At 33.7% G+C, this 219,385-nt stretch overlaps 2 protein-coding genes and 1 non-coding gene across 5 annotated transcripts; 1 reads left to right on the forward strand and 2 right to left on the reverse strand.

Annotated features, from left to right (window-relative positions):
• Positions 1-3,632: 3,632 nt before the first annotated feature.
• Positions 3,633-10,267, forward strand: LOC118194577 (uncharacterized). The gene is made up of 3 exons (XM_035365742.2): positions 3,633-3,888; positions 5,359-5,419; positions 9,539-10,267. The coding sequence occupies exons 1-3, from the start codon at positions 3,665-3,667 to the stop codon at positions 9,659-9,661; spliced, it is 408 nt and encodes a 135-aa protein (XP_035221633.1). The 5' UTR covers positions 3,633-3,664; the 3' UTR covers positions 9,662-10,267.
• Positions 10,268-14,168: 3,901 nt separating this feature from the next.
• LOC118194579 (uncharacterized) lies at positions 14,169-149,065 on the reverse strand. 3 transcript variants are annotated; one of them, XM_035365747.2, is made up of 7 exons: positions 148,823-148,960; positions 67,051-69,525; positions 33,004-33,179; positions 29,806-29,931; positions 24,703-24,838; positions 22,314-22,680; positions 14,169-14,511 (listed from the first exon to the last, which is right to left on the reverse strand). In XM_035365747.2, exons 2-6 carry the CDS (start codon positions 68,882-68,884, stop codon positions 22,334-22,336), a joined length of 2,619 nt encoding a protein of 872 aa, XP_035221638.1. In that variant the 5' UTR covers positions 68,885-69,525; positions 148,823-148,960; the 3' UTR covers positions 14,169-14,511; positions 22,314-22,333. The 3 variants fall into 3 exon arrangements, with proteins under 3 accessions (XP_035221638.1, XP_035221637.1, XP_035221636.1); XM_035365746.2 differs by lacking the exon at positions 14,169-14,511 and having other exon boundaries at positions 22,192-22,680; positions 148,944-149,065; XM_035365745.2 differs by lacking the exon at positions 14,169-14,511 and having other exon boundaries at positions 22,192-22,680.
• Positions 26,744-26,814, reverse strand: TRNAM-CAU (transfer RNA methionine (anticodon CAU)). The gene has a single exon. It is a non-coding gene; the product is annotated as a tRNA-Met (tRNA).
• Positions 149,066-219,385: the final 70,320 nt, after the last annotated feature.

A 219,385-nucleotide genomic window follows, 5' to 3' on the forward strand; every position in this document is an offset into this window, starting at 1 on the left:
ATTATCATGTAGTATTCAATATCTCACAGTAGTTATCTTTTAACTACTCAAATGTCCAATAGAACGTAATTCAAAACAGCTAAAGAACGCTAATCCGCGAATTCGCTACAATCAACAAGAGAAGTTTTCTAAACAACAACAAACTAAGCAACTACTACAAACTGAGATGTTTTCCTCCTTTTATGAGATTTTAAAATCACGCGCTAGAATTTTCTAATACTTTCTGGAAATCAAAAAGAGATATTTATTTATTTAATGCATGCGCTCTTGTATTTTCAATTTTCCGGCTTAGCTTTCTTTTAATATTCGTCACGCGCTGCACTGCGCGAGAAATAAACCCATTTAATTTATAATTGAACTAACATTAGCTTTTTTTTAAATACCAAATTCGTAACAATATGAATGAGAGATGAGATATGTGACCTAGGGGGAGAAACATTTATTAAGGAACTTACCCTGAGCTAGTGCTGCCAGACGCTAAATAATGATATCAAATATACACATGGGAATCAAGCATTTATTTTACTTTCTCGAGATATTATACTTCATTAAATAATTAAAAACAACATATAAAACGTGCCAGATCTACTGAAATATGATCATCTCACATGACATGAGGAAATACTTATACACGACTGTGGAACACATCGGATCTATACTGTCTGATTCAATCTGCACAGATAAAAGGTCTTGAGAAAGCAAAACAGTGAACATAGTCTGATGAGTACTAGATGAAAGGAACAGTGGGTTCATTTTTATAAAATGGCAGAAGAAGCTCGTAATCGCAAGCACATGGTTACACAACCCCGAAGTAGACGGATTCAAAAATAATGGTGAAGTTACACCTCATTCTTTCTTCACTCGCATTGTGTGAATTCCAGAATCAGCTTTCGAAATATCTTACAGTTCACCAGCTTGTCGACGTATAAGTTCATATGTTGTTCACGAAATTCCTTATGGTGTTCAGCTCGGTAGCAGTCGAAGAAGAAGCGCCCATCGGCGTGGGAAGGAACAAGGCGAAAAGCCCGTCCTTCACGCTCGAACTGCAGACGCAGAAGAGGAAGAGAAATCGACTGTGGAGTCCCTACAAGAATTGGCTTGATTCGATTACGATTAAAATACGAGGTGTAAATACAAAGCGAAGGCTTGCCTGCACAATTATACATATATATTTACATATATATAAAGACATCACTGCGTGCTTATGGTGCGACATAGCGTTCTTAGTTTTCTCAAAGAAATCCATTCCGCGTCTGAATTGAAACGCACAAATTAGCGTACTGGGCGTCTTTTTTGTTATTCTTCTTTAATTGAGGAAGGTTTCAGCTGCTATTATCAACATCTTTTCGTCGAGAAGAACGTGCTGGAGTTCTCTAGCCCAATGAATAAAGATGCTAAGCGGCTCTTCTAGCAGCTGGGGATTAGGACTTCTAGCAATGTCAATTAGGGATCGCCAAATCCTGGTGGTGACGAATTATCTTTCCAACATTAAAAAAAATTTTTTTTGGGGGTCATTTATAGAATCACTAAACTATATCGACGCAGGAACGTGAAAAATATGCGATGTTCTCACAGGAATTCGAACACCGGAACTCCAGAATACGCGTCGGACGGGCTTCCAGTTACACCACGAAGGCATGCGCAAAGGAGAGAGAAAATACTTTATAAATTTATAGGTAATCTTAGCCATTAATTTTCTGTCTTCATCAACCATTGTTTTTTAAACTACCTATTACTACTTTTATTCTTCAGTTCTCAGATAATTTCACCTATAATGATTAAGTCTGCTGACTTCTCTTTCTTCGGAGAGTATATCTACACTGCTAGTTCATAATTTTCTTGAACCTTATAGTATAAATGAGAAAGAAAATATTTTACCTTCATATGATAAATTTCCCCAAGCCATCGGAAGTCTTTTGTTTATATCGTCTATCACAAGAGAAGATATCACAGTTTCAACTCACTTACTTATAGCAGATGTAATAATCTACTATAGAAAGACTGAAATGCTGTAAAAAGAATCATTAGATATTTGAGTAATAACAAAGCATATATCTTTATACATTTCCGTCGAGTGAAGAACCTAGTCTTACAGTTTATTCAAATGCTGATTGGGGACAAGATATTGAAGCCAGAAAATCTACGTCAGGAAGTGTAATTTTATTACGCAGAAATTGTATTTCGGGGGTTTTCAAGAAAAAAAACACGCGCTCTTTATTCTCAGCAGAAGCTGAATATGTTGCTCTCTCACAAGCAAAGTAAGAATCATTGTGGCTGTCAAATCTAACAGAAGATTTAAATCTACCCCAGACATTATCGATAAATGTTTTTGAAGATACTCAGTCAACAATAAAACTTGTAGAATCTGAAAAGTGCAGTTAGAGAACAAAACACATTGATACAAAATTTCATCATATACGCGATTTGCATAATAAAAGAATTATAAAACTGTCTTATATTTCAACACAGGAAATGGTTGCTGATATTATGACTAAATCTAAAGCTAAATTTCAGTTTTGCAGGAATCAATTACAATTGGTATGAGTTTCATTAGCAAAAGATGGGCAATGTTAGAATAAATTAATGTCACTTTTGCGTAAGGAAAATCGGCAACGTCAAAAGCAAACGAACGCCAAACGATATATGTTGGCGAAAGAGGATTCTACTTTAGTTCAGATGCAGAAGTCTTAAAAAAAGATTTTGTACTAGCATAATACTTGTGCATTATTCTTTTTAGCATGTTACCTTCTTTTGTGGAATATACCACTTGATAATATTGCTTAATAGGTAAGCCTGAAGCTATTTAAAACTTATAAATGAATAAGTTCTTTATTTCAACACTTCGATTTTAATATCTGTGAAGACTGCTAACTTTGATTTGTATTCTAATAACACAGAGAGTGTTAATAACATCTAGAATTTACTATATTTGTCACTATGACTAATTTCATACCAAAATCAAAGTAGCGCTGAATATCGGTTATTTTATGCCACAGTTCCTTTTCTCTATAGAGAAATGTTAGAAGAACCTAAAGATGAGCCAGACAGACAGTTTTTCAATTTTAATCCAGTGCACTAGATTGGAGTGCTTTGTTAAAGTCAGTGTACTATAGTCATGTGTTTATGACTTTCTGATTAGAACATGGGATTTTTTTTTAAATCAGTAACTTGTTTTTTCTTCATATAAAAGTTTAAAATCTCAGTTTCTTAGCATGAATAGTTTTCCGCACAAGTATTGTTGCCATACTAACGAAAATTATTTTTAAAGACACAAGATATTATGTTACATTATATAACCTAATCTCTTTTAGCAGATATCAACAATGTTGCTGAAAAATAAATGTCTCAAATTTTATATTAAAGCTTATTATAATAACTACCTGATTACTTAAATTTTTATTTTACAGAGGAAATAAATACATTCTTTTTTATTTAGAAACTGCAGTTATGATTTCTTTATATGATATAGTTAATTATAGTGCCTGCTTATAAAATTCAAAATGATGACGACAAGGATGGTGTTTTACAATAACTATCTTGATTTTAATTTTTCTCTGGTAATGAATACTCAGTTCAGGAATGCAAGAAACAACTAAACGAAAGACTAAGTCATTAAATTTAAATTTAAATAATTTAAAGTAATTTTGCAAATTTCACTGAAAGTATGTCTCTGCGTCAGCAGTTTGATAATATAATGCAAAATCTCGAAGAACTGGAAAATATGGATTCTTCTGAAGATTTTTTACGGTATGTTAGCTTAGCTAGAAGAAATGCTCAAATTTTTAAACGGTATCAAATAAAGGACGGAGAATGTGTTCGTCTCACACAGAGACTTCTAAAGATGCAAAGAGAATGCGACAACCTGAAGAAAAAACAGCGTATTCTGAGGTAAAATTCTAATTCTTACAAAATACGATAAAATATTTTAAAGTTTTTTGCTAGCACTGATATGTCAGGGTACTGCTATAGAATTTTCGTTTGATTTTTTAATCAGTTGTAGTAAAGTATAATTCTACTTGCATAACGGTTCGAAGTAATAGTTCGTTGAAAGACGAACCTTGACGAACGCTGGCTAGCCCAAATAAAAGTAAAGTCTAGCTATGGGTTATGGCGAAGATCTTCTACACAATGCAGCAATTAAATAAGGAGTATATACTAGGAGAAAAAAATGAATGAAAGTTATAGCTTAAAACGACTAATGCTACTCAAAATACTATTCTTGTGCATTTATGCAAGCAATCGCACTTTCAATTAAGAAAAGGGAAATAAATTAAGCTCTATTTTTGGTATGGCTTTGAGAGACAGTTTATCTTATTTCTTCAATTAAAAAAAAGTCTTTGGTAGGAAGTTTTAGTTCGAAAAAAAGGAAGAAGTAAAAAAAAAAAAAAAAGTGTAAGTTAGGGGACGAGATTGAATATACATCATTTGGGTACTTTTTCCGTTTCCCCGGCGCGAATCTCTCCAAGCAGACTTTATTGGCGACAACATACAGTATACACATAAAAAATTTTAACAAATGTTAGTTCTAAGAAATTCTTATTTTGAAGGCATAAACATTTTAATATGGTTTAAAATTTTGTAAAAAGCCAATAAATGGGATTTTAACAGAATTCGTAAATCACTACGTTCAACAATTGGCACTCATTTCTTCGATTGAAGTTGATATAGAAAATTAAAATCTCATTCTTCTGAATATGATATTGAGAATAATACTATCTACGGCGGAAATATAAAATATGATGCAGGGTAAATTGCATTTATTCTGAAGCTATTGCAAGAGTATCTGCTTCCTTAACCCTTCTATCTTCCATTATCATGCTTAATGTATAAGATATTTCTCCCATCTTTTTAGCTTGCCTTCGCAGTATAGTGGTTCTGCACGCTGGGCCGGTGTTCTAGAGGTCTGTGGTTCGATTCCAGGCGAAGTTGGTTGTTATTTTTAATTTTTCCTGCTTCCAAAAGTATACCTAATCTCTCTACAAATGATCTCCCTTCCACCGGGCGTGGCATTGCCCAATTTCTAGAACCCTAATTCAGAAGTCAAACAACAAAAATCAGCGTTATATTTTCAAATTTGCACAAAATATCTGTGCAATCTGTGCAAATTTGAAAATATAACGCTGATTTTTGTTGTTTGACTTCTGGATTAGTATTTGTTCGGTGTATTATTGTGTCTTAATTGTAGAACCCTGTTTTAAAGTTCGTTGAGTCTTTTTCGAAACACAATTTACACAAAAGCAATTATTTTTATTAGTACTGCATAAACGTATTTAAACTGATAAAACTCTTAGATAATTTTTCCCAATATTTTGGTCTACCTCATATTATGATAGTTGATCTACTTTCATTATATTTCAGGGAGAGGTTAGACAAAGAAAAGAAGAAAACATCCATTACGGTTGAAGAGCGAAATAACCTGGTAAGTGATATTCAAAACTGTGAATTAAATATATGACGTTACTGCGAATACTCCAACTAATTGCGGTTACAGACCATTCAGAAGTTTGAAATTTTCAGTTTGTTATTTTCCTTGAAAGCTCACAAAATTGACAGTCTTTAGTTATTTAATTTGGATTTTATATTAAAATAAAATGAGCCTTATGAAATTTTTGAATTCATTACTACTCAAGAATTTAAGTACCCGATTAACGTAAATCACATTAAGTATCGCAGGTGAAGTTTAGAGTGCTCCAAGGAATGAATTCAGAATTAATTTCTACGACATCTGCAACGGCGAGAGGGAACTATTATGCAAGGTCATCAAATTAAATGTTTTATGAAAGGATAATTTGACATATCTATCAATAGGCTTTAAGAGTAACAAACAAACAATTCTGAATAATTGATTAAAAGATTGTATAAGGTATTTCTCCCACCTTCTTAGCATGCCTTTCGTGGTGTAATGGTCAACACGGTCGGCGCGTATTTGAGAGGTTCGAGTCCCGGCGAGGGCACTGCTCATTTCTTCAGTTTCTTGACATCGAAAATATTCTAATGACTCTACAACTGTTACCCAGAATCTGTACTTCCGTGGTTCCTTATCATGGTTAGAGGTTTACAAATGTGTAGTTTATTTCTAAATTTACGATGCTAAATGCAGTATGAATTTTCCTGTGCTTCATGATGAAAGTAAATTGTATTAAAATTTAAATGGCCATGTGAATCGAACTCTCGATTTTTACGTTATTGGTTTGACGTCTCAACCAACTGAGACACACTGGGCAGTAGAAGGTGGTAACCTTCATTTGTTTTCCAAATTGTTGAATAATAAGTATATACAGACATACCCGAGATACTGCGGGCTCAGTACTAGTCGGTCAGAATAAATTGAGTAACAGAATAATGGGAGTGGCACAGTTAAACGAATACCGTGAATTTTATTTTGGGACAAGGGTTATTTATGTCGACCGTGTGCTGTTTGAGCATTATGTGAGCATGCGTCTATGACACTTGCTGATATCCCGGCGAATGGACTAGCTGCATGAGATTTCTTGTAGTTTTTTCCATTAAGGTGAGTGCGAGTCATTTTTCCTTAAAAAGTCCTGCACAGAGTTATGCCTTCTCCCAGGGAGACAACCTTCCTTTGTGCTTTGCCATAATCCAAATAACTGTGAGACTATAATCTAATAACGCTATTTCTTGTTTTTTTTTTCTGTTGTATCATTTTTATTTGCTTTTAAAGGTTTTTTCTTGGCATAACTAGGGAAACTATTTGGAGTTTGGATTTCAGGCTATGTCGACGTTAGAAATTTTTTCAAAAATAAACCACTTCTAATCTTTTCTTTTTTATTTAAAATGATACATATGTCATTCGTTTTTTTACACGGCTAAAACGATCTAAAGGTTGTGCTGTTTATTTGCTATACTTTCAAAATAATATTTTGAGAAAATTGTTTCAAAATTAAATATATGAAGTTGGTATAAATAATTTAAACTGGTATGGAGAAAAAGAGAACAGGAAAATCACCAGACTTGAAATTTTTACAATAAACAAAATTAAGTCTCATTAAAGTAACTAGCTTATATTTGAAAACTTTTAAACAGTCTTTTTAAAAGCCACCTTTTTAAAACTTTTATAACAATTAAAATATTTAAAGGCCTTTGTAGGACTGCTATTTGGCCTGAGCGGGACATAATAACGATAAAAGTTTGAAATACTGAGGAAATGCTAAAACGGATCCTAGAAACACAAATGAAAAATGTGTGTCTTTCGCAAAATAGTGTCAACTGATTTTAGCATTACAAAGTTGCTTTCAATTTGCCTGATTTAAAAAAAGGCATACATTATTTGCCTTTGATTGTTTCTCAGCTATGTACAACTCATGCGAACTCTTTAAAAAAAATTTAAGCTCTTCTATGCAATTGTCTCAGAATGTATACATTGGGTTAAATAACAGACTGTCTTTCATTTTCAAAAAAGTTAAAGAACATTTTTTTTTTATGCTTTCCCTTTTTGAAAAATACACGGTAAATGACCACAATAAGCAATAAGCTTTACAGAAATAAATGATAAAATTAGTAAAAATAGATGATAAAATTAGTAAAAAGCAGTGGAATGACGCCACTATTCTTTTAAGAACGTTGGTTCTTAAATCTAAACTCAGAATTGTATAATGATATTACACGTATGCGAACAGACTGATCTTTAAAAAACATTTACGTTATATTTTACTTTTATTGAAAATTTCTGTGTGAAATATTGTTAATAGCGTTCCAAGGAAACAGAAACCTGATCTCTAAGATGGCGAGCAACTGGTTAAATGAAAATGGCCCTGTGACCGCTTGTATAGGCTAAATAACAGTTGCAGATTTGTTATCACCCTATGGAATCAGTTTTTCAGCGAATACACAAAATTCAAACAAGAGTTCCATGTCGTTCACAAGTTACAATTTATTCTATGATTGCTTCCTAACTGTTTGGGCTAGAAGGCAATAAAGCACAAGATGTCTCAGATTGCATCTGATCATTTTGACCGCAAGAAGAAAAATATTTGGTTCTACTGTTAGGAGAAAGTAAATGCACGAACTGTTTGCTAGAAGACCCTTTGTTTTGTATTCCATACGTTTCTTCATGCAGAATGACTAAGACTTATAAAGACATCAGTATATCGCAGGATGAGGGGAGCCAAGAGCAGTAGCGTACAATAAAGTTCACAGATCATTTCAGATGCTCTACACTGTGTTCGTTTGTTTTTCATTACGGCAAAGCACAGGAGGGCTATCTGTCTAAACGGGAATGTGTATTAGTGTAGAGGACTTAGGGAACTAAGCCGAATTTACTTTATGTTTTGTACAGTGTGACTCTGTTATATTCTGATCTTTAGAAAGGAAGTAATACTGTACAGCCCATAGAACAATGTTGAAGGAAATCGAGGCGGCAGTATCCTCGTTTGGGAAGAAATCAGTTTTGAATTGCCTCCATGTGTTGCTGCAGGATTTATAACAACTCAGATGTACAAGGCCGTCATCTATGATCCTTATAATTTATCCAAGTAGCACATGACATAGCAAAGACGTTGCAAACTGGTCCGAGAGTTTGCAAAGTGGTCGTGGTAACGTCTTTGCTACGTCATGTGCTACTTGGGTAAATGACAGCATGGAGAACAAGATGTCCTCTTTTTAAAAGTTTTATTCTCATTTAATTTAGCAAAAACGCGTTTTCCCATTTAACTCATTAATTTAAAACTATTTAGATAATCATAAATCGATAATTTTCAGATAATCATATTTGGTATCTTTGAAAGGAATGTAAGATATACATACCATAAGTAAGCGCATTGTCTATAATTTGTACCAGTTTTTATATTTATATCTCGTTTGCTCAAATCTTCTTAGAAACTATGCGTTCCTTAACTTTTGCTCAACAGTGTTTATGTTGCCACTGGTAGTCCCAATTATTTATTTACTTTTTATATTTCAATCTGTTTATATTGTTTCGGTTTTTGTATTTATTTAGCTATTTTAGTAGAATTTTTAATTAAAATTATTTTATATCCCCGTGCAATGCAACATGAGACTTATCTAAAGGGAAAGCTACGCCGAAAAATTAAAAATACAGGAGCACGCACATTTAATAAATAGATATCTCGTAATTGAACACTTTTGCTTTCCGGGAAAAACGAGAAAATACCAGAATATTCTCGTGCATTTCAAAAGCTTATAAAAGCTGGAGGAAACATCTCAATTCAGTTTGTGTTTGGATAACTTGTTGTTTACTTTAGCGATTTCGCGGTGAAATCAGATTAACTTTCTTTGTTTTGAAAATGACGATCAATTCCGTACGGCACGAACTAGGACGGATGCCATCTTCGAGGTGTATAGTAGTTTAAAAGATAACTACTGTGAGATTTGCGATATTGTAGGAATATCTCTAAGGAAATTTAAGCATTTTGTTTTTATTTGTTGTGATAAGAATAAATTTTATTCACTTTTCATCAGATTTGTGCATTCAATTTATTACGAACCCGCACGTTCGCAACAATGTCATGAAAAGCATCCGTGTATATTTACAGTTTATTATTCTTTTTTTTTTTTTTAGGAGATGGTTCTCGAAGGGATTCAGGATGCTGTTTTAAATGGTGAAAAAACAAGTGGCGACCTTTTGTCTTTAATTGATGCAAATAGTATCTCCTCTGGATCGAATAGAGATAGTATTAATTGAACAGTATTCAAAATTTTTCGAGAGCGCACTCCCGACTGTATCCAAATTTTTTGCGATAATAATATTTATGATACAGTTGGACCTATGTCTTTACAGAAAATATGATTTGATTTAAGATTCGTTGTTGAAGAGACATTTAGAGAATTAATATACAAATAGTTATATATACAAATATATACAAATTTAGAGAATTAATATACAAATTTTGACATTTCTAAAAAAAAAAAAAAATAAAATCCTATATGTTCACTTAAACGAAGCAATACTATTTGTAACGCATTCAAAACAAGTGCTTAAATAAAAGTTTGAAAGCGAATAAAGAGCACGAAACTAACTATTTGAATATCTAACAGCACCTGAAGGAAAAATCGTTTGTTACTTTTCAGATCATTTACTTCAAAATAAAAATCTGAGTTTTAGACCCAAAATATCCGGTTTTCCTACTTATAGGATATTTTTTTGTAGAGATAATTCAAATCAGAAGGACGAAGGCTAAACTATTTATAACTTGAAATGTGTCGACACTTTTCACTTTAAACTAACGCCAATAATTAAACATTTATAATTGTTAAATAAGTGTGCTTTCCTTGCACACTATTATTCTTTATTCTATTATTCTTTATCGAAAAAAATGTATATATAAGCTATATAAAATAGTTTGTTAGAGTTTGTTGCTGTAGTTAAATTTTAAACAAAGCAAACTTCATGAAAAGAAGTACTGGCTATTAAATATTCATGTTGTTATTATCAGCGTTGTAAGATCCTCTAATTGTGTGCTTTTAGTTACAGTTGAAAGTGAAAAATCTTAAGAACTAGTAAGCGAATAATCGCTTGAGTTCGTGAGACAGTAAGTAAAACTTGAAAATGGTTAAAAGACCTTATATTATTCCAGAAATTCGTCTTGGAGTTTTACAATAAAGCCGACACCAGGGCTTGAACTTAGGAAACTAAGAATTAAAACTTAACTAATCTCAACTAAAAAGATATAGCCGAAGCTATCAAGATTCTAACGGAGTTGGCCCCTTAACGTTAATTAACTGCGAAGCTATTAAGGGCCTAAAGTACGGCCGAGCGTAATAATAGCTTAAGAAAGAATAGCCTAAAAAGGCGGACGCGTGCTAGCTAGAATCTCTGGTTCTCTCTCACTAAGACAGTAGAACTTCGCGGTTAAATACTGCTTTTCCTCCATTTGCATCCAACGTGATTCTAAAACTGCGTCCTGGCCTGAAGTGGTAAGTGGAAATTAAGAAGCCATAGGAAAGGAAGTTTAACGCAAAATTTAACTGCTAATAAAATTAACATTATCCTTATAGCGTATTTTTTATAAGTTCTTAACATTATTTCGGAAAAAATTGAGTTTTAATTTAAATTAATATTTATCAGAAATCAATAATATAGTTATTGCTAATATAAATTGTAACTTACATGTGTACACTGAAAAGACAAATTATTATATACTCGTAGATTTGGTATGCGACCATGTAAATGAGCACAATGGGGACCGACTACTTGAGAGTCGCTAGCTGTCGTTGGTACCTCAGAAAATATTTATCAAAGTTTCGAGGCCAAAGACCGTTTGTTATGGCTGAAGGCCTGTGCGAGTTTGGTCACGGACAAATTGTCTCCGTTCACAAGGCTGTATGTTATATATCAACAACCACCGAACTGGTGGGCAGGCTTCTGATGGTGCTTCTGGTATTTCTAATTTTTGCATTTGGTTTCTTTCCATTAGAACATGGAATAAATTTTAAACGTATAATTTATTTAAATTTATTTTGCTATATTACCACCACTTGTTGCTTCTTTCATTGGATTAGGTTTTGAACTGCTTTTTGTTTTGCATTTATTCATTATAGATATAGGTATAGTTATATTTGTATGTGCATTTATATATGAAATAAGTTAAAATTTTTCTTATTGCCCTAAAACGTAACCATAACAATATATTAAACCTAACCAACTGTTTGCACTAATGTATTTATGTTAATGAATATTCTGCTACTTTTTTGTTCCATATATCGCTGTTAAGAATTCTTTGGCTTATGTAATTTTATGCGCAAATCCCGAATAAAAACAATTAAGAGTTAATATGGCATTGCAAACTTATACACAAAGTAGGGAAAGTATCTGGAATTTGAAAAACGGAACAGAAATAGATGTTTAATCAGCCCTTGAAATAACTTTTATTGCAACCCGTTGAAGAGAGTGCTATTCTCCTTTGATATTTGAGAGAGGGAAAATTGAACGCATGTGGAGCGACACCGTCTGCAAGTCATATAATGGCTGGAAGAACCGATTTTTTTCTCCTTCTGATTGAGACTACAATATATTTTTTAAATAAATGTAGAAAAATCACCCAATTTATGTTTCTCAAAATTCTTATTCTAAAAGAGGGCGGGATGTTTGTTTTATTTTCTCTAAAAATTTTTAAAATTTTATATCCGATACGTATTAAGTTGCTGAAATTTTAAAATAATAGACGTCAAATACTTGAAGAAAAAAAAAAAAAAAAAAAAAAAAAAAAAAAAAGTGATTTTCGAAAATTTGCCAGAATCGTAGAAATTAAGTTACAATTTTCATAAAAGTTTCTTTCAAAGGATTTTTTTCCCCCGATTCATCCGATATTGCCCATAGTAAATTTATGACAATTTTAGTTTGTTCGTTAAACGAAGATATATGCGAAAAATCGTTTAAATATTAAATTGAAAATTACGGCCCATTGTCATCGACAAACCGTATGTACACAAAATTTGAACTCGATAACTAACCAGAAAGCACTTTGAAAATTGGGGGCAAAATTCTGATCATAGAAACAAATACTATGAATGAACTAAATAAAAACTTATAAAATAGAAATAGAAAATTGTCTTTAAAGAAAGCCAAATGTTTACTTCATTGTTCTGGTTCTTCGTTTACGTTTAAGCAAGGAGACTGAAAACGGAGACTGGGATGTAAAAGATGGTCGATGAATATTTCCATTTCAGGCTGTACTGGGATTAAAGTCATCATGGCTGTTTCGGGATAAAGCTCAACGAAGGTATTACTTTTTTTTACTCTCTTCCGACGTTTGGCGACTTGAGTTCTGGGTCAACATGAGTCGACAATGTTTCAGGATTAAATAGTATATTTAACAGTCTCAATGAAACTGCGACCAGTAATTAATTGAAATAATTATTAGAACATCTCAATTTGGTTAATTTAAAGTACATTTCTTTCTTCACGGAAGGAAGTTTTAATTGACTTTCCTCATTTGTTTTATTAAATTGATACTTACTGTTATGGATTCAATGACTTAAGCACAAAAAGTGAATAAATTTTCTACTTACTGTCTTCAAGAAACTTATTAGAAACAAAAGCCTAAATTCTTTGTTACTCTCCCCATTTTGTCAATATATCAGAAATTCGAGAAATTTTAACGATACGATATGTGTTTCAAGAGTTGAGTTTTAGTAAGCAATCAGAAACTCTACGAATATCCCAGGAGATACGTGACTTCAAAATCATTTCTTCAGATCTTGACTTTTAATAAATTCAGTCCTAGAATTTTTAAGACGTGCTATATATGTGAATAAATTATATATATCCTGATTTAGAATTCAAAGAAAAATTTAAAAGGTGAGATTACAATAAGTAATGAAGAATAACAACAAGAAAATAGGAAAATGACACACCGGAGGAATTGGAATGGGTTTTTAAGGGCTTAATATTATCCTTAGCTCTGAAAAGAACACGATGTTAACAACTTATTTATTTATTTGTATATATTTTATCTCTATCCATTTATCTATCCGTACACATATATATATTCGTTTTTTCTCTTCATGTATATATATCCTCTCTCTGTCTAAAGATATATAAATACATATATCGTACCCACATAAGTCTTTACCCGGTCTTTATTTCCGCAGCCTTTAGCCGTAGTCGTATCCAGTTACAAAATTGTTTTAAATGACATAAATATTCATGTTTTGCGATCATTAAATTAAAAAAGCCAGTTATTTAAAAATTACGAAATCGAACATTTTAAATGGTCCGCCAGACCCTATTTTTAGGAAAATTTCATAGTCATTATGTAAATTTAAAAACAAAAGGTTTAACTAGCGTCCGACAAAAATTGACCGAGATGTTTAGTTCCAGAATTTGGGATATTTGACGTCATTTTCTATTTGTCTTATTAGAAGGCTTTCACGAAAACAGCCTTCCCTTTAGCTAGACAGTCCTCATATGCTTTTCTGTAATCCAACAAACCCACAATCCAGCTTGCCCTAGGGATTGTTTAAATACAAAATAAATTACACTCATTTGGGGATGACTTTTTCCCCCTTAAATGCCATTTAATTATATTCTTCTGTGATTATTAGAGAGTAACATTTCTTCAGTTTATCATTTTATTAGAACTACAAGACTAAAGAATTTCTCGTACAAATAATTTATAAGTTTTTAAACGCTAAAGAATGCGTTATTAATATTCTCATCTCATTTTTATTACTTTTAAACACACACACAAAAACATAAAATTTCTTTTTTCATAGGAAAAAAGAACACATTATATATACTAATGCAATAATCATACAAAAAATTCATCAAATTAGAATATTTTTAATTTATGCAAATAATTTTACGAATTGCTTATGTACCGGTAATGCTTTCTAAAATTTGAATTTTGTAAGATTGTGTGAATAAAATCTCCTTTTTTGATATAAATTATATTTGTTAATACTTTCTACAATAATTTGAATAAAAATCTTGTTCATCCACTAACATCAGAAACCTTCTTTCCAAACTCGACTTTCGGTTAGGTACAGATGTAAATATTTCACTTTTTTTCATCTTGTGCACTCGTCTGAAAACTAAAAAATATCTCCGTCAGTTTTTGTCACACGGGAATCAAATGTTAACTGTTTAAATTTTATTAACTATATAAACATTTTCAAAACCGAGAGGATATATAAAAAGCTAGATTTTGTATTTCTAACAAACTAATATTTAAAAATTAAAAAATATCAAAATTTCATTTGTGTCATTTAAAACGTTTTTGTAACTTTGCTTGTTTTCATATCATTATTTTACCAATTTTAAGCCGATGTAATAGCAGGTGGATCTACTTCATTGATTTTTTTAATATTCTAACCAGTGTTGTGATCCAAAAACGTAAGGGATGGATTGCGCGTGTTTTCAAGGAAAATTTAATTATTAAATTGACCTAATTGATTTTTTTGGCTACTTTAACAACTTTCTTGCTACTTTACTACAGATTAGCGGAATGTTTTTGGATTTTAATAATGTTACTAAGATGAACTGCTGCTGATTTCGGCCATTCTGTCGAAGACCTCTGGTCTCAGAACAATTAATTTTCGTTACATTATTTTATGAACTTAATAGCTATGTTTAAACTTAGCCCCAGGCTCAAAACATTTTTTACATCTGCTCACTTCGCTAGATCCAATTTCTACTGTCTTATATGAATTATTTACTTGTAATGTATTCCTGGAAAGTAGATTAGAAGTAGTAGAGAAAAATAGAAAAAAGAATGAAAAGTATTCCAAAAAGTAAAATGAACAATAACAACATATCTCTTAATATCTTTTCAGGCAGTTGGTGCTGTGAGATAATGCAACTCCTTGAAAGAGTTATTAAGGGGTATGGTTTTACTTCTCGTTTCATTATTTATTGATTTATGTAATCTCTTGATTTATTAACTTCAAAGTGTTAAATTCAAATTTTCCAGAAAAGAACATACAAAGTTTATTCATAAAATTGTTTCTACTAAATCTACTAAAGTGTTTAGAGAGTTTTTTCATTCAATAAATGGTTTAAGTTTATTTCATTTTTTTTAGCATTTGTAAGTTATACACACACATACATTTATCAGTGAGAAAGAAGATAGAGGGGTCGATGGATATTTATATAGAGATAAATTAGGAAGGCCTTTTTTACCTGCTTGTAAGAAACTGATATATTAAAGGCAAAGATTATTTAAGGCGTATATTATCGAAATTATTTATTACATTATACGAGTGTATATAGTAAGTGAGATTGAAATTTAAAGATCTCCAGGGAAATGAAAATGCCGAATTCATGTATGCTTTCAAATTTACCTATGACTTTAATTTATTTACGAATGCCTTTCTTCATTAATGTCAAAAATAAACATATTTCTCTATTTCTTTTTCCTTTCACGTTTTAACGTAGCATTTTAGCGTTACAATTGGTGAATATTATTTATCGAATAATAATTGTAAGCTAAAGCCTTATAATTCCTGAAATGCAAATTTTTAGAGATTTCAATTTCGCATTTTATTTATTTTGATCTTGTTTAACAATAGAAATACAACATAATTTCCTGTTTGATTAAGACGAGAGATTCAAATGAAAATGCTTACAAAATACAGGTAATTTAATTTCTCGTTTCATTTTCTTTTTAGTTTTTCTTATTTTTCCCATATAGTTCTTGGAGAAATAAGTTATTTCATTCTTGAATCCAAACATTACTGAAGCTGTGTTTTAAAAAGCTAATAAAATGTTTAAGCATTCTGCCTTTAGTTTCCTTTATTTTGTTCATATAAAAGTATTGTTGTTTTACTGATTATATCAAAAATATAATCAGTAATTACTGATTACAAAGTATAATTACTGATTATATATCTTCTGGCATAAACATTATATACATTTTGCATTAAGTTAAAATAAATAAAAATTTATCAATATTCATTTTTATTGCTTGAAATATTTAATGAATAAATTCAATTTGTTTTTAAAATTTTAATCAATATTTAAATGTGTATTCCTGAATTTGAACTACTTAGTGTTTGAAAATGTTTTTGGAGAAATTCTGCGTAATTTTAAAAATAATTTTTAACGGTAGATCTCTACAGTGAGACACTATTTATTTAAAACGGGAGTTTACTCAAATCTAGTAAATATAGTAAGAAGTGACCCATTTAATATTTCATTTATCTAATATATACAGAATCAGTTTTTTAAAGAAAATTTACATTTTCCGTTACCATAAAAATTATTAAAAAGTCATTCATTAATATTTAATCTTTCAAATCACAAAAACAATTAAAATCATTAAGAATATACCAAGATTTTCAATAAACTGTGAGCCAAATACGCACATATGATTCCGATTGAAAATGTGTTGTAATCTGAAATACCATTCAAATGTAGTTGCTACCATTCAAATGCAGTTTTATCTCCCAGATACTTTTCAACAGTATTGAAAACAAATTAAACATTTATTGAATATTCTTTTATCGAAAAAGTTTAAGCTTATGCATCAGATTTAAAGCAAACTGCTGAGTGTCAAGTTCCATAATATAATAAAATGTTTCCTTCTAGTGTACGTCGTTTGATTAGAATATAACTCAGATTAAAATATAAAACACTTATTCTATTAGACTAACAAAAAAACCACACTTCCTTTTAAAAAACATAACATTAATATCATTACATCGAAGCCAGTCCCTTCATGGCACTGGGATACAACTGTATGGAGATGATTACATAAGTAGTCATCATCCCTATGCACGTCATAAGAAACCTTCTATTCAGTCTTGTTATCTGCCAGAACGTCAATTGCGTTGGCATAAAAGCGTACCTTGTGAATGCCATGTGTATTTCGTGATATGCTGCTGTGGTCATTGTATGAGTATTATGTGACAGCGTAGACAGGTAAAATAAAGTTTTCGTAGCTTGCTGGTTCACAGAATCGGCTATGAAACTCAATCCAACTAAGGTCGTTGCAGAACGCGAGAAGGACAGAATTATAATTGTTAAGAGATTTTCGGTGACAGGAATTCTTGGATTCAAAACTGCAACTATCCGCACGCAAAGTGTAACTAAAATCATGAGTAACCATATCGCTACAGGATGCGCAAACACTTTATCAAGAAGCTGTACGTTGAGAGATAGTTTATCAAAAGCATGGCAAAATTCTTCAATTTCAGTCAACTTGGAATCTGTATCAACAGAGTTTCTTTTTCTCATATAAGAAAGTTTGAGGTTCTTAAACCACTTCCTTGCGCTTAGTCCCAATAATAAATAAAGGGCTATTGTTAGGGTTAAGAATCCTTGGATAAAAAAGATCTCAAAAGCTGTCTCTAGTTTGAATAGGATGATCTTGTCATTTTCTGAAAGAGAATCAAACAGATATCGTAAAATATTGACTGTGTAACGATCGCCGAATCCTTTTTCTGGAGTAAGTATTAATTTTTGTCCAATGAATATTAGCATGTATAACCAGGATATACTGAAAACAAAAATTACTTGCTTTTCTTGCCTTTCGAGCAATTTTCGGTCTAGTTTTTCTGTTTCCACTTTCATGATGGCCATCAATTTACGGATATCTTTCCCTTTCCAAAGCAGAATATCATAAGAGATAACGGATGACCACACAGTGATGCTTTCTGCAATAGCATTTTCTTGTGCTTTATGACCAAAATAAAATCCGATGTCGCAGAAGAACCAGTAATGATAAAAAAGCAAAATCACAGCTGTCCAAGATCTGAAGAATACTTTATATAGAATTGAACTATCTTCACCTTCCAGATCTACACCGAAGATCTGGAATGATTTCAGGAGCAATGAAAAAGGCTTCTTTTTATGAGTTCTCATCTCAAGAGAAGGGTTATAAACCCTAATGAACGTCGGTCTTTTCATTAATTTGTAGAAAATAACAGATCCGAAGTTGCAAAAAATAACGCTAGAGAGTCCAAGGACAGCTTAGAAATGCTGTTCCGATAGTTCAAAGAAATATCTAATGTCTATTAGTCTATCTATATCTAAACACTGACGAGATCTAATTTAAAGAAGTACATTAGCAATGAGAATTCGATACTTTCAAATTACATACTTTATGCACGTAAGAAAAAAATGGGGAATGTTCTAGTTGAAGAGTAAGAAATGCATCAGTTAACTCCCCTTCATATGTTTTTTGTAGGTAAATTAAAAAAAAATGTATACTCTGATGACGAGGTTCGAGTTACCAATTCCTTACAACAAGTTTAAACCGGTATTAATACCTCAAGAAATATGTATGGACCCAGTAGTTAAAATTACTTAAAAACATATTTGCTGCTAATGTAGGAGCCGGTTCTGTCCGCTTTCGAAATCGTATGAATGCTCATCTTTAATTTATAATGAGTATTAAAAAAACCCGAAGAGTACGCCTGCAATTACATTGATTAGTGACACGAAGAGGATCTCTTAGAGATAAGCTTTTGTACACGTGGAGAAAATCGATGATATGCACTTAATAGCACTTTTTACACAATAGAGTGACTGACCGATATTAATTTGCAACTCATCTTCCACTCATCCATCTTCATTAAGCGTAGTCAGGCCATTGACAGTTTGCTTGATTGTTATTGATCACTGGCTTTATTTTTCAACGAGGTATTCCGCTGCAACATGAAACAGGTGGGCAGATTTTTTAAGAAATATATGTATCTTACGCGCTTGCCCATTTAAAAAAGGAAATGTATTTGTCTATAAACTAATCTGCGAAATCACGCAATAATGATTTGCTGCGGATTTTTTTTTTTTCTATGAATTTACTTCTTTTATTTACCCAGCCAATGAATTCGAAAAGTCTGCTTTGTAATGAATGGGCAGTTTTCCAGTTATATTCATGAATGAAAGGAGGTTCCCGGACACATTTCGTAGGTGTGAGTCTTGATGGATTTTGGACATGCAATGCGTTTTGAGATATCTGGTGAAAGGTGTATTGGTCTTGAAGGATGAGTAATGAACCCACTTTAAGCTTCATAAATCACTGAAAATTGTATTCCTACAATTTCTGCTTTATACAGAAATTTTAAGAATATTGATAAACTTATAGAAGATATCTGGCTTTTAAACAGAGCAGATGCGCAGTAATATCTCATTATAATTATGACGGTATCTTAATGCTAGCCAGTCACTGTTCGGCGAGACAGAAACTTTTATATTTGTGCTCAACACATAGATGGCGACATTTTTATGAAGATTGTTTTTTTAAGTTAAAAATTTTTAAGGCTTTTTGATGGAGTAGGCCGAATAATAGCTAATTTGCATAAAGGTGTCGGCAGATCTGTAATGGGAAATATTATGAAAGCGTTCCTTAAATCATAAGAAATTTTTAAGATTCTAGAAATATGTCATAAAGGAAAACTGCATTGCACATTGTTTAAAAAGTCAGGAATGATGAAAAGATTTTGTACTTTTGTAATTTGTCTTTTTTTTATGAAATTTGTATTTATCTTTTTAACGAAAGACTGCAATCTTCAAAGAAAGTGTTGCGTGTTTCATAAATGAATATGTGTCAGAACTTTGTATTTTTTGTCTGGCACTAAATGGGTTCAGATGAGAAAAGGAGCTTATGTCAAAAATGACTCTGAAGTGCTTTGCAGCGATTCAGATTTCAATTAGAAGAAAAAGCACTACAACCGAGCTAAAATTAAGCATTGGTTATTAATAGAAATTATTTTTAAACAGTTCATATGCTAGTGAATAATTTAAATCGTTGAGTTTCCGTTCTTGTAACAAATCTTGAAAAAATTAATCTATAATGTGCTTTTGGATCCGATCATGAAAACTGCTAATTGTGTAAGAATATTTAAACAAAATTAGATTGAATTTAGACAAAAAAAAAAAAAAATCGTCGCTCCCTGATATTCAGGATATTAGTTGAACATATATGCATTATAATACAAATGAATTTAACTTCAAGACTTAATATATCTCTAATGTGATTGAGGACATTTTTGATTGTATTTGAATTGATAACCATGGATCGAAAAGCATGTTATTTAAACGTTAAACATTATATCATACCTTGTTTTAAGAAGTAGCATATAGCTGGTACTTTTCTTTCAAAAGATATTAAAATGAAAAACGTGCAACCTTGTTTTATTTCAGGTTAAAATAGAAATCTTTAACAAATCGTTCGACAATTTGATTACAGCGATTTTCTTGTTAAAAGAAGTAATATATAAAAGTATTCGTATTAGTTAGAGAACAAGATCATTAAAATCATTAATTTTAATTATTAAAAATTAAATGCTAAGTTCAAATTAAGTCATTAAAATCATTAACTTTAATCATTAAAATTAGATGCTATAATTCAGATATGGTCTCTATTCCATGCTAATTTTTCTACAAATGACATGAGCTGAAAATCTTCCCAAAGTTCTTATAAGACAAGTATGAATAAGATATTACATGAAACATTTGGCCATAAAAAAGATTTGTTAGCGTTAGTTCCCGCCTAATCTGACCAACGCTCAAAAAGAGGCCCATGTTGATTGCTACAAGAAAATGTTGAAAACACATGTTCAAATTGCATCAAAGGCTGTGTATAATATTTATACAGATGACGAAACAGGGAGCTATGCATATGAACCCGAAACAAAACAGCAGTCGGCTGCATGGGTCTTCCGAGACGAGCCAAATCCAACAAAAGTTGTTCACGGAAGGAGACCGAAGTAAATGGTTGCCTGTTTTACTGCATTACCGGCCACGTGGCGACAGTGGCCCTGATCTGGCACACAATTACTTATTTTTATTCCCTCTCCCATCAAAAATAAATAAAGTGGTCAGAGATTTCCGACACCAGAAGAAGCGGTTGATGCATTCTACGCAAGTTTTGGAGTTACCTGAATCGGAGTGGAAAAGTGCTTCGAAAATTGGATCAAACGAATGCAAAAGTGTATTGATCTCCATCGAGAATATTTTGAAGAAACTATAGAACTAATTTCAAAATCATAAACATTTGTTTTTTCATTATTAGGCCAGGAATATAAATAGTAACCCTCGTATAATAGATTCTTTTAGCAATTCAAGAAATATTTTATTTTACTCTGTATTTTCACCTGACATACCCGAAAACGTTTCGAGTCTTCCTCCAGATAAACAATTTTCCTCTTAAAAATTGAAAGCTATTCTATTTTATTCTCGTAATAAGGAATTTCTTAAAATTTTCCTGCTGCAGAAAAAATATTATAAATTAGTAAAGGTAGTTTATTAATTACTAATATTTCTTCAAAAACTATGTAAATTTTTTGGTCTTTCAAAGTTTATTACTTTATCATTGAAATATTAGCTATAGTCATCAGAATATGTTAACAAATTCATATGGTAATCAGTATGTAGTCCGATTCATTTCATTTAGCGTGTCATTTAATGACAGAGTTTTCAATCTTACATAATACACAGATGCACGTGAATGGTAAAAAATTATTTACTAATTATTTTTCTGTCTAAAATAATGTAATTGCCGCTACATATCTTAATTTCCAAATTGAAAATTGATCATACTATTTCAACTTTGTGCTACTTTATTTCTTCACGATATTGCACGATCGTTTCGCTAACTACATTTTCCAGTTTCATGCAAACTGACACAATTAAACAAAATATGTACGATCAGTGTTATGCATCAAACATTGAAATTATCATCTTTCACATTCTGTGCGGAAATGCTCAAAAATACAACTTAAAAAAGGCCTAGTAATAAAATCCAGAAATATTTCAAAAATTTCCACACGTTAAATTTTGTATGGCAAGATTTAATAAAAAAATATATGAATACAATTCTTTTTTTTTTTTCAAAATAATGTACAAGCAGTTTAAAAGAGATTTTTGAAAAAAAAAAAATTAATGCACGCACACAAACGGGAATAATCATTGTCAAGGAAGCATATTCTCGTGCTCAAAATCACTAGTCGAGTCCAAAGCTTGAGAGTGTAACGACACTCTGTGAGGGGAAACAGGATACCCTGGATTTGAATCTGGTCTTGGCGAAGAATGTCCTGGCTCTGGGCTGTCCCCCGTCTGGGTGTGGGACAACAAGAAAGGCAGGCTATTCTGAAGTAAGGGCTGGCTGACGGACTGGTGGAGAGTTGACGTCTTGGGCAAATCCTTCGCACTGGTGAACATAGGCAAGCTGCGAGGAGTCGACAATGCACTGCTTTGATAAATGTAATAATTATGGCTCAGCGAGTTGGAATCATTAGGCTTGGAGTAAGCTGCATCATCTAGTAGAAAAAAAAAAGTAACTTACTAAATATTTTGTTCTTTTGCATTTTTCAGCAACTATGTGAATGTTTAATGAGACTGGTTTAATGTCCATTTATTTTACCAACTCTACAGTTATTTCTTCGGAACGGGTTCATTTATCTGCCCTTTACAGTAGGAAAGTGGAGAGAAAAATGTAAGTGAAACGGGACGCAATGTGTTGAAATTTAGTATCGAAACATGCCCTATACTATAGTTATCGCAATGTATGAGTAACCACCTTAAAGAGCGTTCACTTGGCTTCTTAGAGAATCACTGCAGTATTCTGCGACGTTGTGGATGACAAAAGTCAAAAAACGTCTTTTTTTAGTAATGAATTTTTGTGTGGCGAAAGTCGACTAAAAGTTTGAATCCAAAAAACTTATTTTCTGTTGTCAAGCATGTGGTTTGAACCATAATGGTTTGGAGATATTTTGCTGCGCTTAGGATGGGAAATATAGGTTTCACAGAAAATAATATGGACGATTATAAATATATAGCTAAATATAATGAAAACCTGAAAGCATCTTTGTAATTTTATTCTTTGTGTTAAACAAATTAATCCACCAATTCGTATGAGTTTTTTATAGCTAAGAAAATTATATATGGTCGAATAGGTGCTAAATTATTTTTAAATGATATGATTTCAAACATGTAGTTTCAAACATTCAATAAATGTGTAATTCTACTCTATGTTGCTATGATTTTACATCAAAATAAGTTATCTTGTTTGCACATTAAACGTTACACGAAAGATATATCTCTAACACAAATGTTGCCAAATTTCTTGACTTACATTCAAAATTAAGTGTTTTTTTTTTTTCCCCCTAAAATCAATTGTTTAACTATCCGTTCTCTTTCACACATAATAATAATAGCCCGTTATGTTACTATTTTTAAAATTTTAATGTTTTTAAATCTTTCCTTTTTTGTATTTAATTGTAATTGTTTAAGTGCGGTTGAGTCTAATATTTAAATAACATGGCGGACATGTTTGTTTACATTTGAAACAGCAGAATAGTAAATTTGTTGCCAATCTAGAGAGACTAAGCTTCGCAACAACAAAGATAACGCCTTCATTTAATATTGCGAATTAAATCATGCTTAATCCTTTCTGGAATTTTTTCGAGGAAATAAGTGTTTAGGATTTACTTCGTAATTTTTAATATAGATATTTTGAGCTTTTATGTATTTTTGCCTTGTCACGAAATGAGAACTGAATTAATTGAATGAGAAATACATAATCGTCTGTGAAAAATTATTTCTTTCTTGTTTTGTTTTCTTAATTTCTTTTATATATCGTTTTAGATTTATTATAATATTTGAATAGAACATGTGGCAACGATTAGATAATTTTTCAGATGGTATAGATTTTGTGAATTCTGATTTATAATATGAACGAAAAATAACGCTGTTAAGTGAACCTAGCGCCAGAGTATCGCTATGGTAAACAAATATAGTGAATTTTAAAGAGTGCATTTATTCTGTTGTGGTTTATGCGCTATCGGCCAAGGCAAGTAGATTTAATTCAATCCAATAAATTTAAATGAAATGACAGAAAAAAGGCGTATAATTTAATATTCCGTACAAGGAAGTCATGTGGTGTACACATCAAATTTTGTGATAATAAAATAAGTGCAATAAATACCTCTTCGAGGTATTTCAAAAATAGTTAGTGTTTTAGAGCAAATATTAAGAAATTTTCATGCAAAATGTCATTCGAAAATTTCTCATAGCTTTTTACTTTTCGAATGTTGCCAAGAAAAATAATTGTTACAACAGAGGAAAATTTCTGATTCACAGTATACCGGAAAAAATTAAAATCAATAAAATCCTTTGAATCATTATACAGTATTTTCTTGCAACAGATGCAACTTAAAATTAGAGGAAGCTTTGCAATAATGCTTGATGAAAGAAAAAAATTCGGAAGTATAAAATCATACGAAGCTTTAAAACGCACGTCGTTAGTTTATATATTGTCTTTTAAACAAACAACTTATTACCCGAAACTTCTTGCTTGATGATGGGCCAAGGTTGCTTGTTACTTTGCTGTTCCTGCTCATTTCGTACTTCCGAGGCTTTCGGCTTCCTCTTCCGCCTTTGGATGTTGTCCTTCTTCATAGCCAAAGGTCGATTCACCTAAAATAGAAGCTTAGTTCAAATCAAATTAGATGCCAGGCTTGTTTGGTCAGTCCTAATGAAATTATAACTCACTCGTATCCCAGAAAATACCAAAAAGGGTATAGAAACTTACTTCCTTAAATGTTATCCCATTAAAGAGCTCTTTAGTAGTAATTAGGTACTGGCGAGAAGAAACAGCACTTTTTACACAAAAAACAATTCAGTCGGAAAATTTTAAGGGCTATAAAATGTACACATGGTACAGGCACGAAAATATACAGCTTTCCTCTTCACCGTGAAAGTTTTTGTGTAGGTTCTGTGAAAAATAATTTTAAGCTACAATTTTTTATCCCTTTTTTAAATTTCATATTTTTCATAAAATTCCCTCCTTCTGTATAGTTCCTATTTTATGGTGTTGTGACCAACTTAAAAACATTTGATAAGTTACGAAAATAATACAGTAGTCACATAAATTTTCGCAGACATGGTAAAAAAATGGCTGACATTTGAACGTCCCTCAACACAGCAATTCATATTCATTCTTTTATATTTAAAAATGAATCGATATCATTAAAAATATACATTTGAGCTTTTCCAATTTATCTTATAATATCTCTATACAGACACATAGATTACGTGTCTGTATCATTTATATTGTCTGCCTAAACAAATAAAAAATATGAAATAATTTAAAATGTCAGTGTCTTGTAATTATGTTATTATGACGTCTTATTAGAAGTTATGATGGCTTGTTATGATGTCAATCATAACAAGTCTACGAATTGCATTGTGACGAGAAGCGCAGGATTGTATCTGCCGCTGGCAAGAGCTCTGGACATCTTTATAAGTAACAGCATGACTTTGCTCAACTCCATCCCATTTCGAATTGGAATACTACGGTAGACAAATCCAAGTGTTTACTACGCTCTTTGGCTACCAACAAATTGACAAGAGGACATTCTGTTCGTTGTATATTTTAGGTGTCCTTATGCCACAAAGACTTTAGGCATTTACAAACATTCTACAGGATTCGAAACTATGTATAACGCTATGGCAGTCTATATCTTCGCTAATCATTATATCGATATTATTCCGACCAGGGAGGTAAAACGTCAAACATAGTTTGAGTAAACCTCGAGGCCGACAAGACCTAGTGATTTGAAACGCTGTTAGTCAGTAAACACATGATTCATACTTTTGCATGAATATACTGAAGATTAAAATTTCGTCATATAACTCTAGAATCGATGTTTGAAATAAGAAATATCGAAAAATTTAGAAATTTAACATTTGCAAGTGATTTGAGATCTTCGGCATGCTTTGTATAAAACAATCATATTAGTGGACATTTTGAATTGAATTACGGAACTGTTCGCAATTTATCATTGAAATTAAAAATAAATCCTGATAAGATTATATGTAGCAAAACATTATTGCTGGAGTTTTGAATTTTTTAGCTTGTAATACGCTATCATATACTTATGCACAAATACTAGACATCATGGTTACATTTTTGGAGCTATCCTCGAAAGATTAATGAAATAGTGATAAGAATTCAAACACAGGTTTGCATAAAACTTCGTAAACGGTAAATTGTACATTACTTTATAGAATATTCTAGAAATTTCTTGATATCTAATGAAACTTGCAGAGTCATTAGGTTATTTGAAGCAGTAGACATGAAAAATGAGCAATTCCCTCTCGAATACGCGCCGAATGTGCTATCATGACACAACGAAGGCATGCAGAAAGAAGAAAGAAAATACCTCATATACTCCTCCTTTTAATGGGCGACTGGGGATTAGGGGACCCGATCGCCAAATCCTGGTGATGAAGAATCATCATCATCCACCACCTTTCAGTTCGGGTGCCACTGTAGAGTCATTAGGTTATTTTAAAGCACGAGACGTGAAAAATGAACAATGCCTTCACCAGGACTCGAACCTGGGCTTCTCGAATATGCGCCGAGTGTGCTACCGTTACACCACGAAGGCATCCAGAAAGGAGGAAGGAAATACCTCATAAACTTACAGATCAAATTTTTTAGTATTTTTCAGAATTTCTCGTCTTTAGATAACATTTTTAAATAATGAATTTCTTTTAATATCTTTTAATATGATCATCTTTTTTGAGGAATAGTTTATTGGCAAAACAGAATAAAGTGTGAAATATCGATTCGAATATATTTATTAATGTGGTGTCGATTATTTATTAAGGTCGATCAATTTGATTATTTGTCACATAAAGTTTAATGTTTGTATTTTGCAACTGTTTCCAGGTAACTCATCAAAATTTGTCATCCTGTGCTTTCAAATTGTTGCAATCAATCATTTAAGCTTTTAGAATAAATCTTTATATCTTTAATATATAACTATTAATCTAAAGTTTTATTATTCTTAGAGAAACTATTATTCCAACCGAAGAAAATAATAAGACCAAAATGTAAGCTTCAATACTCTTAACAAATTAATACTACCCCAAGCCTTGGTAGTAGTCCTTTGTAAAACGAATTTAAAATACTTTTTTTATAAATAAATATTGTAAAAATATTTTTTTTTACAAATTTTTCATTTGAATTATCATATTTTTTATGGTATTATTTTAAAATAATTTTTTCACAAATACAAATGTGATTTCATAAAAATATTTTGTTACGTGTTTTTCATATGGTTAGTTAGGTTATTTGAATATAGTACACACGGGGTATATGCCTACTTTTTCATTTGAATATTAGGATTTTGATTGTTGCTTAGCCTAATATAGGATTTTGATTGTTGCTTAGCCTAATATAGGATTTTGATTGTTGCTTAGCCTAATATAAGCGATAAGCGGCTTCATAATAGCCAGATTAAAATAAATATTTCACCACATTTCCGAAAATTAGCATTTAATACATTTCTTAATATGTACAACTAAAGATAGGTAGTTTAAGAATTGTTATGAAATATATTTTTCAACAGTTACATTTTAATTACTCTGTTGTTTATCAATTTTACTTAAATTCTACTCTAAATTTTATTGTTTTCTGCAAACAACATTTTGCAGTTTATACCTAATAAATTCTAATTAGTTTCAGATGTTGGGAAATACCTATTAACCGATGGTAATAGTAAAATATTGTAATATATTATTTAACTTTAGAATATTGGTCTTGTGAAGCAGTGATACAAAATTACAGAAATATTTCAAATTATTTTAAGAAATTTTGGAATATTTCTGTAATTTTGTATCACAACTGATATGGAAGCAAAGGAGTTAGATTGTAGCAGTTAGAGACGCTTTAATGCGTTATTTTTGAAATAAAGCTATATAGTATCACACCTAGCTTTCTATTTATTTCTTGTATAGTATTGTAATGTATTTTCTCCCTCCTTCCAGCACGCTTTCATGGTGTAACGGTAGCACACTCGGTACGTTTCGAAAAGTCCAGGTTTGAGTTCCGGCGACGGCATTGTTCATTTTTCATGTATCCTGTTTCAAAATAACCTAATGACTTTATAAGTGGCTCCGAACTAAAAAGTGGTGGACAATTATTCGTCGCCACCAGGGTTTGGCAACTGGGTCCTCTAATCTCCAATCGCCCTTTAAAAGAGGGAGTATATAAGGAATTTTCGCCCCTTTTTCCCACATGCCTTCGCGGTGTAACGTTAGCACACTCAGAGCGTATTCGAATCCGGGGAATAATTGCTCATTTCTCACGCTTCCTGCTTCAAAATAACCTAATGACTACAGTATACCTAGAATATTTTTGATATTCTAGACATATATGTGTATCTAGAATATTTTTCAGACTATTAATCACATATGAAAATAAAGAATATTTTCTTGAAAAAAATAGCTAGTGAATGTATGTATACCAGGGATATTATCAGCTGAAGATTTTAATATCAGGGCTTTAGTCAACATAAAAACTTAAAAAAACCTTAATAAAATTCACAGAAAAGAGACAGTATTGTAAAATGTTTTTATTAACGTTATAAATATTTTGTTTAAGTATATTTACTAAATTGCAGCCACATTAAAAAATAATCAAATATTAAAGAATTTTAAAAGCTTATTATTATAATAAGGATTATTTTATTTATCCAATAATGTTTATCGTATAAATTGCTTTTATTTTGGTAACCCTCCGATTACTATCCAGATTGTACATTTTGTTTATTATTATATATTAGTTTATTGTACATTTTAAAATTTGTGTTTTTTTAATTTTTAAATATGAGCATAAACGTTTTAAAACAGCCATAGCTTGTTTAAACAAATCTTAAAATAGGAATTAACTGCTTTGGCAAAATGTAGTACAATCGAAGGAAAGGATAAAACATGTAGATAGGCCCAGAGTCTCACTTTCTTTGGAAGCATAAACTAATTTGAGACTCTGCAAGACGTAAGCGATTTATCACTATGCCTTAGAAATTATGATAGCTATGTGCTAAAGGTGTAAGAAATCCTTTTATTAAATTCAGTAATTTAACAGAAGGTACTGCTTGTGCTTAGAGAACCCGCTAACATTTATGAAGTAATTAAAAAATAATGAATTTAAATTAAACTACGTTAAGTCATAGTTTAGCCAAAGGCTTACACAGAGAGAATAAGCGCAAGTTGGCTCAAACCTAATATTGGCGTGACAAGCCTAATGGCGAGAATAACGCAACGCCGCAGACGCACTGTTATCAAGAGATTCAAATAGTAATGTGGCCTTCAGCAGGCGGAACGCAACAGTCTAAAACCTTCCTTTAAATATTACCTCTTTCTACCTCATTTGAAAAAGCGCAAACTAAAATTTGCATTCTGGCAGGAAAACGGAAAGAGAGAGTGATAGAAAAGCTACTGAACATAAATACTAAAAATAAATTAATCCCTACAAAATGAATAATAAATACGAAATTTAATGTTATGCTTTGCCTTTTGCATACATTTTCTTGAATACTGACGCAAATTAAGGATAAAGTTTAGTACTGATGTTTTAAAATCTATGCACTTACTCTGTGTAATTTGTAATATAAACCACAAGCGTTGCATACAGGTTCTCCTTGATTGTTTCGCCTCCAAAGTGAAGTGTTAGTCGTTTGGCAATTGGAGCAGTACAACCCTAATCTTCGAGAAGCTGACTGAAATAGGAAAAAGAATAGATAAGTTTTAATTAAAATATAACAAAGATTATTGAACAGTGTACATGTGATGTTTGGGAATTTTTTCTCTTAAACCATTATATAGAGAGTGCGAGAGTAGAATTGACGCGAGTTTAAACAAGGAAATTAAAGTTAATTTAAGGTATTTCTTGATCCAAATTTTTATTCCAGATTCATAATTAGCAAGATTTTAAAGAAGACAGATTGGACAATTGTGAGTAGTCTGAGAAGAGAGAAGGAAGGAGAAAGTCCACTTTATCTGCACCGGGATGACCAGTAACGATATCGTATGCAAGAAGAATTAGAATTAGACGACAATGAGTACATTTAGCATTTTAATGGGGAAAATGTGGCTGCCAGAAAGACATCAGATCAAGTCGAACAAAAGAAAAGGAATAATAATTTCGTTTCAAATGTGCAGCAGCTCTCACACACTTTTTAAGAGAGCCTGATAGCAAACCAAAACTGCATCAAAACATTCTGAATACCATAATCATACTCTGAATTAAAGACAGCCAATGAAGACATATGTGCTCCACTGCTTTTTGCTCCAGCATTACATTGCCAGTGTCCTCATCATTTACTTTCTTCCCTTGTTCCGGACCTTATAATATTCCTCACTTTATATTGTCAAGTCCCGGAGGATATTTCTCAAGTTTGTTTTTTAATTCCATCGACGGTATCCAACAGACTGATGAGCACCTAACCCAGTGGACCAGCTATTCGGGCAGTTAGAAAAAATAAAAGGAAACTTCACAGTGGCTCGAAGAAAATATGTTTGTCTAATGTTACCACTGACATGAGGCCTCCGAGTTCATCTGACTGCAAAGTTCTTGACTATTATGTGTAGATATAGTGAAAAGAACCACTAATAAAACTGGCTGCAATTGTAAAGATAAGACGAGGAAGAGAATCGGTCAGGAATTGAATATTTGATTCCCGAGATTATAAAATATGCCTATCCTTGCTTTCGAAATCGACTGAAAACTGTAGCCGATGTTGAAGGTGGCTTTATTAAAGAAATGCCATTCATAAAATATTACTTTGCTCTTGTGTCTGGGATTTTCAATAGATGTTTAAAACTGGGACTTTAAAGGTGTTTTTCTTTAACGCATTATCTACACCAAATCGTTGTACGTCAAGAATAGCCAACTTGCTTGCTGGTGGATCAATTTTTTTTACGCATAAAAAAGGTAGTCGTAAACCACATATTAGCTTTGCAAAATTTAGTGCATTTATGCGTTCTGTTTGATAGCTGAAGGGAGATTTGATATAAAACGGTATAGAATCATATTAAAAGTCTAATTAAGTTGTTGAGATATGTATATCGACAAAAAACAGAAGTCTTGTAAATATGGAAAGAGAGACAATTAAGTAATAAAAATATAAGAATATTTATTATTTATTTTAAAGTATCTAAAAACGGCAGTCTTATTAGCTTAACAGTAAAACAAGTTAATGGTAAGCCGTACGCATGTTAAAAATACATGCAGATTTTGAAGAAACTTATTGAAAAAAGATAAATGATAGTTGAAAAATTATAAAAGTATATGTAGTATGTTTATTCTACTAAAAAGTTAATTAACCAAAAAAATATGTATACATTTGAGACATAATTTGAAAAATGTATACATTACATACATATTAAAAAAAACTATTAACTAGAAGAACTATCATAGATGGCGTTGTTTTCATTTTCTCTTTGTTCTACCTATTGTATTTTTGTCTAAATACTTGTATATTTCATTATTAGCTCCGCAAACTAATTTTTCTATACATATGGCTCTTCGCTACACTCGTTCAAAAATTTAAGACGGACTTAATGTAAGAAACGCTTTTGAAATCCATAGAGTTTTATTGAATATATACGCTAAGCTGAAGCTGCTTTTATGTTTACTTTACTAAAGACTAGGAATTCATTTATAAGCGTTTAAATGTATTTATTTCCCCAAAAGTTTTAAAAACGAAAAAAAAAAAAAAAGAAAAAAAAAAAAAAAAAAGAAAAGAGATAGCATGCCAGAAAACGTATATACAATTCAAGTAGATATATAAACACTTGGAGAAAGATGCATATGCAGATTTTAAAAAGAAAAAAAAAAGCTAATTTGGAGCTCTATGTTGCTAAACACATGCAAACAAGTGAACAGAGGAAAAATGCTGAACATTTTTGACACAATGGGAGACAGTTTTATACAAAATATTATTCGATAGCGGATTTTATTTCTGGATTGATCTGCCTAAAACGAAGAGGTACTATTTTCACTTTGCGCGAAAAAGTTAAGTCCGAGCGAAATAGAAAGCTGTTATTAATCCATGAGACAAAATCTTTCATTTACCTTTCACATTATAACAATACATTACTTACAAGTGTAACGAAGTCAACCATATAAAAACAATCCGCACTTCTGTATAACGTGGGTAATTTGTAACGAGATGAATTTATGGATATTTATTATAGATTAAAACCAATTGAATAGACATTGTTGAAAAATCTAAACTTTCCTGGGAGTGGTCAAATACTTGTCTATAGCATCGTGCGCTAGAAGTTATTTCACATTTGTTGAAAAAGCTCTGGAGGTTTTAAGTAACTCCATATGTTATCATACCGTTAATATTTCTGATCCCATTGATAATGTTCTTAAAGCCTTTGAGTATCTTAACTTTTTAGCAGCAGTTTCTCTTAAGATAGCTGAGAATAATATTGAGGATAATTTGAAGCGACCAATAGCCACAAACTCCTGGAAATTACGAATTCCATAAAAAGCAATTGTATTCTACTCATTAAAATCTCGAGATGTAGAACGTATCACTTTATCTTCTTAGAAGCATGTATGTTTCAATTATATAACATATAATTCTTATGGAATGTTTATATCAGTATTATAAAAACTCAAAAGCAAGCTGGGGCATGCCCAACATGCACATAGTGGAAGACGGAAATTACTTTTACTACATAATGTGACGCACATATATTCGGCATGTGACAAGATATCTCAAGTGTGTAATAATTAACTCTCTCATTAGCTTCACTATATCTTAAAAATTTCTCACCAGCCTCTTCTGATTTTTCACCACAGGTCTGTTCATACCATTCATGCGATGGTAGAGGCCACAAGCGTTGCACAGGTAATGGCCAGTTCCGTCTCTCCTCCACAAAGGAGTGGATATGGCTCCGCAGTTGACGCATTCTCGGCTCTCCAGTCCAGCGAAGAGGTCGCCATCATTTACTATAAGACAAAAAGCAATAATTCTTGTGATTCATTTAAAATATGCATGCATTCATTCTATTGATGCCTTCAGAACGCAGAATTAAGTTTGGATGTAATAAAACAAAAATTCCAATGTGACTTGAGCTAGTTTCTAATTGGTAATTCGTACGAATTCCAAATTTAGTGTTTTGATATCAGATTTATAAATTAAAAGGGGAAGATTGAATTATTTTTTATTGAAATTTTGCAAAGTGATGACGCGTGAATGTCTCAGAAGTTACAACTTGATTTGGGTGCCCTAAACTTCTAACAACTTCTGACAATAAAAAAATAAATAATCCAGTCTTTAAATCATTAGAAAGTCAAACGAAAAATGTTGGTAATTTCACAGTCAACAGATTGTGCGTCGTAAATTTCAAGTATAACTGCGGAGAATCAATACGTTGATGCATATTTTATTTACGATTATTGATTTGCTTTTGAAAAGTAAACATTTAGCTATTTTAGAGATTTCTGGGTCAGAATAACGTACTCACAAAAGACTGAAAAAAAAAAGAGATTAGATTAGATTAGATTATTTAATTACAGCAAAGCCTCGATTATCAAGTATATTGACTACTTGTTATTTTTTAGATCAGCATTAGCAAGTGAATAATTAGAATCAGAGTCTTTTCTATTGTAATTTCTGAACCTCAATTAAAATATGGATACAAGTATATCTCGATTTAGAATGAGGTTACATTCAATTGAATTTATCGTAAGCTAAATATATCTTTATTAAAAATGTACCTAATACATATTATATATCAAATATCATAGCTTCACGTTAATATTAAATCAAAGCAAGATTAATCTGCATTTGGACAAAGTCATTTTACACAAATTTTAAAATATATTTTAATTTATTTATTGAACATTATACTGAAAGTGAAAACCATTACGGATTTAAGTGGGTACTAACTTTCAGTAGTAGAGAGACACTAGAATTGAATCTTATGACTTATGAACTTTATCACTGACTTAAAAACCAAACTGATAACACACACAAAAAAGGCTATTAAGTAGAACATTAAAACAAATACTGTTTACATTTTAAAAATTAATTAAACGGTCTCAAAATCGTTCTAAAAATGTGTAAAAACTTTCTGTAAAACACCTAATACTAAATTTTCATATATTTTTGCTTTAAAACTGCTACCTTCTACAAAAGTTCAAATATGATGCACGCAAAAAGCAAATAATCATACAGACGCTCAGCAAACAAAATACTGCACACAGTTTGTTGCTCTGTTTATTTCCTGCGGCCGTGGAGGAAATATTATTTGAAAGTAAAAATAAACTATCAATTCTTATTGATTGGCATGAATGATACTATACAATGAATCCATAAAAATTCTAACGCAGTTTTTATCATTGAAACGGCTACGAGAATATAGTTACGAGAGACCCAATTGTCCCTCGTAACTATGATCTTTCAATAACAAAAATTATTTAAATGGCAAAAATACTTAAGTTTTGGCATTTTCAAATCAAAAAGCTCAGTTTTTATTACCTGCAATATTTAAGTTTTTATATGGTCTTTCGATTTAAATGACTTATATTTAGGAAAATTTTATACACAATTTGAAAAGTAAAACAGAAAATTTTATTCTCGTGTGACAAAAAAAAAAAAAAAAAAAAAAAAAAAAAGGACTGAGTTTTTTAATTTTAAAATATATGTTTTTTGAAAATTCAGGTGTCGTACACAAATTTAGGAGCGAAGTATTTAAATTTTCATGTAATTAAAATGAAATACTAATTTAGGAAAAGGTTTCTGGTGTTAACCGTTTGAGTTGCAAGCACTGATATTTAGATACATTGCAGTGTGTCATCCAAGTTCGAAACAGACGGAAAAGAAAACAGCGAGACACCGGCCATGTATATTTTACACGAGCCTTTTCGAGCTATTTTAGACCTTCCCATTACTCAAAAGCTATTAGACCTACAAACTTGCAATTTTTGAATGTCCAACAGAGTTCCCTTGAACACCTAAAATACCAAATTTCATTAATCTACCTTTTATGGTGATGAAATTATTTGGATCTGGAAAGTGTCATTTTTATCACTTACTGACTATTCAAAAACCTAGACCACTTCTAAATTACTTAGATACTTGAAATTTGGCATCAAGGTAGAAGATCATTAGGCATATACAAAGGAAAAAATCTAAAACTTCAAAAAACTACATTATTATCGAAGTTAAACCAAACAATACTCATAACAAGCATTTGACGTCACCAATAGATGGTCTTGCACCGATCGCTGATTTCCGCGCCAATCAGATGCTAACAAGTGAAGAATAAAAACCTACTTGTAATAGATGGAATGAGAGTGCAGAGGTAGACTGTAGAAGCAGCTCTTTTTTTCATTTTCGTAGTGGGTTCGGGCCTAATTACAGCGATAAACTAACTACAGCGATATCGCGAAAAGAATGTAAACAGCTTTCAAACGACAGAAGCGTTGCTATTCAGTAACTCAAACTTAGTGACGAAACAGATGTCAGATGCAAATAAAGCAATAGAAAATAAAAAGAGGAACCGTGAATCTATACTTTAAAATAAGGTTTGAACATTTATACTGCTTAATAATTAAAAATAGCTGTACTGCTTAATAATTAAACATACATCCTGAAAAATATTATTTCTCTTCTTAATATTTTATCCATGGAGAAATGTAACCGAGCTCAAATCCCGTTGTAATACTTATACAGAAGCTTTCAATCTTTTAAAAGATAAAATTAAAGATGGACTTAATTAAGGAGAAATACGAACAGAATTCTTAAATAATATTAGAGAGAGCTTTCAAAATGATTGAAGAAAAAGCAGCAGAGATTGGACAAGACCAACAATACGACGTTAATGAAGATAACAGCATAGACAATCCACTGAAATTCGTACATTTTGAAACACAGAAGATTTACGGAATGCAAAAGAGTGGGTGTCAGACGATGAGCTTAAATGATAAAAGACCTGAGTGTCGACCAAAAACGTATATTCGGTAAACTAAGTAAAACTTTAACAGAAAATACATCAGTATTAAGATCATTCGTAAGTTAAACACGAGGCACTGGTAAAAATTATTTAATAAACACTATACAAATATGGGTTAGGTAACATACTAATAAGTTCGCTAAAGTGGCTGCTCTCATAAGTATTGCTGCTTTCAATATAAACTGTTTGACAATACACATACTATTACATTTACCAACAGATTATGGAAACTGTTCCACGTGTACTTCCTTATCTGAATAAGTCCAAAGTTTTGAGAAGTGATTTAAATAACGTAATTCTTTTAATTATTGATGAGGTATCAATGATCTCAAATGTAACGCTTATGTACATACATCTTCGATCAACGGAAATTTATGACACCCAATATGTAGATGATGGCTAGTTTGGTAAAATTAATATCGTGTAGTTTGGCGATCTACTGCAGCAGCCTCCCGTGAGTGAAATTTCGCCGTTCGAGAGCATGAAATCGTCAGACGTATTAAAATGCTCGGGACCGCTTAGCGCACCTAACTTATGGAAGGACCTATTTTCATACAAGAGCAACCCCCCTTTATTTTTATCACATATGTTTCTGCCTCCATCAATTGTAATAGATCTCAAGTTTCCCATCCAGGGTTATTTTGTTAATGTCATTTTCAACTCCTTTAAAAACATCTTCCCCAGTAGTCGTGCCGTGAATACTATCAATATCAAGAAGTTCTTCATTCACTTCATAGCTTTTCTCTACTTCTTGAATAAAACTCACCACCTGAGCAGTATCTGACACATCCGTTGATTCATTCAAGGCCAGATAAAACCACTCAAGATGTCCATTTTTGTCAGTTGAGATGATATATTTTCTGCGATGTCGACTACCCATCGAGGAATCATTAGGTCTGTTTTTAGGCCAGGTGGATCGGGTCGTTTTCCTCTCATTTGCACCCTCCGAACCACGATGTTTGCAGAAAAACTGACGAAGTAACAATTAAATGAGGCAGGAAACTGATCGGCAGTTCGGCGAAATGTTCAATCGTATAAAAGTAGGTGTCGCAACAAGTTAAGATATAAGCGCTTTATCTGATAGATTCCTAAAATTAAAATCCCTAACCCAAAATGGACAGTTAATTGAAATTATTAATAATTTTTCAGCGATACCTAACATGCGATGTGTTTGTTTGCCACCAAAAATATGTGTAACCAGTTCAATAATGCAGTGTTATTAAGCATGGAACAGTTAGAAATCAGATTAGACGCCATAGATGAAATAGATTGCCCGCGGTACTTAATTAAACGAGCAAGCTAAACTTTGAAGAAAAATGAGGATGCTTCTTCGTTAACTGCAGGTTTAGAAAATGTCATCGTAATCAAAATAGGAGCTCGTGTAATGCTGCGTAGAAACATTGACGAATGGATCGGAGAAATAGAAAAAATACTTTGGGTCGCCGAGAACCAAAGCAAAGCAAGAAAAAATAAAATAAAATTAATTCATAACATAACATACGTGTTAGAACGAGTGAATTATCTCATTAATTTAGATAGTTCCACAGCAGTTCTTTTAATCATAGCTGTAGGAATGTACAACGTCCTTCAAATCATTTAAAAAACAATTTATTATTTTCTTTGATATCGGATTTCTAACTTATATTGGCAAGTTAATTTCTAACTTGAGGCTTCAATTTCATATAATGAATAATGCATATGTTCGCCGAAAACAATTCCCTATTTGCTTGGTATGTGCAATAAGAATCCAAAAATCGCAAGGTCTTAGTCTTGACAGTGCCCTCCCCGATATAGGTTCTTGAATATTCAGCATAGGGTAGGCATATGTTGCACTTTTTCGAACGAAAACCATTAACAGAATTTATCTCATTAATTTAGATAGAAGCCAAATTAAAGCTTAAGAAATATAGTAGAATGCAACCGTCTGCGAACGTTATATCGCTCCGACTTGGCAACTTTATCGATAAGTAGAAAACGTGTCAAAAAATATCAAACACTGAATGCGTCACGAGCTTTAACATTTTCGCCATTATGGAAAATATAGAAATTGCTAATAAAAAGAAATCAGTGCAGCATAAACGCAACATTTCCACCCTTATGGAAAATGCAGATACTGCTAATAAAAAGTGCAGATTCAAAGCAAGAAAAATTGAAGATCACGTATTTGTTTAGAAGCTTTTTCATTTCATAAAAGGTTTATAAAATTTTTATTTCATTTTCATAAAAAGAAAACAGTGTAGCGAAAGGGAAAAAAAATTGAAGGCTACGTATTTGTTTAGACGCTTTTTCATTTAAGTATCTAAATAAGAACCTAACCTTTGACTTAGCTTTTAAAAAATTAATGATATCATAACAACAACGTAAATGTGAAAAACGGGCCAAGTTTCGGAAGAAACGACGTTAGGTGTAGTCGGTATCACCGACAAAAGAGTTGAGATCTTGCGGATGGGCAAGTTCCACAGCAGTTCTTTTAATCATAGCTGTAGGAATGTACAACGTCCTTCAAATCATTTAAAAAACAATTTATTATTTTCTTTGATATCGGATTTCTAACTTATATTGGCAAGTTAATTTCTAACTTGAGGCTTCAATTTTTTTAACGTAATTTATTGACAATTAAAACTTGTCTGTTAATTTTCAAGTTAATTTCTAACTGGAGTAGTAAAATATTTTTAACGTAATTTATTGACAATTAAAACTTGCCAAGTTAGAAATCCGATATCAAAGAAAGTAATAAATTTTTTTAAAATGATTTGAAGGACGCTGTGCATTCCTACATCTATGGCTAAAGGAACTGCTATGGAACTTGCCATCCGTTAGATCTCAACACCTCTTGTCTGTGACACCGACTGTACTTAACGCCGTTTCTCTCAAACTTGGCCCCATTTTTTACATTTATGTTATTCTTATGATGGAGATTATCGTGTAACAACTTGATCAACACAATTTTTTTTTTTTTTTCAAAAAGGAGGTCTAATTCACAGAATCTTACGGGATTCACGAAAAAATAGACGGCTTCAATTATTGGCAGATAGCCAGTATGTAATAAAATTTGCATAAATTATCACTGAAATAACTTTTATGCAATGATTTTTTAATGTCTAATTTTCTAATTAATTCTAATGCCTAACTTTTATGACTAATTAAAATTCTAAAGTTATAAAATCTCATCTGAATACTGCTAGTACATTTTTAGCATTTGGAAACTCATAAATTACTCGTGAGAAAATGCTTAAGGCATATCACATGCAACAAAATTATAATTAAAGAATGTTATATATTAGTAAGCATAAATGAATGACATTAAATAGAAACTGATTAACCTCGAGTTATTCTGATTTTTTAATCCACCCGAGGAAAAAAAAAAAAAAAAAAAAAAAAAAAAAAAAACGATATGTTTGCTTGGTTTTACTTAAAAATCATACTCAATTTTGATAATAAATGTCTTACTTACAGGAGGCATGTTTTATTTTTTAGAATGAGTATAAACTATTACTAAACTGCTAAAATACTAGAAGAATATTTCGTGCATGCTATGCAAATAAAATGAATATTTGCATTCTTACAAGAGTTTTTTATAACTAGTAGCGAAAAGAAAGATAAAAATTTTAACAGTAATTTTCGCAATTTATTATATATAAATAAATTACGAATTGCTTTTGCTGTTTAGACAATGACAAGCATTTCAAAGTTTTTTACCATAGTTTACTTTCAAATATATTTTAAACGATTCTTAGCCGAAATCTTTAAATCTTAGTTTTATGGGACTGCAGTTTTCGAAAAATTAGCCTTTTCCACAAGTAAACAGGGAGAAAAATAAAGTGACTGAATCTCAAGTTCGTTTTTATTTATCTAAGCGAAACGCAAAGAAAAAATGTTCGCGAAACTCTCTTAAAATATTAATTTCGTACGTCGCGAAGAAATAAGAATTTACTAATTTGAAATAATACAGTTTTACCACAGTTGCCAAAATAATACGTGAGTGATGAGTCATGAGTTACCACTCAACCAAGTGCTAGGGGGCAAACGTAGGATAAATAAAACTGGAAAATTTAAATAGTAACAGAATGACTGAAACGCTGTGTATCTTTCGCCTCGGTAATGAGTTCTGTTGGGTTTGAGTGCAAGATATAGCTTGTAGTCTTCTTTATCTATTCCGATACATGTGTCCGGGCATATATTTTAACTGCAGTTCACATGCATTTCCGCTAACTACGTAAAAGGTTCTTTCTTTTTCAAGCTCAGCAGTTAAGATTTGCTTACTTTTTCCCATTATGAATGATATCAAGGTAAATCCATCAAATGTTTACAGATTATCAGAAGTTATCAGATTTGAAATTTCTTCGATACGTGGAATGAGAGGTTACTGCGACTTCAAAACACAAGTTCTAATGCGAACTGAAATTTTATTTTACTACATGGGTCATACTGAAATTAGCATTTGAATGCGATTTATATAGGAAATAAAGTTAAAACTGCTATTTGCATACAAGATATTTTTAAAAAAAGGAACAGCTGGGTTTTAGAGGATTTGAACGGTAGGCTCGATAAAACTGATTGTAAAACTTGCTGTGCATGAAAATGCACTTAACTAATTTGGTAGTTAACATTTAAAAAAGAAAAAAAGAAACTTTGACGGGTACGTAATTAAAATAAATTATGCATACAACCTTGTTAAAAAAAACTTTAAACTGAAAACTTTTGTACGTTTCAAGGTCATGGATCTGTTCTCTTTAACAAACAACATTCTGCATATTTTATCCAGCATTAAAGTTCAAACTCGTGTGCATTTCTTACATCTATTAATTTGATGCTTTTTCCCGTCAGGGATAAAATTTTGATTTTTGCTTGAAGTATCATATTTTCAAAGTGTATATAAGTTTTCTAATAAAATAAAAGTCTGAGCTGAAAATCTGAAGTCTATATCGATGCTGATAAGATCTGATTAACTTGGTGTCCGCCGAAAACATCGCGGCAAAAACACCGCGGACAAAAACGTCGCAAAGAAAACAACAAGGTGAAAGCATCTTGGGAAGAAAAGAAAGCAAAGAGAAAATATTGCAGTTCTAAAACACCGTGGTACAAAATACTTTCTAAAACACCGTGGAACAAAATATCGTCATCCAAACTATAGTGGTAAAAAATAAAGCTCCTACAAATCATCGCATGACGATAGAGCATCGCAGACATGCGTTTTTCAGGCTTTAAAAGTTGTAAATGCATATTCGCATGATGATTTGTGAGCGCAAGAAGAAAAGAGGACTATATTTATTTTTATAATTCATAATTTTGAATTAAATAACATATTTTTGCTGAAAACGTGTGAAGGAAACCTAAGCATTTAAAAACTGAAAATGAGTAAAAAATTAATGCAACTTATAGCACTTAAGTTTCAAATTTACATAGGTAATTAATAAAGGTCTATAAGTTACATTAATTTTCTACTCATTTCTGTAAGTTGCATTAGTTTTCTACTCATTTTCGGTTTTTAAATGTTTAGGTTTCCTTCTCACTTTTCAGCAAAAATATATTATTTAATTCAAAATTATGGGTTATAAAAATAAATAATTTCTTGCGCTTGCAAATCATTATGCGAATATGTATTTACATAAAGATTGAAAAACGCATGGCTGCAATGTTATTGTCATGCGACCATTTGTAGGAGCTTTATGTTTTAACTATGACATTTTCAACGATGATATTTTTAAACTGCGACGTTATTGAACCGCTTTATTTTCGACGACGATATTTTGTACCGCAATGTTTCCTCTTTGCTTTCTTTTATCTCACGATGTTTTGTACCACGATGCTTTCGCTTTGCGCTATTTTGTCCGCGACGTTTACATCAGCGATGTTTTCGGCTGTAACCCTTTAGGTTGGCTACCACGAGCTCTGCAAAGCAAACAACTCTCAGCACCCCCAAAACAACAAGAAATTACTAAAATATTTTTTTAATCTATCTAAATTGTTAACAACATTTACAATATTTTATGCTAATTAAAATTTGGGTTACTTCTTTTTCCTGTGTTATTTACCTTCATTGTTCGAGAGTTAGATTTATTAATAGATTACTGACTAGATGCCTTAACGACAATATAAGCTGTCAATTAATGCACATTTTTGGATGGAGGTCCACCAGTAGCCAAATGGATAAGATCTCTGAATTTGACACGGGTTCGAATCGCGACGAGAATGCAGCTTCATTTTAATAATTTTTTTCCTATTTTACATGAATATGAGCCATTTTCCATCAGAAATTCCTTCATGAAAGTACCTCTTCCTTCAGACAGATACAGCTTTTGAATTTTTATACAATTCATTAACATATAAACATACACTCGTGTACAAAATTAAGAGAAATTGCAAATTATGTCTATTTTTGAGAAAAGTATTGAACCAAAGGAATTGTTGCTTTCTTACGGGTTCGTAATAAATTAAATGCCCAAGTCCGATTTAAAGTGAATGAAATTTATTCTTACCACAACAAATAAAACAAAATGCTGAAATTTCTTGAGATATTTGTATAATATCGCAATATCTCACAGTAGTCATATTCTAAACTACTAAAACGTTGAATACAACTCAATTCAAAGCAAAGGAACATAGAGAAAGCTAATCCGATCTTGCCGCGAATTCGCTTAAGTAAATAATAAGAGTTTTCTAAACAATTGAATTGAGATGCTTTCTTGCAGCTTTTATAAGCTTTTTAAATGCATGGGAACTTTATCGTATTTTCTCGATTTTTCTGAAACTTTTCTGAAATTTTTCTTGATTTTTCGAAAAAAACCTTTAACGGGTACGTAATTAAAAAAAAAAAAAAAACTGTTATGTATGAAATTTTGTTAAAAAAAACTTCAAACTTCAAACTTTTGTACGTTTCAAGGTCATGGATCTGTCCTCTTTAACAAGCAACATTATCTATTTATTAAAATGTTAAATGCTCGTGCTCCTGTATTTTAATTTTTTTTTGCGTAGTTTTCTCTTCAAATAAGTCTCGCGCTGCATTGCACGGGAATATAAAATAAATTTAATTACAAATTCTACTAAAAATAGCTAAATAAATACAAAAACAGTAACAGTAATAATTATACCGCCGATAAATTATGCAAATAATCAGAGTCGAATACGTATGCGTACATGTCTGCGGAACTGCGATTACGGAGGGGATATACGCTCAAGAGACGTTTTCGGCGATTTGTGTACTTGTACTGTAGCGTCATTAAGTTATTTTAAAGCAGGAGACGTGAAAAATCAGCAATGCCCTCTCTGGGACTTGAGCATGGACCTCACGAATACGCGCGGAGTGGGCTACTATTACACTACAAAGGCATGCAGAAAGTAGAGAGAAAATATATACTCTTCCTTTTAAAGAGCGACCGAGGTCGCCAAATACTGGTAGTGAAAAATAATCATCCATCACCTTTTATTTCGGGCGCCACTGTAGAGTCATTAGGTTATTTTGAAGCAGGAGACGTGAAAAATGAGCAATGCCCTCACCGGGACTCGCAGCTGGATCTCTCGAATACGAGCCAAATGTGCTACCGTTACATCACCAAGACATGCAGAGAGGAGGGAGAAAATACCTTACAGTACTTCTTCATGAAATCAACCATGTCTCTCCCAAGAGTTAGGTAGATTTTACAAGGTATTAAGTAAAATGAATAATCACAAAGACGGAATGAGATGGCGGAATGAGAAGACGGAATGTGATGGCGAATTATCGGCAGGCTGGTGGCAAGCCGGCTGCATGCGCAAGTGGCTACAGAGCTCAATGTAACTCTCAGTGACAACTGCAGGTTGTGGAATTAGTTTCAGGATGCTGGATCCAAAAAGACTTCGAAAAAGGCGACCAAGATCCACAACAATGAATGAGGATAGTTATTTGCTATTTTCAACGCGGCGACACAGGACTGTTGCGACTGCGACACAGGACTGCAATACAGCTCTCACGTAAGCTTTATGCTATTACTGGAACCCGAGTTTCTGCGTTTACAGTTGACCGAAGGCTTCATGAGATAGTACTGAATGCCAGAAGACCGGCTGTTTGCGTCAGTGCAGCGCACAAGAGAACGCCTTTAGCGTGACGCGTCGAGATTCAGCCTGGACACTGATTCTCGGTACAGCTGTATCTGGAGAGTGCCTGAAACACGATACCATTCCTCTATCATCAGGGAAAAGGATCATTACGGTGCAGGAGATGTAACGGTTTGGAGAGATACTATACTGGACGGCGGCACAGCCTTGTATGTGTTTCACAAAGGCTTCCTGACTGTTATGAGGATATCTTAGAGCCTTATGCTCTTCAGGGGTGCAGTTGGTCCTGGTATCCTATTAATGGACGACAACGCTCAGCTGGTCGATGATTACCTGGAAATCTAGGATATTCGTCGCATGGATTGGACAGCCAGATCTCCTGATCCTACTAACCCTATAGTACCTATCTGGAATGCTCTTGGGAGGGCAATTTCATGTCGCCATTCCCGTCGAGAACCAACCCGGCGTTTAAAACTGCCTTGCTGCAGGAGTGGGATCTACTGCCACAGGCTCTCCTCAGTGGCTTTATATCCAGTATACCGTCACGCTGTCTGGTTGTAAGAGGGGACTATATCCCACACTAGATTCATTATCAGTTCGATATCACAATATGGATTCTGGACATCTCTACACTATGAGTTTTACTGCTAATCTCTTTATCTGTTATAAATGTAAATTCATACCAAATTTCATTAAAATCAATCCATTAATTTTTTAAAAATTCGTTATAATGTGCAATTTTTTAATTTTTGCACGCGAGTATATGAATGTTTATTATATGCTGAGTTCTTATAATATAAGAAATTAAGGAAAAGAGAAATTCACAAGAAGAGAATGGCGTTAGTTGGCATGCTGTTTGGTGTGTTACTGTTTGCTCGTGTCACCGTCTGTTAACACAGCTAGGAAGTGCGGTACTACGCGACGCCAGTGTCCTTGAAGGTGGTAAATGACCCTGAAGGTCGAACGAATATCTTTATCATAACAGTCAATGGTATTGATCAGCAGTCAAAAGTGCAGTCAATAGATCCGTTTCATGACAGTCAGTATAAGGGCAAACTTGTCCATAATTTGGATGATCCTTGCTACCAGATGAACAATGATCTCCCAGATTACAAGATGGCAAAACTCAAAGCCTTTATATGCCTCTTTATATAATTTTTTAAAATAGGAACACTGCCTAGAGTAAGAATTTAATATTTACTCAGTCTACTTACTATTACTAAACCGCTGTTCTATGGATGCCCAGCAATGTGCATTTGTAAAATGTTGTCTTTGTGAAGTGTATTTGTAATGTATATTATTGTAAGTGTATGCTGTGCTGTAAATTAATCTCATAATTATGCAATATAAATGTAATAATGCCATAATTACGTAAATTATCTAATTATGTCTTGAACAACAACGGCAACAATATCTTACAATGTTATTTCATGTATCTCCTTACGCTAGATATGCGGAAAAGCGAGATGATACCACCTAACTTCTTGGTAGAATGATAGTGTCCCCATTCGCCGTCAACTGTTAAGTACATCGCAAATGTATACGTATGCGATCTCCTCGGATATATGAACTATTTCGCTACATGAGCGTCTGACCGGGGCTCGGAACTGCTATAAGGAACTATTAAATAAGTAGCGTTCTAGTTTATGATTTCTGTTTTACAATATGAATCTTCTTTTCTGTGAATGCTTGAATAAATATCCTCTTATATGATTCATAAAACTATAGATGCAACATGTATTATCATCAGGGCCTGATTTAGGTAATGCAAACGGAGCATTTTCCCCAAGTTCCCATCTAAATAATTCCAGATCTTTCTGGAAGATTTAAATATATTATATGCTAAATAATGTGTCACAATTATAATTTAAAAATTATAAGAGGAACAAAATTTTAGATTTCTCATTTTGGTTTTTTATGTCTTTGTTCCTAAACGAGTCAAAGGACATACATACATTTTCGCTGATATCATTTAGCGGAGTCCAGTTTTGTAAACTAACTCTAAATTGCGTAGCAAATCACTGCTATTGTGTGACCATCTCATTTAAAGCTCAAATGTCACGTGAATGTGAGGGTCTTTTAATTATCGTAAGCGTGGTTGAGTATTTGATTATCAGAGTGATTAACAAGTTCATTGCATTTTTTATCTTATCTCTGTATTTTAATTAATTAAGGTTTGTTATAAAAGTAGCAAATATTCTTTATCCCAGTTTTCCTTTTTGCATTGTATTTTCAGTACAAATAATTTTGTAGGAGTAGTGCATTATACGTTATCTTACAACGTACTAGCTTAAAAGCTCTAATTCTAAAGAACCTTCGTCCTTAGATTAATTGGTCCTGGGATCATGACTAATCTAACTAAAAAGTATGGTCATTTTGAAAACTGCTAGCATATCTTATAATATGATACATTTATACGGATATTTTTATATTCACACTATCTACATCTTTTTTTAAAATTATATATAGTGATAAATCAGTTCCATATTTTTGCTTAGCATTATTAAGTTATGAGTGCTATTTGTGCTTAATAATTTATACAGTTGTTCATGTCATTCGTGATGTGTTCCGGTGAATAGGATATTTCAAATTCTCTTATACGTTGGCTTCATATTTTGGCTAAATTATGGCAGTAAAATTTTAATTTTACGCTTATACATGGATTAGCTTATATTCTGAAATATATGGTATTTAAAATGGTAAAAAAATAACTAATTATTTTCTTCTATACTGCATAAGAAATCCAGGTCATTTGTATTTTATTTAATGAAAATGTTGTTGCAGATAACTAGGAGTTACATTTTTTATTTTTCGTCTAGATATCTGAGAACCACCGGACATACTATTTAAAACTGAAGGCCCCCCAGCCTGACGACAAAATATCTGGAAATCATATGATAATGTAGCATCATATGACAAATATTACACTATTAATAATGTCATTTAAATGGCGCTAAAGGTCTGTATTTAAAAAAAAAAAAGTCTGTGCTTCCAAGGGGTTTGCTCTCTCAAAGATGTAAGTTTAAAAAAAAATTATTCGGAGTAAAATTTTCGATAATAATACTAATATGTGCATGCATATAGGCACATACCATTTAAATAGCAAATAAACCACATTTTTATGTATTTTTGACCTTTAAAAGAACGCAGGTTTGAGCTACGTGAGTCAGCTTGTACTCAGATTGTTTTTTAATAAGTATATTGAAATATGTTGAGAGATATGCAGTGACTGAAAAAAAAATCGAATTCTCAGAACTTCAGACTTAAAGAATTTGCTATTCAAATTTCAAGAAGATATACAAAGATTTAGAAACTCAAAATTTATTTAAAACGATGTACTGAAAATGGAAAAGCCAAATAGTAGGAAAAACTATTTTCCTATTATTTTACTGTAAATTAACAGCCCATGAAGAATTAAAAGAATTTTAGTTTAACAAACAACAACAACAAACTTTACTACTTAAGACGAGTTGTGAGCTTATTTCACTGAATCTCATGCGCACGAAGCTTACAACGAGTATTTTCCCCAAGTGGAAGAATTTTTCTATTTTTCCAAGACTCGAATATCATAACTGAAAGTAATAAGGTTTTCAGTTCGGCGTGACTCGAAGTGTATACAAAATTAACAGTTAAAGCACGCGGTCTGCAAATATTAGAGGTTTTCTTCTGGTATATCATGGATAAGTGAAGCCTATACACAACTACTACTCTACTTTATCAACTGCTACTGCAGAGTAAACACATAAATTAAAAACTATAAAGTAAACACATAAAAGTGTTTACAGTTAACGTAAAAGTTATATGCAGTAATATAAAGTATTTACTGTAAACATTTTTGTGACATACTTTATGCGTTTTCTGTAAAGTAAACACATTACACAGTTCACAGTGAGGGGTGAGTGAGTGAGTGAGTGAGATTTTTTGGCGCAAAACCAAAAATAATTATAATGCGCTAAACACGAGGTAGATGAAATCATAAATGAATGGTGCTTTGAAATTGCTTACCAAATCTGGAGGATGAAATCATATAAAAACAAAGCACACATTAAAATACAATACATAATCTTCAAAATAGATTACATTTGGTAATAGAAGCCAGTCTCTTTTATATAATAAATAAATTACAATTAACCTCTCTTCCCATTAAAGGGTCGAGAAGTAAGTCACAGCTATTAAAATATTTCTGACGAAAATTATGAAAACTTAGACACTCAGTTAAAATATGACAAACATATACACAAACATTACAATTTAAACAAATAGGCTCCTTTTCAGCTTTTAGAAGATAGTTATGTGTCACTCTAGTGTGGTCAATCCTGAGGCGAGCCAAAAGAACTTCCTCCTTTCGATTTCTATTAAAATCTCAACGCTCAATTCTAGGCTTTACACTTCTCAGCTTGTTGTCAACTTAAACGTCCCAAAGGTGCTGCCATTTTTTCGAATCTTTTCTTTGATGACATAACCGATATCTTTGAAAGGGCTAAGGCGATTGGACGGTTCAACAGCAGATTTCGCTGTGACATCCGCCAGCTCATTTCCCTTTATTCCTGCATGTTCGGGAACACAGCAGTACAGAATTTCATATCCACGATTAGTCAAGTTTATATGAATCTTAAGCACATCCACTATTACTGGATGAGTGTTGGGAAAAGCTTTTAATGATTTAAGCGCACTATAGGAGTCTGTATAAATTATGAACATTTTGTGGCAGAGTTTTGAGATGTAAAAAAGACTATAATATATTGCAGTTAGTTCAGATGTTAAGACAGAGAAAGCATGGTGCAAGCGTCTGCCATCCATGTGATTTTCAATTAGAAATGCCATCCCGACATGATCATTTGACTTGGATCCATCTGCATATACTGGAAGATAACTGCTATTATTTATGCCTGTGCTCAGCAAAGAGTTGTCTGTAAGCGATGTCGTTAGTGCTTGCCTTCAAGTGATGGTTGAAAACATCAAGAAGCTGGATCCGTGCATTTTCCCAACGCGGGATTTCTAAATTCTGCACCTCTTGGGGGCACATATCTGAGAGAGAGAGTTCCTCGATGATAGGTCGAACTCTTAAAGAAAAGGTAGGCACACAGGATGGAAATGTTTCAAGTAAAGTGCTACACACATTATCGAGTAAGCACAGCTTATTAGGATGTTCAGGTTGCGTTAAAATATTAAAATACTGCAAAAACCACGTAATTCAATCACTTTAAAGCAAAAAATGTATAATTTACCAACGTGTAAGAATAAAAAATCTAAGTTCACCAAGACAGGTAACATAATGGGAAAAATATATATTCATATGTATGATCGGTGCAGCCGATTGCAACGAGAAAGGGAGGTGCACAACTACATGCTATAGCAGTCCCATACACAAAATTTCAACGTTGTACGGCTACTCATTCTTGAATTATGCGAGACACATACATATATATGTACGTACAAACGTCAAGAAAAAATCTATTCTGAATACATTTTAAATCCTTTTTGTCAAAAACAGTCCTATATGCTGTCCATGCGTATAGATGTCATGTAAACACATCGTTCAATTGGTTTCGAGAGCTGTTGAAATATGATACCCGAAATTTTCGCGATTACAATGCTACCTTTACTTCGTATAGGGAAGTAAATAACTAAGCTCACCCCAGAATGGAAATATATGCTATGTTCCCGGCAAAGTGAAACGCGGGTATTCTATAGAATGCCGGACTTTTTTAGGCAAAGTATGAAATATAAGAATTATTACATACTTTTCCTAGACATTGTATATAATACCTAGGCATTCTATAGAATGAAAAGTGCTATTTAGGCAAAGTATGAAAAAAGGTCCTGACAAGGCTGTTGTATAGATGGCGTGAATTCCTCAAAAATACAAATGTTATTCTAACAAAATAATGAAAGTGCCATTAAAAAAATTATTCAAAACACGTACAGAAAAATGAAGTTGAACAAAGCAAAATTTGTGCCTTTCGTATTAACGGAAACAAAATTTTCATATGAAAAATACGAAATTAAAATTAGCCTACTTGTTGAAACATGGTAGGCTTGAATGATACTTTGAATTACATTTCATTACATTTTTCACTTTAGAATCCATAAATTTCAGCGATTATAAAGAAACTGCTGAAATAAATTTTCATATGGTTTTCTTTACAGATGACAGCAAGATGAACAACAAGGTTGGCCTTGCATTTGTTCTTTTTGGCCATTCCGAGGTTTGTTTTCTTAGACACCGTATACGGAATGAATGCACAGTTGTTCTGTTCAGAACTTCTGTGCATTTATTTTGCCGTCAAATGGATCCAGGATCATGGGACAACATCCTCAAGGTACCTTATTTGTTCTGATTCTCTTTCTTCTCTTCAACTTTTGAACAGTATTACCAGCTGCGATAAATTAGTTATCGAAATCCTAGTAACTGTTAGTTCACTTAGAATTAGAGGTATTGATATCTGCTTTGCTTATGTGCGTGCTCATCATGGTTTCTACGGAAATGAAAGAGCTGATTTCTTAGCTAAAGATGCCTTAAATTTACCCATTGATATCAACATTAGCATTTCAAAGAGTTATTGGAAGTCCTTTCATTATAAAAAGCTTTTAGCTATGTGGAATGAGGAATATATTTCATCTTCTAATGCTGAAGTCACCAAAAAGTTCCTACCTTCTACTTACCATAGACTGAATTCCGAGTCTTTCCTCTCGTTAAATTTTAAAGTGTCTCAGTTTTTATCTGGTCACGGTAAATTTGCAAGTTATCTGTTTCGTTTAATCTACGATCCAACAATTTATGTGAATGTTCAAAAAGAGTTCCTCAGGATGTGGAACATTTGATTTTCTCGTGCCCTACATTTGATGGCCCTAGATTATGCTTACATAACGATTTGAAAATGTTCGGAGTGACTTGGCCAGTGAACTTATCTGTTTTCGTGAAGTCCAGATTGCTGTTCTCTGCTTTTGTTCGCTTTATTTATGCATGTAATTTTTAATGTTTATTTATACATGTAATCTTTAATGTTTTAGTTAACTTACTTCTGTAAGCCCCGTGTTGTACATATGTGGTGCACGGGGAGTCTGTATGTTCTCAAAGGAAAAAAATTACATTTTTCACGCAAAGACATTTCATATTTTGGCACTTTGTTTTACACATACATTTGACGAATCCTTGGCTGATTCCACTGGACTGAGCAATTGCAACTGACCGGAGAGGAATTTCGTGGTCAGGAATATCTTCAGTTCTAAAGCAAGTTCTTAAGGCATAAAGTAAATTGTGATCTTGCATATACTTGTTTCAAAATTCCTTTAGAAGTTAAATCGGTAAAAACCATCCTCTGTCGCACTCATTTTTACAACTGCCAATATATTGCGCGAATCACCTCGCGCCTTGTCGATGTCACGAATAGAAACTTGCACAGTATTCTCCAAAGAAGCAGTGGGAAATTTGTTTTCCGAATTCATTTTCATTTTTCATTTTCTCCTTTCAGATTGATTTTAGAATTTATTTTACCTTCAATAGCATATTCAGTTTTGAAACAAAGGGTGAACAAATTATCCATTTCACCATCTTTACTGGCATGGCCACAAAAAGTATGAATTTTTTGACGACACTTTTTTCCATGCAAGTGCATCACTCATTTCCTTTAAACACAGTCAACATGTATCAGAAACGGAAATTTCTTCGATATGCATGTCTTCATCATGTTTAAACCCAACATCATGAAGACATGCTCATGGAAGAAATTTCCGTCACTATCGACTATAATCTCTTCCATGCTTTTGAAACAGCCTCTTTTTCTTGCATAATCTGATAAGTTTCACCTTTTCCCATTGTTTGGACACTTTCTATTACTTTTTCTAGCTGCTCCTCTGTATTTATGTCTTTAAAAATATCTTCGGGTAGAAAAGACATTGTAAGCTCTAAGTTTGCAGCCCAAAAGAGCTTTGTATGGTGTTCTTGTGATCTCAGAATGATAAACTCTTATTTTTCACAAACTGAGCGAAACGCACTTCTTCACTCCAGCGGTCAGACATGTTGTCCTACATGCTGACCAAACCTCCTTCAAGCTTGTTTCCAATTTATTGGCAAATTTTCTACCATTGTCAGACTGTAATATAGATGGCGCTCCAAGCAACAAGAATATGTCCATTAGGTTGTAAGCTACTTCTTCAGCTCTTTTTGACGTTAGAGACTTGAGAACCGCAAATTTTGTGAGATGAGCTTTGTACACCATAATAAATATTTATTCTCTCTGGCTGAGACTGAAAGTCAGTAAGATCTACCTGACAACGGGAATTGAAAAAAATCACGTTTCACAACAATGCCCTTTCTGTTTTTTCTGGCAAGGTTCACAAAGGTGAATGTACAGTTCAATATAATGACGTGTAACATTTTTGTATTTGGTTCAAAGTTCTCTCAACATTCTATCACGTCCTCCGTGTCCAATAGCCAAATGAGCTTCATGAATTAAGTGAAATAACTCAGAGTCAGTGACATAATACTGTAAGTGACGCCTTCTTTAATAAGATAAACGAGTTTACTTTTGTTTTCCACAATCATCATATCGTAATGATTCAGCAATCAATAGTTCCTGGGTTCCTTCTTAGTAGTCATTTTGGCTTAATGTACATCATTTATTAACTTCATGTTAAGTAGTTTTGGTTAAGAAAAAACTGTGTTTTGCATAAGTAACTCGAATTTTAGACAGCTCATCGTCGAATTGTTTTTTCTTGACCATAGTCTATGATTACTTCTCCAATACTACAGTTTGCTCCTCCATTTACATGCAGCAATATAAAAAGCTAATTTTTTTGTTGAACAAATTTCAGTAAATTGCATATTTTGACCCTCCTGAACAAACCGCAAAGTGCAACTGACAAATTCTAAGCCTGAGGCGCGCGTTAAACGTCACGTGCCTTGCCGCCGTGATATTCGAAAAGAAAATCGGAGATGTATTTTATACTTTGCCCGGTTTCTCATTTGGTATTCTATAGGATGCCTAGGAAATGTGTGATATATAAAATTGTTTCACACATTACTGGCTAGTTTTAGGCATTCTATAGAATTTTTCGGATGCCGGATTTCAAATTTTGCCGGTAACATATATACCAGCAATAATGAATTTATTTGTAATTCAATTTCATTTAAAATTTAATTAACTTTAAATTTGCTTTTTACGAATAGAGAACGTTTGTTAAATATATATATTAATATACGATCGGTGCAGCAAAGGAAAAGGGAGATGCATAACTACATGTTATAACAGAGATTATATACAAATTTTCAACGTTCTACGGCTGCTCATTCTTAGATTATGTGAGATACAGAGATATATACATACGTACCGACGTCAAGAAAAAATCTCTTCTGAATCCATTTTACAATCCTTTTGGGCAAAAACAGTCGTTTGTTTGTACGTACGTCGTTTGTAGTCTTCTATATGTACGTATAGATGTCATGCAAAAATATCGTTCAAATAGTTTCGAGAGAGGTTGAAATGGATATTTTCGTTGAAATAATATGATACCCGAAATGTTTCGCGATACCTATACTTCCTTTACTTCGTACAAGGAAGCAAAAATACAATGTTTTTAATATAAATAATTATACACATCTTTTATCTCTTACTCTGACTCATGATAGTGTTTTGATTCAGATAAAGTTTGCAATTTTGAGAAGATTTATTTTCATTACGGATTGTACATGTTCATCCGCCAATCGGGTTCTTTTGTTTGTAATTTTAAATTGTGAAACAAAGTTGTTCACATATACGTGTATTCCCAAACAAAGCGATTACTCTTAGTGTTGAAACAGAGTAATTATGCTTATTTGGTTTTTGACAGCAGGAATAAAAGTTTATAAAAAAATGAAAAATAAAAGCTTCCAGATTTTACATTACGTCTAAAGAGGCATTTAAAAAACTTTTTGTGAATAACCTTCATTTATTAAATATTATGTCCTTCGCACTTACACCACATAAAATTCAATTCAACAGCATTATCACAAAATATTTAAAAGCACATCTTTAGAATTTCCGATAGACAGTCTCGCGCGCTGAGGATAAAAACTTTTTTTTTTTTTTTTTTCTTTTTTCGTACAGTGTTGCCATTGCTCACTTTTAAATCCTTGAGTTTGTTAATCAAAAATTCGTTAAAGTTTTACAAAATAAGAAATAGACAGTAAAACAAATTGAAAATTGAAAATTCGGGCTTCCAGGTACCCATGTTCGAGTGGAAGACTACGTTATTTAAAACTTGATGTCTCTAGGTACCGTTATTTTTTCATAGTTCGAGAAACATACGTACAATCATGCAGATTTTTCATTACTTAGTTTCTTTAAATATAATACAGGGCGACACTATTGGATGCAGCAATTTGAAAAGTGATTCAACGCTTTTAGCGATTCAACGCAAAATGCCATTTAGAGACTAATAGCTAACGCTCTTTGGAATAAAATCTGTGCAATCAGATCTATGAGTAAGATCTATATCTCGCTGTAAATCAATTAGCCTCATTTATAGAATTTTTTGGCGAGTTATTTATGTTAATTTTAAGGGTAAGATTATTAGGTATTTCTCCCGCCTTCTTTGCATGTCTTCGTGGTGTGGTGGTCTGCACGCTGGGCGTGTATTCCAGAGGTCCGTGGTTCGATTCCCGGGAAAGGCGTTTCTAATTTTTCAATCTCTTTTGATTCCAAACAAACCTAATGTCTCTACAAAGAAAATAACGTAAACTTTGACGCCCAATATTGAAATTCAATATGAAATAATGAATGAAGTATTATTGAAATTGCTTCATGGGCCGCCAATTTGAGACCACAGGACCTTAAAGCAGTGTTATCGCTTTGCAATTACTTTGATATTATAATGAAAGCATATTATCGTTGTTTTGTTCTCCTTACATGTACTTTAGTATCTTAAAATACACTTTTTTATATTATATTTTCATTTTTAACTTTTTTTTTTTTTTATTTTTTATTTATTTATTTATTTTTTTTTAACATTTGTGGTAATCAGAGCTCAATTTGCAAAATTGGAGGCCCGTGTCAAACCTCCTCATGAAAATCTTTCCTCCTCTAATTCTTTTAAGTGTAGTACATCCCCCTCATGGGAATTACAAGAAGCAAGTAGCTTAACGAAATAACTCGATAATTTTCTATCAAATGCAAAAGAAATACATCATTATGAATAAAAGGGAACCTTTGTTTGACTTAGAATTTGAATAAAACTTTACACCTTTCGAGGGGGATCAGACTGTAAGGATTATGTTAATTTTATTAGCAGTTAAATTTTAAGTTAAAGTTCCTTTCCTGTCAAATTCTTTACTTCAAATTATAAGGTATTTCTCCCGCATTCCTAGCGTTCTTTCGTGGTGTAGTGGTTCTACACGCTGGGCCGGTATTCCAGAGGTCCAAGGTTCGATTCCCGGCGAAGGCGGTTGCTTATTTTTCATCTTGCCTGCTTCAAAAAAATATCTAATGTCTCTACAGTGGCGCCTGAACTAAAAGGGTTGTGGATGATGACTCTCCACACCCAGGATTTGGCGATTGGTTCCCTTAAAAACCCCAATCGCCCTTTAAAAGGGGTAGTATATATGGTATTTCTCCCGCCTTCCTATCGTACCTTCGTGGTGTAGTGGTTCTGCACGCTGGGCTGGTATTCCAGAGGTCCGAGGTTCGATTCCCGGCGAAGGCGGTTGCTTATTTTTCATCTTGCCTGCTTCAAAAAATACCTAATGTCTCTACAAACTTACCACTTCCGGCCAGAACGTAGTTTTGGAATCTTTCTGAATACTTAATGAGGAGGAGCGGTATTTAAACCGCGAAGTCTACTTACAGAGTTAGAGAGAATCAGAGTTTCTGATTTGCGCGCGTCTGCCTTTTGGCTACTCTCTCTCTCAAAGCTGTTATTACGCTCGGCCGTACTCAGGCCCTTGATAAGCTTCGTAGTCAAATAGAGTTAAGGGGCGAACTCGATTAGAATCTTGATAGCCTCGGCTATATTTTAGTTAATCTTAGTTTTAGTTTCTTTAGTTAATCTTAGTTAGTTAATCTTAGTTTCTTAGTCTCTTAAGTTCAAGCTCAAGTGTCGGCTCTCATTGTACACTCCAAGACGGAGTTTTGTTAAATCGTATTGGAATAATAAAGGGTTAGTTACAATTCCATCTTGTTATTTCTTGTCACACGAACTTAAGCGATTTAAGATTCGTCACTTTCTACAGTAACTGAGAATTATACTAGTGAGAATCTTACAAGACAAGTTTCCTTTTTTCAGGAGCAAAACATTGTTGGAAAACGGGATATGGATTTGTATCCTCACTCTCGATACTGGTATTAATTACAAGAATTTTAACCAGAACACTCAAATTTTTGGCACCAAGGCCCCTCGCGTTAGTTTTTTAACTCAGGGTGCTATCGCACCTCACAACCGAGGGTGAAAATGAAGAATGGAGAAGTCAAGGTAATAATTTAAGACAAGTTTAAACTTTGCTTTTTAGTTTAGCGCACATGTAACGAAAACTGGCGCTTAGGTCATACTTTCAGTTCATTCTTGGTAGATTTACATTCAGATGTTTTAATTATTGAATACATTTACAATTCTTATATATTTTACTTTTACAATAATTAGAAGTTTTACTTGCAGTTTTGAAATGCAAACTTTTCATTTTAAGTAAGCAGTTCATTCACAGTAATGGGCAGAATAAGAAACCCATGTGGTGAACCGGTGAACCGTTTCTGTATCACACGGTACTGTCGAACGAATAGCGAACTTGTAGTTTCCTTCCATGATTAGTATAATGTTATATGCATTAGTATAAATTATGAACAGTACAATTTCACAAGTAGAAACAAGTATAAAATTTTAAATAGGTAGAAAATTCAATTTAACATAGTATGTAGCAACAAAGTTCATTTCGCTTTGTATTTTCAATAAGTAAAAAACGGGACAAGCGACGATTGTTTTTGCAACTGTTACCGAAAGCAATGGGCGAAGCAAAAGGAGCACAAACGTAGCGCTATCTATTGAGGGAAACAGCAATGGAACGTGGAAACGTTAAGATATAACAAGGTTAATCTTGTCATTATTCCATTCTGTCTTTCTATTAGTTACAAAATCGCTCGGATTCTTCAGATGTTTTCAAGTTGTTTTTCTATAAGAATGTTATCAGTAAAATTCGCAGTTCGACTTTTAATGATCCCATTTCTGACTTTAAATCTTTGAGAATTTGTAACATATCTTATTACTGTGATTTGTCACACATCAGCCAAACTAAAGGTTCATTAACAATTCGTGTGCACTGCATCGGTGCGCTTTGCACCGCATATTTTGCACACTTACACACTGTACCAGTATACTTTACAGTGCAAAATATGGATCGCGACCCAGTAGTCCTTTTGGCGAGTCGCAAAACATTTGAATTTTTTGTTTTATTACATCTTTATATATATTTCTCTAGAATTTTTATTCTACAAAGAATTAGTCCAAAGGGGCCTTTATCTCTGAAGGACTATTGTTTTCGTTTTGCGATTTTGCGATGAATTGCTATAAATGTCCGTTTCATTTTTCCAGCTGTTGCCACCAAATGTTAGAGCCCTGCATTATATTTGAAGAAATTAAATAATGAAAAATCTGCATAAATGTATGTATATTTCTCGCATTGTGATAAAAAAAGGTGCATAGAGCCATCGAATTTTGAATAACGTTACCGTAATCCTCCTACGAATAGGGGCATGTGGAAGACGAAATTTGAAATTTGGAATTTGTTTCAATATCGATTTCATATTTTGCAAACCTTTAACGAATTTTTGATTAATAAACTCAACGATTTCAAAGCGAGCAATGGCAACACTCTACGGGAAAAAAAAAAAAAAAAAAAAAAAAAAAAAAAAAACTTTTTATCTCCAGCGCGCGGAACTGTGTATCGGAAATTCTAAAGGTATGCTCCTTTTAAAATTATTTTGTGACATTATTGAACTGAATTTTATGTTTTAAGTGCAAAGAACATGATATTTAATAAGTAAAGGTAACACACGAAGCGTTAAAAAAACGCCCCTTTGGACGTAATTCAAAATCTGAAACCTTTCAGAATTAATTTTTGTAGTTATTTCTTCTAATTAAACTGAGTTATTATTTAACGATATACGATGCAGAACGAATATACGATGTAGATCGAAATAAATCGTATTTGCACAAGAAATTTAGTTCCTGTACTGCACACCACAAAATACTAATTGAAAGAGTGATAGAAATAAAAACAATTTTTCCCCCAATAAAATAACGAGAAAGGTCACAGGGTTAACATGACATTAATGAGAAGCAAAAAGAAGACAAATTTTAACGGAAAAGTATGTGACGTACGGAAATAAAGAAAGGTCAATTAAATATTCCCTAACCATTGATAATATACATTTATAGCCACCAAGCAGGTAGAGAGGGAGAAAACATGCGTATCAGAAGCTTAGAGAACACCGATGAAGTTCTACTGTGACCGTTTTTATTTTGGATATTTTATCCCTGATACATATTATAGTGTATCGGTTCGAAAGGGAGATTCAGGTGCTCATGGTCCTAATTTTTGCTGGAAGATGATAACAATTAATATTTTTTGTTTTTTCTTATTTCCTGGATTTGTTTCCTCCAAGAAGCTTTTTGTTGCGAATATCTAGACAGAAAACGAAACAAGGAGAGGGTAGACGTAACTTATGACTGCACGCTAAGTTTGCCTTGATGCTGATATCGCATATACTAATCTCGCAAATTTCTTAAATCTGAAATATTGCTGATATGCTTAATTTTCTACTTAAGAGTTGCCTGTTGCTGAGATAGTTAACTTATGCCGTGTCAGCGTCTGACGTAGTATGGTCCTTCTTCTTAAGGAAGAAAAAGCTTTTGTTCGACGCTTCATTGCTCTCGAATCGATAGAGGTTCATTCAAAATTTATATGAGTCTAAGGCTATTTTCTACCTAATTTTAAATTCCGTAGAGACAATTTCTTTAGTAATTAGACTTTCGAAGTCAATCTCTGTTGATGTTATCTGCAGTCGCATTTCATATTCTGTATTTAATTTGTTTCTATATGTTGTTTCTGTTGCCACATACGTTGAGAAAGACTTTTCGCGTAAATGCGTTGTTCCGAATGGCATTAAAACGTTTATAGCTGTGAGAGGAGCAATTTTGCATACATATTGACTGAATTGAAAAACCCGAGCTGCCGTCACCGTTAGTCACGGGTGACGTCGCGTCACGAATGTCAGCAGCTCACATGTGAAACTTCTCATTAATTTTCAAAGATAACTAAATGTATTGTAGAGACATTAGGTTATTTCGAAGCAGGAGAGATGAAAATGAGCAATGCTCTCGCCGAGACTCGAACCTCGGACCTCTCGAATACACGCCGAGTGTGCTTACCACTAAACCGCGAAGGCATGCTAAGAAGGCGAGAGAAATACCTTATAGTATGTTGATATTTTTTAATTAATAAACACTGTTAATTTGGAAGTCAAGCAACAAACATTAACGTTATATTTTCAAATTTTCACAGGACTAGTTTCGATAGTTTTACCGAACCATCATCCTCAGCATAATCTTAATAAACACTAGTCAACTAGTGCGAGTGCTTTATAATTTTCTTTTTTTTCTTCCCCCCCCCATTTGTGTATGACTCGCAGATCCCCGAGGTTCCACGAAACCACTAGACCAAACCACTTTTTGACCAAACCACTTTTTGGAAACCACGGTTTCAGAGCGTCTAAGAAAAGCTTAATGATGTTAGAATTAGAGGAACATTAGGACAACTATATACGTCTCATATGGTCAGAATGTTTCTGAAAGTACTCTACCACAATCAATATTTAGTGGAATCTTACATTATTGGCATGGAATTAATGTGAGAATGAATGCAAAATGTGTGCTACATATGATCTCCCAGCGCATCTGAGTTCATCTTTAAAATCAAAAGCTAGCCTCAAAAAAAAAAAATCTTAAATATCCATACGCACTTGTAAGACTGTAAGTTTCGAAACTTAGTTTAGGTCATTTAATGAACATATGTAATTATAGCTTTAAAATATGAAAGAAATTTAAATTTAATAATTAAATTAAAAAATGGCGTAAAAAGTTTATATTTTTTAATCAATTATTATTGCTGTGGTTGCAAAATTAATAATTCTGTAAGCTTTGATTTTAATTTCGAATAGTAGTTGAAAATTTTGACTGTTCATAAATTTTTTTATTGATTCTCTTATTTGTGAACAATGTATGTTCTCTTTTGTGAAAGTGCAAAAATGCTTGCTGTGAAACAAGCATGTGAATTACAAATGACTAATTAATTTTTCCAGTTGCTACAGTAACTTTAAGCAGTAGCTTAAAGCTGTTCCTGTTCCTATCATCATTAGAATTATAACTTAATGAGCATTAAACATGTTTCTATAGTCGAAAAGTCATAGATTAATCGTTTGCTACGATCATATTAAATAATTAAATTTTTAATTACTGTGTTTCATTACAGATTACCCTGGTAGCTTTGATTGATTGGCAGCATTTCTAATTAATTACATGTGCAATGCTCTTATCATTTTAGGTCACTTATTCGTAGATTTGTCCTAGCCTTTTGAACAATATACCGAATTAACAAGTAATGAGGAGAACAATATGTGTCTGCGTTAAATGCTTCAGGGAGTCAATATTCCTGCAAAGAAGGTGGACTGTATACAATGCAGATGTCCAAAAGAATGCCATTTTAGGGTTTGAGAAAAGGGGGATATAGTTTGGAGTAAGAATGCACTTCGGACCTCAATGAATTCGTGGAATTAGGAGTTAGATGTTTTTTCTTTCTGTAGTCATCTGAAGCCGTGATTTTGAAGTGAAAATCGAAAGCTTTAGTAAATCGCATTTGCTTTAGTTGAAATACAGTTGAGCTAGTGTTCCTTTTAGTAGTCAATATGGATCCCGCGAAAAGAAACAAATACAGCGTTGGTTTCAAATGCAAAGCCATTTATTTTGCGAAAGAAAATGGAAATCGTGCTGCAGCAAGGGTGCTTGGTGTTGGTGAAAGATGAAACGAATTATGATGATTATTTATTTATGGATCAGAGTAACAATGATGGTGAAGATAAACCAAAATTCGATGATGTGCCTGAAGTTATATCGGAAGACGAAGGTGACGAGCCTCTTATGTTATCTGATGATAAAAATTTTTAAGTTCATAAGGTATGCCATTTCTTTTAAATTAACAGCATTTAGGAACATATAGAAAATCCATTCTTTTGTACTGATTCCTCATTTTTATACTCGGCGTTTAACACACACCCGTAAATTTCCATCTTTTTTTTTTTTTTTTTTTTGTACTGAAAGTGAGTGTTATACGCCGGAATATACGGTAATACAAATCAATAATTTGGAACGATAAGAGTTATTTAACTTACTATTATGATTTTTTTTTTTTTTTTTTTTTTTTTGTGTTTGCAGTGATTTGCAAAAAACCTGTCATTTGTTTTAAAAAAGTGCAACTGACTGTTGCACTTTTTTAATACTCGCAGTAATCCGTATGGAAAGAAGAAAATTATAGTTTTAAAGACTACCATAGCAATAATTATTTCAGGTATTCATAACAGTAGTAATATATTTCGGCAGAAAATTATTTATAACAAAACTCTAGTTACACAAAGTGCTTTCTCTTTTTTCCCTAGGCGAATAAAAATCAGGTTTTACTTTCATTAATAAATTTATTTCAGATTTTTTATCTTTGATTTATATAACGTGAAACGATAATGCAGCCCTCAGAAAGTTTTACAAAGCTATTAAATTAATTTTCGTATATATAATCGACATGTATATTCCCCAAACATATCGCCTATAAATATTACTAATTTAGTAGTTAGTACCGTAATGTTTTGTATTTATAATTTTTGTTTATCCTAATTACTGCTTGAATTGCGTCATTAATTTTTCTAACAACAAATATGCCTTTTTTTTAACTGAAAAAAAAAAAAAAAAAAAAAAGACAAAAGAGTTATCTAGATTTTCAGGTATAGTGGACTTTGTTCGCTGGAAATTATAGGGACTATAAAAAAATTTAATTTCTGTAAGTTATATTTGAAATAAATTTTATAACGAATTTATTAAAAAAATAACTCCATAAGTCGTATGAATTCCTTTGTTTTAGGTTCCAATATAGATCCATTTACGGATGATTTGATTACATTACGAATGATAACATCAACATTTTCGTCTTTTAGCAAATATTTCTTCTCCCATGCTTTGAAAATAGAGTATTGGTTTTTTTTAAATAGGTAAACAAAATATTACTCTTATTTCGTATTCAATTACTATTCCACATTTTAGTCGGCCACGCAACACTTTTAATAATTCCCATTTTCACTTCAGAAATCGAAGTTTTGGATTTCTGATTTGGAGCAGAATATTGCAATTATAGATTAGAAAACGAATGAGTGTGATTATTTTTTCCGGAAAAGTATTAATATTCCAAAGGCAGTTGATCAAGGCTAGTGGACACTGTCGTACAGAAACTACTTTTACACAACAGCTGGAAGCGGAAAGTGAACTCACTCCATGGAGGTAGGAAGTAAGATGGAGTCGCCCTAAACAGGTTTCTCCCGTACCCTGCTCTGAAGCACCGGCGATCCCTACGTGGTGACCAAAACATTGGGTCATTTACCATTGAGTTCTATGGAATTTGACGCGTTCGGATGTAAATATTTTGTAATTACGTCTTAAATATACATATAAATGTATATATTTTCTTTTTCTACAACACTTCAGAGTCCTAAGTATGTGAAAACATTAATATTAAAACTATGCATTATTTCTTTTCTATTTATAGAGCTTCTTCCTAAAATACTTTCTTAAATATGACAGGATTTTTGGCTTCTGAAGCATCTTTTAAATCGAAAAATGCAAGTCAATTTATAATTAATGCTCTATTCGGTTCATTTTAAATTAGAGAATTATTAGGAATTAGCGAAATACTTTAAATAAGTATTTCGCTAATTCCTAATAATTAAATAGGTATTAAATAGTACTTGATTTTCTCTGAACATTTCTAAAAGGGAATAAAATAAGGTTTTTTTTTTTTTTTTTTTTTTTTTTTTTTTTTTTTTTTTTTTTTAAGTATTATTTAAAACTTGTAACTGAGTTATTATAAAATCTAAGGGGAATAATTCTTTTAATAATACTTATCAGATTTTTTTTTACCCTTCATTTCAACAATACATATTCCAAAACGCTTTATTACGTTCTTAAGTGCGCATCTCATAGCATTTGCTTTACAATACCTTTTAACAGATTGCTTTCCAATACGAACAATTCTTGCTTAAATAGTTTTATAACGTATTTGTCAACAGGATTTCAATTTATGTTTACAATTCAATATTAAGGTTATTATATATTTAAATAACATTTATAATCATTATAAATTAGATACATTTAATAATTAGATTTCTTCACAGTACTTTCACAGTTGTTTATAAGTGAATAAATTCTTCATTTCAAATGCATTTATAAATAATTTAATGAATATTTAAGTATTTTGTCAAAGGCAGATACATGCTTTTTGCAAGTACATGCATAAATACCCATACATATTTCCTATTTTTCATTTCCGGCATGTGCAAATCTTTAATTTCTGTGCATTTACTATATTTTTCGTGTAAAGTAATTTACACTAATTTAGCATACACCCGAAAGTTTTACACAAAAAATATATATGAATATAATTTGAATGAAAATTATAAGTATTATTTTTAATACCCACTCAAAAGTCAGTTTTTCTTCAAAATTCTTCCACGATGGCATCTCTCTCTTTAGGCAGATAGCCCTTGCATGCGTTAATCTATTTAATCTGACCTATGTGCCTAATTACAAATATTTTAACGTACATAATTTTATATTTATAAAACGTGTAAGCCCAAAGTGATTATTTTTCAGATATATAAAATTAAAACGATGGGTTTAAAATGAGCAGCAGTAAAGCCTCTCCTCTAAAAAATTTTGAAAGGTACATGTTACAATAATATATGGATGTGAAAAAAATTTGTTTTATTTAAAACATTTTTACGTTTGGAAAATAAAATAAAAGTAGCGAATACTCTTATCAAGTGTATCGAAAGACGTATACAATTTTAAATGTACCGTAAGGTATTTTTCATTCTTTAAGCATAACATTTTTCTTAAAATCTATATTTTTGTAGTGCAACAGCTTATAATTTTATAAAACAAATTCATAATCAAAATCGCTGTTGCTAAACTATACAAATTGCTATTATCCATCCCACTATGAATGTTTCTTTCATGCGAAAGTGTCCCTTTTCGATTTCTATGGAACTGTCGTGTGTCGAAATACTATCAGAATCTTGTCAAGCGAGCTTCTGAATGTAAACAAAGAACACCCCATCTGGTGACCCAAGCCTCAAAGCAGTGCTTCACTTTTAGCGCGGGTTGGCCCCTCCTCCCTTTCCTACCTCCATGACTCACTCGACTGGACTATGCGTCTTATAAAAGGCACATGGTCGGTTGGAGACAGAAATGAATGAAAAGTAAAGTTCTGACCCAATTGAGAAATAATAGTAGTAGTATTAGTCACGGCAATTATAATAATCTGGATTTTCCTTTTTCTTTTTACTCTGAATTATTCGAAATCGTAAGACTATTAAAAAATTCATTAATGTTTCTTCATTATTGAAAATTAAGGTATTTTAGATTTTACTTGAATTAAATAAAGTTTCGAATTAAGCGATTTCTAGTTAATGAATGTTCACTGTTTCAAGACCAGTTTGTCGTTTTTGTTAACCATGCTCATAGAAAAGAATTCATTATTAATACTCGAATTCATATTAATTTCTGTCCTCGTGATATTATAACTTTATTTATCATGTGGTATTATAACTTTTAAGACGTTAAAATCAACTTGGACTGTTTTCTTTACACCTAACGGCTGATCCTGGAAGTTATGTCTCGACACTGGCTGCATTGTTTGGTACAGATACTTGTCTCTAGAGATGGTATTGCTTAACGACTAGCACAGAAGGTAAGACTCAAAATTTAAATGCTTTTCCAGCCATGACTTGTGAGGTAATACAACTAATTAGAAACAAACTATGTGATTTCTCGTCATCTTTCAATAACTGCTTGCTCGTACGCTTAAGTAAAGACGTAACTGCAACGACAAAACTCAGGCAGAACACTTTGGGCAGAAACAGGAAATTATCTATTTTCTTGGCACTTAACCGAGCTGTACCAAAGATGAGCACTAATTCTACTCTGCAAGCGGTTTGAGTAGCAAAACAACAGATAGACAAAGTAAACAAATGTTTTATTTTGTACCCGCTAAGTTTTCCTGCCCGCAAGGAGAAAAATCAAGTTCAGGTGAAAAAGAAAGATATTTAGTTTGGTGGGTCAGGTGAAAAGGAAAGATTGAGGGCAATTTCGTATTTCAGGGATAAAGCTTTATATTTTCATACGAATTTGAAAAGCCGGATTAAAAAAAAGTATTCGATAAAATAATAAAAAATAAAAGTCCCATTAAAGTACTTGTAGTAGCGGGAAAAGAGGGGGGTCCAACTTAGATAGACTCCAAACAGTGTGTAGTATATAATTTAAATTTTGAATTCTGGAACAGGTTCCAAATGAGACACAGTTAAGATTTCTTCTTAATTTTGAATTATCCTCTCCCAGTAAAATTCACAAAGCCCAGTATCAGAGCGATTATCGTGATGAGACAAGGAGCATAGGAAAGAACATAAAGCTAACAGGTAGTAAAACTTAAGTTATAATTTTTGCAATATTTGTACATGTGTAGAGGTAACGTAAAATAAATTTCACATGTTTAGATAGCTATTCATATAAAATATTGAATTAATGCAAGAAAGATCTTCAAGCATGCCTTTCTTCTACAAGTACTGAACGTTATCACTGAAATATGTGGAAGTAATTGCCTTTCTTGCAATCGGTGTAGCTCTGACTCCATGTATAAACTTAGAATTTCTGTCAAAATTATGTTATTACATCTTCAGAAAGGCTAAACATAAAACGAAGAAATTTGGTCGACAGTCCAAACTTATTCCCTTCTCAGCAGAAGAACAAAATGATAGCTTTCTTAACTACGGCATAGCATTCAAGTGTTATCTGTTTAGAAAAAACTACCCTTATTTAGGGTTTTATAAAGGAGTTCACATTTAAGTTCCACAAACGTGATTAGGGGTTATCTGCAGTATGACAAAGCGTGCGAGGATTATTTGCCTAAGAGAAGAGATACTTCCATTGAGGACGTTCCAAAGGAAAGTGACTCGTATTTCCGTTACACACAATGAAAACAAGGAAAACTCTCATGCATCAGGGAATTGAGCCCGAGTCAAACTACCTGTGTTCAGAGAAAATTTTGTAAGTGAATAATTTCGAAAAGCTTACATAATCGCTATTATGTAATGCTATATGTAGATCTATTAGCTGCTAAGTATCGAAGCCAGGATGAACTAACCACATTTTCTGGACTTTAACTTCTTAGCCGCCGGCAGCTTGAAGAAAAAAGATGACTTTGTCGGTATTACTAAGTTTAATAATGCTGGTGAAACTGAATGTGTAAAAAAGTTTAGAAATGGATTCATCTAGAGTCAGGTATCACAGAAGAACCTAAAATGTGCTTATTTACTTTAGTGTAATTATTTTCTTATGATTACAACTCAACATTTAAAAATTAATACTACATTTCACTTTAATAAATTAATTCAGTAAGCTTGGCGGAGAATGTATTTTTCATTTATCCTAATCTCAAAGATATTTTTATACACTTTTTTTAAAGAAATGTAAACAAGTTCGTTACTTACCCCCAGATGAATTGGATAACTGCAGTGAAACATTTTGAGGTACATTGTCATATCCACTCCACGTGCTAAGATCAGGAACATACGAAGAGACATGGCCGGAGCTATTAGGCCGAGACAGCATGCTGGAAGACGGAATGGATAAAGTAGGTGATGACTTAGAAACTAAATCTTCATTCACTTGACTCCACATGAGAGAATTAACATTATTATTATCATGACTTCGAGCATAAGGTGATATTCCTAAAAGTTTTGAGGCAGCAGTAGGAGTATTGACACCTGTTAAGTACAAAGGGCTACTGGTTGACGGTGCTGTCGGACTTTCCGTAGCATCAGGTAAGTGATGGTAAGTTATAGATGGAGTACTTACTGCGTGAAGATTTCCTGCATCTATTCCAAGCTCCCGTGTTGCTACAATACCTGAAGAAGTTGTGAGATAGTTTATTGTAGAGGGAACAAGCATATTTCTTAAAGGCAAACTGTCTACGGCCAGGTCTGAAGAATCATTTAAAGCCGAAAGAGACCTTCCAAAGTCAGCATGTAAAGGTGTGCCTAAATGATATCCCAGCCGATCGAATTCCCTAGGCGAGGCCGGACTTCTTATGTGAGGAAACGAGGAATTGTGAGGAGCGCAGGAAAGATCCAAGTTCAAACGGTTAGTAGAAATGTCACCTCCATGCTGTATGATGTGCGCAGTAATGTCTTTCTCGTGCAACAGGGAAGAATTATGATGTTGATGCTGTTGCGTATCATTCTGATTATGATCAATCTGCTGAAGATCATTATCTAGTTCACTCTCTCTCTGCATTAGTTGACGGTGCTGTAATAAAGATGAATGTGATTCAACATTTTCATCAAGCACTGAAGAATTAGCAGATTGGTGCAAACGGGAAAGATGAGAGTCTACATTTATTTCATTGCATTCACTTAAACGCTGTAAAGTACCGTGGCGAGACATTCGGGATTCATTTCTATTTTCTTCCATTATATGATGCTGCGGGTTGTGAATATGATTTTCTTGTACTCTATTATCATCTTGCACGGAGTGATGACCAACTTGAAGGATATGAGGAGACTGTTCATTACCTTCTTCACAATCCCGATGATGGTGATGTTCGTCTTGATTTGACTGCTCTCGATGAAGTATAGATGACCGATGGTTTGACATATTAATCAAATGCTCCATGGTGTCATTACCGGCAACAGAATATTGGTGATGAACATGGTTTAAATGCGATTCTTCTACTGTACATTGAGTGCACTGTGATTCCAACAAAGCGTCATCATCTTTACGCGTCTCATGAAGATGGCGTTGCATGTGTTGGTGTTCCATGAAAGTATCAACAGCATGAGGACTGGAAATTTGGTTGCTATGATGACCACCGATGGAAGGTATGCTGGGATCGCCAGGATCGTTGTTGTGCTCTACTATTCTATAATTGTCATAAACATGTTCTCCATGTTTCATAACATGTGCGCTACTGTTCGAATGGAAAGTATGATGATGATGAATATGTGGCTGCTCCTCGTGATACTGAGGATTATTTTCCAATTCTTTATCTTCTTGCAGCACTTCATTCAAATGAAGATGTTCTTCCAAATTAGGCAAATTTGTAAGTTGGTCCGAGTGAAGTTGATAGGACTGTCGTTTTTGAACATTTTCATCTGCCCGGGATTTTTCTTTCGGTATGTGTGCAGATAAATCGGTAACAGACTCCTGTTTGATGTCCGGTTCCTGCTCCGGGCTAGATCTATCATCCGAAACTTCGGAATCTCCATCTTTTCTTTCACTAGAAACCTTCTCTCCGTCAAAAGCATCTGCTTGAGAACGAGCCATTTCATTTGAAGCATTGTCTTCAATCAAAGAGGTTCATATTTTAACTTTTCTACCATTTTAATGATAGTATATTCTAAGCATATGTGCCTCTCAGGCCAAAGCGGTATTGAATGCAAAGGTTTTTTGGAAGTGTTTAAAAATCCACATGATTTTATAGATATATCAACAATGCACAGTATGATTCTGCTTAGTCATCTATTGCGATGCTGGAAATATTATTACAAAGAATCCGATTTCTTCTCATTCAAGAATATTTTCCTTCAGTAACATCTTCTTCTTATTTATGCAGTTACAACAAAATGATATTTATCACTCGAAAAAATATATGGCGATATCAGGTAAAATAACAGGAATTTCGGATTCAATCATAAAAATGCAGAGCAAATTCTCTGAATTTACAAATCATTGCCTCATTTACAAATCTAAATTTTTGGTACATGATTGCAAATAAATGAACCTAAATACGGGAATGCACTCAAAATAAATATCCAAATGTAAATTCAAAGTCAAGTTCCGCAGCAATAAATATATCTTTTTGGAGCTTCTGTTTTGTTTAGCTCTTCTGCAGACGAACTTTCGAAAGGAATATCAATGAAGATCAAAACGGTCAATCCAGGGGGTGTCTATTTCCCATGATTCACCTATAAGAAAAAGTGTTTATCAGTCGGTTGCAGATGTTTCCAGCAGTAGATGATAAAGATTTTATCTAATACTTGAAAGTCTGATAAACCGAACCTTAGCTTCCAATTCACCCTTTAATTACACACTTGTTTTATTAAATTCTTTCTCAATGGCGTCAGGTGTTCGACAATGCGAAATAATTGTTATCAGTTCTAAAATAAACATGAGAACTTCTACATTGCCAAATGACGATTATTCTATATATTAGAATAATAAAGTCGTTAAAATGTTTTACTAATCTTGCTCTACCTACTCCCGGAACATGTCGGAACTTTTAATTTATGTAAGCGTTTTATATAGCAGTGAAGAGAATTTCTGTTGTGATGTGGTAAAACCATACCGCTTTACCTCTTTTTTGTCTAACCTTTTTTTGCCATTTTTATGGTTAATATTTACCGAAAAGCTGGAGATTTTGTTCTAAAAGTCTACAATACTGTTTGAATTTTTATACATCTTATAACAAACAACTAATAATCTTCTCTAGACTACCATCCAATTTTAATCTCATAGTTCGATAATAAATATTAAATCTTATACTGAACACTAAATACAAGATAACTTAAATATCTAGACATTATCAGTGTAATTTCGTTTTATTAGTTACATTATGAGTGGTAATTTTTCAGCCGTTTAAGTGTTGCCAACTTCATTCATCGAAATTGCGAAATTTTGCATGCTATTTGAAAAATATGGGCTTAATTTTTAACTTTGTTTATAAAGCTAGGATATTAATTCTACAATATCGAAAACTTAACATTTTTGTTATAACAGGATTTTTTAATTATTTCATAAAATTAGTATTCTGTTTCTTATAAATATCTTAAAAATGAAATGGAAATTAATTGTCGTCATTATATACAAATTACTGAGCTCTATGTATTTGAAGATTAATTAGAATTTTAAACATGTTTCTGGACTGGTGTCTTGTAATCTCTCATTTGTTAACTGCAAAAGTATTTTTTCTTAGAATGCTTTAGGTATTTCATGTTTCACTCAAATTAAAATTCAAAGTATCAGGAAAGTATGATTTCTGTCATACACTGGATTAAATTTCTAAATACTAAATCAAGAAGTTATAACGTAAAGCGGGGAATAATAATGATCAAAGCAAATGCATAAAATAATTTATAAATAAACTTAAAAATATATTGAAAAATTAGTTAAAATGAAAATAAATAAATAAAATAGAATAAATGAAAGGGAATAAATATTTTAAATTAATAAAATACAAAGCGGAAAGATGAGCAAACATAAATACTATTTTGAATATCACTTCATATCTTTTAATAAACTATAAGTGCAAAATTTTTATCAGAATATTTCAAGTTAAGAAATTTTTGTTTTTATGTTTCTAAAATATTAAATATAGTAACCAATACAGCACAGCGCATAAAATTAAGAAGTGAAACTGTTTGATCAAGTTCTTGGCCAAAATTTAATTGTTAAAAGAATTAAATATGTAAAAGTACACAATCAATAACTCAGTTAAATGGTATAGCTGCTCAAAAAATTTTATCTTCTCATTCATCAAGAAGCTCAATAAAGAATGAAAAACGCTTTTGTTATTGTCAAAATATTAATACTAATTTTTAATTAAGTATTTCTTACGCTGAATTTATGAGCATCCAAAAAGAAAATAAACTTCCCAACTAATTGCCAATGATAAATTCCGTCGAGGTATTGCTCATGTACCATATAATTATGACCTTTTTCAACAGATTTGACGAGAATTATTTTGTAACACACTTTTCATGCATTTAAGAAATAGAATTGACTAAGTGCATGTCAAGGGAGAAGTTATATATATATATCTTCTCACTATATGTGTGTGTGTTTTGTGTGTATGGATAAATGAATAAATATGAATTTAAAAGCAGTTCAAAATCAAATCCAATTGCACGCTGAAAGCAGAACAAGTAACGGTAATAATGCAAAATAAATTTATATAATACGTTTAAAATCCATCCTATATGCGATTCGGAGCAAACCATATGCGAACAACAAAAACTAGAAGCACAGTGGCAAACTGCATGATAGGCTCAAACAATGGTAGAATCGTCATCAAGCGGTTGGTGCGGTTGGTGTAACGAAAGAAGTAAATAAAAAATACGCAAGTTTTTAATTAAAAAAAATTTCAAGCTTGTTTATGATTTTTATTCTATGATTTTCCAATTTTTGCCCTGTTTTCTATGGCCTGTAGAGACTGGACTGATAAAGACCCACAATACTTTTATCAGCTTTCTGAAATTATTTTAAGTATTAAACCTTATTAGTCCAAAGGGATTTGAATCCCGAAGGACTATTAGTTTCGTTTTGGCATTTTGCATCGGACTCATAAATGTCGGTTCACTTTTCAAACTGTTGCCACAAAATGTTAGAGTCCTGCATTATATTTGAAGAAATTAAATAATGAAAAATCTGCAAAAATGTATGTATATTTCTCGTATTGTGATAAAACAACGGTACATAGAGTCATCGAATTTTGAATAACGTAATCCTCCAACGAATATGAGCATGTGGAAGACCAAATTTGAAATTTGAAATTTGTTTTATGATCGATTTCCTATTTTTTAAAACTTTGACGAATTTTTGATTAACAAACTCAAGGATTTCAAAGCGAGCAATGGCAACGTTGTGCAGAAAAAACATTTTTATCTCCAGCGCCTGAGTCTTTGTATCGGAAATTCTAAAGATATGCTCGTTTTAAAACTATTTTGCGATATTGCTGTTGCACTGGATCTTATGGTTTAAGTGCGAGGAACGTGATATTTAATAAAGAAAGGTAACACACAAAATGTTAAAAAACGCCCCTTTGGACGTAATTTAAAATCTGAAACATTTCAGATTTTTTTTTTTTTTTAGTCCAAAGGGATTTGAATCCCGAAGGACTATTAGTTTCGTTTTGGCATTTTGCGTCGGACTCATAAATGTCGGTTCACTTTTCAAACTGTTGCCACAAAATGTTAGAGTCCTGCATTATATTTGAAGAAATTAAATAATGAAAAATCTGCATAAATGTATGTATATTTCTCGTATTGTGATAAAACAACGGTACATAGAGTCATCGAATTTTGAATAACATAATCCTCCAACGAATATGAGCATGTGGAAGACCAAATTAGAAATTTGAAATTTGTTTTATGATCGATTTCCTATTTTTTAAAACTTTGACGAATTTTTGATTAACAAACTCAAGGATTTCAAAGCGAGCAACGGCAACGTTGTGCAGAAAAAACATTTTTATCTCCAGCGCGTGAGTCTCTGTATCGGAAATTCTAAAGATATGCTCGTTTTAAAACTATTTTGCGATATTGCTGTTGCACTGGATCTTATGGTTTAAGTGCGAGGAACATGATATTTAATAAAGAAAGGTAACACACAAAATGTTAAAAAACGCCCCTTTGGACGTAATTTAAAATCTGAAACATTTCAGATTTTGTTTTTTTATTTTTTTATTGTGTCTTTGTTAGTTCAGAAATAGGATGATGCATTTACTTCTTTCGTTGCTCCAGCTCCCTAATGAAGATATAGCGAAAGATGAAAATTTCTTTTCTCTACATCATTTTTGATATTGGAAATTTTGCGTCTATCATGCAGTTTACCACTGTGCTACTGCTTCTGGTTATATATATGCATATATACATATAACCAGATTATGATATGATATCGTTGTGCGCGTACGGGTTCGTAATAGATTGAATGCAAAAGTCTGATGAAAGGATAATAAAATTTATTCTTATCACAAGAAATAAAACAAAATGCTGAAATGTTTCCTCACAGATAATCGTACAATTCTAAAATATTCTAGATATTGGTGCAATATCACACAGCAGTTATATTTTAAACTACTAAAACTTTAAATAGAACACATTACAAACTGCAGAGAAAGCTAATCCAATCTCACAGCGAACTCGCTACAATCAGGAATAAAAACTTAGTAAACAGATGAACTCAAATATTTTTCTCCTACTTTTGTAAGCTTTTCAGTCATGCACGAGAACATTCTGGTATTTTCTCGAGGTTTCTGGACAGTAAAAGAGTACAATTACGAGATATCTATTTATTTAATGTTAAATGCGCGTGCTCCTGTAATTTTACTTTTTCAGCATAGCTTTCTTTTAAAACTAGTCACGTGCTGCATTGCATGGGGAAATAAAACAATTTTAATTACAATTCTACTAAAAATAGCTAACTAATTACAAAATCGGTAACAGTATATATCACAGGTTATGATAATGGCATATATATATATATATACTATATATATACATTACCAGATAAGATTACGATACATATTACGTATATCATAATCTATAAATTATATTTCATAATCATTGTCTTATGTAATCTTTCATCTTTCGTAATCATCATCTTATAGAATTATATATGTATATATTAACTATTAGTAAAAGTATTTCATATATTATCTCCAAGGAAAAGAAATTCAATTAAAGCCATGAATTATTATAAGAAAATTCAATGATTTTTCTTACAGATTTAAATGATATCTCTTTACAGATTTTAAATGGTTTTAATAAAATAATAATAATAGAAGTAATAAATAAATAAAAATAAATTAATAATAAATAATAATAATGTAATAAAGGACTAGATTATACTAATTTAAAATACTAATACTGACTAAAACATTTTTCTTATAATAATTCATGGCTTTAATTGAATTTCTGTTCCTTGGAAATAATATATAAAGTACTTTTTCTAATAATAAATTATTAGTTTATTACTTATCAGCTTTAGCGCAAGTTTTAAGCTTATTAATTTACTCATAGCTACTTTTACTTAGAATATATTATATATATATATATATAATAATAATAATTTATTTACTAAAGAAATATTAATTATATTATCTCCTAATATAAATTTATTTATATTTATTTTATGTATCAAAATGAGGGAACCCATAAGTAGGAAGTTAAATTCCGAAAACTGTTTTTTAAAGGATATCCAATAAAGATTTCTTTGAAGTAATGTATCTATTGACGACTCAGTTAGCAATAACATCTTTTGTCAGTAATAAGTCTTTAGCTACAGTAAAACGTAGGTTTTAAAATATTGTTGATAATATTTGGAGATAACTGATATTCGAAAACATTTGTTAAAAATGTAATAAATCTAAACATAAAAAATAAAATAATAAATTTGAAAATGCTTTGATAACATTTGCAAACATTTGTTAAAAATGTGTGGAAATGAATTAGTAAAATAATTAAACGAAACTGCCAGACTCACATTAACCAGATGGTAATAAAACGGCTTCGTCAAAAAGTCTACCAATAGAATGAAAAGCTCTTTTGTTTATGACATGAAAGTATATAAATAACATAAATTTGTTTTTCGGAAGTGTAGTTATTTTTTATATGAAATTATTAAAAGAGATGAGAAATGGAAAGGTTTGCTTGTTAAATAAATTACAAAAGTTATCACTAATTAAAGAAAAATCACAAAAATGACGATTATTCAAAAAGTTGCATGTAGAATTTAATGAAACTGACTAACAATATAGAACACTTAGCACTTAGTAAGGTATAAAATAACATGAAAAGAAATTACCAGACAATTATGGTGTAAGAGAAATTATAGTATATGTATAAAATAAACAAATCGGACGTGTCAGTTTGGTTTATGAAAATTACTTTCAATATGGAGTATTATCTCCCCTAGAAGCAATTAAGCATTTACAGCGATGTGTGATGCTGTCAATTATGCGGTCTATCAGTTCCGCAGGAAGTGATAGCTAGGGCTTTTGCAAAGCAGTTGTAAACGTGGCAAGCTTCCGAAGAGGAGGATTGAGAGCAGCTATACGTCTTCCTAAAGCATCCAAAACATGGTCGTTCATTCAGGTCCAGTGTGATCATGCTGGTCAGTTCATGCGCTGAACTGTTTGCTGCTGAAGATAATCATCCATGATGCGAGCCCAATACGGTCTAGCGTTGTCGTCCTGTAGCAGGGAATCATCACCTATTTCCCCAAGGGCGCACATAAGCATCAAGGATGCCCGAGCTCTGAGCATTCTCGGTTCCAGGTGGAAAGACATGGAGGTCTGTGCTTCCACCCTAAAAACATACCATCTAAAACACAGACATAGCGTCTTCCGTATGCATCTCTTTCAATGTTGATGTGCTCACCTCAAACGTTCCCTTCTATGACGTGATCTATGACTTGCACGCAAATGGCTGGTCGCCTCGCTAACAGACCTCCTTCGTGATCTCCTAAGCACAGCTGACGTTGACACCAACTTTCCGGTGGCTGCATCAAGGAGGACCTGAGTTGAGTCGAAGTCGCTGTTCTATTTCTTCGTGTGCATAACAACAAATATCGGTCATCGGTGTCCGTCGTAGTGCTTGGACGCCCTTGATTGAATTTTCTGGAAGCCAAATCTTTGGCTAGAAATTGCTGCTAGAGTCTATGAACTACAGAAGAATTCACATTTAGCCCATCTGGCCACTTCTATCTGACTTTATCCTGCCTCTAGTCTCCCTATATCCCTCCATCGCAGTTCTTCGGGCAAATAATGCCTAGAGGTCATTGTTACCAATTGGCTATCCCAGATTTTTTATTTCGGTATCACAGAGAAATTTTCAGGCTCTCAAACATGCAATTTTATGCTCCCAACAGATAACGTATTCCGATTGCATCGCCACTAATTTGCATACGGCAGTTTTATTCAGCAACTCTTATTTTACAACATATTCAAATTTTATACGGATTGGCTTATTTTTGAGCGAGTTATCTTTACTTTTGTGATTTTTCCTTAATTTTTGGAAACCAGTCTATATATGAATTGTAAATTATATCTAAAAATATCAAACAGGGAGACGTTAAAGATTTTTACAGTTTAAATTAAATTAACTTAACTTTAAATCAGTTCTAATCCTTTTTCCTTAATAAATGATATTCGAGAATATTCTTGTCATCATTTTCATCTAAAAATTACCATATGAGAATTATTTAAAATTTTTAAGAGGGAAATAAAAACTAGCGTTAAATGCAGAATTGCTGCTGCTCTAATTCGTTAATTAATTATTAAAAATTTACATTTTAATAGGCTTTATTTTACTGCATTACTCTCTCTTTTATCTTATTATTATCAAAACAGGAATCAAAATTTTTCAAAATTTTATTAACATGCTTCCATTCAAGCGCTCGATGACATCTACAATTTTGTAAGATTTTTAGTTGTATATCAACGTTATGCTGAAGAACTGATTAAAATAGTTTGGACTCCTAGGCAATGCACCTCTTCAATGTCCTCAACGCTTCTTTCTCCTACTTTTATGGAGGAAAATCATGACTGTAAATATCTGAATGTATACGTATCTTAGACTGATAAGCCTGCTAGAATCTGAGACCCTAGCCCCGGATCTTGTGGGCCTAAGCGGTATTTAGGCCCTAGGTAAGGTACCGTATGAAGTTTAGATCTGAAATGCACTACTTAAACCTGTTATTCATTTATCATTATATAAAAAGATTATTATTTGTATTAGATAAAGCTACAGTTACTTTTTTCGTCTCAGATAGATGTTTCAGATAGATAGGTACTTTTCTTAATTGGTTGAAACTGTAAGTCTATCGAATTTTGCAGTTCAGATTTAGAGACTATTTCCTTTCATGCCCATGCGTGCTTGAAAATCAAATGCTTTGCCCTGCATATTTGAGCATTGTGCATTTTTTGCTCATATATCATACTGTCACATTTTTGAAAATTTTGGAAATCTGATACGTATGATTTAATTGAATTTACTAAATTTAACAACTGAATTACTATTAAAACTCTTAAGAAGATTTTAATAATATATTCAGGTTTGTAAAGAAGGTCATAAATGCATTTTTTAGTATTATATCCTCTGCCAAAAAAGATAGATCCTGGAATTCTTTCTCTAAATTTTTGTAAACTAAAGTGTGAAAATATTTTATAAATGAGGAAGCTAAGAAAATGTCTTATAAGCACATGAAGTTTTATTTAAAGACACCTTAATCAATTCATTTTTGAAGTTCCTCTGTCTTTTTCACATATTTTAATCACGTTATAGTTTCTAAAAGAAGATAAACTGAATGGGTATGAAAAAAAAGAGACTCAACTAGGTTGAGGATATAATGTTCAGCACCTGACATATTGATGTGTGTCTGCGCAACTGCGTGGTTACTCAGATGCTTTTACCAGCTGTTACTAATCAAAATTAAAATTCAGTTGTAGATGAAATTTAAAATCTAATCTTTCCGATAATATGTGTAAGCAAAATTTAACTTAGAGACTGGTGTTTCGCGAAAGTTTAGCTGTTTAACAGTTAAGTTGAACAAAGTTGAAAGTTAAGCTCATCGAGAGTTAATTCTTTAGAGAAGTTAAATATGCGAATAGTTAAGTAGCGTATACATACTGCTTGGTTTTTTTAAATTTTATGTATTGATGATTGCTATCTGAAAGAAACATAAGTTTATATTGATTTAACTTAAGGATATTAATTTCAAATGAAACTTTAGTTACCGTTAATATCTCTTCTTTTTTATGTAGATAATTTTAGTTTTCTTGTGACAGAGATAAATCGTTAGCAACAGCTGCAGTCTAACTGTCATTAAGGAATAGATTTTCAGATGTGCCCATAAATCCTAAATCTTAAACAAGTAAAAACTTGAAACGAATATCAGATTGCCCTACATATAAAATAATTCTGCATTTTTTAAAGTATTTAAAAAATAAATACTTGCATATAAGATAGCCTCACATGTACTTTTGATATGTTCAAGTTATTTTACGAGAGAAGTAATTAAATCGCCTACGTATCACATTATCAGATAAAAATTACATAAATTTATTTTTTAGCATTATAAGTAAATATTAAGTAAATATTAAGATAATAAGTAAATATTAAGAGGTAACGAATAAGTAAATATTAAGAGGTAACGAATACATATTATTTTAATATACTGCTCAAATATTGGTGATACATGTAAGAAGAATATGACTTAAATAGGATATCTAGTGGGGGCTTTGAGCATAATCTTTCCAATCCAGTATATATAGGTAAGGTTAAAAACAAAATATGTAAATCAAAATTTTAACTATGATTTGCAATAATTACTGAACTCTTCATTTTAATTTGATTATTTTCCATTTTTATCATAAAAAGAGGTTGCTTTTTATTTTTCATGTTAAGGAGTGGAATCTACCATATTGCTTAGAATAAATTTTTCTAGACTGCATCATTTCAAAATTAACTTCTGTCACATGATTCTAACTTACGCTAATGATTCAGACATTTGCATAATGCTTTAAATAATATTTGTTTCAAATTTGGAAGCAGATGCTTAATATTAATGAATCAAAATAAAGCTAAATTGAAAGTAAATCATTCTTAAAGTAAACCGAGTCTTCGTCTTATATACGTCACATTCCTGCTCTGGCTTGCTGTTCTGCCAACAAGTCACTGCTCACTTCTCTTTTATCAATTGTATTTTCATACAGATGTAAAAACGCATAAATGTGACCAAGAACCGTGAGAGCAGATTGCGCTCAATATGCTGCCTAAACCTATGTCATGATTGTGTAAACCTATGTGCAGAAATAACTGAACTGGCCGTGATTACAACTATTTGTTTATGTATTTACATGCCAACATCGTTCTAGGTTATCGCACACATACATATCATATATATATATGTCTGTATGTGTGTGATGTAATCTGAAATATCTTGATGATTGGGAGATAGCTGTAATGGATTGGGGGATGCATTATTTGTTTATAATGATGACTCTGCAGCCGTGACCTACGTTAAATTTAATTTGTTGCTAGACAACTAATTCTTGAGATATATTCTTCATCACACATCATCATGGGGGCTATATGCACCCTATAATTTTGTACAGCTTAGCATATCTTGAAATAATGGACGACACAGAGAAACGAGCAATATATGTCAGCAACGGGGGAGCAAGTACGCATTCAGCAGCAGCGAGAGATATACTAGAGTCGGTTCTTTGCTGAAATTTTGATCTGCGATTTGATAAAAGGATCCACATTGCTAAATGTTACATAAGATGGCATGATGAGGATTAATTTTGAAATGACGCTCTTTAGATTCACGAATTACAAAAAGTTAGCAGCTTAAGGACAGGAAGGAGATGTAGCCAAATTAAAATGAGGAATAAAAGGGACTGTTACTAAATTAAAGTTAGTAGTTTGCATTAATTTAAAATTAAAATAAAAAGCAAGCTCAGAAATCATATTTAGATACATCAAAATAGAACAAAAACGGGATTCATTCAAAATAGTCTAAACAATCGTTACACAAAACTGATAAAAGTGAAAAAAATTTAAAAACTTAATTAATTTTGGGATGAAAATTTAAATCAAAATTGAGATTGATAGCAAATTTCAGAAAATTTACTCAGATATAGCGAAGACGAACAAAAAAGCAAGTCGACCAAAAAGTGCAGTCACTTCATCAATTCGAAAAAAATGAAAAACAAAATTGTTTTTCAAACTAAATGACTTTATATTTCTCATGACATCTTCAGGGGGTTGATGTGTAAGAAAATATAAAAGATAAATAGCCTGTTTATAATCAAACAAATGTAGTAAGGCCAAAATTTTTTAAGTAATATTTAGAATAAAATGAATGAGGAAAAACGAATTAAAATCGTACATTAATTGCCTACTCCTGGCAGGCCAGAAAAAGGCAGTAGTTTGGGGCTAAGCATTGAAAAAATATTATAAAAATTAAAAACGAGGTTTGCATGAGGCATGAGCTTTTATTTTATTACTTATATATATCTTTGATGCCTTTACTGAATTTTAAATTTTATTTTTCTGTTGTTAATCAAAAAGTAAAATAAAGCTGAATGTCTATAAAAGTTATAAATATGTTGAAATATTTTTGCGCTGTAAAAGAGTTTTCAGTTTCAGAATCTGTAGGAGAATAGTTCCCAAAGTATAGATCACTTTGAGATTTGCCAGTGAACTGGTTCACGATTTTTGATGCATCTTGAAATGATGTAAACTATTTCTTTTCTTGTTGTATAGTTGTACATACTTTTTAAATGTAGTTACAAATTAATTCATATTTTAACTTTTAATAGTTATGTATATTGCTTATTATTATTTATTTCAGAACCTTCCTGCTTTATTTTTTCCCTCAGTACAACTGTATGCATGTACATCTGAGTCGAGAAGCCAAAAAATTTGGGAAACATGTTTTTTAAAAAATGCCGCTCAAGATAGAAAGGATATCAATATTAAATATCGCTGTTACTGAGTAATTTGTCATCTGCTTGGGCATTTTATTTCAAATATTCATATCCTTAACATATCCTAAGCTTCTGCACGGCTACAGACTCTAAACATATACATTATGCTTTCATAATACACATGTTCCAACGCACAGAAAAAGTGTGTGGAAAGAATGATTTGAAGGAAAACACTTAAAAAAATATTTATTTCATATTAGAGTTTTCAACTCTGTGACTAGCACTGAGAAGGATGAAGAAAATACATCCAGATAAAGGTCGTTCAAAGTGCAAGCGATAAGAATGTGTTAACAGCAATCAGAATTATTTTACCATCGCTCAAGTAAATCAGCCAATTGCTGATAAATCTAAAGTACAGAAAAGAAGTTGGAGAAGATTAGGAACATTAAAACAATCAGATGGTCGATTAACCCGTTCAGACTACTTCTATTTTTCTACACAATGCAATTCCTGTATTAACTGGTTAAAAATATTGAGACTTTCAAACCGAGATTTGCTTTTAAACTTTAAGGTGTATTAGGTAAATCTTGAATCATAACAAATGACATCAAGTAATGTTAAAAATGATTTTTAGTATGTTAACTCTAAACATATACAAGAGATTTATCCTCATTTTCACAGATAGCCCCGTCGCTTCAACTATTAAAGTATTAAATTTCGATATTTATATTCAAAATACCCCAACTTCTCAGCACGAGTATTTAGAATATATTCGATGTTTAGATGCTTTGGAAATTAAATTTTGAATTAGTTCTCTTCTTTTTCCTTATTTTTAGTTTCGAATGTATCAGAATATCACTCCACTCCACATATACGTTTCGCTCTAAAATGGTAGGTAAATGCATGCTATTTATAATTTTGATAAATTACTCTTATATTTAATATATATAAGTACGGAAATATTTTTTTGTCTACGCTAATATGATGTCCACGTTAGACCTTTTCCAGCTCATTTCAAGCTACCTCATTCAACCGCGTCGTAGATAAAGTTTTCCGAATGCCTTTTGCTACCATTTTAGTTAACGTTGAGAGATAATTTTCAATGAAACTGTGAAATTCTTTCTTTTTGAAAGAATTCGTCAATCTTGGCCAACCTCTCGACCATATTTATAAGATATTTCATTTCTTTCAAGTGTGTAGTCCGGTGTTTCTTCCACGTGGTGTAACTGTAGCACGTTCCGGCTATAGAATGTTTCTTAAAATAGGCAATTCAAGGCCGTTGCTAGCCCTTCCCATTTGCGAATATAACGAATGTCGTTATCACCGCAGATCACTTATTTTCTCCACCTTACTTGAGAATGTGGTTGAAGTCAGCCTCCATTCTCGCGCTTTTCATGAAAAGGTATACGCTAGATAAAAATGCAATGGACAAAAAAAAATTAGGAAATACGAAAAGTCTGCTGCCACTGTCGTTCCCATGGTTAGAAGGTAAGTTAGCCGGAGGGAAATGACCATGAAGTTCCTATTTCGGTTCTATTTTGGTTTCTGGGGTTCAAATCAGGTCACAAGGATAGCCGATTTTTCACATTTCTCCCACAGAAAGATTTGTAAATTGTATATCGCTTTTAACAGAAATCTAAATATTGCAGTCTTCAAGATAATTTTGATGATGTTATTCATCATGATGATAAACTGCCGATCTGAATCTTTTCTGTACAGCCTCAATTAGCATATTTTCTTTAGAAAGTTCTCCACAAAAGCATCTGTTCCCTTTGGCAAAGAACACTCATATGCTTTACCATATTCAGATAACCTGACCTGTGCACCCATGCGGTTAAAAATGTTGTTTCCTTGAATTATAAAATAAAATTGAAAGTCTAATTTTACAAGCTAGTCTTTCTCTTAATCAGACAATTTTTGTTTCCTATTTTTAATATATACGAGCTGACAAGCTGCTAGATGAGCGGGCTGCAGCCAAAGCAAAATTTATAAGTTCTATGTAACATCTGAAAAGAAATACATCAAAACATTTCAATATGAATGAAATCAGTTAAGCAACAACCAATTCGTAAATAATTTTTTTGTTGCCAAACCAGGAAACAAAAATTTTTGACACTTCAGGTTAATACGTACACGTATGACGTCATGATTGACATTTAATGTAATGTAATAACTCTTTCTCAATATCAATAAAAGAATTAACATGGCAATAACATACCGTGTCAGTTATCCTAACCTGAAACAAAAAAGTTGCCAACAGCAGCTGACATTAACGAAACATTTTCGACATATAATGCCTCGCATATTTTCATCAACGTCAGAATATGACCAAGAATAATAATATATTTAATGTTTGGCATTGAAATTTTTATTTCACATTTGTAAAACTTTCAAATTTTTCTTTAACAAACTCTACAATTTGAAAGCGAGCAGTGACAACACTTTTCGAAAGTAGATGTTTATCTCCAGCGCGAGACTGTTGCCACTCAGAAAAATGAGTGCGAAAATTAACGTTTGCGGAGTTTTTAATTCATATCCCGGCTGATTAAAGTCGTAAGAAGACGAGAATGATCGAAATGGCTTCCCATGAATTTTTGGAATCCGGAGGTACCTCTCTCAACACTCAACTCCCCGCCGTTCCCTAGGAGATAGTGCCACAAACAAAAAGACAGATGCGCACAGATTTTTAGTGTAGATAGTAATTTAAGTTATATTGACTTAGATTTCTACTTGTGTGTTATTCTCTAGTTAAGTTTTCCGTTATCCCAGAAGCCCTTTCATAACGTTCACGATGCATGCAGTTATGTGCGTATTTTACAGAAAATGTTAAAATGACTCAAGAACCATATCTTTACGAGTTTTCGAAAAAAAAAAAAAAAATGGACAAGGCCAATATGACATCTCCACTGTACGGAAATTCCGCTTTCATGGAAGTATAACTTCATAGCGGATTAGAATAAAATAACGAATTTCGCCCATTATTGCATTGGTTAAAGTGAAAAGTTCGTATGGTGAGCTATTCCGACAATGCGCAAATGAAAAGCTGTCTTGTATTTACGCAGACAAATATGCGGTATCTGAAAGGTATCAGATAACAGTAATTCTTCGCATTCTAGAACTAGAACTAACTATTCGTACTAGAACAAGTACATTATTTTTTTACTTTAAATGGTAGAATTTTATGAACTGCGAGTGAGGACAGTGGTCATATGCATCTCCAGAAGTCAATGCTATTTGTAGGTTAAAAATATAATAGATTGAGAAATAACTGAAAGCGTTCTCGCTTTAGAAAATCTTCGCAACCCTGGTGGCAAAACTCTCGCCAGGCCACATACCGTTCGCATATCTCTGGACTGTCTCCGTGCGGTTGATACTGTTCCTTGATCAGCAAGGTCACTAGACCTTTCACCAATCGAGAATGTCTTGGGCATGGTAGGCCGCCAGATTCGGGCACTACAAAGTATCGCAGATCTGGAGCGACAACTGATGAATGCCTGGCAAAATGTGTCGCAGGATGACATTAGAAACCACTACCGTTCCTTGCCTCGATGAATTCAAGCATGCATTATCTCCAGGGGCGGTCGACCAACTCGAATTTGAACACTCAGTGGGTGATTTTAAGCCGTGGTACTATAACCTTGAACAGGTACTATAACCTTGATTTTTTAATTATTTTATTATCTGTGTACGAACTATACACATATTCAATTTCATCAAAAACAACCACTTCCTTCATGGTGCTTCGATTTTTTTTTTTTGCAAAAGAGTGTATATGTGAACGAAAATACACGATGTTGATGCGTATGTAAGGGTAGTTGTGTCCTTATGTTGTGTATACTGTTACAATTATAGTAATTTGTGCACTATTTATCTTTTTTTTTTTTTTTTTTTTTTTTTGTGACTGCTTGTTGTTATTGTTATTCTACATAGAAAAAGGTAAGTGCAGTGACAAAGTATGTTAAATTTAGGTTAGCCCTTTAATTCAGAAAAGCAACGATTTGAGCATAATTACTGGAAAAAAATATTTTACATGAACCATTTGTTTATTAACTAAAAATTATTATCTTTCTAGAAGAAAAGATTTATTATGGAGTACCATTAAATTTAAAATAGACCGATTTGAGATTTAAAGTGAAGTAAAAATATACAAAGTATTCTAAAATAAAAATTGGCCACTTCCTGATTTTTAGCGATAAGGAAAACTGAAGGAAAATGTTTCATTATTTCATTACGTTTTAAATAGATACTTTAAATTTGATTTATTTACTTTAACAAACAAAAGATTACCACCACCTCCTTGAATTGTTTGGTTTTAATATATGATATTCATATAATTTCCAAGCAATGGTTTAAGACATGCTCTTTTTCAGAAGTAAGGTAAAATATTTCAACAGTGACTTTCCGAGTATTTTGAAGAAGAAATGTTTCATGTAATAGCACTTATAACAGTTATTTCCTACTTTTATTTTTATTTCCACTTTTTCTGTTTTAATTTTTCCCAAGATATCGAGAGAAAAAAAAAATTGTCTGGGTATCAGAATTTAATGAAGAAAAAGAAAGTGAGAAGAAGTCTTAATAAACCAAAACTTTAAAATTACTCAGTTTTCGCAAAATCCAGAAAATACCCATGCTGATGCATCAAGCAGTCTAAAGGCTCGCTGAATTCGCCAACTCCACCGACGGGGCTGTTTCGCCCCGGACAACCACCAATATCTAACTATATATAACTCCACCGCAACCAACGGAACAGACAAAACAGTACCATATGGTCCCTGCAGAGCCTGAAACAGCCATCGTCAGCGATGACTCCAGTCCTGTGGAGACTGATTTTTAAACACCCGTGGCCGAGACTGCCTAGGTACAGATCTTAATGAATAGCTTCCCAGATTTCACCTGAGTGGACCCCTGGAAGGGCGTTAAAATAAAGAGACCACTGGGTGAGCAGCTGTGCCGCCATGAAGAGTATCAACAAGACAAGAGTATCAACAAGACAAGATAAAAACACCTTCAAATAATCCAAGAATTTTCCTACTCAGACAGACAGCGAGACGGACTGCTTGTTTTAATGACTGGCTGGGCGCCGTCGTGCGCCGCACGACTCTGCACCTATTATCGGCGCGGGCCTGCGTAGAAGTATAATTTTTAGGTAATTTTTTATGTATTTCGACTCAGGAATTTCGCCATGCATAGTTTATGGGATCTTGACGAGACACCGTAATATACATTGTGTCTTCAAGAAATCTTACCCGGCCTTCATTTTCACAGCCATTGGAAGTAAATATATATTTCAGTTTACAAAAATGTTTTAAACGACGCAAATATTCATGGTTGGGCATTTCTAAGTTTTAAAAGTCAGTTTTGAAAAAAATTAGGAAATCTAACTTTTATACGTTTAACGGTGTGCCCGTACGAGAAAAATTGACCTAGATATTTAATTTTAAATTTAGGAATTATATTTGAGGCCCGTACGCAAATTCAAGAGCGCAATGTTTGCACTTATACGTATCTAAAAATAAAATACCAGTTTAGAAAAGTCGTCTGATGCTAACAGTGACAAGCATTTCTATGCAGATTATCCTTAAGACTTTTAATCAGCAAAAAGTTTTTTAAAAAAAGGGATTTCATTCATTGAATTTCACAGAATTCGTGTTCTAGAAAAGACTCGCAGCCTAGAAAGACAGTATTAAGCACGTAGTCAATCAATGATATTATTTGCACAAATCAAAAATGAAAAATATTCTTAGTTTAATGGATTTTTTTGTGAGATTATTAGATTATGATTCTAAAGGAATAAAACATCATAAGAATATTAATAGCATATTTTGGTTGAATGAAAACTTTTTCAGCATAACCATTTGTATTAAAATTATGAATTAAAGAATGTTATACACTAGTTAATCACAAAAGCATATCATGACCGGCATCTAACATTAAAAATGATCCTCAAATTATTCTAATTAACCGACCGTCAAGGCAGAATGAAAATGACATCAAATATCCCAAACTTTGAAATTAGATTTGTCGATCAATTTTTTGTCGTACAGCAGTCACAATTTAAAAAAAAATTTTTAATAATGAGTATAAAGTTTTCCTAAATATAAATAGAGAGAGTGGGAGACATTATAAAAAGTTACATTTTATAATTTTTACAAAATCAGTTTTTCAGTTTAAAAATGGCAAAACAAAAATATTTGCATCAATTCAAACATTTCTATATTTATATATCTGCGACTAACGGTTGTGAAAATAAAGATCCCATAAGAATTTATATGGGCATTGGTGTTGTGGTGTATTTAATTATGGCAAAGCCCACTAAGGCTATCTGCCTAAGGGGAGGGATGCCTTCGTGGAGGACTTTCTAAGGGAAACTGGCTCGTATACACGTTACACATGGGGAAAACCACGAAAACACCCATGCAGCCAGCCCGTTCGCGGGATTCGAACCTCGAACCGAACTACCAGTGTTCGATTTATATGGGCAAAAGATGTATATGGGTACGTATGGATGTTTATATGGGTACGTATAGAGAGAAAGCTATGAAGAAAGAGACACAGGACGTACTCTGAATACTGCTTTTTGTTTACTAAAATGTAAATTACACGTAACCAAACTGCGGCAAGTTACAATAACAATGATCTCATGCATTTAGGTCTAAATATTTCATGACTTCCTGAAATATAGTGACTTGTTTTCCCGCTGTAAAATTCCCAGTGCGATTAAAACTTTTTTTGTAAATATGTTATTATTATTATTATTTTATTTATAACATTTCAGCACAGTTAATGATTCTTCAGCAGTAATCGCAGTCTTGATTTGTACATTTTCTGTTTCTTTTCCAAAGATAATATTACTTTCTCCCTCCTCTATGTTAGTTCTGTAATCAGGCATTTTTTAAAAATTTTCAAGTAGGCTACTACATTCTTTATGCTGTAATGATTTCATTGCTGCAATGAAAACTGTAATGATTTCATTGCAGCATTATTGTGCCTATAATTCAATCGAATCTGTTAAGCGTACTCTACTCTTTCATTCACAGGTTTAGCATAAATTTCAAACTCAGACATTGCGCCAGCACTGCTTATGTCTACAAGCTGCAATATTCCACCAGTGGCCGAGCGGTTAAGACCACTGAGTACTCAGAGTTCAACTTGGGCTCGATTCCCAGGCTAATGAGCAGGCTGCATAGTTGATTTTCGTAGTTTTCCTTACGTGTTACGTGAACACAAGTCAGTTTTTCTCCACATAGGTAGGCCTCCCCTTAGGTAGATATCCCTAGGCTGCCTTGCCGTATTATAATAACCTAACCTATAAAATGTAATATAATAAGTAGAGAGAAAGAAAAATAATATTGCAAATTCTAAAAAAATTAACACTTGAATTTGCTTTATAAGCATTAATAATTTGTAATATTCGCGCAGAAAACTGTACAAACAACTAACCAAAAAAATGTCAAACTGAATTAAGATGGCCCTAAAATTGCATTTTCATCAAAATTGCATCAAATTCTGCTTGGCGACAACATACAGTATACACATAAAAAATGTTAACAAATGTTAGTTCTAAGATTTTTTTATCTTGAAGGCATAAACATTTTAATATCGTTTAAAATTTTGTAAAAAGCCAATAAATAAAGACAATGAATTTGTAAAAAGATATTGATTTAAGAATTTACTATGCTTTCATGGTTCAACATCCTGATTCCCCGGTTCATATCACTTGATCCCAAGTGACCTCATCTCACGCAAACTACGCTACAAAAATCTAATTCTCTCAGTAATTATCTACATTAATTTCAAGTTAAATCTTGATTTGAATGCAAGTTTAAATGCAAGAATTATTTCAATTCGTACGAATAACTTACTCAGAAATTATGTAAAACCGCAGTGCTTTACTTCGCTAGTGCATTCCCATTAGAATGGATGAATTTAACCCTTGACTTTTCTATATTTTCGCCTGCAGGTGAGCGGTGTAATTGCATCCTAATTGACTTAATGACCGCGAATGGCCTTAGGGCATAAAATTAAACTTTCTGGATAAAAATTCTATGTAATTGTATGCCAGTATTGAAAGAAACAATTAATATGATAAGAAATGGCAGAGACTTGTTTTGAAAATGAGGCGTAAAAGGTTACCAGCTAGTATATTCCGTTTGCATCAATTGTACCATTATTGGCAACTATATTTCCTGCGCCCGCAAGACGGAAAAGTACCTAAAAATTTAATACAAATAACTTTCTCTAAAATCTTGAGCAAAATTGTAAAATTTGTATTTAACCAAATTACTCGTTAAATATCTATTATGCAAAAAATATTGACGACAAAGCCGAGTCATATATTTAGAAACAAAATATTGTTTTGAACTTTCATTGAAATTGACATGATCCAGCCAGTGCTTTCTCAAACAAACTATCTTCCGAGACAGAAAATGGTACGAAAATGCTTTACAAACAACGTCAAATTAAATATGAGTGTAATATTTTTTGAACTAGATCGTAACAAAAAATATGACGTAATTTTGATAGATAATTATCACTTACGGGGTTCAAAAAAATTCAGAACTCAAAACGTTTTTTGACAAGAATGATCACAAGAAAAAAAGTTAAATTAATTCATGTCAGCTTCAATAGCCATCTTCTCTCGTACGCGTAATGTCAAACTGCACATTTATGTGACAGTGTTAAACGAATTTCGCAATCTGTGCGTGCCCAAAGGGAAATTTGGCGCAATTTTAAAAGAGAATAAATATGGTATATTGTTGCTGGGCCTAAACAGTTCGGGGTTTTAAAACTTGTCAGTTTGTAAGTAGTTTCATTACTTAGAGTGTAAATACCGATTGTAAATTAGCAAATTTTCGTTTAAGAAGGATTACAAAACAGGAAACATAGCAAAATATATTAGCTGAATATTTATTGGTTATACTTCTGAGGAATAAAGGCGATCGAGTATTTGCCATACGTTTCATTCGTATATATTTTAACAAATTAAGGAATAAATCTAGTTTAAATCACTGAATTAAAGTCAAAGAAATTATTATAAATAACTGATATTAAATGTAATGTTTATGCACAAAATAAACCAAACTGAAATGAAACAGAAGAAAATGCAATAAACAGAAACAAATTTCTATAGTACTGTAAACAGTCGATAAGATCTACATGACGAACAGACTTGTGCAAGGTTGCTTATGCTTAGTCTCCAGTATTTATTTCTTCCCACGCCAATGGTACGCCACTGAACATGCGCACTAAGCGAAATCCGTTAACATTGATCAACTCAAAGTGCGGTTTGCAATTATGCCTCCCCTACTTGGGCCAGCTTCCATATTACTCTGCTAAACTCAAAAACAGAGGACTACTTTAAGGCTTACTGGAACTTTTTGTTATCTTTCTGCCCTTTCAGTTTCAGATAAAAGACGAACCCATGACATATAAACAAACTGTCACAGATATATTTCACACTTCTTAATGAATTGGAAGCAATAGCCTAAGTTACGGCAAAGAATAATTTTATTATGTTGCAATGGTCTTCTTCATAGTATTTAAAAACTGAAATCAACAAGGCTTGTCTGTTAAAGGCTAAGAAGTAAAGGTTTGCAACTCTAGATCTAAATGATCACCTAACAAAAATATTTCGTACTAACTTTCCTTCTAAAGAAATATGAAACCGAGGGGGAGGCAGTATGATGATTTTGCGGACATTAATTTTTAACTCTGCTTAAGGTATTTTATGATATTTAATTAGCTCAATGCAAAACAGTACAAATATGATACAAAAAAGTCAAAACTTACTATATTTTAGTCATTTATGAAACCATAACCCGCAATCATTAATCATTATATTGGAAATACCTACTGCAACTCTAGCATTGATATGTGTAGTAATTTATATTAGTTTTAAAGTATTTTTAGAAGTTTTAATAAGTTATTTAATATACTATATTCAATGTTATAAAATGCGTCTACAAAATTTTTAGGACTGAAGACGTACAAATTCGAAAGAGGAAAGTAACATTCTTATGTCTTAAGGACTTCAATAAACACGTTTAGTACTCTCATACAATTTCTAATTCCTTTGTAGAACTCATATTTTAGAACACTGTTTAAGAATATGGGCCGTGGTGAACTTTTTCCATCGAAGGAGATGACTACCGTTTTGTCTCATCAATAAGCTCGAAGTATCATCTCCAGATCTACATTTCATAATTTGTTTGAAAAAAAAATCAGATATAAATTCTGTCATTTAGATCAATTCAGGATCTGTAAAATGTAGATCGTCTTTCTGTTCTGCAGTTAATGTGTAAAGGGCAATTGTTTTTTTAGCCCAAAGGGGAGTTATCCCAGAACGGGTGTTAGTCTTGAAACGGCATTTTGCATTGTTTCACTATAAATGTCCGTTTCACTTTTCAAATTGTTGTTACCAAATATTTCATTCCTTGTATTCTATTCAAAGAAATTAAATAATGAAGAATCTCCATGCATGTATGCAATTCGAAAAAACGACGGTACATACACTGGTGTGCAAAAATTAAGGACGAAGTCGAAAAATTAGCATATCAGCTGAACGAAGAGGCAGAGCGGACAGAAAGACCAATCAGGAGATTAAGTAAGGTGATGTACGGTAGCACATGCGCAGATATGCAGGTAGACGTAATGGGGGAGTGTCTGAGTAGTATAAAGCATGTTGTCGGTGTAAGATCAGCATTTCTGGCAAAGAGATTGCACGCCGTATAGCAGTTAAAATCACACCGAGTTGCTGCCTCGGCGAGAAATGGCGAATAATCAATCTGTTAGACGACATCTGGATGCTTTTACCCGAGGTCGAATCATTGGGAAGTTGGAGGAAGGCCGCAGTGTGACAAGTGTGGCTGCAGAGTTCGGAATTGCTCACAGCATCGTTTCACGACTTTGGAGACAATTTCAAACTACAGGAACAGCTATCCGGGGGTTTAGTAGTGGTCGTCCACGAGGAAACACACCCGCAGATGACCGGTATATTGCCTTACAGGCCAGAAGAAACAGGCGGCAGACAGCGGGAGAAATCGCTAGACACACGACACAGACGACTGGACGACCGATATCGCGTTTTACCGTGGCCAGAAGACTGCACGGTGGTGGTCTGTTTGCACGACGCCCTGTACGGTGTGTACCTCTAACGCCTGCCCATCGGAGAAGGCGTTCTCTGTGGTGCCGGGAACACCAGAATTGGAGAGACAATGAATGGGGACGAGTACTCTTTACAGATGAGAGCAGATTCAGTCTGAGTAGCGATTCTCATCGCATACTCATCTGGAGAGAGCGGGGAAGCCGCAATCATCCCTCGAACATCATTGAAAGGGACAGGTATGGAGGTGGCGGTGTTCTCGTTTGGGGAGGCATCATGCTTGGTAGTCGTACAGACCTTCACATCTTCGACGCAGGTTCAGTCAACAGGAACCGTTATTGTAACGAGATTCTTCTTCCATATGTGCGTCTTTTTAGAGGCGCTATGGGTCCGCAGTTCCTTTTCATGGACGACAATGCACCATGTCATCGCACAGTAGCTGCCGAACAGCTCTTAGAGAGTGAGGATATTGAACGTATGAATTGGCCGGCACGATCTCCGGATCTCAATCCCATCGAGCATGTATGGGATTTTCTAGGCAGACGCTTGGCAGCTCGTACCTTAGTACCAGTAACGATTCCGGAGCTTCGATGGGCAGCAATCAGCTGAACGAAGAGGCAGAGCGGACAGAGAGACCAATCAGGAGATTAAGTAAGGTGATGTACGGTAGCACATGCGCAGATATGCAGGTAGACGTAATGGGGGAGTAAATGGAGACGAATGGGCAGCAATGCCTCAACAACTCATTGACACCTTCATTCTCAGCATGGGCAGATGCTGTGAAACCTGCCTAGCAGTCAGGGGAGATCATATCCCCTATTAAAGACCGGATGTTTCTTGCTGGACACCCATCACAGGGATGTTTCGGCCTTCAGTCGCATTGCGCTCCATGCTACTTTTTCAATAAAGCTTCTTTTTATCCCTCTGATTTCTCTTTTAGTAAGTGTTGCTTACATTACTCATGTCCTTACGTATTGGGGATCTTACGATATTAAATGTGTTGATTTGGAAAGCTTTTGTACAAAGTTATATTGAAAAAAAAGTCTCGTCCTTAATTTTTGCACACCAGTGTAGAACGATCAAATTTTGAATAACGTAATCCTCCACCCGAACTTGGGCACCTGGACGCCCAAATTTCAAATTTGTTTTATTTTCTATTTAATAGTTTGTAAAACTTTAACGAATTTTTGATTACCAAACTCAATGATTTCAAAGCGAACAATGGCAACACTGTACGGAAAAAAACATTTTTTTATCGCCAGCGTGCGAGACTGTCTGTCTAAAATTCTAAAGTTAAGCTGTTTTCAAACATTTTGCCATATTAATTTTGAATTGAATTTTACGTGATTAAAGTGTGAAAAACATGATAATTAATAAATAACGCTAACAAAGAAAACATTTAAAAAAACCCCTCTGGGCGTAATATAAAATCTGAAGGCTTTCAGATTTTATGTTAATTCTTTCCTTTTTTAATAATAGAAATAATATCATTGTATGCCTCAGTAATGAACTCCATAAATTCTTATATAGCAGTACGACATTTTGGAGTATGATATCGAAGCCACTTTTTGAGCTGCTGTGTATGCGGGCAGATGGGTTATTGATTTTACCAACCTTGAACTTATCCTGCATTCCCCAACTTCATATCTTGATATCTTTACTGGCTTTCGCGTTTCTTACTGACGGGTCTTTGCGATGAATAAAATGCTAACCACGTTGGTATAGTCTGAAACTAAAATACTTATTTTTGCAATACACAGTTTTTGATTACAATTTTAAGTTTTTGAATTAACCAAATTAGAGCACTTAGCGGCGCTATAATTATGAAGCTCCCGTGAGGCAACACCACGGATTGCTTGGGAACATTTGTAGCTGAAAACAGAATGGCACCTGAAAAACGCATTATGTTCAAACTGTCAATGAGATATGGTTTGTATAACTCGGTAATTTAGAAGTTTTCTTGAGATAGAGAAAAATGATAAGAAAATAGTAAGAATTTATGTTTTATAAAGAAGGATGACAGCTTGAAAGTAAAAAGAGAAGAAAAACACTTTTCAACCTTTAAATGCTAAATTAATTCGTAAAATCGAAAAATTATTAAAATGTTCTGAAATAGAAGTTTGTAATAAACTGAAGAATTAAGTTGGCTAAATGATCAAATTTGTTGAAAAATATAACTTATTTAAAAAGAAGTAAATCTTAAGATTAAAAACTAACAAGTTCTGACGATATGGAATAAAAATATAATTGCGAGCGATGATTATTACATCAAAATTACATAAAATACGACGAAAAATATCTGAAAGCTTTCAGATTTTATATTATGCCCAAAGGGACATTTTTTAACGTTTTGTGTGTTACCTTTATGTATTAAATATCATGTCCTTTGCACTTAAACAACATAATCTATCAATTTAGCAGTAATGTCGCAAAATATTTAAAAACAGCGTATCTTTAGAATTTCCGACAGATAGTCTCCCAGGCTGGAGATAATTTTTTTTTTCTTTTTGCCGTACAGTGTTGCCATTGCTCGCTTTGAAATGTTCAAATCGTTGAGTTTGTTAATCAAAAATTCGTTAAAATTTTACAAAACATGAAATAGGTAATAAAACAAGTTCGAAATTTGGGCGTCCTGATGCTCAATTTCGGGTGTAAGATTACGTTATTCAAAGTTTGAAGGCTCTAGGTACCGTTGTTTTTTCGCAATGCCAGAAACATGCATAAATTCATGCAGATTCTCCATTATTTAATTTCTTTAAATACTTGTATAATACAGGGCGATAATATTTGGCTGCAACAATTTGAAAGATGATTCAGTGCTTTTAGTGATTCAACGCAAAATACCGTTTCGATACTAATAGTCTATCTGGGCTAAAGCTCCATTGGGCTAAAAATAAACAACAATATAACAATACACAAAAACCAAAATACTGTCAAACTTGGCTCAAATATTTACAAAATTTCGCAAGAATATTTTTCTGAATTAGTAAAGATTGTAAGAGAATGAAAAATCTGAATTATTCTTTTTAACCTTGAATTATCAATAAAAATACTTGGTACCGTTTTTATGATTATAGTAATCAAATGTGAAACCTTTTGTTGCCAAGAAATTTTCATTCACTCGCATTAAGAATTTTCCTTTCTAGTCTTTAAAGAGTGTTTATGTTAGAACTTACATGTGGCTTTAAACGCTATTCATTGTTTTTCAACAAAAGGCTACGAAATATAAAATATATAAGAAATAATTTTAAGTTACATGGTTGTTGTTGAATTCACTAAAAAGCAAAAAATAACATTTTTAGCTATCATAAAGTTCTTTAGGTGACTAAAAATAAAATCGTGCGGCTGCTAACAATAATGGATATTAAATTAAAATCATTTAGAAGAAATATAACTGAACTGAATATAATGATTCTTATAATATATCGTTTCTATGCTACCATTTTTATTGTTCTAAAAGTTCTGTTAATGTTCTAATACAATTTACGTAAAGCCGTCTTACGATTTTATTTATAATTCCATGTGACGAAGAATATAAGAACAGTTTTTTTTTACATCTCAATACATTTAGCTAAACTATAAGTAGATTTAACTAACTACTTTACTTTTTAGTCTATACAGTGCCGAAAAGAATCATTGAAAACAGAAAAATTATTCCTTATAATGACAGCCACTGAAAGCAGAAAAATTATTCAGAAAAACAGAAATGAAATTAACGGAAAAATTACCAACACTGAAAGCAGAAAAATTATTTAGAAAAACAGAAATGAAATTAACAGAAATATTACCACCACTGAAAACAGAAAAATTATTCCTTATATTGACAGCCACTGAAAGAAGAAAAATTATTCAGAAAAACAGAAGTGAAATTAACAGAAAAATTATTCCTTATAATGACAGCAGCAACGGAAGAGTGATCCAATCGATCCGACGGCGTAAATTTACGTTCATTCATTGAATTTTCTGTTTAGTTAGGAACACTTGTCATCACTTAAAATCAAGGAGCTACTAACAATAAAACAATAAATCTTTTGATTTACAAACTTATGACTATTAGCAAGGTTTAAAAAAAAGGCTGTTGCTGTATAGCTAAAATAAGATAAAATAACCATGAGTTTTGAAAAGGTGCCAAAATTAGCTAAACTAGTCTAGAAATTCTGAAAAATATCACTTGGAAGATTATTTTTCAGCATATCTGATTGTTTAAATATCAAACGTTGCTGTGATTAGTCTGATGATTACTCAAGCATATGTTAGAAAAATTCAAATCTAAATTTAAAAAAAAATCGTATCTAGTTTTGGAAAATAATACTATGAAACATTTTAATGTCATAAAATAATTGTGAGTGAAAATTTCTGCAAAAAATTGGATTGATATAATATGACATGATATTTAATAAATAAAATAAACACACAAAACAAAATAAAGAGCCAAATAATAGCAAAGAATCAAAAAAAAGTTTCATAAGTCATCTTACTATGAAAACTGAACATTGATGTGATGAACTGAGAAAAAGCTGAAAAGACAGAAAAAAAAGTGCATGCCAACATTTAACGCTACATCTAAACACAGACTGGGCCCACCAGCGGCCGAGCGGTAAAATAGCTGAGCACTGCTAGTTCCGACCTAGGTTCAAATCCAGGCGAATGGACTGGCTGCAGGGTTGACGTTCTCCATGTGTAACGCGTATACGAGCCAGTTGCCCTTAGAAAGTTCTCCACGATGACATCCCTCCCCTTAGGCAGGTAACCCTAGTGTACTTTACCATAATAAACTAAACCAAATCAAAACTAAGCATATGCTGTGTTTAAAATTTTTGTGGTTTTTTATGTTAAATTGTATCGGACTTAAGCGTGAAGAAAACGATGCTTAATAATAAAGATAGAAAGATTTAAAAAAAAAAAAAATCTGAAAAGTTTCAGATTTTAAATTACATCTAGAGGAGCATTTTTTAAAAGTTTTGTGTGTTACCTTTATTTATTAAATATCATGTTCTTTGCATTTAAACCATAAAATTCAGTTCAACAACAATGTCGCAAAATAATTTTAAAATGAGCATATTTTTAGAATTTTCGCTACACAGTTCGGCGCGCTGGAGATAGAAAGGTTTCTTTTCCCCGTAAAGTTTTACGAAATATGAAGTCGATAATAAAACAAATTCCAAATTTCAAATTGGGCTTTCAGATGCCCATATTCGCAGTAGGATTACGTCATTCAAAACTGGATGGCTCTAGGTACCGTTGTTTTATCAGAATGCGAGAAACATACATACATTCATGCGGATTCTTCATTATTTAATTTCTTCAAATTATAATACAGGGCGATATTATTTGGTGGCAACGATTTGAAAATTACAGCTTTTTAAAGTTTTCAACGCAATATCACAAAACGAAAACAATAGTTCTTCAGGGACAAAGAGGACTACAAAGAGGTGCGTTAGCGAGAGCTGGCGGATTTGTGGACTGCGAGCTCAGCGAGAGTGTAAAAAGTCTTAAAAAACCCTTTTGAGCGACCATTAAAAGCTAAAACTTTTGAAACCCCTTGTTTATTAAATTTAGAGTTTTGGTTTTCTTTTAATGGCTTTATAACACTTGCATTGACTTTTTATATTGAAATTGTCTAATCATATTTTAAATTAATATATTATAAAATCTGATGAATATTTAAAACATTTATACTGTGCAGTAAAGATAAGGAACTCGATTCATTGCACTATTCGTTCATGAAAATTCATTCTTTTATTGAGTCAATCCGAATCTTTATCGAGTCAATCCGCGACTGATGACTCGTAAATCCGATTTCGCTCGAAATGACTGAAGAAAGGACTTGGGCATTTGTTTCTAAGTGAATTAATGGGGAATACGACGATGTTTTCCAAAAAGAGAAGTACTCAAAAACTGTAAGCTAGGGTTTGTTAGATAACCTAAATAAATCCACAAGAAAAAGGGGATTAGTTTTTCAAAATAGTACTGCCAATGACTGGGTAAAGTTTATGATAATTAACCATGATTTATACCTACATAACTCTTTCCGTAGTCCTCACCAGGATGCAAATTAGTTGTTGGAGTATTTAAGCCGAGGATTTGAATGTTTTACAGTTAGAGCTTTTATCAGCCTAGCTTGTATTTACGTCCTATCGCCAGCTTTGCCAAAAATTATTCTGGTTTTACACATTTTGCTAGCCAACGTTAAAATCGTGCCGGAAACTATTTGAGCCAGTTTATTAGATCACTTTGTATAGTCTCCTACTATGTTACTTGAATTTAAATTTCAAATTATGTTATTTTAAATATTTTCAAGTGGCGGTATTTTTGTTGTAAGAACAAATAATGTCTTATGTTAAAATTTAAAGAATTAATAAAACGGTTGTTCTAACGTTCGTAGGACTCTGGGATATTGATTCAGAAAGGAGCGATACCTCGCTTGGCATTCTAGTACGGATCTGAAAAACATTGATTTAAGCTTCTACACATGTAAAACCTACAATAGCTAGAAACTAAGCCAGCGCCTTTGTACTACCACAGGTGATTAAGGTATTCTTTAAAACTTAGTTAACTGTTAAGCTCCAGTTTTGAAGGAGAGCACCTTGGATATGGTGTAATGATCTCCCCCCTCTTCCTCTACCATCAACCTCCGGAGACGACTTCGGCTCGATGTGAATTTTGACTGCTCCCTTGCCGCACAGACACTACATGCTTACAAACATCCATGCCTTCTCTGAAATTCGAACCCGGCCCATTGGCACGGCAGTCAGTGTCACCAGTCATTATATCGGCTGGGCAGCACTCTACAATTTACAATCTATTGCACAGTTAATCATAAATATAGTATTTTTACCTAGACAATCTGAAATATCTTTGCAATAGAAAAATATTTCGTCTTGAGCCTTAAGGGTCATTCCGATAGACAGAACAGAACAGGAATAAGCAAACGGAACACCAAGGTTTTACCATAATGTGTTACAGATATCGTTTTGCGGTGCTACTCATCCAGAATTCTCTATAAAGTCTTCCTGCTGCTTTTCCAGAAGTTTTATGTATGACTAGCTGTACCCGCCCGGCGTTGCCCGTGCATTTAGAAAATGCAGATAAGTGAATAGCGCAGGAATAGTAGTGTAGGACATGTAGACTGTCTCTCTCTCTTCCCCCCCCACAAGCTACAAAAAAGAAATGAATTGTAATTAATCGATTTAATGTATCGTCAAAACAGCAAACTAACGCTAGAATAAAGAAATCAATTGTTACAATCGAACGTTATTTGAAAACAAATAATAATATCAGTGAGTCAAAAAAACCGTGATTAATTAATTATAAATAATAAGCTACAAAAAAGAAATGAATTGTAATTAATCGATTTAATGTATCGTCAAAACAGCAAACTAACGCTAGAATAAAGAAATCAATTGTTACAATCGAACGTTATTTGAAAACAAATAATAAACCGAGTCAAAAAAACCGTGATTAATTAATTATAAATAATTTTTTTAAAATTTTTCTAATTCAAAAATCGAAAATCGGGCTTCGAGGTCTGGTGGCCAGCCCCTTTGTGCTTCCGTATAAAAAATTCCAGGTCCCTGCGTGCGATAGATTTGGCTGGAGAGCTCGGTCAGACAGACAGACAGACAGACAGACAGACACATTACACTTGCTTTTATTATTATAGATTATTACTTTTGATAAGTGCATCAATGCTGATTTAAATAAACAATGTATTATCTTTGTATTATATTACATAAAAATTTCCAGTGTTGCATGGCAGCCACAATGGCATTGTAGATATTTAAATGTTGAAGGAAAAAATTAATGCTTAGATTTGAGAGTGCTTGATTGCTAATACAGTCGTTTTAGAACATTTCATAGTCCTATTCATTGCTGGGAGTTCTTTTCAATAGTAACAACTGTAGTGTTCTAATAACGTAGAAGTTTAAATCAATGTCCTCCAAACTATGCTGGGAGGCGAGTTATCGTACTAATTTAAATTAATGTCATAGATTTTTTACGAAGGTTAAAATAAACATTTTGTTAACTGTTTACATTTAATAGAACTTGTGCTTACAAACAAAATTCTGTCACTTACAAGTTTAAAATAACTTAAATTCAAGTTAACTTAATCGGAGATTACACAGAATGGTCTGCTAGGCTCAAATATTTTAAAGGATCATTTTCAACGTCGGCTAGGAAAATGGCTAAAGCCAAAATAATCCGTGGTAGAGCCGGCGGTAGTATGTTACTGCAGGCAAAGTTGCCAAAAGCTCTAACACTAAAGCATTCAAAACCAGTAACTTAAATATTCAGACAAATAATTTGCATTCTGGTGAGGACTAAGGAAAGAAGAAGTTGCAGTAAAAATTTAAATTGATGATTAATTATCATAAAATACCTCATACAGTCAATGTCAAAGAACTTGTCAGTGTACTACGAGAATATTTTTTTCGTCTTCGTTTGTGATTATAGACTTTTCCCAAAGAATTATTGAGAGTTGGGAAACACTCTCAATTCTAAGCGTTAAACTTTCCTTCAGTATGTAAATATCGGTTATTCCTTATACCGCTAAGACATGCCGCACTACACCACTGGAGATCGAGTTTTTCATTTTAATTTTAAGAACATTTGATTAAAAAAAAAGACAGTCTACAATGTACTTTATTAAAAACGAAACTGGATTAGTTTACTTTAAAAGAAAGAAGTCTAAAAAAAAAAAAAAAAAAAAAAAAAAAGTCCCTTTTGGGCCGTTATCGTACTTTTTTACCAATATAAATGATGCTATACCACAAATACGTAATAAATATATGTTAAATCTTTTATAATTAAATAGAGTTGTTACGGTGAAACACCGAAATCTGGAGAATGCCGACTTTCACCGGTGAATGTCAACATTCACATAGTCTCTTAGTTGTTGGACAGCTCAACATATGTCCGAAATATTTTCCAAATACTCTTATTTCTGACTTACACCGGTCAATGTCGACATTCACCATGTACTAATGGTGAATGTTAAACATATAACAATATTATATTTTCTTCTCCGTAATTCACTCGCGAATAAACGCACTTGAAACTTGAAGTAAGAACTTAAGAACATGAGAACCTAAAACACACAATACATTCAAAATGAGAAAGGAAAATAATAGAAGTTAAAAACTTAATTATACAGTACGTTCTAAATCAGAAAATAAAATAACAGTAATAAAAAACTTACTAAATTATGTGATTCAAATCTTATTTATTGCAACAACTTAAACTATTATGGCACTTTATGACATCTCTTTTCACCAGAGCATATCTGTGATTGTCGACATACACCGGTGAGGGTTCGAATATACAAGAATGTAGTGAAATAGTCGGTCTTTCACCGACGTATTTGGTAAATGTTGATATTCTCCGGTGAAAGTCGACATTCTCCAATTTCGGTCTTTCACGGTAACAGAGTCATTGTCTTAGCTTATGTGTCTGAAGGAGGAAAATATCTTATCAATTTAGGCGCAAACAAATGTGCTATTTTTTTAAATTCTAGATAACATTCGCAAACATCAAAATAATTTGCATGTTTTTTAAATGCAACCAAGTACGTATAAAATTCTTATGATTCTTTGCAATACTGGATAATTTATGTAACTTGTTTTAACAATCACGATATTATTTGGGTAGCGGTTCTTCCAATCTCAGGGTGTACGAATTAAGACTGCTCAACATATGACTTCGCAAAAATTACATCTAAAGATCATTCTCATATGTAGATAACTTATAGATTGTTTGAATGTACTTACAATAAAAAAATTTTAGATAACTTTAGAAGAAATTAAGAGTTTTTGATAATAAATATTCTTTGTATTAAAAAAAATTATGTAAAGAAGAAAGCTTACTTAATTTTTTCTCTGTCTTAAGATGAATAGCTAGAAAATTCATAGAAAAATTTTCAATGAAGGTAATTAATTTAATTCACACATACTAGTAACATAAATAATAGATTTTACACCTAATCACCCCATCATAAATTTAATGATACCTAATTTGATAAAATTCCGAATGTAATGTTTTAATCTGGTCCGAAACTAATGTAAAATTATTTCCGATTTAGCTGGGAAATATGTCAACCGAAGACCAAAGAATGTTTTATAAAAATGAATGAAAACCAAAGAATGTTTTATAAAAATTTAGTACCTACTAAAACCGTACGCATTTTTTAAAGTTCGATGTTCGAAACGTTTAATGCAAAACATGTAGAAGTGTTAACATGTAGAATGTTGCCAATGGGTTAAACTTTTCATGAAACTAAAGAGCTTTTTCGCAAAAACTGAGTTGTTTTAGCAAAACAGCAACATTGATTTCACACACAAATTAAAAAAATAAAAAAAAATAAAAAAATAAACTAAGAACAGGACTGTACTAATAAGATGAGAAAATGCAAGCTGTTGATTTAAATGCATAGCGTGGTAGTCTTCAAAAGATTTGAAATTCACAAGATATGCAGATTGATCAGTTGAAGTTTGCGAATTTGTAATTACTGAAGAAATTTACGGTTGAACACAACGGACGCAGATTCAACCGTATCCTAATGAGAAGAAAGAACGGGAGGTACCTCTATTAAAGCTATTGAGCTTCTAAACTAAAACTAAACTCATTGGCGCAAACAGCCCTAATGGGCCAAAGCCTGCAGTGCCCCGAAATCTGCTTTCTTGACCGTGGGCCCCAGGGCGTGTGAGTATATGCCCTGAACAAGTGGTCAGCTTGTCGCAGGACCCACAGTGTTTAGTCCCCAAGCGAACTTGGTACTCATTTTATCGACCCAAGGGATGAAAGGCTGAGTCGACCTTGCCCAGCCCGATGTTCGAACCCCGGACTTTTGGTGCTGCTGCGCGATGCGCTTCTATAACATGTAAAAATTCCATGTATGATATAGACTAGACAGTTTTAAACGCAATCGCTACACATTATAAGATAACGATAAGAGCTAACTGTATTTTAAAATGCAAAAAATTGTATGAAGATGGGACTTTGATTTAAAGATAATTTTTCTTGATAATTTTTAGATCGGGATTTAACAGTAATTAAAAATTGAGGTAAAATCTTTGATATTTAGATATCATTTAAAGTTCACAATATGTTTATTTATTCTGTGCAGGCAGCTGCTTATTGAAAAATGAGAAGAATTATTACGATATGCATCTTTTCATAAACAAACATAATTTAAAAAAAGCGAGTTCAGATATGTTAGTATGACAGATAATAAATCTATCATATTTGATTTATCTATCATATTAACATATCCAAATTATCTTTCTAAATGAAGAAGTTTAAATAGAATGAGTTGCCTGGTTTTATGAATCTAAAATCTGCTGTTGCGAAATCAAAGAATTAGTAAGAAATACAGAGAAAAGCAATAAAATGTTTCCTCGCACGGTGCTAATACAGCATAGCAATTTATAATGCAATAGTTAAATGAAGCATAGCAATTTATAATACAGCATAGCAATTTATAATGCAATAGTTAAATGAAGCATAGCAATTTATAATACAGCATAGCAATTTATAATGCAATAGTTAAATGAAGCATAGCAATTTATAATACAGCATAGCAATTTATAATGCAATAGTTAAATGAAGCATAGCAATTTATAATACAGCATAGCAATTTATAATGCAATAGTTAAATGAAGCATAGCAATTTATAATACAGCATAGCAATTTATAATGCAATAGTTAAATGAAGCATAGCAATTTATAATACAGCATAGCAATTTATAATGCAATAGTTAAATGAAGCATAGCAATTTATAATACAGCATAGCAATTTATAATGCAATAGTTAAATGAAGCATAGCAATTTATAATACAGCATAGCAATTTATAATGCAATAGTTAAATGAAGCATAGCAATTTATAATACAGCATAGCAATTTATAATGCAATAGTTAAATGAAGCATAGCAATTTATAATACAGCATAGCAATTTATAATGCAATAGTTAAATGAAGCATAGCAATTTATAATACAGCATAGCAATTTATAATGCAATAGTTAAATGAAGCATAGCAATTTATAATACAGCATAGCAATTTATAATGCAATAGTTAAATGAAGCATAGCAATTTATAATACAGCATAGCAATTTATAATGCAATAGTTAAATGAAGCATAGCAATTTATAATACAGCATAGCAATTTATAATGCAATAGTTAAATGAAGCATAGCAATTTATAATACAGCATAGCAATTTATAATGCTATAGTTAAATGAAGCATAGCAATTTATAATACAGCATAGCAATTTATAATGCAATAGTTAAATGAAACTAGTGACGATTCCGTCTTTTCGTAAGGAAATTATCCGGTTTACTACCAAAGAGGTCATTTGAAAACTTCCCAGTCAAACCTTTCCCCAATGACAGAGACCATTTGCAAAAATACCTCATTCGAAATTTGCCACAACTGTGTACAGGATGTATAAGACTAGGAGGTAACACGTTTATGTAGTGACTAACTTGCCTTTCGGATTTATAACTCAAATAACCTCTTTTTATGGAGAATTTTTCAGGAAGACTGTTTTTTCTTCCTTCCCTTTCAAGATCTTTCACAGGTATCTCAGATGGCATGCTGTAATCAGCTGTGAAATTCTGGTATGTGAGTGAGATGAAAAGGTTAACCGCATAGATTTCTGCCGTATTAGCAAATATGGACACGTTAAATATGAGTAAAATATCAAAAACAGCTTTTTTAAAGTTACTACTATTTCAGTATAACAAAATTTGATCGCGGTCGCTTGCTTTATTTGTTATCAATTTTTTAAAATATTTCACAGAGTATGAACAACGTTGTATTATACGCACTAAACTTATACGCACTATACTTAGTGAATTTATGCCATTCCATGAACAGATTTGAATGTTATTCTGTGGACTGTTTTCTGTTTCTTAAAGCGAAAACTTTAAAGGGTACCATTTTGAAATTCAAGGAAATTCAAGGAAATATAAGATTATATTGAAACAGCTGACCATTACGGATATATAAAAAATGTTTATGTGTGTATGACAAGGGCTGTATAGCGTTACAACCGATATCTATTGAAAGCTTTGCAATGATAAAGTTATTAGTAAATTTCAGTTTTCCTTTTAGGAATTTTGTTCTGAAACGTTCTAGATGCGCTCTATGTTTTGTTTTAGTCTATAAATGACTGATTAAAATCGCCTTTTGAAATCTCTGAGCACCAAAGAACTTTTGTGTTATTTCCGAAGTGCTGCGTTTGTTTAATAGAACATTTATTATCTAGATTTCCATAATTATTTATTTTACTGCATTTTTTTTATAAATTCATATCATTAAAATGATTTATATGTCATTAAGGAAATTAGAAAAGCAAAATAAGAAACAAGATGATGTAGTTGGCAAAAAATCTCATGATAGGGTAAAAATATTCATACCTCTAGGAAGGTTACAAATATGAAAGTAATTACAGCTGAGTTCAACAGTGAAGCATAATATCAAAAACAGTATTTAGTATTGCGAAGATAAGGGAGGTAGTAAAAGTCCCAAATAATTTCTAAGAGCTCCAAACGTGGGTAAACAAGATAAGATCGATAATTGTCAGTTCATCAATATACAAAATTTAACTTACTCATAAATAGGGGTCGATTAAATATTGCATTATCCAATATATCGAACTTTTAATGAAGCAAATCCCGTTGAACATAGCTGGACATGCTATAGACTGAACTTCAAACTCCTAACATTTTGCATTACCCTGTGTAATAGCACAGTTGAAGGTTAAACAGTGAGATGGAGAGAGGGGAAAGGTCAATTCAAAGGTCAAGATGCGTGACGATTAACGAACCACTAAATCTCAGTACAGAAAATCCCAAATTTTGACGGTTTCGTGAAGGAGAAGATTCTATCCCCCCTTTGCAGTTTTTTCTTTCTTTTTTTTCTTTTCCAAACTCTCATTTGTGAAGGCTGCCGTTTGTGTTCCAGACCCATCTCGTCTGAACAGATAGGAGGTCAGCGTGGTAAAAGACGAATGTAAACAGTGCTCGGGAATTTTAAATTCTTATTTTTTATGCCCCTCAACAGTTTCTGTTTTTTTCGATTATCGCTAGCATCGTCAAAAGATAAATAGGATTTTATTAGATGGGAAATTGCATCATTATTTGTTCCTTGTTTCGAGCGTGGTGGTTTACGATAAACATTGTCTTAGAAAAGTCTAAAGGGCTGTTTCAAATAGCCTAACCCCTTTCTCAACTAAATGGTTCTGCAACTCTCAGAATGTTCAGATCTGAAGCAAACGTTGTGTTTCAAATTGCAAATAAAACCGCTCCCTCATAAAATAACAAGTTATTGCCAAGTTTTTTACAACGTGCGACTTTCTATTTCTTCTTCTTCTAGAAGCTAAGGAATAAATAGTTTGGGGACAGAAATTTTAAAGCAAACGAGACAGAAATATAAAACTGGCACAAGTATAGATCATGCAGTGACGTATCGCAAGTTACTAAGACCTCATGACATACATCTCATAAAAAAGTATAAAGTGTGGTTAACAAAATATGCATGATTAATAAAATATAAAGCAGAGCGCGACTGCTCAAATAAATGAGAACAATTTTCCTAGTTAATATGCCACTCTCTGGTGGGAGTGCAAGCTTTATACATGCACTCTACGCTGTTAACTGAATTAGCGGCTACTTCACTTGGAAGCAAGACCACATATTTCGTCGCAGCTCGGGCACAAAGAAGCTACTTGAGTTGCGACAACGGATTAAGATCTGGCAAATCGAGTTAACAGGTCGTTCGCTTAACACCTAGCTGCTATTAGTCGGCAACGAGTTGCCCAGTAACAGCAAGCATTATCATCTGTAACACAAACGAATTGGTCATTGTGCCACATATAATTTTAAATAAGATATCGTACTTATACTCGTATATCTAATTTGCGATAGATCCCACAGGAAACACATATGCAAGCCAGTTTGACCACCGGAACTGATTTCAAATATCTCATTTAGAAGGTTGTATAGTATTTTTCGCTTCCTTCAGATTACAGCAAATATGATTATCCCGTAAAAAGAATGTGCTGCACTATTATGAAAAAGCGGAAAATAAACAGCAGCAGATAGTCCTTACATATACAGATCGTGTAAACAGTCTTTACATTCGCAGTCTTGTTCTCAAAGTAAATACAGACTTTCATTTTCGAGGGGTTATAAAATTATCAGTGGCTCCATTGTGCTTCTTCTTCTTCCAGCCGAAATAGACAGGAAGCGATTTTCAGAAGGAATTGTTATTGATGGGCGATCTGACAGTTGTCGTTTGAGCATTACACATTCGCCGAGAAATTGATTCCTCAGTTAGCGCACATTACATCTAACATTTAGATGCCTTGCCGCTCCAGTTTGTGACAAGCTCATTTTCATCTAGACATCTGAAGGCCATCTTAGAAAACTGGCAAACGATTTCTTTAGGATTTCAATTACAATATTTCTCAAAGAAACTTTCAACAATATTTTTCTGAAATCAGTTCGTTTAAACATACGATGCAGCTTAACACAGCACTGAAGACCAAATTTAAGTACGAAAGTTTTCTAGACAAACTGGGGTAATCTTTCGTTGAATGTATGTTTTATTACATTTATCATTTACATCTTTAATCATTGGCAACCGCCATTCGTAGGGCTTTCTGTATCTCAGGATCCCGATTGCCATCGATGAAGTACTACAGGGAGATGATTTCTCTTGTTTCTGTTGGGCAGTCAAAGACGAGATGAGATAGTCTTTCAACATGCATGATGAGCTTCTGGAGTGTTTTTATAGGCTCCTGTTGACGAAATTTTAACTGAAGTCTGCTGTAGTCTTTTAAACACTCCTCGTTAAAGCCTGACTCCTACGCGGAATACAGCTTTGAGTCTAACCCCTTAGATTTCTGGCAGAGTTTGAAGGATATCCGCTGAGTCTGCTCGCAGAGAAGCGGCGAAAGGCAGGCCTTACACTTGCCAGAATGTCTTTCCATCATATGTGGATAGCTTTAGAAAGGGGCGAGAAGACATGATTAGGAATTTAAAGGTGGGCTCAAAGATATCCAGCTGTCGCAATGGATATCTTTGAGATGTCAGCTTTCTTGGAGATAGCCAGCAGAACCTCTGCCATCAGTTTGTTGCTCGATAGTAGAAATGTTTACTTCGATTTGCTGTTGGATAGCAAAATCTCTTTCTTTTATTTGTTGTTCGACAGTAGAAACTCTTTCTTGAATTTCTCCAACTTTATCTTCTACAATGTCTATTATACCTCCCATAGCCTCGAAATTGTTTTCTATTATGACAGTAATTTATATTTTTATTTCCTCTTGATCTGCTTCAATCTTATCTTGAACTAACTTCATGGACTCTTCCATCTTTTCTTGGTCAGTCGCTGTCTTTTCGTGAAATGCAACAAAGGCTATCACAAGCTGTCTTAGTTGCATATCAATTGCTGTAGTCACCAGCATTCAATCCAACTCAAAACTAATAATTTTGCTTTTCCGCAAAATTAACATAACGATGAACATACTGTTGCGTACGTACGGATTCGTAATAGATTGAATGCACAAGTCCCAAAAAAGGGGTTAATAAAATTTATTCTTATCGCAAGAAGTATAATAAAACGCTGAAATTTTCTTCAGAGATATTCGTACAATATCACAATAATCATGCAATATAATCAGTAGTTATCCTTTAAACCAGTGGTTTTCAACCGCCGTTCCGCAAACACTATTTGCCGGTCCTTCCAAATTCAGAAGTACTATGACAATATATCTACCGTCGTTTAGAAAAGGAAATAATTAAAATATGACATGCATACTGCGCAACGCATTATGTCAAGCTTTCTCAACGTGTCTGTTGTTGCCTGTTTACAGAAGTTAAGCAAATGACAACGAAGTTTTTTAACAAAATTCAATTGCTATTATGAAACTTGAGCAAAGAAACGCGACGTGAAGAGGTTGAAAATTTTGTATTTGAAAGTTGGCAACACTAGAGTGTGCTCACACTTGTCACTTGTTACATCTCGCATTTTTTTAAAAACTAGACGGAGAGCTCACAGCAGAGAAAGGGTTACAGTAATTCTAGGATGCAGAAAAGTCCATCGGTGTAATGAAGCGGTCGCGAAATGTGACAAACATTCCGGAGAACATTAAGAGGCATAGGTTGGTTTTACTGCAGAATGCCCCGGGTACCTGGTCCGCAGGCCCTACTCCTATCGAACAAGAATTGGGTATTCCCTAATTATGAGTGCATTAACAACTTAAAAGTTTAATAATTTTTTAACCATAGTTTATTGAGGCATATTCCCAGGAGAGCACTTGGCTTGTCCGTGCGCATGCGCTTTACCACCGGTCCGCAGACCAAAAAAGGTTGAGAAACGCTGCTAAAAAAGATAGAATACAGCACAGTGCAAAGAGAAAGTTAATCCGATCTGAACTTGAGGAACAAAAAAGAAAAAAAAAAAAAAAAAAGACAACTAGCTAAACAACAACAACAACTGAGCTGAAATGTTTCCGGCTTTTTAAAGCTTTCAATCGGTCGCGAGAGAGTTCTAGTAACTTCTTTTGCTTCTCGAGATTTCTGGAAATCAAAAGAATAGAATTAAAGTTACAGCTAACACAGTAGTCAATTATATTTATTAAATTTAAATATAAATTACGAGATAAAATTTTATTTAATCTTAAATGCACGTGCTCTTGTATTTTTAATTTTTCGGCGTAGCTTTCTCTTAAAATTTATCACTCGCTGTATTGCATGCGGAAATAAAACAATTTTAACTATAATTCTAATAAAAATAGCTAACTAAGTACAAAATTCGTAGCAATACTAAGATCAACTGTAACTTAAGACAGTTGAATTTATTCATTAGATGCAAACTGGATTATATATTTTTTTTAAAGTTGGACACTCGAATCCTCAGATGTCGGAAATTTTAAGAAATATTTTAAAATCTAATCCTCAAATCTTAGAACCTCTTTCTTTATCCGAATCTTTTGAATTCTAACCTAAGATATCGTTGAACATTCTAACTTAAAACCTTGGAATGGCTAGTTTTACTGTCTTACCCATTTCTACCTCTACCTGTACCTAATGCGCACTGTAAAAGAATTCATTAAAAAAAGGATACGACATCATTTTCTGTGGTATCGTTGATAGAAGCCTTGAGTGCCACATTATTTCAGTATGACATTCAGCGAAATTTGAAAGAATTTTTAAGAAACCATTGAAAATTATCATTGAAAATGCTCATCATTGAAAATTCTCGAAACAATCTCTCGAAGGGTTTCGATAATTATGAATATAGATAATCCTTAACTAATGAAACTAGGAAGTAATGCTAAGATATATGAACGCTGCGTCGTGTTCATATTCCAACTATTATAATGTATTTCTCCCGCCTTCTTAGCATGCCTTCGTGGTGTAGTGGTCAGCACACTCAGCGTGTATTCGAGAGGTTCGTGGTTCGAGTCCCGGCGAGGGCATAGCTTATTTTTTATTCCTCCTGCTTCCCCTGTAGTGTCATTAATTTAGTTTGGCGCAACAGGTTAAATAAAGTGACTACATCCCTCCTGCCTCGAAATAACCTAATGTCTCTACACTATTTACGGTTGAACTCCAGCTACGCGTACTGAATTTTGAGTTCTAATACAGGATAAACAAAAACTAGTGGTACAAAAAAAGGAAACATACCGGTAAGCATATTTCACAAGTGCACATCAGCGTAGCCACTGAGGGAGGGGTTTCGAAAATGGACCAATGAGCTAATATTGCTCTTGTGACGCTAAATCTTCGTGCATGTGGGCGCATGTTGTTTGCGTTTTAATTTGCATTTGTTTTGCAGTTATAAATGTATGGCGTAATAGTAGAAAATCTCGTAGTGCTTTCGTTTTCTAAGTTTGATTAATCGCTGACATTTCCCTTTCGCGATTTTTATCACTCATTAATATTAGGATTGGTGTTCACGGCATATTATGTGGATTTAAAGAATTCAAATGTATATATTTTTAAATTGAGCTGAGAATGACTGAATGTGTTACAAGGAATCTAGTGTTTTCTTATTTCAGTGCTACCACTCTTTTGATTTTTAAAGTGTAAGATTCAGAACACATATGATCTGATTATATCCATTGTTAACATTAAAAATTATATATGAATAAATTGAATATACTCATTGTGAATACGATAAATTCACTCTGTTTGATGAGTATTTCTTGTGTAGACAGTACATTTCAGAGTAAGCATTTATTAAATATGAAATTTAACGCACTAAATGTATACGAATGCAGATTAGTAAAGTTCACATTGAATAAAATTCTGCATTGGTTATTATTATAGAACATCTTTTTCGTATAGACTGCAATAAAAAGTGCTGACTTCTATTTACATATATAATTGGCGTAAATATTTTTCTCATACGCATAGCTTTATGTAAAGATTGCATTTGGGCTCAGATGTTTATCACATATTTCTTTCTTCATCTTACGTACCACTTATTAAGTGATATTTCACCTCGATATTTTTGCGAATAATCCAACATGTGTTTGTATTTATTTCAACCAGGCAGTGAAATCTTCATAATTTCCTACATTTTATCTAACTTCGCAATGAAAAGTTTCAAAAGCAATCGACGATGCTTTAATTATTTTGTACAGAAAATTGCGTGGCAGAATATTTTCATCCATCTTGCTTAAATATTAGAGCACGCGAAAGGTCACGTGACATGACAGAAATATTACTGTATGCTCATTGGTCCATCCTAGAAGCCACTTCCTCGGTGGCTACACAGATGTGCACTTGTGAAATATGTTATTTGGACAGTTAAATATTCCTGTTCAATCTATATCTATTTCTAAATCTTACATACACTGATTACATATATGTTAAATTCAGATAATCTTACACACATGTTAAACGTTCAATCTACACCTATTTCTAAGTCTTACATAGATGTTTATATGGAGAATCTTTGTGACACGGCAGATGTCTACACGATAATTTATTCCTGAGGTCTTACCGCACAGGCGTACGGATCCACCCTATTCTAATTGTTAACTGGTCGAACGCGTAAAAACCGTCAAATGACTTAATGTCTCGTTTTAAATTTCGAAGTTTAATAACTCAAAAGAAAGTTTAAAATAAATGTTTTTTTTTTTTTTTTTTTTTTTTTTTCATTTAATCGTCAGCCTGACGGTTACATAACTTATGTACAGAAAATAAGTCTGAAATGGATTGTGTAAATATACGAAGGTACTGTGGCTTCAGAAAATGAGAGATCATACTTGTTACTGAAAATTTATGAGGCCGAAAGAATTTCACATTAAATAGCATGAAATTTATAGTGATCAGGCAACGTATCGTAGTCTAACTTTACGTTGGGCTGCTTTGCTTTCGTGAAGAACGTGTAAGATGTACATGATAATTGGAGATTAGGAAGACCAAAAATATCAACAAATTAAAGAAGTGCATTGCTGGCCGGGCAAATGGCAGAAATAGAATTATTTGAATTATTTAGATCTGGGGCAGCCGATGCAACTGCACTGAGCAGCAGAACAAAGGAACGAAAATTTTTAGAAGTACCGGACAGCAAAAGGACTAGCCAAACCTAACCTAGTACCATATTTGGTGTTTAGGTACAGAGAAAGAAGTTCGTCAAGCAAAATGATAGAAAATATCTCAAGATAAAGCGATTTCACCAGCATCAGTATGCGTATTTTGACAGAAACTTTATTGTAAGGAAAAGCTTCTGTCTAGTTGATCTTTCGTTGCTTGATGCAAAGTTATTGAAACAAAGATTTGATGATGAAGGGAAAAAATTTCCATCTCGAAAAATGGCAACTGAAAAAACATGAATTAAAAATTTTGGTCAGCACTGAAATCTTTTGTCAATCCAGTGGAGAAGTCCAATCTCTCTGCGACCTACAAAATTTCAAGATGCTCATCTACAGTGAAAATAAATGCAGATCTCTACCTAGGATTGTTAAAGAATTATTACGAAAGATAGAGTTTTATGTGTAAGATACGTTAACTGAAGCATATTACTGATACAGTAACTATTACTGTGTACATTAAAACTGAAACTAATGCGTGAACTTGATTTTGCATCTTTACTTTTATCATAAGAAGCAATGTGCTTAAAGACTGTAAAGCGATAATATCAGACTTAATAATTTTAATCAATGTGTTTACAGCAGACGCACAAACGTATTTTTTCTGTTATATTCAAACTATAGCTCTGAAAACTTTTTTACTAAAATTTTGAAATAATTTTTAAAGCTTCGGTGTAGATTTTTTTATCATTTGAATATTATGTCTTAATAAATTTGAGCATACCTTACTTAAATAGTTCCTGCATGATTAAATTTTGAGTTTTTTGACTAGTACTAATGTAATGTGGTTGGGCAAAACGTACATTCTGCCGAACAGAAAGGTAGGGTTTTTTTAATTGAAGAAAACATTGAAATATTTAATATGTGGATTAGTTGTTGAATGAGTTAGGCAAGATATGTAAACCAAGAAATCTTTCTTGTATTACTAAAATATTGTGTGAAAATGTAGAAGATTATAGTTCAGTTTACACTGCTTACATTGCTTTATATTTTGATGACTTTTCTGTACAAGCATGACACTAGAGTTACATTCTTACATTAATATTTTGCGCAATTTTTTTAAAACATGTATAATGAACCAAATTTGATACACATTTTAATTTTCGTTATTATTAAAGCTGAGGAATTAAATGTCGAATGGTTTTTCATAAATTTCTTTTGAAATAGAGTTATGAATAATTAGTAAAATTTATGTAACATTAAATTTGCTAATCGTGTGAATATAAGATAGAAATAAGAATAATTAATTAAAAAAATATTATGTGAAGTGAAATCTCATATAACGGTTATTTCCTTAGCTGGACACCTCTGGCAGTGACACATTTGTCAAGAACATAATTTAATGACAGTAATAATCCCTGAGGGTTCTATGAGTCTACAAGAAATTGCATCATCTGAAATTGTGGTTAATTGTTTTAAGAAAATTTCACTGTATAATCAATTGATTTAGATACAGGCAATTTTACACACGTACGAATTTTGCAAAGCTAGTTGAAAGGTTTTACAAAAGATAATTCAAACAAAAGCTTTCCAGATCATGAGTTTTGTAAGGGAATAATTTAAGAATTTCTTTTAAATGTAGTTTACGTAATATTTAAATATTATTTTCTTACATTATTGTAAATTAATTATATTGCACGTATAATAGCTATATTTTTACACTAAATTTATCTGTTTGTATAGTTATTAACAAAACTTATCAAACTGTTTGTAAACAAATGCGGCATCTGTACGGGGTATTTTTTATCAGGGAGCTCACAATACATTTGAAACTCAGTATTTGTAACTTTAGACATAACACCATTCGTCATGCAAGACACTTTTTGTTCAAATAATTTGTTAGTGAACAGAATTGTTCGTGATGAGAGGCGTTCGTGATCCGAGGCTGTATTGTATATGCGAGTAAAAACATACGAAATTCTCTCTCTTTCTCTGCATATACGTACAGACACATATACAAACTTGCGCATAAAATTCCTTATATATATATTTAATTTTCGCAACATTGATTACTGACATATATTTCCAATTATAAAAATGTTTCAAATGATGCAAACACTTATACTGTGGCATTCTGAAATTAAAAAAAAAATTATTTTATAAAAATTACGAAGCCTACTTTTTATACGATTTCCTTGAAGTTATATTTTTTACTAAATATAACTAAAGTTACGCTTAGTAAAAATTTGTAATCTTTATAAAAAAACAAAGCACAAAACGTTCGACTTCTGTATCGAGTTTGTTACGTACGAACAAAAGTTGATGGAGATACTTCAAATTAAAATTTGGGATTTTCCTTTTTCTTTTCTTTTTTTGTTTTCCTTAAAGGATTGATTACAAAATGAGTTAAAATAATTCAAGGTTCTTTTTTTTTAAATATCATTAAATGATATTCTTTTGCGATTTACCAGTCTGCAATATTCTTTAATTTTTAACTTTTTTTTACATGATATACCAAAAAAATTTGCGGTTATGTACCAAACTACAAATTCTGGCAATTGCCAAATGCCAGAAGTAAATTATTAATGTTGACATGTAATTTTATTATTTTAGAATCATAATCTAATAATCATATAAAAAGCATCAATAATCTAGAGAAAAATTCATAATAACTGAAGCAAATAATATTCTGAATTGGTTGTATGCCTACCACTATTTTCAGAATAAGAGTTCTACAAGATTCTGTGAATAAGATCTCCTTTTTGAAGAAATTTATATTAATCAAAACGTTTCATGACAGTTTTTACAGCAATTTTTGTCACTTAGTTTATTATTTTATTAACAATAGGAACCCTTTTCGAAACTAGTATTTCATTTTAAGTATATTTCTCTCTTTGATTTTTGTAATGACCCTTACATTTTTGTTAAGCTTGATTTTAAAATTTTAAATTAAATGTCTCAGTCAATTTTCGTCATGCAGGAGTCAAACTTTTTTAGTTTTAAATTTTAGTACCAGGATAAACTTTGATTAAATATAACTATAAGGACGGACGATCGTATTTTAAGCTAGGTCTCTTAATGCTTACAAAATTGATTTTTTAAATTAAAAAAAATGCCATATTTTTCTTATTGAAAACAATTTTGTAATAGAAAGTGTCTGTAGGCAACAACAAAAAAGCCGTATAAAAACTTAAATTAATTATTTATTAATTTAGTAATTTATTTACAGTATAATATTATCTATCCCATGGTGAAAAATTTAGGATTAATGTATAAGAGCAGAAGTTTTTTTTCTATTAAAGTGTATAGGTCAATAAATGTCTATAGCAATTTTTTTTTTCGTAAACATTCTACAAATAAACTGTCACCAATAAATACTATTGAAAATATGGAGGCGCTTCCAACTGATAAACCTGAAGATAATGATTCAGATACTGTCCTTTTTGTGCATATGCATAACTAAATCTCCTAAGAATTTGACATCGTTTTAAGTATGATAACGTCTTCACTAGGGTAACTCACCTCTTTTGGAATACGAGAGTAAATGCAGATCATCTTGCTTTCGATCTCAGAGCTAATTAATCTAATTAAGTCTCATCGTTTTTCCTCTAATGACTGGACACTTACTGATCAATTAGTTGTCGGAATTTATGGTCGAACTCGTTAGTCACTTAATCATCTCATCACCGAGAACGTTGCCTGTGGTGCCCTACAAAAGGTGGCAAATATTTCACCGACAAGGTGAAGGCCAAACAACACATGTATAAGCAAGTCTTAATACAGGCTTCTAACCCATACTTTTAATTTCGGGTCAGCTGACAACCTTCGCTTCCAGGCTGATAGTGATAAAAGTAGAGTCTATTATCAACTATCTCTCAAGTAGAGAAGAGAAAATATCTGCACGAAACTAAACAAACATCTATATCTTATATTAAAAAATTTCAATAGACTAATGATTTTGCATTATTGAACAACGCGTGATAAAATAAGAAATTCGTATTTTCCGCAAAAGAACTTTATAAAAGAAACTCAATGAAGCATAAAATAACGCTTCATTGAGGAACTTTACATTGCATTAATGAATTTAGGTTAAATAAAATTTAAACAAAAGAATTTCCTACACAAATAAACTTTATACAAAGTAACTGCCGAAAATTTTATATAAAGTAACTGACGAAATTGCGCATAACACAGAACTTCACATACCATAAAAGAACTACGCATTAAGAAATTTTACATAAAACAATTTTTGCATTAACAATCGTTGTATAAACGAATTAGCAAAATAATTAATCTTATGCATAAATATTTCGAGAACCTGAGTATTATCGTTTCACCGTGAAAGTTGGCTACCATCGAATTTTGAAAGTTTTCTGAGATCCCGCCAAAGTTGCTCCAATCATTTCTGTAGAATTCTCAAGGACCCTGACGCCTCTTTATTTAACAAATAATTAGTATTCGACCTGTTTCATTTTCGAGCTTCGTAAACAGACTTTTGCGGATTTGTTAGGACTCCAGGCTCTCAGGAAACTCTGTTTAGAACGCTATAAGTACAAACTTCCTGCAGGTAAATGCAGCTATTGCAGTTAATCTATCAGTATTCTGCCAACCATATTCAACTGACAAAATCTTGCTCATTATTGCATATACAGGGTGTCGCAAGAGGTCGTTGTCAAACTTAATATGCTGGTCTGTCATATCATGACAAACAAGACTTACATAGGAACGTGTTTCTGAAAATGCGAACCGCTAGAAGCAGGCTTATGGGAGAGTGAGAAGTATGATCATTTCAGGTGAAAACGTTGCAGGAGAAAGATGAATCGGTTTACTAAGACTAAGTTCTTTATTGATATCTTGTGTGACATTTAGTGGAAAGAGCGTTGCCAGATCTCATGATTCACGTACCAGCATCTACAAGCCGAAACATCTGGTTTCAGCCTGCACATTTTAGCAGCACTATACGAGAATACCTCGATACAACATATCCTGATCCCTGCATTGGCAGAGATGGACCAGTCTCATAGCCACCGCGATCCTTCTACCTGGTTCCCTTAGATTCTGGATACATGATACATGTGGAGATACATGACCTCAGTGGTGTACGAGACGACCGTAACATCGAACATGAATCTCGTTTCCAGGATCGTGGATGCGGCGTCAAGTGTCCGTGACACACCTGCCCATTTTGAGCGGGTCCATGGATCCATGCGTCGACGGTGTGAAGCATGCATTGCGGTCAATGGAAGGATTTTGGAACAACTTCTATGATTTAACTATGTTCTTTAAAAAAGTCTTATTAACACTTCTTTCGACATCCTTTCTTTCTTTCCGTTACATTTCCCTCTAGCGGTAGCTGTTCGCATTTTCGAACACAAGTTCCTATGTCAATCTTGTTTGTCACGGTATGACAGACCAACAAATTAATTTTGGCAACAACCTTTTGGAGAAGCCCTGTATTTTTTCAATTATAGGATCCCATAACTTCGAAAAATAATCCTTTGCTTCCTGTTCTATATAAGGCATGTCTCAAGTTTTAATATTTTTTTCAGAACACAAGAAAAAATACAACAATAACAACTAATTTATATCTTTGTTCATGAAAACAAAACATGGCTAATCGAGAATTATTCAGGGTTCATCAAACAAAAGTGTAGATATTATCAGTGTGTTGTTACGTCACGTGTATCCATAATTAGTTCACCACTTTTTTACTTATTGCGTGCTCCGCCCTTAGGCACTACACGGAAAGGGAGGGATGCCCCGTAGAGGTCCTTTTAAGGGAAACTGACTCGTATCATACGTAAGTACCATATTTTGTTACAAATAAGTATTTTATTCAAATTACATGTGAATAATCGAAGATTTGTTAGTGCCAGTTTTTATAAGGCACCAGTTATTCCGAACTTTTAGTGCTGAAGGCTTCAACTCTTCAAAATCTTTGTAAGTATGAAAGGGACCAGCTCTTCTAAAGTTTTGTAAGTGCGAAAAGCACCAACCGCAGAGTGTTTTTTAAGGTATTCAGTGAGTCCCTTGTGGGGCTCTGCAGTGTGTAGCTGTTTAAAACGTTAGTGCAGTTGGATTTTTAATTTAATTTTTTTAGTTCCGTTTGGGCAGCCAATTGAAAGCCACTGCAAGATTGTAACAGTAGTTGCGAGTTATAAGCCAGATATAACTTGTAATAGCATTGAATATTCAACATGAAAAATTATATTAAATGTATAATTTTTACCGGAATTTTTCCTTTTTTCTATCTAATATTTTTTCTAAATAAATTTTTCATTTCCTTTCTACAATTTAGTTACATTAATTTAGTGTTTATTCTCGAATATTCTTTTTTTTTTTTTTTTTAGTCCAAAGGGATTTGAATCCCGAAGGACTTATTAGTTTCGTTTTGGCATTTTGCGTCGGACGGATAAATGTCGGTTCACTTTTCAAACTGTTGCCATAAAATGTTAGAGTCCTGCATTATATTTGAAGAAATTAAATAATGAAAATCTGCGTAAATGTATGTATATTTCTCACATTGTCATAAAATAACGGTACATAGAGTCATCGAATTTTGAATAACGTAATCCTCCAACGAATATGAGCATGTGGAAGACCAAATTTGAAATTTGAAATTTGTTTTATGATCGATTTCCTATTTTTTTAAAACTTTGACGAATTTTTGATTAACAAACTCAAGGATTTCAAAGCGAGCAATGGCAACGTTGTGCAGAAAAAACATTTTTATCTCCAGAGCGTGAGTCTCTGTATCGGAAATTCTAAAGATATGCTCGTTTTAAAACTATTTTGCAATATTGCTGTTGCACTGGATCTTATGGTTTAAGTGCGAGGAACATAATATTTAATACAGAAAGGTAACACACAAAATGTTAAAAAACGCCCCTTTGGACGTAATTTAAAATCTGAAACATTTCAGTTTTTTTTTTTTAGTCCAAAGGGATTTGAATCCCGAAGGACTATTAGTTTCGTTTTGGCATTTTGCGTCGGACGGATAAATGTCGGTTCCCTTTTCAAACTGTTGCCATAAAATGTTAGAGACCTGCATTATATTTGAAGAAATTAAATAATGAAAATCTGCGTAAATGTATGTATATTTCTCACATTGTCATAAAATAACGGTACATAGAGTCATCGAATTTTGAATAACGTAATCCTCCAACGAATATGAGCATGTGGAAGACCAAATTTGAAATTTGAAATTTGTTTTATGATCGATTTCCTATTTTTTAAAACTTTGACGAATTTTTGATTAACAAACTCAAGGATTTCAAAGCGAGCAATGGCAACGTTGTGCAGAAAAAACATTTTTATCTCCAGCTCGTGAGTCTCTGTATCGGAAATTCTAAAGATATGCTCGTTTTAAAACTATTTTGCGATATTGCTGTTGCACTGGATCTTATGGTTTAAGTGCGAGGAACATAATATTTAATACAGAAAGGTAACACACAAAATGTTAAAAAACGCCCCTTTGGACGTAATTTAAAATCTGAAACATTTCAGTTTTTTTTTTTTTTTTTTTTTTTTTTTTTTTTTTTTAGTCCAAAGGGATTTGAATCCCGAAGGACTATTAGTTTCGTTTTGGCATTTTGCGTCGGACGGATAAATGTCGGTTCCCTTTTCAAACTGTTGCCATAAAATGTTAGAGACCTGCATTATATTTGAAGAAATTAAATAATGAAAATCTGCGTAAATGTATGTATATTTCTCACATTGTCATAAAATAACGGTACATAGAGTCATCGAATTTTGAATAACGTAATCCTCCAACGAATATGAGCATGTGGAAGACCAAATTTGAAATTTGAAATTTGTTTTATGATCGATTTCCTATTTTTTAAAACTTTGACGAATTTTTGATTAACAAACTCAAGGATTTCAAAGCGAGCAATGGCAACGTTGTGCAGAAAAAACATTTTTATCTCCAGCTCGTGAGTCTCTGTATCGGAAATTCTAAAGATATGCTCGTTTTAAAACTATTTTGCGATATTGCTGTTGCACTGGATCTTATGGTTTAAGTGCGAGGAACATAATATTTAATACAGAAAGGTAACACACAAAATGTTAAAAAACGCCCCTTTGGACGTAATTTAAAATCTGAAACATTTCAGTTTTTTTTTTTTTTTTTTTTTTTTTTTTTTAGTCCAAAGGGATTTGAATCCCGAAGGACTATTAGTTTCGTTTTGGCATTTTGCGTCGGACGGATAAATGTCGGTTCCCTTTTCAAACTGTTGCCATAAAATGTTAGAGACCTGCATTATATTTGAAGAAATTAAATAATGAAAATCTGCGTAAATGTATGTATATTTCTCACATTGTCATAAAATAACGGTACATAGAGTCATCGAATTTTGAATAACGTAATCCTCCAACGAATATGAGCATGTGGAAGACCAAATTTGAAATTTGAAATTTGTTTTATGATCGATTTCCTATTTTTTAAAACTTTGACGAATTTTTGATTAACAAACTCAAGGATTTCAAAGCGAGCAATGGCAACGTTGTGCAGAAAAAACATTTTTATCTCCAGCTCGTGAGTCTCTGTATCGGAAATTCTAAAGATATGCTCGTTTTAAAACTATTTTGCGATATTGCTGTTGCACTGGATCTTATGGTTTAAGTGCGAGGAACATAATATTTAATACAGAAAGGTAACACACAAAATGTTAAAAAACGCCCCTTTGGACGTAATTTAAAATCTGAAACATTTCAGTTTTTTTTTTTTTTTTTTTTTTTTTTAGTCCAAAGGGATTTGAATCCCGAAGGACTATTAGTTTCGTTTTGGCATTTTGCGTCGGACGGATAAATGTCGGTTCCCTTTTCAAACTGTTGCCATAAAATGTTAGAGACCTGCATTATATTTGAAGAAATTAAATAATGAAAATCTGCGTAAATGTATGTATATTTCTCACATTGTCATAAAATAACGGTACATAGAGTCATCGAATTTTGAATAACGTAATCCTCCAACGAATATGAGCATGTGGAAGACCAAATTTGAAATTTGAAATTTGTTTTATGATCGATTTCCTATTTTTTAAAACTTTGACGAATTTTTGATTAACAAACTCAAGGATTTCAAAGCGAGCAATGGCAACGTTGTGCAGAAAAAACATTTTTATCTCCAGCTCGTGAGTCTCTGTATCGGAAATTCTAAAGATATGCTCGTTTTAAAACTATTTTGCGATATTGCTGTTGCACTGGATCTTATGGTTTAAGTGCGAGGAACATAATATTTAATACAGAAAGGTAACACACAAAATGTTAAAAAACGTCCCTTTGGACGTAATTTAAAATCTGAAACATTCCAAATTTTTTTTTTTCCTGTTTTAATTCGATAAATTCCCATGAGCAAAATATTAAATATTTTTAATTTTATGCTTATTGTTTCAGATCATTCCAGACTAAAGGTGATTAGGTGGCTCTAATCCACACTGGTTGTTGTTGGCTTTCTTCAAAACAGTATGCTTGAGAATGACTTCATGAATACTAACGCCCAAGTATCTTTTGTTATCTAACCTCACCACAGGGACAAAAAACTGGTGTTCTTTTATTCTGCAACTTATTTTGAAACAATCTTTAAACACAAGTTATTTCACCTGTGTATATTAACCATACATAAACTTGCAACCATTCTAGTCTTCCCTTTCATTTCAAAATCTTAAATATTGCATGTATGATAAAGTGAGCATTTTTTATAAAAAAAAACTTTGGATAATTTAACTCAAATGTAGGTACTGTAGGGTCTCACAGCACATTGTAGAGTAGACTTAAATTATATTTTACAGTTTAGATGTATTAGACACCTTTAGCTTGTCGGACAGGCAGATTAGGCGTATTAAATTAATCAGGCGATAATATTTTAAACTTAAGATAAATGTGTTAGTTCCTAATTCCCTCATAAGTTGGAAATCATCCGTTTCGATTAAATTTTAACTAACACTATGGGGCAAAAATTTGGGCTGTCCCTTATATTCCTTTGGCAGACTGAATTTTCAAGAAATATTTTCATCCTTTTAGCATATAATCCGTAAAAATGCTTCGATTCTTGCTTATAGCATAACAACTCCAGCTTATTTATGTTTCATAATTCCCCAATAAAATTTATCATGTCAGTAACTGAAAAACCTTGCAATTGTAAATTGTACTTGGTCATACACCGGCAATTTCCGAGAATTTACATCTTATTTTCTGTCTTTGCAAATGGTACGGTGTAAATGTGCAGAAATAATACTTCCAGAGGACTGGCTTGATGTCCTTGGTCCCGGCGGCTTCCGCTGACCGGACGCCCAGAACGGGCTTCCCTTCCGCCTCAGCTCTCACCTCCGGCGCCAATCGAATGTAATAAAAAGATAATTAATTTTAGTTTATTATAATGCAGATTAGACTTTAGTCCAGCAGTTCACTTAATCTTGAGGATTCTTACATAATATTAGAATGGGTCTTCTGCACATACGAAGTGAAAATGGTAAAACTGGAATAATGCAAAATCTCATACTAATAATTAGTTATATCTTAAGATAGTTGTTCTTCATTTTTAATGTTTTATTTTAACGTGATGTCATGCGAAGTGATATTAAAAATTGATTAAGCAGTACCGTAATATTTTATCATAAGTTTAAATCAATCAATTAAGATTCTATATAGTTTTGTCTTTTCTTTTTTTTAATTTTCCTTGAATTAATCATTCCAAAAGTATGCAGATTAATGCACATTGTGTCTATAATTTAATAACTGAATAACTAAATTAAATTGAAACATAATTTTAAGAAGTAACTGGAAGTAATTTACATCGATATAATCTTCAGTTCAAGGAATTTCATTTATCCCAATTTTTAGGAATGGTAGCAGGGAACTTGTTTGCTTACAGCCAAAATGGCATCATGCAGCGAAAAAGCAATATTTCTCAAGTTATTGGAAGAGAAATCTTCGAAAACAGTTCAGATGCGATTCAGACATGAATTTAATAAACCTCCATCAACGGAACATTTAATTAAAAAATAGTTAAAACTGTTTCGAGAAACCGGACATGTTTTGCATAAAGGAGGTGCAGGTAGGCCAACAGTCCGTGATGAAAATGTTTCCGCCATTTGAGATGTGTTTATGCGCAGTCATAAGAGTAGTTTGGTTGCAGCCCTTGCCATCTGGGGGGGGGGGAGGGATATCTCTTTCATGGCACAGCATCCAAGGAGCGCCAAACTGATATTACAAAATTTTAGAATTTTGAAATGTTTTCCATTCTTGGCAAAGATGAGAGGGCGCTAAATTTTCATTTATTCCTGGCGCTGTAAACTCTATAGTTACAGTTTTGAGTCCCAGTAAATTCATTCACTGTACCAGTTCCCAGGTCGACTATTCATAAAGTTATTCGTGAGCGGTTGGAACTGACTGCGTATAAACTGCAGATTCGTCAGGAAATCGATCATTCGTAAGGTAATCGAATTCCTTACGAATTATCCTTACTAATGAAGTAGGTTCCTTACTAATGATCGAGTCATTTGTAAGGAATTTTATATAGACTGAGTCTTTGTAAGGAATGACTTTATGAATTCTTGACCGTAACGGTAATAATGAATTTCTTTAGAAAATCGTATTCCGTGACGAAGCAACATTTCAAGTTTCAAGTGAAGTTTATTGAATTTCATGATTTAAAACCCACATTGTGTAAGGGAAGTTTTCCTAGGTAGCTCAAATTGTCTAGGTATTTAAAAATTTTCCTAGGTATTTAAAACCCACATTGTGTAAGGGAAATTGTCCCAGGTAGCTCTAAACTTAATGCTTGATGCGCACTAACTCATAAAAAGTGATTAATCCCTTCTTAGTCTCGGAGTCATCAATTAATTCGGACGTTCACTTTGATATGCTAAGATTGATTGACCGCAATTTGAAGAAATGAGACCACACGTTTTATCCCAACGAGATGGTGCCCCTGTCATTGGGCTACACATATGCTTGATTTTCTTCATGGAGTATTTCCACATCGTTGGATTGATAGAAGTGGACGAATTTCATGGCCACTTCGATCTCTTATTTCGCACTACTCGACATCTGTTTTTGGGGATACTTGAAAAATCGAGTTTATCTTGCAGAGATTCGCAGCATCGAAGAATTAAAAATTCGAATCAGCAAAAAACAGCTACTGTGACTCCGAAAATGCTTAATAATGTATGGAGAGAAATCGAGAACAGAATTCATGTTCTCCAAGCAACTAATGGTGCTCATATTAAAGTGTATTAATATAAAATTCTTTGAAGTGCTAAATAAAATTTAGTACACATTTTTTTTATCTATCTCTTATTCTATATTATTTAAAATATATCTTTAGCGGTCAATAAATTGTAAACACCCTGTGTTATGAAAGAAGATGCACAATTAGTATAACAGAATAACTTTTAACGCCGGATGGGGCCTTGTTTCGTTGAAATCGACTTTGATCGCAAGCTGCATGTCAAATGCGCGAAATTTTGCGCCTTCAAGTTCCCTATGCTAATTAATGACGAAAGGGTAGAACTGGTATATAAAATAATATTAGATTGTATTAGTAATAAAATTATGCTAATGTTATTGTGATATGGTACATGTTTTGATGCGTATAAAATACCATTTGACCTTTGCAATCGACCAAAAACTACTTTGCTCAGGTGACTTGTTCATCGCCTGTGACATATAGGCTTTTAGCTGTAACCTGCACTTCTTATTCTGCTCAGTTAAGGCTTTAAAAAAAACGTCTTGCGAATCGCTACCTCAGTGCCTGTAAGAGATGTGTGGTACTCTGTGCTTTGTAAGCGGCTAGTTCACAAGACGCTAATGTTAGGATTTGATTTCCACAAGATTAGAAGGGGAACGTACCCCAGACCTTCACTTTCAAGGCACCATGAGCCCCGCTACAAGTCAGTTACTAACTACTCAAACATTTTATGATAGAATCAGATTCATTTCAAAGTAACAAGTTTAGTTCAATTAGTTTATTTTGAAGCAAGTAATTTCAGTCATTTCTTTATTTCTCATTTAAAAAATTTAAAGAATACCATATTTATTAATTTTTAACAGAAATCTAAGGATACGATATGTTAATAAAAATGGCAAATAATTTTGCATTAAGTGATGTAATGTGAAACATAAGCAAACTGTTGCAGAGGGGCGTGGACAGTTTATTAAATATTAAATTCTCTTTTTCTATTAGAATATTGGAATCTTCAACTTACTGGAGCAATTTTTATTTGAGTGAATACTTATTTGAATATTGAGAATGGAGTATAAGAAATAACTGCAGCCTTTTTCATTTAATACGACAGATCATTAAATTACGATTTATAGTAAGCTCAACGACATGGTTTTTAAAACAACTCCAAATCTGGTTTGGACATTATTTTCATAACTCAAATTGCCCGCTTGGTATCGTGAAACATCGCTGTACGATTGTTTTGTCTATGTGAACTAACTTAAAAAGCCTCGAACTCGAGAAAGTGATTTAAGGTTTACAGAATTCGACCGGAAATTGAATGATGTTCTGAGAAAATATTTTTATAGGAAAATGCTTCATACTGCCATTTAGCTATGTGCAAGCAATCTGTATTTCATGTGAAAATTACTACGTTCATTACGGATTGAATGATGCCGCCCAATCAGTAGAGTGGCTAGCGTCGCTGATTCCCGTGCCGAAGGGCCCGGGTTTAAATCTCGGAGAAAGCATGGATGTTTGCAAATGTATAGTGTCCGTGTGATATGGGAGCACTTTAAATATGCGGCGAGCCAAAAGTCCTCTCGAGAGCTTGGTGATAGGGGAAGAGAGGTGAGAGACTCCCGGACCCGTCCCTCCTCCGGGCTACTGTCCATCAAAATTGGGGGCGGAACTAAGCTAAATCACACTGTCATCTGTAAGGTGCTCAAGGCTGTTGCCAACGACAAACGTAAACTTGCGCTCCTTACCACGAGGAATTTCCTGGCTTGGGCTGACTATAGGTCAGACAAGTGAGCATTAGCAACAACAATAACGACCTGAATGTATAATTCCGAGGAGGTAGGTGTCAGAAATGATCAAAATATTTTTATATTTTCCAGTAATTATATTATGGAATAAAATCATCAAACACAGAATTTGAGTTGAGAATTTAAAAAAAAAAAAAAAAAAAAATGCAATTTACGAAGAAAGCGCAAATAAATTGAAGCAACAGTTTTCTGTCACGACAACATATATAAGTAACTATCAATAATCAAAGTAAAACATAAAGAATTTGATGACTTTATTTCAAAATATAGAATGCAAATTTGGTGACACATTGAAGTATTAATTTTAATAAAGCATTGAAATTGTTTTCATCAGTTAGAATACTATAAGCTGGACTAATGAATGAGCAATAAATTGAAAATTCCGAACTATTTATTTATTACTATTACGCAACATTAAAAGTGGCTTAAAAATGTATGTAAATTAGGAGTTGATAATATATAACTATGTTTTGAGATTCAGCGCTGTGTTGAAAAATTTATAAAATTCCAAAGTTTTTCCATAATTTTGTCAAATTTTCATATTTAATAATTTTTCTGGATTATCTATAGGCATTTAGCAGTTCATTTTAATTGTTATCTTTCATTTTAAATGTAAGGAATCAGCTGTATTTTTTTTAAAACATTCTGAAATTCAACAGCGACAGATCTTTCTTATTAATATTCTTTTAAGCATTTCTAATTTTCTGTAAAACGATCAGAATTAAATCTACAAATAATATTTATTGTTATTTCATTTAGCTATAAAAAATAACCCAAATAAAGGATTCCTCAGTATTTTTAAACTGAAAATGGTAACTGTCCCAAAAATAGCACAGAAACTTCCCGAAACTAGGAATATGCAAGGTAATATAATTAAATTTCCTTCTTTTATTCAAAATGCTAAGTTTTCATGCTTACGTCAGAAAACTAGAACCTTTCATACCTATTAAACATTAGTGATCAAAATGTGAGAGTATTTGTTGCAAGGTTTGGTTTGGTTTATTAGATTACGGCAAAGCCTTAAGGGAGGGATGCCTTCGTGGAGGACTTTTTAAGGGAAACTGGCTCGTATACACGTTACACATGAGGAAAACCACGAAAACACCCATGCAGCCAGCCCGATCGCGGGACTCGAACCTCAGACCGAACTACCAGTGTTCAGCGACGTTACCGCTATAGTATGATATAGCGCTATAGTATGATATAGCGCTGGTGGGCTATTTGTTGCAAGGATTCAAGATCAAGGTTCATTTTCCAACGTTAATCTGGCTACTATATAAAGTTTCTACAATAATTGTACTCATGCTGTTCTTTTAAATTACATATTTATGAAAAGTTGTTGTAGTTACGATAATAACTTGATTTTACATTAAATCCCAAACTGAAGAAAGGAAGGATTTATTAAAACATTATTTTACAAAAAGAAAAAAAAAGTTCTATTTTTCCCTTCAAAAAATATTTTTTGTATATTTATCGGAAAGTTAAAAAGACTAATCCTGTGTTCAAAGTAAACTTAATGTCCTAAATCAAGTAAGACATAACTTTCCAAAGGATTACTTCAACATTTTAGGAAGAATAGCATTCCACAAAGGAGTTAAAAAAGCATTAGTACCTATTTAAATCTTATGCACGATGAAAACTACCCTGTGGACTTCCTAAATTTCAAAAAAAAAAAAAAAAAAAAAATCAAATTAACAATATATATCATACTATAGCTGAAAATCTCAGAGTTTGCAAATTGCACATGCAATCTTCTATCATGTTTTCTCCCAAGAATTTTTAAGAAATTTATTACTGATTTTCTTACTCACGTATTTCCCACTTTAGTTAGTAACAAAAAAGATATTTAAAGCATTGTAACTATGGTGCATCTTATCAGCATACATCCAAACATAGAATAGCTATGAAAGAATGGGCACCCTCGTGCGTCTCATGAATGTGAGAACCAATATTTTTCTTAAAAAATTTTCCAAACTCTAATAACCTTTAATTATTAAAAACGAATCTAAATTTTCTTCTGCTTTCTTGTTTACTTAAATCCAATAAAAATCAAATGAGTTTTAATTAACTGTATTTTAAAAATATAAGAATACTGGTAGTAATATATACTTAAGAAATTGCTTTTGGAAAGGACAAGAGCAAGATGATCCGCAGAACATTTTAATTTATAAAAGTGATCCCATTTTGAAAAACGTTTTAGAAACGGTGCCCTGAATGATTGTACAGCGAAAACGTCTAATAAATGTAGTAAATATTGAGCTCTGTTATCTGGCATGATTCATCGATGAATTAAATCGGTATGTGCTTCTCCGTTTATATAACGGAGACCGTCAGTTTTATACATCGTAAATCAAGTTGAAAGAAAGTTTACAATCTGACTACTTGATGAAAACCAAAAAGCGCTCCATATCTAATAAAGGAAATATTTTATTGATAAAACTTATGTTTCTAAGAAAAAGATCAGGGTCCATTGCTTTTATGCAACGCCCTAAATCCTTTCTAAAATTTCAGGAAAGTAAAGGCATGCTAAGGCAATGCGAAACTAGAACTTCTAGCGGATGTTAGAGAAAGTCAGCTTTTGATACTATAAAGCTTTGAATCTTATCGAAGTGTCTAACCGCTTTCTTATCGCTGAATGAACTGACAACCTCAGACTTCCACAGAAAATTTCTGGATTGCGTATTGCCTAGATAGTTCCAGCATAAGCGATTTATCCGTTTCAGGCGCATCAAGTGAAGTGCTATACTGACAACGATGTGAGATGTAATCTTATACATTTATACTTAAAAATGTGTAAAATGTGTAAATGTAAAAAACCCTTTTCCTCATTTCTGTTCTTCTGTATTCAGAGTTCAAGAAAAAGGATTCCTCTCCTGGAAACACACTACCGCCTGCAGTTACAATTAATTGTTGTGCGAAATTTAAACAAGCTTAAACTATTTGTGTAAATAGTTTAAACAGAATTTTAGGATTAAGTTCGTATAAAATAGAAAACATGAAAAAACGACTTTTTTACTTTTTACACTCGGCAGATTCATACATGTAGTAAATTCATTTCTTCATAGAACTCATCATTTTCGAAATCTGATATAAAGTTATCGTTTCTGATGGTCTTAAGCAACTTTCTGTAACGCTAATTGAATAACAAAAAGTGAGTTTTCACTTGAGAGATGAGGAAGTAGTCTGTAGATGCCAATTTGGTGAATAAAACTGCAAACTATGACACTTTTTTGCTAGAAATTTCTTGACGAGAATGAAATTGGATGGCGGCTTACTGTTTAGAAATTCGTTACTCGATTGAGCGTTTTCAGACCTGACACGTCTATTCAGAAAATCTGTCTATTATATCTTTATAAAATAGAATTCATCATCTACTCCCCAGGAAAAAATTCCTTGTAAATTATCTCTTCCCAATAAAAAAAAAAAAAAAAAAAAAAAGGTTATCATCATGATCTTTACTCGAGATTTCTGAAAGCAAAGTTTCTGTGGCCGTGATGAAAATTCTGGATTATCAAGCAATTAACTGCCTTTCTGTCTCAAGGTCATAAACAAAACATTAAATTTCATCTCCAGTTACAATTACTTTTTTTTTTTTTTTTTTTTTTTTAAATCAGGGTTAAATCCCACACTACAGCGAAAATGTATACCTGTTCATTGCTCAGCTTTCGAATTCATGGCAAAAGATGTTTATCCTTCCCAAAAAATAAAAACTTTTAAATGCATTGAAAATTCTGTTAGTAAGCGGACGATAGTTTAAGGAATACAAGTTGAGATATCATTGCAATAAATGTTTTCGATATAAAGGTATAAGGTTTCGATATCACTCATTATTAACAAAAATTGGCATTATGCACTTTTTTACATATTAACAATAAGAGATTTTTGCTTGCTTTTAAATACTGGAATGTTTTAGAAATCTTAAAAAAGCAGAGTTATATTTGTCATGCATCCCTTTAGTGGTATGTCAGTAAAAGAAATTTTTAATAGTAACAAAAATCTAGTCAAATGTTTTTCTTCTCCTGTTTCGTATTACCTCACAATGTCGCATTTACCTTAATTTAAAAAACAAGTTATTGGATTTTTCTGAAGCACAATGATGACACATAAGCTATTCAACCATTTCTGGAGAAAATGTTTTAGAAATGTAATTTTTGTCATATTTTATTGGCGGAAGGCAGTGTAAACGTAGTTGAATAACTAAACTTTTAATTATAATTTTACAGGAGATTGTTTAGTTAGTTAATTAGCGACAAACCATTCAAGAGTCCTCTACCTACCTAATAGAAGACTCTGTAAAGGAAACTGGCTTTTAACTAATGCAACACAGAAGTTCATGGCTACAAGTGGTCAACTGGCTACATCCGTGAATTATTGGCAGTAGGCTCTGCGTTTAGTTTTTGGTAACTGAAACATTGACTTTCATGGTTTACCGCATGCGTAGTGTAAATAAATTTCTCTTAAAAAGCCTTTTAGGAATACACTGTATCTCTTTCTTTTTTTATCACTGACGAAAAGGCCTCCAAACCAAAGTTATTAAACTGCACGGAACTTCTATCATCTCGTCAGAATTGAGGGCAGTTTGTATGGCAGCATAATATCAGAAACTTCACTATGTACACTGCATAAAAAAAAAAAAAAAAAAAAAAAAAAAAAAAAAAATAAGGACAGTTCTATATTTCCCGTTCTACTGGGTCGACTGACGAAATTCAAATTTCGTTTTTCTGTAATGACATGCCAATTTTTTTAATTTAGATTCGACGACTAAAATTATGCCTAAATATTAAATTTTGTGCGAAATTTACGTAGAAATTCAAAAATTTATCTTAGTGCATTTTTTTTAGGTTTAGCCAAGAATAATTCACTTGGCGAACTCCTTAATTTATAGCAACCTATTTTCCTTGTTCACAAGCGGAAAAAAAGAAGTCATCGTTCATACTTTCAAATAAGTTTAACAAAGTGCGTAAACTACATTTTCGTTAGCCGACCAGCGGCCGAGCGGTAAAGTCGCTGAACACTGGTAGTTCGGTCCGAGGTTCGAATCCCGCGAACGGGCTGGCTGCATGGGCGTTTTCGGGGTTTTTACCATGTGTAGCGTGTATACGAGCCAATTTCCCTTAGAAAGTCCTCCACGAAGGCATCTGTCCCATTAGGCAGATGGCCCTCGCGTGCTTTGCCATAATTAAGTACACCAACACCATACACCATTTTCGTTATTGCCGCTTATAATAAATACGTCCAATTTGAAAACGATCCAAAATTAAATTTACGTATGTCGTAGGAAATTTTGAATTAAGAACCCTAATTTTTTTTAGGTATGCTTAGAAATACATCTACTTTAAGATGATGACAAAAATGTTTTAGTTTATAATTCAAATTATTTTTCGAAAAATTTATAAAAATTATTTAAAAAATAAATCATAAAAAATGGACTAATTTTATTTGGAATGAACCTAATTTCGAAATGTGAAAGGAAGAACCAAATAATTTTAACAAAAAAAAAAAAAAATTAATAAATGTACACAAAACTGAATTAACATGGAGGAGCTAAAATTTTGAGAGCTAAATTTTTTAAAAACTACTGTTTGAGTCGTAGAATCGAAATATGGAAAAAAAGCATGCCATTTCAGAAAAAGGTCCGATTTTGCGTCAAAATACCTATATAAGAACAATGCTATATATAAATATGATATATATAAGTCGTGCTTTCGAGACATGAAAAACACAATATGAATTTCGTCAATCGGCTCAGTAGGAGAACTGCCCCGCCCCTTTTTTTCGCAGTGTACATAGAAATTACGGATATCTAATATGCAAAAGGCAAATAATGCGCAAAGCTAGGAATTAATCAGGGTTATCAAAGTAATGGGTTTTGGTAAAGGGAATATCAATAAGATCTATATATGATATAATATCGGTTATATGAATAAGATCAAAGGCTTGCTGATTTTTGATGGTACTGACTGCCCAGACTCTCGGGTTTGCTTGCTTTGTTATAATCAAAAAAACAAGGTAATAAAAGCTCTAGCCAACTCATGCTTCAGAAAGGGTGTCCGCCGAAAACATCGTGGAAAAAACATCGCGAAGGAAACAACGCAAGGAGAAAACGTCGTGGTATAAAACATCGGAGGAGAAAATAAAGCAAAGAGAAAACGTCGCAATTCTAAAACATCTTCGTTGAAAATATCGTGGTAAAACATAAAGCACCTACAAATCATTGCATGACAATAACATCGTAGGCATCATCATTTAATAATTGTTTAATAATTGTAAAAACTCGCATAATGGTTTGTGAGCGCAAGATGTAAAGAAGGATAATTTTTACTTTCATATTTTTTTATTAACTAATAAATATTTGCTGAAAATGTAAAATGGAAACTTAAGTATAGAAAATTAATGCAATTTATAGCACTTAATAGAATTTCAAACTGACATAGTTAACTAACAAAGGCCATTAACAAAATATTCTTTATAAGTTTTACTGGTAATTTTTCATGAAAAGTATTATCTAAAAAAGAATAGAAAAAGAAAGATAAGTAAAAAAAATTGCTAAGTTAATTATGAGATAATTTCATTCACGTTTGTTAATCTGATACTCTTATAATGAAAAATTACTTCTTGCTTTATTTAAATTTCTTGTTTTGCTTTTTATAAATGTATTAATTAATAAAAAAATATGAACGTGAAAATTATCCTTCTTTTCATCTTGTGCACACAAATCATTATGCGAATATCCATTTGCAATTATTAAAGCCTTAAAAATCATATCTGCGATGTTATCGTCATACGATAATTTGTCGGTACTTTATTTTTTACCACGATATTTTCGACAACGATGTTTTTAAACTGCGAAATTTTTGAACCGCTTTATTTTCGAAGACGATATTTTGTACCATGATGTTTTAGAACTGCGATGTTTTCTCTTTGCTTTATTTTCTACCACGATGTTTTGTATCACGATGTTTTCGCATTGCGTTGTTTTCTCCGCGACGTTTTCGTTCACGATGTCTTTAACGCGATGTTTTCGGCTATAACCTCAGAAAGCGGCCTTTCCCTAGACGAATTGCCACCACTGGTCCATGTCATTCGACACTCTGCAATTGAAAGGTAAACAAAGACAAAAGCGAAGCTTTTAATTTGTATTTCGAAACAAAAAACGATTTCCTTTACTCCAACTTCCCCCCCCTTTTTTTAACTAAGTAATTTTTGATTGAATTGCCTGTTAATTCGGAAATTAACTCATAAAACAAGTTCGATTTAAAAGTTGAGTAGCAACTCATAATTTCTCTGTATTGTGCATTCATGGACTTCGTCACGTAATCACGAATCGAATATTTGTACGACCCCAAACGAATCCGCTCGAGAGGTACTCGACGCTTGATGTTTACAGTAAAAATGAGCCTCACCCGAACCTCTTTTGACCCTTTCCACGATACCAGGGCACTGAGATCACTTGCAGGCTGTCGACGCCTTCACCGAAGAGGATGCGACAAGGTCAGTTTTGTCTTTTTACTGCTAACACACTCGGAAGCTTTTGGTGTAATTACTGCGCTTTCACGATCCTTGTCGAAATTTAACCCAGGATGGCGTAGTAAATTCAGACTGACCTCGTATTTATAAAAATTATTTAAAAGCCATCTGACCTCGAATGGGCTTTCCATTAAAACATCTCAAAGCATCTAAAAATTCCATAATCGGCACGCTCGGGAATTTGGCGATACCTGATTTCTGTAGATTCTATAATATCACAAAATAATTTCGCTCTCTTGAATGTACCAAGCAATAAGACAAACTGCATATAAAAATTCTTCAGACTTATTTAATGAATAAAACTTATTAGGAAATAAATTTATTCGCAATTAGTACGATTAATAGTTTAACCAGTTTTTGGTTTGAAGTCATCAGTGTTGTCAGTGCAATATTTTAATTGAATAAAATTCGAATAGCTACTTGTTTTATAGATTTCGCTCTTAAAAAAGTACATCGTATAGAATATGAGTTTTCATTATTTCTCTAATATTATATTTCTCACCAGCCTCATACCAACTGATACCTTGGTTGAATCTTCGTCGTCACTCTCCATGTCTTTTGTTACTAGCGGATTCAACACATGTTCAGTTATGACGTAGTCGTTTATGTCTGTCACAGTTGGTTTACTTTTATCATTTTTAAACCTATTCAATAATTTCTTTTTCTGAAAGCGTTATGAATGGATTGTTCCAGGGAAAAGTTTCATCAATTTTCAATAATCAGAGTGGTTAACCATTGCAACATTAAATTTTGGCCTTCTTCAATATATTTTTGCTTCACAGTATTTGTCGACAATTTACCCCAAGATTTCTGTAATGTTGTTTTGTTTACGTTTCCAAGCAACAGCAGCTGTGAAAATTGCGTCTTTTGCATTGAACTGAACTCGGAAGTCCTGGCTGCTTTAGTACTTTTTTCCTCCAAAAAAACTGATTTCTGTATTTATGGTTGAAGTTTAGATTAACTTCTTGACCTTAGACTGGATTGATATTATCTATCTCCTTGAGAATTGTTAAAGTCGCATTTCTCTGTTTTACTCCCGTAATAGCAATGTTATCGAGTTTTGAATTAAATAAATAAAAATAAATGAAGCAAATGTAAATAAACAAGTTTTGAGAAGACTGACTGAAAATGGGAAAAAGACGTTATGCAAATGCCAAGCCCCTCCAAATATTGCCGAAGAAAACGCCATTGTCAAGTAAGAATATTGGTGAAGGGGATGTCGAATTATCGGCCGAGCCAGACCATTTGGATGTCAGAGTATCTGAGCTTTATTATATTCATACGTTTGCCAGTATTATGTTTTTCATTCATTTAGCAAAACATTTTGTGGAAATTATTAGTACCGAAATCAAACTTTTGTTTTCATGCTGAAATTCGCGTTGGTGGTGCAACTTTCACCTGTACGCTTTGTTTGAAAAAGCTACAAAGAGTTGCCGTTTCACACTGTCAGGATCACAAGAGGAAAGGAAAGAGTGTTTCCACTTTTGTTAAATAACTGGTATCAATATAAATAAACAATAAAATATTAGACAGCTGAAAAACTACTTTACTAAATAAGTTAAATTTTTTTTAAAAAGTAAGTAATGGAAGAGAAAGAGAGCTACAACTTTAATAGGAGTAGGTTGTTTATTTATTTCAATTATTTTTTAAAAATTTGATTTCACACATTGATAAAAATTTGATATTAAAAAAATTATGGGTAAAGATATTATGCTGTAAACGTCTATGACTTAATATGCTAGAAAAGTTCAGCATTTTGTAATGAACTTCCGTTTATTTTCTGGTAATGATGATGAAACAGATTAACATATCTACACATTTTATGCCCTTCTGATGAAGTTAAATTTTACATCATATTCCTCAAATTTTGCAGACTGTCTTCTAGTGCTTTCTAATTGCAGCAAATTTATAGAAGTTTTAAATAAAGAATTAAATTCATTTAATCGATCCCAAAATGATTTTTAGCTTCTTTAAAAAAAATTTGAATTTAGTTCATTCATTTAAAAATTCTACAAATTTGATACAATTAAAAATGATTTAAAAAAAGGCGGAAATTTACTATGAAAAGTTAAAATTTGTTAATTTAATAAGCCATAGACACACATAAGGGACCGAATGATAATGGTCATCTCCACCTACAAACCAATAAATTGCAGTAAATGTGTAATGTGTATTTCTAGTAAACTGCAATAATTGCTATAAATATGTAATCTGGTGAATTGCAATAAACATGTCAGTGCAGTAGATCTCTGGTGATGTCTATTATTTTCCATTACGTACAGTACAACATGTTCAGTGCACTAAGGTATTCATATTAAGTGATGCTGGAAGTACTCCCAAGAAACAAAGAAAAGACATGGCATTATTTAAGGGGGGGGGAGAAACGCCACTAAGCATTTCTTGCATTTTTTCCTTCACATGGTAATGTTTTCAGTACTGGATGTATAACTGCAATATTCTACGCCATAAAACGCTTACAATGTTTTACCTGAAATTTACAGATATGCTTTACTATGAAACCATTGTATGAACAACATTAAATCGCTATAAAATAACTAATTAAATTATTCCTGTTTCATTAACAATACACCAGTTGCTAGTTGCTATAGTTCCAAATAAAAATTAATTAATTTTTCTAAATATTGTTCTTAATATGCATAGCAAGTACAGTATTTTATATTGCATGTGATCAATATTTATGAAAATTCTGACAGACAGATAATTCATCCTGTAAAAAGATTACCTTTGATAGAGACGTATTTTCTCTTCCTTATTATTTTTTTCGCTTAATTTTTTCAAGAATTCTTCTAACTTATTTTTCTGTAATAATGCATTCGTGTAATTCACAGAGGACAAAATGTATGCTGCAGGCCTATTTATGTCATCGGTAAATATTTTGGCTAACAGTCGATTAATGATTCTTGAACACTTAAAAAATGAAAGTAATTACGAGTTATTAGCACCAAGTAATTCAAGGGACACATAAGTCATATTAACTATATTTAAAGAAAAAATATGCTTTAAATAAGTTGTAAAAGTATGGATCATGAATGATTTGAACTATTTCCATTTCAAATAATTATTCAATGTTTAACCAGCGTCGTTTAATAAATAAATCTCTCTAAACTACGTCATTTCAAAATTGATTCTTGTCATATGCTTCTTATAAAATGCCCGTGATGCATCTGTTTATATAACGCAAGGAATCTTTTAGCCAATAATAATATTAAAATTTGTAAATCAAAAATTAATTTGCCGTAAGGCATAATGTAAAACCATGACTTTATTATTTGTAATCGAACCCTCGTATTGTCATCTACCTATTTCATCTCAGTTTCTCTATCCTGCTCTCAAGCTTTCTGCTGCTGCTATTGTTGAAAATAGGGGGCATGTCTCACGTCAGTTTAGCTGTATACGTTTAGCAAGTATTATGAATAATTATATGAGGTACAATCAAAACAGAATTTAAGTTTTAGAAATATTACGCCAGCTAAAAAAATAAAAAACAGCCATGGAGTCTTCTAATTTCGCTTGAACAAGCAATTCGTTTTCAGTGATGATTTTAGAGATAACCAAAAGAGTAAGCCTTTTCAGAGCATTTGGGGGGAACTTAAATATGCATCCCCTTCTCTGCTTGACCTTATCGGACCCAAAGAATCTCTATCTGTTCCCATGGCATCACATTTCTTATCGTTGCGAAACTTGCGCATGCTTACTTTATATAAACAGTGAGGACGCAGTTTATTGCCAAAACGTGGAGCAAGCGGTTATGCCTCTTCCAAGACATGTGCACGACCCGCATCTTAGCCAGGAGAGTATCATCTTCCGAAAAAAACTTAGAACACAACTTGGATTCAAACAAACAACAAAAGAAACAAAATTTGGATCAGTTTTATTTGTTGTGATCTCAAACGTAGAAATTTTAAATTATATCATTTTGTCAACTAAACAGAAGAGTGCAGAAAACTTAGCTTCTCATTCAACACCTAATAATTCTCGTTTTGATACGCCTTCTCCGTACATTTCCCAACATACAATGAATACTTTTGTGGCTGTCACCTTCCGTAGACGAAGATCTTTGAAAATATTAAGACTTTCGCGGATAAATTTGGGTATTACATATCGTCTTTCTAAGGCCAACACCTCCCCCGGATGATTAAAATCATTTGGAAGCGTGGGCGATGGTTTTAAGGAGGATTTGCAACATTTTCATTTAAGATTAATAAATAAGTAATTAATATAATTACTTTAATAATTTAGAAAATTTGGGTCTTGAAAATGTCTACAAAAAACTCGCAGCTCTATTCAGTAATTTAACTGTGAAAAAATATTACGAAAGAGGATCTTCAAAATTGTGAATATATCCCTTATTTTTTTTTCAAAGTAGTTGATTCGGACAATACTTGTTGGAGGACACAGAAAGTTAGCCTTATGCACATACAGCTAGCCTTCCTATACATAATCTCTTGCTTATATTTCGTTTCTCTGGTTTTTAGCACAATAGAATCACACTTAACAGACGGTTAAGTGTGATTCTATTGTGCTAAGTAGTAATAATAATAACGGTTAAACTAATGGACATTAACAGAGTAAATAATACACGAATAATTTAACAATATTCTTAGCTAAACAATTGTGATTGTAATTTTAAAGAAGTTCCTTTGAGATAATCAGCAAGACGCATCACATTCAATAAGATCGACTATGTAGAGTTATGTAGAGATTATGTAGAGATTTTTCACTATAATGAACAGTTTAGTACGATGCCTGATAACACTGTACTGCTACATATATAACACAAAAAGTTAGCATGCCGTAAACAGCATTAACTCAGTTGCAAGTTGAAGTCGTATAGTTGGCCAATGGGAGCTTCTGCATCACTTGCTCTGGTATATTCATCCTATAGAAAGTCTGTCTATGATGCGCAATTTCTTTCGCCTTTTGACGTGCGGTTTTATTTCACTGAACCTTTCCACAGCTCGGAATAGTAGTACTCCAACATATATAATTATGTGAAGCCAAAATACCACTGGGATATTATTATCGTTGAATTATTGCATAAAAAATGTTAACAATCGGCAGCTTTTACTAGATTATCTTCACATAAAATCGTAAGGTAAATCATAGTATTCTAATCTGTAAAATGTACAAAGGCTCTTCTTATGTCAGTGTACTCGTATATTATTTATGTAATCAAAGATATCATTCTCAACAGATTCATCTACAGATAAGGGTTAAACTAATGGACATATCATGTTTCCAAACTAAAACTTTCCATTTGTAATCGTTTAGGCAATACGCAATAAATGCAGATGTTTTAAATCTCTAACATGTTCATTCTACTGTATTTTATGTCTGTCATCCACTAGCTAGACTCAGAATGATCTTATACAAATCCTTAGACTTCTTGCGATGAAAATTCGTTTGACATTCGTAGTCTTTAGATCTTCTGGTAAAGTCTAGAAATGAAATCTTTGAGCATTTCTACCGAGTTTAGTTCAAATACGTACCAAAACTATTTCGTTTGTTATTATTTTGCAATACAGACATTTACACGAATATACACAGAACACTCTTTTTATTCAGTAGAAAGATTCATTTATATAACTAACGTAGACTCTGTTAACTCTTTGAAACGCTTTACAAAAATATCTTGGATTATAGCAAATAAAATTATGCATAAATATCATACGCAGTAGGTAATATTGGAATGAACTCTACATAATGATCCAACATAGCCGACAGCTTAAAAACATTTTAACACATTTTAGCATGACTTACTTTCTTTATTGGGGTTTCTTTGTTGAGGGTTTCTCTTATTTTGCGTAACAAATTATTTTAAGTTTGACACCTTTTCTGAAATCCTCAACTTCCCCTTGCATTTCCTCGCCAGGATGTAAATTTAAAGTTAAGTGAAGTGAGTATTTAAGGGGGTGAATCTCTGAGTTTATTCAGATCATGTCTTAGCTAGCCAGCGCACGTTTCATTGCTATCTCGCTGTTATGCTAGTACACCCCTTGACTATTTCGGATTATCGTCACATCTGTTAGGTTTCTGTCGAGTCAACCTAAGTTAGACCTAACTTAACGTGCTAATCCATCACTATTCTGTTTTAGATTTGAACTGATTTATATTCAACGTTTAAGTTCCACTGCAACTGGTCGTTGTTTTTGTAAAGCACGAAGTCCGTGCCTTTCTGTTCTGATTTGAATTAATAACGGGTTATTTTTACTGTTCTTTTGTACTGTGCTGGTATTTCATTTACGCCTGTGAGAGAATTCGCCAGGTTTCATTGTAGGACCTAGTTTAGTTTATGTGGAATAGAAGAGAGAGATCTTACAACTTTAAAAACATCTGATGCATACACCACGTGACTGCAATCAGTCGAGCAAAAAGAGTCGTTTATTCTGTGCATACATACAGAAATCATGCAAAAACAAAAATCGTCCAGATGGATTCGGGAAAGATCAATATGCATATTTCCGTTGAAATATGACACCCGAAATTTTTCGCGATTATAATACTTCTTTTACTTCGTACAAAGAAGTAAAAAGACCACACTTTTAAAGAAACATTATTTTACTTAAAGACTGGAGTCCTAAAATTATTCGAGAATATATAACATTAAACAAAAGACTTTCGCCCAGATTTTAAGTACAATAGTTATAGTAGAATTGTGAATTCTAAGTAAGAGCTAGGCTCAAATGCTCACTTAGAGTTTCTGGAGACTGCTGACGTATTTACTTTGTTAGAATTCTCCTTTACAGAAAACTGTTATTTAATGAATTTTTGATAATTTTCATCCGAATTTTCCAGAAGAGTTGTCCTTCTTTATTTCCCTTCTTGTAAATTCGCATGTTAAATGCTATGACATTCCAAAAAATGTCGAAAAATGTTTTTACTTCCTTCTGAGTAATCGTTTTCCCCCTACATCTGAAGAGCCTCCTTTTAATTAAAAATTTTTACTTGATGTCCTCTGTATCCTGCATTTACCCCACTGGTCATCTAACTACCAATAGAAAAAATTATAACTGCGTGAAAGGTTTGGAATACTAAGGTTCACATGAATATTAAATAACGGCAATAAATCCTGCAATTCGGTAAACTGACTAGCACTCTAAATAATGAAGTGAAACACCAATTTCCTTCCCTTGAACAAAACAAATACTTATTCTCTTAAACACTCAAAGAATTTATCACAGTAAAAAACATAAACAATTTATAAATGAATTTTTTAAGTATTTTAAAACATCACAAAGTGAAAATTCACAAAAGAAGTAATGGAAATTCACTGACATATGCGAATAGCAAAGAGAAACATTTCCTAAATATCTAAAAGGCCAATGAGAGTGCAGTCTCAGTAACATTGTAAAAACACGACGACGTCCCATTAACGCAAATTTCGTGTAATATGAATATATTTCAAAGTTTGCACTCGAAAATTTAGTTGTGATGCAGGAAAGTAGGCATTAAATGGTTAAATATGGATACTCGGGAACATTTTTACAAATAAGCGAACTTTTAAAATTTTAGAAAACTTTCGCATACTTTCTTTCTTTGGTTTAGTCTTGCTAAGTCTGGAGAATTTTCTTGTACTGAGCATATGTGTCTACTAAATGCATTCGAAAAACGAAAGCTTAGTAATCACTTCATTATCTATCTGACTAGGAATCAAATCTCACAGATAAGCAGTATTTTGAACATTAACCAAGAATACAACAAAGTAAGTACTATATAAATTATTTTATTATTTTCTTTCGAGTAGATTATGATTTGAAACTTCCAAATTAGTAATGAAGTATTCAGTTCTGTCATTAAGATTTTACCTCAAAAGACAGTAAAGTTGTCTGTACAGTAGAAAAATATTGCTTGAATGATGTAGACAGAAGAAAAAGAACATGACCTTTTATTTTTAAATATTCGCATGAAATGCAGTAAAAAGTTAAAACGTGACCCCCGACTCATTAAAGCAGTACAAGGTGCAAGCAAATATAATTTTCTATGCTGATTATTTATCACCTAGAAATGCACTGTAAAAATTTAAAATAGTAATATTTTAGCACTGGAATATAAATAAAACTTCACTGTTAAGCAAATGGTTTGAAAATTAATCAAAAAAGCTTAACGAAGTATAATCGTAAATTACGCTTCGTAATAAGTTATGAATGTTTTATTTTTAGTAGAATGAAATCAAAACCCAATAAACTTAAAAAGATACACTGATTTCAACCTTAATCATTTACTGAAACTGAAGTAAAGATTTTTGTATGTTGGTAAAAATGACTTGAAATTGCGCAGTTAAAGGAAAAAACATGACCTTTTTTTTTCCAAATATTCACTTCTTATTTTTGTTTTGCATACTCAGATGCTTACATTTTCTTGTAAATCCGACATTTCGTTTTCCATTTTATATTTCACTATTGTAATTTGCTTTGGGAAGAAGATATTTCAGTGAAAATTTCATAATTCACTTATGACTAGGATTTTTCTAATAATTTGAATTACCAGCATAATCTCGAAGTTAATGTTAAGTAATTACTTCTTAACATTAACTTAGAGATTATGCTGACATTTTTACTTGAAACTGAATAAACTAAAATGAAGGATGCATCTCATGTGTAGAAGTAAGCAAATTTGCCTTAGAAAGTCTTTCACGAATGCGTCTGTTTCTTAAGCCTTTACATATTTTTCCGTTATTATGTATATTGTTATTAAACATAATAAATTAAATGTAAAATATTTTCAGAAAGCTGCATGAGTTCAATTTTTTTTAAATAAAGTAATTTGAGTATGAAATGCGTATGGTTTAGCTTAAGTTACAATGACTATGTTAAAAAGCAATCACAAAAAATAATGATGATACGGGAGAAATCAGGAAAAAAAGATAAGCTTCCATTTCTATGATTGAACATTAAATATGTGCCGATTTTCAGACTTTGAGTTCTCCAATACAGATCTGGCTGTTGTTCGAATTTAAATAGCACGTTATAGTATTCTCTCTATAGTTAAAAATGAGTGTTTTTTAGCTAAAGTTAGAACGGATATATTAAAAACTTTGAGGCTCATAAAAAACAATGATGGCATTGAGATAAAATAACACGCCGAAAAAATACTAATTTAACAAAAATTAGGTCAAACAACAAAAATTAGGGTTATATTTGCAAATTTTCACAGGACACGTTTTGATAGTTTTACTGGTTTTTCGATGGTTCGGTAAAACCATCGAAACTAGGCCTGTGAAAATTTGCTTATTTTTTTGCTTTCTTTTTTTCCACATGGTGTGTTCGCCATTTTGTAGGTTCATTTGCATTTTGGCAGCTGAGGTTGATGGTTCGGTAAAACCATCGGAACTAGTCCCGTGAAAATTTACAAATATATCGCTGATTTTTGTTGTTTGACTTCTAAATTAATGATGACATTGTTGAAAAAATTATTCCAAGTTGTTCCATTTCCTTTCAATAATTTTATTTTCTTATGACTATTCAATGTTTTGTATGTAAAATTCTTTTTACTTGTTTATTGTTAAATGATTAATTTATCACTTTCCATTTGCTTTCATTTTTTTTTTTTTTTTTTTTTTTTTTTCTCAAATTTAAGTTCGTCTAACTGGAAGTAAAATAAAAGTGTCAAATCTAAAACGAAAACAATTACAACAGTTTGCACTTATTTTTGGACACATGTGTTTTTTAATTAGCTTAATTTTAAAATTATTTACCAAAAAAAAAAAAGAACTGCTAGGTAATACAGAAATGACCATTAGATTTTTTTTTTTTTTTTTCAAATGTACTGTTCTTTACTAATTTCAAAAACTTTTTTGGAAAAAAAAAAAAAAAAAAAAAGATAAAAAGATAACAGTGTTTGGAAAAGTAAAATAATTTAATAAAAAAAAAGGAACCACTTGATCATTCAGACACTCAAATGTTTTGTTGAACTTTTTATGAAATATATTATACGAATTATATCTACATTGTAACACAAGATGGACATTTAAATAACAATTCTGCTATTTACGTATGTTTTTAATATTAGCTTTGTGTTTAACGTCACTAAATACTTGAAATTATTAGTTCCTCAGCAAAATATTTCACTGATTTTGAAATCTGAAGTGACCATGACAAGGCACTACGAATTAACAGCAACCCCAGTAAAAATTTAATTAAATGGTACTTTAAAGATTGCAAAATTACTAGGGATGTCATAAAAATCATTAGTACGGCGTGCTAACGATTTGATCGACTGTATTTGATGTTGCAAATTTATGGATATTGGATGAAACAGTTAAAATGGTATTCAGCATTTCAACTGTTCCATCCAATATCCATAGTAGAAGCGCGTTTCAAGTTAGTATCAAGGAATTGCGTGCAAAAAAAAAAGCAATCAAAGCTGCGAGGCTTAGTGCTGAGAAACTTGCAGATGAATTACACAGGCAGTTCACAAAGAAAGTTAATTCTGAAACTCAACAAAACATATGGATACCATATCCGAATCATAAAAAGGAAGTTCTTCATTAACAAAAACAAAAAACAAAAAACAAAAAAAAAAAAAAAAAAAAGAGGGGGGCAGTGATATTTTGAGTTCGCAAAATCCATGGTAAATAAAGGTTTATCATACTGGCATTATGTGATTTTTGCAGGCGAATCAAAATTTAATATGTTTGGATCCTATAGCCCAGTTGCACCACATATGGCCTACGAAGAGCTGAATCCGAAAAACCTGTTGCCAACTGTTAAATACGGTGGTGAAGATATAATAATTTAGGAAGTTTTACGCTCTCTAATAAGAGAGGTTTAGGTTTTATAGGAAACATAATGAATCAGTAAAAAAATGCAATAGATTTTAAATGAAAAACCTGAAAAAATCTGGACAAAAACTTGGAATGCAAAAACGTTTTACGATTTATCAGGAAAATCTTCCCAGTCCTTTCAGGAAAATGATTCTAAATAGGATGTTCGCTTATCTCCGCTTGTTCGCTTATGGCTGAATTGTCAAAGTAGAAACCAAGTCAAAGTAATTTTAGATGGAGGAATGGAAAAATATCGAAAATAGATTATATAAAAAATTAATCCAATTTATGCGAAAATTCATGGAAAGTATAATATGTTAGTTGAAAGACATTCAATTAAATACAAAATATTTTTAAACAAGGAGAGTTCGGAAAAGAAAACAATGTATAAATGAAAAAAAATAGAGTCAGTTCTTCAATATTTATTAGCTAATTTTGCAAATAAATTTAAAACACGCAAGTATTCAAAAGTAAATGTGTCACTGTATTGAAGAATTTCTGTTAGTCAGATTTTACCCTCTTTCTAGGTCAAGTTAAGACTGCTATTAGCTCACTTATACTTATTTATTTTTTATTGTTGTTGTGACTACTTTCGCTTGTCTGATGTCAGAGCTAGCCCTCGAAATTCTTCGTGTGCAAGGAGACAGAATTATGTCTTTCACTGGCAAGAGCCTTGGTCACCACACAGGTGACAGTACGACTTCCCTCAGTTCCACGCCCAATTTTGAAGGAGACCTCCTCGGGAGACGGGTCCGAGGGTCTCCCACACCAATTCCCCTAACACCAACATCACGAGAGGACTTTCAGCTAGCAGCATCAATGCCGCACAGAACCTATATTCGAGCCCAAGCCCTTCAGTACGGCAGTCAGCATCGGTAATCACTATCCCGTTTGCACGGCTTCTTATTTTTAAACTGATTTAAATAATAGAAAAAGATAATGAAAAACTCTTAGTACTTTGGATGAATATGTAAGTAAATGGGTTTATTCTGTTTCGTAAATGCTTTACCTATATACACTAATAATCAGGTAGTTACGCACTGAATGTCAAAGTCTAGTTGCAAATTTTACTTAATCTTTCAAAGCGTGCATTAAAAAGAAATGCAATATGATAAATACAAACAAGTTCTAAAATAGACTATGAACATTCCAAATGTCTTATTAGTCTCTTTTTATAGTTTTCTGCATTGTTAGAAAGTATACAGCAAACTTTAAATTTAAATTATTTCTCAAGTTCGAAGCTTAATTGAAACTGCACATTTGAATAATAATAACTACGCAGGAAAACTGCATAACTGAACTGAAAATTCTCTGGCCTTTGTCAGGGAGCAACCGAAAGAATTTTCAACAGAGGTAGAATTCTAAATTATATCTGGATGAGAATCAAAACTAAATCAAAGAAATTTAAATTAATTAAATGAGTTTTCTTTTAATTTTAATTTCAGTTTGATTGCATTTTTCACAATATACTAGGCTAGATTAGTTAAAATCTTATTTGGGAATTAGGAGATAAATTATGCTATTTTTCGTGTACTGTTTTTACTTACTTTTGCCCGCTATTTGGAAATTGCGTTCTTGTATCCCTTATTAAATCGAAATTAAACTAATTTTAATTTACTTGTTCCACATTTACAAAGTTTAGGTATTTTATCTCTTTTGTGTTTTTTAGATTACAAATTTTCCTGTCTTTGAAAAATTATACATTATACCAACTCGGTTTAACTAGTTTTTTAAAATAGAAGGAATTTTACATATTAAAAAAATATTTTTGATTTCATATCACATTAAGAAATATTCCTTTAAAAAACAATTACATTTATTTAACATTAGTTTCTATCTTGAAAAAAATATGTTTAGCTCCCTGTATTTATCTTGCTTTTTAGCATCTAGTTTAAAAAGTTTTAATTTTAAAATATTTTAAAATGTTTTAATGTCACATTTACAAAGTTTGAGCAGTCGTTTTGGATTCCGCATTTGTATATTCCCTTGTGTATTTGTAGTTTTGGATTCCGCATTTGTATATTCCCTTGTGGGTCGTCCATTTTACATGTTCCTTATTACTAGTAGATTTTTAAATATTTTTAGTTTTTAAAAATCCGCCTGATCAAAAAAATTTATGACATTTTGTCCTGATTATATAGAGTGTAACTAATTTTATGACATGCCTGAGAAGGTTATATCTTGACGAATAAATTCAGTAATATCAAATTTGATCATCGTTCAAAATATTTTGGGTTCTGAAAAGCATTTTATTTTGTATTGGTTTTCTTATTAAATTAACTAAAAAAATTTAAATATTAGATTTCTTAAATTAATTTTGATTCTCAGCCAGGTATAGTTTTCTTGAATTAGTTTTAATTCTCATCTAGATATAATTTAGCTCTGTTGTCTTAGCTCTCAGCAAGTGGATCTGTTGAAAATGTTTTTGCCTGCTTCTTGACAAAGGCCGAAGAATTTTCAACTATTATTCTACACTGTGTGAATTTTGTTATACTAATTTGCTTTTGCTTCTATTATAATTTTAAAGAAAATTTGATTTTATGCTTTCCTGTAGTAAGACTGCCATTTTATATATACATTTACAAGAAATTATGCCTAAGTACTTGATAAATCAGTATGAGAAGAGTAATAGTTAAATTCACATAAGCAATAGCTATAATAACACGTGTATACAATGGTATACTTCTTTCTGAGTAAAATATAATTCCCTAATGCTTTTCTAAGAAATAGCAATTATACTTATTAAGATTCCTTCCTTTCTACATGTCGTTCACCCATTACCCTTATTTATTCTTGAAAATGGAACCAATATAAACGTAAGAAGATAAATAAGTAAAACTTTTGAGTTACATTACTTTTATACGTAAATTTAAGTACATATTTTCTTTTTTATTTTACTGATTTTTCCTTCTTGGTTTCATCAAGGTATTCCAGATATTTATAGAACAAATTGATGTGAATTTAAGTAAATACTATGCAGTTAGTGCTTAATAAATAGGTTTAGTTTAAACTACATATAGGAAAATTAGTCAGAATTTCCTCGATTGTCATCAACTGATCATTCATAAAAGATTTTATTATGAGTGGATATCTATTTTTCATTATTGCTTTAAACTTATTTAAAGATGATATTTTGAATGTAGCATGTGACTTGTGACTTCATTTTATCTTTCAGCTAAAATTTTTACTTAATTAAGAAAAAAATTAGAATAATTTTTCAGTAATAATCAAAATTACAATTTAGGGTATTCTATGTTTTATCACTACCTATGTTCATATCAAGCAGAATGCATAAAATTATTGAAACTGAAATAGACCTCAGAACCTTATAAAAGTTCAATTAATTTCTAAAAGTTCATTTTACTTTAAAAATGTCCCCTAATTAACACATAAATGATAGTCTTTCAAGTGTATTTATTATATTGTTAAGTTACGTTCTATTAAAATTATTCGTTTAGTAAACGTTTTGTACTATATACTAATTTGCGGTCTTTAAACCCTTGAATCTTCTTCGTTTGATTACAAACAAACGAAGGTGATTTTTTCTGCTGAATAGTAAGAATAAAATTAATTGCTTTCAATTTCGAATTTTTTTTTATCTCATTAAAAATGTATGTAAGAAAAAAATTCCTTCGGACAAGTTACTTGAGTCTTATTCATAATTTATAAGATTATTTGTGTATTGCAATAGGATCCTGTTATGAGCTTATTATTCTTAGACTACTATGTAATGGGCGGGGCAACTCGTTGAGCGAGCAAAATATGCCTCATGCACAAACCACTTGATGGACAAAATTCAAAAATTAAATGAAGCCATCATTATTTTCTTCAAATTATGCAGTATAATCAATATTCAGGCACCAAGAAGAGAGCAAGAGGATTAATTGTTTACATAATCATTGTAAAATTACAGAAAATTAAGAATTTCCAGCATTGTGACAACCTGAATGAGTGGTAAATGCTATGTTCGCGAGATGCCTGTAACTAACTACATTGTGTACCTATAACTTTTTATTCACCTAACGTTTTCTACATCGCCATTTGAATATAGCAACAAAATGCATTGAGCAATGGAAAGAAGATCCCTCAAAATTACTTACCCTACTGTTCATGCTTTCCATCTGCGATATGTGCCAACTAAACACAAATTTCTTGCTTGGTCTCGGTTTGTGAAACTCATATAAATATGTATTCTCCTTTAGCACAATCAGAATTACTTACCAGCTAGTGTTGTTCCAAAGACGCGTGTGCGGAACAAGTGGATGACCACACGTTCTCGCAGAGGAGGTGCTGTTTCCGTTTCCCTGACGACTTCCTCTGCTGCTGACTGAGTACTGCTGCTGCGAAGGAACAACGTCTGATAGCCGGACCTCGAGGTTCAAAGTACAAATCGTATCTGGTTGTGACCCGTTCGTACTTTTAATATGTTACTGGTGACAATTTGTGACCAATATTTCTTTTAAATTGCAACCAGAACCAAATATGAAGTATGTACATTCTTTTGCTGAAATTCAAAGATCGAGTTTTGCCTATGCACAATGCTATCGTAAAAAACCCAAAACTGGTATATCTTAAATTTTTATCCGTAAATCGTAATGTTTATCACAATACAGTGGCACAAGTCTGAAAAATGCTTACGTACCAAACTTATTTAAGCCCTGTTGGTAAATGCGAGCAGTTACCAACACCTGTTACTAAGGTTCCTAAAAATGGCAAGCTATTATAATGCATTATTTTAACTTTTAATGGCACAGAAATTTTATATCATATCATAATGTGACATATTAGATTTTTGTTTCTTACTGCATTTAGAAAGTGCTAAAATAAGCCATGCTGGTTAAGAATATTGACCCAGTGCAATAAATATCATATAAAAATTAAATTTCATAAAAGTATGCAAGATAAATAACTGTTAATTTTTTATCTTGCTTAATATACAGCTATTGGTTGCATAATTTTTCTTGTCTTATTTTATAATATTATTTATCTCACATAATTTACGGCTATTTACCTGGCCTAATATTATAAAATTTAATTACATGTTTAAATATTAATTAAAAATTCAAACACATGGTATTAAAAACTGTTAGAAATACTTTTTCATATTTTAACTAATAAAATTTTAATATAGTTATTTATCTTGCATAATTTTATAATGCAGTAGTTATTTATCTAGCATATCTTTATGAAATTGAATTATGTGTTCAAATATTAATTAAATATTAAAACATAACGCACTTAAATATACACTATCACAATTAAGCAAAACGAACTTTTACCAGTTACCAAAATACTTTGGTAAAAGCCTGAAATGGAAGCATTAACAAGCCTTTTCGCTATTTTACTTATTTTACTACTCACTGTGATAAATGCTAGGATTTACCAAACTTCGGCCTCTTAAATAATACATGTATATATTCAGAATTTACCAAAAATATTACATATAATTTTGATTGCAATTAAATAAATTTCAGAAACTTAAGAAATAGCAAAGTTTATGATGAGACTATGCGTATCGCAATCATAATGGGTTGTAAAATATACCTAGGCGTGAAATTTTAGGAAAAATTTAGCCCACAGAATCTTGAAATTTTATGAAGAAGAAATCTGAAATCTTATCTCTTATTAATTCAAATATGATTATGATTAGTTTCTTTCCAAAGAATTTCTTGCATTATTTATGTAACATTGCACGTACCCGAATCTTTACCGTGCATTATATTTTGGAAACAGAGAAATATTACAATGGCTCGAATTTGTTTTCGGATACTTGTATTTTTAAATTTATTTGTATAGATCTTGTATTACATACTGAAACACAGAATTCTTATGTTTTTAATATAAACGTTTCTCAATTTTAGGCCTTGCTTGTAGCAAAGTAAATATTACCGACATATTCCTAGTAATAAAATAATTTGTTAAAAAAGTGTTAATCAACAAACAACTCACGAGCCCACCAGCGGCCGAGGGGTAAAATCTCTAAGCACTGATAGTTCGATTCGAGGTCCGAATTCCGGTGAACGGGCTGGCTGCATGGGTGTTTTCGTGATTTGCCCCATGTGTAACGTGTATATGAGCCAATTCACCTTAGAAAGTCTTACATGAAGGCATTCCTTCCGTTAGGTAGATATCCCTTGAGCACTTTGCCATAATTAAACAAAACAAATCAACAACTCACATAATAATTTGGACACTTTAAATTCGCTTTGGTAGATGTTTCTCATCATGAATTTTTGTTTCAAATAAAAATACGTCACAAGAATTATCGTCTACATTTGGAAATTATTACTTGCTGAGTAAAATATATTAGCGTTTCGGCACCTGAAGCACACATAGCAAGACGCAACAAATTAATGACAAGTTCTATTAGGAATTTAATTATTGATTTTTTTAAATATGTTAAATGTATTTGAAATATCCAGAAATCCTTGATGTAAAGCGTTCAACGATCTTTTATGTTATAAAAGATAGAAATTGAAATGGAATTATTAAAATTACGCTGAAGTCTGGATCCCGCTTGAAGCTAAAAAATCGGAATTTAGAAGAATGGGTTGCAATAAAAGTTAATACTGAAGTTGTTAAAAAAGTCATTAGAGCACATGAATGTAAGATGAATAAGAAGGAAATTCTTTGTCAACAAGAAATCAATGAAAATACTCTTCTCGTTCACAAAATCCATGGTAAGCAAAAATAAGCCAGAATTACCATACTGAACCAATGTTATATTTGTAGAAATATATTTGGATTAGATGGATGAATTATTATGTTGCAAAAACCGAATGGAATCTGTATTGTCTACTATTAAGCACTAGGTTTGGAGGTATAATGATTTGGAAATATTCACTGTTTCTGGGATAAAAAATTTAGCTGTAAGAGAAAATATGAATCAGTATAAATATTTAAATATTCTTAATGAAAACCTGAAAACCACTGTAAACGTTTAATGCAAATATGTTACAGTTCTATCGGAATATTGGTTCTAAACATATAGCTCGAAGTGTTCGGTTGTGGTTAGTTATAAACTATTCTGAACTTATTAAACTGCCTCCATATTCCGCGTACTTAAATCCTATCGAACATGTATGGAATGGCTTGGAAAATGGAATAAAGGAAAGTGACATTTCTTCGAAATCTACAATAAAAGCAATACTTAGGAATGTAACGAAATGGAACATTCGTACCCGAAAAAAATTAGTCGAATCCAAGCCTAAGCGCATAAAAAACGTAATTTTAGCTAAAGGATATCCAGCTAAATTGTTAATGTGCCGTTTCTGCCATGTTTTTATTAAATATAAATTGTTTGTTCAAAGTGAAGTTTGTTTTAAGAACACTAATATGCTTCATTTCCAGAACAATTTAAAAAAACAACTTTTTTCCTTTTTTTTTTTAACCAAAAACTTATTGAATAACGTTTTTGCAAAACAAGCAGATTTTAAAAATGACGCTCAATAGCATAAGTAAAAAAAAATTACTTCGCAGATATTTAGTAACCGATATTTACAAATAAAATTTAAAAACATATGTGTCCATGAACAGATGGGAGATATTGTATGTAATTTTTCGATATGATAATGTTCTTCATTGATATGAGATCTCTTACATGGTGTTTGAGAGGTATGTTTGTTTTCCAGCAAGAGAAAACGTTCATGGGCAACATTCCGTTTGATGCCTCTTTTATGTTTTTAACATATTTTAGAAAATTAAGAAAATAATGTGGCAAACAATCTGGATAATTGTCATTATTATAAAGATATTCTAAATCCCTTGCCAAAAGCTTATTTCAAATAGATGCAGTAATAAAAATAGTAAAATAAAAATTTAACTTATTATGATGTGCACTTATTACATGCTTGAATAGCTCAGACTGTTGATGAATAACACATTAAATTTGAAAGATAAATTAATATTCTTTTGCAAGGATTCTAATTATCTTTCAGATATAATTCTAAGAATTCCAAGATAATAATTCTAAAAATTGACTATACACATGAGAATATTTATAGATCTCACTGCCCATGTGAAGATAAATTAAACTCGTATGCTTCGTACAGTGGCGATCTTTAACAACGACTGCTTCTAAATTCTTTGTATTCTTCGCCCGTTCCGAGATATGATTATGGTTACAGGTTTTGTACAGCAATCGAAACAAATTCACCACTTTGCTGATGTTAAACTTTTTAAGAACATTGGAGATGTTAAGAAAACAAAAATCAGCATAATATTCATAAATTTGTGGGACTAGTATCGAAGGTTTATGACTTCTTCAGCTGCGGAAGTGCAAATGGCGAAAGAGAAGCCTGTAGTCAAGCGATAACAATGAGAGGAAGGAATTCACGTTACTGGCCTCATCTATTGACGAAGTAACTATGAACACACTATTCAGTCATCAATAGATGAAATAAACATCAATAGAAATCGTCAGTAAATGAATGTTAACGGCGCCAGTAGCTTGACTTCCTTGTTTTCATTATTATCACCTGAGCTCAAGCTTCTCTTTCGTCATTTGCATTTCTGCATTGAAGAAACAGATTTAATATTTATATTCATATTTCATTCATGTTCGGATACTAGTCCAGTAAATCTTCGAATACTGGTCCAGAAAATTTATGAATGTTACGCTGATTCCTCGTAACACATACAATAATCGTTGTTAGGCGGGTTATTTTAATTCAGATTTTAATGAATTTTGAACAAAGTAGAAAATAATAAGATGACAACTGGAATTAGGTGTTATCGCTCGACCGTGACAAACGCAACCTTGTCTAGCATTCTGCAAAAATATTTAGAAACGTCCAAAAGGGGTCACAGGGTAAGGGTGCCACATAAGATTTCGCTCTTCGAAGGAAAGAGGGAATTTACTATCGAAGGAAGGAAAGTTTCGCGAAAGACAACTGCAACAAGTGATTCTGTTGTCAGTTGTCTATCGCGCCTTTGTTTCATATTTGCAGAAATAAACACGAAGATTCGCATTGATTTGCAACCCTAGAAACTCGAAATGTTACAAAAAGTTTTTTCATATTTTGCGTGAATAGTGCATATATCATTGTTTACTTTTGTAAATAAAATCATTAAAAATGGAACTATATTTTAGCAGACGTATTCTTTTTGAAGTTAATTTAAAGAAAAAAAAAAAAAAAAAGGTCAACAGGTTTCAAGAGCATTTGAGCGAGATCTTCCTTGATAAAAGTTGATTTAACGTGACATTTGCCAATATTGTGATCATTTAAAGACAATTTTTTTTTTCTTTCTTTCCTAAACTTTTGTTTTTCCCTCTTCCCCAAATACAAATATGTATAAAAATGCATTATACGGTATTTCTCCCGCTTTTCTAGGGTGCCTTCGTGGTGTAGTGGATCTGCACGCTGGGCCGGTATTCCAGATGTTCGTGGCTCGATTCCCGGCGAAGCCGTTTGCTAATTTTTCATCTCTCCGGCTTTTCCAATATACCTAATGTCTCTACAGTGGAGCAAGAACTAAAAGGGTGTTGGATGAGGATTCTACACACCCAGGATTTGGCGATTGGTTTTAATAAACCCCCACAGTCGCTCTTCAAAAAGGGGAGTATATAAGGTATTTCTCCCTCTTTCCTAGTGTGCCTTCGTGGTGTAGTGGTTCTGCACGCTGGACCGGTATTCCAGAGGTCCGTGGTTCGATTCCCGGCCAAGGCGTTTGCTAATCTTTCATCTCTCCGGCTTTTCCAATATACATAACATCTCTACAGCATACTTTAACGCAAATATAAATAGTTAAAATAAACAGAGGGGAAGAGCGCAAAGCGTAAAATTCATGATTCATGTACATCCAGCTTATTTCATGAATAAATTATTGAGTGGTGCATTCGTGTTTCTGTTCATAATCGCAGTTAAGTTGTACTTTTTCTATTAATTGCAGTAAATCACGTCTTATCAAAAGCAGGACGTTGCCAACATATTCGCTATAATAAGTAAAGAATCTAGTATTCAGCGCAATTCAAAGAATCCATATTTAAGAATTTTCTCAATCTAACGAACTGCCAAAATTTGTCCATTCAATTTCTGAAAATGTTTTTCTGGAATTTAAATTCTGTTTGTTTGCTTGTTTACTAGTTTGCTTTATATTGTTTTGTTTGTGTATTTGTTTGTTTTGTTTTATGTTCAAAACTAATCACAACAATGCTCCCATTCCGCAGACTTTTCTCTCATCGAACATCAAAGAACTGCAAGCGTTTTGAGGAATCTATTCATAAGTTATTTTAGTTGAATATTTAAAACAATTCAGATCGGGAATTAAAAAATCAGAACTTTCATTGCTGGGGGGAGGTCAGTTGAGAAGATTTTCAATATTTTTTCAACATGAGAATTTTAGTTGTACGTAGCAAAGAGACTATTGTTTTCAAGTTTTGTAGAGTATAAATTTATATAGTTTCAGGTGTTCTATTAGTTAATGTATTTCCTTTTACTAAATTTTATTATTTACCTTGACTTTCGCCCCACCAGCGGCCGAGTGGTAAAGACCTCTGAACACTAGAAGTCTGTTCTGGTTTCGAATCCAGATGAACGGGCTGGCTGCATGATCGATTTCCCTTACGAAAAACGCGAATGCTAACCAGTTTTCCATCGAATGTCTTTCACAAAGACATTCCTTCCCATAGGCAGACAGCCCTTGTGTACTTTGCCATATTTAAACAACCTAACTTAATCTATCTTGAATTTCAATGCCAGACAAATCGTTCATATTGAAATGCAAGCCGCAATAAATGTATTTATATTCTTAAAATATTACACCTATTAAGCGCATAATAAATAATGGAACAAAAAGAAATGTGAACTAGTATTTTTGTTTATTTCTATAAAGTATTAATTTCTATAACTATGCTTAAAAAGGATAAATATGATACAAATCTGTGAAGTTTTGTTAGCCCAAACTTTTATCGGAATCCACTGCGGTTTCATATTTATTTTTTCTCTTGTATGAGTATCCAAGCTCTCTATAGTATTAGTCGACATAATATCGGATAATTGTAATCTTATCATAACTATTTCTAAATTGTACTAAATTTGGATTCCATAAAGCATCATATTACAATTAAATGAGTACAAATCAGTTATCATAATTTTTTAACTCCAGTGATGAAATGTGATTATTATTTGTAATTTCAGTTAATGTAAAATCAGCACCCCCCCCCGCCCTCAAAAACAACGAGATGGCATTTCATGCTCGTTGCTATTACAAACAATGCACTTGCTCATGAAAGAGGAAAGCCGATTTTTGCCCTTCAAAATAAAATCGACCTGTAATTCTCAGCAAGTGCTGTGGTTTGCAATGGGACGGAGCTAACTCAGACGAAATCAAATCAAACGAAGGTTTTTAACAGTTACTAATACATTTTTATTGTCAAAGGCTGGATAATAGTACCAAAAATAAAAGTATTTGAGCCATCAATCAAACAGAACTTTGTTTTTCCTGTCTATGAACATATTCATAAAAATAGAAAATTTTCTCTGTGTTAAAAATTTCAGTTAGAAGCAAAAGTTCAGTCAATATTTTGCAAAACGCTATTATTAGAGGTCTGTGTAGTATTTGATTTTAAAATCAATCACACAGCAAAATCTGAGGTCATGAATCGCGTTCAAATAGTTTTAATTGTTTAATTTTGCTTTATCTTTAATTTAAGCTTTTATCTTTCCTTCGGTGAAATCAGAGTACGTTACTGTATTATTTTCTTAAAAGCAAAATTAAAGGCAAAAATGCAGGAATTATTCGTTTTATTGACGTAAGTTTCTCTGACAATATCTAAGATTCTTTCCATGGCACTAACACATTTTGCTCATCTGTCAAAACTCTCAGCTTATTTTCGAAAGATAAAAATATAACCTTGAATAATAACAAATTTTCTTCTATCTTATTCCTCTAAAAGGAAAGAATAAAAACAGCATAATTTTTTTAAAATATGCCAAATTTATTTTCACATTGATAGGAACTTAGAAAAAGTACATTTTTTAAATTTTTTATTTCTATTGTAGGAATATAAAATAAAGGGAAAAAAGGATTTTCGGAATAAATTTTTAGATTGTGTTTAGCTGAAAAAGATTCTAAATATAAAGAAAAGAAAAGTCATTTAATCGGCTAGCATCAGCAATTATAATCAAATTTAACAAAATTATAAATAAATGTACTGAGTTTAATGGCAGACTTGAGAGAAGGAGAGTTTAAGAATGGGGAAAAAAAAAAAAAAAAACGAAATTCTGTATTTAGTTCGATCTTTCTCTCTTTTTACTTCCTAAGTGAAGGAAGTATTGTAATCGCGAAAAATTTCGGGTACCATATTTCAAAGAAAATATCCATTTTGACCGCTCTCAAACCCATCTGAACCATGCTTTTGTGTGACATCTGTACATACGCCCAGAATAAAGGACTCTTTTTTCCAAAACTGATTGCTAAATGGATTTAAAATGGATTCAGAAGAGATTTTTTTCGTGATGTCTGCACGCACTTAAGTCTGTATGTCGCATACTTAAAAACGAGTAGCCTTAGAATGTTGCAATTTCGTATGTGGGACTGCTATAATATGTAGTTGCGTACCTTGCTTTTTGGTTGCAATCGGCTGAACCAACATATATAAATATAAATATATGTAATAATAATATCTGTAACTATCTTGGTGACTGGGCGATACTTGTAACAGACTTGGGCAATTGTTTCGCTGTGTAGTTTGAATGATGCATAACGAAGGAGAGACTTGTAGAGAAAGTAGTTTTTTATTGCTGGACAATGAATTAATTATTGAAACATGTACTTCTTCACACATCATCATAGCCGCAACATGCACCCCACAACTTTTATAACGTGTAGACAACGACATAATGTCGTGTAGACAACGACACAACTTTTATAGCGTGTAGACAACGACATAGTTAACAGCAAGACAAAGCAAAGACAGCGGCGAACCAAATAGCGGCCAGAAAGAAGACTCGAAACAAAAGAGCAAGATTGTTCAGCAAAGACCTTTTACACCAGATTACATTCCAGATCACATAACAGATTAATATCCGTATGCTGGGTTAAGATTTCGTGGTTAAATGCGCAGTAGAGATTAGATGACTTCTTTTCCAGAATTACAGGGGCCACCAGCGGCCGAGCGGTAAAGACGCTGAACACTGGTAGTTCGATCCGAGGTTCGAATTCCGCGAACGGGCTGGCTGCATGGGCGTTTTCGTGGTTTTCCCGTGTGTAACGTATATACGAGCCAGTTTCCCTCAGAAAGTCCTTCACGAAGGCATCCTTCCCTTTAGGCAGATAGCCCCCGTGTGCTTTGCCATAACTGAATAATCCAATGCAGAATTACAGGGAATAAAGATTATGCTAGAAAGGTATTGCGTTGTTATTTTTAGAATGAAGAGGAGAGTTGAAGGGCTATAGTTAATTTATTATTAGAAAGGTAGATCGTATATGTATGTACATTTATAAGAATCCGGCTCGGTTTTTTTATTCTTATATGTTGATAAACTGTGAATTTTTTGCTTTAAAAGCGATTGAATTATGTTGTTCTTATGTGCTAGAATGTTAGGTGCCCGCTTGCGAATTTGAAAAAAAAAAAAAAAAAAAAAAAAAAAAGCTCCTTTTGGAATCGACTCGTTCATTGTCATTTTCTATCAATAATAAAAGCAAACTTAGAGAAAGAAATAAAACAACAGAACCATATTTTAAACTGTTAAGTTGTATTTTAATCAAAAATATATAATTTAAATACTGATTAAACATGTATGCAAAAAATTAAATTAATTAAACAATAAATTAACTGTTTTACATCTGAATTTTTATCTTTTACCTTATAGATGAATGTAATTCGGAAGTAATGTCAAAAAGACTTTAAGTTTTAAATTTACCTTTATAAATATCTTTAAAAACACTTATTATTATATTAGTAATTAGGTACTAGTTTATTAGTATCTAATTAGGTACTAGTTTATTGGTACTTATTACTATATTAGGTACTAGTTTTTCAAGAGATCTTTATCACTTTCCGATAAATTGCATAGAAAATAAAATTACTATATATATTATACGGCAAGATGGTGGAACAATAAATCATGCCAAAAGAAAATTAATGATAATAGTGTGTTGAGTGCTTGGTTTTTATTTATAAACAGCCCAATTTTTAATAACATACAGAATAGAGGTCCCGAAGAGAAATCCCCAAGGTTCATGAAAAGATTCCCGAGAGGTACTGAATCTAAAATTTTGAAACACGACGAAATAAGTGTTACTCTTACAGTATATCAAGTAAAGAGAAAGAAAATGTAACGATATTAAGTACTCTTCATTCTTCTTTTGATATAAGTAACAATGAAAAGAAAACCCCAGAAACAATTAGTTTTTATAAATGCAACCAAATGTGGTGTCGATGTAATTGATCAGATGGCTAGAAAGTACACTGTAAAAGCACCTTCTAGACCTGCTAGAATATGGCCTGTTTATACTTTTTATGATATGTTAGATTGAGCTGCAACAAATGCCTGGATTATTTATTTTAAAAAAATTACTGAAAGATCAATTACAAGACAGATGTTAACTGACGAAATGCGTCGAAACTACATACGTCTTACTATACTAAAAAGAAATACAAAAAAAGAGTCAGCTACAAAGAAGATAAATAAAACTATAATCGAAATAAAACTTTGTAATGGTAATGTGACAACTAATATTTGTATCTCATGCAAGAAAATGGTGCTCGAAAAATGTCATGCCAAGCCAGATTATACACGCAAAAGCTGCATTCCTGAATTTTAGTTTAAAAAGAATTGTAAGCATATGAGTTTTGTGAAAAGCATGCCATTTTCTTCATTTTCTTAAAATCGTATATTCAGTTATCCTTTCTTTTAAAAATTAATGTATGTATCAATTGTTCCTAGTTGCAAATTGAATAATGTATTTATTATTGTATTCTTGTTTATATGTTTACTTATAAATCTCTCTGAAATCGAAATGACGCAGGCGGGCATTCTGTGGAGATAAAGGTTGCGGGCGTTCTAGTGTTAAGCATATTGCTATGATTAGAATCTGATCTGTATTCTAATAAAAATGTTTATTCCCCTTGAACGTGTTGTAGTTTCAAATTCATATTCAAGTTTAAAATTTATATTTTTATTCTGAAGCTATTTCCTAATAGAATTTATTTTGTAGAGAATATTGCGCCGAATATCACAGAAGAAATAAATTAACGATCATTAATTTTAACTCGGAAATTTTGTGCATCATATTATGTTCATATCATTTTGTGCTTTATTAAAAATGTTACCGTTCATTATTTCATAAAATGCGTCTTAAACTTCTCACAGCTGATATCTTCGAATATGCTTTTCTTTCAGGTATCTCATACCTGCTTCAACGTAGAAATGCATATTAAAATTGAAGTTAAAGAATTGCTCAATTCTTTGATGAAGAAACGAAGAATAAATATTTGGTTAAAGGTGTGAATGAAAAATTCTTTTCACGTCTGAAGTAGCAGGCGTGCGTGTGTGTGTATTTAATTATGGCAAGACACACTAGGGCTATCTGCCTAAGGGGAGGGATGCTTTCGTGGAGGACTTTCTAAGGGCTCGTATACACGTTACACATGGGGAAAACCACGAAAACACCCATGCAGCCAGCCCGTTCGCGGGATTCGAACCTCGGACCGAACTACCAGTGTTCAGCGACTTTACCGCTCGGCCACTGGTGGGCTCTGAAGTAGCAGGAAGAAATAAAATAGCAGCATTGTGAAATTCAGGAAGGAAATAAAACCAAGAACAGGTAGAGATATAAGTAAAATTACAGGGAGTTTTATTGAATTGGGAAAATATAATAATAATAATAATAATATTTATTCTTAGCCTGCCTCGCCTCTTATTGGGCACTACAGGTCATTCGTTATTAATTAATTACAAAGCAAATTACATTTATAAATACAATTTGATGTTGGTTTTTCCAACTTACATTGAATAGTTATATTAGTGAAAACAAGCTTGAATAGGAATTTGAATATATATATGAAAAAGTGAGTTAATTACATATTTATATAAGGCATGCTGCCTTTTACATATCATCAGGTTTTAACCTGGTATGACTTGTATGATGGTCTTGTTGTCATTGACGAAGCTGACAATCTGCCTTACTTCCTGGAGACCGTAGAAATCCGTTAGGTAACCTCTGAGACCTTTACTTTGGAGTAGGGCGGTGTTGGCTGGAGATCTAAGCGACTTGGTGAGTGGGCATGAAGTGATGTAATGGACGGCATCTGCTGTGCTGGCGGGTGATCCACAACTGCACTTGACGTGTAAATGTAGAAACCTCTCTAAATATTGGGGGAACCTTCCATGATTGGAAAGGGCCTGAACCGTGTAGTGGTTCGAGTAAACTCTTGACAGCCTGACGATCGGGAAGATTGCGAAGGTGTATCTTCCGGTGTCGTCTTGTTCCCATCTTTCTTGCCATTGTGATATGAAAGCCTCTTGGATGTGATGCTTGGCTGCTCTCGTGGAGATCGGAAGGGAGATATCTAAGTCTTGGCGAGATGTGGCTGCCTTTGCGAAAGTGTCTGCCCGTTCGTTCCCTCTTGTTTCTTGATGACCTCTTACCCAGTGAAGGGTGACTTGCTTTGTATTACTCAGAGTAGAGACAAGCTCTTTTAGAGATTGAATATGCGCTGGAATCTTGCTTGTCTTATTCATACTCTGTAGGACGCTCATACTGTCTGTGTAGATAGAGATCTTAGGGAGAATATAAGTGGATTTAACAGTAATTTAAGTTTTAAAGATCAAATGCTGAGGAGTTAAGGGTATAGTAATATGAGTCTTCAGTTATGAAACTTGCAACTACATAAGTGCAAGTATTTTTGTTCATAAGGGCTCTGTAATGTATTCAGTTAAACTAACAAATTATTTTATGTTCAAAATATATACTATCACTTCTACCTTTTCGTTTTTCTGTCAGAATGCAAATTTCAGCTCGAACGTATTTAAATGAGATAGAAAGTGACAGTATTTAAAGGGTTGTTTTAGATTGTTTAGTCAGAGCGTCTTCCGCCTGCTGAAGGTCATGTTAATAGCTGAAATTTTACGATAGTATTTTGTATACGGCATTGCTTTAATCTGGCAAAATTGCTGTTACGCCAGTGAAGGTTTGAGCCAACTTGCGTGTTAATTATTTCTGCGTAGCCTTTGATTAGCTTCAGACTTAGTTTTAAATTGAAGTTTCTTACTTTTGAGCTACACCGGCTGGTTTTGTAAGCACAAGGAATGCCTTCTGTTCATTTATTTGAGTTCTAAATAAAATGGTCTTTTACAGCCTTCTTACGTTTCTGTTTGATAAACCAGACCTAGCGATAAATCGTTTTTTTTTTAATAATAGCTTCGTTAGACACCAGGGCTCAATGCAATTTTCTATCGAAATTTTTCTCGGAAGTAAAAGTTACTGCCGCTCAAGGCAAAGTAGTGCATGTGCTTAGGTAAAGTAGCATTGCACGTGCAAGTTCAAAGTGAACGGCAAAAGGTCCTATTCCTTAACATCACGTTTGGAAGTGCCGCCTACCATCACACGGCATATGTGACAGATATTACAGACCCTTGCATACTCGGATTAGACTTTCTAGGAAAACACAATTTTTCCTTGTACTTCAAAAATAACGAACTGCATTCTGCCTCTAAGGACAAAGCCCTATTCGGAATTAATGATGAAGGAGTTAAATCTGTCCACAAAATGATAGCACCAGACAATATCAATATCCCAAGCAAGAACAGAATTTTTACTTCCGGGATCCATAGCTGAAAACAAAAATTTCCGCTACGGCAGGCATCATAGAATATCCCAAGAACTGTAACAGCTTGAAAGAAGTACTAGTAGCCTCGACACTCGTCGACCTATCAAGGACCATTATCCCGGTGAGAGTTGCCAATGTAACTGACAAGGCGAGAGTTATTCAGAAAGGTGACGTGGGTGCAGTATGTACTCCAGTAACCAGCGTTGAAGGAAACAGTAACATCCCAGAATCTGTGTCTTCAGAGAGCATTACGTCGGAGTTATTGCAGAATGCGGAATTAAATGAGGAATAGAGGAATGTTGCCGAACGTGTCATTCAAGATCTTCAAGATGTTTTCTTCCGCTCGTTTTCTGACTTGGGTCGAAACAATTTGGCGCGACATAGAATCGATATCGGTGACCATCCACCAATCAAGCTGCGCATCAGTGGTTTGAAGATTCAGTGGTAATCCAAGTTTCTAATACATAGTGGTTCAGTAAAACATAATATCACCTCAAATATGAATAAATCAAAATGAATAATCACCAATAAATGAAATATAAATTGATTTAATGGAGTATAATAATATTACAATCTCAGAAATCTCACATCATCAATGCGTCACACCTTCCATCAACTCTCAGAACACACTCAATGGCGCTCTCAGCGCCCTCTAACGTTACGCGGGTCTTACCATTCTCCCCGCTTAAACTCCCATGGAGTTTACATTTCAATTTTCAGATATTGAGATAAATTTAAAGTCAATAAAATTACACTAAACTAAATATTAAATTGGTAAATTATTAAATATAAAATAAAAGTTTTTCAAGTTCATTCAGTAGCATTCAGTCTTTAAATGGTAGAGGTATAACTTTGTTGATGGCTCGTCGAATACCTGTAGACGTCTTAACTTCAGCTACTCTGACTAGACCATCAGCACCAGGATACACTTGTTGGATTCGACCCAATGGCCAATGCAAAGGATTGGAGTTGGAGTCTTTTAGCAGTACTAGTTGACCAATCTGCATGCGATTCTGCATGCGAACTGCTCTATTTGGCACGATTCTGTAGTTGATTTAGATACTCCTACTGCCACCGCTTCCAAAATTTAGCTTGGAGTCTCTGAACTAGTTCCCACCTGGAAAGAAAAGAAAGAGAATCCGAAGCAGTATGTGGTTCAGGAAAGGATAACATAGCATTTCCTGTCAAAAAATGTCCCAGAGTTAAAGGCTGTAAGTCATTCGGATTGGGAGAACGCGGTGATAATGGGCGGGAATTCAGAACTGCTTCTATCTGATTAACTAAAGTAGTTAACTCTTCCAAATTCACGATAGCTGATTTTGCTACCCTTAACAAAATCCGTTTCTCTGATTTTATGTTTGCTTCCCACAGTCCGCCAAAATGAGGAGAAGCTGGTCGGATAAATTTCCATTGGATGCCTTCTTCTGCATTAAATCCCTGAATTGGGCTAGATTTGCAAATTTCATTATATGCGTTAAGAATATTTCTCGCACCTCTGAAATTCTTGGCGTTATCGCTCCAGATAACGGCTGGTTTGGATCATCTGGCAATAAATCTTCGTAAACAGGCTAGAAAAGCTTCTGTTGTTAACTCAGAAACGACTTCTAAATGCACTGCCTTAGTTCAAAAACAGATAAATAATGCAATATAAGACTTGAAAATCACTTTTGACCTTTTCAGATTAGGTTTCGTGATTATAGGTCCTGCGAAATCCAATCCGACCAGCTCGAAAGGTCTAGAAGGCACGACTCTTACCCTAGGTAGATTACCCATCTTACCTAGGCTTACCGTTTGATTTTTCGTTTTAAAGCAAGTTATGCACTTATTTATTACTCTTCTAACTCGATCTTGACCAGACGGTGTCCAATATGACTGTCTTATTGAAGATAATGTAGTCTGTACACAGTGGCGTAGCGAAGGAGGGCAAGGGGGTGTATGATGCCCCGAGCGCCGCTCGCAGAGGGGCGCCAAATGGTCTCCAAACAAGATTTTCCAGAAAATTCCAGTTTTTATTTTGATCGATTTCTGGAAAATATATTTAAAATTAATAATTATTAAACTACAATTAATTAGTAATGTTATATTCTCAGTAAAATATTATATTCTCAGTAGGGCCCACCATCAGCCGAGCGGTAAAGACGCTGAACACTGGTAGTTCGGTCCGAGGTTCGAATCCCGCGAACGGGTTGGCTGCATGGGCGTTTTCCCCATGTGTAACGTGTATACGAGTCAGTTTCCCTTAGAAAGTCCTCCACGAAGGCATCCCTCCCTTAAAGCAGATAGCCCTCGTGTGCTTTGCCATAATTGAATATCCCCCTATATTCTCAGTAGTATTATATATTCTCTTTAGTAATATTATATTCTCATTGTATATAATATTATATTATTATTAATAAATATATCAACTTATCTACGAGTATAATACGTATAAAACTTTTAATTGTTTAAAATTGTACTTTTTTAAAAACAGTTATATGTAAAATAAATAATACCGTTTACTAATTCTAGATCATCGTATGCCTGCTTTTTTCGCCGACACAGATACATTTGTAGCGGTTTGCTACATCATTGACAAATAATTGCCTCTCAAAAATACTCCAATATCAATAACGATGCATTAAGACTCCAAGTTGTTTAATAAAACACATTTATTAAACGTAAGCACATCGAAACTCAATATGTGCATCTTTAAATATCACAAAAAGATGCCTTTTCTTCTTATAACTCAGCATAAAAAAATTACTCTTAAAATTAAAAAAGAATAGAACAGACTTAGCAATATTTTACTCTTGCCAGAACCTAACTACTAAAAAATCGCGCAATTACCAACACGTCTAAAAATGAAATTCAGCCCGCATTATTCAAAAATAAAAATAAAATATAAACAAAATAATAACTTACGTTGGTAAATATTTGAAAGATACAGTTTTTCCCATACTCCCATTTAAGTTAAGTAAAGTACAGAAAGTTAACTTATAAATATAGTTGCTAATATTTAAAAGTTAAAGAAAAACTTATTCAGTACAAAGTGACAGTTTTATAGGTGCTTTAATTACTCGGTCACTGCTAATTGTCACAGGGTTCTCTACTTTTGTTTTAGCTCGATCAGGATAGTCCTCATTTAATACTTTGCTAGCAGTTTCTTGTTACTCCTTTTCTCATTAATTTTTTACTTCATTTTGTATTATTTCTGGTGTGGTTTCTAGTGCAAAAAGTTCTAAAGGATATAATTTTTGGGCAGCTCGGACAAGTTTTCCTTACAATAGCACGACGAACAATACCATCAACTCCTGATATAGTACTTTAACTATTCGACATAATGGCCAAAGTTGTCTCCTTTTATCGTCGTCTCCAATGAAAACTACGTCTCCTTCTTTTAGAGGGCTGAAATTTTTATGCCTTTGTTTTGTACATAATGCTCCCAAATATTCTTGACGAAGTCTTTTTCTAAATGCTTCCCGTACTGTTCGAACATATTGTAACCTTCGCCGTAAATTATTTGAATTTGAATTCATTTTAAGGTCTGGTATGGTACTACTTTTGATTTCCTTGAGAAATTTTGCTGGTGTAAGAGGAGTAAGACTTGGATCAAATGATACTGTAGTTAAAGGCCTTTCATTTAAAATAGCCTCACAATTGCATAAAGCTGTAATCATTTCTTCGTAGCTTAAACTGGCTCTTCCTAGAGTTTTCTTTAAAATATTTTTCATCATTCCTACAAGTTTCTCCCACCAACCTACCTACCAAGGAGCATTAGTGGTATAAACTTCCAAGTTATGTGTTCTTCTTTTGCTTCAAGGAAAATTTTCTCAAAACCAATTAACGAAAAAGCACCGGCAGCTCCTTTGAAATTACTTCCATTATCACTGTATACGACTGAAGGTTTCCCTCTGCGAGCAACAAAACGATGAAAAGCTAGTAGAAATGTCTGCGTTGACATGGATGTCACTAATTCGAGGTGGACGGCACGATACAGCGCACAAGTGAAAAGAGCAATCCAAGCTTTTGAGTTATCTCTTAGAATCACTGGGCCAGCAAAGTCCACTCCTGTTATCTGAAATGCAGCAGCGTCTTGAACATTATTTGCTGGTGGTGGCGTAGTGGGAGGATTATTACCTTTAGCTGAAAATCGCTTGCAAATAATGCAAGATCTCAATACATGTTTAACGGCTCTCCTTCCGCAGAGAAGCCAGTATTTCTCTGTTAAAGAATTTAAAGTGTTTGAGACACCAGCATGCCCATTTCTCCATGATCTTCTAACACCAACCTTTTCACAAGTGGATGTTCTCCTGGTAAAATTGCTGGCGTTTTAAATTCTTCATGATAATCTCTTCTGAGTACAGCTGATTTCAATCGTATAATTCCATTATCAAGGAATGTGTCCAAAGATTGTAATCGTTTATCTCTTAACCCACCGAAGGATTCTTGTTGTATTAAATACACTATTGTTTTCTTTGCTTCATCGATATCAGATACACTGAGATTCCCTCTTTTCTTTTCTTGCTTATGTCGACAATTGTGGACAAATTTCCTTATCCAACCCATGATATTTACTGCTTTTTTACAATCCGCAAGATGAGAATTTAGGAAAGTGCTCACTCCAGCAGTCAACATAGAAGATACGATTTTCTTCATTCGCTCTCTGTTTACTTCCACTTCACATGTAATATCGTCAGTGACAGGCCACATTTCATCAGGTAGATAGAGCCACGAAGGATCCTCCCACCATTTCAAAGACGCAAAATGTCGTGCACCCTCTGCTAGGAAGATCTACTGGATTCATAGTACCGGGAACATATCTCCAGGTTTCTTTAGATGTCAAATTTAATATCTCTTTTACTGTATTATGGACGAAAACGCCCCACGAATCTTCTCTTCTTATCCAAGCGAGCACAGTCGTTGAATCTGTCCAACAGAAAACCTTTTTAACTGGAAGACCTTTTAGTATGCTTGACAAAAGTCGTGCAGCGATAGTAGCTCCAATCGTGCAATGCTAGTTCTTCTTTTTCCACTGGGTAAAATTCTTGATCTAGCCTGTATAAGTTGAATGTACACTAAGTTTTCTTTTTCAACACTAAGAAAGACTGCTGTAGCATATGCAAATTGACTTGCATCACAAAACACATGTAAAGAATGCTTATCATTTACTTTCCCAAATTTGATCGATCTTGGGATTTCAACTTTAGACAAAAAAGGTACATCTTTCATCCATTTTAAAAATTCTTTCTTTGTGTCTGCATCTACTTCCTGATCCTAGCTGATGTTTGCTTTCCATAAATGTTGCATAAGAAGTTTGGGAATTAAGGTTATTGGACAAGCAATCCCCAAAGGATCAAAAATTCTGCAAGCAGCAGCTAGAATTTTCGTTATTTTCTCTGTACATAGATTCTCGAAACTGGATATATTCACTTGGAGGGTATCTCTCATTTTGTTCCAAATTAATCCAAGGACATTTGTAGAGGTAAGAGAAAGTCTTGAAGAATCTCTATTTTCCCATCTTCTCAAATCAAACTGTCTTTCTGCCATTACGTCTGAAGCCACTGTTATGAAAGTTTGTAATTCAGATTCATCTTTCACACTTGTGACACAATTGTCAACGTAGAAACTACTAAGAAGTTTCTGTATAATTTTTTTTTTGGATAAATGGACTGTCCTTCTACGCATTTGTTTAGAACTGTCTGTAAATGATGCTGAATAACAGCTCCAAGGAGGAAAGGACACTTGAAACTCTGAATACAACTCTACAGTGACGATACATTTTCAATTCATTGTTGCTTTTTACCTACTGGAATCTTAGGAAATTTCTATCATTTGGATAAAGGCTGATTTGGAGAAAAGCTTTTCGAATATCTGCAAAGACACCTATCTTGTCTAAACGAAATCTAGTAAAAATGGAAGGAATTAGTTCTATGAGGTTTGAGCCCTTGTCTAAACATTCATTGAGACTGGGTGACCTTTTTCCCCTTGCTGAAGCATCAAATACTGGTCGGATTCGTGTAGTACTGTTTTCTTTAACAATATGTCTGTGAGGCAGATAATGACAAGGAACATCTTTTTCACTCAACGGTGCTTCCTCAATGATACCTTCTTTCAACCAATCCCGAAATATATTTCCGTAATCTTCATATAAGCCATCAGCTTTTAATTTCTTCAATGTAGAATTCAATCTTTTGAGAGATAAGTCATAGTTCTCTGGAAGTAGACGGTGACCTTCAATCCATGGTAGACTTCCCATAAAACGTTCATTCTCGATTTTCACGGTATTTAAAAAATGGGACTTAGCAGCTTCCTCAAGTTCAGATTTTGTTCTGCTTTTTGATGGGTCTCTGATACCTAAACTATCTAATGTCCACAAATCTGTTATACAAGCATTTTTATTTAGCATTGAAATTAAAGTTGTACTCTTACTGGACGACGCTGCTGGGATACGACCTATAGTTGTCCACCCTAGTTTTGTTTAAATGGCTGCAAGACCACTGGGTAGAAGTTTATAACTGCCAGTCATCAACTTGCCCGATATGTCAGCTCCAATCAAAATTTCAATAGGCCCACATTCCTTATCATCAGGATAAATGCATAAGTTTGCAAGTTCTTTTAGACACAATTCCGATGCTACTGGTGGCATGGTATCACATATTACAGGTTGGTTTAATGCTTCGAAATGACAATCATATGTACACTTCATATTTGATAAATATATCATTAACACATCATGTTTATACACTTTAGTATTACTTCCTCCGAACAGTGAGTGTTGAAGGTATTCATTTCTTAAGGCTTTGTACCCATCTCTTTAGCTGTTTTACTCAGAATGTAAGACCTCTGAGAAGCAGAATCAATAATGGCTCGGGCTTTTCACCATTGCATCTTAAAATCACAGTTAATGTTTGTAACATAACATTAGGTGCACTTAATACATTAGCAAGTGCCTGATCTCTCTCTAAATCAGTTTTAATAGACTCAGTTTCCTTTTTATTAGAATGTTGTGCACTTACTTTATCTATATTTCTGCACAGAAGTACATGATATCTTTTCCCACATTGTACTGAACTCGATTTCTCATTACATTTCATTACTCGTTCCCAACAATAGCTTCTCTCTCATTTAGAGGTATATTTTTTTTGCATTCCTACAATCCCAAGAATTATGAGGATTTGAACAAAATATGCACAATTTTTGCCCATGGGCTGATGTAAACAGTTCGGAAGTACTAAGCATAGGCAATGGATTGCCAAATTTCGATTTAGTACTCCTGATTTTATTTTCAAAAGGTATTTTAACACTGCAATTGTTATATTTTCCTGGCTTCTTTTGATCAAATGTTTGGGAAGCTAGAGATATAAGCTCTTCCGATTCTACTTCATCTTGAAGAAATTCAAGTAAATAATCTAGATCACTTTTCTCGATTATTTTTGACTGCTCAGAATTTCTCCCGTTCTGTGGATTTAAATCTCTAGATCTACGATTAACTGCTCGGTAACGTTCCCACGCTCTGAATGTCTCAACAGGCAAAGAAGACTCAACAAGAGGAAAAGGCATGGCTGCATATTTATCTCTAGTAACCCCTACAACTTCCAAAGCACGAAGCTTAAATTCCAACTGGTCATAAAGTTTTCTTAAAGACCATCCTGGTGTGTTTTGCTTTTGAAGTATTAAAGTCAATAAATCTCTTACATAAACTTGAATTAACAGTTCATCCTTTCCAAAAACGCGCATGTAATTGTTTTACAGCTTTCTCATAACTTTCGCCGCTTGGCGGGAAACGTTTAATTAATTCTTCTGCAACAGAACCTTGTTGCATGGCCTGGGATAAATATGTAAATTTATCTTGATTATCAATATTAGGGTCCTTATCAATTTTCTTAAATTGTCCCCAAAATTTAAGCCAATTTTTTACATCACCACTAAATGCTGGTAATTTTATCTTAGGATAATGTAACATTGTATTAGGAATTTGCGAAATTGACGCATATCCTATATGTAAACCAGTTTTCTGTTCTGACGCTTTTAATAACTTATTCATCTTATATTCTAACTTTCTCCATCTATCTAAATATGATTCTGACTCATCAATCTCTTTTTCGATAATTTTCTCATCTACATCGTGTTTAAATAGCTCTTGCTTAAAATCGTTTTCAGCTGAAAACATTAATTTTGATTTCTCTTGAATAACCCTTAATTCTAAAAGTTTTTCTTCGTCACTTAAATTATTTTCTCTTTGATCAAATTCATTTCACGATTTAGAAAATACGCTACGATGTTGCTTACGTTGTAGTTTTAAAACTTCCATACTTAAAAATAATGAAAACAAATTGCTTACTTTTAGTTGCAGTTCCAATCCTTACTTGCGGACGCCAGTTGACAGACAAATAATTGCCTCTCAAAAATACTCCAAAGTCAATAACGATTCATTAAGACTCCAAGTTGTTTAATGAAACACATTTATTAGACGTAAGCACATTAAACTCAATATGTGCATCTTTAAATATCACAAAAAGATGCCTATTCTTCTTAGAACTCAAGAACACAACATAAAAAAATTACTTCTAAAATTAAAAAAGAATAGAACAGCCTTACCAATATTTTACTATTGCCAGAACCTAACTACTAAAAAATGGCGCAGTTACAAACACGTCAAAAAATGAAATTCAGCACGCATTATTCAACGATAAAAATAAAATACAAACAAAATAATAACTTACGTTGGTAAATATTTGAAAGATACAATTTTTCACAATCATAAACATTATTTTTCTGCTTTAAGAATTACTTTAGACTACTAATTTTGAAAGAAATACAATTTATTATTCAACTTTTAAAAACGTTCTTTTCAGACATCATTCTACGATTATTTTCGTTTCTTACTGTTGCCACTCACAGTCTACATAAAGTTGTACGAAAAAACGATTATATATGGTTTGTAGAGGTTACACATTTCCCAATCCAATGCTAATGTAGTTAGGTAATGACTATTCTTAATATGTTTTTTTATCTCAGATTCAGCATTTTATTTTTATTTGCATTATTTTATTATTACGAAGATATTCTATACAATATATTACTGTAAGTGTTCTTTTTTGGGACGGGCGCCAAAAAGGTATTTTGCCCCGGGCGCCAGTTATGCTCGCTACGCCACTGTCTGTACACCAGAATGCAAGAATTTTCTATGATAATATTCAATAACTAAATTCGTGAAATGATGAGCCTTTGGCAAGAGTATCTGATGTTTCTGAAATTCAGAAAACTTAGAATACTCCAGTCTTCCTCCTACTCTCAATACCCCATTTTTGTCAAGAAATACGTTCAGAGTTGCTATTTTACTATTTTTTGGAATAGATTGGCCGTTTTTTAAGCACTTTATTTCCCTTCGAAATTCAGTTGACAGCACGAGTTTTACTAAAACTTCAGTAGCATGTCTTAATTCAGAAGCACATATGAAGTCTGTTCTTAACTCTGGGTTCACTTTACAGTTATTTATAAGTCTCAAACATAAAGCAGTTATCCTAATTAATTTACTGAATGAGGAGTATCTTGTGATCAAATCGTTTTCAGTTTGGCTATTTTCAACAGTTGCATTTACAACAACTGACTTCTTGAGCTCTAACTTATCGACATCTATTTCGGTTTCCTCCATCGATTCTAAGGAGGATGGCTATGCTTTATTATTCATTGTCAACCAACAGGCTCCATGCCACCAGAGGTGATTATTCTTGAGCTCGCTTAAGGATAAACCCCTAGAAATCAAATCGGCGGGATTATTCTTTCCTATACAATGATGCCATTCTTCTGGATTGCTGTATTTTTGTATTTCTTTTATTCTATTCTTCACGAACATATTATGTATATTTGGATCACCTTTGATCCAGTAATAAGCTATTGAGGAATCTGTCCAAAAATATCGAGTAACTGGAAAACTTAGCGCAGTTACAATTTTATTGCTCAATCTTGAAGACAAAAGTGCCCCATGAGTTCCAATCTAGGAATCGAAAGGGTTTTTAACGGAGCTAACCTTATCAGGTTCAATGTTTCTTCTAACCTTCTTCGGAAACATACAAGGACCTGACTAGAAACAGAGAGCTTACTAAAGCTATGTTCACTAATTGTAGTAAGTAGACAGGATACAGACGAAGGGTATACAAAACCCTTTATTTTTCTTTATATACAATGACTTCCGTACTTCGGAATACAATGACCCTCCACTCGGGGTCTAACGTAAAAGATATCAAAATAAAACTAAACTCTAATTTAACTTTAGAATAAGATTGGCCTTATAATAACAGGAAGCGTATGTAGCACAGAGACTGTGAACACTACAATACGTTTAATTTATCAAGAGGATTAAAACCTCTGGCCTGGAAGGCAAATAGCAACTGCGTAACTTCTAAGGTAAGCGGCCTGCTTCGAACTCACTGCTTCCTCTCTCTTTCGCTTGGCAAAAAGGCCACACTTAAATACTTGGCGTTCGCCAGACAAACTTTGCATAAAAACCTTCACGCTTATAATTCTGGCCGGAAGTAGAAAATAAGAAGTGATAGTAAAGATTTAAAATAAAATAAACGTTAGTAAAACTTAAGATCCTTACATACTTCCCGCCAGAGTTAATTAGTTTGAAACTGAGGTCTAAAACGACCTTGTTGAAAACTTTTAGCTCTAGAATATAACGCGAGGCCAACCTTTTACAATCATAACTTCGTTAGAAATTAGAAAATTTAAAAGAAAGAAATTTGTTACAATAGCAGCTCCCAGGATCTACAACAATCTTTTTTTTTTTTTTCATCTGTACTGCATCTAAACAGGAGCTTTATTCAATTCTGGTTCCTTCCAGAGATCTGGAAGGAAAACTAGTTTAATGAAATGTTACACAATGACATTGCAAATAACATATAGAATATACTTCTCTTAACATTCTTATTTCATTCATGACTATTTTAATTATCTCTCCCCTTGCTCTCTGACATGTGTTGTAAAAGAACACCAAACACGAATGTGTTTCTGTCTACGTGTGCCACACTTCCTCCTACAATCAAAACACTAACGTGTTAAAATTCAACATAACGAGACCTCTTAACACACCCTACTTTCAACTCTAAACCCTGAGGTACTATTCTAAAAGTGGCTAACTCTAAAGTGTAGCGTCAGAGAGCCTAACTACATCATTCAACCTTTACCACATATTCGTCATGATTTTAATCTTTACAGTCACACGAATAACAAATTTTTAACATTACTTTCACTTTTACCATATCACGGTATTTCTTAACATTTAAAATAACAGTTCACATGTATATAAGAACATATCAACATGCCGTTAATTTTACACATTTGAAAACATACATTAGTAGTACATTGTTAACTTCTATTCTTTTCAAAGCAAGTGCCAATTCTTTCTACATTGAAATAATACTACATTTCAAAAAGTCTTTCAGACTAAAACTTCTTTCTTGCTAGAATGTTTTAAATAAAATTTATACAATAACTTTTTACAATATTTAAGTCTTTACACAACGCTATTATACATCAACTTTAGTTTTACGCGCGAGTAATTGAAAAACATAATAAGAAAATCGGTCATAACTCATTTCTCGCCCTTTTGGCGATAAAGGTAGACCTCGCATGAGGTAAAACTTCTTGAAATCTGCCACTTGCAGTAAGAATGAAAGATTAACTTAAGTTTGCAAAGTAACATAAAATTTTACTTATCTTTGTAATATTCGGACATCCTTTTCTGGGCCCAGTCTTTAAAGGTATAGCAGATAGTAGCTTGGTTGATCCTCCTTCTTGTACGGGCTCGCCCTTCAGTGCTTTCCTCTGGAAGCTTCCGTTTTTCACCAGTACGGCCACCCTTGAACACCTTCCTTTTCCCCTCTGCTTGTGGTCTTGGCCGTTTGAAGGCAGCTGGTCTTGGCGGAACCGGGAAACTTCTGTCGTGATCCTGCTTGGACCTCGTTGTTGGCCGTTCAAATTTTTCTTGTACTTTTTCCTCCGCCGCTGATGGCCCTTCCGCAGTTCGGCGACTTTTGCTGCGGAGAGTTCTGTCGGATGAGTCAATCTTCCGTTTTAAAGCCGGGTTATAGTTGCCGTCCTTTCTCCTGGTCCTCTTCACCTACGTCGTCCTTCTTCATTCTGGGGGTGTTCGTGAACTCTGTTTTCTGGACGGTGGAACGGCTTCTTTTTCTTTTTACCTTCAATTTTTCCGCGGGGCAATTTTCTTTTCACTTGCTTCTGTCTCTCATTGGCTTGCCCTTGTACTTGTCGTTTTCCCACCTCTGGAACTTGTACCTGCGGTGTCTGCCGTGCCGGATCCTGCAAAAGATCTGAAAAGATTTGCATTTTATTACGATCGAAGTAGGGCTTAATTTGATCAATATTTGCGGAACAGATTTCACCATTTCTGGCCTTTAACACTACAACAGCGTGAGTTATTTTTTCTATAACATATGGTCCTTCAAATCGTGGAAAAAATTTGGCAGTTTTATCTTCTGGTGCTGAAGAAAGTGAATGCTTAATTTTTAGTACTTCATCCCCTACTTTATAAGTTACTCCCCGTCGTTTCAAGTCATAATACAATTTTTGTTTTCTCTGTGCTACTTCAGTATTCTTCTTTGCCTCCTTAATTAGTTTTTCTATATCACCCATTTTAAATTCTGGGGCTCTTTGTTGCCCATAAAATAATTTATCTAACGGTGTTATAATCTTTCTGCCTAGAAATAACTCAGCAGGAGTTTTTCCCGTTGTATCATGTTTTGCGGTCCTAAGGGCGAAAGCAAATTCATTCACATAGTTATCCCAGCTTTTATGAAAATTTTTAACATAACTACGGATAATTTTCACTATATTTCTGTTGACCCGTTCCGCTATATTTGATTGCGGCCGATACGGGACCATTTTTAAATGACATGTGCCCAGTTTTTGGCACATGTCTTCAAATATATTACTTACAAATTGAGGACCATTATCCGATACAACTTTTAGGGGCGCCCCGTATTTTAAAATATATTTATTTAAAATAGAATCGGTAACTAATTTCGCGGAGGCTCGTTTTAAGGGAACAATTTCGGTCCATTTACTAAAATGATCAACCATAACAAGGAGATAGCGACTTTTGTTTAACTGACTTTTTGGGAAAGGGCCCAATAAATCGATGCCGATTATTTCATTTGGAAATTCGGATTTAATACTATTTAGAAACCCGGCCGGGCGGAAATTAATATAATTAACTGCTTGACATGTTGGGCAGGACTGGACATACGCCCTTGTTAACTTTTGCAGTTCAGGAAAGTAGACTGCCTCGCGTACGCGTTGGATAGTTTTTCGAATACCAGCATAAGAAGCTAAAGGGCTGTCATGGAGCTCTTGCAGGATATTTAATCTAAGACTAGCTGGGATAACAGGTCGAAATTCGTTGTTGGAATTCGTAGTTTTTGTATAAAATAATAGACCATCTATTATTTCGTAATGGGCCGCCCTATTTCTTATCGCCACAATATCTTGGTGGCTAAAATTTTCAGGATCCTTCAAATACTCATAAATACTTCCAAACTCAGGATCCTTACCCAGTTCGGTTATTACAGTTTCTCGGGAATTTATTGTACACGCTGTCAGCATTGCAACTTTTACGGTATTACCCTGTTCGTCTAATTTAATTCGTGATAGGGCATCTGCTACGATATTTTCCTTTCCGGGGGTATGCTTGATTACCAGATTATATTCTTTCAGCTTGAGTGCCCATCTTATTAACCTTGGGGATAAATTTTTCCCTGAATACAATCTAGTTACCGCCGCATGATCAGAATATACTGTTATCGGCGCCTTTCCAAAATAGACTCGGAACTTTTGCACTGCTAACAGAACTGCAAGTGCCTCTCTCTCGGTCGCGGAATAGTTTCTTTGTGTTTGATTTAAAGTTCGGCTAAAAAATGCCACGGGCTGCTGATTTTGCGAAAGTACCGCTCCTACCGCATAATCCGAAGCATCCGCTGAAATTTCTAAATTTTCATCCTTTTCAGGAAATTTCAACACAGGGGCTTGCGTTAATGCTTGTTTTAATTTTTCGAAAGCACTATTGGCTTCGGCCGTCCACGAGAATCTTGCCTTTTTCCTTTTTAATTTTAACAATGGCTCAGCGATAGCCGCAAAATCTTTTATAAAGGACCTATAATATGAACAAAGTCCTAGAAAAGAAGAGAGCTTCTTTGCCGTGTTTGGAGTCGGATACTTTTGTACAGCGATTATTTTTGATTCATCTGTCTCTATCCCTTTTTGCGATATTTTGTAACCTAAATATTTTAATTCAGGGGCTGCAAATTTGCACTTTTCGACATTAACTTTTAGACCGGCCTCATTTAATAAAGAAAACACCTGTCTTAAATCCTGTATATGTTGGTCGAGATTATCACTAGTAATAATGATATCATCTAAATAGATAAATGTGGACTTTCCAAGAACAGGTCTTAACACAATGTCCATGCATCGCTGAAATGTTGCTGGGGCCCCAGAAAGGCCAAACGGCATACGCAAAAATGCATAAGTGCCAGACTTGGTTATAAAAGCAGTCTTAGGCACGTCCTCAGGCCTGACCCCTATTTGAAAATAACCATTCGTTAAGTCTAAAGTCGTCATAAATTTGGTTGATTTTATGTTCCTTAAAATTTCTTCTATGATCGGTAACGGATATACCGGATATTTCGTTATGGAATTTAATTTACGGTAATCAATAGCGAATCTCCACCTTTTTGGATGCTCCAAAGGATAATCATTATTTTTCTTACATAAAACCACCGGGCTAGCATAACTACTTGAGATGGGCGTTATGATCTTTTTACGTAGCATATCGGTAATGTGCCATTCTATAATTTTTTCCTTATTCTTATCATACCGGTATGGTTTTTGACGAACTGGCAATGCATCTCCGGTGTCAATACTATGGTTAGTAACCTGAGTAAATCCTGGAATATCACTAAATAAGGAAGCAAATTCACTTACCACTTGTCGGATTCTATCTTGCTCGTCATTAGGCAGGTGGTCAAGATTTAACCTTGGCGGTTCAACCTTTTCTACACGCACTGGTTTCATTGTCAGCCTAAGGGACGCTTCATTAAAATCCAGTGTAGCTTGTGCGTCTGAAAGAAAGTCTATTCCTAGGATTAAATGTGCTTGCAAATTCTTTACTATAAAAAACATCACCTTTACTTGTTCGTCCTTGATACGGATATATAAAGGTACTTTACCTACGCACTTACATTCTTCTCCTTGCGCCGCTAATACTGTCGTATTATCCGCATTATATATGCGGTATTTGCGAAAATACTTTCTAAAAAAGACTTCTGCCACACAGGAACACTGCGCGCCGGTATCCAGGAGTGCGGTGGCCGGGATATTATTCACCAAGACTTCAATCTTCGGAAGAGTCAAATTTTTCACCATTACTGTATTTAACTTGTAGGAAGAGGGATTTTCGTGGCCTTCGGATTTCCGCACCCTCTCGTCAGCAGAAATCCGTTTTAGTTTAAATTATTTTTCCTTTCCCTGCTTTCCTTCTTTTTCCCCTGGCCTTGAGACTTTTTTCCTGGGTTGCTATTGAACTGTCGACGTTCGCCGGCTGTTTTTGAATGCTCGGGTTTCCTTGCCCACTGATTCGCTTTTTCTCCGTAGCCGTATGCTTGAGTTTGTTGTAGTCTTGGCGTACCAAATTGGTTTCGCTGTTGATATTGGCGTCTTCTTTCGACGTCCGCCGTTCTTCTACTTTCAAACTGGATTGCTAGCTCAAATAACTTTTCCAGTGTAGTGGGATTTCTTAATTCAATAAAGTCTTGCACTTGGGGTAGTAACCTCGGCAAAATCACTTGAATTATTTCAGGATCCGGACGGTTTCCATACAAGAGCTTGAAAACGTGAATTTTTCTTAAAATAAAGCTCGACAGGTTTTCGATTCTTTGTTGATATATGCTAAAAAGTTCCGTTTCTAATTTCGCACGATCCCTTACAACAGGGAAGGCTTTTAGTAGGGCAGTCTTGAAATTTTCATAAGTATAGGTGGGACTTCCTGCTTGACCCAAGAGACTTCTGCCGATACATTTGAACCAGTTAAGCGCTTGGCCCCTCAAAGCGCTGGTAGCTAAGGTAACTTTTTGAAACTCGTGCACGGGGTAGAGCATGAAGTGGTCATCCAATTTTTCCAAAAAACTGGTTACCGGTGAGTTTCCATTAAATGTTGCTTCTGGTTTCATCGAAGCGCGCATGGTCTGGACGATGTACCCAAATCCTTCCAGGGCGGCAGCTGGCATTTCTGGATTCTGAGCCGTTTCTGCAGGCAGCACAGGTTCTTCTTGAAACTCGGCCATGTTTATTCTTCTTTGGGCGCCACTATCAGGTTCAATGTTTCTTCTAACCTTCTTCAGAAACATACAAGGACCTGACTAGGAACAGAGAGCTTACTAAAGCTATGTTCACTAATTGTAGTAAGTAGACAGGATACAGACGAAGGGTATACAAAACCCTTTATTTTTCTTTATATACAATGACTTCCGTACTTCGGAATACAATGACCCTCCACTCGGGGTCTAACGTAAAAGATATCAAAATAAAACTAAACTCTAATTTAACTTTAGAATAAGATTGGCCTTATAATAACAGGAAGCGTATGTAGCACAGAGACTGTGAACACTACAATACGTTTAATTTATCAAGAGGATTAAAACCTCTGGCCTGGAAGGCAAATAGCAACTGCGTAACTTCTAAGGTAAGCGGCCTGCTTCGAACTCACTGCTTCCTCTCTCTTTCGCTTGGCAAAAAGGCCACACTTAAATACTTGGCGTTCGCCAGACAAACTTTGCATAAAAACCTTCACGCTTATAATTCTGGCCGGAAGTAGAAAATAAGAAGTGATAGTAAAGATTTAAAATAAAATAAACGTTAGTAAAACTTAAGATCTTTACAACCTGCCCTTTGATGCTACAAACCTAGAAATGATATTTCCACCCTTTAATTCTATGCGTAAGTACACAACAGTACCATAAGCTTTCTTAGATGCATCTGAAAAACAGTGTAATTGAATAGTGATTGCATGACTGGGCAAAGAATTTTGAAAATATTATCTGGGAATAATTATTTCTTGTACATCTTGGATCTCATCGCACCATTTATTCCAAGCAATTTCTAACTGTTTGGACAAATTTTCATCCCAGTCTGATCCTAAATACCAAATTTCTTGTATGAAGTACTTAGCTCTAATAGTATATAGTCCCATAACACCTACTGGATCGAAAAGTCGATCTATCGCTTGTAGTCTTTTTGTGTTAGTTCGTTTTAAAAGAAATGTTTCCAGATTTCTGGTATCGAAATAAAACGTGTCAGTTTGTTCATCCCAGCCAATTCCCAATACTTTTGAAGCTGTCTACTTTGTATCTAGAGACTCTTCATCCTGATCTACATTGAAGTTTAAATTCTTCAATTCTTTACTTAGCTCAGGAGAATTGGTTCTCCTCTTTCGAAGGTCCATGCTTACTTACCTCTTTTAGAATGTCTACACTCTCTTTACAAGTCTTTAGAGCCTGTTGAACAGTGGCTTGCCCACAAATAAAATCGTCCACATACAATGATTCATTAAGATGCTTTTCAGAGGAAATATATCTGCGTACCTTGTCAAATGATGTTTGATTGTGGCTGCAAGGAGGAACGGGCTAGATCTCATCCCAAATAACACCCTTGTCATCCGAAAAATTTCCAATTTCTTGTTTTCATCATCAGTTCGTGGATCTTCTTCCCAAATGAATCTGGTGTAATTTCGTTCACTTTCATGTATTTTAATCTGGAGAAAGGCCATCTTAATATCTTCCACAAATGCTATCGGATTTGTTCTAAATCTGATCAAAAGGAGAAAGTTCTATGTCAGCTACTTCTGCCTCGATACCCAAATTCTCTAAATCCCAAAATTCCTTGAGTTGATCGGAAATATCGGATTCGTTTACCATAACACTCATTGCAAACGTTTCATTTAAGTTCGTGTTTCGGCCTTGCAACCACCACCAAAATATTGTTTCAACTGCAACGAGGGTTTCGTTTAGGCGTGTAATTCGACCAGTGACAATAACATAATAGTAATCTGCATCTATTAGTACTGATAATTTCTTTATTGTTAAATTCATAATAGTCCGCTAGTTGTACATTTTTTAAACGTCTAAATTGTTTCTCAATATTTTTATCGGGAGTCGGTAAATGTGTACCCGAAATATGTTCTGTCTCCAGTGCTTCAATTTCTATACATAAATTTGGATCATCTCTATTCTTTAATTTAAGTTTAACTACATTAAATGATTTTGTTTCCGTTTCCTTAGCACCAAATTTGCAAATGGAAAGTTAAACCTTTTGGAAATAGCTGACAAAACGAAGGAGCGGTGTGAAGCATTGTCCAGGAAACTTCTAACACTTTTCTGCTCTTTTACATTATTAATTTAAGGTTGAACATGTTTGTAACGTAGTATTCTTTTTTGCCGATACGATATTTGCTGATACGACATTATCGGTTTCTCCTTTTGGAGAAGTAATGAGTAGATTATTTTGATTTCGAAAACAAATTGAAACATGGTGAGGTTTACTGCAGATAGGACACAGTTCCTTTTTCAAACATTCTTTCACTCGATGATATGGGGTCAAACAACGGAAATATAGACCTCATGCTTTCAATATGCCTCTCCTTTCATTTGCATTAAATGTAGAGCACGATTCTGATTTATGACTTTTGCTACAAAATAAACACATTACATTTTCGACTGACCTTTTTCGTCTGATTTCATGCGTGTGGGAGGAGGAGAAAGAATTCTCCCTCTTATGCGGAAGTCTTGAAGAATTATGTCTAACGGAAGTAGAATTTTTATTTTTTATTTTCTCTTGCAAGGAACATAAGTGCACTCGTTGATTCGATGATTTATAATTATTTATTGGAAAGGATCTCTCGCGCCTTCGAGTTTCTTTATTAATGAATTGCAAAAGAGTTTTTAAGTCAAATTCTTTGTCGCCTTGAATGCGATTAAATTCTAAAACGAATTCTGAAGGAATTAATTTCATTAAAATTGGTGTTAATAGATTTGCATATGATTCACCTGTAATTCCTAAACATAGGAGTAAACATGTCGACGGTTCTTTGTTGTGAACTTGCTCACTCGATTCAGCAAAATGCAAAAAGACAGGTGAAGCAGCTCCATGCAAGCAAAGATACTATACAGCAGGATGAGCACCCGGTTATAGAGGGCAAAGATGGCCAACCTAGGTACGCGCAAGCGGTAAAGCGGAGATGGAAAAGGAAAGTCACGAACATGCCGACACTGCTGATCCTCCCTAAACGTGATGAACAGAGTGCGGATATACGCGGGGTACTAGAAAAGCATGTCCAAATTGAAGATCTGTGTGTCAACCTTCGGGGCATTACGAACTTAAGTAGTGGAGGTGTGGCGGTGCGATGCAACAACAAGGATGAAGTACAGAAGATAAGTCAGTTCCTAGCTCAGCACGATAACCTAAAGGATACAGTACGCACGCGTATACCACGGAAGAGAACACCGAAATGCACAATCGACAATGTACCGTACGGCACCTCGGAGGTGGAAGTACAAGAAATGCTACAAAAGTCTTGCAATCTTGGGAATGAAGAGTGTAGAGTCCTCTTCAAGCGCCCGGACAGAAGGAATAGAGCCACAAAGTGGGTGATTGAATGTACCCCTGGTGTCTTTCATGTCCTCATGTCCAAACGAAGATTGCTCCAAGAATGGAGGGAACATAGTATCTACGAGTTTACAGGAGCCAAGCGCTGTTTCCGCTGTCAGGACCTGGAACATACGTCGAAAGACTGCTGCCACAGGCCTTACTGCGCTTACTGCGGAGGCTGTCATGACATTAACGAATGTAAGGCGGACTGCCCTGAATGCATTAACTGCATCATAGCAAACAGAGATTCAAAGGTTAAAGTGGATACACACCATGCAGCGTACGCAGCAAACTGCCCAACATTCCATGCGCACATCCAGAAGATTAAAGCACGTACTGACTACGGCGAGGACAACTAATTTAATAGCCCAGCAAGCAAGGCATCGTCTACCTACTACAACAACCAGTTCACTTAATAACAAGCGCAACTCTCTAGGAAGCAAGTCAAGTATTTTCACAGTTAGTAATTTTACCTTAAAAGTAAATTAATTTACAAAAGTAATGGAAGTGAATTCAAGAACAGAGGAAAGCAATGTGCTCAAGTTTGTCCAAATCAACCTCCAAAGAGCGCGCGCGGCTACTGCACAGCTAGTGCAATATGCTATGGAGGAAGAGGCGGACTTCCTTTTAATTCAAGAACCTTTTCTTTATGCAGGGCAAGCAGCAGAATTTCCCCTCCAATGGACCGTCATCCAGGATTCAGGAAGTGAGGGAACAAGAGCGGCAGTAGTTTGTTGCCACAGCAGATGGTTGCCAGTTGTGCTAGCAAAGTCAAGAGACATGGTCACAATTGCAGTCGAGGCTGTGGGACTGAGTGTCCTGGTCACGAATGTTTACATTCCACCTACAGTAGACGTTTCTCCCACATTAGATGCCTTGCAGAATATCCTTACGTCCTACCCGCATGCACACCATGTATATATATATATATTTTATTTTTTTTTTGAAAATTTTAAATCCTTGTGCACCACATAGTATTACACAAGGCTTACAGAGGTAAGTAAAAAAAAAATACAACAACACAACACAAAATAAAATAAACTTACAAATTCACAGATGATACGTAAGAGATAAATTTACAGAAAAAAGAGAAGGCCATTTTATGTTGAACAAAAACATGAAGAGGGGGAGGAAATGAAATATTCACAGAGTTTAACTTAGAAATGAGTTCCTTTCGTCCTTCCTTGAGCTTTGAACAATAGAACAACAAATGTTCGACATTTTGCACTCCCCCGAAACTGCATGAACACAAGTCTGTACTAGATAATCTAAATCTCTTCAGATATGAATTGAATTTACCATGTCCAGTTAGAAATTGAGTAACTTCAAAATTGCAGAAAAAGTGTTTATTATTCAGTCTGTGAGGAATGGAAGGAAAATATAGTTTAGTCAAAGAGGCAGTAGTAGAATTCCTGTATAGTTCATTCCACTCGAGTATTGTATCATCCCTACTTTTGTTCTTGTAAAATGACTTAGGAAGTATCATTGGAGTAATTACTTGAAGATGTGTAGCTTGTTTTGCCAACCAATCAGCCCGTTCATTTCCTAGATTGCCAGTGTGGCCACGTACATGAGAAAAGATAACATCAACACCTTTATTATTAAGGTCTTTAAGAAGAGCATGGGAAGTCACAATTAATTTATTATATGAGAAGATAATCCTAAGAGAAAATAAGGATGAAAGAGAATCAGTGCGAATAAGAAATTTAGCACTTAGCGAACAGTTGTTAGATATCCACTTAATTGACTCACTAATGCACAGTAATTCGGCTTGGAAAACACTGCATTCATTGGGAATTCTAAAGAGTTTGTATTCCAGTTCAGAACCATTATGGAAAACGACATAAGCTAATCCAACTCGATTATTAATTTTACTGCCATCTGTATAACACACAACAGGGAAATTATCATGAACAGAATTGTCATAAATGATAGTTTGAATTGGCAAACGATTGGCAGGATGAGGAAGATCTTCAAACAACACCTTGGCATCGAACATAAATTTGCTGATGGTATCTTTAAACTTTTTGTCATTCAAAACATGAAGGTCAATCGGAGGAAATCCTGAAATTGCGAAACAGGCTTCATAGCTAATTGTTCTGTAGCCACGCACAACTCTTAGTAAAATTCTTCTTTGAATTCTGCGAAGTATACGAGAATTAATCTTCTTTTCTAAAGCTGTTCCCCACACTCTAGAAGCATAGCAAATAAAGGGGACAATACCCTGCTTATAAATCATATCAATAACATTAACTTTTAAACCAAAAGTATTGCAAGAGACACGATTAAGTCCTCTAAGTATATTTTCACACTTATTGGATAAATACATAATATGATTTTTCCAACAAAACTTATGATCAAGAATAACGCCTAAATATTTAATTTCATTCACCGTTTCGAGTAAGGTATTATCCAAGTACAGTTGTTGGTTTGTATAGCTGACATGCTTTCTTTTAATTATCATAATTTTAGATTTATTAGGATTGAATTCCAATTTCTGTTCTCTGGACCAATTGGAAATAATAGTAAACCGTATTAAAGAGAGTAACGGGACACTTCTCTTGAAAGCAAATTAGTAGATCATCAGCAAAAGCAATTGTTTTACAACTCGGACAATGTGAGAGTCTATTGAGTAGATCATTTATAATTAAATTCCACAATAAAGGTCCGGAAACCGAGCCTTGAGGGCAACCTCTTTCCAAAATGCGGGAGGAAGAAACGTGGCCAAGGGAGAGCAATGCAGATCTGTCATGCAGAAAATCTTTAATAAGGTGGTAAATATTACACGGAATACCAGCTTTCCTTAAAAAAACAAGTATCCCAGGACACCAGGCGTGGTCGAAAGCACCTTTGATATCAAGAAACACTAAAACTGTGTGTAAATTTCTCTTCTTACCTTCGTCCACTATGTCTTTTAAGTACAAAAGAGCCTCTTCACAACTCTTATGAGGGGTAAAACCAAACTGTGCTTTATTTAGCAGTTTTTTATTATGCAAGAACCAGGTAATTCTATTAACAAACAGCTTTTCTAGGCATTTTCCTAAACTGGGAAGAAGACTAATGCATCTCAAGTTATCTAAATGCGGGATACGAGGACCACTATTCTTAGGGATTAAAACGACATTCGCTGTTTTCCAGCAAAGAGGAAATGAACCAAGCCTCAGACAAGTATTGAAGATTTTGGAGAATAAATTTGGAAACATTCTATGAACTTGCTTCAAAATTTCGTTTGAAATAGAATCAAGACCAGGAGCTTTATTGCATTTAAGTTTTTCTATAACACTATTAATTTCTGACATAGTAAATGGAGGATCTGGATTAGCAACATAATTTAACGAAGCTTCAGCCCTAATCATTCTATGAAACGAATTATCCGTGCTAAAATGGTCCGTGGGAAAGCTTCTGTTAAGAACCTCATTAACAGTTTCTTCAAGCGACTTTGTACAATTACCAGATGGGAGATAAATTCCACTGACTTCAATTCTTTTCATAAAATTTTTCTTTATACCATTCGTATATATTTTTTTTCCAAACATTCCTTTCATTTATACTCATTAGGAATTCTCTCCAAGACTTAAGCTTTGCATCCTGGAGCTTTAAACTGTAACTATGCCTTAAGTGAAGATATTTTTGTTTATATAACTCTCTAAGAGTAGGGTTACGATTTCGTTGAAACCTACGTCTAGCAGCGTTAACCTGTTTTCTCATACAATCGATTTCAGTAGTCCACCAAGGTACCTTATGAACCCGTGACTTTTTAGAGGCATGGAAACCTTAGATGCGTTATAGAGAATCGAGACAAAATTTTCTAGTCGAGAGTTTAATGCATGCTTATCCGTACAGCACTCAATGTATTGGCAGGAGATTTTAACTCTCATGCGGAGGACTTCGGATATCCGACCACAGACCCAAGAGGTAGAGAAGTTGTGGACTTCATTGCATGCAACGGACTCATTCTTCATAACGTGCCGGACAGTCTGCCGACCTTCGAGACCCAAATGGGAAAAGGATGGCACGACTTCACTCTGTCAACAGCGCGTCTGGCTCAGAAAATACAGCACTGGACCGTAAGTGACACTCCCTCAAACTCGGACCATCGCTATATAACGTTCCAGATAGGTCAGCCACATGCGCAGTTTATGAACAAGCGTTATAGAACCAATGGCAGAAAATTAAAACAACTTGTAAGCAGGCTAGGACCAGTACTAGAGCAGGTGGACGAGGCACTTATGAAATGTCAGAACATAAAGGATGCTGACGACTTAACCACCAGTATGATACGAGATATTCAATCTATCTGTGATGCCACCCTAGGCCTGAAATCACCAAAAGTTTTAAGAGTGGCAAACTGGTGGACGAAAGAGCTCCGTGCACAGCGCAGTCGCACCAGGGCACTTAGGCGTAAGATGAAGAGCGAAAGAGACCCAGACAGGAGGCAAGTCCTTAGTGTTCTTTATAAAGAGCAAGCTCAGTACAAAAGGGCAATTGCAGCCGCAAAACTTGCCAGCTGGAGGGAGTTCTGTACTAAGAATGTAGAAGTCTATGGTGCTCTCCACAAGATAGCTTCGAACAAAGTTTACAGACCACCGGAGCTAAGAGCCTTTGCAGGGCAGCAGGCTGGACACATAACAGAAATCACGCTCAGGACAATTCTTGACGCCGTACTTCTGGAAGAGGATATTACAGATCCGTCCGACCACCAGGCTTATACGCTGCACACATCTGTCCCAGATGATATGCCATTCACGGAGAAGGAAGTCTCCGCAACGATCAAAATTCTCCCGAAAAGTAAAGCCCCTGGTCCGGACTCAATAGACTATCCAATCTTGAGAGCAATACATAAAGCAAGATCCGGCTTTCTCACGCGTTATTTTAACAAACTGCTAGCACTGCAAAGCTTTCCGGAACCTTACAAAACGGGGCAGGTTGTGCTTTTTAAGAAAGAAGGAAAGGATCCAAACAGCCCATCCTCGTTTAGGCCGATTTGTCTTCTCCCGGTAATAGGGAAACTCTATGAGAAGCTTCTAGTCCAGCGGCTTAAATTTCATATGACGCAGAGTGGGGCAATCTCTGACGCACAATATGGATTCAGAGAGCTACGCTCAACGATTGCTGCCCTATCAAAGATAAGAGACTATATCAGCCACTTGCATGAAAGGAAACAGCATGCAGCGGTCCTAAGTCTGGACCTGCAAAGCGCATTTGACTCTCTGTGGTGGCCCTCAATTTTAGAGGCACTGCACCAGGCAAGGATCCCTGATAACCTCTTGCAGGTTTTCAAGCAATACCTGTCCAATAGAAAGTTCATAGTAACACACACTGGCGGTGTCATAACCAGAAGCCAGACAAAAGGCTGTCCACAGGGATCGTGCGCGGGTCCAGACTTGTGCAATGCAACTTTCGATTCCATCCTACGATACGAATGGCCGTCCCATACCCAGATAGTAGCCTTTGCGGATGACGCGACCTTTGTGGTGGGCGGCAAGAGTAGAGATGAACTGCAGCAAAACTGCAATGATGTAATTGATACCTTCTCTCGGCTATGTCAGGAGAAAAAGCTAATAATTTCTGAGGCAAAATCGAAATATATAATTTATCATAAGCCAGGCCAAACTTTAATAAGAAACCCAACCATCCAGCTTAATGGGACGACCATCAAAAGGGTCAGAGAACTAAAACTCCTGGGTATTATATTGGATGAAAAGTTCACCTGGCTGCCTCACCTTAAAGCCCAAAGAGAAAAGGCTCGCCGAATCGCAAACAATCTGCAAAAAATGCAAGGCTCGCACTGGGGCCTTCGGCCCAATATCTACAAGATACTTTACTCCACTGTCGCGGAGAGGGTCCTAACCTACGGAGCAGCCATCTGGGCAGCCCCGATGACAGTCAGAAAGGCAAAATTGCTAAGTAGTGCACAGCGACCATTTGTCCTGGCCATAACGAAGACCTACAGGACAACGTCGACTGCGGCCGCTTCGGTATTAGCAGGGCTTATGCCGCTCCCAATCAAAGCGCAGCAAGAAGCCTCAATTGCAAAGGTGACGCAACTCCAACAGCCATGCACATATGGGGATACATGCTATCTGCCAGAAGTCTACGAAACACGCAGGTCCAAACTAAGCACACATCCGTCGGAATATGGACTGGGCGTAAGGACTTTCCACTCATCAGCGTTAACCCCGCGCTTAGACGGACCAGGGGCCGTGCTTTATACAGACGGGTCAAAAATTGATAACGCTGTAGGCAGTGCCTATATAGCCTATATAAATGGAAACATAGCAAAGGAATGGAAGGGCCGTCTGGGAGCACAGAACTCAGTGTTCCAAGCGGAAGTAGTTGCCCTCACAAAGGCAGTGAAATGGGCAATTGACACACGGCAGAGTCGAGCTACGATATTTACTGACAGCCTGTCAAGCATTTATGCTATCAACAACCCTCTCCAGCGCTCCGCACTAATCTCGCACCTGCAAGAAGTCCTCCGTCTACAAGAAAAGTCAATGAGAATCCAAATTTCCTGGGTGAAGGCGCACGCCGGAATCCAGGGAAATAAAGCAGCAGACGCTCTTGCCAAGAAGGCTGCCCAAAATGAGGAAACGGAGCAGATTCAGGTGCCCCTGCCCCGGTCATGCCTAAAGAGGCAAATAGAGGAGTCCGCCATTGGAAACTGGCAGAATGAATGGGACCAAATCCCGCAAGGCCGCAGAGCATATGAGTTCCTGCCCAAGGTAGAGGTGGACCGGCTCATCTCATCGCCCTACCTCACGCGATATATAACAGGCCACGGCCCCTTTCCGACGTACTTTGCAGAAAGGGGTCTAGCAACAACTGATATGTGTGTTTGTGGCAACGTGGGCTCACCAGACCATTATGTCACGGAGTGCCCCTTAACAGCAGAATGGCACATAAAATTCCCAACTACCAATGTTCTGCCTTTCAAACGTCTTCTCATAAAACATCGAGGCACGCAGCAAAAGCTTAAATGCATAATGGCCAAACTAGAAAAAATGGGCATAGACCTCTGCAGGCCGGAATAGGGCACCTGCAATAAACATAAAAGCATCTTACAACTGTGAAGACTCAAGATGGTTGCAGGGCCAGGGTAATACCCGAGTAGTCATAGAAAGCCGTCCGGGTGCCCTGTCCTGCTGTCACCTGTCACCTGTAATTCCTAAAGAATCTAAGCTTCTGATCTGAGTTTCCTCGTTATTCCATAAATTTCATAAACTTATAACATCGTTAGGATTTTTAACCGGAGTTAAATTCAGCAAAATACTTAAATGAGTGTTAATCAAAATGTTTTTATTTCAGAACTTTTCTTTCAATAAATCAAGTGCTTTATCATAATTTTCATCACTTAAAGCAAATCCATTAATACATGCTGCCGCGGTAACACCGAGATATAGTATTTCAAATAATTAAATTTATCAACTTTGCTTAATTTAGGATTGTTATGAATAGAGCTTTCAAATAAATTGTAAAAGTCTAACCAACCAGAATAATTACCATCATATTTACTAATATGTAATTTAGGCAATGCTTGGTACAAAATATGCTTGGTACTTTGCATTTATCCAATATTATTATATATAGATCCACTCTGTTACTCGGCTAAGTGAGCTCAGTTTCTTTATTGTTATATGTTTGTAAATTGCGCATTTTTTGCTTTAAAAGTGATTGAATTATTTTGTTCTTATCTTCCGCTTAAGGTTTTTATGCCTTTAGGAAATCTGAAAGCAATATTTTTAAAATTATCAACAATTTAACAGTTATTTAAGTGCGTCTAAGCCTAATTTTTGATTACCATGGCAACCATGCTTTTTACATTTGAAACAGCAGAATAGTGGATATATTGCCAATCTAGCGAAATTAAGCTTCGCAACAACAAAGATAACGCCTTCTTTTATTATTGCGAATTAAATCATGCTTAATCCATTCTGGAATTTATTCAAGGAATAAATGTTTAAGATTTACTTCGTAATTTTTAACAAAAATATTTTAAGGTTTTATGTATTTTTGCCTTGTCGCGAAGTGAGAACTGAATTAATGGAATGAGAAATACTGAATCGTCTGTAAAAAACTGTTTCTTTTTTTGTTTGCTTGTTTAATTTTTTTCATACATCAGAATAGAACATGTGGCAACAATTAGATGTTTCTTCAGAAGATATAAATTTTGTGGATTCTGAGTTATAAAATGAGCTTTAGCTGTATTTATGAAAAACGAAGTTCAATTTAGTACTTCTAGAACAAAAGCCGATACTCCGATCAAAGTTGTGATCAGAGGATTAACCGAAGATTCCAACATTGATGAAATCAAAACTGAACTTGATGAAGCTGGCTATCCTTTTTTGAAAGTTACCCAATTCACTAAGAAAACCAAAGATGCCGTAACGAAGCTACCTGTCTTCTTCGCCTCCTTAAAAAGAGATGACACTGGACGTAGCATTTCCAAGAAGCGTACACTCTTAAATCTTAGAAAGAGTTTCTGAAAATACCGTAGCATTCGTAGCCACATGATGTGTTTTAGATGTCAACGTTTTGGCCATGGACAAATGTTTTGAAATAATCAACCAGGATGTTTAATCTGTGGGGAAGGCATCCCACGTGGTGTCCGCCGATAACATCGCGGCAAAATCATCGCGGGCGAAAACGTCGCAGAGAAAACAACGCAAGGCGAAAACGTCGTGCTACAAAACATCGTGGGAGAAAACATCGCAGTTCTAAAACATCGTGGTACAAAATATCGTCGTCGAAAATAAAGCGGTTCAAAAACTTCGCAGTTTAAAAACATCGTCGTCGAAAATATCGCGGCAAAAAATAATGTATCAACAAATCATCGCAGGACGATAACATCGCATACCTGCTTTTTTCAGGCTTTAATAATTGTAAATGGATATTCCCATAATGATTTGTGAGCGCGAGATGGAAAGAAAGATAATTTTTACTTTCATATTTTTTATTAACTAATCAATTCTTGCTAAAAAAGTAAGAAGGAAACTTAATACTTAAGAATAAACTGAAGCAGAAGAAGAAATAATTTTCATTAAGAGTATTAGATTGACAAAAGTGAAGAAAATAATCTCATAATTAGCAATTTTTTATAGATAAGTTTATGCAGTTACGTAGCTTCCTTTTTCTAAACATTTTTAGATTATATACTTTTAATGAAAAATTACCGGTACAAACTTTATAAAAAAATAATTTATTAATGACCTTTGTTAGTTAACTATGTCAGTTTAAAATTATATTAAGTGCTATAAGTTGCCTTAATTTTCTATGCTTAAATTTCCTTCTTACGTTTTCAGCAAAAGTTTATTAGTTAATAATAAATATGAAAGTAAAGAATATTCTTCTTTCCATCTTGCGCTCACAAATCATTATGGAAATATCCATTTACAATTATTAAAGCCTGAAAAAAACATGTCTACGATGTTATCGTCATGCGATGATTTGTAGATACTTTATTTTTTACCACGATATTTTCGACGACGATGTTTTTAAACTGCGAAATTTTTGAACCGCTTTATTTTGGACGACGATATTTTGTATCACGATGTTTTAGAACTGCGATGTTTTCTCTTTGCGACGTTTTCTCCCACGATGTTTTGTATCACGACGTTTTCGCCTTGCGTTGTTTTCTCCGCGACGTTTTCGTCCGCGATGTTTTTGCCGCGATGATTTCGGCTGTAACCATCTCACGTATACATGTACTCTTCCGAAACGTGACAAACCCACTTGTGTCCGATGTGGCAAAAATCCCGTGGCTCATTTAATGTTGTGAATTTTATCCTAAAATTCGGAAGAGTCGTACTGCTGATCGAAAAGCTCCTACGCCTCCCGAGGACTGCAACAAAGCTATTTCATTTAAGAAAGTTGTGGTTAGAGTTCACTTTAGGGTACCCCTTGTATTATCGCGAAATCATTGTTTTATTTATCACCAAGTTGTTGTCTCATTTATGACAACCTGAATAGTTGAAGCCTATGGAAACCCTATTATGACGTAATTGGTTGCGGCGAATTTGAATCATGGAAAAAAATTTGGAAAGTGTGTCGGATTTGGGGTAAGGGCTTGTGTGTGATGGATTAGTATGTTGTTATTTTGTGATTAACACGGTAAATTGCTGAATGTGGTAAGATAAATTTGAAGTTTCTGTAGGATTTTGAAGGAAAGGGAAAAAACATAAATTGCCTGGTGTATAAATCAATGTTTATTTAGTAGCCATTATTATGTGTCCGGTTTGGAGGAAGGAAATGCGTATGGTCGAACATCGGATATTTTCGAATGGAGGCTATTTTTTACTCTTATTTTGTGAATTTATGTGACGACACCAATATACAAATTCTAGTTCAGATAGTTTGGATGCTGTTAAGGAATTTTGTTTGACTGAAGACGCGTAAATTCGTAAATAAGGTAAGTGGATATTTTCTTCGTGTAGTGCTAAGATGAATTTCCTTTTATTTGTTATTTCATTGTTTGATTTAAAATGTAGTTTATTCGGTTTATATATTTTTTGTTGGCTACTTCTTTGACTTTTTAAGTGAATATAGTTCGGTGTGTGCATGGAGAAAGTCGAGGGAATGCGCAAAGCTTAGTTTGTGCAATTCTCTGATGTCTTTTTAAGTGAAAATAGGTCGATGTGTACATGGATACCGAGTTTGTGCAGTTCTTTGTCTTGTTGATTTAGCTTTGTGTAGCGGCGATATTTTGACCAAAAATGGCCGTTACGCAAGCCAAAATAACAAGTCAAGGAATTGCACAAACTCGGTATCCATTCACCGCCAAAAATCGCCAAGTTTCGCCAAGGGGTGCCCTAAAATATACTTTTACCAAAGTTCTTTCTCCTGTGCCGGAAGTAACGTACCGAAAGATTCTTCTGAACTGTCAGAAATGGACTTTAACAAAATTAAAGGATTACTTACGTTTGTTGAGCAATTCAGGAAAAAAAAAAAAAAAAAAACTGCAGCGTAAAAACTCAAGCTAGCACTGTGCTTAGGTGAACTTCTAGACGGCATGGATGTTTAATTTTCCATCTCCTTATGTAAGATGACTGAACTAGTTAAATCTAGACTCGACAGATGGCATCACATTACAGTGACTTTTCATGATGTCTCGTTTTGCTCCTGCCTGTTTGGTTTGTGGCCGCTCCTCTCCAGCTTCCTCCAATTTCTCTTCAGAGATTTTCCCACGTCCGGAATTTTATATGTCATGTGTGTTCGGGCTTTAATTCAAGATCAGGGAAAGTCTTCTGCAGTCGCGCAATAGTTCGGTATATTAAAGTATCTAAGTTCTAATTTATAAAATGAATGAGATATAAACGCTGTTAAGTGAACCTAACAAAGTGTCCCTATAGTGAATTTTAAAAAGTGCAATTTATTCTATTGTAGTTTATTCGCAATCGACAAAGTAGATTTAATTCAATCCAATAAGTTTAAATGAAATGCAAGAAAAAATGTGTATAATTTAATGTTCCGTACAAGGAAGTCATGTGGTATACACATCAGATTTTCTTTCTTTTAAGAATACAGGCAGTAAAAAGAGAAAATATGCTTGGTACTTTGCATTTATCTATTGTATATAATGGTAAATGAAAAATTAAATATTATATATATTCGAATACTTGTACGGCTCTAATGTTTAATTACAATACTGCTTCTTTGAAAGTGTGGTCTTTTTTAAGATTAAATTATACTAAAATGTGTTGCATTTTTTAAGTTGCTGACTATGTTGGATCATTATATGGAGTTCATGACAATATTTACTGCTTTGTATGATGTTTATGCATAATTTTATTTGATAAGCCTGATATTCTTGATAAATGAAATGTCTAATTTTCTCAAAGAAGCTGTAAGATTTAAATATTAAGTAATGTAAATTTGAATTGCTTAACTTAAGTTTGAATGAATGTGTTAAAACTTTGAATTTAGCTACTAAGTTGGATCATTATTTGGAATTCATATTAATATTTCCTGCTATATATCATGCGTATGCAAACATGCTAAATATTTACATGCTAAATATGCTAAATTAAATGTCAAAAAATTCCTAAAATGCTGTAAAATAATGTCAGTGTGAAATGCGTATCTTTTAGCTAAAGTTAGAATGAATATGTTAAAAGGCTTTGAGACTCCTAAAAAAACAATGGTGACATTGGTTGAAAAAAATTATTTTAGGTTGGGTAAAGGAGACGAGCTTTCGTTTACATGCGTGAACATTAATTCTATGTGTATTTTCAAAATTTGTTTTCAGTTCTCCTTCACAGATCTGATTATGTCTCAAATTTAAATAATACGTCACAATGTGGACATTCTTCCCTGTATTCAAAAGTCATTCGACTTCAATACTTGTTAAGAAAGTTAAGGCTGTTAAGTTTGAATATAACAGTGGTTATGAGACTACGCGGTAGATGGAGACATCATGTTAAGAATCCGTGCGATATTTTCATATGACGTTTCCAGTTTTTAGTGTATGTTTTGTGGTTTATGATAGGATGTGTACAAGAAAATCCAAGATACGAGTACTTTTGTAAAGTGTTTCAAATACTTAAGAGAATTTGTGTTAGTAAAATAAATCTTTGTGATAAAAGAATGTTTAGAGTATATTCGCATAAATGTCTGAACCATAAAATAATAACAAATAGAAGACTTTTTGTATCCATTTCAACTAAACTGGACGGAAATGCACATGTATTTGTTTAAAAAGACTTTATACCATGACAATTTACTATTCCTTTACGATAAGATTTGATTCATAGTCAGTAGATCTTATAGTAAAGAAACTTGTATAACTCTGTTTTTACTTTTTTTTGGGGGGGGGACAAATTAGAAATGTAACATAAATATGCTTTAAAAGCATGATCAAGTTTAAATATAATGAAAAATACGTAAATGAAAAGTAGAAAGTGTAAAATTTAGATTTGCTACAGTTTGGTGAATCCTTTGAATAAAAGTAAGATATGTAAAGCATGATGTTTTGCGCAGACATAGTTCCGTGAACCTTTTGAATAAAATTAAGCTATGTAAAAGAGAATCTGTGATATTTTCTGTATAGTGTTTCACGAAGTTGGTACAACTGTTAATAGTTAATACAATATAATAGAAGAGAAAGTTCTGAGCATTTCTTATTAAGTAGCATAAAATGTAAGAATTTCAATATTTTAACTATACAGAATGAACATTATGTATTCTTTTAAATAAATTTTAAGCTACATAAATTGTTATCCATGAAGGTCTGCAGAATGAAATGATATGCATGTAAATTGCAGTTTAAGGGGTATCAGCAATCCCTATACCGACAATGTCAAATTGGCCATTTTCGATGTACCTTTTCTCAAAATCTGTTGTAGATACACACTTAAAATTTTTTGTGTAATTAAAGTATAACTAAACTCAGTGGTGTAACAGCCCTAATGGGCCGAGGTCTGTAGTGCCCGAAAATCTGCTTTCTTGATCGTGGGCCCCGCGGTGCGTATGCATATCCCTGAACAAGTGGTCAGCTTGTCGCAGGACCTCCAGTGTTTAGTCCGGAAGCGAACTTGGTACTCATATTATCGATCCAAGTAATGGAAATCAAGAAAAAAGGATGAAAGGCTGAGTCGACCTTTCCCAGCCCGGGAATCGAACGCCGGATCTGTGGTGCTGCTGTGCGATGCGCTACGGGCTTCTATTAAAGTATACCTATCTGATTATACTGAAATGAGCTTTTGAAACATTTTGAATTTTAGAGTAATTTAGAGAACATTTTGTTAGGCATAGTAAAATTTAGCCCTTTTCTCACACACAAACAAATTTTTTTTTTTTTTTTAAATTTTTTTCTTAGTTTGTCACAAAAAGCTCATTTCAGTACATATTAGGAAACCTAATAAATAAGCCATAAAAATTTTAGCTACCTGTGAGCAGTAGTTCCTGAGAAAAGGTACATCGAGTATAAAAAAATCACGTTTGGAAAAAAACTCGTTTTTATGTAAAAATCCTCATTGATCAAAGCATTCGATCATAAATTAAAACTATATTTTTTACAGTTCTAATTTTCATAGAGATTAGAGAATGCTATTTTTAGAAAGATAAAAGTGTAGAGAATTTGAAAATGCAAAAATCCGAAATTGTTAGACTTTAGGGTACCTTTTGTATTATCGCGAAGTTGTTTCATTTATAGCCAATTTGTTGTTTCGTTTATCGCCAAGTTGTTGTTTCATTTATGGTAACTTGAGTACTTGAATGTTATGAAAATCCTATTATGACGTAATTGTTTGCATTATTTCGGAAAATTTTGAATCATGGGATGTTTTGCAAGGGCTTTTGTGGTGTGTGTTGTTAGGAAGTACATTGCTTGTTTCATTGTTTACACGGTAGAATGGCTGAATGTAGTACGATTAATTTGAAGTTTTTGTACGATTTGGAACGAAAGGAGAAAAGTGCATTAATTGACTGGCGTGTAAATGAAGGTTTACTTAGTAGCCATTTTCTGGACAGTCCGGAACTACGTATGATATTTTTTACTCCTATTTCTTTGAATTTATGTGGCGACGCCGATATACGGATTCGAGTTCATATAATTTTAGGAAGTTTTTGGATGCTGTCAAGGAATTTTGTGTGCCACAGACTGAAGACAAAGGTGTGGTGGTAGTGTTTTTAATTATGGCAAAGCACACTAGGGCTATCTGCCTAAGGGGAGGGATGCCTTTCGTGGAGGACTTTCTAAGGGAAACTGGCTCGTATACACGTTACACATGGGGAAAACCACGAAAACGCCCATGCAGCCAGCCCGTTCGCGGGATTCGAACCTCGGACCGAACTACCAGTGTTCAGCGTCTTTACCGCTCGGCCGCTGAAGACAAAGGAATTTCTAAATAAGGTAAGTGGATATTTGCTTTTTGTAGTGCTTAAGTATAACATGTTTTTCCTTTTTTTATGTTACTTTATTGTTTGGTATAAAATGTAGTTTATTGAGATTATGTGTTTTTTGTTTGCCTGTTTTGTAGAATCGGGTGCTCCTTTGACTTTTTAAGTGAAAATATATCGATGTGTACATGGACAAAGTGACGGGAGTGCGCCATGGCATTTTTGTGCAATTCTTGGATTTTTTTGAACTGAAAATAGGTCGATGTACACACGGATACCGTGTTTGTGCAATTCTTTGTCTTGTTATTTTGGCTTTGTGCCAAATCGCCGCAAGCCAAAGTTATTTTGGCCGCAAGTTATTTTGGAAAGCTACGCAAGCCAAAGTAACAAGTCAAAGAATTGCACAATCTCGGTACCGCCAAAAATCGCCAAGGGGTACCCTTAAATATACTTTTACCTCCGAAATCACAATTTTGTCAAGATTTTTGGGTTCCAACACCCCTTAAATTTTAGACAGAGAAATATATAAGTTCACTTTCGGATAAATGGAAATGTAACATCGGGAAGTATTTAAGACAAGGGAGGAGTTAAACGTAAAAGAAAAATGTGACAAGAAAAAGTTTTAAAAGTATAAAATATTCATATTTCTGAAAAACGGGAAAGACAAAAATGAAGAGAAAAGAATTAAATTTGCTCTCGAAATGAAATATAGAAAGAAAAAAATAAAACCAAAAATTTCATTTGTGTAAATAGAAAAGTGAAAAAATATTAAGCTTATGAAAATAAATATTACTTTCGTGTAATAAGTGAAAAATGTAAGAACAATTTAAAAAAAAAAAGCAAAACGAAAAGAAATTAAACTTGTGAAAATACAGATTACTTTTATGAAATAAAAAAAGTAAAAAGTAGAAAACACTTCTTAAGGTAAAATGGTGAAAAGGAGAACCTAGACTTATGGGAAAACAATACTACTTTTGTAAAATAAAAATCTGGAAAAATTCAAGAAATTAAAAAATAGAATTTGCGTTTGCAAAAGCAAAAAGATATAGCATGAAAAAATAATAAATTAAAATTAGTAAGTAGTGAGAAGAAAAAATAAAAAAACTGATTGGTTGAAAGAAAAGAAGATATTTTAGCGAGAAGCTGGTTAGTCCTTATAAATGGATTCTTTGGCATGCACGCAAAGATTAAGTTCACCACTGACTTTCGAGTTAGACGGACACTTTTCTCCTGGCCGCTGAAAGACCTTGAGCTTGATTTTCAATCTTCAACTCGGAGCGTGAAGGAGCTTCAGCCCCTCGCTCTGATTTTCGTTGCACTCGATTTTGCGTACTTCTTTTTGCTGTTAGGGGCTAATAGTAGGTTGGTGTTTTAGTCCCGGCTACGAGCAACGTAAAACGGCCTAGCGAACCTAACAGCACGGCCACGTGCCTGTTGTTTCTACGACCTCTGCCCTTTACCGATTGAACAATGATGGAAAAGCTCTTTGACTTTCTCGGAGTGCTAATCACGGATTACGAAGTGAGACCTGATGACAAAGCCACTCACTGATAAGGAGAGTATGGAACTACGAGTACCTCGCGGTTTCAGAGCCACACTCCACAAAATGACGCTCCAAGGATCTGAAAACACTGACGATAAGGAAATTATACCTGCCAGGGACCAACCGGAACCTGAACAATCTATGACCAAGTTGGCTGTGGAATCTATGATAGTGGACGAGACACGGACTAGCAGTCAACTCCCGCTCAGTCCCACCATTGAATTCAGTATTCCAGTCGCTGACAGATTTTCCTTTGCTGAAGAAGGAACGCCACTGAACATGGACAGTTCGGACGATGGAAATAACACAGAAATTAAGAAATCTGTCCGGAAAACTAGGCGAACGCACGGGAAACGTAGTACCCCGGCTATAAACCCAAAAAGTAAAGAAACATCTGTGAATCCTGCCCCTTAGGAAGAGAAGCTTCTGAATCCCGCTTCTCAGGAAGAAACACCCCGCGATTCGTCTGTCATGATCGACACTGTCTTTCAACAACCAAATCAGTGCAGAAACCTGCACAGAAAAGGTCAGATGATAGACAGCTGCCTTCACCGCAGGCACTATATGCAATAAAATCCTCAAAGAAAATTCCGATCATAGTTAAAGACAACCGATACACCTGGTATGACATGATGAAAATACTCAAGTCACACAATTTCAGTGAGAACGAATACAAAGCTGAAATGATTAGACATGGGATTAAAATACTAGTGCCAAACCCCATGATTTACAAACAAATGGCAAAAATACTCAGAGATAAAGGAGTTTACTTTAACTCATTCCCGTTACCCGAAAGTAAAAATATTAAAATGATTATTCGAAGCTTACCCAACTACATCAAGACAGAAGATATACAGAACGAGCTAATTGAACTCGGGTTCAAAGTAGAATCTGTACATCAGCTCACAAGAAGGAGAAATGGTGATATAACTAAGCTCCCGCTCTTCCTTGTAACCCTTCCAAGGACTGAGAAATCTAAAGAACTTAATAAAGTGGAATACCTCCTTCAGATGAGAATTAAAGTTGAGCCCTACAAAGGACGTGCGGCACCCCTGCAATGTTACAGATGTCAGGCGTTCTACCACACCCAGACGAACTGTAACCATGAACTGAGATGTGTCCGATGCGGACAAAAACATGAAACGTCGCAGTGTGAAAAGGACCGCACTTCTCCTCCAACCTGTGCAAATTGTCAAAAAGCATATACAGCCAACTTCCATGGGTGTGAGAAGTTCCCAAAACTAAAGGACACTCCAAAAACCAGGACTTACGTAGATAGATTTGTGACAAACAAATCTTATGCAAGCGCTGTATCAGAAGGACTTCTTTTCGAAAAAATTACTGAGGCCAAACAGGTTTTAAAAGGCCTTACGGATCTGCTCTCGATAATCCAAGAATCGGGAATTCTTAATATCAACTCAGTTATGAAAAAAGGTTCAGGTCAAGACCTTTGCGTACAGAAAATAATGGACCAGCTCACAATTAAATGTGCCCCGATCCGCATCATGATATGGACCGCTTGTGGTTTGCACAGCAGAGTTCAAGAGCTGCAAAACTTCTTTATAGATTATGATATAGACATAGGAATAATTACCGAGACACATGCTTCCGCTGGACAGAGACTGGCAATCCCAAACTATGTGTCTTACAGATGCGACAGAATCACGCCGCACTGCGGTGGAGATGTACTCATCTATGTTAAGAGGTGCTACCAATCCTGTTTAATTAATGTTAAACGGGAACAAGGACTGGAAATTGTTACTACTTGTGTCACTCTCCCTTCCTTCAACATACTTTCAGGCTGTATACAATGCGCCTAAAAGCAAGCTCTCGCCTGAACTTCGACCAGAGGACACCCCCGTCATCGCTGCTGGCGACTTTAACGCCAAACACAGAGACTGGCTGTGCAGAAAAAGCAATGTTAACGGAAATACTCTACACAACTTTGTGCTGAATAACCCCGTGGCTCTCCATGTACCAGAGGAATACACCTACTGCTCAGGCAACCCCACTTATTCGGATATCTTGGATACATTAATTACAACTTCCATTCCAATAGCGATGGAAGTAAAACACTAACTAAGCTCTGATCACGTACCAGTAATTGCAGCACTCGGAATCTCTAAACCTGAGTCACGTGAGCTTAAAACTGTCATTGATTGGACACTTTTCCAAAACTTAGTCTCGGATAATCCTCCGGAAATTGGATGTTTAAAAACTAAAAATGATATTGATTATGCAGTTAAAACTTTTACTTCTTCATTACAGAAAGCGCTTGGCGAAGCCTCGGAAGCTATACCGGCTTCTGAAAAAATTCTCAGACTCCCTGTGCACATCACGAATGCAATTCGAGAAAGAAACTGGCTTCGTAAGAAACACATCCTGGCATGGGACCCTGCCATTAAACGAAGCATCAACAAGCTTAACAGGGAAATTAAGAATATAATCAAAAGCCATAAGCAGTATATCTGGGAACAGCACATGGAAAGTTTATGTGTCACTGATGGATCCTTCTGAAGCACGATTAAACAATTCAAACAGAAATATTCCTGCTACAGTAATGATCAGTCAGTACAGTGATGCTACAGTAATGACCTATCTGCAGTAATGATCAATATTTCATCACTAACAAGGAAAAATCTCAAGTTTTTGCAAAATTTCTACAAGAGCAGTTCTCTCCCAACTCCTGGCCTGCTGACAGCCAATCAGAATCAAGCACACTTTTCAAGGTCTGCGATTGGCTGAATGCTCCTACTGCCTGTAATATCCCAACTCTGACATCGCCTAAAGAAATTAAAGAATTAATCAAACGCCTCAAAATTAGAAAATCACCTGTTAAACAGTAAGATTGAGCGTTACCGTCCTATCAGCCTTTTGCCGGGGCTAGGAAAAATCTTCGAAAGAGTGATCCTGCACAGAATGCAGAAATATTTTCACTTACTCCCGCCTGAACAATTTGGATTCTGCCAGCAGCTATCGACAGCCAAGCAGCTCATAAGAATCATAGAATTTTCCGGGGCTGCACTTCACTCAAAGCGCAATGTTGTGCTCCTCATGCTTGATGTGGCCAAAGCTTTTGACCGCTTCTGATATGAGGGGCTCGTCTGTAAACTGATTGACCTGCAATTCGACCGAGAACTTATTCTGCTTCTGCACTCCTTTCTATCGGATCGAACTTTTCATGTTGTAATTGGAAAAGCCACTTCAGGTGAATTTCCCATTTCCGCCGGAGGTTCAACGGTTGGGCCAATTTTGTATTTATATTACGTGGCAGACTTCCCCAAGCCTCCAAACAGTGCATACATGCTAGCGTGTTACGTTGATGACACAGCTTTAACTGTCAAATCAGCTAACATTAATCATGCAATTCGGAAACTACAAGAACAGATTCCTTTGATCGAAGATTGGTGCCGCTGCTGGAAGGTAGCCATTAATCCGCAAAAATCTCAGCTCCTGATTATCAGAAGGAAAAAATGAAATGCTGCTCTGAAAAACAACCTGTTCTTCTTCGGAGAGCCGGTACCTATTGTCGGTACCCTTTAATTTATATGTCTACCATCCGACCCATCCTAACATATGCTTCTCCTGCCTGGACGACTGCAACAGACAAGGATATACGTAAGCTACAAATTGTGCAGTCCAGATTCCTCAGAATAATCACAGATGCACACTTTTATGTGGGAAATGATCAACTTCACTCTGACTTAAAAATTGAGTATATAGACAGATTCCTGAGAAAGGCTAACGAGCGGTTCTTCTCTAAATCCACAAACTGCGAAACTCTGAACTATTTTGGTTCATTATGAGTTACTTAAACTAATGCACAGACTTCGACCCTTTGAGGCTCATATGCTAAAACAGAACTTTGCCACTTGATATGGAAACTGTAGTTACTAACGGACTTTTCTGAAACTTCACAAAATTTTTAAATAATGTAAATATTGTACATAGCTTAACTTTCTTTTAGTTTGAACTTTCTTGTAGTTTTCTTTAGCAATTCAAGAAGTATGCAAGATCCTATCAGATGACTTCTTATCACGTGACAGTGCACACCTACCTACACGCTTCGCGGACCAATCAAATGAAATGCAACAGAACTGCTGCTTCTTACGTGACAATGGTCACGCTCTCTTGTCTACCTTCGCCTCTACGCCCAGCCAGGGCTCATTAGTTCGGAGCTTCCATCGAGATTACATCCAGAGAGCCAGAACACGTCGTGTTTCCTCGCACAATAATCGCGGCATACCAAGTGGAACAAGAAACACGCAAAGATTCCTTAGGTTCGAAATGCTTACTTGCAGATCCGGAAGTTTAACTTCTGATTCGCCATTCTGCATCTCTTGATCATGTAATACTCCCGATTTGTCGTTTCTAGTCAAGTGTGACTACTCTGTGCATTAGCTTCCTCCCAATGCAATCTTTACATTCCTGAGACCTAGGGTGTACATTTTACCGAATTAGGTCTATTCTAGCCTCCTTGACTTTACTAAGTTATTTACAGGTCTTTCCAACTGGAAAGTTCCTTGAGGTTTTGTCCCTCTGGTAACCTCACCCGGGGATTATTTGAGGTGCCGGAAAAATCAAGAAATAATTCTAGCTAATGCTGACAAAGACGAAAGTATCAAAGTACCATGCAAAGCTATGGAAATCTGAACAAGCTGTAAACTGCATAGAGGATCTGTTTGCACGCTGAAGTTTCTTTCAGGCTGTGTCGCCATGGTTATTTTTCTACTCAACGCAATAAACTACACTCACATTATCCCTTCCGGCACGCTACCTTTTAAATTCGGAGTTTTGATTTAAAAAAAAAAAAAAAGATAGGCAGTCTATCAATTAGGCCTAGAGGAGTACACAAGTAAAATTTTGTGAAGATAGCACTTCGTTTTAATTCTGTGGGTATGCCCAAAGTGGTACACTGATTGAATAGAACTTCGAAAAGAGTGCTGAAACGAGCATTGTTGTCAATGAACTGACCGATGAGATGCGGAGAAACAAACAATAAAGACTCTAAGTTGTCCTAGATTATCGGTGAGCCCGGTCTGGGCACACCTAGGGTTCGCCGTTTGATTTTAAGCAAGATTTCAAGGTAAAAATTTAAAACTAATATCGAATAAGGAAATTAGCATACAGCCAAAAAAATAACATAGAAATTTCTTTTCAAACAATTATTTTTATTCCCTAAAAAAAATCTGGAAGATTTCTTTGAAAAATGAGGGTCAAAAAACTAAACATGGCTAAAAATGGACTGGTGTGTGTTGAGCTGCCATCTACTATAAATAAAGAAGGTTCTTTCTGCCATTATATTTTCATTCAATTTTTCCGCGCGTACAGAAGGAAATTTTTAGGTGTGTCCAGATCGGACACACTGTGCCGCAAAGGGTTAAAGGCTTTCTTATTTTTTCTTCTCTCCGTCGACGGGACAGTCGGTCCGTTTAGAAAAGGTCGTTGTCAGCATGTTCATCTTAAAGATTGATGGCTTTGTGGTTAGAATATGTCCCTGGCAAGCTTAAGCACGTGGGTCGATTCCAACTTCTAAAATCTGATTTGGCAATTCTGCTAGAATATACGTTCGCTTTTGTGGAAAACTAGGTTCCGTGTAAAGATAGGAGTCAGGCAGTTACTATAAGAAGGACCATTGGCTGGTGCATTTGTGGATTGCGTCTAAGGCCCATATCACACGGCGTTTGTTTCACACGAACAACTGTTTCGGACAATTTTTCTGCCTGGTTTACTATTGAAAGGAAGACGTGCGACATTTTCCTCCCTTTCCAAAAAAAATTGCAAGTTGTTCTTTTTCAACCAATCAACTATCAGCTTCGAATGCTATGAGCTTGTTTGTAATGTGGAACCAGTTTTCCCTGTGTTAACCCCAAAGCGATCTATGGTGATTGGCTGTTGTGATAAAGCAGAAAAATTGTTCCGAACAGTTCCGAAACAAACCGACGTTTGATAGCAGCCTTAGGCAGTCTTTATTCAAGTAGGCTCTATTGCAGACGCTCGGCGGTTATTGTGTGAAAAAAATGAAGATTGCCAGAATTGCAAGCTTATTTTATTCCAACGGCAAGTACAAATAAGGCTGTATTGCGACAGGCATTTCCAAAACCTCTGATTTTCTGCTTAAAACTTGACCATCCCACAAACCAAATTTGATAGCTCGGCACTACTTTCTTTTCGAGTTACCTGAAAAAGATTCTTTGCACATCGTTTGCTGTAAACTAACGAATTATAGTTTTTATTAGAAAGAAGTATACTCTACATTCATGGAAGCCTTTCCACATCATCTCGTTCATTGACGGTTGTTTTGTCGGTATTATTCACAGCATTAAATGTCTATATATACGGTCATTTCATAAATACATAAATTTCTTACAAACGCTCACCGACTTTCTACCATTGTATTAAAGTTGGTAAATGTAATATGAACCACCTTACATACATCTGACTTAATGTAGAAAGTTGCTGTAAGCGAACTACTGACTACTATGAAAGTGTACTGTGAAGATAAAGACAGCAAACTTTGCTTACTTTTTATTCATGTGTCAAGCAGTGCAGGTTAAGTCTCCGAAATAAAATCGTATGAGTGAGAGATGTTTCATCATGTATTCATTAATAGACTAATAATAATGAAGAAAAGAAAAAAAAAAGGGATCATAGGATATCGTTTTTGGCCTTGGTCGCAGCATGTCTCAACGTTGCTAGGTTTAGTAGAAGACGTGAGTTACAAAAAATATTTTTCAAAATGTTGATTAATTTTTAACAACACTCCTTTAATCATGCCTTTGGGAAAAGGGCGGAAATTAGATTTAGACCACTTCTTAATTTTAGGAATTTTGGTTTGGGGAATGGCTTGGTAAAAATATCTGCAATCATGGAATTTATATTGCAGCGTATTATCTCGATTATTTTACTGTCTTCCATTTCACTTAACAAGAAATTTTTAACATTAATATGTTTTAGCGTGATATTCATTTTTCTGTGTTGGATAAGAGATACTGTGGACTTATTGTCCTTAAGTATCTTAATGGGTAGTTTTTGGGGTCTGATAAAACCTAAGATTCTCTAAGGTTGTCTGATAAGACCTCCTTAACCCATTTGAGACCTTGAGCAGCAGTGACTGTAGAAATAAACTCAGACTCGGTGTATGATATGGAAACACAATTTTGTCTTTGTGGACCAAAATATTGAATTGTTTCCTAAGAAAAATAAATTTCCCCCGGTTGATCATCTAGTGGTTAAATTCAGATGCATAGTCAGCATCTATCTGTCAGTGTTGGTGGGCTATCAGAGTCAATTCGCTCGTAAATGTCCTTTGTAGTGTTTAAGTACTGGATGACCCTTAGATCTGCTTTCCAGCCTTCTCATTTAGAGATTCCTTTTTCCTTCTTAATAGGTTCACTGTTATGTTAATGTCCGGTGTGGTTACAGTGGCTATGTACAAATAAGGCTCCGACGGCTTGCCTATAACTAGTAGTGTCCACTGGTGGCGAGGCGTCCTCTTTCTTTGGATAAAAAGCATCTATTGGTCTGTAAGATGGCTTCTGAGTATAAGGACAAAAATCTTCTTCACTTTTTCAAGTTTTGACTCAATAGAAACCTCTTGTCATTTATTTTGATGTTGATTCTTAAGCAAATTCTGATTTTTCTTAAGTCTGTTGCTTAGAAGGATTGAGACGTTTGATTCATTTTTCGATCTTACCTTCGTTTTTGCATGCTATAACGATAAAATCGATCTAGACAATAATCATTAACCTGTCATTGCCATCTTTCTTTACAAACAAACATGGGTCTGCGGAAAGTTTTTGTTCTTTAAACACTTCTTCGATCCTTTTATTCCATGTTCTAGAGGCCTGCTTTGAGGGCCAGTGGCGCAATGGCTAGCGCATCGCGCAGCAGCACCACAGGTCCGGGGCTCGATTCTCGGGCTAGGCAAGGTCAGCTCAGCCTTTCATCCCTTGATTTCCATCACTTGGGTCGATAAAATGTGTACCAAGTTCGCTTGGGGACACTGGAGGTCAAGCGACAAGCTGACCACTTGTTTAGGGCATATGCTTACGCACCCCGGGGCCACGGACAGAAAGCAGATTTCCGGCACTGCAGGGCTTGACCCATTAGGGCAGTTACGCCAGTGAGTTGTTTTTTAGAGGCCTGCTTTAAATAGTCCAAAACTCTCCACAGACGTCAAGCAAATTATGTCTGAAAGTAACTACAATGTCAGACAAAGGTTTAAAAAAGTCTTTTATTAAAAAAAAAAAACTTTACCATAAAGGCATATTCTGATGCTGACAAAATCATTTACAGCTCATGGTGATATAATTAAACAATAACAGTCAAATTCAAACTCAGTATGTGGACTAGTGGTCATTCATTGTGTACAGAAAGAATGGACTTAGTGGTCAAATACTATGCAATTTAATTTTAATTTAAGCTGGCTCAATAACTCTATCATATGAGGAAACAGAAATGGGAAATTATAGTAAATACTGAAATCATAAACAACAAGGTAATTTACATAATAATAACTGTACATATCTTTGAAGAATAATTTTCTTTATGTATTCAGTTTCTTTCTTCAACATGATTCCTTTCCATTTTAGAATTTTCGGATTTCAGTAAGGATTTCTGTTATTCTAAAAAAAAAGCATTTAGAATGTATAGAAAATAGCTAATTTTATTTCTTTAGCAATATCAACATTCAGAAGAAATATGAGATATATACTGGTGTGCAAAAATTAAGGACGAGACGGTTTTTTCAATATAACTTTGTACAAAAGCTTTCCAAATCAACACATTTAATACCGTAAGATCCCCAATACGTAAGGACATGAGTAATGTAAGCAACACTTACTAAAAGAGAAATCAGAGGGATAAAAAGAAGCTTTATCCCTCTGATTCGTCTCCATTTACTCCCCCATTACGTCTACCTGCATATCTGCGCATGTGCTACCGTACATCACCTTACTTAATCTCCTGATTGGTCTCTCTGTCCGCTCTGCCTCTTCGTTCAGCTGATTGCTGCCCATCGAAGCTCCGGAATCGTTACTGGTACTAAGGTACGAGCTGCCAAGCGTCTGCCTAGAAAATCCCATACATGCTCGATGGAATAGAAAATAGAAAATAAAACAAATTTGAAATTTGGGCGTCCAGGTGCCCAAGTTCAGGTGGAGGATTACGTTATTCAAAATTTGATCGTTCTACACTGGTGTGCAAAAATTAAGGACGAGACTTTTTTTTCAATATAACTTTGTACAAAAGCTTTCCAAATCAACACATTTAATATCGTAAGATCCCCAATACGTAAGGACATGAGTAATGTAAGCAACACTTACTAAAAGAGAAATCAGAGGGATAAAAAGAAGCTTTATTGAAAAAGTAGCATGGAGCGCAATGCGACTGAAGGCCGAAACATCCCTGTGATGGGTGTCCAGCAAGAAACATCCGGTCTTTAATAGGGGATTAGATCTTCCCTGACTGCTAGGCAGGTTTCACAGCGTCTGCCCATGCTGAGAATGAGGGTGTCAACGAGTTGTTGAGGAATTGCAACCCATTCGTCTTGCAGCGCCAATCGAAGCTCCGGAATCGTTACTGGTGGTAACGTACGAGCTGCCAAGTGTCTGCCTAGAAAATCCCAAACATGCTCGATGGGATTGAGATCCGGAGATCGTGCCGGCCAATCCATACGTTCAATATCCTCACTCTCTAAGAGCTGTTCGGCAGCTACTGTGCGATGACATGGTGCATTGTCGTCCATGGAAAGGAACTGCGACCCATAGCGCCTCTAAAAAGACGCACATATGGAAGAAGAATCTCGTTACAATAACGGGTCCCGTTGACTGAACCTGCGTCAAAGATGTGAAGTTCTGTACGACTACCAAGCATGATGCCTCCCCAAACGAGAACACCGCCACCTCCATACCTGTCCCTTTCAATGATGTTCGAGGGATGATTGCGGCTTCCCCGCTCTCTCCAGATGAGTATGCGATGAGAATCGCTACTCAGACTTAATCTGCTCTCATCTGTAAAGAGTACTCGTCCCCATTCATTGTCTCTCCAATTCCGGTGTTCCCGGCACCACAAAGAACGCCTTCTCCGATGGGCAGGCGTTAGAGGTACACACCGTACAGGGCGTCGTGCAAACAGACCACCACCGTGCAGTCTTCTGGCCACGGTAAAACGTGATATCGGTTGTCCAGTCGCCTGTGTCTTCTGGCTTGTAAGGCAATATACCGGTCATCTGCAGGTGTGGTTTCTCGTGGACGACCACTACTAAACCCCCGGATAGCTGTTCCTGTAGTTTGAAATTGTCTCCAAAGTCGTGAAACGATGCTATGAGCAATTCCGAACTCTGCAGCCGCACTTGTCACACTGCGGCCTTCCTCCCAACTTCCCAATGATTCGACCTCGGGTAAAAGCATCCAGATGTCGTCTAACAGATTGATTATTCGCAATTTCTCGCTGAGGCAGCAACTCGGTGTGATTTTAACTGCTATACGGCGTGCAATCTCTTTGCCAGAAATACTGATCTTACACCGACAACATGCTTTTACTACTCAGGCACTCCCCCATTACGTCTACTTGTATATCTGCGCATGTGCTACCGTACATCACCTTACTTAATCTCCTGATTGGTCTTTCTGTCCGCTCTGCCTCTTCGTTCAGCTGATATGCTAATTTTTCGACTTCGTCCTTAATTTTTGCACACCAGTGTATATGGTAAGGGTTGGTTACAGAACAGGTGTGGCACACAAGTTTTAGAATTTAGTGACACACCAAGCAACAAAATCTAGAAATAGCCAAACTTTTAGAATTTAGAGCAAGCACTGGAAGCAAAATTTAGAAAGGCACTAGGCAGCATAATTTAGGATCAACAGAGATTGCATCAGGTAGGAAAATCTCTAGTTCTGTGTATGATTCTTGGAAACATATTAGATGAATCTTTTAAATTGCAAGTTTTCAATTTTTTTATCCCTTTTATTCGACGTCTGTCCATGTGATAATATAAGAAGCATTTTTTGATATGTTCCATGCTTGTGTCTAATGAAAAGTAGAGAAAATAAAGGGAAGATTCTAGTATTAGAGGTAAAACATTCAAATATTATGTTTTCATTGTTCTTCCAGATGTTCTCCAAAAAGTAAGAAATTCATCGCAAACTTTTTTAAAATACATCCATTACGTGTTAAAACCATGGAGACATTTTTCATTTTGTCACATATTTCTTTAATTTTCTAGAATCGTAGGTCTATAAATCTAGCTTTCAAATTCTCTTAAACGTTAGACTTCAATATCTAAAGTCTTAAAGAAAAATTATTCCTACACATTCTGTAACAGCAAAAAGCCAGAAATATTTGGGGGGGGGAAGAGGGAAAAAATGTAAAATTAATTTTATAAAGAAAACATGCATAATCTAAGAACTCTGAATATTCTGAGAAAATTACATGGGAAAAACTCTTACTTTGAAAAAATTAGGAAGAAGACATTTTTAATTAATTACATTGTAATGTCGTGGCTCCAACAAACATGTGTTAATTTCCTTTTGTAGTTAAATTAGTCACTCATAAAATGGTTGTAAAAGACAAACATTTATTTAAAGATAAATCTTAATAACTTACATGTAATGTATTTGTAAACGTACATAACATAACAAACGTACTTACTGCATCGTACCATTAAACATTTCAAGCGTACATCATCTGAATATCTTTTAAAAATTATAAATAGAACGACATCCAGAAATTAGCTATTGCCATTTTTCTCAATAGATATTTTGTCTAATAACAATTAAATAATTTACAATCGTGCTTACATTCGACCATCCTGACTTTTCAATTGCCCTCAAATGAACCAAATCTTATCATACATTAAAACGACAAATAAACAACAAAAATATAATAATAGGTAGGAAAAAAAAAGAAAATATAATTAAAAAAAAATTCTATAAGTCCTATACATAGTCTCTATAGCGCAATTGTTTGCGCACTGTTCGCTTGGTCCTTTTAAGTTCATCATCGTCTTCGTCATTATCGCCATAGTCGTCATTGTCATCATCATCATTTGCTTCTGCATTTTTTCCAAGATTTTAGTTGACTTACATGAGCAGTTGATGCATAAAAGCGACCATCGCAGGCTTCTTCTAGTTGTGATCTTATATTTCTATAATAATAAAAGCAAGTGTAATGTGTCTGTCTGTCTGTCTGACCGAGCTCTCCAGCCAAATCTATCGCACGCAGGGACCTGGAATTTTTTATACGGAAGCACAAAGGGGCTGGCCACCAGACCTCGAAGCCCGATTTTCGATTTTTGAATTAGAAAAATTAAAAAAAAATTATTTATAATTAATTAATCACGGTTTTTTTGACTCACTGATATTATTATTTGTTTTCAAATAACGTTCGATTGTAACAATTGATTTCTTTATTCTAGCGTTAGTTTGCTGTTTTGACGATACATTAAATCGATTAATTACAATTCATTTCTTTTTTGTAGCTTGTGGGGGGGGGGAGAGAGAGAGACAGTCTACATGTCCTACACTACTATTCCTGCGCTATTCACTTATCTGCATTTTCTAAATGCACGGGCAACGCCGGGCGGGTACACCTAGTATTCTATAAGTGTCGCCCGGGAGTACTTCTGTAACAACCATTGGACCACGATACTTAGGTTGAGTTTTCGTTGGTTCTCCAGGTGTAGATTTTGAATTTCTTTTAACTACTACTATTTCTCCTTGCTCAAATGATAGAGATCCCGATTTCTTCTTGTCATAATAAGTTTTGTGATGTAGCCGTTCCTCAATAGACACTAATGCCGGCTAGCTTTAAAAGGATTTATTAACAGAGCACACAGGAGCGGTTACAAACAAAAGAAATATACATAAAAATGAAACATATACCAAATGGAACATCAAACATTAGAATAACAGAGACATAGTAAACTATCAGCATGGCAGCTGGAGGTCGATTGACGTTTTTTCATATCGCCACGAGATAGCGTTTAAATAAAATAGTTCGGTTACAGTTCATGAGTTCATGGCGTTGAATAAAATAGTTCAATTACACTTAAATAGTTCTGTTAAATAGTTCGGCAATAACTTAAATAGTTCGGCAAGAAGTCAGGAACTGACATTTGTCTACTTTGTGCAGCGGGCGGAGAATCAGATGGACGGGTTCCAGTTTGACGAGCAGTAGATTTTGCGTCACCAGCACCTTGTGCAACAGGTGCAGATTCGGGTGGTATTACACGTTTCGGGCGTTCTCTTTTCTTTAAGGGAACCACTGGAGTTACACGAGCTGAGTTTTGAAACTTATTTCGATCTTAATATGGTTTCAAGGCTGAAACATGATATTTGCCGAGAATTTTGTCTGGTTCATGAGGATCGGCAATATCATAAGTGGTTGGAGATCTTGTAGTCAATATCACATAAGGACCATCTCTCTTGGGCATGAATTTAGCAGTTTTCTTCAGTGGACCTTTGCTGATTGGATGGAGGGTGACCCAAACTTTATCTCCAGGAACGCATTTCGGTGTTTCTCTTCGTTTTTTGTCAGCATAACGTTTCTGTTTATCTTGATGCAATTCGACTCTTTCTCGTACCTGTTGTATATTTCTTGCAAAACATTTCAAATATGGAGTAATTTCGGGAACAAAATTATCGTTCTCAATTACAGCTTTTATATCATGCTTTACATCATCTAAGGTTCTTAACTCTCGTGCAAATTGAAGAAAAGCAGCAGAATGTCCAGTTGAATCACATTTGGCTGTATTCAAAGCAAACCTTATTAATGGTAGTTTATCCTTCCATGACTGATGGTCGTTACCAACAAGTACTGCTAAACGTGGTTTCAGATCTCTATTCTTCCTTTCAACTGGGATAGACTGTGGATGATAGACAGGAGTAAGACTTTGATCAATGTTCAATATAAAGCAAAGTTGTTGCATAACAGCACTAGTAAACTGGGTACCATTATCACTTATTACTTTCCTGGGTAACTCAAATCGAAGGGCGACTTCCTCCAAAAGAATAGTGGCACATTCTCTGGCCGTGGCTTCCTTTAAAGCAAACAGTTCTGTCCACTTCGTGGCACAGCCCTTCACAATAAAAACCCATTTTTCACCAGACGGTGTTTCAGGAACGGGACCGAAAAGATCAATTGACAAGGTCTCAAAACGTTGAGCATAGACTGGAGTTTGAAGTAAGCCAGATGGCTTTTGATTAGTGGCTTTATAATGACAGCATTCGAGACAGCTTTTGACATATTCTGCTATATCCTTTCTCATTCCAACCCAGTAGTATCTTTCTGCTATTCGATAAAATGTTCCTTCAGATCCATAGTGACCGGCCGTTGGCAAATTATGATATTCTTTCAAGATTTCTGCTTTTCTTTTTTGAGGTATAACTAGTTGAGCTTCTTCCTCTTCCGAATCCGGGGAATATCGGTACAAACTCCTCTGTTCATAACGTAGCTTCTTCCAGTCCAAGCTGCACAGTCTGCTTCTTTCTCTGGACTCTCAAAAGTTTCGATGATCTTCCGAAGATCATCATCTTCTAGCTGTGATTGTCTTAATTCTGCAGGGCTAATAGTAGGGATTTCGACAGAGACAGCACAGACTTGACATGAATCTGTACTTGAGTGTTCACAAATAGGACGAGACAATAGATCAGCAATAAAGTTCAATCGTCCAGGAATGTAATTGATAGTCAGATTGTAGGATTGGATTTGTAAGGCCCATCTTGCGAGCCTACCAGTTGGTGACTTTAAAGACATCAGCCACTTCAATGGTTGGTGGTCAGAGGTGATTGTGATAAACTGGCTTTCGACATATCCTCTAAATTTGTTGAGTGCCCATACTACTGCTAAGGCTTCTTTTTCTATGGTGGAATAGTTTCGTTCTGATGCAGTCAGCAAGCGGCTGGCATATTCTATAGGGTGTTCTTCATTTTTCTCCCCTTGTAGCAACACTGCTCCAATGGCTATATTGCTAGCATCTGTGCGAATGATAAAAGGCTTCGTTCCATCAGCTTGCTTAAGAATCGGCGGGCTAATTAATATGGATTTCAGCTCTTGGAAAGCATTTTCTTGTTGTGCTTCCCACTTCCACAGCGCTTTCTTCTTTGTTAAATCCGTTAACGGTTTGGCTATTTGAGAAAAATTTGGAATATATCTGCGATACCAGGAACACGTTTGTACGAACGATTGCACTTGTTTAACAGTTTTCGGTGATGGCATTTCTGCAATGGCAGCAGTCTTGTGTGGATCAACAGCTATACCATGCTTAGTAATGTAATGGCCTAAATATTTCACTTTTTCACAACAGAAGTGGCACTTCTCACGGTTAGCATTGAGCTTGAATAACGATAGACGTTGGAAAACTTGTTCTAAGCCAGAAAGGTGCTTTTCGAAGCTAGATGACAGCACGATGATATCATCTAATTATGACAAAGCAAACACATTATTAAGTCCAGAACGGAACTTATCTATCAATCTAGAAAAAGTGGCAGGAGCATTTCTCAATCCGAAGGGCATTCGGGTAAATTTATATGTACCAAAAGCGCAAACAAAAGCAGTCTTATTTTGACCTTCTTCAGCTACTTTCACCTGATGATAACCTGATCTCAAGTCAATAGTTCACATATAAGGTGTCGGTTTTGCTTCACTCAACAAAGGATAAGTGTCTGGAACGGTTTGAGCATTTAGGTTACGATAATCAATGCATAACCGTACTTTTCCATCTGCTTTGGGAATCAGAACCACAGGAGAAGCATAAGGGCTTTCACATTCTTTTATGATACCTTGTTTTAGAAGGGAATCAAGTTCCTTTTTCAACAGTTCTTTCTTACTTGGGCTCATCCGATATGGAGGAACTGAAACAGGGGTGCTGTTTCTTGTGTTAATATGATGTTCAATGAATGGAGTGGTTTCTCCCCCTACTTTGAAGACAGTGTGATATTTGTTAAGCAATGCATCAGTTGCAAGCCGTTGGGCTGTAGTTAATTGCTGTCCTTCATTTTCTCGTAGTCGGTAGTTGTTTATAACAACTGGGGTTTCTTCCAGTACTTGGGATTGATGAGGTTTCACGAAGCTATATTTTCTTCGAGGTTCATCAGAAAAGTTCCACTTATTTTCAGCAAGATTAAAAAAAATTTTAGCTTTTTGAAGAAAGTCAATTCCTAACAGAGTCGAGTTATTTTTGGCATCAGGCAACACAAGGAGCGGAGTTTTGAACTATCTGCCTTCGAGAAGAATTTGTTCGGTGCGAAGTACCTCTTTTTCAGATACCTAACCATCAGAGAAAGACACCTGTAGTGTTTTCTTTTCAAATACTGCATCTTATTTCTGCAGAATGTGATAGAGGGATTCACTTGCGATTGAGTGACTAGCACCACTGTCGGCGAAAGCTGTACCGGAAACACCACCAATACTAATTCGAAATACAGCAGTCCGAGTGGAAGATAAACAGGATCCGATTTGGATAGTGCCAAAATTTGATGAATTTGAATTCTTTGGGGGGTTACAGTCTGGACATTTAGGCTTGATAAAACCAGTTTTTCCACACCCATAGCATGTTAAAGGAGGTCGCTTTTCTTCTGTTTGTTGCTGACCACGATTTGAAAAGGTTTTATGAGTTCCCTGTATGTCACTTGTTCGATTTTCTACTTTGTGTTTGGATGGATTAGTCGGTTTGTAAGGATAGTTCCGCCTGCCAGGAAGTGGGGTTTTGTAGTTCGTATTTTTAACAAGTACAGCTTCATAATCATCCAATTTCTGTACTAATTCAGATGAACTCTTTGTTTTTCCCCAAGTATCAATAAAATGCTCCTTAACGTCACTACTGACTCTTCTTTTAAGCTGATCCGTTAGGACCAAGTCTTTGAGTGATTCAAAAGTCTGTAACATCGAGACTATGAAGCCACTCTTCGAGATAATTGTTTAATTCGTAAGCAAAATCTTTCCATAAGGATCCAGGGTGTTTTTGGTGTGTAGTAAGTTTAATTCGAAATGATTCAGCATTTAATTTGAATCTTTGTAGCAGAATCTTCTTGATGTAAGAATAATCTTCTAATTTGTCTTTTGGTTCTCTTAAAATAATTTGCGAAATGTCTATAGGCAGAAGAGGTAGAAGATGAGTGATGTAATCTATTTGTTTTATATTAACTTTCTCATTTTCTTTCAAAAATTTGCAGGTAGTGTGTTGTATTTTATATGTGTTGGGTACTGCTCAGTGATGATTACAAGTTAACACAAACATCATTTATTCTACATTACTCATCAACTATTCTATATTACAGTTATAGTTAAGATAATAATAGATACAGTTACAGTTACATATATAACATCTCCCTTTTTTATAAAAAATAATAATAGTAGTAAAATTAAACATATTCTTTTAAATAATAAGGTTTCTTAACAGTCCTACCAGATCGAGTGACGTAGTTATGTCCATTTGAAAAATTTGATGATACTATACTTCTTTTGCTATTTGGTGACACAACACTTCTGTTAGATTTTGAAGGACTTACAGGCACATCTAAATTTGAAGTGCTCCTACTATTTTCATGTATCTCGGTTTCATCTATAACTTCATTCTCATAGTTGTTTTGTATTGCAAACTCTTCCTGATTAGTTCCTTTAAGAAGGTCTCTTCTGTTCCTTTCTACAATTCTTCCATCTGTTCTTATAATCCTATATGAACGTGGTCTTTCTGCTTCTTCTATAATTTTCCCTCTTTCATTTAGTTTTTTCCCTTTCTCTTTTATGTAAACATGATCTCCTGTTTTCAGTCGTTTTAATGGTCTTGCATTCCTATCATAATAACTTTTTTGTAAGATTTGTCTCTTCAGTAAATGTTGTTTATGGTCTTCATATCGTTTAGCTTGGACAAAATTCTCTTTTATAGGCATCAATCCATTTACTTTTCTTCCAAACATCAATTCTGAAGGTGACTTAATTTCATCTGAAATAGGAGAGTTACGATATTCCAGTAAAACTAAATATGGATCCTTGTTGTCAACTACAGCTTTTTCTAACATTCGCTTGACAGTTTGAATATGTCTTTCAACCATTCCATTAGACTGTGGGTATTTTGGACTTGAAGTTCTGGTTTCAAAATTCCATCTTCTTGCAAAATCTTTATATTTCCTGCAATTATATTGTGGACCATTATCCGAATATACTATTTTCGGAATACCATGTCTTGCAAAAATTGATTTCAATTGCTTTATCACTGCTACACTTGACAAATCTTCCAAATGTCCAATTTCAACATATTTGCTAAAATAATCTATAACTATTAGATAATCCCTTCCTTGAAAGTAAAAGAGGTCTGTTCCCAATACTTCCCATGGACCATTAGGTATTTCTTTAGATATCATTGGTTCTTTAGTATTAGCTTTTTGTAAACTTAAACATGTCTGACAATTCAGTACCAAATCTTCAATTTCTTTGGACATTCCTGGCCAATATAATATTTCTCTTGCTTTGATCTTGCATTTTACTACTCCTAAATGACCATAATGAATTCTGCTTAACATATCTTTTCGTAAACTTCTTGGTACAACAACACAGGAATTTTTAAATATTAATCCATTTGCTTCTGATAGTTCTTCTCTGAAGTTAAAATATGATTTTGCCAGTTCTGGAACCATACATTTTTCATCTGGCCATCCAGTTTTAATTAATTTTCTTAAAACTTGTAGTTCTTCATCTTTTTCTGTTTCCAGTTGAAAAACTTCCATTTTACCATTAGACATTGGTATACATTCTACAACTAATCCAACATGAGCTTCTATTTCTCCTTCAAAGAAATCAGATCCTTTATCAGTGAATGATCTTGATAATGCATCCGCTATAAAAAGTTCTTTTCCTGGTTTATATTTTATCTCAAACTGATATGGCTGTAATCTTATACGCATTCTTTGTAGTCTTACAGGGCATTTATTTAATGGCTTTTTAAAAATTGATTCCAGTGGTTTATGATCACTTTCCACAGTAATATTTTTTCCAAATATATACTGGTGAAATTTCTCACACGCAAATACAATAGCTAAAGTTTCCTTTTCAATTTGAGCATAATTCTTCTGTGTATCTGTTAATGCCTTAGATGCATATGCCACTGGTAAATTATTCTGCAGTAAGACTGCTCCTAGTCCTTCTTGAGATGCATCTACAGATAAAACTACTGGCATGTTTATATCATAATACTGTAAAACTGGTTTATTTACCAAGACATCTTTTAGTCTTCTAAATGCTTTTTCATGTGCTGCATTCCAGTTCCAGATAACTTGTTTTTTCAACAAATCTCTTAAACATGATGTCAATTCTGATACATTAGGTATAAATCTAGAAACATATGTAATCCTTCCTAGGAAAGTTTCTAATTCTTTCACATTTTTTGGTGGTTTTATATCTAGAATAGCCTTAATTTTGTCTTCATCTGGTTTTAAACCATCTTTAGAAAATATATGTCCCATATATTTCACTTCATTCAGCCCAAATTTACATTTATTTAAATTAAATTTAACATTCTTTTCTCTGGCTCTGTCCAACAACTTCTTTAATCTTGAATCATGTTCTTTTTTATCTTTACCCCAAACTAATAAGTCATCTATATATATTTGAACTCCTTCTAAATCACTAAAAATTTCAGAAAAACTTCTGTGGAAAACTTCTGGTGATGAACTCAGTCCATATGGCAACCTTAAAAAACAATATCTACCAAACGGAGTGTTAAATGTAGTAAATTCACAACTTGAATCTGACAGTTTAATTTGCCAAAATGCTTTGTTTGCATCTAAAATACTAAAGACCTTTGCATTTGTCATTTGAGATGAAATTTCTTCAAAGGTTGGTATGTGATAATGTTCTCTGAGTATATTTTGATTAAGGTGCTGAGGATCTAAACACACTCTTAAATTTCCATCCTTTTTCCTTACTACCACTAATGAATTCACGAATTCTGTTGGTTGGTTAACTTTCTTTATAATACCATCTTTTTCCATTCTTGCTAATTCCTTTTTTAATGGATTTAATAAGCTAAGTGGAATTTTCCTACAGGGTTCTATTTTACCAACAGCTCCTGGTTTTAATTTAATATGATATGTATATCCAGTTAAATTCCCAGTTCCTTTAAACAAATCTTGATATCCTTTTAAAAGTTCTGGTAACTTTTCATTAGAATCAGGATTTACTGTACAAATCCTTTGTATTAGGTTTAATTTTTGCAATGTAGGTAACCCTAAAATAGCTGGAACATTTTTATCACATGCTACGACTTGAAATTCTATTTCATCCTTGTTCCCTTTTGATGTTTCACATAATAATTTACATTTTCCAACTACATCAATTGTAGTACCATTGTAATTATTTAAAGTGACTTTTGATTTAGTCAAACATTTCTCTCTTAAATTTAATTGTTTAAATTTAGGCAATGGTAGCACATTACACTGAGCTCCAGTATCCAACTTAACAAATAAATATTTAGATATGTTTACTTTTAGTTTTTCAAACCATTCGGTTTTATTTTTAGAAAATGGATTTATATCTTCTACTGACCCTAAAATATATTCATTACCATTATTATGTAACTCATGCTCTAAATTATTCTGTACAACATTAACATTTTTAAAAGTGCACATTTTAGAAAAGTGATTTTTCTTTTTACAGTACAAGCAAATCTTATTATAAGCAGGACAGTTGTATAACTTATGAAAAGTTCCACATTTTCTACATGGTTTTGGATTATTGTACTTATTTCCTTGATAGTTTGAAGAAGATTTAGTACTTTGTTTTACATGATAGTCTTTCTTACAAGGCTGACTTTTT

This window comes from Stegodyphus dumicola, chromosome 6 (genome assembly GCF_044657685.1).
Source record: "Stegodyphus dumicola isolate Sdum_Otavi_A_Nest chromosome 6, ASM4465768v1".
NCBI classification, from domain to species: domain Eukaryota; kingdom Metazoa; phylum Arthropoda; class Arachnida; order Araneae; family Eresidae; genus Stegodyphus; species Stegodyphus dumicola.

Excerpts from the sequence above, each read along its gene's own strand:
- LOC118194579 (XM_035365747.2), bottom strand. The coding sequence starts at position 68,884 with ATGGCTCGTTCTCAAGCAGATGCTTTTGACGGAGAGAAGGTTTCTAGT. Across the intron at positions 33,180-67,050 it reads GTTATCCAATTCATCTGGGG|TAAATGATGGCGACCTCTTC; the intron begins GTAAGTAACGAA and ends TTTGTCTTATAG. Across the intron at positions 24,839-29,805 it reads TATATTACAAATTACACAGA|GTGAATCGACCTTTGGCTAT; the intron begins GTAAGTGCATAG and ends CTTCTATTTTAG.
- LOC118194577 (XM_035365742.2), top strand. The coding sequence starts at position 3,665 with ATGTCTCTGCGTCAGCAGTTTGATAATATAATGCAAAATCTCGAAGAA. Across the intron at positions 3,889-5,358 it reads AAAAAACAGCGTATTCTGAG|GGAGAGGTTAGACAAAGAAA; the intron begins GTAAAATTCTAA and ends ATTATATTTCAG. Across the intron at positions 5,420-9,538 it reads TTGAAGAGCGAAATAACCTG|GAGATGGTTCTCGAAGGGAT; the intron begins GTAAGTGATATT and ends TTTTTTTTTTAG.